At 41.2% G+C, this 244,532-nt stretch overlaps 1 long non-coding RNA gene and 2 pseudogenes across 1 annotated transcript; 1 reads left to right on the plus strand and 2 right to left on the minus strand.

Annotated features, from left to right (window-relative positions):
- On the minus strand, positions 18,017-20,581 carry LOC100419783 (zinc finger protein 831 pseudogene; annotated as a pseudogene).
- Positions 54,334-55,134, plus strand: MDM4P1 (MDM4 pseudogene 1; annotated as a pseudogene).
- On the minus strand, positions 90,485-224,956 carry LINC01456 (long intergenic non-protein coding RNA 1456). Its single transcript, NR_133641.1, has 5 exons — positions 224,863-224,956; positions 116,101-116,200; positions 102,803-102,913; positions 92,299-92,467; positions 90,485-90,742 (listed from the first exon to the last, which is right to left on the minus strand). It is a non-coding gene; the product is annotated as a long intergenic non-protein coding RNA 1456 (long non-coding RNA).
- Positions 224,957-244,532: the final 19,576 nt, after the last annotated feature.

A 244,532-nucleotide genomic window follows, 5' to 3' on the forward strand; every position in this document is an offset into this window, starting at 1 on the left:
AGCAAATGTTAGAATGATTAGATAGATAGATAGATAGATTCAGTTTGACTACCATTTAATATATAGATTGCTACCAGTGAGCTTCCTCTGTCTATATGAGCAGGTCATATGTCCCATGTGCTTTTAGAGGTATTCTGGGGAAGGATGGAATGTTCCACACTGAGAAGGGTTGACAGCGGAGCCCTCATGTGATCACTTCTTTCAGTGTATTGCAAAGTATTGCAGTTTACATGTTCCTGGTGAGGTAGCATTACAAAGTATATTAGCCAGTTGTAACTAAAAACCCTCTCACAATAGGTATGTAACTTTAAAAAGTCCTTGGCCGGGCGCGGTGGCTACGTCTTTGGGAGGCCGAGACAGGCGGATCACGAGGTCAGGAGGTCAAGACCATCCTGGTTAACACGGTGAAACCCCGTCTCTACTAAAAATACAAAAAAAATTAGCCGGGCGTAGTGGCGGGCGCCTGTAGTCCCACCTACTTGGGAGGCTGAGGCAGGAGAATGGCGTGAACCCGGGAGGCGGAGCTTGCAGTGAGCCGAGATCGTGCCACTGCACTCCAGCCTGGGCGACTGAGCGAGACTCCGTCTCAAAAAAAAAAAAAAAAAAAAATTCTTGCAAAGAAACCATAGATCAACATACTACTATTCATTCAAGCTTACAAAATCAGAAGAAAATGGCAGCACTGCCAATTCTCTTACCCTAGTTGTAGCTCAGCACCAACCACATTACATAAAATAATGACATTATAATCAGATTACTTAAAAATAGAGAGCATCAAGGAGACCATTTAAAATGTTATTAACTATTATCTTAGTTTGCCCCACTCCAACAAAACAGACCCCAAGACAAAGATTTAGATAGAAGTATCCTATTTGGGAGGTGATTCCAGGAAGCACAGTAAGGGAGTAGGAAAGTGACATACAAAGGCAAGAAAGCCAATAAAGGATATGTTGATGATTGGGTTACTACATGGGGCACCAGGGACTCTATCCTGCTGAGGACCCTCTGAGAGACTGTTTGGGACTGAATTATCCCTCTGTATTAGTCTGTTCTCATGCTGCTAATACAGACATATCCAAGACTGGGTAATTTATAAAGAAAAAGAGATTTAATGGACTCACAGTTCCACATGGCTGGGGAGTCCTCACAATCATGGTGGAAGGTGAAGGAGGAACAAAGTCACGTCTTACATGGTGGCAGGCAAGAGAGCTTTTGCAGGGGAACTCCCATTTATAAAACCATCAGACCTCTTGAGACTTATTCACTACTATGAGAACAGTATGGGGAAACCACCCTCATGATTCAATTATCTCCACCTGGCCCTTCCCTTGACACATGGGGATTATTACAATTCAAGATGCAATTTGTGTGGGGACACTGCCAAACCATATCACCCTCTGAGGTGCAAGGAAGTTGGGGCATTTATCTACTGACTCCCATCCCTCATTGGTTGAGAGTCATTCCTGGGGTGTTGGGGCCCTAGTACTGCAGGCCTCGTACATGCTAGTCACACTAGTATGCAGGACTCGTTCATACTAGTCACACTTTTTTTGTTTGTTTGTTTTAAGGAGCAGAGAGTTTAATAGGCAAGAAAGAAGGGAGAAGACAGAAGGAAGAAGCTCCCCCATACAGAGACAGAGGGAGGGGGGCTCCAAAGCCAAAAAAAGAGGTCCGCACTAGTCACACTTTAATAGTTAGAGAATGCTTTCATGCAGAGAAACACGTGAGCTGTTGCTTGTACAGGAACCCTACAGATGCCTGCTAGGGTGGACCAAGACAATACAGGTTGACTCCTGACAGTGTCTGCCAGTGCAATGAAGTTCTCTGTGACGCATATTTTTTGTTGAGCTATTAGCAAATGATAACAGGAAGACATCACGATTGGAAAGTACTTTAAAAATGTTCATTTTATATTTCCCCCATCCTTTCAAAATGTATTTTAGTGTATGTGTTTCATTATGCATATAATACATCAGAATAGTAGTGCACAAATACAATTAAGAAACAAATATATCTGTGTTGGTGGTACATGCTCAAAGTATTTTTTTATTGATATAGGTGCCTGGATCAAAAACATTTTGGAGTTCACTCCTCTAAAGGGGGCTGGAATCTCAAAATGGTTTGTGAGCACTAACTCCAAATCCTGTTGAAACATTGTAGGCCAGAGAACCATGGAATAGAAACCATAAACCCCTTTTTCCCCAGAGGAGTCTTACAATGGATTCTCTCCCTCTGCTCTCACAAGATATCTAGCAACCTGGTTGCTTTTTTTTTTTTTTTTGAGATGGGATCTTGCTCTGTCACCCACGCTGGAATGCAGTGGCGTGATCACAGCTCACTGCAGCCTCCAACTCCTGGGCTCAAGCAATTCTCCAGTCTCAGCTTCCTGAGTAGCTGGGAGTATGGCACATGCCACTACACTTGGCTAATTGTCAATTTTTTTGTAGAGAAGGGATCTCACTCTGTTGCCCAGGCTGGTCTTGAACGTCGGGCCTTAAGCAACCCTCCCGGGCCAGCTTCCTAAAGCATTGAGATTACAGGTATGAGCCACTGCACCTGGCCCCTGGTTGCTTCTTTAACTTCTCTTTGGACATCATGGCATTGAAGAGCAAATTGCCTTATAGATGAAAATGTCAAAATGTGGGGTTCATGATGGGTAAAGAGGAGAGGAAATAATACAAATAGATGGTATTGAAAGGAAGAGGCTCTGATGATCCAGTGTGCAGCCTTTATTTCACTGGTGGACTCTGAGAGAGGATGAGGTATATCTCATGATTTTTGGCTGTGATGTTCTCCATGTTGAAAAGGGTTGTTTTCCCAGGGAGTGGGGTGGGGGTAGGTGGGCAGCCATAAGGAATTACTATTTGGTCACATTGATTTTTTTGGCTTGCCATTTAGTGCCCTTTGTCTTAAGTAGCCTGACTGAGCCAACAAAGTTTGCTAAATCATGATTTTTCTGGGACCTGCTTTAGTCATTAATAATTAGCACATCAGTAGCCTGTATCAATCATTTATAGTGTCTCCAGAATATTAAAACTCAAGAAGTGCTAGAGATAGGATCATGAGCCATCAATGCTGGTATTCTGTTTGAGACATGAGAGCTAGAGGACAAATTTTGGAACGACGTATCCTTCTTGCAGACTTCAAGGCTGGAAAGGTACTACCAACACATATGAGTTATGTTTAGTCACCTAACCACAGCCAATCAACAATTGCTGAGTAGCTGTGCTAGGGCTTTGGTGGATTGGGCAAGATGGAAGGGAGGGAAGCAGAGAAGAAAAGAGAGGGGAGGGAGGGAGAAAGGAAAAGAGAAGGGAGAGAAGGATGGAGGGAGGGAGAGAGAGGAAAAGAGTAGGGAAAGAGGGAGGGAGAGTGGGAAGGAGGAAGAGAGGAAAGGAGAAGGGAGGGAGGGAGACAGAGAGAAGGGAGAAGGAAGGGTGAGGGAAGGAGGAAAGGAGAGGGGAGAGAAGGGAGAGGGAAGAGGAAGGGTAGAAGAAGGGAGTAAGGGAAAGAGAGAATGAAGGAAGAGAGAAGGGGTGGAAATCATCCTTGGCTTTCTTACAAGGTAGCTAACTGTAAGCAAAGCTGCACGTGGTGATTGCCAAATAAGATAAGCAAACATGGAAGCATCTTAAGAGCCTGGACAAAAGCTGTGGGGATCAGGGAAGCATCCAGAAAGAGGTGAGATCTGAGCTAAAATGGATCATCAAACCTGCAGGGACTGTTAAATTGGATTGCGGGTTCTCATCACCAGAGTTTCTGAGCCAGCGGGTCTGGAGTGGGGCCTGAGCATTTGCATTTCTAACAAGTTCCCAGGTGATGCTCATGCTGGTGATCTGGAGACCACACTTTGAGAACCAACCACTTCTCTGAAGGATTTTAGATATGTAGAAGGGAGACCTACGTGAAGGGTTAAGATGAGGAAGACGTTAAGAGGAATAAGGTGGCGAAAAGAGGAAGACCTGTTTAGGAGGATTCTGAAATGAAGGGATTGTATAACAGAAGAGCGAGAGAAAAGAATGGAAAGGACTTGGGAATCTATCCTATAGGCAAATGGGAGTCATCAAATGTGTCTGAGTTGTGACATGGCATGATGGAAACTTTAATTTGGAACTGCTTAATCTGTCATCAGTATACTCTATGGTGTGGTGCGAGGCAGGGGGAGAGATGGATGCGGAAAGCACATGTAAGAGCTCATGAATGTATTTAAGTGGTTTAAAGTCTATTTATATGCTGCTCTTTCCAAACAGAAGTAATGAAAGAAGTGCTTCTTGGGGGATTAAATTTTGGTGAGGAGCATGGGCCAGCATTCCTCTTGGAAAAGAAGACAGAGGCAAACAAATGGAATCTGAGCTTTGGTCTTCCATTATTCAAGTTTTCCTAAAAAGTGATAGCATGGAAACCCTCAAGTCTGCTCAGAGCCTGTGCCAATTTGATGGGAGAATCTGCAGATTTTCAGGCAGCAAGTTGGTCCGTGATGGCCTTCAACCCAGGAGTGAGAAATTTTCTGCTTACAGATTTGACTCAAAAAGGCTCCAAATTAACCCGCCCTGGAAGTGCATCACTAAGGGGGAAATTTCAATGTTTAAAAATGGTTTATAATAGGATCACATTGAATTTTCTTCTTTTTTTCTTTCTCTGAATATAAATGCAATTAGTGTGTCACTGATTCTACATCAGGCAAGAGAATTATGTGGTGAGGGCACACACACACATACACACACACACACGCGTGCACACACACACACACACACCATTGAGCACCGGCCAGCTCAGCTCTGCTCTGAGAGAGTTTCCTGGGCATATTTCTGCATGAAGCAAAATCAATGTGGGTGAAACTGAAGACCATCTATGGGAACCTTTGGAGAGGTAGATGAAAGAGGAGATGAAAGGCAAAGGTGAAGACTTGGGAAACAGTCCAAAGAAGCTCTTTCAATGATTCAAATCATTATTTGAAATTGATGTAGCCATCAGTGAGGCACCAAGGTAAGCCTGTAGCCCTGTGCAAAGGAGCCTAGAGATGACATGGGGTGGATACAGTTGAGAACAAACCTTTGGCATCTCCCGGTGTCCTTTGGGTCTTTGTTGTCTTCAGCTCCAGCTCACTAGGCAACCCTTCTTCTGTGTGGTTTTTCTTCCATTTCCCACTTTTCTCCTTCATTAGCTACCACCCAGCTCCCTATGGGTTGAATAATAATTTAGCACAAGTTCAATATTTTCAAAATGTTTTGCAATAAAATCTTATTGCCTCTGTTCCCAGTGGCTAGTGGGCTAGAGGCCTGGTATGACTGTCCCAAATTTAAAAGCAGGAAAAATAGGGATGATGGATCAAGTGATTTGCCAGAGAAGAAACAAATGAGATTAGTGCCTGTTACTTTTTATCCCAGCAGATGAAATAAACACAAGAGCTTGATTGTAGTAATTATTTGAGGAAGAATGGAAAAACATCATTCTTTGTGATTCTCATGTAATGAATGTGGTAACAGAGAAGATGGCTATGCCAGTTTTTAATTTGATGGAGATTTTGGACATATTTCTAGTTTCTTTAGTACATCCCAAGTTTTCTCATGCATAATATGCAGCTAATACAATAGTTAATATCTACTATAGGGTCATTGTAAGGATTAAATGATCTAAAACATGTTGAGCACTTAGAGTAGTATGTGGCATCTAATAAGTGGTCAATAAATTAATTATTGTTATTACAACAACAACAATTTGTTTTAAATTGAAAACTTCAATATTCAAATATTCCAAAAATGTATACCCTACAATGCCTAGATGAAAAGGAATCAAGCCTAGCATGGTGGTTGATGCCTGTAATCCCAGCACTTTGGGAGGCCGAGGCAGGCAGATTACTTGAGGTCAGGAGTTTGAGACCAGTCTGGCCAACATGACGAAACCCCATCTCTACTAAAAATACAAAAATTAGCCAGACGTGGTGGTGCACAACTGTAGTACCAGCTACCAGGGAGGCTGAGGCGGGAGAATCGCTTCAACTTGGGAGGCAGAGGTTGCAGTGAGCTGAGATCATGCCACTGCACTCCAGCCTGGGTGACAGAGCAAAACTCTGTCTCAAAAAAAAAAAAAAAGAAAGAAAGAAAGAAAAAAAGAAAAGAAAAAGAAAAAATCATACCGGTTTTCCTGAAAACTTTTTTGGAATGACAAATTAAGGGGTGGGGAATTGAGTAAATGAGTGGTCCACCACTCTTCCAGGACATTTTGGAAATTAAACCCTTCATTTCAGGTTATTTGTGTCAGGGCTGGCTGTGCCTGTGGGCAAATGAAATACAAAAGTTGCAGGTGCCATTCCTGCTCCTACCTACCTGAACCCCATTATAGCAGAAGTTATTTCCCTGTTACTAGGAAGCCAAGAGTATACTGTCATCAGGCCCTGATGTGACACTAAATTTATCTGTGACTTCTAAGGCAGTCAATCCTGCCTGTCACACCTGTGTCATTTCTCAAATATAAGCCTCACATGTCATCTCTCCTCTTGCATACTCTTAGCCAATAATTTTTTTGTTCTGCTTTCCACCTCTCTTGTTCTTCCTGTCATTCCTAATCCTTTTTACAGTGTTCCCTGGAATTTCCATTCCCCTTTCCATAGCAAGCAACCCTGTCCACTCCCACTCTTCCACCATCTAGTGTTAGTTCAAATCTGGATCTCCCATGAAGCTCTACTTCCTGAAGCTCTCTTAGGCAGATGGTGTTTATTCTACTGAGTTTTGTGGTGATGGTCATCATCATCTACCTGTTCTCTACCTAAACTTTTTTTCCTCCACATTTACATGAAGACCTCTTGGAGAACTTCTACTTTCAGGAAAATGATGTAGCTGTACTTTTACCCATTCCTCCTGCTAAGTACAAATAAAAACTATAGAGATTATATATGAAACAAACATGAGAAGATTCTGAAAGGTAGAAAGAAGAAAGCAAGCCAGCTGGGGACCTCAGGTCCTGATGAACAACAAGGCAATGAATTCCCTGGGTTTTCTTTTTGCCTCATACATCCCGGACTTGGACTGGCAATCTGGGAACAGCAAGAGGAGCAGACAGAAAGAAGCCCCAACAAAAGCCTGTTCTCTCTAGCCAAAGTACCAGGAAAGTGCCTAAGACAGAACATTTAGAAAATATATACCACTCCACTCCAACCAAGCACCACAGAAAGAACCGTGGCCTCACCCCAAGGGACATCAGCAAACCCTGAGTGAATATTCTTGACTTCCACCATTGCATGGCTGTAATGAGGCCCTCCTCTCATCAGAGTGATGTCAGAAGAAGCTGAGTATGGAGTCATGGCTTTCATCCCTACTGGATGATAACAAACACACTCCCCTTGTGGGAAGCCCGTTCTCCTATCTTTATCTGGCAGTAACAAGGCACCCTTCCCTACTGGGATGATGTCAGGGGAGGCTCAGTGGAGAGTCAGGACTTTTGCCACCAGTCAGCAATAATGAGGCAACCACCCCAGAGCTGTCATTGTCCAGAGCGTCAATGGAGGCTACATAGGGAGTTTAATGACATCTCAGATGACAACAGAGCTTGCCTGAGGGACTTGAACTTCTGTGCTCACTTGGCAGGGACAAGGTGGCACTTCTACTTCCCTTGCCAGAGCAGCGTCAGCAGAAACCAGCTAAAGCAAAAGGTTTAAATAAGATCCAGAGTATCATAATATAAGTGTCCAGGTTTCAATAAAACAATCATGTGTCATGCAAAGAACCAGAAAATTCTCAATTTGAATGAAAAAGACAATCAATGGATGCCAACACTGAGATGGCAGAGATGTTAGGATTCTATTATACACATTTAAAAGCAGTCATAATAAAGATCCTTTAATGAGCAATTGCAAGCATGATTGAAACCAATAAAAAAGTTGAAAATCTCAGCAAAGAAAGAGAAGAAATAAAGAAGAACCAAAGGGAAATTATAGAGCTGAAAATACAAGAATCAAAATAATAAACTCAATGGATGGGCTCAATAGCAGAATGGAGAGGCTAGTGAACAGAATCAGTGAATTTGAAGAAAGAACTATAAAAATTACCTAATCTGAACAAAAGAGAAAAAGAGACTGAAAAAAATAAACAGAGTTGTAATGAAAGATCTAACATCTGGGCACGGAAGTCCTGGAAGGAGAGGAGAAAGAGGATGGCACTAAAAAAGTGCTCAAAGAAATAATGGTTGAAAACTTCCCAAATTTGGTAAAATAAGTTAATATACAGTTTCCAGAAAGTAAGCAAACCCCCAAACAAGATAAACCCAAAGAAATCCACACCAAGTCACATAATAGTCACACTTCTGAAAATTAAAGCCAAAGATGAATCTTGCAGTAAAAGAGAAACAACACATTACCTATTAAGGAAAAACAATTCACATGACAGCAGATTTCTCATCAGAAACCACTGAGGCCAGAAGAAAATGGCACAACATTTTTCAGGTGCTCAAAGAAAAGAACTGTCAGTTTAGAATTCTACATCCAGTGAACATATCCATGACGAATGAAGAAGAAATCAAGACAATCTCAGGTGAAGAAAAGTAAGAGAATCTATTGCCAGCAGGCCCTACCCTAAAAGAATGGGTAAAGGAAGCTCTCTAAACAGAAAGGAAACGATAAAAGAAGGAATCTTAGAACACTAGGAAGAAAGAACAACAGGATGAATAAAAATATGGGTAAATACATTTTCCTTCTCTTCAGTCTTCTAAAGTATGTTTGATGTTTGAAGCAAAAGTTGTAACACTGTCTGATGTGTTTCTAAATGTATGCAGAAAAAAATATTTAAGATAATTATATTACAAAACAACAAAGGGCGAAGACACATAAAGAGAGGTAAGGTTTCTATACTTCTAACCCAAACTGGTAAAATGTATAGTAAACTGTGATAAATTATGTGTATGTACTGCAATACCTAGAGCAACCACTAAAAAAGCTATGCAAGGAGATACCTTCAAAAATACTATAGGTAAATCAAAATTGAATTTTTTAAAATGTTCAAGTAAAAGAATGTTCATCTACAGGAAGACAGGAAAAATGAGAACAGAGAAATGATAAACAGGAACAGTGTAAAACAAAATTATAAATGGAAGACATAGCTTTAACACATCAATAACTACATTAAATGTAACTGGTCTAAATGTATGAATTAACACAAAGAAATTGGCTTAGTGCATTAAAAACTCAACACAACTATATGGTGTCTACAAAAAACTAACTTCAAATATAATGATATAGGTAGGTTGAAAGTAAAAGGATGGAAAAAGATGTATCATGTGAACATTAGTCAAAAAAAAAGCAGGAGTGGCTATATTAATACTAGATAAAGTAGATTTCAGTGCAAAGAAAATTGCCAAAGACAGAGGGGGACATTACGTAATGATAAAAAGGTCAACCCTCCATAGCAATCTTAAATGTCTGTACATCAAATGACAAAGCTGCAAACTATGTGAAGCAAAACAACAACACCAAAAAAAAATCCAATATAACTAAAAGGAGAAATAGACAAATCCATAATCATATCTAGAAACTATGGTACCCCTCTCTCAATAGTTGATATAATGTATAGACAGGAAATTGAGCAAAGATATACAAGAACCCAACACAACCAACAATCAATAGGGTTTAATAGACTTTTATAGAATACGTCACCCAACAACAGACAAATACATATTATTTTCAAGTGTCCAGGGATCATATACCAAGACAGACGATGCCCTGACCATAAAACAAAACTTAACTCATTTTAAAGAATTGAAATAATACACTGTATGTTCTCTAAGCCCAAAGGCCTCAAACTAGAAATCAATAACTGAAAAAAAACAGGCAAGTATCCAAACAATTGCAATTGAAAGTAACACACTTCTAAATCATTCATGTGTCAAAGAGAAAATCTCAAGAAAAATTTTAAAAATCAAATTGATCAAGATTGAAAATGTACAAATCAAAACATATGAGACTCAGCTAAAGCAGAGAGGGAAATTTATGACATTAATTGTTTACATTAGAAGAGAAAAAGTTCCATATCAATAATATAAGCAGATCAAGAGCCTAGGAAAAGGAGAGGAAAATAAGCCTAAAGCAAGCAGAAAGAAGGAAATAATCAGAGCAAAAAAAAAAAAAAAAATCAATGAAATTGACAACAACAAAAAACAATAGAGAAAATCAATGAAACAAAAAAGCTGTTTTTGTTTTACAGAAAATCAGTAAAATTGACAAATTTCTGGCAAGACTGAAAAATAAAAAAGAGTGACAAATAAAATTACCAATATTAGGCTGGGCACAGTGGCTCATGCCTGTGATCCCAGGTGTGGCCGAGTCGGGCGGATTGCCTGAGCTCAGGAGTTCAAGACCAGCCTGAGCAACATGGTGAAACCCCGTCTCTACTAAAATACAACAAATTAGCCCAGCGTGGCAGCGTGCGCCTGCAGTCCCAGCTACTCGGAAGGCTGAGGCAGGAAAATCACTTGAACCCAGGAGGCGGAGGTTGCAGTGAGCTGAGATCGCACCACTGCACTCCAGCCTGGGCGACAGAATGAGACTCCGTCTCAAAAAAAAAACCACAAAAAAACAAAAAAGAATTAACACTAATTCTAACAATCTCTTACAGAAAATAGAAGGAGAGAGCTTTTTTTCAATTGTTTTTATTAAACTAGTATTACCCTGATACCAAACCAAAGACAGTACCAAAAAAGTAATACTATCTCTTGCAAATATAGATATAAAAATCCTTCAAAAATATTTCAGCAAATAAATTCACCACCATATTAAAAAAAGAATTATACACCATGACAAAGTGGGACTTATTCCAAGGATGCAAGTCTGGCTCAAATTCAAAATCAATCAATGTAATCCACCATAATAACAGGCTAAAGAAGAAAACTCACAGGATCATATCAATTGATGTAGGAAAAGCATTAGAAAATTCAACACCCATTCCTGATAAAAAGAAAAATCTCTGAACTAGCAATAGAGGGAGAATTTCTTCAACTTGATAAAGAACATCTACCAAAAAACTACAACTACCACTATATTTAATGGTGAAGGACTGATTTCCCTCTAAGATCAGAAAAAAGTTTGCTCTCACCATTCTTATTCAACAAAGTGCCAAAAGTTCTAGCCAGGGTAGTAAGAAACAAAAAAGAAATATAAGGCACAGACATTGGGAAAAAAGAAGTGAAAGTGTCCCTATTTGCAGATCATATGATTGTCTATGTGAAAAATCCTAAGAAATCTACAAAATATTCCTAGAATAAATGAGTTTAGCAAGGTGGCAGAATACAAGACAAAACATATAAAAGTCAATCACATTTCTATATACTAGCAATGGACATATGAAAACCAAAATTTAAAATATAATACCATTTACAATTGCTATAAAAGTTAAATACTATGTGTAAATCTAACAAAACATGTATGAGGGCTGGGCACCGTGGCTCACACCTGTAATCCCAGCATTTTGGGAGGCTGAGGCAAGCAGATCACTTGAGGCTAGGAATTCGAGACCAGCCTGGGCAACATGGTAAAACCCCGTCTCTACTAAAAATACGAAAATTAGCTGGGTGTGGTGGCACACGCCTGTAGTCCCAGCTACTTGGCAGGCTGAGGCAGGAGACTCTCTTGAACCCGGGAGGCAGAGGTTGCAGTGAGCTGAGATTGTGCCATTGCACTCCAGCCTGGGTGACAGAGAAGACTTCGTCTTGAAAAAAAAAAGTATGAAACATGTATGCCTCAAACTATAAAACACAAATGAAAGAAATAAAACAAGATGTACATAAATGGAGAGACATATCATGTCCATGGGTTGAAAGATTCAACATAGAAAAGATTGCAATTCTCACCAAATTTATATACTTGCTTAACACAATTTCTATCAAAATCCCAGCAAGATTTATTTTTTAGTTATAGGCAAGATTATCTCACAGTTTATATGGAAAGGCAAAGGAACTACAGTAGCTAAAGCAGTTTGGGGCAAGGAGAATAAAGTGGGAGGATAACTTTACCTAATATTAATGTTACCGTAATCAGAACAGTGTGGTTTGTTGGAGATACATAGATCAATGAAACAGAATAGAGATCCTAGAAATATACCCATATAAATATGCCAAACTGATTTCTGATAAAGGTGCAAAAACAACTCAAAAGAAGAAGGATAACCTTTTCAACAAATGGTGCTGTAGCAACTGGACCATCCATAAGCAAACAAACAAAACAAACAAAAAGGATCTCGACCTAAACCTCGCACATTACCACATTATACAAAAAACTCAAAATGGATCATAAACTTATATACAAAATGTCAAACTACAATACATTTGTTTTAAAAATAGCAGAATGTCTGAGCTCTAGAGCTAGACAAGAAGTCTTAGACTTGATACCAAAAGTGTGATATGATCCATAAAAGGAAAAATGGATAAATTGGACTTAATCTGCATAAAAGGTTTTGTTCTGTGTAAACCCTATAGAAGAAGGTAAAGACAAGCTATAGACTGAGATAAAATATTTGCAAACCACATATCCAACAAAGAACTAGTACCTAGAATATAGAAAGAACTCAAAAGTTAACATTAAAAACCTCAAACAACCCAATTATAAAATAGACAAAAGACACGAACAGACATTTCAACAAAGAGGATATACAGATGGCAAATACTCACAAGAAAAGATGTTCACCATCATGAACCATTTGGGAAATGCAAATTAAACCCACAAAGAGATATGCCTACACCTATCAGAATGGTAATAAAAAACAGTGACATCACCAAACACTGGCAAATGCTGACAAGGATGTAGAGAAACTGGATGGTTCATATACTACTGGTGGGGATGAAAAATGGCATAGCTAGTCTGGAAAATTGTTGAGTAATTATTTTTAAAAATGAGGCATGCCACTATCATATGATTCAGCAATTGTACTCCTGGGCACCCATCCCAGAAAAATGAAAACTTATGTTCATGCAAAAACCTGTTCATGAATGTCCATAGTCTCTTTATTCTTAATAGCCCCACACTGAAAACAACCCAGATGTCCTACCACAGGGGAATGGTTAAGCAGGCTATGGTGCTACTCAGCAATAAAAAGGAATGAACTATTGAGACACGAAAAAACTTGGATGACTTTCCAGGGAATTATGCTAAGTGAAAAAAAAAAGCACCAATCCCAAAAGATTAAAAGCTGTATGATACCATTTATATAACATTTCTGAAATGACAAAATTTTAGAACTTAGAACAGAGTAGTTGTTGCCAGTGGTTAGGGATGAGGTGGAGAGGTGGAAGAGAGGTGGATGTGGTTTAAGAGGGCAATATGAGAGATCCTTGCGGTGATGGAAATGTTCTGTATCTTGACTATATCAATGTCAATATCTTTGTTGTAATATTGCACTACAGTTTTGCAAGACATTAATTACCATTGGGGGGAAACTATTATTCTTTGTAATATTTATTAGCTGCATGTGAATCTACAATTATCTTGAATAAAAAGTTTGATTTAATACAAATCTTTTTAAATCTCCTGCTTTGAGAATCATTATCTTCTAGCTGCACCACTCACTATCTCTTTTTATCACTGTCATCCACCAGATGGAAGTCGATGATGACTTGGACTAGGGAGGAAGTGATGGAAATTGTGAGAAGTGGGTGGTTTCTGGGTGTATTTTAAAGGTCAAACCAAAAGGGGTTGCTGATGAATCAAATGTGAAATAAATGGAGGGATCCAAAAATGGCTCCAAAGTTTTTCCTGAGCCATCTGGATAATGGATTTCCTTCCTGAAATGGGGAAGACTGCAGGAGAAGCATGTTTTGGGGAAATGTTGGGAGTGTGGCTTTGGACATCCTGAGTTTGAGATTCCTAGACCTCCAAGTGGAGATGTACAATAGGCAGTGGAAAACATGAGTCTGGAGTGAAGAGGAAAGGTTACATCTGGAGAATCAAAGTGAGGAGTCATCAGCATATGGATAGTAATTGGTTATGAGTTTAGGCAAGATTGCCTAGGTAATAAGTATAGGAGAGAAGTAGCTTATGTCTGAGCTTAGGGACTCCAAAGTTTAGAGGACTGGGAATTAAGAGAAAACAGCAAAGACACTAAGAAGCAATGACCAATGATACAGAGGAAAGCAATGAGAAAGGAGGGCTTTGGAAATCAAGACCTAACTCTCTGACCATCCTTCTTGACCTTTTAAATGAATGAATGAATGAATAAATGGGCATCTGGTTTCATCTTCAGCCCTTCTAACCACCACGTATATGCAGATTCTCCCTAAATTATTGTCTTCAGCATTGACCTCTCCCTTAAAGTTCTAACTTATAAAATCCATTGACCATTGGACACTCTGTTGAGAGAACATAGGTACCTGTTCTAGTTATTCATTAATGCATAGCAAATCACCCATAAACTTAATGGCTTCAAACTATAACAATCATTTATTATCTCTCACAGTTTTTGTGGGTCAGGGACTCAGGAGTGACTTGGTTGGGCAGGTTTTGGCTCAGGATCTCTCAGATGGATGCAGACGGCTGGGATTGAAGTCATGTGAAAGCACACTCACTCACATAGTCTGGCACCTAGGCAGGGAAGACTCAAACCATTGGTCCAGGTACACCTCATCAATCTTGGAGTTATACAATGCACAATGCAATGGCAGAGTATGGCATTTCAGGCATAAACAAAGTGGTATCCAATCACCCTCCAACTCTCGTGGCTGGCAAAGTCCAAGTACATACCAGAACTCAGTCGTTTAGAACCAGAACCAGATGTTGGTTTTCCAGATATGGGACAGAATCTTACTAGATAGGACTGTATTATCCTTGTGTGTCTGTCACAGGCAGTCTGTTCTTCTGGGATGCCAAAATTGTTTATCTTAATCCCCCAAATCACTGCATTCTCTCATATGCATGTAATAAGCAACATTTACCTTGTTGACAATCCCTACAAGCCTCTCTGTGAGCTTTGTAGAAGATTGCCATTGTGGGAGCATTCTATGTGTCAGGGTTAGCAGATGTCTCGGTTTGTCAAGGCAGACATCCCAAGTTTTACACCTGTTATCCTACTTTTTAGTAGTACCCCTTTTACTCACCTCAAATATGTCCTGGTTAGATAATAAGTTTTATATACATATATAATTTCTCTACTCCAAATGTGTTTCCTCCTTGCAATTGTATTGTTTCAGAATTAGTCTTGAAGTGCAAATTATTCTTCCAGGAAGCAATAGGCTGATGTGTCAGCAAAGGGTTCTGAAAGAGAAAAGAAGCAGTCTTTCCCTAAGTGTGGGGTAGGGGAAACGTAAGAACCCAATGTGTCCAACGTCAAAACGGAATCCACATAGACACTATATATAAAGTCATTTTCCTCATAATAGTAATAAGTAAAGCACGCAGAAGCTCTCTTAACCCTTCTCCACTTAATTGATTCACCTAATCAATCAATATTATCCACTGGAAGCAATACTGATGCCTGGGGCCTGCAGCTGCTCAGAGGTAGAGGGCTACTCTCTAAGATGCCAGGATACTTCTGTTCCTGCTGGTTGAGTTGTATATTTAGCCAAGAGTGAATTGAGTTTGTTTCCAATTCTGCTTATGCTTGTAGTTGTCACTAGAATTCTGTAATTTGAAGTGACCCAAATTAATGAAAATGACCATAAAAGCCTGAGAGTTACTGGATAGACGTCATTAAGGCAAGTTGCTGGAGGGAAAAAAAAAAGGTGGAGGAACGGCTATTGGTTTGGGTGTAGTAGATTCAAAAAGATTAGGTGGACATTAGAAAACTCTAGAAAGAGTCTGTACTCAGATTTCCTCACAAATATGAGAAAATTTGTGATTGTGATTGTAGGAAAGTTGTGACTACTCAACAACTTTTGAAGATCCTTTCTAGGTTTTAAGAATTTTCCTCCCCAATGTAAAAGTCAGAACTTATTCTCCCAGCATCCCTTGCACCTGGAGAGCAGGCACATGACCTAGGCTCTGCCCAATCAAGATTTAAGTTAGAAGTGAACAAATATGTATTGAACACTTACTTGGTGCCAAGCATCGATATAGACACTATGATGATAAAGAAGCTTACATTCCAGTTGGAGTAGACAATAACCAAATATAAATTATTATATATTAGGTGATGATAAGAACTATAAAGAAAAATGAAGTAGGTTAAAGTGATAGAGAATGATGAGGGATGGTCAGTAAACGCCTCTCTGATAAAGTAACATTTGAGCAGAGACCTGGATAAGGTGATGGAGTAAGTCATATTGGATATCTAGGCAAGCATGTTCTAAACAGAGGAAAAGGCAAGAGCAAAGGCCCCAGGGCAGGAGCATACCTGAAGTGTTCGAAGAACAGCAAAAAGGATAGTGGGTCAAGTGGAATAAGCAATAAGGACAGTGGTAGGAGATGAGTGAAGGGAGGAAGGAGATGGGTAGGTCATTCATTCACATAGGGCCTGATAGAAGAATAGGAATTACTTCAAATTACTGTATCAAGTTATCTGGGAAGCCACTCTCTAGTTTTGAACAGGATAACATGTTCTGTTCTACATTTAAAAAGTTCACCCTGGCTGTTGTGTAAGAATAATCTATGGGGGACAAGAGTAGCAAAGTTGAGGGCTCATTTAGGTGAATGCTACAATCCCAGCCAGAGATTATGGTGGCTTGGACTACTGTGGCAGCAACAGATATGACAGAGGTTGGACTGGGGATGTATTTTGAAAGTAGAGCCAATAGCATCTGTTACTGGATAGGATGCAGAGTATGCAAGAAAAAAAAAGAGTCAACCAATGCCACCATGATTTTTTGTCTGAACAACTGGAAGGGTGCAGTTGCCATTTAACGGAGAGGGAGAAGTCTGCAGGGGAGAAGGTTTGTGGGAGATATCAGTAGCTCTAGTTTATACATTAAGTTTGAGATGCATATCAGACCTCCAAGAGAAGATGTTTGGTGGGCAGGTGGATATACAAGAATGGAGTTTAGAAGAGCTTTGAACTAGAAATACGTATTTGGGAAGCATTGCTGTATAGGTGGTGTTTTTAGCCATGAGCCTGGAAAAAATTACTTAGGGAGTGACAGGGAGTGAGATATGTGAAGACTAAGTCTGGGGGCACTCCAAAGCTTACAGACTGGGAAGATAAGAAAGTGCAGTAAAGGATAGTAAGGAGGCGAAGCCAGTAAATAAAAAGACAAACTAAGGGGATAATGCCTCAGAGACCGAATAGTTTTAAATAAGAAACACTATTGCTGGTGAACCAAGTAAGATGAGGACTAAGAATGACCATAGGCTTTGGCAACATGGACGCCATTAACATTGTTGATAAGAGCAGTTTCAGTGGTTTACTTTTGACGGAAGCGTGTTCCCATTTGGGGACTTGTGAGGGCTATCAGGCCAGTTCAACCGTCCCACATCCCAGTTAGGTGGGTCTATTTGTTGAAGCTTTTACCCCAAGCTGAACAACAGTTGTCAAGTTTGGCTCCAGCAGCCTGGTTGTCAACTGGCCAGGAAGGACTTCCAACCCAGTTGACCCTCTGAGACTGAGTAAGCTGAGTAAACTCAGTGCTCCCTGAGGAGCCCATGAATTATCCCAGATATTGGGAAACACCCCATTAGCTCACCCTCATCAACCATTTCACACTTTCCCCCGTTTCTTCAAACCACAAACACTTCTCCCCCTTCCTCACTCTCACAGGAAGACCTTGTTTCTTATTCCACTAGAAAACTAGAAGCAGTCAGAGAGAAATCCCTCAGCTTCCCACCACCACATCCACCAACCTACCTGCAACTGTGCCTTCCCCTCTTCTACTATGGATGGACCGTCCATTCCTAGCTTAGGCCAACCCCTCACTTGTGCCCTGGATCCCATCCTTCCTTGCAAACCTGGCTACCCAGTACAAAAGAAAAATCTAGACACCTTACTCAAAATGTATCAAGAATTTTGAGACATCAACATCAGAGCACTAAAGCAAGCACGGGACCCTTCTGAACACGAGTCACATATCCATAAAACTAGTCCTGTCTATGGCTGGGTTTCTTGCTCTCCTGTTTCTTGAAGACAGGTCCCAGCCTGGACCCAACAAAGGATGCCTGGTTTTTGGGGTAGCCTCTCCCTCAGAGGGCAACCTAGCCTTACTCAGGCCTCTGTGGCTACTAGCAGTGTAAGTGGGTTTCTCCCTAAGGTAACTTAAGGAAGAATCTTAAGGAAGTCATTGTCCTCTAGCGAGAAAAGAACCCCAGGAAGTCAAGGCTAAGTGGCCGCCTGGGAGCTGCTTCCACCTGGAGACTTGAGACACTGCCTAGTAACCACAGACACAGAATGAAATGGAGGTTCGTTTTCCCCCCTTGAAGGCCTCAGAACAATCCAAGAAGTAGCTAAGGAGACACCAAAGGACCCCAAGAACGTGTCTGTTGGTCCACCTCTCTTACCCTCCATGCAGACAGTACTTTAGTGCATCTCCCTGTCTTCTCCCTGGGGTCACTGTCCCGGTTCTGAGACAGTGGGGTGGTGTCCTCTGCTGAGCTATCTGGGTTCTTCTCTCTTGCCTCCCGCTCCCAGAGGTTCTAGTTTCTATTGGCTGCTCAGCTGCCCTATCTTCAATTTCTTCCTCTCCGAGGGGAGCTTGTACTCGTGGGCTAGAATTTGCTGCAGTTACAGCTGGGCAGTCTCAGAATAGCCTGGGCCCCCTGATCAACTCCCTGCTTCCCATCACCATGGAAGCCTCCTTCCTGCTTGGGGTCTGGCAAAACCAGCCTGGGGGTCTCTGGGTCACCTCTTTGAGGACCAGGTGCTGGTGGCAGGTGACACCCTGGCTCCAACCTCCCATTTAAAGGAAGCAGAGGACTCTTACTGCCCAAATTGGGGATGGGGGGAATCTTTGCAGCTTAGGGTGAGGGGTATATGTGGCTGTGTTCACCCTGGACTGGTAGATACTTAATATTCTGGCCATCCCCTCCCTCTGCTTGGGAGACACCATGACCAAGGAGACTTCCTGAGCCAACCAACTATCCTCAAACCCCATCTTCACTCCAACAGAAGTGGCCCCAGGAGGGAAGATGGCGTGCCCACAAACAGAGGTATCTCTCATCCCCTGACTGGCCTGCACCCTGCCCTTCCTGCCTCTGCGTGTGATGGTGAGTCTGCTTCTCTCCTGTTGCCCAGTCTCACCTCCCTCGCCTTCTTGACTCTGTGGTGATTGATTTTCATTTTCCGGTGGTTTATTTTGAATGTCTTATCCCTACACATTTGCTGCTTCTCCTGGGAAAACATCTTTAGCTCCCTCTGGCTGTGGCATTTCTCTTCCCACTGGGGTCCTCCGTGGTGGTCAGGATATTTTCAGTGGGGTAAAAGGCAGGCCCTTCATGGCAGCTTGACTGACCAGGGCCCGAGGGTGACTACTGGGGACACCCATCAAGGTCAGCCCCAAGCTGTAGCCCAACTGAGCCAGGTAGAGTCTGGGGCTCAGAGGCTTCCTCCTAAGGCAGGCTTCCACAGGGTCTGGCCCTCTATCCTGCCGTGTCCTGGCACTTTTGATGAAGGATAGTGAGTTGCTCCTGGTGACAGGCATGCATTCCATGGTGGTGGAGAGCTATGTGGGGACAGAGTGAAAGAAGAGGGGCCAAGATGTATTCACTGAAGTGAAGACAGAGTGGACCAAGTGGAAGGTGCTGTGTTTCCTCTCACTGGGCCCCAGCACTCAGACATCAAAATGGAAGGAGTCCTTATAGGTGTAGGGAACGGGGAGGTCAATACTACTCTGCTCGGACAAGATGGTTTTGCAGGGCCATATGCTGTCTAGATGTGGGTTGCCAACTGAGCCTGGAGGTGCAATCCTCCGGCTATTTCTTCTCTAGCTCCAGGCTAGCCACATGCTCACCCTCCTCAACTCTGGCACCTTCAGGTCTCAGCCCTGAGCTCACTCTCCCTCAGACTCAGTGCTGTGCTCAGGCAACTGTGCAGGGCCTGGAGGGGACCAGAAGCTGGTCCCAGAGTGGGACAAGTAGCCTGAGTCCATGGTCTCACACTTCCTTAGCCTGCCCTCAGAGGCCTTGGTGTCCCAGGACTCCTTCAAGGAAGCCGCCTACTGCCACTGCAGCAGCCAAGGCTTGCTGGCAGCTGGACTTCTACTCTGACACCTTACACCAGGAGGAACTGAGGGGAAGCCATATTTAGAGTTCAAAGGGGCTTCCCCTTTGGCAGTTTCTAAATGTGGACTTAGGGAACAACTTCTGACTTCATGTCTAGGCTCTTGGCAGCAAGGGACAAATGTGGAAAGACTTTGGACACTGCCCTGCACCCTCGGTGCCTGGAGAAGGAGGTCTCTCTGATGTCCCATCACCTTCCCTCTGGCTCTGGCTTTCCCCTGCCCTCTGTTCTGAGGGTCTCTCCAACCTTGTCTCCTCCCCAAAAGGCTGCCTCTCTTCCACCAGATTTGGAGGATAGCCATCTGTTGTTGAGGTGTGTCTGGGTCTGTCTATGCTTCTGTAAGTGACTCTGGGGCCTGAAGACGATGCCATGGGTGGCAGACAGGCAGGGCATCTTCTTGTGAGGGACTGCATGTGCTTCTCCAAAATGCTGAGCTTCAGAAAGTCCTGACCACAGTGTGGGTTCAGTTAGTTCCTGGAAATGCTCATCTTCCTGGGATTTCCCAGGCATTACACCAAGTACAAGGAGCCTGGGGCCCTGGAAGCCTGCACAGGATGCAGGCCCGTGAAGCTGGTCCCACTCACTCATCTGCTCAAGGAATTACCCCAGCAATTCTCTCCTATGTCAGTAATTTCCCCCTCTGTGCCGGAGAAAGCTGGGCCAGCTTACAAACGTGCTATACTATCTTCATGACTTAAACACACACACATGCCTCCTTCAACTCTGCATCCAATGCCAGTCATTGCTATAATTTTCCACTTCCTTTCACACCCGAAGTGCTGGAATGAGTTGTCTCTACTTGCCATCTTCACTTGCTCTCCTGTTTCTTGAACCCACTCCAATAGGGTTGTGTTCATCATGCCATTGAAGCTGCAGTCAGCATCACCTCTGGATTCTCTGCTCACCTTTTTCTTCTCTTCCTTGCAGACAGGGCTAGCTTGAGCAGCCTGCTGAGTGTCTCTGTGGGGTCATTTCATGTGGCTGCCTCCACTGGTGTTGCCATCTCTTTCCAAGGTTGAGAATGGAACTTGACACAATCTCTACAGGAGATTGTTATTGCAGGTCACCTCAGCCCCAGCAAAGATTCAAGGGAAGAATCAAGCTGCCTTTGCTTAGAGTGGCTGATTTGTTTTCCTGTTGCCCTTTTACTCCCCGTCAAAGAGAATACCAGTGCAGATTCTGCATAATAACATTACTGAGGATGCTCTATCTAACTCTAAGTTCAGAACATTCCCAAGTTATCATTGCTGCAAGATGTTTATTTAGACACAGTAGTTCGAGCTCCATATCTTTCTATTGCTTTTTTTCTACTTTAAACATGCCTCCAAAATTCAAATGAGGGCCAAGAGAATGTTATTGTTCATTGTGAAACACCTGGCTTTTGGGATACTTAATAGCTGTCCTCTAATCATGCCTCTAGTTAATGCATTTAAGAACTAGATATATGTTTTCTTCTTTAGGATTTTTCATTTTGAGATCACATTATCATCTTTTTCTTAAGAAAGAAGCTGGTTGGCAAACTTGCTACATCTCAGCAGCAGATCTCACTTTCAGGAAGCCCAGAGTGAAAGCCCATTGGATTTGAAATTTTCTGGCGCCTCAGCCATATGTAGTGAGTCACAGCTCTGCTCACACTATACTTTCATGTGAAAAAAAGAAGAAAACAAGAAACTATTCAATTTATATGCCTGTATTTGACCTAATCGTCATATTCCCTCCTGCTAAGTAACAGAAAAGTTCAGCTTTTTAGTTGATTATGTGTTTAACTCTCCCAGTTTTAAAACTTCCCTTTCAGTTTACAAAAGAAGCTCCTTTTTGCACTAATTTCTCTCACATATATAAAGAACTTTTAAAGATCAAGAAGAAAAAGACCAAGCCTGAGCAACATGGTGAAATCCCATTTCTACAAAAAGTATAACTATTAGCTGGGTGTGGTGGCACACACCTGTAGTCCCAGTTACTCTCAAGAGGCTGAAGTGGGAATATCGCTTGGACCCAGGAGGTCGAGGCTGCAGTGAGCTGTGATTGCACCACTGCACTCCAGCCTGGGTGACAGAGTGGGAGGCTGTCTCAAAAAGAAGAAGAAGAAAAGAAGAGGGAGAAGAAGAAGAGGAAGAGGAAGAGGAAGAAGAAGAAGAAGAGGAAGAGGAAGAAGAAGAAGAAGAGGAAGAGGAAGAGGAAGAAGAAGAAGAAGAAGAAGAGGAGGAAGCAAAAACACAATAGAAAAGTGGACAAAAGATATAAACAGACAGCCCACAGAAAAAGACATATAAGAAAAAGACATCTTACGTATAAGATGACTCTTATACGTAAGAAAATATGCTCAACGTCATTGTAATAAATTAAAACTACACTGAGACTACATACTTCTATCCATACTTAAGGCAAAATCCAAAAGTTTAACAAAATACCTTCCTGGCAATGCTGTGGGCAAACAGGCATGCTTCTGCATTGCAATGAAAGTGAAAAATAGTGGAGCCACCATTGATGAGAATTTGGCGATAGGTAACAGAATTACATTTGCACTTATCTTTTGACCCATCAGTCTTACTTCCACAAATGCACTCTGAAGAAGCCCCTCCATGAATATAAAATAATGCATCTCTAATTTTATTCACTGTGGCATTATTTGTATTAACAAAAGGCTGGAAAAGCCCTAATGTACATTGGTTCACAGTTGAATAAACTATGGTACATCTGCATCGTGGAGTACTATGTGGCTGTAAGAAAGCATGAGGAAAAGCATGCATTTTAAAAGATAAGGCATAAAACAGGGTAAATTGTTTGTTACAAGGGAAAATTATAATGCACACGTGTTTGTTTTTTATTTTTGAAAAAAATGAAGCAGAGAAAGGATAAACCAGAAATGATTCGGTAAGTACTTATAATCTGCCTGTGTCATATTACCTAGAGTAGCTAGGAGAGAACAGGTCTCCCTGGGGGCTCAGGCAAGCCTTGTTGCATCGGAAAAGGGCCAAAGGCAGGCAGTTTGACAGATGTGGGGAAGGGATGGGGTGCAAGCCCTAGGTCTTCCAAAAACTCAGGGCATGACACTGCTTACGGCTCCCAGCAGGTCAGTCTGGTTGAAAGCCGTGGGGCTTGACGGACACAAAATCTCCTAATTCCCTTAAAATATAATTTGATTTAGTAAAATGAGATTGACATAGAGTATTTCAGGGACATCTAATGTCTAGATCAGATTTTCTCAACGTTGGCACTATTGATATCTTGGGATGGATTAGTGTTTGTTGTGGGGACTGTCTTATGCACTGCAGGATGTTTTACAGCATCCTTGGCCTCTACCTGCTGAATGCCAGTAACACCCCATCCTGCCCCAGTTGTGACAACCAAAACTGCCTCCAGACATTGCCAAATGTTCTGTGGGGGCCACAATCACCCTGAATTTGAGAATAGGTGCTCTCAAATTACGGTGGACATCAGAGTCCCATGGGGAGCCTTTTCAAGATGTGTTTCCCAGGCTTCACTTGCAGGAGAAAGGGGCTGACTTGGAAGGGCCAGGGTGAGTCTGCCCTATAAGTGAGACACAAAGTGAGGGGCCTTGCCTTTGAGTCCAATTCCAATTTGATCTCAATCTGATATAATGGGATTTACAAAGAATATCTCAGGGCCACCTGCTGTTAGCAGTGGTTCCCAATGGAGGCAGTATTTCTCCCCCTCAACAAGCCCAGGTTAAATTTGAAAATGTTTGAGAGTGATTCTGATTGCCACAGACTGGAGCCTGTTACTGGCATCTAGTGCACAGAGGCCAAGGATACCAGATGTTCTTAAGTTCAAGGAACATACTGGAACAACGAAGTTTTGTCCCACCCAAGATGTCATTAGAACTGCTGTTGAGAAACCACTACAAGAAGTACAAGCAATTTTTGAGCTAGTTTATGTTATCTCGTGAAAATCCTGTTTGTGCAGGATAGCTGTAAATCCAGAGATTACTTGGTTCACTTATGATATAAGCTTCCAGAGGGCTTAACTTGCCTGTAGATTTCTGAAAAGCATACTGTGAGACCTGAAGCTTATAGAATTTGGTGGTGGCGAAGGAACTCTTTCAAAAAGCATACAAAATAACAAATAAAAAATTAGGTAACACATGTGAATATTTATTTAGGATGAGACTAAAACTTGCAACAAATTGTAAATTTCAAAAAAAGATGGCAGATATCCCAAACAAAAATCAAGAAAAATAACATAATATTTTGTATTAATTATCTTCCTGAAATATCTTTATACTACCTTTCCCCCTCCTTTTTTGATGGCTAGATACTCTTTGATCACATCTTAATGTGACAACAATTCTGTAATGTCATTTTCTGTAGAAATAATTCAGTCTTACCTCCGTCATGGTTGATTGAAATTCTTTGTTTAATTATTGAAAGCTGGGATGCATATAATATGCAACTTCACACACACATTCCTACTGCTTATAGTATTGCTACAAGTTTGTGCTTATAAATAAAGGAATCCAAATCAATTTTATTTCTTCCAGTTAATAAAAGAAAGGAGACGTATTATGCACTTGTAATTGTAAATGCTGTATTTATGTGCATTAGTTTCCCAGTGTTGCCATATAAATTAGCATGAACTGGTGGCTTAAAACAAAAGAAATGAATTCTCTCACAGTTTTGGAGGCCAGAAGTCCAAAATCACGCTGCTAGCAGGGCCATTCTTTCTCCAAACTCTCTGTGGGAGAATCCTTCCTTACCTCTTCCTGGTGGTTCCTGGCATTGCTTGGCTTGTGGCAACATCACTCAATCACTGCCTCTGACTTCACATGACCTTCTTCTCTTGGTGTGATTATGCCCTTTATTAGTCTGTTCTCATGCTGCTAATAAAGACATACCCAAGACTGAGCAATTTATAAAGGAAAGAGGCTTTATGGACTCACAGTTCCACATGGCTGGGGAGGCCTCACAACCATGGCAGAAGCGAAGGAGGAGCAAAGTCACATCTTACATGGCTGTAGGCAAGAAAGCTTGTGCAGGGGAACTCCCATTTATAAAACCATCAGATATTGTGAGATTTATTCACTACCAACAGAACAGCACAAGAAAGAACCACCCCCATGATTCAATTATTTCCACCTCACCCAGCCCTTGACACGTGGGGATTATTACAATTCAAGGTGAGATTTGGGTGGGGACACAGCCAAACCATATCATGCCCTTTCCTCTTCTTATAAGGATACCAGTCATTGGATTTAGGGCCCACTTTAAACCAGCATGACCTAATCTTAATTACATCTGCAAACATCCTATTTCCAAATAAGGCTGACATTCTGAGGTTCCAGGTGGACATGAATTTTAGGGAGACAATATTCAACCAAGTACATCCCTTGTACTTTTGTTTGGAAGAATTGTTCACAGCATCTACCTATGTACTTTTCATACTTCATTCCTTCTCCACTACTCACGTACATCTTGTACTAGGTGCCAGAGGTCCAGCTGATACCTCAAAGTGGATATGCTATGGTTTGAATGTTTGTCCCCTCCAAAACTCATGTTGAAATTTAACCCCCAATGTGGCAGTATTGAGATATGGGGCCTTTCACAGGTTGTTAGATCATGAGGGCTCTGCCTTCATGAGTGGATTAATCTATTCACAGATTAATGGGTTAATGGATTCTCATGGAAGTGGGTATGGTAGCTTTATAAGAGGAAAAAAACCTTAAAGAGCACATGGCTCTTGCCATGTGATGCCGTGTGCCAACTTGGGACTCTGCAGACAGTCCCCACCAGCAAGAAGGCCTTCACCAGATGTGGCCCCTTGACCTTGGATTTCTTAGCCCCCATAACTGCAAGCAATAAATTCCTTTTGTTTATAAGTTGCCCAATTTCAGGTATTTTGTTATAAGCAACAGAAAATGGACTAAGAGAGGCTAGGAGTCATATTGTGTGCTGAGTCTTTGTGTCACAATGCTGGATATGTTGGCACAGCAGGCAGGATTCTAGAGCCAATTCTATACCAAGATGGCTAGCAGTAAGTTAACTATATGCATAAGTCACTGTGAACCACATAAACATCTCCCACTAAGAGTAAACTAAATGTATTCCCCAACTCAAATTCCCCTCAGCCTGAGCTAAAAAATGTCCTTGGCCACTTCAACACCGGCAGACTTGAAGGGAAGTGTGATGGAGAGGGAGTAAAACTAAAAAGAAACAGAGAACTTAACAGATTATAATGAGAACATCCTATTTTTGAAAAATTTATGAAAACATATGACATGTGAACACAGTGCTAGGGCTCTTTCCAGGGCTTTGGAAGGGAGCTGTATAGGTGAGGAGCCTAGACATTTAAGCTCTGTTGGTCTCACTGTACATGCATCGCTATCCATGCCAGTTAACTTTTTTGATAGGGCTAGCAAACTGTTAAACCAGGGAAAGGCCATAGGCTATCTATCTACATTTCATCAAAGGAGTTAGCTGAGATTGTCGTCATTTCTTTATGACCAAATTATGGCCAGTTTGATGGAAATGAACAACCACATCTCAGGGGGGCTGTTAGTAGATCAGTGGGAACCTGAAAAGATGCTCTGGAATGTTCTACCTCACCTGCTCCATTCCAGCTGTCCTTGTCCCCTGTTTTTTCTACCTCAAAGCCAGGAACACCCCTGTCTCAGGGCCTTTCCACTTACTATTCCCTCTGGCTGCAGTTGCTCTTCTTTCCTCTCCCCATATCTGCATGCTGGGTTTCTCATTTCTCTGAGGAAAATGTTACTATGGCAGACAGCTAGCTGTCTGCATTAGTAACAATGCAGACAGTAACAATGCAAAGATGCATTCTCCCTTTCCATAGATAGACTAGAATTATTGCTAGAAAGTGGCATCCAGTTGAAGACATGTGCTGAGGTGACCAACTCATCCTCCTGTGCCTGGAACGTTCTTGATTTGGGCACTAAAAGTCCTATATCTCAGGAAATCCCTCAGTCTTGGCAAACTGGTAAAGTTGATTGTTCTCCATGTGACTGAGCTCTGGCCAAGTGAATGCTAGTGTAAGTGATTATACCACCTCCGGGCCTGACCCATAGACCATAGAAGCCTCTTGAACCATCCTCCATTCCTTACTTTCTCTCATTTCCTGGCTTGATGTTAACATCCAGGACAACTTTCGAAGCTCTGTGTTAAGGATGGGAGAGCCTCCATTAACTTGTGCCCCTGAATGACCAAATGGAACAGATTCCACCTCATAATTCCACAGTACCTCCCCACAACTCAGTGAGTGGAGGAAGAAATAAACTATTATTCTATTCAGCCACTGAGATTTGAGGCCTTATCTGTTACATCAGTTAGCATTACATTAACTAATACAGTCATCTTCTCAGTACTTCCCAAACTATCTTATTTTAAATTGTAGCTATTTCCCTCACCCCTCCACTCCCACTTCCTATTTTCCATTCCTGCTTTTTCTCCATAGACTTGCCACCATGTGACATGTCATATACTTTACTAACTCATTTGTTCATTGTCTGCATCGTCCTGTGAAATGTAGGCTTTATGAAGACAGGAAATTTGTCTGTTGTGTTCACAGCTGCATCTTCAGCATCTAGAACAGCACTATCCAATAGAACTTACTGTGATTATGAAAATATTCTATATCTGTGCTGTGTAATATGGTCGCCACTAGCCACATGTGTCTATTGAGCACTTGAAGTGTGGCTATGGTGACTGAGAAACTGAATTTCTAATTTTATTTAATTTTAGTTAGTTTAAATTTAAATAGCCACATGTGAGTAATGGCTACCATATTGAACAGTGCAGACCTAGACCAAGAGCTCAGTGTGCCCATCCAATAAATGCTTGTTGAATTAATCAATGAATGCATTCAATGGGTTTTTGCTGAGTGTTTACTATGTGATGTACACAGATGACACACTCTTTATTTTTGTTGCACTGACCAAGGCTAACCTAGGTAACTGACTGAGATCTCCTTACGGTGTTATAAGTTTATTATTCTGTGAGTGGTCAGCTCTATGTCTGAAAAACCCAAATTTTCAACTTGCTCCATTTAAAAAATTTTTAGTTTATTTTACTTTTTCTTCGACTTTTATTTAAGTTCAGGGGTATATGTGCAGGATGTGCAGGTTTGTTACATAGGTAAATGTGTGCCACAGTGGTTTACTTCACAGATCAACCCATCACCCAGAAGTTAAGCCCAGCATCCATTATTCTTCCTGATGCTCTCCCTCCCTACTCTGCAACCTTCCACAACAGGCCCCAGTGTGTGTTTTTCTCACCCATGTGTCCATGTGTTCTCATCATTCAGCTCCCACTTGTGAGAACATGTGATGTTTGGTTTTCAATTCCTATGTTAGTCTGCTAAGGATAATGGGTTCCAATTTCATCCACGTCCCTGCAAAGGACATGATCACGTTCCTTTTTATGGCTGCATAGTATTCCATGGTGTATATGTACCACATTTTCTTTATCCAGCCTATGACTGATAAGCATTTAGATTGATTCCGTGTCTTTGTTATTGGGTAGTGCTGCAATGAGCATACACGTGCATGTATCCTTATGATAGAATGATTTGTATTCCTTTGGGCATATATCCAGTAATGGGATTGCTGGGGCAAATGGCATTTCTGCCTCTGGGTCTTTGAGGAATTGCTACACTGTCTTCCACAATGGTTGAACTAATTTACACTCCCTTCAACAGTGTAAAAGCATTCCTTTTTCTCCATAACTTCACCAGCATCTGTTGTTTTTTGACTTTTTAGTAACAGCCATTCTGACTGATGTGAGATGGTATCTCATTGTGGTTTTGATTTGCATTTCTCTAATGATCAGTGATATTGAGCTTTTCTTCATATGTTTGTTGGCCTCATGTATGTCTTCCTTTGAGAAGTATCTGGTTCATGTGCTTTGCACACTTTTTAATGGGGTTGTTTATTTGTTTCTTGTAAATTTGTTTAAGTTCCTTATAGGCTCTGGATATTAGACCTTTGTCAGATGCATAGTTTGCAAAAATCTTCTCCCATTCTGTAGATTTTCTGTTCACTGTGATGATAGTTTCTTTTGCTGTGCAGAAGCTCTTTAGTTTAATTAGATCCCATTTGTCAATTTTTGCTTTTGTTGCAATTGCTTTTGGCATTTTTGTCATGAAATCTTTGCCTGTGCCTGTGTCCTCAATGGTATATTGCCTAGATTTTTTTTGTAGGGTTTTGATAGTTTTGGGATTTACATTTAAGTCTGTAATCCATCTTGAGTTAGTTTTTGTACATGGTGTAAGGAAAGGATCTAGTTTCAGTTTTCTACATATGGCTAGCCAGTTCTCCAAGCACCATTTATTAAATAGGGAATCTTTTCTCCATTGCTTCTTTTTGTCAGATTTGTCAAAGATCAGATGGTTGTAGGTGTGCAGTCTTATTCTGAGTTCTCTGTTCTGTTCCATTGGTCTATGTGTCAGGTAGCGTGATGCCTCCAGCTTTGTTCTTTTTGCTTAGGATTGTCTTGGCTATTTGGGCTCTGTTTTGGTTCCATATGAATTTTAAAATAGTTGTTTCTAATTCTGTGAGGAATGTCAATGGTAGTTTAATGGGAATAGCATTGAATCTATAAATTGCTTTTGGGCAGTATGGCTATTTTCACCATACTGATTCTTCTTATTCATGAGCATGGAATGTTTTGTCATTTGTTTGTGTCCTCTCTGATTTCTTTGAGCAATGGTTTGTAGTTCTCCTTGAAGAGGTCCTTCACTTCCCTTGTTAACTAGGTATTTTATTCTTTTTGTAGCAATTGCAAATGGGAGTTCATTCATTATTTAGCTCTCTGCTTGCCTGTTGTTGGTGTATAGGAATGCTAGTTATTTTTGCACATTGATTTTGTATCCCAAGACTTTGCTGAAGTTACTTATCAGTTTAAGAAGCTTTTGGGCTGAGACAATGGGGTTTTCTAGATATAGGATCATGTCATCTGCAAACAAAGATAGTTTGACTTCCTCTCTTCCTATTTGAACACCTTTCTTTTTTTCTCTTGCATAATTGCCCTGGCCAGAACTTACAATACCAGGTTGAATAGGAGTGGTGAGAGAGGGCATCCTTGTTTTATGCCAGTTTTCAAGGGGAATGCTTCCAGCTTTTGCCCATTCAGTATGATATTGGCTGTGGGTTTGTCATATATGGCTCTTATTATTTTGAGGTATGTTTCTCAATATCTAGTTTATTGAGAGTTTTAAACATGAAGGGATGTTGAATTTTATTGAAGGCCTCTTCTGCATCTATTGAGATAATCATGTGGTTTTTGTCTTTAGTTCTGTTTATGTGATGAATCACATTTATTGATTTGCATATGTTGAACCAACCTCGCATCCCAGAAATGAAGCCAACTTTATCATGGTGGACAAGCTTTTTGGTGTACTGCTGGATTTGGTTTGCCAGTATTTTATTGAAGATGTTTGCATCGATGTTCATCAAGGATATTGGCCTGAAGTTTTCTATTCTTGTTGTATCTTTGCCAAGTTTTGGTATCAGGTTGATGCTGGCCTCATAGAATGAGTTAAGGAGAATTCTCTCCTTTTCAAATTTTTGGAATAGTTTCAGTAGAAATGGTACCAGCTCTTCTTTGTACCTCTGGTAGAATTCAGCTGTGAATCTGTCTGGTCCTAGGTTTTTTTTGGTTGGTAGGCTATTTATTACTGCCTCAATTTCAGAACTAGTTATTGATCTGTTCAGGGATTCAATTACTTCCTGGTTCAGTCTTGGGAGGGTGTATGTGTCCAGGAATGTATTCATTTCTTCTAGATTTTCTAGTTTATGTGCATAGAGGTGTTAATAGTATTCTCTGATGGTTGTTTGTATTTCTGTGGGGTCAGTGGTGATATCCCCCTTATCATTTCTGATTGTGCTTATTTGATTCTTTTCTCTTTTACATTAGCCTAGCTAGCAGTCTATTTTATTAATGTTTTTCAAAACACCCTGATTTATTGGTTTTTGGAAGGGTTTTTCCTGTCTCTATCTCCTTCAGTTCAGCTCTGATCTTGGTTATTTCTTGTCTTCTGCTAGCTTTGAGGTTTGTTTGCTCTTGGTTCTCTAGTTCTTTTAGTTGTCATGTTAGGTTGGTTGTTAACTTGAGATCTTTCTAGCTTTTTGATGTGGGCATTTAGTGCTATAAATTTCCCTCTTAACATTGCTTTAGCTGTGTCCCAGGGATTCTGGTATGCTGTTTCTTTGTTCTTATTAGTTTTAAAGAACTTCTTGATTTCTGCCTTAATTTCATTATTTACCCAAGAGTCATTCAGAAACAGGTTGTTCAATTTCCACATCTCCATTAATTTAAGTTAGACAAGGTCCATTTCCAAACCATGTTATATTTAATCTGGGTGGGAGAATTCCCTTATCACCATTTATAACAGCAAAGCCAAAATAATTTCAAAGAAGGAAATTTTAGTGCTTTAAGTGGTATGGTTTGAGGATTGTTAGAAAGATTTTGTCTCCCAAGAGCATCTTTCTTCTTCTCTTCTTCCATAGCTCTGAGCTCAGTACTCAAAAGGTGATAACTACACTATGGTCAAAGATGGTATCTGGTCTTCAAAAGACACATTCTTGTCTTCTCAGCCACACAACTGGACCATATTTCCCAGCTTCTTTTGCAGTTAGCTGTGTTCATGTGACTGCATTATAACCTGTATACTTCCTTTGTAGGTTATTTGATTTTTTTTCTTTCTGGTTTCTTTTGAGATTTTCTCCTCTTCTTAGATATTCTGTAGTTTCACATTTACCTCTTCTTAGATATTCTGCAGTTTTACATTTATCTAGGTGTGGATTTGTTTTAATTTATCTTGCTTAGGACATGACATGTTTTATTTAATCTAGAAACTCATGTCTCTTTTCAGTCCTGGAAAATTTTCAGCCATTATCTTTTGGAATATTGCTTCTGGCCATTTCCCTTTAATTTTTTATTCTGCAACTTTGATTAGACATATGTTGGAACTTCCTCCAAATCACTTTCATGGTTCATTTCTCTCTCTCTCTCTCTCTCTCTCTCTCTCTCTCTCTCTCTCTCTCTCTCCCCCCCCCCCCCCGCCCTCACCCTTTCTCTGTGCCACATTTTGGGTAATATCCTCACATATACCATCTAGTTCACCAATTTTCTTTTCACCTTTGTCTAGACTACTGTTTAACCTGTTCACCAATTTCCATGACTCTATTTTTCACTACTAGTAACTGATTCTCTTTCAAATCTTTCTGATTCTTTTTTCATATTGTTTTGTGCTTTTATTTTGGCTTCTCTTCTCTCATTTATGTCTTTAATCATTTAAAATATACTTATTTTATAGTCTAAGAGCAATCTATTATATTCAAATTGGGGTGCTAATTCTCTTGTTTGATGAGTTTTCTAACTCTCCCTCACAATAGGTGCATTTTTCTATACATTTATAAATTTTTATTGTGAATTTATCTTTAGGGGATTTCTTTTTCGTAAAGGAGTCCTGAGAGTCGCTGAAGCTTTACTGAGAGTTGTGAAAATGGACCTACAGAGTGGTTTGGCATTTGTTTCAATTTGGGAATTCTGAAGGTTTCAAAGGTTCCAGATCTGTTTTTATGTTAGTTATTTGGCTTGGATTTCCTGTGCCATCCAGGCAGTGTCAATTCAAATTCTACATTCAGTAGAGTGTAATCTTAGGTTTTAATTCCTGCAGATGACTTGTTTCCGCCCAAGAGCCTAGATACAAGCTTCCTCATAAGTTCCCTGGGTCAGGGTTGCTTCCCTGGCAACCTTTCTAATTCCCTGTTCAAAACCTAGATAGGACAGCTGTCTAAGATGCCAGCTCCCCTGCCCCATCAAAGTCTGAAGCCTCATTTCCCATACCACATTGGCATTAGAACCAGTCTGAGGTGCCTATATCTCAGTGTGAAATCTTCATGGTGTGCAATGGTACCTGTTTGGCCTTACTGCTCTGACTTTGGTTCCTTTCTTCCTGTCTGGCACTTGGGGATTTCCCCTGCATCCTTTTCTGAGCTCATATATTTATTTAAATTCTGGAGGATATGTTTTGTCTGCATTTCTATGTGTTAGTGGGAGGAGGGGCCTTACTCTTGAGCTCAGTCTGTCTTATTGTTAAAAGTCTGCTGTTGATTCTCTTAGAATCTCTCAGGACTCTCCAGTCTCTCTTTTCTCTGATTTACTTCCAGCATTCTTGTGATAGGCAGGGAGTGAGGAGGGGTTGTCTATGTGACATTCCTAATACAGACTCAATGCCCCATCATCCAAACAAACCATAGAGACACATAATTTATGTAAAATTAGTCCCCAAAAGACATGATATGCTTGTGTGTGCTCTTAATGATATACAATGTAAATGTCAGACAGTAGCTTGAAAATTAGGGTCAGAAAACCGTGACCTTTGCATTCTGCCAAATATGTCCTTGGGATAAATGCATTTTTATTGCATTATATTATATTACATCACTGCAATTATATGAGACTCTCTTTGGAATCTTGAATGCTTCTTTTTATCATTTTAAATATGCATGCATATTATATATGGCAAGCTGAGTGTTCTATAGACAAAATTCATTGTATAAAAATGAAATGTAAAAATCTGATAACTCAGTAATGCATAGAAATGTGTTGCAAATAATAGAATATAAAAGAAACTGTATGACTTCTATGAATAATTATCTAAAGCGAATCAGACCAGTATATTGGGCCTAGAATAAAGGACCACTTTTATTTACTGTATTAGTATTCCAAGAGAAAAACAAAAAGAAGAAATTTGCAAAAGCAAAAATGATTTTTGGTAGCTTTCAAATTTCTACCAAGCAATTTCAGTAGTATATAGAAATTATGGTGTAAAACTACTTACAGCTTTTGCAAACAATAATTAAGATGTAACGGAAGCCTGCATTTTTCATGTTGGATGATTCTGAAAAAGTGGTGAAAAGGATCTTTTTGGTTTTTCTCAACTCCTTTGAAAAAAACTGCTGATAAGAAAGAAAAACAGGGAGAAAAAAATGCTAGAATTCTGTAACACAAACAAGACACACAAGCCATTTTCCTAACTTCACACTGTTCAGGAGAGTGACAAAACACCAATTTCCACAAGATGGTCTGTCTTACAAATATGGAACACTTCCCATTCAAATAGGTATCTGGGGCATTCTGGGTAAGCCAGCCAAAATGGGTAGCAATAGCGTGTAAATTAAAATAGCAACCTCCTCCATCCTGAGTATTCATCCGTGCCACTAACACATTGCAGAAAGGATGCCAGACCTTTTTACTGGCATAAATCTCACGTCTGTAGCCTGCTGCGAGATCTCCGAAAAGCCCCACTTCCAGCATGTAGGGTTCCTTTGTTGGTGACATGCAGTTGAGAGGAGGAAATAACATACCATTTGGTATCCTCCGGGCAGGTCTGTGAACAGACTTGTTCTGGGTCCCTGTACTGCTTTTTCAAGATGTTCAAGATCTGCATGTGCTATGTGCTGCAACATACAAGTGGCATATAAACAAACCTGCGTTGATTTCCAGGAAAACACAATTACCACTTTAAGGGAACCATCACATTTATCTCAACCCAAGTGATTTGGAAAATGAAGAATGGCTGCTTGTCAGTATGGCTTGTAAGACAACACCTGATCCCTAGAAATCCAAACCTAGCCACAACTTCAAAGGAGGCCTGGGCTATCCTATCAGACACTGTCAGTGTTCTGCCTGTATCCCCCAACCCCTACCACTGTGATGCATTCCAGCCTGACTTCCACTTGTCAGAACCTGCATTTCCTTGCCTTTTCTGGTCCCAGAGGTCTGTGTTACCCTCCCATGTGGCAGGCCAGAAGTACTGGGAAATTAACGCCAGTTGGCCACAGCAATCATTGGCTTGATACCACGCCATTTATTTGCTGCCTTCCCTTCCTTGTTTCATGTTCCTACTCCTCTACAGTGTTTCGTTGGACCAGCTCTCAAATCAGCTACGTGCGCTTGAGCCCTTGTGTCCAGGTCGGCTTCTGTAGGAATCCTGTCTAAGACAATTATCTTTTTCTGGAGGTCCTGGCAGCTTAGCATTTTGACAGGCTTCACGATGTCAGGGTTTCAGTTGAGGAAGATACATATTAGAATACTGTGTCAATGCAGCACACATTTGCCAGTCTATTGTTCACTTTAGAAGTCATTTTTTCATACTAAGTGCACATCCGTATACCTAGTGTGTCTCCCTTCTCCTCATCCCTATGATTCCAGCTCGCCACAAGTGCTCTAACACCTAAAACATCCATATGATGGTGAAGCCACCAAGATCCAAGAAACTAAACAATCGACCATTTTAGGGGATTGCCCCAAGTGAGGAAGCTGGGCTGTGTTTGGAAGCTATGAGTGGAGGTAAAGCAAGAATAGCTTTGAGCCACGTATCTTAGAGTTTAAAATACCAGTTAAAATTTTATTTTCTTTTGTTTCAAAGTAACAGAGACTCTGGTTGCCTTGGTTCTTGTGGGTTTAAGAACATGTGTGAAAATCATCATCTTCTTCACCCTCAATACAGCAATTGTTTTTGAGCACTTAATATATGGAAGGCGCTAAGTGCCTTACATGTATTGGCTTATTTAATCTCCACAAAACATTAAGTGGGCATTATTATTAACCCTTTTTGATGGATAGGGGAAAGGAGAAGTTAAATAAAAGTGTTAGGAATCTTGATCTTGTGCTTATGCCTAAAAGGAAAAGGAGGAATGGCAGTACAGGTGGCCTCATGGGAACTGGACTGGAGTTGCGGAGCCTCTTCATTGGCAGCATGTGGCTTCATGGCTGCTGCCTGTGGGCTCTCCATTGCTGTGACTCAGTGCCCTCATCCTAGAGACTTCTGTGCCTGCTCCTGCCAAGTAGCTGCTTCACCTTCTAGCCTGCTAATCTTTCTGTTTCTGTGGATTCAAAGCTCATTCATGGTCACAGCCACTCATGCCTCTTCCTCCTCAAAGGCTTTGCTGCCTGCCTGCTCTCAGACATCTTTCCTCTTCTGTCCTCACCCACCTGCCTGACTGTATCTTTACCACATCCCCAGGATGATTGGGTTGTTCCAATCAACCTTGGTCATCTCTATTTCTGTGAAACTTTCACTGCAGTCCACCTCTTGGCTTCTGATCACCTGTAGATCTGCTTCCCTTGGGTCATGTGTTCATCTCTGCCCAATCTAGTTGGCCTGCAGATGAGGTCACATGGTAGCAGCAGCATGAACTCTCAGTAAGGAGCTACCTGAAGGCAGGGACCATTCAGAGGGGCCTACAGGTGTGGCTGGTGGTAAGAGGTGTGAGATGCCCAGCACCAAAAGAGATCTGCTGAGGATTCTGCCAAGAGTTACAGAAAACATCAGTGGCCTTAAAGATTATGGTCATATTTGGCCCTGCTTCCTTCTTCTGTTGGCTTGCTATGGGAATCAGAGATTCTAGAAAAATCTGAGCTTATCTGAAGCAGGCAGTTGCCTTCACCCTATTTCAGGGGCAACAAGTAGAGGGGATGGAAGTCTTGGGGACATGCCTAGCAAAGGATGACTAAATACCACGCATGTTTTGTGGCCTGAATTGGATCTTGAAAACTATATTGGGCTCCATGTTTGAAAAGGGGTGGAAATAGTGACAGGCTTCCTTTTTCCTTCATATACTTTTGAAATTGAAGAATAACATACATAAAGACAAGTGCACAAATCATAAGCATATGGTTCATTGAATTTTTACAAAGTAAACACATCTGTGTAACTACCAGCCAGGTCAAGATATATAACAGGAGGCTTTTTTCATGGCTCTGAAAGTGCTCATTACCATTAGATAGTTCATAAGTCCTAGGATCACCAAATACACTTTTGAAACAATTGAGTCAACATACAATTTTTGCATAAACTAAGCCCCAGAGTGGTCAAGTGTCCTGCTTAAAGCAATGTGGCTAGACAGCGTCTAGTTTGGGGGTTTGTTGTGTTTTTTCCAAAATATCAGACAGTTTTTCTGTTGCTTAATCAAAACAGTGCCTGTGAATAAACCAACCCACCTCCCCACTTCTCCCATTTATCTGCTCTACATGCTATATTAATTTTTCTTTTCTTATTTTGTGCTCACTTCATGGTCAAGTCATCCAGGATCCTGATTTTCCCCAGGATCTCCATGCCTGGTGCACGGAAAGATAACTCTTCTCTCATGTCACTAGCAAGTGACAGTCTGTGGACATGTGATGCACATCAGCAGAGAGCATGGGGTCAGTGCCCACCCTTCCACAGAGTGCCCTCCACCCCTTTGCTGTCTCATTAGCCTCTTGAGAAATTGAAACTTGTTCCAGCTCAGGTCCTCATGGCAGAGATGACTAGCTAGCCACCAGGATTGGCCTTCACCTCCATGATGTAGAGCTGTGGCTGAAAAGCAGCTGCCCAGCCAGGGAGTCCATTTCTCACACTTCAGGGGTCCCCATTAGAAGACTGCCTGTTACCAGTGGAATGTGAGTAGAAATACACTTTGCTTTTCCAGGCTAAGGTGTTTAAGCAGCAAGTGTGCCTTCTGTAGAGTCTCTTTCCCCATCCACTGACTCTGAGGCCATTAAGCAAGCTGAAAGAAGTTTGGGGCTCTGAGGGAGGCAGTGGAAGTCGACCTTCTGAGCAAGAGCCCTGACATTGGACTTGACATTAGTGAGAAATCAACAACTAGTGGATTAATCCACTGAGATTCTAGTGTTACTATAACTAATGCAGTTATAACAGGGATGGAGGAGGGGACTGTAACATTTTTAAAGGCTATATATTTTTTAGAGACAAGATCTCACTTTGTCTCCCAGGCTGGAGGGCAGTGTTACAATCCCAGCTCACTGCAGCCTCAAACTCTTGGGCCCAGGCAATCCTCCTGCCTCAGCCTTCCTAGTAGCTGGGACTACAAGTGTGCACCACCATACCCGGCTAATTTTTAAAAATATTTTGTAGAGATATGGTCTCGCTGTGTTGTTCAGGCTGGTCTGGAACCCCTCTGCTCAAGCAATCCTCCTGCCTTGGCCTCCCAAAATGCCAGGATTACAGGCATGAGCTGCTGTGCAGGGCAAGCTATTTTTTTTTTTAACCATCTCTTTTGCTTTTTCCAGCTATTGAAGACAACCAGAGCCCCCTTACTTGTACAGGAAGGACAATTCCTAGACATTATATACAGAAAGATAAGGAATTGGCCTTTTTTTATAAAAAAGAAAATACTTCCTGAGGTCATGTGCCCTTTTCAAGATTGTTTTCAGGAATCCCTGGGGTGGTGAGGAAAGACTGGTCCTCATGGAGCAAGGGAAGCCCTAGTTTCAGTTCCGCTGAGCTCAGCTTGGCACCCTTCGCTTCCTTATTTGCTAAAACATTGGACCATCACCTGTATCTGTGATACGGTTTTTATCAACAGAAATGCAAATTTCTCTTTGGGAAAGCTTGTCAATAAAGAAAGTGACCTTTATTCATAGTGTCCTCTGACCCATTTAAACAAGACAAGCTTTTCGATAATGGAAACTTGAAAAAAAAAAGATGAGAATATGACAAAGGAGCAACCTTTAAAATGCTGGTATTGGGAAAGAGTAATAGTAAACAAGAATGAGGGCACTGGTTCATAAGAGTTTTCATATTATGTAGTCACAGTGGGGGTGCCAAGAGAGTAGCTTCCTGCATTAGACTTCCTGAGTTCAGATTCTGTCCCTACCATGTACAAGCCAAGTGACCTTAGTCAATTTAGTTAACTTTTCTGTGCCTCAGGATCTCCATCCATAAAATGGAGACCACCAGATATCCCTCTTAGCATTGTGAGAATTAACTTATTTAATACAGATAAAGCTGTTGGAAAAGTGCCTGGCACATAGGAGGCCCTCAATAAATGTCAACTAGTATGATTACAAGTCTTTGGGGCCCAGATTTGTCTGTGGTATATCTGGATTCATGTCGGAATATAATCAGAAAACCAAACAATTGCTTCACTGGGTCAGATTTGGGTCCTTTCTGTTTCTCCAAAGAATACTAAAAGGGAGCCTCATGGGATTGGGGAATGGGGAGAGCTTGGGGGCTTCTCTTTCGACACCAGGCCTACATTGAATTAGCAGCACACCTGTTTAAGAAATGTATTAATGTACATCAAAAATTTTCAACACTCTTTGACTTAATAATTCAACTTTGGAGAGTGACTCTAAATACATTCTGTTTAATTTGTTTTGAATTTACAAAAGTCTGTAAGGCACAAAGGTGCCCTTGAAAAGCAAAATATATAAGGTAGTATTAGATTATAACCCAAAGTATAAAATAAATATCCTTAGTCCATACTGACATAAATAAATGATTGAGTATATCAACAAATGGGGAATGAGAGGCCAGTCTTCTATGCAGAAGAATTTCAGGTAAATCATGCAGTTTCTGCCCTAAAAGAGGTGAAGCGTAACTCCCCACTCCTTAAGTGTGGGCTTCACATAGTGACTTCTTTCCAAAGAGCACAGTATGGAAAGGAGGGGACGGAAGAGTCACTTTACAGTGGAGAAACCTGACAAACACTACCTCAGCCAAGTGACCAAGGCCAATATCAACAGTCATAAATCATCTTGATGGTATGCATCCTTGATATAATATGATCAAAAATGGCACGTTACCTCTGTGATCTTTCTCCTGGAAACCCATAACCCCCATCTAGCCATGAAAAAAACAGACAAATTCCAGTGGGGGGACATCCTACAATAGACTTGACCAGGACTCCTTAAAGCTATCAAGATCATCAGAAACAAGGAAAGCCTGAGAAACTGTCATGGCAAAGAAGAGGCTAAGAAGACATTATAACTAAATATGATGTGGCATCCTCATATTCAGAAAAAAAGGGCATTAAGTACAAACTAAGGAAATCTGAATAAGCTATGGACTTTAGTTAATAATAACAATGGATGGATATTTGTTCATTAACTGTAACAACTGGTCCATACTAATGTAAGGTGTTAATAAGAGGAGAAACCACTCAATTTTTCTGTGAATCTAAAACTATTATTTAAAAAAGTATATACTATTCTCATTATTTGCTTTAGTTATGTTCTATAAAGTCACCAAGAACACTGACTTGGTGAATACTGAATTATTACCCCTAGTTGTGAGCCTCTGGTCACAACATTTTTGGATCAGTAAATAACCTTGTTTTATGTGTGTTTCTGTTTAAAGACACCTTCTTTAACATATATTGTTGACTCATTAGCATTAAATTCATAGCTAACAGCTATCACTCCTGTCCGGACAAAGCTTATCTAACGCACGTGTTTCCACCATAAGGCATATCACAGCCTTCTTGGCTTAGGGATACTAGACAGCACTTCAGACACTAGATAACACTTTAGCACTAGGCGTGGGGGGCCATTTTAAACAGTGAATCATCAACAAAAGAGCCCATAAAAATGCAAAAAATGTGGCACTAAATAGACTGTGAGAAGGACACTTGTTTACAGTTTGAGAGCTGAAACAAGAAGACAGAGTGTCATCTCGTTTGACCTCAGCTGAGAATGTGCACATTGGGCAATTCAACTTTTTAACTGCTCTGTGCATGTGCATGCTCACTAACGGTATTGATTTTGGGGTTCCAGATAAATTTTAGCAAGTAGGCAAATTCACAACTAAAGAATCTGTGAATAGTAAGGATCAACTGTATATTACTTGTTAAAAGCCTATGAATATGTTCCATGATAGCCTATGAATATGTTCCATGATAGCCTAAGTTCTCTCCATAACCCTTTATAGATCTCTCATTCTTAAATTTGCCTAATTCTTTAAAGTTTCTTTATCTATTTATCTGCTTATTTATTTTATTCTTTTTTTTTTTTGAGACAGAGTCTCGCTCTGTCCCCCAGGCTGGAGTGAAGTGGTACAATCTTGGCTCACTGCAAGCTCTGCCTCCCAGGTTCATGCCATTCTCCTGCCTCAGCCTCCCAAGTAGCTGGGACTACAGGCACCTGCCACCACACCTGGCTATTTTTTTTTTTTGTATTTTTAGTGGAGAAAGGTTTCACCATGTTAGCCAGGATGGTCTCAATCTCCTGACCTCATGATCCGCCCGTCTCGGCCTCCCAAAGTGCTGGGATTACAGGCGTGAGCCACCGCGCCCGGCCAAGGACTTTTTAAGTTACATACCTATTCTGAGAGGGTTTCTATTTATTTATTTATTTATTTATTTATTTATTTATTTATTTATTTATTTTATTTTTGAGACGGAGTCTTGCTCTGTCACCCAGGCTGGAGTGCAGTGGCGTGATCTCAGCTCACTACAACCTCCGCCTCCCAGGTTCAAGTGATTCTCTTGCCTCAGCCTCCCGAGTAGCTGGAACTACTGGCACGCACCACCATGCCCAGCTAATTTTTGTATTTTTTGTATTTTTGTATTTTTTTTAGTAGAGACAGGGTTTCACCATGTTGGTCAGGCTGGTCTCGAACTCCTGATCTCATGATCTGCCCACCTCGGCCTCCAAAAGTGTTGGGATTACAGGTGTGAGCCACCCCGCCTAGCCTGTTTATCTATTTATTTAGCCTATACCTGTGCTGTCCAATATGGTAGACACTGAGCCATATGTGGCAATTGATACTTTAAATGTGTCTAGTCAAATTGAGATATACTATAAGGATAAACACCAGGCTTTGAAGACTTAGTACAAAAGAGGAATGTAAACTATCTCATTAATAATTTTTATATTGATTGTATATTGAAATGATACTATTTTAGTATAATTGGTTGAATAAAATGTATTATTAAAATTAATTTCACCTATTTCTTTTTACTTTTATAAAGTGGCTACTGGAAAATCTAAAATTACAATATGTGGCTTGCATTTTATTTCTATCAGATAGCACCGACTTATATCAACTCAAGGGAAAATGAATTCCATCAAGATATCAGTAGCATAGGAAGGACATAGGACTATAGAGTCCTTCGAGAGACCATTTAATCCCTTCCTTTTAGAAAGATAAGGCTTAGACAGGTGAAGGGCCTTGTCCAGGTTTATGCAGCCAGTTACTGGCAGAGCAGTTCTAGACTTCAGTCTCCTGTCTTCTGGTCCAATCTCTTTCCTTAATCCTCTCCCTCGTGTACTCCCACAAACCAATAAATAAAATCCAACAGCTTACAGAATCCTTTAAGAGAAAAAGAAGATTGGCTGTTCCTGAATTGAAAGAAACCATTTTTTAAAGACCTTGCTAGATTTCTGTAAGTAAGGCTGCCAGATTTAGCAAATAAAAATACAGGATTCCCTGTTAAAATTTGCATTTCAGATAAACAGTAAATAATGTTTAAGTATGACCCAAATATTTCATGGGACATACTTATACCAAAAAAATTATTCCTTGTTTATGTGAAATGCAAATATAACTGAGCATCTGTGTTTTCAGTATGAGTATATCCCATACACTATTTGGGGACATGCTTATCCTAAAAAACGTATTTGTCATTTACCTGAAATGCAAATTTAACTTATGTCCTGTATTTAACCTGGCAACCCTACTATAAAGCCTTTGAGGAAAGAACCTTTTGGCTGATTTCTCCCAGGCACTTATCTTTCTGTGTTCCTCCAAGGAAGAGCCCAAACTAGTGAGTCATTCATCGGCTCCATAATGAAAAACGGAATCTCCAGATTTGCCTTCCCATCTGCAGGCTATCTCGGCTGTCAATGCTATCTTTCTAAACAACTAACTTATCCAGGAATCAAGCCGCAGGTCTCAACTGTCCTTCCCAACCTTTATAATCAATTTGAGTTGGGCAAGGTGCCAGCTACAAAAAATTACACAGAACCAACTCTTGTAACTATGGAGATAAGAGGGCAGGACAAACCCAAGGAAACAAACAAGCTTTCCTCTTCTTTACAGAAGCTCTTCTAAATGGAACAGGCAGCGATTGGCACAAACATGCCAGCCATTTCCTGGATGTGTATACATATCAGAGAGCAAGGCAGAAGTTAACTGGGTTTTACACTTTATTATTTTCTTTTCTTCATAACTATTATTTTGTGGTATTCTAAAGGGGGCGGTAATGGAAGTGGGCCATCCAGTGTGCAGGCAAAAGGGGGGTGCAGGCAATAAGGGGTTTATTGCCTGTAGAGAATTTAAAAACAATAATAAAACTGACTGAAAGTTGCTCTGCTTTTTATTACCCCAATGTTCTGGCAATTCTAAACAATGTCATTGATAAAATACTCCTCCCCCTGCACTCCTCCAACCACCGCTGACCCCAGACTGTTCTCATTTTAAGCAATGCCATCAACGATTTTTTAAAAACCTTCCTTATGGAGCTTTTCTTTACTGTTGTTTTGGGGATGGTCTGGAGGAGGTGGAAGGGAGGGGAGAGCAGCTAGATGAGGCTGGGACACTTAAGTGATCAAAACAGCAAGAGCTAAGCATTTCAGTGAATGGAGAGTGCCCTCTCATGCACGACTATCGCTGGAGGTTTCCAAGGAAGGACGGGCAATATGATAGTAAAAGGAACGCTAGATTCAGAGTCACAAGATCCAGTTGCAAGATGTGGCTCCGTATATGTGTAGGTGTGACTGAGGACAAAACCCACGTCCTCTCTGAGCCTCCATTTCCTCCTGTCAAATAGAATCTCTAACGGCTTCTCTCCCTGTCTACTTCACCTGGTTGTTTTGAGGAGCTAAGACATAAAACATATAAAAGAACATGTTTTTCAAATTGGAAAGTGCTTTACTGATGTAAATCACTGTATTCATTTTAACAGAGACCAAAATAACAGTGGCTTCAACAGGATAGAAGATCTGGTCAAGTGAAAGCCCAAGCTTGCAGGCAGTTGATGAACGTAGAATGACCTTACTCCTCAAGGTCAACTAAGGACCCAGGTTTCTTTTCTCTTATTACCCCATCCTCCCATAGGGTGTCTTCCTTATCTTCAAGAATGAAACTGAATCACCACTTACCACAACCTCATTCTTACCCACAAGATGAGAAAAGAATAAATGGAGGATGAGCAGTTTCCTTTCAGAGCATGATCCAGACATTATATATGTCACTCTGCTCCTTTCTTATTGGTTAAAACCTAGTCACATGGCCCCACATTGCTGCTGTGGAGGCTGGGAAATGTAGTCTCTAGCTAGATAGCCATGTGTCTGGCTAAAATCTGAAAGTTCTATTGCCAAAAGTTGAGAATGGATATGGTGTGATGATATGCAGCTCTGCAACAGTTATTGTCATTATTTTTCAAGCTAGTGGATAAAAGGTCGTTTGTTTGTTTGTTTGTTGTTTCATTGCTCTGGGGAGTGAGACAAAATGGAAAGTCCTATATTTTCAAAGCAGCTAATGAATTTTGGACATATATCAATGTAAGTCATTCTGGTTTAAATGGGGAATTGATTTCCAGAGCAGTGGATTTTAAAGCACTTTCACCTGGGGCCTGTGTGTCACTGTTGCCAGGAGAAACATAAACTTTAGAGCACCTTGCTGTTGTACCGACTCTCTATCCAGTCACTCAGCAAACTCAGAACTGAGAAAGTGGTACATCATCTGGTTAGGGCCTTATCCTTGAGGCCTTGTGTCACTGCCTCCATAATTAAACACAGACCATTAGCTATAACCCACTGCACCCACATCAATTATGCCAGTTTGAATAACAGCCGCAGAAACCCTTCTTTCCCATCTTCTGCCTCTCTGGAAACAATTCTGGTCACACCACACAGGTGTAGTTAGAATTGCCTTGGCTTTTATAAGATGTCAAATTAGCAAGGCTGTTATGCCACGATGGAACAGAAGCTTTATTCTTCCATACGCTGATTAAAAGGTAATTTAACCTCTTCCAAAGGTGGTCTAGCCAATCCCCAGCAGTATTGACATTGTGTTAATGAGAAATTGCTCTCCAGAGTGATAAATTAGCCCTCCGAGACTAGTATGCAAACCCATTTTCGCTAGATGGCCCAGCCTTAAAGAGCAAATTTGGTGGTTTCATCACCCTCTGACCCCGCCCTCATTAAATCTGTACGGACTGATGCACTGTATCTGAAATCCTGGATCTGTGCAGATTAAAATGCATACATGTAGCCTCCCCAGTGATGCTAACTGTCCCGGCTTGCTGTTTTCTGGCATGTGCTAGGCTGGGTTGACTGTAGCTCAGCCGCAATGGGGCTGCTTAATACACCTCATTTCTTAGAGATAAGAAACTCAATTTACCATGAGAAAGACGAGAACAAAGCCAAAGGGTCTCATGATGTGGGAGGAGCCTTAGCACTCACTTAATCCAACACTTTCCCTTTACATATGAGGAAGCTGAGGCCTAGGGAGATGAAATACCTTGGCCAAAGATGTGGGAAGCTTAAGCAGCAGAGATGAGCTAGAATCCATTTTCTCAGAAAATGAGGTCACTGTTTTTTACCATCCTCTACCCGTCCTACCAAACTGACTACTAGCTACATGCCAGTTGTCACATCATCTAGAGACACCCATTCTACCCCATTGGTTTTCCTCCCAGATGAAGAAAGCACTCATCTTGCTTGAGAATATAAACTTGACTTCCTCTATTGCAGCAGACATAAATCTCAATCCACAAACTCAGGTGAGCAAAAAACACTGCATGTCGTTATTTTTAATAAAGCAACCAGCCCCATCCTGCTAAGCTGGTGGGAAATTCAACCTCAGACATTCTTGGGCCCTTTCCTTCACTCTTCAGAATGTGCTAAGGTTCTGTGTCTCAAGGCATGCTAAGACATCAGAGTGACCCTCATGATCTCAGGCAAATCCAAAGCTATCACTGAGATGGAACAGAGCCAGGCCACAGGGTTCCTTTAGCTCCTCAGATTCTGCAGGTTCTTGGCCATGCTGGGAGCTGGAGAAGCCTTGGCCAGCCAGGAGCCTAAGCCTTGGTCCAGCCTCCCTCTCTCGGCTCAGTTGTCGGAAATCTTCCTCCTCTCCTGTAACTGTCAGGATGAAGAATGTAGATACCTGTGGCTCTCCAAGCTCTCAAATTTGTCTCTCTTGTCCCCAGCCAAGTAAATTTCTCTTTAGTCCTAGGGAAATCCTTCTTGATTGCCTAAAAAGTATTCTCTCTCTTGCCTTACACTCTCTAGGACACCGTAACAGTTCTCTGGAGAGGCTGAGGATTTGGGAAACAAAGCCCAGAAGGGAAATGCTTTGTAGGAAACTTCTGCTCTTTGTTCAACCTCAAACCTTTGCCATGGCAAGAACGCAGAGTGGGGAAAGAACAAAAATGCAGGGAGGGGAAACAGAAATTATCTCTCAAAAAATTATACTGCATAGGGTGATTCAAAGTTCCATGAAAGGGGGAACAACTGAAATTCCAATTTAGTTTCTCTGGGGAAAGAATGCTGGGAGAAAATTGTCCCAGCTCCATCTTGAAAGGAGCATGAAAACCATGGAGTAACTTCTTTGCAGTGAGAGAGGTCACTAAGCAACCTCAAAATGCAGCAATGGCTGCACTGGCTCTTTGGTCTTCCTTATTATTTGATTGTTCCTTAACTCCTTGCTACCTGGCTACAGATGCCACCATTTTTCAAAATCAACTCTGTTCAAGGTCCCTACTGTCCTATTTGTCCAATCTAGCAGCTAACTCTTGGTCTTCATCCTCTTTGACCTTCTTCTCCTCCTGAAAATTATTTAAGGGGAATGGTTGGTGGCACTGGATCTTACTGGTTCTTCCCTCTATATTTCTGACTGTACTCTCCTTTTTTCCTTTTCTGGCTTTTCTCTGATTCATTTCCACTAATCAAAGAGAGCTGATCTTGGCCACCTTCTCTTTCATCTCCTTTCTGTCTTTCTCCTGGATTTAACCTACTCCTCAACTTCTATTGTCTTTAAATCTCATCTCTAGCCCCACTCAATTTCTTGAATTCTAGACCCAGAATCCAAACTGCCTTTTGGTTGTTTCATGCTGGATGTACTACCAGTACCTCAAACTTGCCATGTTCAAAGCCAACTCATCTTTCTTCCCTAAACCAGATTCTCTTTCTCACTTCCTTGCTCAATGAATGCATCACCATTTTTCCAAATTTTGAATCCTTCTTTGACTCCTCCTCTCCATTGTCCTTATATCCAATACTGTTTGAATCTAAATAGATTTTGCCTCCTCAGTAGAATAATAAAAGTATGATATGAGAAATATAGAATAAAGTGGGAACATCCCTTTTCTCCTGGATGCCATCCTTTCGTTAATGTCATATAGCATTATATTAACCATGGTTTTCATTCTGGCCTTTTTCCTTCCATAACTTCTTCTACACAAATATGTATTTTTACATAAAAAGGATCATCCTGTCTTGGAACTTGCTCGTCACTTATTATGTCATGACCATTTTCCTATGCCATTAAATGTTCTTTATTACAGTAATTCTCAAATTTTCCATGTGTATCAGAATTATCTGTGAATGCTTGTTAAAAATGTATTTCCCTTGGCCCTCTCCCACAGACTCTGACTCAGTATTTTGGAGAGGGCCTAAGAACCTGTATATTTAACTAGCACCCTAGAAGATTCTAATCCATGATGTTTTCAGATCCCAGTTTGAAAAACACTGTAGGAACAGCACAACTTTTAAGGATTGTCTGGTTTTCTTTTGTTTATGTTTACCATAATTTAGTTACCAATGCCCATTGACATATATTTAGACTGCTTTTCAATTTTTAATATTATTATTAGTTCTGGGCTGACTTTACTTCTATGCTCTCTCTTTACCCCTCCTCCCCGCTCACCTATACATACAATTTTTCTTTAGCGTAAATTCCTAGAAGTGGAATTTCTGGGTCTAAAGGAAATGCAAAATTATAAGATATAGATAGTATTATATCATATACTCTTATATTATTCATTATAAAATTACATAGAATAGGCTGGGCATGGTGGCTCATGCCTGTAATCCCAGCACCTTGGGAGGCCGAGGCAGACAGATTGCTTGATGCCAGGAGTTCGAGATCAGCCTAGGCAACATGGCCAAACCCTGTTTCCACAAAAAAAAAAAATACACAAATTAGCCAAATGTGGTGGTCCACACCTGTAGTCCCAGCTACTGGGGAGGCTGAGGCAGGAGGATCGCTTGAGCTCAGGAGGTTGAGACTGTAGTGAGCCATGATTATGCTACTGTGCTCCAGCCTGGGCAACAAGCAAGACCATGTCTCAAAAAATTAATTAATTAATTAATTTAATTAAATAAATAAAATAAAATAGAATATACTATTATATATTACATGTTATAATACTATCATATATTACATGTTATAATACTATATTACATGTTATAATATTATATATTAGTTAATGTATCGCTATTTTAATTATATCATTATATAATAAATAACTTAATATATAATATATTAATTTATATATGTTTAGGTAGGGTTTTATTTGGACCCTTGCACAAGATTAACATTTATCTATGTTAATTTCATCTGGTTATATTTCACCTATTGCTTCAAGGGTAGTGATATTTTTATATCCCTCCTTTACATGAAAAGCATTTGCTATTTTTCCAGTCTCCTGCATATCTGATATGTGGTTTCTATACTTTCATCCAAATCATGGATGAGAAATAGTGAATAGAATAAGACTGAAAAAACACCTTGCTGCTCCCCCAGAAACCTATATTACTTAGCACTCTTGCTTATTCTCCAAACATTAATACCTTAATTTTAATAGTGACTGGCTTTTGATTTTCATCTTGTTTCATCTTTAAGGTTGTAGGAATGTATCTTACCACATATGTGCTGAAGTTCACATCCAGTGCCACCTATCTCATGACTCTGGTCTACCAATCAAAGAAGAAATATAGGTGTATGGATTTTCTATATTAACATGAGTGCTGCTTAGCACAGATTCTTAACACCGCAGTGGCACATGACATAAAGCACGGATTCAATTTGTGTCTCTGAGGGTGGACGAGGGTCTCTGCCCATCTCCTCTGGGCTTGCTTTGCATCTGTGGGTCGGCTCAACTAGGTTGGGCCTAGCTAGGTGGCTCCACTTCAGGGTACAGTGGCTGTGGAGGCTCTGCTCTATGTGCCCCTGGTTTTCCTCTTAGGATCAGCCGACTAGCCGGCACGGGTTCTTCTCATCACAGTGGCAGAGGCACAGAACATGAAGGAGAAGTACCGAAGGCCTCTTAAGGCCTAGGCTCAGAATGGACACATTGGCAATTCTGCCCTCATTCTATTGGACAACACAGATCACATAGCCAAACCCAAAGTCAAAAGTAGAGGAATACATTTCACTCCTTTGGTAAGAGACACACACATGCCAAAAGATACGGAGGGGTGAATTGCATGTTTCCCACACTAGCAAAGTCTTGCCCTCCTTATGTTTAGCAAAACCAGGGCTGAATAGCATTCAGCACTCTCTTTTCTAGTTTCTGACAAGCAACTGGCTTGTCCCAGAATCTGGCAAGGTTTGATTAATCTCTCAATCCTGCGTTTGCCAAATCTACTTTCTTCACCCTTTCAAAATTCAGAATAATGATTCTCCATTTTAAAACTTCAGAAGATAGTCAATAGGTCTGTGATTTAGTTTGCAAATTCTCTTGTTTCTCTAAGATCCCATTTTATTAGCCCCAAAGGGTCTATCTTTCAAATTTTTATTTATTTAATCAAAGTTTCCTTTACCCTATTCATTACAAGGACGACTGTACTCGACACAAAGGCAGTGGAATATGCAACAGATATTTACTTCTCATAACAGTCTTCATAGTAGGAATTGCTCACCTGGCCTACATTGAACTTGCAGGCATCTCAGAGAAAGGCAGAGGAGCATGTTCTGGTAGGAACAAAACCTTAGTTATCTACCCAGTCAGCAAAGAAACATCATTATTTTCCAGTATCAAATATTTTATCTATAAGTAAAAAATAGTGCAAATTTTTCAAATTTGGAATTCAAAGTTAAGATAAAGTCAATTTCATGTTTGATGGTGATCTATAACAGGCATTCTATAGCTGTTGGCTATGTACATATTATGCAATATTTTGAAATAGTCTTCCATCATCCTTTAAAACGAAGTCATTATAGGCACTGTTCATATTATTATTATCATGGGTGTTGAAAAAATGTTTAATTCTTAAAAGCTGTGCATGCTGTTCCTAGGTCAGGTAGTTTCAATTTCATATTGAAAATGGCATTAATAAACAAGAACAAATCTTATTCACTGATCTCCTTGGAATGATGCCTCCATCTTTTATCTGTACAGAGGTCTTCAGGGAAATGAATAATGTTTGAGGTTAGCATGACCTGGGCAGCTAGGAGATCCAAAAGACTCAAGATATGAAATACAGTTACTAACTCTTGTTCTTCTGTAGACCATTCACGAGTTTCCATCACAGCTTGCCCAGTCTTTGTGTGAATGAGGAAAAGGCACCTTTTGGGGGTATCTGCTCTGACTTAGGAAGAAGCGCTTGGATTTCAGCGTCCCCTAACCTCCTCACTGGGTGACCCTGTGAGGGGCTCAGCCTGAACAACCCTGAAAAGAAGGGTGAAACTGTTGGTGGCCCCTCTGGCAGGAGAGGGAGAAAGCAGGGAGAAGAAACAGTAGGCAGGGCGCAGAAGGCTCGTGGCAAAGGAAAGAGGCTGGGAGGGGAGAAAGGGAGAGAAGCAGAGGAGATATGTAGGTCACTGGTAGTGTTAATGATGATAGCAATAATAATCATCTCGAACATCAGTCAGATCTTTATTAAGCATCCAGCATTCTGATGCTTCACATGTATGAACCCATCAATCCTCTTAAAAACTCAGAAAGATGAGTACTGTTATTATCTCATTTTACAGATGGAGAAACTGGAGCACAGAGAGGTGGAGAAACATGCCCAATGTCACAAAGCTATTAAGTGGCATAACCAGGATGTGAGTCAGGCCATCTGATGCTCCCTCTTAAGCATGTGAAGTGATCACTGCAGAACACATAATGTGCCACCCACACTGTCACGACATTCCAGCTATTATTATTGGTGTACGTGCAGCACACACACACATAAATACACAAACACACAAACACACACACACCATGGACAGGAAGCAAATTACCATTGCCATTGCCATTACTATGTGCACATAAATGAATTGGCCTCGGGTGCCTCTCTTTATGCTTATTTGAAAACAGTATTTTGATGAAATGGACATGTCACCAATGCCCATACTTAGGGTGACCAACTCGTCCTAGTTTGCCTAGTATTTCAGCAGTTTTGGCACCAAAAGTCACCCGTGTCCAGGGAAACCCCTCATTCCTGGGCAATCAGAACAGTTGGTCACACTACCCATACTAATATCAAGAACCAAATGTATGTTTTGTTATTTCTTCCCACTGAATACACAAGGGGGCATTGTAACCATTCAGTCATGCATTCCTCAAACATTTATTGAGCGCCTAATCAGAGGTGTGATTGCTGCCCAAGAACCTAGCTCTGAGGATGGTGCAGGGTGACAGGAGAGTGAGAAACCTTCTGTGATTCTCGCATCAGGAAGAATAAGCCATGTATTCAAGGGAACAAACACACTCAGAGCCCTTACTATGTGCCAAGCACTGTCATGAGCACCCTTACACTTTACCTTATTTGTTCCTCAGAAACACCCTATGCAATAGTTAGTTACAATTAGCATCCTTGTTTGAAAAAAACAGAGGCAAAGAGCGGTTAAGTACCTCACCTGACATCATGCAGCTGGCAAGTGGCACAAAGCAGTGTTTGAACCCAGGCAAGCCCTCATTGCTCCACCACTCATGCCTCTAACTGCTATGCCATGCTACACTGGGACAAAAAAGGACCCAAACCCCATCAAGGACCTAAGCCGCATCTGGATGGCCTCAGTTTCTTTAGCCCTGCTCAGGGGTTCTTCCCCAGCCCAGTGGTTCTCAACCCTGGATGCACATTAAAATCCCCTGGAGAGGTTAAAAAATAATACTGATTTCTCAAGGCCCCAGTTGCAGACATTTTGATTTGATTCAGCTGCTTTGGCTGGGCATCAGGATTTTTAAAAGCTCCTTGTGAGAATCTAATGTGCAGGTGGGCCTAAGAACCTAGATGGCTAGACCCTACTGTTAGCGAACTGGGCTACCCAGAAACCTCTAATCCATTGCTTCCCAAATGTTAATGTGCAGCTCCATCAGCTGAGGACTGAATTAAAATGCAGATTCTGATTCGGTAGGTTCGGGACAGGGAGGACCTAGAAGGCAGTGCTTCTAACAAGCTCCCGGGGGATGTTGATGCTGCTGGTCAGCACGCTTCAAGTGGCAAAGATTTTAAACCAAAGTGTGGTCCTTACACCAGAAGCCTCAGTATTTCCTGCTTGTTAGAAATGCAGGCTCTCAGGCGCCACCCCAGAATCTGCATTTTAATGCGTATTTGACTTGGGGAAGCACTGCTCAAATCCTGAGCTCCCCTGCAGGTGCTGGGGTTGAATTACAAATATGCCAAAGTATTGCCTCCCCTCTTAGGAACTTGCACAGTGAACCCCGGGGCCCAGCTGTAAGCAGCCTCATTGACTCCATGTGTGTACAAATATAAGTTTCAGTGTCGGTAGCCATGGAGAAAAGGTTGGGAAGTCCTGCTCTAATAGTCTTACTGCCACCTTCTCTCATGGCCCCAGCAAGCCTTTGCTCACCCTGTTTCTCCCACCCGGGCAGCCTTTGACGGGCCTCACCCGATTCCTGAAGGTCCAGCTCATGTCCTAATTCCTCCTCCATGGAACCATTCCCATTTTCACATGGCCATTTCAACCCCATGGACTTTTCCTTCACATAAACACATAATGGCACCTCCTATGTGCTAGGCACTGTTTTAAGCCCATAAAATTATTAATTCATTTAATGCCCACTTTACAGCTCAGGAAAACTGAGGCACTGAGCAGTGGGGTAAGTTGCTCAAGGTCACACAGCTAATAAGTGGCAGTGTCAAGATTCAAACAAATCCAGGTAATCTGGCTTCAGAATCACTACACAGACCCCTTCTCACTTAGAGAAGAATTTGCAAATAATACAGAGTGTGGACAGTGAAAGAAGATATATCAGTTTCCCATGGCTGCCATAAGGAAGGACTACAGACTGGGTGGCTTAAAACACAGAAATTTATTGTCTCACAGTTCCAGAGGCCAGAAGTCTGAAATCAAAGTGACAGCAGGGCCATGTGCCTTCTGAAGGCTCTAGGGAAGAATCCTTCTTTGCCTCTTCCTGGTGTCTGATGCTTGCCAGCGATTGTTGGAGTTCCTTAGCTTGTAGATGCATCACCCCAATCTCTGCCTCCATCATCACATGACCTTCTTCTCTGTGTGTCTCTGCATCTTCTCCTCTCCTTATAGGGGCAGCAATCATTGGATTATGGCCTGTTCTAATCCAGTATGGCCTTATCTTAACTAATTATATCTGCAAAGACTCAATTTCCAAATAAGGTCACATTTCGAGGCTCGAGGTGGACATGAATTTCTTTTGAAAGGGACACTGTTTAACTCAGTACCGAAGAGCCCAAAGATTGTTTCAGGGCAGAAAATGTCTCTTTTAAATGCTGAGCTCCTCTCTGTCTCAAAATAATGCTAAGGCCTTAGGACCTGTGACTGATACCCTCCAGTTTCGGCTGAAGAGCAACCCATAGAGCAGCCGTAAGCTTTGAACAACAGACCCAAATGTCTTCAGTGCCCAAATGACCATTTTCTACTTCTTCCCAGTGTTCAACATCTGATAGTGCTTGCGGGTTCTCCCCAGAATAAGTCAATCACATTGATTTTACGTGTACAACACATACGATCAAAACAGCCACTTTTTTTTTTTTTTTTTAAGACACAGGGTCTCTCTCTGTTGTTCAGGCTGGAGTGCAATGGTACGATCATAGCTCGCTGTAGCCTCAAACTCCTGGGCTCAAAGTGATTGTCCCACCTCAGCCTCCCAAATCACTGGGATTACAGGCATATGCCACCACACCTGGCCAAAATGGCCACTTTTGAAGGTTTTGCAGGCGGCAGGTGCAAGATGAAATGATGGTTGTTGGAGTGGTCAAGCAGTATCCAGGCCACTGTCTAGTGGGGAAGCAACTTATGATCCATAGGAGCAGCCTGTGGCAATACTGTGGTGTGATGGAGGTCTTTTGGGAGGACTACTTGGATGTCAGCAATTCTCAATGAAAGATCCAAGTCCTGCCTTTGATAAGCTAAGAAAGAATCTTGTCACCAGCAGTCTAGAGTCGTGACATGGATATTCCCAGCCAAGACCAATGGAAGCAATGTGCAGAGGAAAGTTCCAACTCCAGGAAAATAACGAAAGAAGGCAGTTTTCCCACGCTGTCTACCTCACCACAGAAATGCAGAAATCAGAGAGAGGCAAATAGGTCCTGCCATTGTTTTAGTCACTCCCAGGTGACTTGTGGGTTTGGAATGAGTCAATACTGGAGCAGATAGGTGTTGGAATAAAAGTAGGAGCTACTGCTACTGATAAAACCAGCAAAAAAGTAGGGAATGTGAGGTGATTGATGTGGGAAAAAATGACCTTGAGGACTCTCCACCCTTAAAAGATTACACAGATATTGAAGTTACTTCTGAGGATGTGTGGTAGTGTTACTGAGTATAAGAAATTTAACCTTCCAAACAGGAGGTGTTTCTGTTGCAGGGCCTTGAGGAAAGATTGGTATTCAGACTCTTCTAAGTTAACCCATTCTCTGTTATCTTCTAAGTTAACCCATGCCTGTTATCACTGCTGTACCTCACAAAACAAGGAAAATGAAGGAAAAAGAAAATAATGTCTCAGATCACCAAAGAACCATTACAGTTCCAGTTGTTAGAGCCAAAGATCTATATGCTAAGGAAGAAAAACGCCAACTTCTTCCCTGCAGCTCAGCAGATTTCTTGGATTTGGCTCACAGTTCTGAAAGCCTAGAAGCCATCTCAAGCTCAGGACAACAATCAGATAGCCTTTCAGAACAGAGAGCAGATACAGAATGCATGCAGGACTGGCAAAACCTCTGGAAGTCATTTGGCATATGTGAGAAAAGACCAGAAGACAGAAATATTATTCATGGAAGGATAGGCCATCTTGTCATTTGTTTTCACTGTGCCAGAAGATTAAAGAAGTCTGGTTTTCATGCCTCCTTTGCAAGAAGATTCAGCTGGCTATTAAGGTTTTTATGGCATAGCTGAATTGGCAAGTTGCAGAGAAATGATAACCAGGACCAGGTCAGGGATCAAACCACCAGTATTGAGCATCTCTACTCAGTGTAGTCCACTGTGTCTGCTCCTTTGTTCATGGAAACATTTGTGTGCCAGGATATTTTCCCCATCTAAATTCATATAAATTTGAGAGCAATTCTTCAGAATTAGATTAATTTTGAAACTCCATTTACATAAAAATTACTTTAATCACTATATTCTTCCTCCAAGAAAGAGTTTCTAGGAGGAAGCAATTAACAAACAGAAAAATACATTCATTCACCACATTATCTGAAGAATAACCTTTTCTCTAGTTAATTTTATTATTCACCCTTCTTTTTATTTTTTTTAGAGAATGTTCTGAAGCATAAAACCCAAAGTGGAGATTTTTGTTTGGGCTATGAGAAAAACACTCAACATAACAACAATAAAACATAAATAATTTGATGTGTTGTGGATCACTTTACCTTGCAGTCAAGTTGCATGATACAAAGAAATCAAAAGAATAAGTAAGAACCTTCAAAAACAAGAAATTTGTTCCAGCCAGGCACAGTGGTTCATGCCTGTAATTCTAACACTTTGGGAGGCTAAGGTGGAGGATTGCTTGAGTCTAGGAATTTGAGACCAGCCTGGACAACACAGTGAGACCCTGTCTCTACAAAAACTAAAAAAAAAAAAAAAAAAAAAAATAGCCTGGCATGATGGCGCACGCCTGTAGTCCCAGCTACTTAGGAGGCTAAGGTGGGAGGGCTGCTTGAGTCTGAGAGGTTGAGGCTACAGTGAGCCATAATCATGCCACTGCACTCCAGTCTGGGTGACAGAGCGAGACCCTGTCTCCAAAAAAATAAAATAAAATAAACAAGAAATTTGTTCCGTATATACTTAGAACAAGGGTTATCAAACATTTTTGCTAACATTCCCTTAAAAGAATTTTGAAAAACTGTAAGCTCCTTTGCACACTTTAGAAATGAAGGTGTAATTAACATAAAATAAACAATTTTTTAACTTTTATTTCAGATGCAATGGTATGTGTGCAGGTTTGTAATATAGGTAAACTCATGTCATGGGGATTTGATGTACAGATTATTTCATCACCCAGGTACTAAGCACTGTACCTGATAGATATTGTTTTCTGATCTTCTCCTTTCTCCCACCCTCCACTCTCAAGGGGGCCCCAATATCTGTTGTTTCCCTCTTCGTGTCCATGTGTTCTTATTGTTTAGCTCCCACTTATAAGTGAGAACATGTGGTATTTGGTTTTCTGTTTCTGCATTACTTTGCTTAGGATAATAGCCTCCAGCTCCATCCTTGTTGCAGCAAATGACATAATCTCATTATTTTTATGGCTGCATAGTATTCCACGGTGTATATGCACCACATTTTCTTTATCCAGTCTACTGTTGAGGGGCATTTAAGCTGACTCCATGTCTTTGCTATTGTAAATTGTGCTGTAATGAACTTACGCATGTATGTGTCCTTATGGTAGAACAATTTCTTTTCCTTCAGGTATATACCCAACAATGGGATTGCTGGGTTGGATGGTAATTCTGTTTTTAGTTCTTTGAGGAATTGCCACATTGCTTTCCACAATGGCTGAACTAGTTTACTCTCACCAGCAGTGTATAAGTGATCCCTTTTCTCTACAGCCTCGCCAGCATCTGTTATTTTTTTTATTTTTTAATAACAGCCATTCTGACTGGGGTGAGATGGTATCTCATTATAGTTTTGATTTGCATTTCTCTAATGATTAGTGATATTGAACATTTTTTCATATACTTTTTGGCTGCATGTATGTCTTCTTTTGAAAACTATCTGTTCATGTCCTTTGCCCACTTTTTAATAGGGTTGTTTTTTGCTTGTAGATTTAAGTTCATTATAGAGTCTGGATATTAGACCTTTGTTGGATGCATAGCTTGAAAATATTTTCTTCCATTCTGTAGGTTGTCTACTTACTCTGTTGATAGTTTCTTTTGCTGTGCAGAAGCTCTTTAGTTTAATTGATCCCATTTGTTGATTTTTGCTTTTGTTGCAATTGCTTTTGATGTCTTGATCATGAAATATTTGCTAGGTCTTATGTCCAGAATGATATTTCCTAGGTTGTCTTCCAGAGTTTTTATAGTTTTAGGTTTTACATTTAAGTCTTTAATCCATCTTGAGTTCATTTTTGTATATGGTGTAAGGAAGGGACCCAGTTTCATTCTTCTGCATATGGTTAGCCAGTTCTCCCAGCACCATTTATTGAATAGAGAGTCCTTTCCCCATTGCCATTGCTTGTTTTTGTCAGGTTTGTCAAATATCAGATGGTTATAGGTGTGCGGTCTTATTTGTGTGCTCTCTATTCTGTTCCATTGATCTATGTGTCTGTTTTTGTATCAGTGCCATGCTGTTTTGGTTACTGTGATCCTGTAGTATAGTTTGAAGTTGTAACGTGATTCCTCCAGCTTTGTTGTTTTTGCTTGGGATTGTCTTGGCTCCTTAGGCTCTTTCTTAGTTCCATATGAATTTTGAAATAGTTTTTTTTCTGGTTCTGTGAAGCATATCATTGGTAGTTTGATAGGAATAGCATTGAATCTGTAAATTGCTTTGGGCATTATGACCATGTTAGTGATATTAATTCTTCCTATCCATGAGCATGGAATATTTTTCCATTTGTTTCTGTCATCTCTGATATCTCTGAGTAGAGTTTTTAATTCTTGTTGTAGAGATTTTTCACTTCCCCGTTAGCTGTATTTCTAGGTATTTTATTCTTTCTATGGCAATTAAATACACAAATCTTAAGAGCGCCTTTCCTATGTGTTGTAGACATCTGAATAACCACCATCCAAAACAAGGTGTGGAACATTTCCATCACCCCAAAATATTCCCTCATACCTCTTTCCAGGAAGTCCCCCAAACATTTCCTGATTGTCACTCTAGATTAGTTTTTCTTTTGCACATCTTTGACATCTAAGTTTTAAAAATACATTTAACTACTTGCAAATGAAATAAATGATTAGCTAAAAGTTTCCCACAGTTGCTCAATTAGGAATGAAAGTGAATATTGGAGCCACATTGTGTATTATTTGTAATTTTCTATGTACTGAATTTTGCTTAAAGGTGTCTAGTTCTCACAGTTTGGTCCCAAGTATTAGCTCAATTGTTTTTGTGCTCTTTATTTATTATGTCCTGAATAAAATAACCTCATCAGAGTGGTAGGAACATTTGCAACCACAAGCTTGGTGTTCAGAGTGAGCCAACCATGTCACCAGTGCCCTTTCTAGAATGCTGTTGAGGGGAGAGGGGAGTGTGTAGGGTTAGGGAAGTGGGTTCCCTGTACATTTGACCCTACAGTTGGCATTTGAACTTCAACCTGCCTTGAACTATTGGAGAACTGTCTATGGATGAGCTATTTTATTCCCCAGGTAGACTGAAGTATAATGATAAGGGAACGGAAACTGGAACCAGAAGACCTGGGTAGGGGACTCAATTCTGTCATTACTGTGTGATCAGAGACAGATTTCCGAAACTTTCTGAGCCTCTGTCAAATGAGACTAAAACCTACATTCCTGGAATGTTCCAAGGAAAGTATTAGGTAAGAATAGTGAAAGTGCTTTGTAGAATGTCAAGTTCTCATCAGTGGGACTTTACTATTATTTTAAACAGGTGCTATTTTTCCTACTTCTTTTAATTCTCACTGAACATTGCATGTAGAAGATCTTAACAAGTATATGTCAACTGAAGGATATACTTATGTATAATAAATAACAATAATGAGTTAAATATTACTGTTTAGGGAGTCAAGAATTTACCAATTAAATTCTCAACACATACATGAGTATAGATTTCTTACATATGCTTAATACACATATATAAGGTACAAGAAACAAGCCACATTCCATTTACAAGGGAGTGAGACACTAACTTCTATACTTTATTAATTTGAAGATCTGCATGGAAAATTGTCACCACTCATTCCTTTCCAACCAGTAAAATTAAGTAATGCCACATAATACAGCCTCTCTTTGGAGCATCTACTTTCTATCCTTAATCATACCTTCAGTTCTCTTGAGAACTGTTCCAAATATTTCTACGCTTATATAAATTGTAAAGCCAAGAACAAGAAATGCTGTTCTAGTAAGACTATACCATAGTTGATCTTACAAATCTGGAAAATTAATTACTTCACCTGGAAAACCATTATTAAGGTTCCACTGTGAGCCAGGTATTCAGGCGGGAAATTGGATACAAAAACAAGATGGTGGAGGAGGTGCTGGCCAAGATGGGGTAAGCCATTTACATTCTACCTGTCTCACTCACTGCAACTACAAATTCTGGGCAGGAAACAAAACCATAACAACAAACAATTGTCTGAGGACCAAAAAATAAGTAATAGCAGGCAGATTGGGTAGGAAAAGCAAAACGATGAAGTCAGTATGATGGTGAAGTTCCTGTTTTTGTTTTTCCCTCTTCTGTCTCCCAGTTTTTACCACAGGGTGGCCCTAGTTGCAGAATTGTACAAGTGATTTTATCTACCTTGGGACTCCTCTCTTCCCTAGGTCCTCAGTCCTCTACTAAGCTGAGAGGAAAGAGAACAGGAACCGTAAATGAGAGGTTGTTATGGGCCAGGCCTAAAAGTGGCACACATCACTTCTGCCCACATTCCATTGGCCAGGACTCGCATATAGCCATCCTTAGCTGCCAGGGAGCATGGGAAATGTGTCTAGCTGTATGCCCAAGAGGAAAGTAAAATATAGCTACTAGTCAGGACTAAAAAAGTCTGTGACACATAAGTGCTTTGGTAGGAAAAGTGTGTACAGACAGCTTTGTGAACATAGAGGAGGAAATTCTAAATCAGAATGGAGAGACAGAGGCCAGAGAAGGCTTTCTGGACAGGACCTGAGTTTTGCAGGAGAATTAGAAGAGTGAAAGAAAGGGGGAGCATGGGAGGAGACCATAGCATGTGAAAGACGCAGAGGCAGGAAATACACTGAAGAATTTGGGAGACCCCACATGGTTCTCTCTTCCTTGGGCAATGATTGTGCTGTGGTTTGGTTATGGTTTGTTTGTCCCCAACAAGTCTCATGCTGAAATGTGATCCCTGATATTGGAGGTGAGCCTGGTGGGAGGTGTTTGTATCATGGGGGCGGATCCCTCATGAATGGCTTGGTGCCATTCTCAAGGGAGTGAGTAAGTTCTCACTGTTAATTCCTGCAAGAACTGGTTGTTGGAAAGAGCCTGACACCTCCTCCTCTCCCTCCTGCTTCTGCTCTCACTGCAAGATCTCTGTACACATCAGCTCTCCTTTATCTTCTGTTGTGAGTGGAAGCTTCCTGACGTGCTCACCAGAAGCAGATGCTGGCACCATGCTTCTTATACAGTCTGCAGAACCATAAGCCAAATAAACCTCTTCTCTGTAGAAATTACCCAGCCTCGGGTATTCCTTTATAGCAACACTAATGTACTAAGACAGGCCGCACGGAGAGAGAGCCAGGAGATGAGCCTGGAGAGGGAGGCAGGGGCCAAGATTTAATCTAGAAAATTCAGTAGTGTCATTGATAGATGTGGAGCAGGGGCACAATAGAATCTGGTTTCCCTTTTAGAAAGACCCTGGTACTTGTGTGGAGGGTAGCTGTAGGCAGAAATAAGAGTTAGGAGACTTTTGCAATGGTCCAAGCAAGATGCTAGTTGGGCTTGAGGTAAGCAGTGGAGTGCAGTGATGGGATCAGGTAGGAGATTTGAGATATTCATGAGTCAAAATCAATAGTACTAATTGCTTATGGTAAATGAGATTATAAAAAGAGTCAAGGGAAATTCCTTTTTTTCATTCATTTTTTGGTTTATTCCTTCAACAAATATTTTTTGAACATCTATGTGTGTTCCTCCAGGTGCTAGAGATACAGCAATGAATAAACAAGGAATGTTCCTGTCCTTAAAGAGTTTGCATTCTGGTGGAAAATTTTAAAACGTTACAAGTAAATACAAACTTACAGTGTGATTAAGGTTGCCATTCTTTAGCAGATAATACGTTGTGTTTGAGATCCTTGTGGGACACCTGTGTGGAAATTGTTTAGTTGGATGTTATTTCTATGAGCCTGTTGCTCAGGAGAGAAGCCTTGGCTACAGATGTAGATTTGGGAGTCATCAGCATATGGATAGTTGCAAGTGACAAAAAGAAAAACAATACAGACTAGTGCATGCAGAAAAGGGAACTCATTGGCCTAGGACACCAAAAAGCCCAGGAGTTGTTTCTTTGGCTTCAGGCATAGCTGGATCCAAAAGTTTATATGATAATTTAGGGGATTTTGTCTCTCTTTTAATGTCTTGGACTATTTTGAGCGTAATAGTCTCTGGCAACCTCAAAGTCCCGAATTCACATCTATTGGTTCAACAACCTCATCAGAGGCTAGGTGCAGTGGCTCACACCTGTAATCCCAACCCTTTGGGAGGCTGAGGCAGGAGGATCACTTAAGGCCAGGAGTTCAAGACCAGCCTGGGCAACACAGCAAGACCCCATCTCTACAAAAAATTAAAAACTAGCCTGGTATGGTGGTGCACATCTGTAGTCCCAGCTACTTGGGAGGCTGAGGTGAGAGGATCACATGAGACAGGTAATTCAATGTTGCAGTGAGGTATGATCATACCACTCTACTCCAGCCTGGGCAACAGAGTGAGACCCTGTCTCAGGAAAAAAAAAATCAAAGTTGCATTTGTGTTTGTTTGTTTGTTTGTTTCCTGCAGTTCCAGCAGAAACGTCTCAGTGAATACTTACCGGCCCATTGTGGGTTATATGCCTATTCCTGAACCAAGCACTGTAATCTGGAGTTGGAATATTCTGATTGGCCATGCCCGGGTCACAGGCCTAAACTTGTGGCCATGTGTGGGGCAGGATCAGCTTCCACAAGTGTATTCTTCCAGAAAAGAGAAATTCTGGTACTAGCTGGGGAGAAGAGACAAAGACTAGAATGTTCTTTACAGGTGGAAACTGAGGTTTTGGATATTCGTGAGGTCACCCTTGGAGGAAATATAATGAGAAGAACCCTGAGATGATGTCAAAGTCCTGAGAAGCATGACACTTAGGAGCTGAATAGAAAAAGATGATCCTGCAAAAGAGACAGAGGAGTGGCCAGAGGGGTAGAAGGAGATCCTGAAGCTACTGTTGTCCCAGAAACCAACTCACTCAGTTTTGAAAAGGGCTGAGTGGTCAATTATGTCAACAGTTGCAGAGGAGTCAATGAAAACGAAGGGAGGAGAGGATGTATTATAATACCCTGGGCTAAAAGACTGTGAGGGAAAGCTACACAATGCCCATCACAGGATGGAAGGTAGTATTAAGGAGGAGCTGGTAAAAAGTACACCAGATAATTTGGGAGGAGGATCCAGGGAGTTTACAAAATCAAATGGTTCTAAATATCTCAGTTTCTCAAACTGAGAGGCAGGCACATCCAGAGGATCAGGAAAGCCATGGGATGAATGCAGGGCATCTCTCCTGACTTTCAATTTTATGCAAAAAATTATTAGGGCTCACATTACTTCTATAAGAAAACATACTATAGGCCGGGTGCAGTGGCTCACGCCTGTAATCCCAGCACTTTGGGAGGCCAAGGTGGGTGGATCACTTGAGCTCAGGAGTTCGAGACAAGCTTGGCCAACATGGCATAACCTCATCTGTACAAAAAATACCAAAACAAAACAAAAAAATTAGCTGGGCATGGTGGTGCACACCTGTATTCCCAGCTACTTGGAAGGCTGAGGTGGAAGAATCCCTTGAGCCCAGGAGACAGAGGTTGCAGTGAGCCCAGATTGCACCACTGCACTCCACACTCCAGCCTGGATGACAGAGACAGACCCAGTCTCGAAGGAGAAGGAGAAGGAGAAGGAGGAGGAGGTGGAGGAGGAGGAAGAGGGAAAAACATACTATATTCTGATGGAGGTTTCAAAATGTGTGGGGTTTTTAACTAAAACATTGAACTTAAAAGAGACTTGTACTTGTAAGTGGCTTCCTTCAGACTCTACTCCCAGAGTTCCTTGCAGTGAGCATGCAGGGCTAACCTCTGGTTAGGAGGTCCTTGGGTGGAAAAGAATAGGAAACATGGTTGTTTGTTATTTGAGCTTTTGCCTGTTGCTCTGTGAGTGAAAAGATCTTATTTCAAGCACGTTTTAAGAAAGACCCACTTGTACATAACGATAACAATGGCTAGCATTTGTAAAGCACTTACCATGTAACAGGCACTGTTTTAAGTGCTTGACCTCACTTCTCCTCACGATAATCCCCTGAGATGGGTACCACTATCATTACTTCTATTTTAAAGATGAGGAAGTTGATGCACAAAGAGGTTAAATAGCTTACCCAAGGTCACACAGCTTCACCTGCAACCAGGGAACCTGGCTTTTAAGCCAGTGTTCTTAACCACTGAGCTACTGCCCTCCTCGTTCAGTCCCATGGTTTCCATATGGCCCAGTGCACTTGTTAATAGGTTCTGATATTGGTTCAGAAAAGAAGGTCAGTCCTCATTCAATGGTCTGTGAATTTCTAAAAGAGGCAGGGAGTAAGTTGGGGAGGCAAGATCTGGTAGCTGGATCCCACCTCTGCCCTATCCAACTCACCCCATGGTGAGACAACGGGCATGCCACAGACACACAGAAGCAATTTTGCACCTTGGAACCATGGAATTCATTAGTCCACTGGGTGATTGTAGGTTTATCAGAACCCTACAATTACCTTTGTTGTTTGGACTTGTATTTTTAATTTGTGTTATTTGTAATGTGTTCCCCAAATGAGAATAATTTCAGAGATGTTTTTTACAATAGCTGCTTTCATAAAAACATTTCACCTTAACCTTTTCATAACCTAAGGACGAAGAGAAAAATCTGCAATTTCACAGTATAAATCTGTTTTCTTTGAATGTATATGTATAAATTACTTTTTACTTCATTTCAAAACTCACGCAAGGGTAAGTACAGCAGTATATGAACCCACATGGCCCATGATTCAGCAACAACGATTGACCTACGGACAATCTCGCCCATTCCCTCCCCCATCCCTATATTATCTTCAAGCAAAAAGCAGACATCCTATCATTTCATCCATAAATATTTCAGGACATATCTCTAAAAGATAAGGATTATTTTTTAAAACATGACCACAATACCATGATGCATAATTTCTTAACATCAGCAAATAGCCCATGTTCATATTTCCATAAGTTATTTTTAAAATTCTGCTTGTTTTACTTTTCTATACCCCTTAATTATTAGTAACTTCATTATATTTGTTATTGTTGAAGTAATTTTCAATTTTTTATTTTGAAAAATTTCAAATGCACCAATGTAGAGAGAATACATTGAACCCCCTGAACTCATCATCCAGCTTCAACAATTACCTATATTTGACCAATCTTCCTTCATCTACTTCCCCTTTACATAACCCCTATTTGCTGCATGTTTATAAAGCAAGCCCCAGACAACATTTTGTGTTATTGGACTTGCATTCTTAGCTTGGTTAGAGGCAAGAAAATGTGGAGATGTTCTCTGGTAGGCATTTATATATTTATTTCACTTCTAAATCCCTAGAAAAGGATTAGATTAAATGCAACACTTTTAGCAGATCAGATAAAGTGCCACTTGGCTTTTTGCTATTTCTTTTTTTTCTAAAAATGTTTAAAATAAAACCAAATTCTAAACAAATTGCACTAATAGTCTATGACATGAGTACCAAACAGAATATTTGTATCACATGAGCTCTGTCAGCTGTACCCAGATCTTTCAAAGTACACATTTTTCTAAGACTAATTGAATAAAAGCTGAAACAACAAATTTTAAGCCTAATTATAATTCTGTTTAAAAAGGAAGAAAAAATATAAAGATTTACCATCAGATGGTTTAGATTCAAAATGGGGCCTGAATGATGACACTCCATTGGCAAAGCCCCTGGGTTCCTTTCACACTCCTTCTAGATTTTAAAATCCACTATTTTTCAAACAGCTCTTGAGGGATCTGTAAGAATTGTGTGTCTTGTTACCTGGGAGGCAAAAGAAAGAGTTCAAGCTTTAGGGGCTGATGAAATAATGACACAGGTCATAATTTGTTGAGATTTACCAAGATGCTTTGTTTTGTCTCAGCGGGACTTACCATGAAATTCACAGTAACACTCACACTAACTGTAAAATCACAGTGTGTCGCCATATCACTCGTTCTGTCATTGCCACCACGAGCTAATGACAAATGACAGCCATATTGGCTTATACACCATTACAAACCCAGGGGGGTAATGAAAACTTGTCATGGGTTAGGTCAAGCGAATGGCAAGAGAAGAGCTATTGAGCATTTTCAGTAACAACAGCAGAAAATCTGGGCAAACAAAAAGTCATCGGTTAGGATTGCAAATTGGTTCGACACTTTTGCAAAAGGTTTGGCAGTACCAATGAAAGCTAAACATGCATGTACCCTATAATCCAGCAATTCCACTTTCTGGCACTAGAGGTCAGAGTAGTGCTTACCCTGGGGTACTGGCTGAGGGGGCGTGAGTAAGCCTTTTGGGGGTCCGGAAATGTTTTATATGTTGATGTGGTGGTGGTCACAGGTACACCCTGTGTATAGAAACAGGTATACCCTATTGGTATACACACTGGTGTAGACACAGATATAGCCCGTCTTTGTGCACTCCTATAAGCTGTATCACAAATAAAGAAAAGTAGTTAGTAAACATTCCTAATAAAGAGGCTTTTGCAATGTGCTAGCAATTTAAGAGAACTTCTGTCTCTAGGTGAAGACAATGCTGTGTTCACTCTCCCAGGTTGAAGACTCCCAACCGAAATGTGGGGGCGGGGTGCAGCCCTTTCCCCTAAGACATTAGATCTCACCTCTCCCTTTCTTTTTCTTTCTTTTCTTTTTCTTTTTCTTTTTTTTTCTTTTTTTGAGACGGAGTCTCGCTCTGTCGCCCAGGCTGGAGTGCAGTGGCGCATCTCAGCTCACTGCAAGCTCCGCTTCCCGGGTTCACTCCATTCTCCTGCCTCAGCCTCCCGAGTAGCTGGGACTACAGGCGCCCGCCACCACACCTGGCTAATTTTTTGTATTTTTTTAGTAGAGACGGGGTTTCACCATGTTAGCCAGGATGGTCTCAATCTCCTGACCTCGTAATCCACCTGCCTCGGCCTCCCAAAGTGTCACCTATCCCTTTCAACAAGAACCTGGATCCCACCGAGATAAAAGCTCATCTTTCCCAGAAGGGCATTGCTATATTTATGGGCACTGATAAAACTTTACCCACAGATACTGATTTCTGGCTCTTTTTGACTGTTCAAATGGCCTTTCTTTGATGAATTTATACCAATGGTTGACAGTCAGGTTGCTTTGGAATTGCCCTTTCTTGGCAAAGCCAAAATTGGCAATGTCAAGTCATATATGCCAAATTACTTTTTAAATTAAGTTAAATGGCAGGCTCTGCTGATGTTGCTTCACATTTCTTCATGCTGATATTGCAGCCTCTGCCACTTGACATTATGTTTGAGCATCCTTTAATCATTCATTGGTGTCCAGTTATTCAGGTGTACCCATTTGGTTGTAAATCATTGAAGACCCACCCTAGCTGCATTTCTATGTCGATATGCTGTCAGCAGAACAGCAGAACTCTCCCAGTGCTCACGCCTGGTAAACTCTGCTTGCACCAAGTTACTCTCTATTCACAGAGTTGAAATCAATTTTATTCTGTAAAGGGAGGCAGGCCTGTACTTTACTTGGGAAACTGCAATAGGTTCCCGGGAACACAGCACTGTCTTTATCAAGAGGCTGGGGTCCTCTGAAATTGCCAGCACCTTGCAAGGGGAGGAAGACCTGTTGTAAGAGGCACCAAGTTGTCAGAGGATTTGGCTTTCAGTTTATGATGAGTAAATGTGAGGGGGGGAAACTCCTGAAGCTTAAAGAGCACAAAAAGCTTGGAATCAGAATATGGATAAATCCACACATTTTCTAGGTTAAAGCGGTTTTATGTTTGTTTACACACAGGCTTAGGAAATGTGATCGTATTAATGCCAGAATATGGCTATGATTTAGAAGGGATCGATGCTAAATTGGGAAACAAAATGATGTTACATGTACCAAGACTAAACACTATTTTCTTATTCATGACTTGGTATCACACCTTTATGGCATCTTTTAAATATGAAAAAAATCTGTGAGAATGTAATGAATTAAAGCTGTGGAAATTTTCTAAAGACAACAGTGCTCTACATTTTGAGGCATTACATCCCCTGGATATTTCTATTTGATTTTAATTTAAGGGTCAAATTTTTACGGTTGGGTAAACAGCGGAGAAAGATTCCATCAGCTGCTTTTGAATTATAATAATACGGGAGAACCTAGTATACCTTTGCTATTTAAAAGCTTTTTTAAAAGATCACAACATGTGTTCCACTTCATGGTATCAAACATAGAGCAAAATGGTTCTAATTGAGAACATACTTGGCATACGATTGGATTAAAATGACTGAGAATTATAAATGTTGGAAATGTCTATTTCAGGCATGAGTAGGGGAAATGGCACTAATTTCTAGAGTATGCACATAATGATTAAATTAGCCTACAGAGATGAAGAGTATATCAGCCTTCACCCTGGAGAAGAAATACCATATGAATAAGAAAAGAGCCAATCAATTCTTTAGTGGGCAGCAATCACCATGAGAAAGTCCTTTCCCACTATCACATGTTTCCATATCTAGCCCATTTTTCTACAATTCCATTAGCCTCCCCTGTCGTATCCACCAAACTAAATAAAATGCTGTCTACAAGCCTGTTCCTTAGTCAATTGCTCTGTTTGGTCATATTTAGACCCTTTTAAAGGAGTCCCAGTAGATGCATTGGGCTTATATTGGTATAGTGGAAAATGCCAACTTTTGACTTTGACTTTGACCTTTGACTTTGGCCTTAACCTCTGGCTCCATGGATACCAACATTTATATCTTCTCCTCAGCCTCAATTGTTTCTGGAAGAAGTTGGTGAACCATAAAAATCTGGATGTATAAAAAGACTCAGATGCACACACACAATCTACATGCACACACATGTACATGCTTTTTGCTGCTCTTTCTCCCTTCGATCCTGACTCCTGGGCTCTTGTGTCTGCCTACTTCAATGTATATGTGGTTGGAGAATATTCTAAGATGAAAGGAAACATTCTGAATGGCAGCAGGATTGGGGTGTGGGTGTTAGAATAAAGGGACAGTCACTGTTAGTGGGGACTCTGCCCCTATCTGCTGTGCATTAACCTTTCCAAAATATACTAACAGTGTCCTACTGCAAGCAGTGTCTGCAACTCTCTGCCTGAGCGTTTCCTGTTTGCCCAAGAACTGAGTTATCTAGAGGGGCCATGGAATAAACACCCATGAGAGCAGCCCTCATTCAATATGGGACGGGCATGAGAGGTAAATACACGAGCTTCTTCGCCTCCTGATTAAGTAGGACAGGACTCCAAGGCATACTCTATTGCATCTCCCAGAGTCCCCTCGTGGGACTGAGCCCCAGTTGCTCACAGAGACAATCTGCTCCATAATGTACTCTTCCCTGCCATGCTTCCCTGCTCCCCCGATAGAGTTTCGGATCGCCTCTCAAATAAGCTTCTTGCACTTAAATCCTTGTTTCAGGGTCTGTGTCTGTGGGAACCAACCTAGGCCAGGTGGGTTTAAATGTAAGTAATCATGGCATCTGGAACTCAAACATGTGCATTTGAATCTCCCTTGGCAATTTACTGTCTGTGATCATAGGTGAGTTACTTTATCTCTCTGAATCTCAGTTTTCTCATCTATAAAATGGGAATAATAGAGTACCTTTGCTAGTTAATGTTGTTGGGAGGAACAAATGAGATAACATATTTGGAAGTGTTTTAGAAACTGTACAGAACCACATAAATATTTGTTATTGTTCATAAGCATGATTATTTTTTTCTTGGGGTAAAGGGCTCTTTTTTGCCTGGGGGCAGGACTTTGAAGAAACATTTTATTTTGAAATAATTATAGACTCACAGGAAGTTGCCAGGATAGTAGTACACAGTGCCATGTACCCATCCCCCAGCTTCCCCCGTATTATATGACTGTAGTAGGATATCAAAAGCAGGCAACTGATATTGGTACAGTACTGTTAACTAGACTACTGACTTTACTCAGTTTTATGCTTTTTAAGTTCTTACCAATTTGACATTCTATTTCTCCTCAGTCCTTTGGTCTCCACTCTTCCCCATCTCTGGTGGTCTTTGAGGAGTCTAAACTAGCTACTTGAATCACCAATTCTTAGTGTCCACCATGTTCAAGCAGGTTCTGATTTAACACCTTCAGCCATTGTCCTAACCACACTTCAAAACTGTGGAACAAAATTCTGTTCCTTCTAATCTAAAACCTGTCACTACCTCCTGACCAATCGGTAGGCTTTGCAGGAGAAATCCCAAAAGCTTGGATCCTGCTAAGCAACTTACTGTAACAAAATGGTGAATGCAGCCAGTACTGAAAGAACTGTTCCCAATGATGAGCTAGATAACTATATTTTCATTAGGAGGTTAGTGAATTTTGTTTTGTGGCTTTAGAAGTCTGGGATAAACGTCTTCTTGTTTAATTGATTCCTACGCTTCTTAATTTTTCAAGTTGCCATGTCACCTGCTCCTTAGTACTCCTGGGACTTCAACTTCAGTGCCTGGAGAAAAAGTGAGGGGAACCTTTCTGTATCAATCCTCCAGTAAAGAGAGGGGTCATGGGGTCACTCGGAGTAGTGCCTCAGTAATCTCCTGTTTTTTCTTTGAATGCAACCATTATTCCTCCTTGGGCAGATAATTTATCTCTTCTCCACCTGCCTTCTTGGTTAAAGGTTAACAAAAATGACATCCTCCTTCAAGTTCAAACCCTTGGAATGCTATTTTAATAACCCTGCTGCCAACAAAGTCATTCAAAACAAGAGAACAGAAAATGTGCCAGGGCCAAGTCTCAGAAAACTGCTGCCATTTATTTGTCTTTCTTCTCAATGCCTATGGGTTATGCTCACAATCCGTATCTTCTTAAAAGGCTTTAGGACATACATTTTGAAGGACCCATGCCCGTTTGTTTTGTAGTAATTCGGGATGCATTTTCGAAATGCTGGCGATATGCCTCTCACAGCGTTGCAAGCCTCCATTCTTTTCTCCTACGTTCTCTCTTCGGCGTCTCACCCCCCTTCCTGGTTTCCAGACATTAGACGTTAGCTCTACAGGTATGATTCCAAAACTACATCTCATTCCCAGCATCTCTTAAGGGATCTGATCCCATATTTCACTTGCCTGCAAGGCCCACCTCTACTAGTGCTACCGCCATTCTCACAGTTCTCTGGACTCACTCTCAGGCTCCTTTAGTTCCTTACTAAGAAGTGTTCCTGGAACTGTGTGGTCCCGTTCTGTCACTCCTGCCTAACACAGCCACCAGCCACCAAAGTACTGCAACATCTCATATGTCCAATGTCCAAGTAATGGATCTTAGAGATCTCCTAACTTGGAGCAAACCAGATAATGCTTTAGAAAAACATCAAAAGTCAATGATGCAAAGGAACAACAGCCTGCTTCACTGATTCCCAACTCATAAGACAGTCTTCTTCAAACACTCTATGCTCATCCCCAGGCTACTATTTTTTGCTCCAATTACTCTTCTTGACCCAAACTGACTATTTTCCACCTATGAATTTCTGCCTAGGCTGAAAGGGTCTGGACACTCCCAGGTTTAATGCTATACCACCTGGTACTCTTTACTAATTTTTTGTCCCTTGTCTTCCTCAGCTACATTGCAAACCCCTTGGGGTCAAAGATAATGTCTATTTTTTGTAACCTCTGTAACACCTAGGAGTCTGCCTCATCTAGAAGTGGTACCATACATTTCTCATGATGGGTTGATATCCATATGTCCACTGGTCTCAAGAAAAGAAAAAAAAAAGAAAAGAAAAGAAAAGAAAAGCAAGGCAATAAAACCAATTCTTATTGAGCAGCTGGATGTGCTACAACTTTCTTTAACCACCCAATCTAAGGTGGTGTATTAGTCCATTCTCGTGCTTCAAATAAAGACATACCCACGACTGGGTAATTTATAAAGTAAAGAGGTTTAATGGACTCACAGTTCCACATGGCTAGGGAGGCCTCAAAATCATGGTGAAAGAGGAAGGAAGAGCAAAGGGACGTCTTACATGGTGGCAGGTAAGAGAGCCTGTGCAGGGGAAGTCCCCTTTTATAAAACCATCAGATCTCATGAGTCTTATTAACTATCATGAGAACAGCATGGGAAAAACCCACCCCTATGATTCAATTACTTCCCACAAGGTCCCTCCCATGACACGTCGGTATTATGGGAGCTACAATTCAGGGTGAGATTTGGGTGGGGACACAGCCAAACCATATCAGGTGGGTGCCTTACTCCCCTGTCTATCATGTCCTCAAGTTTCATTGTTTTCATAGCATCTATTTCTATCTGAACTTACCAGGTCCAGTGATGTATTTGTGGAATAGATGCTCTGTTGTGCTCTCAGATCCTCCTTTTAGGACTGTGGTTCTCATTCCTACAGGTGTTGGGAGCTATGGCTGTTGAGTGTTCTCAGCTGAGTGCCCCTCCAAGCATTGTCCTTGGAAGGGACTACCTGGCCTTTGATCACACCTCTTTCCTGAAGGCAGCCTGGATTCAATGACTGGTCAAGATGGAGGTACAAAGGCCCACTTATTTGCCTTCCCTTGGGGCAACTCTGAAGGGCTGTCTGTGGGATTGGCTGAAGCCTCTGTTACACTTGCATTGCAGTTCAACTTCTCTCTCTGCTTAATTCCTCTTCCCTCATTCTTCTATAAGTGTTGTTCCTACGAGCATCCATGATAAACTTCCTGCAGGCAGATCATTGAAGTCCATCTTCAGTGAACCTGACTTAAGGTGGTTACTTTTTCATCATATGTTCTCCTCACTAGAATCTTCCATGAGAGCAGGAACCTTACCTGCCTCATTTACTGCTGGACCTAGAATAGTGTCTGGCATGTGACTGATGCCCAGAAATGATTGGTGAACCATGAATGAATGAACACATGACTTTTATTTATCTAAATCTCACAAGTCTGATGCATTTTCCATATGAAAAAACAAGCACAGAGAGACCAATGAAATCACTCAAGGACACACAGCCAGTCAGTTGTGGAACTAGGACCATGCTTGTATGAATGCAATATCCACACTCTTCAAAACCAAGCATGGCCTCTTGATGTCTTCATCATTGTGGGTAGTACCTCCTGCTTGGCTGGAGGCCATGTGTCTTTGGCTCTTGTGGTCTGGTTGACTTCTTGGTGTATTTGGCATAGAAACCCCCATTTAGCCTTTAATTCTTCACTCTCTCTTTCTCTCTCTGTTCTCTATCTTACCCATACCACTGGCATCTTCCATGCCTCTCTATGTAAGTTTATTCCAAAGTGTCTTTTTTCCTTTGGTTACACTGACAACTTGGTTTGGACCCTGATTAATCCCCAGTTCAGTTGCTGCAGTCCTTGCATTGGCTCCATCACCTCACGCTCTCACCTCCTTCAGTTCAACCTATATGTCACTCCCAACATTCTTTTCCTCACCATCTTCACCATCTCAATCTGGGTCCAGGTAGAACATAGAATTCATACCAGATGCTTTTAATGAAGAAAGTTCAATGGAGGAACAACTCACTGAGGTATAGGCAGGGCTGGGAGAATAAGCCAAGATAGTGAGCCACTCAGGAACCAGCAAAAGCTGGGAGCAATTACCACCCTTAAAGCTCAAGAAAACAGTGTTGCTTTAGCCTGGTGAGAGAGCCATGGAGGAGGGTGCTTCTTGGGGGTTGGGGGAGAACCCTGGAGGGGTACAGATACTATCAGAGACAGAATGTCAAAGCAGGGAAAGAACAGAAGTCCACTGGCTTCTGTCTCCTGCCACACCCAGATCTCCCACTGGTGTCTCCCATTGGTCAAACCCAACTGGTTGTCAGGTGACAAGGGAGACTGGGTGATGCAGGGTGCTGGGGTAAGTTCCTGAGACACAGAGCAAGACAGAGACTGGATCTGGGGTTTGGGAGGGGCAAAAGAGGAACCAGCACACCTCAATTCTACAAGGGCAACAGAAAAACTAATTTTCATGTACCACCAACATCATCCCACAACACCTTTCTATTTGTAGATTATGGTACAGACTATAAAGCCCTTTGAAACACATATAACCTTTGATCTTCACCACATCCCCATGAGATAAGTGTTTTAATCTACCGTATTTTGCAGATTAGGACACAAGCATAGAGAAGCAAATTTATGGCTCACCCAAGATCATCACACAGCTAAGAAATGGCACAGTCGAAACAAGAGCCCAGATTTGTAAGTTCCAATTTTTTTGCCCAAATCCAGCACACAGTTAAGGTGTATAATCTTTTGACACCTCTTCATTCCCAACCTCTCCCCTTTCTATACACACACAGCCATGTTGTGCTAAAGCTTCTTATTAACTTACATTTTGGCCTTGGCCTTCTCCTGTTCTTCAGCAATTCTGCCTGAGATCTCTTCATCCCTCTTCATAGCTCCTTCTTTCAGTTAACTCAGGCTCATCCCCTCCCTATTTGGGACCTCAACTCCTTACCCACTGCCTCTTGCCTCTAATATTGAAATGTGATATTATGCAGGGTTGCCCTATGCAATATGGTAGCCCCTAGCCACTTCAAATATGGCTAGTGTGACTGAAGAACTAGTTTTTTATTTAATTTTAATAAATTTAAATGTAAAAGTAATACTCAGATCCCAAACCCCTGCCCACCATCCTTAAACATAGGCTCTGCTTAGTGACTTGCTTCCAAAGAATAGAGTATGGAAAGGGAGAAAAAGGTAACTTAGAGTGCAGAAACCTGGCAAATACTACCTTGGCAGATGACCAAGATTAAAATCCCCAGTGATAAGTCATGTTGATAGCATATACCCTTGATATGTTGTGATGAAAATGGCACTTTATCTCTGTGGTCAAATTCCCCAAAACCCATAACCTCAGTCTAATCAGGAGGAAAATATCAACAAACCCCAACTGTGAGGCATTCTTCAAAATACCTGACCAGCACGCGTCAAAACTGTCAAAGTCATGAAAAACAAGAGAAGTCTGAGAAGCTGACTAATGACACATTATTAAATGCAATGTGGCATCTTGGATTGGATCCCAGAACAGAAAAAGGATATTAGTGGAAAAATTGGTAAAATCTAAGTAAAGACTGGAGTTTAATTTATAATAATGTATCAATGTTGTTTTCTGAGTTGTAATAAGTGGCCGTGGTAATGTAAGATGTTAATAATAGGGAAACATGTGAGTTGAGTGCAGAAACTGCTGTACCATCTTTGCAAAGACAAAAAATAGCAGATGCTGGTAGGGAGGCAGAGAAAAGGGAACTCATACACTCTTGGTGGGAATGTAAAGTAGCACAGCTATTACAGAAAATAGTATGGAGAGTTCTCAAAAAAGCAAAAATAGAACTACCATATGATCCAGCAATCCCACTACTGGGTATTTATCCAAAGGAAAGGAAATCAGTATATCAAAAGGATACCTGCACCCCCACCACACCATGTTTATTGTAGCACAATTTACAGTCTCAAAGACATGGAATCAACATAAATGTCCATCAACCAATGAATGCATAAAGGAAATGTGGTATATACACACAATAGAATACTATTCAGCCATAAAAGGAATGAAATCTTGTCATTTGCAGCAACCTGGATGGAACTGAACATAATTTTATTAAGTGAAATAAGTCAGGCACAGAAAGACAAATATCACATGTTCTCACTCCTATGTGGGAGCTAACAGAATTGGTCTCACGGAGGTAGAAAGTAGAATGATAGTTACCAGAGACTTGGAAGGGTGTGGGAGTTGGGGATGAAGAGAGATTGCTTAATGTGTGCAAACATACAGTTAGATCAAATGAATAAGTTCTAATGTTCAATAGCAGAGTAGAGTGACCATAGTTAACAACAATGTGTTGTATATTTCAAAATAGCTAGAAGAGAGGATTAGAAATGTTCCCAACACATAGAAATGATATAAATGCTCACAGTGATGGATATTCTAAAAGCCCTGACGTGATCATTACATTCTATGCATATAACAACATATTACCTGCACTCCATAGATACATACAAATATTATGCATCAATAAAAATAAAAGCAAACAAAATAAATACAGATCAAGTATTTCCAAAAATTTAGAGTCCCAAACAAGATGTGTTGTAAGTACCATTCACGGGGCTCAGCCTCCAGGGGCAAAGAGCGAGACTAAGAAAGGAAGAGAATAATCTGGGGGAACTGGGGGCAGACAGGGGGACAAAGGAAGATAATCGGCACACCTCACAACTCCTGTAGCAACTGAAAGCCTAAACTTTAGGCTAAAGCAACCTGCTTTCCATGCCCGCTCAGCCCAATCTCTCTGCTCCATCCTTGAACACTGGAACTGCCCCGTTTAGTGAGTTTCCCTTAGCCACTCCCACCACTTAGTTCATAGCGAACTCAGCCCTTGCCATACTTAGAGCCTCTGAGCCATTGCCAGTCCTAGACTTCACTTCTTTAGATAGAATTCATGTACATGAAAAGATCAGCATTTCTCTGTCTTTTCACTGAATGCTTGCCTCTATTCTGTAAGAGGAATGGCTGATCTTTGAAGGCAAAAAGCAGGTATTCCCAACATTATGTACACCCCACTGCAGCCGGAACTGACTGATTGATAAAGATAATGACAATGATGATTAATGGCCTCAGAATTGTGATTTTAGCGTTTTACCCCCGACAGAATCCTTCCTAGTGTTTCTAATGTCTACCTTAGCTGGCCAAGCCACCATTCTCTGAAATAAATGAAGCTAGAGCAGATCTCTTTTGTGCAGGGCAAGTGTCACCTTTTTGAACCGAATGTACTCGCTTTCCTGTCATGCTGGCCATATGGTCTCATCTCTGCTCAGTTTTTCCAGGGCACACGTGCAAGAAATCTAATAATGGATTCCAGCCAGCCTCCGGGCTATTATGTAAATAGGAATCCTCTAGCGCCCCCCCACACTCCCTTAGGAATCTCTCTAATTCATTAAGTTAAAGCACACACACACACACACACACACACACACACACACACACACACACACCCCTCCTTTTTATGGTGTTAGGTGATCTAACACTATTCTATTCGGAGGTATGGCTCTACCTTTAAAAATAGCGAGCACTCGATTTTATGACACTGGTTTCTTAAGTGCTCAATCTCATTAAGCTCCTAGTCATCACTTGCTCAAGGGTCATCCAATGGGCTGTTTCCCGTGCCAATATTTATGTGCTTTTGGCTGTTTTATTAGGTATACACAAGCTTGGAATTATTTTATCTTTTTGAAGAATCGAAGCCTTTATCATGATCTAGTGATCCCTCTAACCCTGATAATGCTTTTTATCTATATTTTCCATTAGAGCTTTCTTTTGGTTAGTAGTTGCCTGTTATGTCTTTTTATTTTTTAATCCTGTTACATTCTACCTTTCTACATTCTTTATGCCTTAAGTGTGGCTCTTGTAATCGACATACAGCTAAATTTTTAAAAAATCCTATCTGACAATTTCTGTTTTTTAATTGGCTGGTTTAATTCACTTGCCTATATGGTGATTAATAATAATTATATTTTGCCACCTTTTGTATACATATTTTGATCGTATTCACAGGTCTTTATTTCATTTTTCAAAGACTTTATTTTTTAGGGAAGTTTTAGGTTCACAGCAAAATTGAGAGGAAGGTACAGTGGTTTCCCAATATGCTGCTTACCCCCACACATTGCACAACCACCCTTATTATCAATATCCAATACTAGAGTGGTACATTTTGTTACAATTGATGAATCTACATTATTGCCTAAAAGTCCATTGTTTACATTAGGGTTCACTCTTGGTGTTGCATATTCTATGGGTTTGGACAAATGTATAATCACAGTTATCGACAGTTATAGTATTGTACAGAGTAATTTCACTGCCCTAAAAATCCTCTCTGCTCTGCCTATTCATCCCTCCCACCCCCAACCCCTGGCAATCACTGACCTTTTACTGTCTCCATGGTTTTGCCTTTTCCAGCATGCCATATAGTTGAAATCATACAGTACCTAGGCTTTTCAGATTGACGTATTTCATTTAGTAACATTTAAGTTTCCTCCATGTGTTTTCATAGCTTGGTAGCTCATTTCTTTTTAGTTGAGGTTATCCAACCATCTTATTTTTCTATTTTTTATTTATTCTGATTTTCTGTGATTTTTTTTCTTTCTAATTTCTTCCCATTTTTTGGACTGTTTGTGGTTTATTTGTGTGTGTGTGTGTGTGTGTGTGTGTGTGTGTGTGTGTGTGTGTGACCTTATTTCATTGCTTATTACTTGCTTGGAAGTTATAGATTCTACTTCTATTCTTTTGGTGCTGATTTTTGAAATTTCATCATGCGTATTTAACTTACAAAGTCAAAAATTAAACACTATTTCAACTTCCCTATAGAACAGGAGTTGACAAACAATGACCACCCAATGACTAATCTGCCCAATACCTGTCTTTGTAAATAAAGTTTTATTGGAACACAGCCATGTTCTTTTGTTTGTGTGCTGTCAATGGCTGCTTTTACGCTACAATGACAGAGCTGAGCAGTTGTGACAGAGACTGTGTGGCCAGCAAAACTTAGAATATTTGCTATCTAACCTTTTACAGAAAAACTGTGCCAACCTATGCTGTATAATAATACTCTTAAGGATCTTAGGAGATTTAGACTCTGATCTCTCCCCTCCTCACTCACATGTGATTGCTCTCCAGTATTTTATTTTTGTCATTTTTTCTGAGCTCCATAAATTTGACATTAGTATTCCTTTTCCCCCAAATAATGTTTGCTCATATGTACATGCATTTTTACCATTTTATTGTTCACTATTCCTTTCAGCATCTCAGATCATCTTTCTGACATCCTTTTCCTCCTTCCTGTAGCATAGCTTTTAGAAGAGGTTCCTCTAGTGAAATTCTTTTGGTGGTAAATCCCTCTGGGTTTTTTTTTAAATTGTATCTATAAATATCTTCATTTTACCCTCCTTCTTGAAATGTGATTTTCTGAATACATAATTCTAAGCCCATGGTTATTTTCTCTCAACAGTTGGAAAATATTATTCCACTGTCTTCTGAGTTCCATTGTTGTTGAAGGCAACTGCTGGTCTAATCTTTTGAGGATAATCTATCTTTTCTCTCTGGCCCCTTTTAAGATCTCTTGGCAGTTGGTGTTCTGCAGTTGAATTATGATGTGTTTAGGCATGAATTTCCTCTTTTTTATATGCTGCTTGGTATGTGTTATTATGTTTTTCATCAGTCTTGGAAGATTCAGGCCATTATCTCTTCAAATACTGCATTCTTTCTCTCTCTCCTCTTATTCTGGAACTCCAGTTAGATTTATGTTTGACCCTCTGTGCTGCATTCTGGGTAATTTCTAATCCTTTCGTCAACTGGATTTAAGCTACTATTTAACCAGTCCATTTAGCATTTTTGCTTCAATAATTGTATTTGAATTTATAGAAGTTCCATGAAAAAATCTTCCTGGTTATTTCTGCTAGCCTATTGTTGCTTGCTCATTTATGTGACTGCATCTTTTATTTATTTAAGCATTTCATATACAGCTGTTCTATATTCTCTATCTTGACAATTCCTGTATCCAGTTAGAGTGGGAATCTGAATCTATTATGTATTTGTAATGCTGCCTCTGGTATATGGCGGCTTGCCTTAGCATACTGTGAACTTCTCCCTTGATTTTAATCTTTGGGTCTAATCCTGTAGGTCTAAATTAGAAATTAGAGACGCTTTCTTCAAACAGAATTTGCTTCAGCAGGGAATCAGGGACACATCTGACCAAAGACTACATCAGCCGCTGTGAAGATCCACTGTATATAAATCTCAGAGTCAGCATCCCACCACAATGCTGGCCCAAGTATCAGTATTCCCATAACAGTATTGTTATTGGTATTTGCTCTCAAGGCACCCCCCCCCCACACACACCCCCACACATACACCTATTCCTTGCAGTTTAAAGCTTCCTCCTCTGGTACGGGCTTGGATTGGTTTTTATTTTGTGGATTGCAGTTGTGGAAGCCTTTGAAAATCTCTCCAACCACTTGCAAGTCCAGAAATGCCTTGAAGAGTGTCTTGTATCCAGGATATAGCTATATATCTGCTATGCAGTGGAAGAGTCCCTCAGAGCACTCCCCCGACCCCCAACACACACACACACACACACACACACACACACACACACACACACACACACACCCCACTATATTGCTAGAAGGAGAAGGCTTATTGTTAAATTTTGAAACACACTGTTTTAGAGGAAATCGGGTTTTTTAAAATGCCATTATTCATTGTTGCACTGAATATGCCAAATATACAAGTTGCTTTCTTCTTTAGTCACTATTTATCATTCTTATTGTTGAGAATGGCTATGGACCTCAAGATGCTTGCTTCTGGCATACAAACTTGATATTTTGGCACATGGTACCCAAAGATAGATAGGTCCTGTCCCATAAGTGAGTTCATCTCTGGAGGTGGCACTGGCGATCCTGGTCAGGAAAATGGCATTCTGCTTAATCTTACATACACAATCTTAGAAACTGTTGATGCTTCAACACCACATGAAGATATTATTTAACATTCATAGCTTACTGTATACTTGCCAAATGCTTTACAGCCCTTTTTTGGTAAGTAATTTTTTGCTACCACTCAGAGAGAAAATCAAGGTGTCCCTTCTAGATCCAATTCCGTATCTGGCACAATCCATCTTTGTGGCATGATTCAAACCCTACAAACTTCCATCCCTTTCTGCTCTACATTTATTGAATAACTAAATCAGCTGAAATGAAACACTGGCTGCCACTTCCCCCTGTTTCCTGATATCATTTCTTTCTGATTAGGCATCAGGAAAAGGAAGTTGATTTGACAAGTTTGAAAACAAACACTGATACACAGGTTTTTCTTTGGACCCCTGCTATGAAATGATGCAAAGGGGAAACCTTAGCACCCAGCGTCGGTGCTGTGGACAGGTGCCTCTCTGCATGGCTCTTTTCATTACTAGGCAAACTGCTTGTCTTCAAAATTCCCCAAAGATATATAGAGTGTGCTGTCAGAGAAAGGGCAGGAAGCTTTTAAGTAGGTGGCCATGGGAAACGTTCCGAAGGTTGGGTGGAAAATATATGGAAAGCATTACAATAGTTATGAGAAGACTATAAGGCCCCTAGGACTATGAAGGCAAGAAGGGAGATTCACATTTGTTGAACTCCTATGATGGACCTAGTACTTTTGTTTCTTGAATAAACTATGAAAAAAAGATAAAAAATAACAGAGCTTAAGGAGAATAACATTCATTTATCTATTATCTAGATTTAACAATCATTAACATTTTGCCATATTTGTTTCATCTATTTTTTGCTGAAGTATTTAGAATCATAGACATAATAATATTTTTCCCTTAAAGCTTTATCACATTCTATATAATCACAATGCCATTATCACATCTAACAAAATTAACAGTAATTTCTTGATATTATCTAATACTCATTTCATATTAAAATTTTCCCCAATATCTTTTGTAGCCACTTGTTCAAAGCAGGATCTAATCAAAGACTATGCATTGCATTTCATGATTATATCTAAGACTCTATTAACGCAGATGGTCCTGGTAATTTTCATGTCTTATCTTTTTATCTTCATAAAAACCCTAAGAGGCAGTTATCATTATTTCCATTGTACAAATGCAAAAAAATGAGGCTAGAAAAGTACTTAGCCTAAGAGCACACTGTCAGTAAGTATGTAGAGGAAATTTCCTGCTTTTTTAGCTGCCCAGCATCCAAATCCCCTTCCTATTTTGAGCAAAGTTCTAGTGCATCTTGGTGGGGGCACCCTTGGCAGCCAGGAAGGAAGTGCATAAACTAGCTTGGCAAATTGGATACCTTGGTCCAGGACTTTGAGTCTACACCAATAAAATTTTCTGCAGTGATGCAAATAGTCTATATATGCACTGTCCAATACGGTACTATCAGCCACATGTAGAAGCTACTGTATTGGACAGCATGGGTCTAGACAGAGTGGTGGTAAGCTGCAGGGTATGAGAAATCATGTACACTATCAGTGACAGCATTTAGAGCCCAGTGGTGTTGGCAGCTCCGAGGGTTGGGTTGATGGTTGTGTTCTAAATAAATTGCTTGCTCACTTTCAGAGCCTGACCCTCTAATCAGCCTATCAATTATCTGAACCACACAACAGCCAACCAGTTCCCCTTTTGCTTAAAATCTTCAGTCAGTTTCTGTTGTTTGAAATCAAACGTCCCTTGGCAGATACTGTTAGTTGTCAGTAGTTTGTCGGTAGTTTGTGAACTAGTTGTTGGTTTTTCTCCTTAGGAAGAGAATCTACATGCTTAGCTGGCACAAGTTCTAACTAGTTGTGGCTACATAACTAAGTCCTGATCCATGAGATGAAGGTAGAAGTGTAGTGTGCAAATTCTGGAGAGTATTTTTAACAGGATTCATGCTCTTTTTTCCCCTCTTTCTACTTCCAACTGGTGGAATGTGGAGGTGATGGGTGAAGCTTAAGAAGCCATCTTGGATCATGAAGTAGAAACCCAGTCTTGAGGATGGCAGCGTTTCAAAGTAGAAAGAGCTTATGACCCTGGGGATTATGGAGTCACTACAGTAACCTTGATTGCTAATATTCATGTGAAAATAAAAAACTTCTATCTTGTTTATACCACTGTGCTTTGTTTTGGTTTTGTTTCATTTTAGCTGACTACTGCTACTTTTCAGTTGAACCTAACATTAACTAATTAAAAACCCTGAGACAGGTGTGGCTGGTAAATCTAAATTTGAATCCATATCTGGGACTAAAAGATTGGGAAATAAGATAAACATATTTTTCTCTGGGACTATTCTCCAGACACTGATTTCCATGTTTCTACGGGCTAAGCTTATATAGCTTGTAGAACTCATCCATCATCTTGCTTATACATAGGGCTATTCTTTGGCCCCATCAAGAAGGGTCTACTCTGGGCCTTGCCTACTAGAGGGCTCCACTTTGGCAGGCCCCTTCCTACAGGAGGAGTCAGTAAGGCCAAGACCTTCTAGACCATGGTTTAGGTGACAGAAATCTTGGGATTCCCTGCCCAAACAGACCAAGCCAGCTTCCAAAGCCTACAAGGGCTTCTTCCCAGGGTTCTTCTTCACAAGGGCAGACTACGTAGCAAGTATAACCACCATACGCCAGAGGTAAGGCCAAAGGGTAGCTATTTGCAAGGAGGTGAGGATAGAATTTACATGGATACTCCAACCTGTTGGTCACTATGCCCATTCGACCCTTTACAGTGGGGGATGGAGTCTATAAGCAAAGAGATGGGGATTGGGCTATAGATTGGCAACCTGGGCTTACTCTCCCCATGCCATTGTGGTCCAGTCTGGAACTCCAAGGAGTCCCATAATTTTACATTGAAACCTGGTATTCCACGTCTAACAGAGGTATAAAGGTAGGAAGATTGGCATGTTTTGATTACAAATTTGTAGCTTGTGTATAATTGTTAAGTATTTCGATGCATATGTGGGCTTCCATTTGTACTCTGGTGCCAGGTGTTACAAATATTCGTGGCGAACCTACTTGTGCATAAGCTTAAATACTACTTTCTACCTCTGAAACAGCAAATGTTGCATACAGTCCCCATGGCCTTACTTCTGAGTTGTTTTCCTCTCACTTTATTATTTTCTTGTTCTCTTCCTAATGTTCTCCTCTGGTTGTAATAAATCACTTGTAGGCAAGAACTTGGCTTTCTGCTTCTTTCCAGCATTCTGGCTCCTTCATACAAGTGTTCTAGGTGAACTGGTTGTGCGTCCAGAATGTCTTAACTCTGGCTGCACAGCAGAATGATGAGAATGCTTTAAAAACACAGAAACCCTAGCTCCAACCCAGCAATTCTGATTCTGAAGTCTGGGCTGAGGTTAGGGAATCTGTATTTTTTTTTTTTTAAGTTCTACAGATTATCCTGAAAGACAGCTGTGGCTGAGACACTGAACACAATGACCAACTCACTCACTCACTCCTGACTTGAGACCAATGCTGTCAAAGATACAAGAACAAGGGTAACGATATGAGAATGGGGTGACTTAAAACGTTGTCACCCCTGGATGTTCTAACTCCTCCTCCTTCCAAGCTCTAGGACACTACATCTGTGTCTCATTTCTACTGGCCTCTTGGCATTGGAAGGATGTCATTAGCACTTCCATGGCTCGAAGCTTGATCATGGATTTCAAAATCACAGTGGTAGCTGGTGGTTCTTAAATTTGTACCCATACCTCTTTACATTTTTTGAGTATACACTCAATCTTCTAGCACAGTGTCTTACTCAGTTTTGTGCCACTATAACAGAACACCAGAGACTAGGAAATTCACAAAGAAGAGAAATTTATTTGGTTCATGGCTCTGGAGGCTGGGAAATCTGAATCAAGAGGCTGCATGTGGTGAGGGCCTCCTTACTGTGCCATAATATGGCAGAAGGCATCATATGGTGAAAAAGTACATGAGAGAGAGTGAGGGGGACTAAACTCCCCTTTTATAACTCACTCCCATGTTAATGGCATTAATTCATCCATGACAGTGGTGCCCCATAACCCAAACACCTCCCATTAAGCTCCACCTCCCACCACTGCCACATTGCAGATTAAGCTTCCAACACATGAACTTTGGGGGACACATTCAAACCATAGCACACAGTAATTGGCACATGGTGGATACTCACTGAATATTTATCTAAGAAAAAATATGTTTTTTTCTTTTCAACTTTTATTTTAGGTTCAGGGGGTACATGTTCAGGTTTGTTTCATGGGTATGTAATTGCATGTTGTTGGGGTTTGGTGTACAGATTATTTCATCACCTTGGTAATGAGCATAGTAGCCAATAGGTAGTTTTTTGATCCTCACCTTTATCCCACCCTCAGCCGTCAAGTAGGCCCAGTGACTATTGTTTTCTTCTTTGTCTCTGTGTATACTCAATGTTTAGCTCCCACTTATAAGTGAGAACATACAGTATTTAGTTTTCTGTTCCGGAGTTAATTCACTTAGGATAATGGCTTCCATCTGCATCCATGTTGCTGCAAAGGACATAATTTAATTCTTTGTTTATGGCTGTGTATATGCCATGGTGTATATGTACCACATTTTCTTTATCCAGTCCACCATTATGGGCAGTTAGGCTGATTCCACATCTTTGTTATTGTGAATAGTGCTGCAATGAACATATACATGCATATGTCTTTATGGTAGAGCAATTTATATTCCTTTGGGTATATTCCCAGTAATGGGATTTCTGGGTCAAATGGTAGTTCTGTATTAAGTTCTTTGAGAAATCTCCAAACTGCTTTCCACAGTGACTGAACTAATTTACACTCCCACCAGCAGTGTATAAGCATTCCCTTTTCTCCACAACCTCACCAGCATCTGTTATTTTTTGACTTTTTAGTAATAGCCATTCTGACTGGGGTGAGATGGTATCTCACTGTGGTTTTGATTCGTATTTCTCTAATGATTAGTGGTATTGAGCATTTTTTCATATGCTTGTTGGCTGTGTGTATTTCTTAAGAAAAACATCTTGATCTGTGTTCAAGGATCATTGCATTTGGTTCTGGGAAAACATTAGAATCATTGGGATTTTATATTCAGCTTCCTTCAAAGAATGGACTAAGTGTTCTTTTTAGTTTTACGTAACTGCAGACCGACTTGTTTAGTAGCCAATTACTACCCACAGTTAGAATATAATGGGGACTTTAAAACTCCCAGTCACCTCACAGAAATACCTGTCCAATCTCTTCCTCCTTATCTCTCATGGGCATTATAACCAAGGCTTCTGATATTTACATTTTTAATATTCTCATTATTTAAAACACTGTCAGATACAATATGACCACAATCTGCTTGAAACCTTTAGTGGATCATTCATTTTATGCTATATTTTCAGATAAACGTAAGTTCTTTTAAAAAACCAAGAACACATAGCAAAGCAGAAACCCAACAAACATTTAGACACAAAACAAGAAAACTTCAGAGCTGGGGGCCACATGTCCTGAAGAATTTTTGTAAGAAAAAAATATTTGAGATAAACTATCTCTGTTGGTTTGCTGCCCAGCATTTTTCCCATTGGAGTTGCTATTGCACAAGATTGCAACAGTAGTTTGATCTTTGTCTTGATCTCAGTTATTTTTGGCCCCAGTGGGTTGGGATTATTTTCAATAACTGTGCTGGAAACAGCTCCATCAAGTCCCTCCTTTGTTTCATGCCACAGATCTTGACTGAAAATAGTACAATGGCTTCATTAGGGTCTATAAAAGGCTCATACCAGGAATCCTTGGGAAGCCACAATAGAACGATATTAAGGCTGTTTAGGAGGATGAAATGGGAACAACTATCCACCAAAGGGTCAATTAAACATGCTTTTCCTCCTTTGCTAGAGCAAGTGAGTAACTGAGTCTCACCATTTGGGTCTGCTTCTTGCAAGAGCTTACATTGACTCAACCTACAGAGCACTATGCTGTAGCGTCATCGGACTTGATGCTTCATATAAGTACCACTGCTAAGTTCCCTTGAAGGAAAATGTTAAATTAAAACCAACCCCATTGCCATTGTTTCTCAAAATAAAAAGAACCTGCTAAGTGAGACAACCACAACGTATCATCTCCTCCACTCTGCTTTTTGCCAGAATATTCTATTAACTAAGCAATATTCACAACCTTGTCAGGAGTCCATATTACAGTCCATAGACTTAATTGGGATCATACAGAGAGAATGGCAAATGTGGGTTTCGTTTCTCAGGGGCTTGGGATTATTGCAAAGAGGGTCATACAGTGTGGACTAGGATTGAGGGAGCTGTGCATGGGGAGGCAGGCAGCTCCAAAGCAAGATCCACTGCAGCCTAGAGTATCTTGATCTGTTTGGCTTTTGCTTATATGTTAGAATTTTAGAAATTTTTAAATCATAAGCCAGAAAAAAATCTTTAAAATAATGCCCTTGATATTTCAATAAAATGCCTGAGACTCAAAGAGGTACAGCAACTAGATGTGAGACTCAAGGTCATACAGCTGAGTTGTGATTGACCCGTGCCTATTTGTTCATGCTCAAGAAATATTTTTGGTAGCTAATGGTAGCTGCTGAAAAGATTTGTGTGAATGAGGGTTAGCTGCTGGCAGCAGCTTCAGAACGAGATTTTGAGGGAAGTAATTCTCAAACTATATTCTATCACCTTGTGTGAAAATTTCACTCGAAAGTAGACACAACAACATAGAGATAAAATTATGTTATCATTACAGTCAGCATCAGACAATGAGAAATCCTCCTAAATCAATTGTGGGGCAAGGACCCATGCAGGGTTCAATTCTTGGGTGCCATTCTTAACGGTACAAGCTATGGATGTCACTAGGTTTTTACCCCTGCTTGATGCAAGAGTAGGAAGTATTGCTAAAATATTTGAGCTGATCCACATATCTTGAACTCATGCAATTTAATCAATGAGAGCTCATTTCAACATTCATCATGTCAATTAACAAGTCATTAATTTCACCAATAAAGCCCCTTTCTGATATTTGCTATCCTCATTAGCAAAACCTAGGTGATCTAGATAGCAGAAATGGGTATAAGAAGAGCCTCTAAAAGGTGGCTTTCCTGCTGAGAATACCCACAGACCAGCCCTGGGACGTGCACGCTTGACTAGCATCTGGGCTAGTGCTTAACCTAAATTTGACACATGAGATGTCCCTCTGTAATTGGTGAAGTTTTCAAGTAAATTTCAGACATTATAACAAACTTCTTAGGGGTGAAATATGAACTGGAAACCAGGTTATCTGACTTCCATTCCAAAATCTTTTCCAAAAACCACCTGCCTCTCTTATAACAATTAAAAAAAAAAAAAAACAGAAAGCTGCTAAACATATGCCAGAAAGGATGCCAAAATACTAAATCATGCATGTCCATGAAATTGGGATTCTCTGAAACTGATTCTTAGGAATCCAGACTGGGGTGTCCTACAACTTCTAAAAAGGAGTGTGTTTCAGAGCTGAGAACCCACCTCCACAGAGTCCCATAGAGTCATCAGCAGACACACACAGGGTGACCTTTCAGCATCACAGTGCTGAGACTCTACAGAAAACTTGATCTTGCCCACAAGGTGATTTTACCTTCTGGCTTGAGTGGACCTCTGGGGTGTGGTGAGATGGACCCATAATAGGCACTGAATACTTATCAAGTTGAATTGTGCTGAAACTCCAGTTCTTCCCCTAGGAGACTGGGGGGCGGGGCAGGGAGAGATTCTGGAAATATCCATGGGGCACTGATTTAAGTTTAGAATTGTTTGGGGTTCTATCCTCTAAGATTTTGTGTAATCCAGTGATTCTTGCCCTTGGCTTCCTGTTAGATCTCTTGAGGAGCTTATTGAACTAAGCTAGAATGATTAAATCAATCCCTGGAGGTGGGGTCCAGGCATCAGTATTTTCTTTCAAGGGTCTCAGATGGTTTGAATCTGCAGCCAGGGTTGAGACCCAATCGTCTAATCCAATGTCTCTCAAACCATAATGTGCAGGCCACCTGAGGATCTTCTTAGAATATAGATTCTGATTCAGCAGCTCTGGAGTGGAGCCTGAGAGTCTGCATTTCTAACAAACTCACAGGTGATGCTTATGCTGCTGGTCCACAGACCACATTGTGAGCAGCAAGGGTTTAATTTCTACCCAAAGGGTTTTTAGAGCCAAACCATTAAAGCAAAATCTGGGATGGGCCAAGATGATCTAACTCATAATGCATCCTTCTGGAGAATGCGAGGAATACAGCTTCAGTGTGACTGTGAAGCAAATAAAATGGTTAAACACCTAAACGTTTTGTAAAAACTAGACTTCGACTTCCCATAGACTTGCCTTAAATGTTTAGAAGATTTTTCAAATCACAAAAATAGCATGGCTCTCATTCCAAAGAGCTCACCGTCTAATGTACTCAAAAATTTTAAAAAGAATTGTCTCTCCATTCCCTGTTTCTTGTCCCCTTTATATTTATTGATTGCCTTGAATCTCACTGCCTCTGTAGTTAGCCTGCCAGAGTACAATACCTGTGTTTGGTGTTGTTTTTGCAGCTCTAGCTTAAGCCAATTAATTGCACAATCCAGGGAGGGTGCAGAAGAAGCTGCGTCACCAACAACCAGCAGGTCTGCAAATAGCATAGGCAGCTGGAAAGGAAAGGGCAATCTTTAAATGTAAACAAAGGAATAGGCTGGGGCTCATTGAGTGGCCTTTTCACTACACCTGCATAAGCGGATAGTGACTGACATCAGTTACAGCAGCTTGATTCTGAAGGATGAGCGAGAGAATTTTGCAAACTCAGAAAGAAAAGAAAGCCCAAGCCACTACCCACAGAGCCCAAGGTGCGAGCGCCTGTGAATTATGTTATCAGCTGCACAGCAGGACTGCAGAAAGCACAAACTATGAACAATATATAAATTACAGGGGTCATTCTATGAGCGGATCAAGTGCAATTAAAATGCAAAAGACTTTTCTTTTTACCTGACTCAAAAAATGTTGCAACCTCTCTGGATCACACAAGAGGGCCTTCAGTTGTCCGGAAGAGCGTAAAGTAGAGCAGGGGGAGAAAAACCTGATTACTGCACTCAAAAAGGCTAACGTGCAATTTGTGCTCTTTTTATGTAGATTAAATGCATTGACTGCAGCTTGTACCGCGTAGATACGCAGCAGGGAGTCAAAAGCTTGGGTATCAGTCAACCACAGCCAGCAGCTGAACCACGGAGCCAAATCTGTTATTGTGCCTTGGATGAGACACTTAATCTAATCTAATGGGAGCAAACCCCCCTGGACAAATAAAAGGGCATTACCAGCAGCAATGGTAGCTGTAATGTTAAGGAAAAGCACCAAATATTTTTTATGATAACATAATTAATGACTTCTTCAGTCTCCTGCTTGGTCCTTAAAAATCCTGCCTTTCAGCTCACAGTGGCTTGTCTCACACCCTGATGGAGAATCTCACAATGTATTAGAAGGCAGCAGTCTGCTTTCTTCCTGTCTCAGGAAGCCATGTGTCCTAGGCATATCACAATCACAAAAATGTGGGTTTTCTGCACCCTGAAGTAGAGAGAAAACACTATTGGGTTTTAATGAATTTGCCTATTAAAGAAAACAATAGTGTGACAAGGGGTAGGAAGAAAGAAGACGATGAAACTCAGGATTTAGGGCTCCCGGGACAGGTACTATAGACATTTAAGACAGGAGAGGCTGGGGGCGGTGGCTCACACCTGTAATCCCAGCACTTTGGAAGGCCAAGGCAGATGGATGGCTTGAGCCCAAGAGTTCAAGACCAGCCTGGGCAACACGGCAAAACCCCGGCTCTACAGAAATGACAAAAAAAATTAGCCGGGCATGGTGGCATGTGCCTGTAGTCCCAGCTACTTAGGAGGCTGAGGTGAGAGAATCAACTGAGCCCAGGAGGTCGAGGCTGCAATGAGCCTTGATCGCACCACTGCACTCCATCCTGGGTGACAGAGTGAGACCCTGTCTCAAAAGAAAAAGAGAAAAAAAAAAAAGACCAGAGAAAATTGGAGACGAGGATCACAAAATACACCAACAGAGTATTGAAACTGGAATTAATCTTGGAAAACATGAAATCCAATCTGCCCTCATTCAGGAATTGATTCTACAGAGTTCCAATCAGGTTTGGAGACTACTCCCAGTTAAAAGGAACCCCTTTCCAGAAGCTACCCTTCTAGAATGTATTCCCTTCAATTCCCAAGTCACCACACAGGATCCTTTAGTTAAGTGCATCTCTTACTTTGAAGTGCGTACAAATATCCTAGAATCTTGTTAAAATAAAGATTCTTATTCAGTAGGTCTGGGGTGGGGTGTGCCAATGCTGCTGGTCCATGAACCAAGCTTCGAAAAAAGCTATGGTTATCTGCCCATATCCCAAATCAAGCCTAAATTTGTTAGCTTGGGTGAGTCTGGTGCTAAGAAGGCCAAGAATTCTGAATTTATCCTCATGTGGTGCTTTTTCCTTCATGATCACAGCTCTAACCCTGATCAACAACCTCACACTTGGTCTATGGCCACCACCCCTAGAAAAGCAAAGCCAGGTAGGTCAGTTTCCTGCACAATGGAAGGCCTCTTATTGCAGAAGCTTCTCTGAATGACAGACATGTAGCCATTTTGCCAAACATATTAGTTATCTATTACTGGTAACAAATCACCCTGAAACTTGGTGCCTTAAAACAATAAACATTTATTACCTTCCAAAACTTCTGTGGATCAGGAATTTAAGAGCAGCTTGGCCAGATGGTTCTGGCTTGAGATTTCCCAAAGCAATATAGCCAAATGTTGGCCAAAGCTGCAGTTATCTGCAGCCTTCACTTGGGCTGGACAGTCTCCTTCCAAGGTGGCCCATTCCCATAGCTGGCAAATTGGTGCTGGTGAGAGACCTCAGATCCTTTCCATGTGGTTCTCTCCACAGGGCTGCCTGAACGTCCTCATGGCATGAAGACTGGCTTCTCCCAAAGTGAATGACCTAAGAGACCAAGACATAAGTTGCACTCTTTATGACTGATCCTCTGCAGTCACACAATGGACACTTCTGCCATATTCTATTGGTCACACAGACCAGCCATGAATTCAGTGTGGGAGGAGACTACACAGGGTCTGAATACCAAAAGGCAAGGATCACTGTGGGCCACCTTGGAGGCTGGCAACCCACACCAAATTAACCATGGCTCCCTACTCTCTCTGCAAACCATGCTGACTGAGGTCAATAGCCCACTGAACACTCCAAGCCATACTCTACTAGCCTATGTGTCTGTTCTCACTGCGTAAGCTCTACTTACTTACTGCAAGTCGATTGTGTTTGCTCCCAAACCTCTTTATGACAATTATTCCGGTTGCACTTGTTATTAAAACTTAGTAATTTATACAAAGTGTGAATTGATGAAATACGAATGCAAAAAGTTTTTTCTATGGAAATTAAGTTGAAAATTTTGGAAAGATTTGATAGTAGCAGATAGCTAGAAATGCTGTTAAATTATGTGTGTGCCAAACAATTGTAAAAGATTGAAAAAAATCATCTAAAAATTGGGGGGATTATGCACTGAGCTTGCTTCACAAGTGTCTTGCTCCACTTTCAAGAAACTACAACTGGAAATTATAGACAGTGCATTTTAAGTATGGCTCATGCAAAAAGGAAAACCCACAACTCCTATCAGCAGATTTGTATTCAAAGAAAATGACTTGGACGCACATCAAAAGCTTAGTGAATGAATGTATATTTACATGTTTTAAGTTAACTAGAATGTTTAATGATTGTGTGTACCACTTTTCAAAAATAATTCTCTGCTTTACTTATTTTTTAACTAACCAACCAAATCCAGGCTCCCCACAATTTTTAAATGTTTTTTTCCATCTTTTACAATTGTTTGGCACACACGTAATTCAACAGCATTTCCAGCTACCTGCTACTATTGAATCTCTCAAAAATTTCAACTTAATTTCCATAGAAACAACTTTTGCATTCATATTTTGTCGATTCACATGTTGTATAAATTACTTAGGTTTAAGAAATCAGGCTCAGATGGATGGGTATGAAAGCACGCATTGCAATTGGGAAATTGTTCCAGGGCCTGGCACTTTTGTAAGAAGTAGGAAGAAAGGATAGAGCTAGAGATAAGGAGGGGTTTAATCGCCTGGTTTTAGAAAGTTCTGAGGCTGAAAGACAATTTGTCTGCAACCTCATCTACTTGCTACCAACAGGGTGGGGCCACAGCTGCCCTATTCTACCCATGCCTTGGGCTTCATAATGTCTTTTCCCTTTCAAGGCAGCTTGCCATCTATTTTAACCTGATTTCACTTGCATGCAATGGTTAGGAAGCAATATGGCTTGCTGGCCACCAAAACTTTATGCTCTGCTTTCCGTGGTGTGGAGTTGTTGCTAGGAAATGGTTTCACAGACAGGAACTACATTCTCCAGCCCAGCTTCCATCCAGATGTGGTCGTGCAATCAGTTCTCATTGATGAAATATGACTGGAAGTGATGGCCAGCACTTCCAGGCTAAGATTTCAAAGAAGCTGTTGTACCTTAGTAGTGGTCTTTCTCCTGCTGGCTGAATGCACAGGGCTCTGAGGTTCTGAAGGACAGTAGAGCTACCAGGTAGAAGAAACCTGGGTCCCTGAATTACCGCCTGTGAGCAAGTCACTCACTTGCTGTCCAGGAACACCTACAAGAGAAAATTTCAGTGTCAAGACACTGAAATTCAGAGCATTGTTATAGTAGCTAGTGTTATGTCCCTTTGACCAATACAGGGGCTGCTTACCCTGAGGCTTGCCCTTCTTTCTTCCTCCTTCTTCTGTCCCCCTTCCTCCTCCTACACCAGCATCTTCTGTTTCAATGGGATATGAGCTATAGTATGTACTTCAATGAGGTATGAGCTATATAGTATGTATAGTATATGCTTCTGTAGTATGATCTATGGATTCTTAACCTGAGGCATCTGTACAATTAATTACCTGCAAAAGGTTGTCTATAGGTGCATTTTTCTGGGAAGAAGGTCCACTGATTTTGTGAGCTTCTCATAGAAGCCTGGGAGCCCCCCAAAGTGTTATGAAGTGTTCCTCTAAGAGATTCTCCTTTGGCTGGGCACAGTGGCTCATGCCTGTAATCCCAGCACTTTGGGAGGCCAAGGTGGGCAGATCACAAGGTCAGGAGATCGAGACCATCCTGGCTAACACAGTGAAACCCCATCTGTACTAATAATACAAAAAAAATTATCCAGACATGGTGGCATGTGCCTGTAGTCCCAGCTACTTGGGAGGCTGAGGGAGAATCGCTTGAACCAGAGAGGTGGAAGTTGCAGTGAGCTGAGATCGCACCACTGCACTCCAGCCTGGGCGACAGAGCGAGACTCCACCTCAAAAAAAAAAAAAAAAAAAAAAAAGGAAAAAAAGAAAAGAAAAGAAAAAGAGATTCTCCTTCAATGTCTTATTCCTAATTTAATCTATGACCTTAATTCATGCTATGATTTAGAGATCTGAATATCTGTGGGTAATCAATAGATGCAGATGAAAGTGAAAGCCAAAGTAAAGGGCTCTAGTTGGGTTGTGCATGCAAATGGAGAGGTACATTGTGGTTGGGATAGAATGGTGGCCTGAGGAAGATGAATGAAAGCCCCCTCTGGGATTTTTAAAGTAGCTGCCCTTCTCCTTTTGCAGTAAGTATAGCCCCAAAGTGTCTCCTAGTGACCTCAGAGAGCTACCATATTCATTTCCATTAGCCTAATTTACAGCCTCAACTAAGGAGATCCTGTTTTTGTATATTGTGAGAAGTCATAGCTCAAGTCACATGTCCCGAGGAGTTTATGTCCAGCAAAACTGCCTTACTTCTAGGGAAGTAAAAAAATAAATAAATAAAATGGCCTGGAGGATTCTGAAAGAAACTGGAAGTATGAGACCATGTATCATGCTTGTTCCAAGTGTTGAAAATTAATGGGTGGAAATTAAGGGTCTCCAGGGAGTCCATTATTCATAGGAAGGTGTCTAGTCTTTCCCAAGGCTGGGAATGACCTGAATTCTAAGCCAAGGGTTGACATAGAGCTTCCCATTTTACTTGGTGTCTTTTAATAGAGCAGATATAAATACATCACTTTCATCTTGAAGGAGTGTGGAGAATTATGGCGCCACCACACCAAGGTCCTTTCCCCAAGAAGCAGGCATGCAGGTAGGAGGTAGAAATGTTTATCCAAGCAGGATACGGGAGTATTCATCTTTCAGGATTCCCCTTGCTCATGCTTTTGACTAGGGTCTGTGGATATTTTCTCTTGTTGCCCCATTTTTAGACAAGTTTTCATATACTTTGTTCCTTGGACATTCTAGACCTTGGTCTAAACCTTGGACTTTGGTCCAACCCAGTGGTTCTCAATGTATAATCCCCAGACCAGCAGCACCAACAAATTCTTGGGCCCCATCTGCTGAATCAGACCCTCTGAGGATGGGGCCAAACAATACATTTTAACAAGCCCTCCTGGTCATTCTGACACATGCTCAAGTGTGAGAACCGTTGGACAAACCTCTACCAAGAGTTTGTCCTTTGCTGCCTGAACTTGACCCATGCAGTCTCTTAGTAGATCCACATTAAGTTCCCTTCGAGACTGAAATGGTGTAAGCAGCTTCAGAGACATTTTGGGTTTTTGAGTGTTTGGGTTTTGTTTTTGTTTTGGCTATTACTGAGATAATGATGCTGTGTTTAGCTCACGTAAGAACAACACAGCAGAAAAAAATAGCTTCTGGAAAATTAATGTTTTTGTATACTATGAGATGCAGGCATTCTTGGGTCTCCTTTTTCCCCAGGTATTCCTGAGGTGTTGGTTCCCTCTAAGTTGTAATGTGTGGGAAGACCTGCCGGGTACACACAACCTGTCTCATCTTGATCTGGCACTGCAGAAAAGATATTTATCTCCAGCTGAAAGACAGCCTGATAATCTCTCTTACTTTAATCTACTCCTTTACATTATGTAGCTTCAAATACTCATGTTTGCCTTCAGAGTTTATTAGCGGGAAGGCTGCTTCTTAATGCTCAGAGCTGTAAAGCAATTATTTGATACAGAAGTCATTGCCTGGCAACCTATGCCACTCACAGCCGCCTGCCCTATTTGAGGTGTTCTCCTCGTTCTTCCTCTTCTTTTCCTCATCTCATGACCATTTCACTTTCTTCCTCTTTTTTTCCTCCATTTTCTTCCTTTTACTCTATGCTCAAAACATTCTAAGACTGTACTTTTCAACCTTTATTTTGAATCATCTGGAGTTCTTGTTTAAAATGCAAATTGCTACGTCCCACTCTCTCTAGACACTGAATCAGCATCAGGGAGTGCAGCCCAGGAATCTGCCTTTTCAACACGTGCCCCCCACCCCCACCACCATGATTCTAAGACTTACTGGATCACTGTTCCAAGGTCTCTGAAGATTGCCAGCTCTGGAATGTCTTAGGACTTGGGATAGCATTCTGTTCTACAGAGTCTGAAGTGGGCTGAGCGACTTGTCTAGCTGCATTGGCTTGCAGTCACCTGGCTTCACTGTGGTCTCTATGTTTATTCAAAGTGGCTTTGGAGGAAGGCTGATGGAAATTACGGAGGTACTAAAGTCTCCCTCCACAACCCCCAATCCCACAGCCATGCCATATGATAGTATTACTCTCCTACCCACCACTCTCAAAAAGATGCTGAAACCCAAAGTGATCATCTTATTTGAACTTTGAATGAGACAGGCACAAAGATATTTTTTAAAATCCAGCCTCTTGGCCGGGTGCGGTGGCTCACGCCTGTAATCCCAGCACTTTGGGAGGCCGAGGCAGGTGGATCACCTGAGGTCAGGAGTTCAAGACCAGCCTGGTCAACATAGCAAAACCCTGTCTCTAGTAAAAATACAAGAATTAGCTGGGCATGGTGGCAGCCGCCTGTAATCCCAGCTATTTGGGAGGCTGAGGCAGGAGAATCACTTGAACCCAGGAGGCAGAGGTTGCCGTGAGCTGAGATCGCACCACTGCACTCCAGCCTGGACCACAGAGAGAAACTCTGTCTCAAAAATAAATAAATAAATAAATAAATAAATAAATAAATAAATAAATAAATAAATCCGGGCCCTTGACACTTGCACCTCAATACCCTGCATGAGAGCAGCAATGCATTTTGATCGAACCTCAGTGTTTTTCACTCTCCCCACACTGTTCTACTCTCCCCACACTGAACTTAGGGACTGAAGAATCTTCCTAGGGTGGAGCAGAATGCCCTCCCTGTGCTTGTGAGCTCCTGTAGCAAATCCTATTGGCACCCTTGCATATCCTCCTCCCTCTACATTCAGGCTGCCAACTGAAAAACATCCATAACTCTCTTCGAGGATGCACTTGGCTGGTGCTCAGGGCAAGATGGAAATGCTGTAGAGTTAATGTCCCTGGAAGCAGCCCTCAAACAATGACAGATGTGAGATTTGATGGAGAAATAGCCCAGCTTCCTCATCCCTCTAGGAGGATAACTCTGGAGTGAATTCAGCCATCCTCCAGAGTCCCCAAAGGAATTGCTCCGCAGGAGTCCATAGTGGGAACTTGCCTATTACACATGAAGTAGCAGCTTCCTTCTCTCTCCTTCTCCACTTTCCAACCAGCATCTCCCAAGACCACCTTCCAAATAAACAACAGCAGCTCCCCCTTATCCACAGTTTTGCTTTCAGAGCTTGGTTTCAGTTACCTGAGGTCAACCACAGTCCAAAAACTTTAAATGAAAAGTTCCAGAAATAAACAATTCATGAGTTTTACATTGCGTGCTGTTCTGAGTGTGATAAAATCTTGTGCTGTCTTCTCTGTCCTGTTGAGGACATGAATCTTCTCTTTGTCCAGAGTCTCCACGCTGTAGATGCTCCCCACCTGTGAGTCTCTTAGCTGGCTCAGGGATCCAATCCAAAAATAACATAAATTATATAGGGTTTGGCACTATCTGCAGTTTCAGGCATCCAGTGGGGGAATCTTGGAACGTATCCCCCTCAGATAAGGAGGTACTACTATACTTGCATTTGAATCTTTGTCTCTGGATCTGCTTCTGAGGGCACCCAAACCCTGGCACCCCTCCCATCTCCAGGACTTAAAAAACACAAAGATGAGCTAACAGTTCCAAATGGACACAGGAACTGTAAGAGACGGGAGTGCTCCCTTGTCTCTGGACTCCAGACAAAATTAGTGGATGCCAGGGAAACTTCATGGCCTGTTTCATAGCTCCTCCTAAATAATGAGCCTTATACTACCTAGAATGACTGGGGCAGAGCAATAGCAGTCCTCTTTTGCCCTGTCGCAAACTGAAGGCTCTGTGTTCCTCGTCAGAAGGTCAAGATCTAAGCACAATCTGGGGTCTTGCAAAGTCACCAATTCACGTTCATCAGAAGTCCTTAGAAGACAGGGCATTCCACATTTGTTCATCCCTTTAACAAATATTTATGCAGCAATTGCTGCTAGTCAGGGTCTGGGAGATACAGAAGGAGTGTGTGTGAGTTCAGCCTGGTCAGGCTGTTGCTAGACGGAACCCTACCAACTTCTTCCATTTTACATGGAAGCTTGCATCTCCTCCTGCCTGGATGAAGCCAAAGTCTGCTAAACGGGCTCCCCACCTTCAGTTCAGCCTCATCTGCTTCACCCTCCATCCCGGGAGCAGTGTTATCCTTCTGAAATATAAAACTATGTGGCCCTCCCCTGCTCAATAACCTTCTGTAGCTTCACTTTGCCTATGGAGTAGAGTACACATTTCAGATTTTATATGCTCCCAAGGGCTCTCAAGTTTGGCTCTTTTCCCATCCTTCTCTTCCCCTTCCCATTAGGTGGTTTGTACTCCCTCAAACACTCCATATTCTTTCAGTCCCCCTGCCCTTTTTTTTTTTTTTTGCACTTCCTGTTCCCTAGGCCTAAATCTCACTTATGACTTTAGCCAAACTCTATTCATTGTTGAGCACACTTAGGCAGAATGTCACCCTCTTCCATGAAGTTTTCCTCACCCCACTTCTGTACCTCCAACAGTACCAACAACCATGTCCTCTAAATCCCTTACTAACGTCACACATATGACAAATTCAATATTGATCACACTATGTTGTCATTGCTTCTCTCAAAAGACTATGAGCCTGTAGAAAGCAGGGACATTGCCATTTTGTTCATCTTCGTACCCTGCTGTGGGCCTAAGATAATGCCCGGGACACTACATTTGTAAGAAATGTTTGAGAATGACTGCATGGTCCCATGAAAGCCAGAAGGAAATTCAGCCCTTTCTCTCTGGTAATTGGCACCACTGCTGACATAAGATTGGCTCCACACTCCTGCATGGAAATGTCAGCTTGGGCTGTCCTCTGCAGCTTCCTTCCGTTTCAGGGCTCCCAGCAGTTGTCTCCCCAACTTTAGAGCCGAGATCTGGAGGTTGCCCTGGCATAGGAGGCCAGTAGGGTGCTGCGATCTGTCAGGAGCCAGAGCTGAGCAGATGGATGTTCATTTCCCTGGGGTGCATTCATGCTGCTCCCATGGGACTCCACTGACACAAGGTGGCAGGAAGCTGATCACATTGCAAGCCCTCATAGGTATTCACAGGGAGTCTTCAATGCTGATGGTCACAAGGAGATTCAAGACAGGGAAAGAATCAGATCAAGGTGCCTTATACCCAGAGAAGCTGAGATGGCATTCACAGGGAGAGATGTCTCAGAAGGGACAACTCAAGGAGTTCTCTACTGGCAGGCATCCAGGGAAGAGAGGGGAGGATGAGTCAATATTATAGCTGCTCAGCTAAAGCCAGCAGCCACTTAATTCTACCAGAGAGCTGGTGGCAGTGCTGGCCTGAACCATCTTTGATCGCTCTCAAACTAAAACAAACAAACAAACAATGCAACACTTTGGGAGGCCAAGGCAGGAGGATTGCTTGAGGCCAGGAGTTGGAGACCTGCCTGGGCAACATAGCAAGACCCATCTCTATAAAAATAAATAAGTAAATAAATAAAACAAAAAACCCTCACTCAACCCCAAATCCATCACACATCTTTCTGTACTTCTGCAAGGTATAGGCCAGAATGTTTCATTCTAGAGAGACCTGGGCTTTATAAATATTTACTATGGACCAGGCACAATGCTATGTGTTTTCTGTGCATCATCTCAATTAATCTTCATAACAAACCCTGGTTGATAAGTATTATAATTATCCCCCATTTTACAGATGAGAAATTGGACGCTCAATGAGGTGAACTTGGCCATCTTCGTACAGTTGGCAAGGAGCAGAACTGGGATTCTTACCAGGTTTATAGGACTCCATGATCTGTGTTTGGAACTTCCACATGATGCCACTGAGAGTACAATGGCTTCCCTGATGTTCACGTGAAGAGGCAGCAGAGTATAGAAATGAGGCAGGGGCCCTGATTCCTGGTACTTGGCCACCAACTAGTTGTGTGGCTGTGGATAAAGCATCCAATCTTTCTGGACCTCAGTAATTTCCTTGATAGGCAAGTGCGAGGGTTGGACTGAATGATCTCTAAACCTCCTTTAGATCTAGCATTCTAGTACTCCATAGTGGAATCACATTTTCTTAGATGCATGGCCATCATGGGTGGGTATCCTTGCTCTTAGAAAAGACTGACTGGTGGGAAATGAAACTGAGCTTAAGCAGGTGGCATATCCCTGAGTCATGATATGAAGGGGGGCTTTAGTTGTCATTTGGAGGCTGTTGAATAAAGCTGCCTAGAGGACCAGATTTTTAGTCCCCTTCACACATTCTGGTTGTCAAGTATTAAGCCCCTCGGGTTGGGTCTGCCCGTTTCAGGCTGTGAACTTCTGAGGATGGTAATTTTCTTTAAATTGCTGTCTATAAATCCCAGCAAGTTTCACAAATGGACAGTGTTTCAATTATGACTACTGTATTTAAAAATGTCCCCAAACTTGGTGACATAAATCAACACTTTTATTATGCCTATGGATGGATTCTGTGAGTCAGTAATTCAAACAGGACACAGTAGGGATGGTTTGCATCTGCTCCTTGTTGTTTGGGATCTAAGTTAGGAAGACTCAATGATTAGAGGTAACTGAATGGCTGGGGGCTGGAATCTCCCGGAGGAGTCTTCACTCACAGGTCCAGCAGTTGATCTGGCTGTTGGCTGGGACATCCACTGGGTCTGTTTATCAGAACACATTACTTCTTCATGTAACTTCTTGGGCTTCCTCACACTATGGTGGCCTGAGGGTAGTCGGAATACTTCTTTTTTTTAATAGTGTGTAAAGACTAATGGCATTTAATTCATATGTATCATGCTTTGGGATAATTTTTCTTTTTTATTATACTTTAAGTTCTGGGATACATGTGCAGAACGTGCAGGTTTGTTACATAGGTGCCATATGCCATGGTGGTTTGCTGCATCCATCAACCCGTCATCTACATTAGTTATTTCTCCTAATACTAACCCTGCCCTACCCTCCCAACCCACAGACAGGCCTCAGCGTGTGATGTTCCCTTCCCTGCATCCATGTGTTTTCATTGTTCAAGTCCCACTTATGAGTGAGAACATGCAGTGTTTGGTTTTCTGTTCCTGTGTTAGTTTGCTGAGGATGATGGTTTCCAGCTTCATCCATGTCCCTACAAAGGACATGAACTCATCCTTTTTTATTGCTGCATAGTATTCCATGGTGTACCCAAAGGATTATAAATCATTCTGCTATAAAGACACATGCACACGTATGTTTATTGCAGCACTGTTCACAATAGCAAAGACTTGGAACCAACCCAAATGCCCATCAGTGATAGAATGGAATTCTTTCATAGTAGTTCAAGATCTAAGTGTGAGTGTCCCAGAAACTGAAGAATAAGCTGTATTGCCTTTTGTGACTTAATTTCATAAGTTATTTCCACTTCATTCTATTGACTACAAGTGAGTCATTACGGCCAGATAAGATTCAAGGGAAGAGGACATGAACTCTTACCTCTAAAAGGGAGGAGCATCAAAACTGGCATAGCATTTTCATTGTTGTATAGGGCAGGGACTGTGTCTTAGTTATCTCTGAATCCCTACAATCTAGCATAGGGAATGATAAAGAATAGATGCTCAAAGAGCGACTGGTGATAAAGCAGTGCATAAGTGAGTGATTGAAGGAAAATGTATCCCATTGAAGAGTGTCTTGTTGAGAAGTATAGGCATTTATTCTACCTATTTTTTTGTTTGCATTGTCTTCGCTTTGGTATTTCAAGGGTAAAATAAACCATGATTTGTGAATGACATGCAGAGTGGAAAAAAAAGTTCAATTGCATTATGGTAGCTTCACCTTTAAAGAGGATTCTATGCTCATTAATTCTTCCTCAGTCCCATATGGTCTTCTGTGTTGGGGTGTCTTCCATGTTTTTCAACAAAATGGTTCAGAAATCAGGTTCTACCAGAACCAACTGAACATTTTGTAGTGAGGTCTGAGCTGACCTCCCCAACCTGCCCACCCAGCTCTATGTCTGTGTTCTCCTAGTTAGTTGAGTTCTAGCCTTCCCCTCTCCTCCCCTGCCCCTTCTCCTGCCTCTCCCCTCCTCTTGTGGGAGGAGTGACCCCTTGCCCCTACCCCACCCCTTACTCCTTCTGCCCTTCTCCCTAACACCCTCTTCTTTTTTTACTCTCATGTTCCCTCCCCTGCTCCTTCCCCTCCCTCTCCTCCTCCTGCTGTCTCTCCTTTCCCCTCCCCTACTCTCCCTCACTCCCTGTTCCTCCCACAATGTCATCACCTCTAGCTTGGGGTTGAGAATATCTTCAGGATTGTCAGAAGAGTCAAGGGGAAGCCAAGCCACCTCTGCCCCCAGCACCAAACCAGGAGAATGTCCAGGACCATCAGCCCCTGGACTTCTCCTCATTGGTTTGGTATATGGCTTTTCATCAATTTATGGGCACCAAGTTATGATGTCACACAAAAGGCTTAAAGCTCCTTTGGCTGTTTCAAACTAGCATGCAAAGCCCAAAATTACAGAAACACGACAGAAAATAAGTCTTTAAGAAGAAAAACCATGACAATGGGAATTTGCCATTCCCAAATTAACATTTGGAAAATACTAGTCACACTTATGCCAGCAGAGACCTCAGAGAGCATCTTGCTCAGCTCCTCATTTAACAAACAGGGAGTTAAGAGCCAAAGAGGAAGAGCTATAACAACAACCAGCATTTACTAGGTACTGATTCTGCCCCAGGAACTTTCTTATTTTATGACAGTTGTGCAACAATCAGATGAGTTGAAATCATTAACCCCGTTTCTAAGATAAAGAGACAAAAGCTCAGAGAGGGTCAGTAAGTTCCGCAAGGATACACAGCCAGAAAATAGGAGAGTAGGGATTTAAACCCAGTATCTAGGATGAGTCCCCAAACTGTGTTCTTAACCATTAGGCTGAACTGTATCTCTAAGTGATTTTTTATTACCCTCCCTTTCCCCAGATCACACATATTGCTAATGGTTAGATTAATTTCAGAACAGTAAGTTGAGCAGTGCCTGAAATTGAACAAGTGATGCTACAGTTCAAGTCAAAGTCAAAGTCAGACTTCATTAAACTGAATTCAAGTAGAAAGGACTCAGGGCAGAGATCTTAAGAGGCTTAGAGGATGGTTGTTTGCAGGGACAACTACGAGCTTAGGGTCAGCAAAGACCACATGGTTCAATGACTTTAAGACTTAAACTGGAAATCAGTCTTTCATTCAACACTAGCTCTGATTCTTCTTAGCTTAACCTCTGCACCTAGTTTCCTTCATCTGTAAAACGAGAGATGGTAATAGTATCTGCCTGATAGAATAGATGTGAAAGACCAGTAAGATTCACAAACGTAAGGTTCTCAGAATTGTCTGACACGTAACAAATTCTTCATAAGAATTTGTTCTGTTATTACTCAATAATATCTCCATGGCCTAATAATTTCCAGGGACTAACATAGTTCCTAACACATGGAAGGTGTTCAATAAATTGTTGCTAAATAAATGAAGAGAAATGTATTAGTAGCTCTAATAATATTCATCTGTTCTTCATCCTCTCAAAACAGAAAACATGAAAAAATGAGTTTCTCCTTTACTTTACCTTACAGTCTTTCCATATGTTGAAGCCTCATTCTTCAGTGATTAAAACCACTTTTCCTTGGCAAAGGCTGGAGGATCCTGAGGACCAGCTGTTTTCCACTTTTTCTGAGGCCCATTTTACCAAAAAAAAAAAAAAAAAAAGACATCTTAAAGATGTAGAAGACACAGCCTCAGGACCCTTTCAGTTACAACTGTCAAAAACCCAACTCAAATGGGAAGAAGCAAAGAGGTGAAAGTATAGAATCAATTAAAAACTACAAGGATGACTTCAGGCATGGCTAAATCCAGGAGTTCAAATGATGTCAGCAGGACTTGGTTTTGTTCCATCTCCTCGCTCTGCCTTCTTCAATGATGGTGCTATTCTTAAGCACATTCTCTCCTATAATAGCAAGATGGCTGCCAGCAGCTTCAGATTTATATCCTCACAACTCCAAAACCAGGGGAACTAAAACACTTATTTTTATGACAACTCCAGCCAAAGTCCCAGTTTGACTGGACCAACTTGGGTCAGGTGTTCATTCCTAAACCAATCACTGAATCACTATGGCTCTAGGAATGGAACACTTTGATTTTCTAGGCTTCATATGTGTGTCCTCCTCCTTGATTCCAACGGACAGAGTTAGCTCCAGACAAACTATATAGACTAAGACTGGGATGGTGTTACCAAAGGAAGGGAAGGTGGATTGAACAGCCACAATCGACAAACTTCCATGACAAACATCTACAAGGTAGGGATGGCTAGCAAGTGCATAGCTTGCTTCTTAAAGGGTTGTAGATATGCATCCCCATTTTACCTAAAGCTTTCTCATGATTCACACCCCCAACCCTCCCTCCAGCTATAAGGCAGTGATTTTCAAAACTTTCCACCTCCACCTCCAGCAAAAAAAATAAAATTCATATTAAAAACGAGTATCCATATGAACTGAACTGAAACAAATGCTTCATCAAACAATATTTATTTTTCACTACCTGCAATGCACTTTGATAGTTTTTGTTCTGTTCTATTCTACTCTAGTTTAATTGAATATATTCCATTATGTTCCCTCCCTTCCACCCCATTCCATTTTATTGTTGTAGTTATTAGTCAGGGCAATGCTTGCTAGCTGCTGAAACAAACAGCCCCTAAATCTCAGTGATTTAACAAAAGTGTATTTCTTGTTCATGTTGTAGCCTGATCCTTATTAGGAAGCTCTGCTCAATGGCCTTCTTCCTCCTCTAGGGCTCCAGGCTCTTTCTATATCATGGTGCCACCATCTTCAACACAGGATCATGGCATAAATGGGGACAGGGAGGATAGAGGGAAAGGGAGGAGATGGGAGGGGATGAAAGGAGAGGGAAACGGAGGGGAAGGGAGAGGATAGGAGAGAATCACTCGGGAGGATTTATAGTTAGGCTTGTAAGTGGCTTCTACCACTTTTGCCTGTACTCTGCTGGCCAGAAACTAGTCACGTGTCTCCAGCTGCAAGGGCCACAGGGAAACATGGTCTGAGCACCCAAAAAGAGGAAATGGGATTGATGGACATCAATCTATATTCACAGTCTATGTCACAGGATTTTATTCAAGTTTGTTGAGAAAAAGAACATGATGGTCCCACTACGTGGAATTCAGGACTCTCTAGTGGATGCAATTCCTTAGTTTGAAAAACCTTGCCCTACCAACCTGCCTTGGTTTTTCTACCTTGCAGACCAAGGCTTTTTTTGCTCCTGTCTTTCTATTCTCATCTGTCTGTCATGGCACGTGAATTCATCATCCCTGGTGAGGAGATCCTGACCACCTTCCCACACGCCTTCCTCAAACCTGTCTCTGACTCTGCCTGAGAACCCTGAATTCCTTGAGCCACTCTGTGGCTACTATGGCAGCCATGAGCCATGACTCCTATCTCCTGCCTCAAATTGTCCTTCTCCATCTCTCTTATCCTATCTGGCTACTCTCTTACCCTTGCCCAGCCCAGGGGACTATAGTGACAGAGATGGTAAATGAGACCAGGGTCCGTGGGGCAGCTAGCCACCCCTCCAACTCCAGGGCTCTGCCCTGGGCTGGCTCCAGCGTCTGTCTATGTCAGGACTGAAGTAATTGAGCCAGCCAGGCATGTAATAAGATAGCTCTTTTACCCCCTGCTACTATGGTGAGTGGCTGTGGAATCTGATTCTAGCAGCATCTTTATCTCCGCAATTAGGCTTCGGGGTTCATTATTTAAAAAGCACTGGCCAGTAGCACAGAGCAAGTCAGTTAGCTTAGAGGGGAACTGGCCCTTTAATCCAAGCCGTGAGGAGGCCAGGATCTTGGATTTCTCAGTTAAAAGACCTTCTGGTTCTGGAAGAACTGCAAGCTGACTGCTCTTCAGGTTGATAAACAATTTTAGTCCATACTTAAATGGTGATCACCATGTGCCACACACTGGTAGGAGTGCTTTATAATATTAATTCACTTAAGCCTCACAGAAACTCCATAGGTGAGGAAATTAAGGCCCCAAAACAGTAAAGATCTGCCCATGTCACACAACTAAACAAAAGCAGAGCCAGGATTGGCAGATCCAGGCTCCAGACACTACCCTTTTGACCACTAAGTTACTGTACCCATGAGAATAAATTGTATTTGTATATAATATTTATATGCTGCTTACAGTTTTTGAAATGCTTTTACATACTTTTCTGACCGTCACAAGAACCCTGTGATCCAGTTATGATTATTTTGATGAGAAAAAGATCCCATTTTAACATTGAGAAAATTGAGGCTCCAAGGAATTCAGTAAGATTCCCAAGTAGTAGCACTTTGGAGCCAGCTTACTCCAACTTCCTCAGGCTGATGGTTCAATCATCAGGAACTTTGTAAGCCAATTACAAACCATGGTTATTATTTAAAATTAAATTATATAAATTTATAACTTAAAAACTCTATTCAAAACAAAGGTAATAAATACCCAGAACTCATCACTTTCTAATTCTTTTCCTACATTTTACTATTATCAAGGCACTTGAGGCCATCTGTAACTCTATCGTATCTGTACGGTGGAAATAATGTTTCACGGGCACTTTAGTGACATCACATTGATAGATTGAAGTTAGCTACAGTGGTGGTATCTACACTTGGGAAATCAGCAAATTCTGTGGCTCTTCCTGCCCCATGAGAGCTTGTTGTTGATTATTTCCCAGCGCACCCCTGTTTCCGTGACTCTGGCCATCTCAGGTGTGTGCTCATGTGACTTGTTTTCCTGTCCTACTCAATGTTGTATTTCCAGGGCCTCATGTGATCTCCTTCCTCTCGCATTGCTCATAAACACCCCTGCCCAGCCTCCTGAGTCTCTCTACCCCATCTCTTTGACTTGCATTTCCCAGAAGGGCTTTCCCAAACAGCCCACAGTTGCCCTCACCTGGCCTGAGTCAGCTAACACCCAGCCAGCCCAACAGCCTTCATTCCTGCCAGGTCCAAGTTCTGCCCAAGTTTTGCCTTCCCCAAGCTAAAAGACCCACCCACCTGCTTATTTGCCCTCTTAGAGGCAGGAATCAACGAGGCCCGAAAATGTTCCTGCCCCAGACTTTGCTTCCACCGTCTGACCTAGCTAGGCTGGCAAGGGGATGGTTAGTTTATCCGTGTGTGTTCTTTGGGAGCTGTTGCAGATCAAACAGTGGTCCTTCCCTAGTCCTAATGCAGAACACCCCTAAGCATGCCATGTACTCCTAACCATGCCAAATGCTCCTGCTTGCAGCCTGGACACTGACTTATGGGCATCCAAGGGGGGGTGGCAGGTGGGGATTTTAGTGAACCATCTGACACCTAATAAGCACAAAATATATGCTTGTCTTTATTCTCTCTAAAACACAGCTAGATTTGTTTTTTTCAATTAAGGATTCCCTTCCATTCACTAGCTCCTTTTCAGCCTCATGGACTTCTGGGAATTCTGTAACATTAGCATAATATATGTAGGACTCATTACATGCCAGGCACTGTCCTAATCACTTGAACAATCCAAGGGGGTAGGCACTACTATCACCTCCATTTGAAAAATGAGGAACTGAGGCATAGAGAGCTTAAGTAATTTGTCCCAAGTCACACAGCTAGTAAGGGGGAAGCCAGATCTTGCCCAAGTGCTCTGGCTTCAAAGCCTGTGCTCTTTGTGGCTTTGCCGAAGTGATCTGAAATCTAACTGGTTCTCCCTCTGGGTTTCGACAGCTTTCTGTTTATACCTGGGTTAAGAACTTACCAAGTTGCAATATCATTATCTGGTTACAAGTTTGTCTACATTCCTCCCAGCTCCTCCCCTGAGTCCTTGGAGGACGAGAACGATGTCTTATTTTTATTTGTGCCCAGGGTCCAAGGTTGAGTCTGGCATGTGCTAAGTGGTAAACGTTAGTTAAAATGCATAGTCCTCCTCACTTTCCAGATGAGGAAACTGAGGCCCAGAGAGCTGACAGAGGACTGTCGAGAACCGAGGTGGCATGGCTTGAAGTCTGGTACTTGTTCTGCTCTGCCTCACTGCTCTTCTTGCTAACTTGGGAGTTGTGGGCCAGGTCATGGGGATCTAGAGCAGGCTGGCATTGCCTATCCACCATACTGCAACACTGGTCCATGGTTTCTCCCAGAAAGAACATGCATGTCCAAACCCACCCCCAGGAGAGACTGAGAAAAGCACCACTGTGCTGGTCACGCACTCACTTCTGGCACAGATGGGTACAGCTTGGGAAGCAGGTCAGGTTCTAGCCTCACCTGATGAGGCTGAAGATGAACAGATGCCCAGAGCATTGAGGGCTTAAAAATGAAATTCAAAGACTCCTCATCCACTTTTTATTTGCATCAAGATTATTCTAACCCAAATCCTATCAAAGAAAGCAGAAAGATCCTAAACCATGAATTCGCCCCTCCCACGCTTGCTACCCCCATTTTGTTAGTTTCTTAACGTGAACAGATTACCTTACTCTTGGGTTTCAACTAGCTGTTTTCATCCTTATCCTTAGTTGTAAAGAAAAAACTCCCATTTAACCTAAATGCAAATAGCCAGGAAAAGAAAAGGAGGGTCAGGTTCCATGTTATTTTATAAAGCATTACAAAATGACAAACAAGATAATACTGGGAATTTAAAAAAAATTCAATTAACTTCAAGAGCTATCACAAGGTTTGTGTAATTCATAGGAACAATGTAATGAAATGTTTATAGTGTCACTAGAGTCCTGGCAAAGATTGAAGTACCTGTGACAGATCAAAGAAAAAATAAAACATTATTCCATTTAGGTGCAGTGTTATGGATATCCTGGTACTATAGCTCTTTGGAAATGATTAACTCCATGTGGTATTGATGGTAATGATCCATTTTCTGGCATAATGAATTAGGCATTCCTCCATTGTTCCATAGCTTGGCTTCATTGTGTGTGTATATATCAATGGCAACTTTTTTTATATACCTTTCAGTTTCACACTCACAAAATAAAAACACACCCCCTAGGCTGCCAGAGAAGAAAACATGAGCCTCAGAGCTGATTTATTTTTATCACCCACATAACCCTATTTCCTACGTGAGACATGAAACCACATCAAAGAAGGAATAGTTTTTACTTCTCTGAGCTGGGAGGGAAATTGCTATTCTTCAAGCTGGGAGCTCAGAAACCTTTGTTGAAAAGTGTCCATTTTTATCTAACACGTTCTTCTTCTGAAAGGCCCTTGTTTTTAAGGAATAATTCTTCCAACAAAGACTCACCCATCAGGCATCCCACTCATGATTAGTTAATCTGTGAAAATGAGAAACAACCTCTAAGTGGTTGACATACTTTAGCAGCAAGAGATAATCACAGCCTCTAATTTCTGAAAAGCATAATTGTCTTGCGACCGTGGGCTTTTTAAATGGCAGGAACACCAAAAGAAATGAGGTAAAAAGATAGAAAAGTCAGCTATGTGATATTTTTATCAAATGCCATCGTACTGCCTCTCTCTTCGGTTTGTTTGTTTGTTCGTTTGTTTGTTTTTAATGAAGAGTGGCCTCTAAGACTAATCTGTTTAACATCATGGCGTTTCCTTGTACTACACTGAACCATCTCCATGGCATTTAAAAGTGAAATATTTGCTTCAGAAATAAAAAAAAAAAGATAGGCAATAAAATGTAGCTGTAAACAAGGCTTCATGGCTTTATTTTTCATAGATAAATACACAATAAGTTCAAAGTAGAAATGAATTCCTAAAGCAATACTCCACTAATCTGTATTCGGGGGTCTCGAGCGTATTATCTGTAATTTACAACCAATTTAAATGGCATTAACAGCCTTTCCCTTATGGGAATTTAAATTTGCATCCTACCATTGAATTAAACAGTGATTGCGTATTTTCTATAGGGGACGAAATGCTCTTTGATGCTTGTTTTGAATAATGAAGCATCTATTCATGCACAGGGTGTGATGTGCTCCTTTGTCCTCAATGTAATTGAAGCAAAATGTGAGTTAAAGGGATTTTTTCCTCCTAGCCAAAGGTTTGTTGATTGGTGCTTATTTTCATCTATTCAAAATTAAGAAAACAGTCATCTCTCACTACACGGGGAAATCATTTACCTAAAAAGGCCCTGAATGAAGGGAGGTCAAGTTTTGCCTTATTTGATCTTTTCAAAGATGAAGGAGGATGTCAGAAAATATTGCAAACTAACCTTTGGGGGAATGGTATTATGGAATTAATTTGCAGTTCTTCTCTAGGACCAGAACAAGAAAATTAGAAGTGGAGGATAGGGCAAAGGGAGAATATGGCCTGTTTCCAAAGTAAGAAACTTAAATAACCTTGCTCACCTACACCAAACTATACTGAAATAGAAAGGGCAGAGTCTTTGCAAATCACAGAATCTGAAGCCTTAGAAGTCCAGGGATGGCAAATTCATGCGGATTGCCCTCAGTTTCCACAGTGTGCCTATGCCAGACATCAGTAATCAGTGATAGCCCTCGTGGCCATTAAATGAAGATAGAACCTCATAATCAAGTGCTCTGGGCAGCCAATAGCAATTGATGTGTTGGCACTAGAGGTGAAACCTATTTGCCATTTTAGTTAATCCACCTATCTCACTTAATACATGGTTCCAGAAAGATGAAGTGGCCCTCCAAAAGTCTGAGAGGTGGCCACTGGCAAAGCTAGAACTAAGAATATACCACCACTGGTGCTCCATAGTGTGCTTTCCACCCACTACCACCAGCATGCACTCTGTGCCTGTCTTGTGCACACTTATATCCCCATAACAGAGCAACTAGTAGATGCTCAATAATTACCTTTTTCTGAGACAGAGTCTCACTCTGTTGCCCAGGCTGGAGTGCAGTGGTGCAATCACAGCTCACTGTAGTCTTGACCTCCAAGGCTCAAGCCAACCTCCCACCTCAGCCTCCAGAGCAGCTAGGACTATAGGCATGTGCCACCATGCCTGGCTTATGGTGGCACAGGCCTGTAGTAAAGGCGGGGTTTTGCCTTGTTGCTCAGGCTGAATAATTACCTTTTTTTAAGTGAATGAATGAATGAATGAGAGATATATACATTGTTAAACCTTTATCGTTATGGAAAAGAAGATCCTTCTTTGAAAAACAATAACTCCCCTGGCCTTGCTGGACCATAATTAGGCAAGATCCAAACAAAAATTTAACATCTGTTTACCTAAACCTTTATTTAGAGATAGGGAAAATCACAAGTGTCAATAACATCAACAAAAACAAAGCATTTAGAGAAGAAGTAGTTTTTCTTCTTAAAGCACTCTCATAATATCTATTAATACGCAACTGATACAAAATTGCAAATCATTATTCAGCAAAGAAGTTTCTGAAAAGCTCACCCTGCTGCATTCGAAGTAAAATCATATTGAAAAATGACATAACTCAGATTTTCCAATAGTTGAAATGGGGTTTTCTGTTTATTATTCTGTATTAATATTCTAGTTATTTCCCTTAAGGAAGTAAAACACTAAGTGTTCTTGACACTTGTCTATGGAGTATCAGAGTTCCTTGATATTAAATGTCGGCCCTTCTCCCTTACAATAGGACCCACCTGCAAGATTTAGAATGTTAGGAAATAGGAAAGCTCAACTGTCCCACATTCTTAACATAAGTGTATCCCAGTGATTCAACCAGGGTCAGTTTTGCTCCCCCATACACATTTGGCAATGTCTCAAGACATTTTGGTTGTCTCAATTGGGTGCTGCTGGCATCTATGGGTGGGAGCCAGGGATGCTGCTGAGCATTCTACAGTGTTCGGAACAATTCCACAACAAAGAGTCATCCAGCTCCAAAGGTCAATAGTGCCAAGGTTGAGTAACCCTGGTATCTCCCTTCCACCCAAAAGTGTTCATATCAGTTCAGCCCTATGTTGAATTAGAATGTGTCTCTCTGTGCCAAATAAAACATTTAACTGTGGTTGCCCAAATGTGTCTTTTTTTTTTTTTTTCACTAAGATGTCCAGTTTCCTTATGCAGAGGGAAAGGTAGCTACTGATATTCCTCTTGTTTGCTTTCGCACAGAGCCAAACTAAAGACTAGCTCAGGTAGCTCAATGCTGGATTTTTCCAGAGCATAGAGAAAGGTTTCAGGAGCTCCCCAGTGTCTCAGCTATGCTCACCTAGTGTACTGCACGTTGGCCTAATAAAAGCAGGCAGGGGCATGAACTGCCCACTACTGCATATATCTGAGGATGGCCTCCCTTTGAAGCTTTATGACCTAGTTGCTCAGAAAAAAGAGTGGAATGTGTGCGTGTTTGTTTCTTTGTGTTGTTGTTGTTGTTCTGCTAGTTCTAGCTTCACTGCTAATTTGCCTTATGATTCTAGAGATCATGAGCCTGTCACTTACATTTTTTTGCATTTCAACCTTTTTGTCTGTACGTAGCACTCCTGTCCTTCTGTTGAAAGATAAAAAGGGAACAGTAAGAGCCAAGATATTTAAAGTGCTACTTAGGGGGGTAGCATTTCTAACTCCACAGGGGAAGGGACTATGTCTTGTTTATCGTATAGCTTCAGAACCCAGCTGGTGGTTCCGTGCTTAGCACAAAGTAGATCATTAACAGATAAGTATTGTCAATACATTGGAAACTGTTTGACAGCCTCTAGAAAGCTGAACAGTGATCTATCAATTCCACTTCCAGGTATGTACGCAAGAGAAATGGAAGAGAAATGGGTGCACATATCCTGCAAAGGATGACTACAAAAAGGTTCATAGCAGCTTAATTAACAATAGCCAAAAACTACGAAGAAACTCACCTGTCTATTGACAGGAGAATGGATAAAGAGTGTTCATACAATGGAATGATGTAGTGCAATAAAAAAGATCCAACTATTTCACATAAAATGCTCAGTAAGTGTCTGGTAGTGAGGGATGCTCAGTAATGATAAAAAAAATGGTAATAATTATTGAGCATCCACCTTGTGCCAGGCACTTTTAGATGCTTTACACATACTGATTCATCTAATCCTAAGAACAACACCAGGGATAGTTTCTATTCCTGTTCTCATTTTACAGAAGAAAATAGTGAGGTACAGAGAGGATCAGTAAATTTTTGTTGAACTAAACTGAAGTAAAAATACATTCTGACATTTTTTAAGTACCATGTCTTGGTTCAGGCTGCTATAACAAAGTGCCATACAATGGGGGGCTTACAAACAACAGAAATTTATGTCTCCCAGTTCTGGAGGCTAGAAATCTGAGATCAGGGTGCCAGCATGATCAGGTTCTGGTGAGGGCTTTCTTCAGGGTTGCAGACCAGAAACTCCACCCTCATGACCAAATCACCTCCCAAAGGCCCCACCTCTTAATACCATCACGTTGGAGGTTAGAGTTTCACATGTGAATTTCGTGGAGGAGCACATTTAGTCTATTGCATACCGTATCAAAAGCAATATTGAGAAAATGAAAAGCAATGCCTTGTATTTAGTCTAGACAAATCATTTCTGTCCTATGTTTTGGTGCTTTATTCCAGGCCATTCCATCTTATTCTTTTAACCAATATTGTTTTTCACCAAAGCCTGTGTAGATGTTGTTCTTGTGGTTAAGGGTTGCTATTCAAAAAGCTCCAGCTAATGGAAACTTGGGGAGGCATTTTGTCTTTGATTTGCTTTGCCTGTCCGGCTACAGGAGGGCAGTCAGTGAATGAAAACTTGAGAGTGAAGTTTTAGGGCAAGCCAGAGGAGCTTGGAGACCTTAGCTTCACTGCTTGTTAAATAATATAGGCCACACCCCTCCAGAGCTGCCAGGGCTGGGGATACGGGGCGATGGAAAGGGCTACTCCTCCCATCCTGCAGTTTCAAGAACTCCACAGTTAATATGGTGTTCATGTTTTACAGTGGGTCCATGGAAATATTGTTAAGGTGGTCTTATGCTTTGTAGTGACCCAAGTGTTTATCTTGTTTGCTGTGATCGTGTTGAGGAAATTGATAGTTGGAGGGGAAGGTGTCACTAGAGTGACGAGCAACTGTGGTCGTGTCTCAATTGTTCGCATCCAATGCTTCTGCACATTATTTTGGACTCACAAAAATTTCTCCATTAGGAAAGGAAATAAGTACAGGTGATGTAGGAATACTCACCTCCATGTCATATTGAAAAAAGGGTTCATTGGTAATGACAAATTTGTGTATGTCTGTGTGTGTGAGAGAGAGAGAATTGGAAAGAGAGAGAGAGAAAGATAGAAAGCGAGAGAGCATGGAGAGTTGCAATCACATCCTAGCAGCAAGTTTATTTATGGTTTGCTCAAGGTTTATTCCCCCACCCCCATCCCTGCATCCCCAGTGGAAGGATTCTGAGAGGACAGAGATGGGACTATTAAATCCCCTCATCTGCACCTCATCTCAGCTCTCAGCAGCAGCTGGTGCCTCCCCTCTGTGGATGTCGTTACCTGGGTAGCCGAGAGTTCTGGCAGAGGTGATGGATAGAGTGAGCCCTGCTTTCTTGGAGGCTATTCTGGACACCAGTTTAGAGTAGCTCAAAAATTCAGTAAGTTCAATGCTTTTAGCTGGACTTAACTGACTGTGTTTTGTGGGGCCTAAAAAAGTGTCCCCAAAATTCTGAAAAGGATCCATTTGAGAGCAGAAGGTAATGACTTGGTCTTGAAATTCTGAGGACATTGAGTAGAAATTCCCTTTCTCTAAGAAACACTTCTAAGACTTTTTAAGTTAAAGAATGTTTTTCATATGCATACGAATTAATTTTTTTTAGTAATTGACCCTTTTAAATTATACAAGTAATAGAGGGTCACTGTAAAACTTATAAAATTGAGAAGTAAAAAGAATAAGTTAAAATAACACTCAAAGAACCAAAATTTGGTATATAACCTTTCAGTTTTCCATGTGTATATGTGTGTATTTCAATAATTATTTTTCTTAAATGGAATACTAATGCACTTAGTGATTTGTAAACTTTTTTAAATTAAATAGTATCACTTGAATACATTTCCAAGTTAATAAATAACCTTCTACACTGTTATTTAATACAGTTGCCTAGTATTCCATTGTGTAGTGTACTAGAATTTATTTAACCAATCCGCTTTTGTGAGCATGTTTCTGAAACTGGATGTTTCCAGTTTTCCACTCTCGTAAATAAAACTGTGGTAAAATATTTATTTACAATCACTTATGTGCTCTTATAATTAATCGCTAGAATTGTAATTGATGGGCCAAGAGGCATTTTTAAGGCTTTTGATATGTATTGCTGAATTGCCTTCAGAAAGCCAACATGGGCCCACTCATTCACCAGGAGTGTATGAGAAGAGCCTGTATCCCAAGCACAGAGGGGTTTGTTTAAACAACATTTTAAAAGCCTGCAATTAACTTCCTTTCTATCACTTTTGCCTCATCTTATAATGTCCATGGTTTCTCTCTGTTCTCTACCCACTGCTCTGGTACTCTTAGAAAGCCAAGATAGAGGGTAGAACCCATTAGGGGAACTGGTTTTGGCAAACTCTCAAGGAATTTCAGTTTCATGCTGGAATGAGATGACACAAAGAGCTGCCCATTCATTCTGTGCAAGAGGATATTTACGTTATGTTTTATAACAGTCATAAATGAAAATGGCATTAATCTGCCAAGTTGATGTTTTTAAAAGAGAAAAAGGGAGGAGGTGGTTGACCTACCAGAGAAAGCCCTGTGTCTGCCAGAGCTTTGCTGTGCATATGATTCTAAATAGCAGGGCAAAGGTGATAGAGCCAGCTCAACATTTCTGTCTCTATGGCAACAGCATCCCTTCTTTGAGCCTCTGACACAGCAGCAGGGACCAAAATACACTCCTTGCGCACAGTTACACTGCAACTTAGGAGTTTCTTTTTATTCCTTGTAAATGCACAATTTAAAAATATGAGCAAGGACAGAGAAAGAGCAAATCATGCACAGCTAGAGAAGAGTCTTTTAAATGACTAAGCAAAGAAAATGAACATCCAAAGGGTTTCATGAAGTCTGCAGCCTACATTCACCATGTACAGAGAGGCTGAAAACCTTTCTCCTATGTAAGTAGAAAAAAAAGCTATGCATACATATAAGTGTGTGCATTAACATTTTCAAGTGTCCTTTCCCTAAATTTTTAATACAGGTCAGTCTTGCTATCAGCATATCCACTTAGCTCAGGTTATGATTTAATCAATTTAAGCAGCTATCCAGTTTACATAGCTGGAAGCTCCTCATATGCTAAACCCAACAAAACTTCAAAAAAACTCCATTAGCCTTGAGTGTGGAGGGCGTAATTGGCCCCCTTTAAGGTCAGCTCAAACCTACAAGTGGACACTAATGCATACTTGAATCCTGTTGAGGTCTATCTAGTCTTCTATTTATTTTGAAAAGATCTTGACAATAAAGAAATGCAGACTTGTGATTATAAACTGTTGGATTATTTCCGAGCTGATGCCGGGTGATTAGTATTCAAGAAACCTGAAGTGATCATTTAACTGTTAAAGTTAACACTTAGTTCTTAAGAATGTGTCTCAATAAATGTCAAGGGAATAGATGAATGACAGAAATACCAAGGAAATATAAGATAGACATTTGATAGTTTCCCTATGTGTGTACTTCCACTGAGTGTGCCAAGACCATCTGGTTCAGTGGGTCTCAAACAGGGGCAATCTTGCCTCCCCAGGGAACACTTGACAGTGTACGAAGTATTTTTGGTTGTCACAACTTTGGGGAGGAGAGCTACGCATCTCCTCCTGCGATGCACAGGACAGCTGCATAGCAAATAATGATCTGGCCCCAAATGTCAATAGTACTGAGGTTAAGAAATCCTGCTACAGTCTGATTGTCCATTTGGCTACTTTTGGCCCAGAGGGTTCTGTGGGTAGATTAAATGGTTATAATTTCTGGCTTGTGTATAAAGGTAAAATTCTACTTACCTTACCTGAGCATTAGAATTTTCTTCACTGGTTTTATTGTTACATGATTCCCCCCTTGCTTTAAGCACAGTATGTTCTATTTTATTTTAGGTTAGGACTCCTGAAAGTAAAAACCAATAAACAGAAAATGAGAGGTGGAGCATTAAAAAAAAAAAAGCTCAGGATGCATTCCTTCAAAGAGAGCACCTGCAAGGTGGCTAGCACAGAGGGATGCTCAAAAAACAGTAGCTATTGTTATTTTTCCCTATACTTTTTAACACAAAAACACCATATATAAGATAATGTATTGTGTGCTCACTGCTGAAATAATAATAATAATAATAAACATTTAAGTACTCATTGCCCAACAGCTTTGAAACTTCATTATCCTGCTTTTGTTAATAACTTTCTTGATATTGATATAGATATAGATATATAAATACGCAAATTATTTGGCTTTCCTTGTTCTTGAACTTCATATAAATAACATCATACTGTATGCTAATCTCTATGAATTGTTTATATCACTCAGTAGTATGGTGGGTTTTGGGGGTTTTTTGTTTTTTGGTTTTTGTTTTCTTTTTTTTTTTTTGAGATGATATCTCACTCTCTCACCCAGGCTGGAGAATAGTGGCATGATCTCAGCTCACTGCAACCTCCGCCTCCTGGGTTCAAGCCATTCTCATGCCTCAGCCTCCCAAGTAGCTGAGACCACAGGTGCACCACCACCACACCCAGCTAATTTTTGTATTTTTTTAGTAGAGACAGGGTTTTGTCATGTTGGCCAAGCTGGTCTCCAACTCCTGACCTCAAGCCATCCGCCCACTTCAGCCTCCCAAAGTGCTGGGATTACAAATGTGAGTTACCGCACGCACCCAGCCAATAATATGGTTTTTTTTTTAATGTTCCTCATGTTCATGTGTATAGCTGTAGTTTATTCACTTTAGCTACTAGATGGTATTCTATTGTATGACTATGTCACAATTTATCCATTTTACTGGTGCTGCACATTTGGCTTTGTGGTATTGGTCTATTACAAATTAGGTTGCTATGTATGTTGTTGTACATTTCTCCCAGGGCACATGCACAACGGTTTCTTTAGAGTGTATGCTTGAAGTTAAATTATCAGGCTAAAGGTTTCTGCATTTTAACTTTATTAGGTAATGCCAAATTCTTTTCCAAAGTTTTGTTGTACCAATTTGCACACTTATGAAAAATATGTACTAGTTAGCATTGCTCCAACATATGGAAATAATCAACAACTAATACAGTCATTTTTGAATTTTTCTGTTTTGGTGGGCATGAAATGATATCCACTGTGGTATTAGAAATTAATTAATTAATGGAGTTGAGCAGCATTTCAACTGTTTATAAGTCTTTTGTGTTTCCCTTGTGAAATATTTGTTAATGCCTTTTGTATAATTTCCTATTGGGCTGACATATATTGTAGCAGGCTGACTTCTAAGATGACCTCCAGTGATTCCCACTTCCTAATATTCACGCTCTTGTGTTATCCCCTTCCCTTTAATGTGGACTGGACCTAGTGATGTGCTTCTAACCAATAGAGTATGGCAAAAGTGATGGGATTACTTCCGAGATTAGCATAGGGACTAAACAAGGGAACAGGAAGGAGACCACAGACACAGATACATGCATATTGCAAATTAAGAAGATAAAATGAACTATTCAATATATGATACTGAGGTAATAGTCTGTCTCTAGGGGAAAGAATGGAAACGAATCCCCACCTCACCATACACTATCCAAAATGAACCTCTACATTATTATACACAGTTATATAATAAGTCATGGTATTTGGGCGAGCCAATTCCTCCACTTGGTTTCTCTTCTTTAGGAGCATCTTAGATAGGCTGCAGCATTATTCTTCATGTATATTTTGGAAGCAGTATGCCAAGATCCATCTTGTTGAAATTGTATTCAATTGTATTCAGTTTATAGTTCAATCTGGGGAAGAGTAGACTATTTATCCTATTAAATCCTCCTACCTGTGAACATAGTATGTTCATAGACTTGACTGATTTAGTTTTTCTTTACCATCTTTCAATAGTTTTACAATTTTTTTCATAGAATTATTGTACATGTTAGATTTATTCCTAGGTACCTTATATAGTTTTGTTACCATTATAATTGGTATCTTTTAAAAATTTCTTGCAATTGACTTTCATGTATTCATGGAAGCTCCAAAATTATAATTATAACCAAGAAAAAAACTGATAGATTTTTGCCTAAGTTTCCAGGAATGCATTTGAGGAACTAAATGAAACAAAACTGTAATTAAGTTATAGTCATATTTTAATAATAATTTATATATTCCTATCCCCAGAGTTAATTTAGATATTTTTATATCAAAATGTACAATTAAGAAAAGACATTCTTTTCATTAGTTCTTTATATTTGTCTAATTATTTGAACTTTCTTGTTGTTGCGCTTACATTTACTTCGGTCTGACCAAATTTCCCACCAATGTGAGGAGTTATGATTATTTAATGGCTACTCCAGATGGCATTTTCAGAAGAAAATTTTGTTCTTATTACTTCATTTTTTTCAATTTTCATCAGCTGTTAACATCTCCAAAATTTCATCACAGACATTCTTCAGCGACTCTGCTTTATTACGGGATTACCGGGTTTTATTGATAAATATAAGGAACTGTACAAGGAAAATCATTATATATACATTAAAACAATGTAAAGGTAGGGTTTAAACTACCCACCTAACTTCTCTCCTCCTTAACACCTCTTAACATGTGCAGAAAGATTTAAGAAATATGAGTACTCTGTGCACATGTACACTCATACTTTTTCATCACTTAGTGATTGACTTCAACTGCTGATGTCTATATATAATAAATGAAGATAAATTTATCTTCAAGTAATACTCTTGAGAAGTGTTCATTTCTTTATTTCAAGGCAGAACCATGATGAAAAGATGTCTTTTGGAAGCCTTATCCATTCCAGATGAGGCTGAGGCATGCTCAGCTTGGGGGTGGGTTTCTAAAGAAACAGGAGGTGAGAGGCTAGGTTGAAGTTGGAAATTTTCACCTTAGGGGAACTAAAGACAGCAAGGTGAGGAAAGTTGAATTTTGAGGTCCAAGAAGCAGGGAAGGGAGACCAGAAGATTGTTCAAACTAGAGGAGCCCATTTGGGTCTCAGAGTTGGAGAACAAGGCTAGAGATTCATGGCTGGGGGAACAAGAGCCCAAGTGTCTGCAAGGTACCATCAAGACATGCACTAAACCCCAAACCAAGCTCTTTTGCATGGCTGCTAGAGAAGTCCAGGTCCTATTGGCTGAATACTCCAGGGCATTCAGTGAGCTGAGAATGACCCTCAGACATGAAATCTGAAACACAAAGAGGGCCTCAGTCATTCATGCTGCTGGGGCCCTGGCTGCCCCACCTTCCATGACTCCACCCCTTTCTCACCCTGCCCTGTGATGTGCAGCCCCAGCTTCCTGACCTTGCTGGGTCTGTTTCCAGCCCTTACCACTCATCAGTACTGTTTGCTCCTTAGTCAGATGGGCTGAGGTGCTTTGTATTCTTCTTCCTGTCCATATACGATTCCCTTATATCTATTCCCTGTACCCTCTTGAAGCATCACCTACTAACCATAATAGTTAAGGGAAGCTATGGTGCTATTACAAAGAGCCTCCAAAAATTCAGTGGCTTAAAGAATCAAAGACGTTTTTTTTTCTCTTAGTATTGGTCTAAAGTAAGGGTTCTATATTCATAGGCAGCACTGCCTCATGGAGTCATTCAAGGACCCAGGTTCCTTCCACTTTGTAGCTCCCCAAAACCTTAGGGTAAGAATTCTTAACCTAGGGTTCATGGATAGAACTCAAGAGGTTCATGAACACTGATGGAAAAAAAAATCACCATTATTTTAACTAACCTTATATGCATTTCCCATTGCTGCTGTGACGAATGGCCACAAACTTAATGGCTTTAAATAACACAGATCTATTCCCTTATAGTTTTGGAGGTCGGAAGTCTTAAATCAGTTTCACTGGGATAAAGTCAAGGTATTGGCAAGGCTGTGTTCCTTCTGGAAGCTCTGGCAGTTAATCAATTTCCCTGCCTTTTCCTCCTTCTGGAGTCTTCCTTGCATTCCTTGGCTTGTGACCCTTCTTCCATCTTCAAAACTGGCAACATAGCATCCATCATTACATTGCCTTATCCTCATCTATTATCCAATCTCCCTCTGTCTTCCTCTTATAAGGACACTTGTGATAACATTTAGGCCCCACCTGAATAATCCAGGATAATTTTCCCATCTCAAAATCCTTAACTTAATCACCTCTGCTGTAAAGTCCCTTTTGCCATGTAAGGTAACAGTCACAGGTTCTGGGATTCACACATGGATGTCTTTGGGGGCTATTATTCAGCCTACCACAAATCTCTAATTGAAATTTAGCATTTCCTTACATTAGAAATGTAGACAACAACCTATAGTAGGAGTACCTGGAACTTTGTCACCAATAGAAATCACAGACAATAAATGTTCATTTGAATTGAAAAAAAAAGAGAAATCACAGATATTTTCCATATTATATTACAGTTTTTGCAGATATCTCAAATTTATGTAAGTCATTATACCTACCACCAGATCTTGTTAATGCATTACTAAAACTGTACATATAGTGCTGTTTCAAAGATTTGTGGTTTATTTGTTTTTGTTTTCATTTTTGAGACAGGGTCTCACTCTGTTGCCCAGGCTGGAGTGCAGTAGCACAATCTCAGCTCACTGGAACCTCCACCTCCTGAGTTTAAGTGATTCTCCCACCTCAGCCTCCCAAGTAGCTGGGATTACTGGTGCATGCCACCACACCCAGCTAATTTTTTGTATTTTTAGTACAGACGGGATTTCACCATGTTGGCCAGGCTAGTCTCAAACTCCTGACCTCAAGTGATCTGCCTGTCTTGGCCTCCCAAACTGCTGGGATTACAGGTGTCAGCCACTGCACCAGGCCAATACAAATGGTTTTTAAAAATAATCTTATATATTTTACTGTATGCATTCGAAACTTAAATCTGAGACTCTTTAGCTTCATCAAACTGGCATAAAACCTCTGCCCTAAAGCACTGTCTCCATCAGCATGGTTGATCCGAGGTTGAAGCCTTATCTGGCTCTGGCCTGAAGGAAGCAGGACAAGAGCATGGAAGAGGCCTACTCAATGTCTTTAGGCCTAGGCATGGAAGGACCACACATTATTTCTATTCACGTTTTATTTTCAGGAACCTCAACATGCATCAGAATACCCTGCAGGTCTTGTTAAAATGCATACTGTGAGCTCTGCCCCCAGAGTTTCTGATTCACTGAATATGGGAATTTGTATATCTAACAAGCTCTCAGGTGATGCTGATGTTTTTAGAACCACTGGTCTAGAGCATAGTCACATGGTCACAAATAACTGCAAACAATACTAGCAAACGTGTCGCCAGGCAATTATGTTTAAATACACTGTAGCTGTACAGAGGGGCTCAAATGTAAGAACATGACAGAGGCCTTCGATGTGTCTGGCAACAACTTTATTACTGTGGAAGAAGGGGACAATGGATTTTGGTGGCCAGCTGTTAGCCTCCGCCACAATGCCCTTCTGCCCTGACCTGACTTCCCATGACTTATGTAGAAATCCGGGGCTCCTACTCAGATGCAGATGTGCAGAGTGCATTTGTACAAGGAAAGGAAAAGGGATCTTTGATCCCATTCTGCTAACTCTGAGTGGTTGGAAGTATCAAGGAACATCTCTTTTGAGGCTTTCTGGGTGTATATTCATTCTCCATGCTGGGTCCCAGGAATGGTGTAGAAATATACAGTTCTTGAAGAAAGTTCAGTTATCTTCATTGGGTGGTATGCCTGTGTAGCGTAAGTGGGAAATCAGAATTCCACGTTGCTGTCATGAATATAGGAAAACTCAGTAATCACTTGGTGCAACAAAATAGTAAAAATAGTAAAGATGAATGGGTGCAGGCTGCCAGTAAGACAGTATAACATAACCAAGTGGGTTAATATTATTGTGGGCAGGCTTCTACCATTCCCAAGGAAAGCTATTCTTTACATTAAGTATAAGGTAACTTGTAAGATCTTCTCTTACAGAGTCCCGTGTGCTGCCCAGGCACCACTCTGATTCAGCCAGATGATCTGTCTTGAGTGACTGTGCTGAGTGCTATGGTATTGTAAACAGACTTCCAGGAATACCAACCTGGCAAGGATCACTGTGGGAGTCTGAGAAAGTCTGAAATCTTAGCCTTTACATTGCCATCTACGAAATGTAGATTGTATCTTCAATCCTGAACAAGAGGCAATTTTGTCTATCAGAAAAGAGCACGGGTTCTAAAGTCAGGCTACCTGAGTTCAAACTGTAGAAACTTGGGGGCTTGGGTGAATCTCCTAGAGCCTCAGTTTCTTCATCTAAAAAATGGAGAGAATTATACTAATCTTATAGCACATGCGTAGAGACTTTAATTGCACTGGCGAAAATGGCTAGCCCAATGGCAATCCATTGCAGAAACTCAATTATCATCAATGCTTTTCGTTTGCTCCTATGCATTTCTTGTTTGGGGAGAGTTTGGGTATGCCATCACTGTAAGTGGAAGCAGAGTAATGTTATTGAAATCAGTGGTATAATAAAAAATGTATTTAGAGCAGCAAGGGATTAACTATGAAAATAATAGCCTGAATATAGGTATTAAGCCCAAAATAATGGGGGCGGGGGGAAGAACTTGTGCTAGGTTCTAAAGGCCTACTTACTAAGAAGGAAATATATCTTTTTACTCCCTGGTGTAAGTTATTTTCCTTAAAGACTTAGACAAGGACTGTAAAGCTGGGGTTCTATTAGATAAAGCCCAGAGCTCTCCCTGTTCTTTCCTTAAACCAAATCTAATAGCTGGGCTTTGTCTGAGAAACTTCGTGAACTATAATTGTAATTTCAAGAATCACTATACCAAGAGCCCTTGAAACCACTAATGGAGAGAAATCTGGGTCTTTTTCTACATCCTGTGATTTCCTTTCAGATCATTAAAGTTCTCTATAGAAATGGCAAACAGTTGTTTTGATTTGGATAGCAATGGCCCCAGACCAAAGGCTAGAAAGCACTCATCTGTATACAGCCTGGCTAGAAATAGACATATGAGCGAGAAATTTTTCCCCAACAAGCTCTTTAAGCTGCCTATGCTGGAGCTGATTAATTCAGGAGAGCAGAGTCCAGGAAAATGCTTTTCATTCCAGTTAAGCTCTTTCTGGCTCTCTCTTCCTTCCTCAATTCAAGGAGTCTGAAGATGCATTTTCTAAAGCATCCTAGTCTCTCTTATACAGAGAGGGGTGTTAAATCCCACAAAAGGAATGCAGACATGGTTCCTTCTAGATGGCTTTTGACGCAAAGGGGTTTCTATCTTTCAGTGTCCTCGAAAGGTGAGGAAAATTCTGATTTCTGTAACATTGGAGATAAATCAGAGCAGACAGCTATCAGTGGTGGGAAACTGGAACAACAACAACAAAAAACAAGAAATGTTTCTGGGGCAACACCATTTTCCGTCTGTGTATTCTTCCTAGACTAATCTCTCCCTTAGTTGCCCAGTTTGAGTAATAATATGTCCTTGGTGCTGAGCAAAGCAGGTTGATTTCATCTATTCTGCTTTCTGTGTTCCTCTTGTGGGGAGGGCAAGACTGTAAAATGATGGTGGGGATAGTAAATTTTTGTTATTTATTGGCAGGACTTTCTATGCCCTTTACTAAAAGCTCTCATTGGGAGAAGCCAGCAGCAAGGAGGAAAGTATTTCTTTAGCATAGTTGTCATTTTTCAGTGAATGGAATGTAGTTAAAAAGGTCATAAATGCTGCCTCTACCTATTCACAGAGTAGTATCATCACAAGTGCCAATATTTCATATTGAAGTTAAAATCAATTAATTCTTTAAAATTTCCTGTTTTTGAGTAAGTGGTTACAATGGGGCTACCTTTCAGGATTATATTAATTGGAGTATCTGCAATCTTTAGAGGCTCATTTAAAAATTACCACCCTGAGGATCAAAGTGGTGGCATGTGCTTCCCAAATTATTGAAAGCTGGTTTCATGTCTGGCTGTAAAAATACAAATCGGCCTTTTTTACTCAGTGTCGGCTCAGAGAGCAGCTGCTTATGATATAAAAAATATCACGGCTGGCTGGTTTACAGCATCTACTATAAATACAGGAATATTTTATTCATCTGAAGAAAACCATGAATTGGATCAAGACAAGTTAGAAAAAAAGGCAGAAGTTTAGATTTTAGTGAGTGTCACAAAACATGGACCAGGTGGAGGATTTGAGCCCTGAGCTGCTTTTCTGGCAGAAAACCCTCTCCCTCTCCACCCGTCTCCCCTCCCCTGCCTCTTGGGATTCTCCAGAGTTACCATCTTCCCAAAGAATTCATCTTCTCCAATAGATATTGTGTCTGGGGACTTGTGGGGAGAATAGGAGCCGTTGTGATGTGTGGAATAATTGAAATCATGGAATTTCCATACTATCAAGACTACTAAAAGCCACCTGAGATATTATCCAGTAGAAACCACTTCATGGCAGAAGCACCATGTCAGAATTCCACAGACAAGGTGAACAGCCAATTCTAAGGTCAGAAAAGTCACTAGATTATAAGATGAGCCATTTCATGTCAGGATATTAGACTATTTGTGTATTAGAATAAAATGCAATTCTCTATAACTTTCTTGCATTGCATTGGCTTTGCTGCACATAATTAGTGGTTTATTTATATTCTGCCTCATTCTATGAAGGGTTTGAGGCATTTTGCAAAAATAAAATGTACACAGTAGCCAAAAAGAGAAAAAGAAAAAGTAGAGAGAATCAGGTAAAGAGATGATGAGGGTTAGAGAACCATACAGCCAGGAGCCATATTCAAACCAGAAATGTATTTTATATGGTCATTTACAGTTGTTGAAGGTGGCCTGAAATATGGCTCTGTATTTCCTAACAATCAGAGTGTGTTTTCTACACTGAAATGTAGGCTCCATGAGAGCAAGTATATGTGTCTGTTTTGTTCCCTGCTGTGTTCCCCGGGACCTAGACTAGTGACTGGCACTTAGCAGGTGCCAGTATTAGTATGCATTGAATGAATGTTGAATGAAAAAAGAAAACGCAATCAACTATAAGATTTCAAATATTTGGTAAGATTAAAAAGAGTAAATTGTTCTGAAGAAGCAATTTCTGGAAAGCAAACTTGAGAATCAATTCCTCTGAATCCTCAAGTAGAGAACAGAAAGTCATGTAGTGAATGACATCCTTGACAATTTCCCCATAATCGGTAAAAGAATGAATTTTCTCCACTATTTTTTGTAATGGTACTCGGCATCGGCAGAAGGTATAAGGCTGAAGTGCTGTTCAGTGGAAAGGAATTCTGCAAGATGACAAATAATGAAATACAAGTCATTAAGGTTGTAACTCCAAGCTTTTCGAGGTACATGTATACATCCCCAGAGGGTTGTGTCTCTGTAGGAGATGAGCAAAGAGAAGAGCTTATGGGGTATGCAGCCACAGATTAAGCATGGCACATCATCCCAGGGTGTAAAATTTACTGGAAGATGGGAGGAGAGAGGGAAAGCAAGTAAATAGGTTAGTTCACAATTTCAGCCCTGGCTATTCAAACTGTGCATAGACCTTTATCCAGGTGCCTGGAGGCTTCCTAGAAATTCAGAATCTCAATCTCTCCCCAAGACCTCCTGAACTGAAACCTGCATTTTAACTAGATACCCAGGGGATTCATATGCATCGAAGTTTAAGAAGCACCTATTTAATCCATTGTTTGTAAATTCACAGAGACATGAATCCATTGTGGAATAAAATGTAAAGTTTACATAACTTTTAAAGATAATATGAGAAACTTGAGAGAAATTTCTCACTATTAATTGGTGGTTTGGGGCCACACCTCTGGATGGCGGGAAAGATGTGAGAGCTCAGGCTCTGCTGTCCTTAGTGTAAAGATGGGAGTGTTTGAGAAGCATTACTCTCATTTGCTGACAGCAAAAATGTAAACTTTTCAAGTATTTAAAGTTAATGCTGAAGTCCTCATCATCCTCCCTCCCACCCACCACCTCAAGTTTTTGTTTTATTTTTGTTTTTGTTGTTTTTATTGAATGCAATTCAATAATACACTCTCTGACCTGAATAATGTTCCATATTAGGTGACTGATGGAGGTTTCCTGACAAACTCACTCTCTAGAAACAAAAAGTCTTGATTTGCAGCATTTGCCAATTACAATGGTATAAATACTTTCACCATGGCCCATTTCAAGCTACCAAAGGTTTAACAACGAGCTCACAAAATTCCTCAATATTTAGCAATCTCTAGCAAGCAGGTACCAGCCAGCTCCAACACATCATTGGTTCCAGATTCTTTTTCCACTCTAGCTGCCTGTCTCAGATCCATTGCAGCTTGTCAGCCTGCCATGGTCTAAGTACAATAACCCAGACAGAGTCTGGTAGGTACCAAGTACAATGGAATTAGCCTTCTCATTATACTGTAATTAATGTAGTCCAAGATCACATTCAACACTTGGCAGCCATACACACTTTTGGCTCATGACGAGTTTACAATAAATTAAAGGTCCTAAGACTCCCCCCAACCACCACTACACTAATGTTAATCTATGTCTCTTTCATACTGCTCTCGCAGAATTTAATTTTTAAACAAAAGTACATGCATTTACATGCATCCTTATTGCATTTAAGCTTGTTCATTTTAACTGTTCATTATAGCTTGCTGGGAACCCTCTGAATTCTGAGTCTGCCATTGGCCACTGAATCTACTCATCTCTATCCTGCATCTCCTACAAACTTGCTGAGATTTCATCATAAGTGCTTATTATAGCCTTTGAGAAAAAGTAGAATAGGAAAGGGTTAAGGAGAAGGTCCTCACAACAGTATTGAAGCTCTCCCTCAAAGATGACATTCAAGATCAAGCAGAATTCATACACCTATTCTATCACTCAGACCACATTCTTGGCTTCTCATCCACAAAATGTCATAATAGCCCTATCAAATACCTTGTTGAGATCCAGATACACAATATCTAAGCATTCTTCTTACTGACAATTTTATTAACAGTATCCAATGAAAGGGAAAGGGGGATTGAGTTTGGTTTTAGAAGGATTTCTTAATAATCATCACTTTCCATTTCAAGTGCTTCCAAATCAACTAGTTAGTAATACACTTATAATTTTTCCAAGGACCAATGCCCAGCTCAATGGCCTGAACTATGGTGTTTTTACTCATTACTGGAAGGTTTCACTATTGTGAAAATGAACATAAGATTATTCCCAGTCGTAGGAAGAGAGGATGGAAGGGCAGCAAACTAGGCAGATACTGAAATCTTTAACCTGTGAGCAACTGAATGCCATGCCAATTCAGAAAGTCAGATTCCAGAGTCAGACTACCTAGCTCAAATCCTGGCTTCACCACCTACTAACTATATATCTTTAGGCAAGTTCTTAACTTCTCTGTGCCTCTGTTCCCTCATCTGAAAAGTGAGGAGAGTTTTAGTTCATATCTTATAAAGTTGTTATGAAGAATCAACCAGTCAACATATGTAAAACACGCAGGACCAGAATCTAGCACCTAGTAAGTTCTATGTTTGCTGCTAGTACCATGGCCTTTTCAAGTCGGAAAATCCAGACATGCCAATTCTCCAGCATCTCTTCCCTTCTCCATTATTTTCCTGGTAACCAATTGTGGTCCTATTATCTCATCTGCATGTTCTTTCAGTGACCCCAGATATAACTTGCCCAGGCTTTGACATTTTAAATTATTCAAAACAATTAGGGGCTTTAAAAATATTGCTTAATATTTCTACACTTTATTCTTAAGTAGTTGAAGGCCTTGTACCAGAATACTGCTGAAGCCCCACATAAGACTTTGTCTTTGCTCTTCTTGCTCCTGTTTTAAGATGGCTTTTCTTAATGAAAACTGCAGAAGCAAAATAAAATTGAGATTTGGGGTAAGCTGTCAATAAGATTTCAGGGAAAAAAAAGAAATAGAAAAATTCTCAAAGTAGTGAAAAGTAGCCTTAAGAAGTAATTTAAAGATCTGGCTTCTAGTCTTGCTTTCTGACACAGCAGTTTGATTGCAGCAAATGGCTTAACTCTTCTGAATGTTGGGTCCTTATTTGTCAGAGAGAGGTATTGAGTAGGATATTCTCCATGCTTGCTCTGTCCAATATGCTAGTAACTAGCCACGTGTGCTATTGAATGCTTGAAATGTGGCTAGTATGAATTGAGATGGCCGTAAGTGCACAATACATATCATATCTTGAAGAATTAATACCAAAAAGAATATAAACTATCTCATTAATGTTGTTTATGTTGATTACATGTGAAATGAGAATGTCTTGGACATATTGCATTAAATAATATATGCTTTTAAAATTTGCTTCCCCTGTTTTTTTCCACTTTTTAGAATGTGGCTACTGGAAAATTGTAAATTGCATTATATGTGCAATTATTGTAAATTGTAAATTGCATTATAATGTGGCTTGCATTATATTTCCATTGGCCAGCACTGTTCAATGGTATCTCTCTGTCCCAACCATATTATTCTGTAATATTCTGATTGTCTTGCATTGGTGATATTTTCCAAAGTCTGAGATGTCTATCAGTGAGAAGAGACACAGACAGCAAAATTTCTAGTGACATTCTTGAATGATTTCCCTCCTTTACTGCAGCCTGGGCAGGTAAGACTGACCTAGTTCCTGAAGGTGAATTACTAAAAACAACGCAGTAAAATCGCTGTTATGTTGCCCATTGCACAGAAATGTCAGCTGTTCCTTACTGTAACTCATTCCTACCCCAACTTTCAAGAGAATGTAGTAAAGACATTTACAATTTAAATTCCCAGTGAGGAATTGTTCAAACTACTTGAAAAATATCTTACAGTTTATATCCTGACTCTCATTCTGGACCACTTACAAGAGGATGAAAAATTTGCGCTTTCATGTTGGTAGCTTGAATGCATTACAATGGTCCTAAAAACAGATAGAGACCATTTATTTTTAGTGACACCTATAGAACACGTTCATTTCCCTTCCAGGTAATCTTACACGGCCAAAGTTAACTTATAGTGAAGAGGAGTGTTTAGCTTTCTTTGCAAAGAAATTCCTGCCAAAACCAGTGAGGAAATTAGTGGAGAAGATCAGTAACATCAAACAAGTTAAACAACAGTGAGAATGAGAATGAAAGTGAGGATGAGGACAAGAATGTGTGTGTGTGTTTGTTTGTATCTGTGTGTGTGTGAGAGAGAGAGGGAGAGAGAGAGAATCTACACTTTAAAGAGCACTAAAATTTCAAAACATACTAGAAACATACTCAAAATAATACAGATAGGTATAAACCTGAATTCTCAGGGGGTTAATCCAGTGTCTTTGATTTATAATCCCAAAGAAATAATTTGTTAAAATGTGAACTCCCATCTTCAACTTACATGCCTGAGGTCACAGGACCTGAGACTTTGGGTTTATTGTTGACATTATGAATATGCAATCAAGATACTTTACATCCTGACTCTTAATAAATGCTTTTTCCTTAATTTACTTTAAGCCTGTTACCAAAATTTGTTGGACCCAGAGCATAGTAAAGTAGGACTATATTACAAAAAAGTAATATTTCCAAGAAGAGAGAAATGAAAAACACAAACACAAAAGCTGTCCTTTAAAACACTAGACATTAAGAATATTCTACAATGAACCTATAAGTTTCTATTAAATCACCATCTTGACAACCAAAATTTATGCATCCAAATGCATAACAGACATTACATACTATTTTGGAATATTTTCACCCCTGTAGCTATGAATGATGAGCGTGCAGGGAGAAATAATGTCACAGCAGCCAGTAATATATAGGTTTGGGTCATAAAACAAAAAATCAAAACAATTTCTTGGTTTCCCCAAATAGAAGGCATTCTGTTTTTGCTTCTGGGTAGGGGATAAAAGTTAAAATGGAGGCTGGGCGCGGTGGCTCACGCTTGTAATCCCAGCACTTTGGGAGGCCGAGGCGGGCGGATCACGAGGTCAGGAGATCGAGACCATCCTGGCTAACACGGTGAAACCCCGTCTCTACTAAAAATACAAAAAAATTAGCCGGGCGTGGTGGCGGGCGCCTGTAGTCCCAGCTACTCGGGAGGCTGAGGCAGGAGAATGGCGTGAACCTGGGAGGCGGAGCTTGCAGTGAGCCGAGATTGCGCCACTGCACTCCCACCTGGGCCACAGAGCGAGACTCCGTCTCAAAAAAAAAAAAAAAGTTAAAATGGAGAAGGGAATAGAAATAGAAAGCAAGGGTCCTGAAGACCGACTTTTTTGACTTCAAAATGTTGCCTTAAGCTACTCGAGGTCTTGCACATAAAATAAAATGGTTACACTGTTTTAATTGACATAGACTTGGCTAAGCTTGTCCTGTTTTCTGGGATTCAGATTCAATAAAGCCTTCCTGAGGAGCTGCAATGCTCTGAACATTAGCCACATAAATTGTCAACCAGGCCCTCCAACTCGCTGGGCTCACGCGCAGAGGGCCATTTGCTAGAGGTCGGAGCACACATATTGGCTCAGCAAATGCCCAGGGTAAAAGACATTCTAGGTCCTGTTTATCCTTTGAGAACTGTTTGCCTTACATTATTTGCATGGGTGGCTATCTTTGCCATAAAACCCTTTTTGTTTGCTTTCTGGAATCACTTCATCACCAGTGACAAACATTACAAAGCATTTTATGTGGATAGGATATCATCCTAGGAGCTGGGGCTATAAAGAGGAAGGAGACATAGGCTCAGCATTCAAGCAGCATATACTGTAACTGGGGAGAGGATCAGTCAAGGCCCAAAAAATATAAATAGTAATATAAGTATGGAGTGGGAGCAGACTTGCATCTTAGTGGGACTCAAATGTGTATGGGCATGACCAGCAACGGGTTTGGTGGGCCTACAGGAAGCCTGTTTACATGAGTATTGAACAGCTGCTTAGAAAAAAAAAAAAATCCCCCCTAACAGAACTAAAAAAGGCCAGGAATAACATGCTCTTACCAGTAATAAAGCATAAGGGAATAATTTTCTGAGTGAAACCCAACAGCTATACTGTCTCTAACCCAGCCCTAAAGAAACATTGCTTGGATTCTAGAAAGCAAGCAAGCTGTAAGTAAACTTTTGCTTTCACTAAAATTCTGTAGAACATTAGAGAAAGAGCATGCTCTGAGACTTTTCTAACAGAATATAACAGACAAGAACTATGGTAGCCATTATTGCTATTCTCCAAATATTTCCTGCTCTCATCTTATGGGCATAAAAATTGGATTGCTTTTCTTGGCCCCATTGTGTTTGGGTGAGCCTGGTGACTACTTCTGGCAGGTAGCTGGACATATGGAATAGTAAGAAGTTTAAAGATCTAGGATTCTCATGTTAATCCCCACCAGAAAGCATCCATCCTCCATGAATGAGGCACTGAACAATCAAGTAGACAAAATAAACCAGCCAGATGGCATCAATCGGCCTTTGTCGCGGGCCACCAGATTTGGTACAATGGAAACAATGGAGTAGCCATGGTGGTAGAGATGGAGGTCACACTTGGGCCCAGGAAGAACCTATTGCTGCCACCTGTTAGCAATATAGATCAATGCTGAGCCTTCAATATGGTACTTTTCCTTTAGGAGACTGGCCACTTGGTAGCAGTTGACTTTGTTGGATCTCTCCCATCTTGGAAAATACTGCAATTCATTCCCTCAGGAATAGATACTCATTCCAAATGTGGGTTCGCCTTTTCTGCCTGCAGAGCCTGAGCCAGGTTTACTACCCAGGGACTTACAAAGTGCCTGATTTACAAGGATATAATCCCACATAACATAGCATCTGACCAGGATGCTTCATTTTGTAGCACAGGAAGTGGTGGAGTGGTCCGGGATCATGGGATCCACTGGTTGTGGAATTGCCTGTTGAGGGTACAACAGAAGTGCCACCTTAGAGGAAAGGCTCTGCGAAGATAGAGTGCCATCATCCAGAATTCAATACATATGCTGTATCAGAGACCTCTATATGGCATTGTATCCTCCACAGGAAGAACACATGGATCTGTGAACCAGGTTGGGGAAGCAGGGGTGGTCCCACTTGCCATTATTCTCAGTGATCCACTGGGGGAAATTTGTGCTTTTAGTCCTTTCAACTTTGGGCTCTGTAGAATTAGGATGCCCCAAAGTGGATGTACTTCTGCCACCTGTCTCCTTTCAGAGGACACAGCAGCTACAGCGGCTCCCTGGACATTTTGTGCTCTTTGTGTTTTGGGTCCAGCAGACCAATAGAGGGGTCACCATCTTGCAGGAATGGTTGACCCTGATCAGCAGGAGGAGGTAGGGCCACTTTTACACAATGGAGCAGGGAGGGACTCATTGGAACTCGGTTGTTTCACTTGGGTTCCCTGTGGTACTCCCTTGCCCAACCGTGACTGTGAATAGACATGTACATCAACCTCAGCCTGGGAAAGGAACAGTTACCTGGGCTCAGACTCCTCGGAAATGAGGGTTTGGGCCTTATCACCAGCAAGCCACCAAGATCAGTAGAGGTGGTAGCTGAGGGGGAAGGGAATTTAGAAATGATGCTGAAAAGGAAGATAACAAGTACCATTTGTTGCCCCAAGTCCAAGTCTCACTAATCTCTCTCTTCTAAGTTTCGCCTCAGAAAGAAAGACCCTAGCTCCCTGGACTATTTCCTAAACCTGTGTGGAGAAGTGGATTTGTGTGTCTACCATGGAGAGAAAGAATTTGACTACCCAGAACCATTTCTCCATCACAGTCCCCTCAAGCCTCTCAATCAAGGTCACAGAGATTCGGTTCTTACTTGAGATCTCCATGCTGGAGCACATCAAGAACCTGTCTTCCATACATCCCCTCTCCTGCCCCTGTGGAAATAAAGTTCTGAGCCCCTGATCTGCTTTGCCTCCATCTCCTTAATATCCCCCCTAGGCAGAGCATTGCCCTTTTGACATCTGCTTCGACTCCTTCATCTTTCTCTTCTAATTATTCTCCTCAGCACTGACTCGCAACGTGTGACTATTTTATCCTAAGTTATTGTGATTGTGGAAATCGTGTATGGGGGTAATGCTTCCTATATAGCACTCTGATTCAAGAGAGCTATTTGGCAAGCATTTCTATTGAGACAGTTTCATACAGAATGGCAAAGGATGGCGGAGTGTTATGCACTCTGTTGATTGCATATTTTAAAATCCTAAACATACATGACCCTTCTCACACTACTCACAGGTCCACAATACCACAGCTGGGATCCCACTTTACTCTAGCTTGTCTTTAGAGTTCAGTGTAACAGTCACCCAGAGGCACTTGCAATAACCATGTGGCTGCTGCCAGGTGGAGTTTGTCTTGCGTCTGTGGCAGTGATGTATGGGCCTGGAGCCCAGCTTTCCCAAGTTCACCCTCTCCGTGACCATTTGTGACACTTGCCACCTGCCCCCAGTCAGAAACTGTGTGTATGTGTGCAAGTCTGTTTTTACTGGGGAGGGGGATATTTATTTGGATTACTCTCTGTGGAAGTGAAGCAGTTTCTCATGGTATTGCTCCATTTCTAGATCTCAATGCTAAGGTAATTCTCCCTGGTCCAGGCAACTGCCTCTAGTTGCCTCCTAGGAACTAGAGAAAGAGCGGAGGAAAAAATCCACTGCCTTACATTCAGCATGTGCACATCCCAGCCACTGGCTGTCCAGACATTTAATGAGAAACAATCATGAGATGTGCAGGCTTGGACTACTTAATCACAGTGTGGTTGTGTTCTGCAGTTTCAAGTGAATATAATAAGAAACAAAATACTTTTGGAGGTCATGGTCTAAATCAAAGAGGAGGGCAGACTCCAGGCACATGATGTTGCACCTCCTGCTCCAGTTGGCTCTGACCCCTCTGTGAGATGGCCGGAGCAGCTCCAGATGTGACATGCAGACATGGCAAAGTCCAGACCAAGAGGGGGCTTCTCTCTCCATGTCTCCTTTCCCGTTCCCCTGGCAAAAGTTCCTCTATGTTTCATTGGCCTGGCTTGGGACATATACTCTTACTTAAATTAATTTCTGATACAGGATTACCATGACTGGTTCAGGTCAATTAAAAAACACATTTTATTGAAGTATAATATACCTCAAAATATGTGTATAGCTTGATGCTTTTATACAAACTGAGCCCACCCATATAACCAGCACTAAATAACCAGCACTAAATAACTTTCTTCTATTCATCTAAATAAGGGTTTTTAACCTTGTTTGTACCAGGGATTCCTTTGGCAGTGTGGTAAAGCCTAGAAGCCCCTTCTAAGAATGTTTTTTAAATACGTAAGATTACAAAGGAATCCAGTTACTTGGAAAGGACGTTATTCGAATTTTAATATGTTCATTCAGGTTAATTAAGATTAATTTGGTCATTCAACAAATTTTTGATATAGTAGTGTGTGTTCTGCTTTATTGACACGTTAAATAACAAAATCTAGTGGCAGATATAACTACTACCATAATTCTGAATTGCTCATGGACATAAAAGATTCTGCTGGTGACAAAGTCACAGGTCCTGCTAACGGTATTGTGGTTTACTGCCTACATTTATGACTAAAAGAAAAGCTACGTTTCAGTTAAAGGTTAGTGAAGACAAAGAGGTATTTTGTTTTTCCATTCACAGTCATATATCCCTTGAATCCTATCCATAGACTTGAGGTCAAGAACACCTGGAACTTGGACTCATCAGTTGGAATGGTCTGGATGTTAAATATCATGACCTTCCACAGTAGATCAAGGAAACTGGAGATTTGGGTCCTGCAGATTCATTCATTCATTCAATAGTTATTTATCACACATCAACTATGTGTTAGGTACCATCGTATGTGTGGATACACAGTGGTGAATTAGGTAGACATGGTCTCTCCCCTCACATAGTTTATAGACCAGTGGAGAGGAGAGAAAATAAAGAAGTAAACAAAGGTGAACTGAAGACTCAGAGAGAGGCTAAATTCGGCACTGAAGCTGGAGTCCAGAAGGCGGTTCAAACCAAAGGATGGATTGCAAGCTAAGTTTGCTAGAGGTAATTGCCAAGAATTTCTCCTGAGCAAAGATTTTCCAGTGAGGCCACTCTGGACCCCTGGTGATCCCCTCCCTGGAGTAGCCCTGTCTGAAACCCTGATCTTCAGTGTGGTGACTGGTTCCATTTACTTTGATACTGCCTGCTGTAGTCTGAATGTCTGTGTTCTTCCAAAATTGACATGTTGAAACCTAATCCACAATGTGATGGTATTAAAAGGTGGGGCTTTGGGAAGGTAATACGTTCCGGAGCGGGGAGCCCTTATAAAAGGGACCTCAAAGACCCAGAAAGCTCTGTCACCTCTTCCCTCATTTAAGAACACAGCAAGAGGTGCCATCTGTGAACCAGGAAGCAGGCCCTCACTAGACACTGTATCTCCTAGTGTCTTGATCTTGGACTTCCCAGCCTCCAGAACTACGAGCAATAAATTTCTGCTGTTTATAATCCACCCAGTCTATAGCAGCATGAATGGACTAAGACATGGTACAATGAAGACCCCTGTGACTCTCCTTGCTATGTCAGTGTTTTCCACCAAAGCTTTCGGCCAAAGCCAGGAATTTGGTCTTTCAGTGATTTACGTTAAGATGCTGTCTCCAAAATACATTATGTCTCTGACCTGCAACTTCCAATAATAATAAAAGCATTTTAGTAAGCACCTTGATGTCCCCAGAAAATAAGGCTTCGTTTCCTCCTTCCCTCTTTCATTATAAAACATGTACTAAGCATCTGCTGAATAATGAGCATGATGCTGGGAGCAAGGGAAACAGACATTAATAACACATGGCCCTACGGCCCTACCCTCAAGCAAATAGTACTCTAGTGGAGATAGAAAGGCATGTAAGCCAGTAAATGCCATTAAGTGCCCCAGCTGCCAGGGGAAAGTCTGTGTGGGTTCCAATGGGAGTACAAAGGCTGAAGGGGACAATTCTAACAGGTCAGAAGGTGGAGCAGGCAGAAAAGATTTCATAAGAAGTCAATTATTGGGTGTCATGATGGAAGAGCGGTGAGTAGAATGTTTCTGGATGGTCAAAGGAGAAAGGGATTTTCTCAGCTACGCTTTCACCAGCTACCACAGCCTTCCTCTGCCCAGAAGAGCTGTGAATCCTTCATCGAAGCCCCAAAGAGGTGGTCCTAAAATTAGGAGTGACCATCATTCAATCTTACTTTTCTTCAGTGGTGCTTAAAAACATGTAAGCCAAAAAAAAAAAAAAAAAAAACTCAGATAGGGAAGAGAAATGAAATGAGGACTAAGCCAGTGGGCAAGAACCAGAAACAGCTTGATAAGAGCAAGGAAATAAAATGAAATTAGTATTTTCATGTTCCGTAAGGGAGCAAATATTTTTAGGTCCTCAAAAGCACCATGTGTGAATATAGTTTTACGTCTTCTTATTTGGGTTATGTGGTTCTCAACATTGGCTGCAAAAGAGAATCACCTGAAGAGCTTTAAAAATGACCAATGCCTAGGATGTACCCCAAACAATTAAATCAGTATCTTTAGGGGAATAACTCATGCATCTATATTTTTTAAAGGTCCCCAAGGTGCAGCCAGAGTTGGGAACTAGTGCCCTATAGACCAGGCGTCAGCAAGCTTTGGCTGTAAAAAGGCAGAGAATAAACACTGTGGGCTTTGCAAGCCATACAGTCTGTTGTAACCTCTCAACTCTGCAATTGTGGCACAAGAGCAGCCACAGGCAATACATAAACAAATGGTATGGCTGTGTTCCAATCAAACTTTATTTATGAACACTGAAATGTCAATTTCATGTAGTTTTTAGGTGTCACAAAATATGTGCCTTTCATTTTCTCTCAACCATTTAAAAACGTAAAGGCCATTCTTGACTTTCTGGCCACACAAAAGTAGGAGGCAGGCGGATTTGGCCCACTGGCCATAGTTGATTGATTCCTCCTGCTTTAGGCACCATGAGATACCAGACCAAGTAGAGCAAAATGGAAAGTTTCCATTACTTCTCGGTGAAATGTCAACTTGCAGATAAAGCACATTTTTGAGGGCTGAGCATGTCTTCCTTCATCCTGAATATTATCTCTAAAACTGCAAGCTTAATAGTATACACACACATTGCTAAAATTATATCTCATTGCTCTTTAAAAACAAACAGGTAAGGTGAGCAAGATATTCAAAAACCAGCTTCGAAATATGGTTCTAACATCCTATTCAATATCCACTTTCAAACTGCCAGTATTGCAACCTGCTTCACAATTTCATCAAACTGGCAGAAACAATTGGACAGCGTTGGAAAGCGATGACTTGCCAAATATCACTTGAACCAGCAAGGGCTGGAAGCAGCCTCGCTGATGAGACTCCAGCTTGGTGAGTGCACACACAGCTATAACCAACCTGTTCTCAACCAAGTAATTACCTTCTCCTGGGGAGACAGAGTGGTATTTAAAAAAATGCAGAAAGACAACACACTGTAGGGGGAGAGAAAGAATGAGGCAGAGAAAAAGAAAGGAAGAGAAAGAGAGGGGTGCAAGAGGAAATCGATTCTTGCAAGATATATATAAAAAAAAAGATGGCTACAGAGAGACTCACCAAAATTCCATCTGGTAAAATCATCCAGGAGATAGAAAAGGAAACGAAAGAGCTGGCAGGTGAACAAGCCTGGCTTTCAATGGCTTAATAATGGGGATGTTTGGTAACCAATGAGGTTAATGCACGAGTAACATAAACCAGCAGGTGGTCTTACAGGGGACTTGCTGCATATACTAATTGAAGGACATTTAATACAGGATAATGGCAGAAAGATAGGGCTGCGGCTGAATTCACTTCCTTTCATTCACAAAGGATGAGCTCGCAGAATTTAATAGCTTGGCACTGTCATTCAAGAGGAACAGCAGTATTGATTGAAATAAAGTCTTCTTTTTAATGTGGGAACAAATGGAGGGAAGGAAGCAAGAAAGGAAGGAAGGAAATGAGGGAGGGAGAGAGAGAGGAAAGGAGAGAAGGAAGGAAGTTAACAAATGAACTTAATGAGAGACCCTGTGGCTGTGATTTCAGGGTTAGAGAGCTATTATCTGCCATTCATTAGAAAATGCCCGGCTAATGCAGTTGATCAATAGACCAGTTTCTCAAACTTTGATGTGTAAACAAATCTCCCAGGGAGCTCATTAAAAGACAGGTTTTGATTCAGTAAGCCTGGAGCAGGGCCTGAGATTCTGCATTTCTAGCAAACTTCCGGTTGATGTGCTGCTGCTGGTCCACAGACCACAGTTTGAGGAGCAAGGCTTTAAGACCTACGCTGCTCCAGTACAGTAGCCACTCGCATGTGGCTACTGAGCACTTGGAATGTGGCCAGTCTAAGATAAGATGTGTTGTAGGTTTCTAAGATGTAGTAAAAAGGAATCTGAAACACTCCATTAATAATGCCTATATTGATCACATGTTGAAATAAGATTTTGGATATACTGGGTTAAATATAATATATTATTACAATTGATTTTACCTGTTTTTCTTTTTTACTTTTTAAAATGTGGCTTCTAGAAAATGTAAATGTAGCACATGTGGCTGGTGTTGTATTTCTTTTTTTTTTCTAGGTACACGGGCAATTTTATTTAAGATTGCAACAAGAATTGGTGTGTTTCTGCCAGTTAGAATGGCCATCATTAAAAAGTCAGGAAACAACAGATGCTGAAGATAATGTGGAGAAATAGGAATGCTTTTACACTGTTGGTGGGAGTATAAATTAGTTCAGCCATTGTGGAAGACAGTGTGGTGATTCCTCAAGGACCTAGAACTAGAAATACCATTTGACCCTGCAATCTCATTACTGGGCATATACCCAAAGGATTATAAATCATTCTACAATAAAGACACATGCACATGTATGTTTATTGAGGCACTATTCACAATAGCAAAGACTTGGAACCAACCCAAATGTCCATCAATGATAGACTAGATTAAGAAAATATGGCATGTATACACCATGGAATACTATGCAGCCATAAAAAAGGATGAGTTCATGTCCTTTGCAGGGACATGGATGAAGCTGGAAACCATCATTCTCAGCAAACTATCACAAGGACAGAAAACCAAACACCACATGTTCTCACTCATAAGTGGGAGTTGAACAATGAGAACACATGGACATGGGGCGGGGACATCACACACTGGGGCCAGTCAGGGGGTAGAGGGCTGGGGGAGGGATAGCATTAGGAGAAATACCTAATGTAAATGAGGAGTTGATGGGTGCAGCAAACCAACATGGCACATGTATACCTGTGTAACAAACCTGCACGTTCTGCACATGTACCCCAGAACTTAAAGTATAATTTTTTAAAAAAGGAAGAATTAGTGTGTTTCTCGCTTCCCTTGGATTCACCTGCATTTTTAAAATGTTTTTAAATTTTTAATTTTCAGTTTTTGTAGATACATAGTAGGCATGCAATATGAAATAAGCACATCATGGAGAATGAGGTATCCATCCCCTCAAGCATTTATCCTTTCAGTTACAAACAACCTGATTACAATCTCAGTTATTTTTAAATGTACAATTAAGTTATTATTGATTGTAGTCACCCTGTTGTGCTATCAAATAGTAGGTCTTATTCTTTCTATTTTTTGTACCCACTAACCATCCTCACCACCCCCACCACCCCCCACTACCCTTCCTCATCTCTGGTAACCATCCTTTTACTCTCTATCTCCCTTCATGTTGTATTTCTATTGGCTACCACAGCTCTAGGCTCTTCCTCCTTGCTGTCTCCTCTGGTTTAAGTTATAAAAACTGTTCCAAGCAGTTTGTACTATTAACCCATGAGCTATGGGCAATGCAGTTTCTCTTCCTCCTTCCTATTATTAAAAAGAAAAAAAAAAACAGAAAAACCTGATGCTGGTGAGGTTGCAGAGAAAAGGGAACACTTATACACGGCTGGAAGGAATGCAAATTAGCTCAGCCGCTGTGAAAAGCAGTGTGACAATTCCTCAAAGAACTTAAAACAGAACTACCATTTGATTCAGCAATCCCATTACCCAAAGGAATATAAATAGTTCCACCATAAAGACACATATACACATATGTTCACTGCAGCACTATTCACAGTAGCAAAGACATGGAATCAGCCTAAATGCCCATCAACGGTAGACAGGATAAAGCAAATGTGGTACATATACACCATAGAATACTATGCTGCAATAAAAAAGAATGAGATTATGTCCTTTGCAGCAACATGGATGGAGCTGGAGGCCATTATCCTAAGCAAAGTAATGTAGGGACAGAAAAGCAAATACTGCATGTTCTCATTTATAAGTGAGAGCTAAACAACAACAAGAACACATGGACACAAAGAGGGGAACAGCAGACACTGGGGTCTATCGGAGGGTGGAGGGTGGAAGGAGGGAGAGGATCAAAAAACTACCTATCAGATCCTATGATTATTACCTGGGTGGTGAAATTATCTGTACACCAAAGCCCTGTGACATGCAGTTTACTTATATAACAAACTTGCACATGTACCCCTGAACCTAAAATAAAAATTTTAAATAAAGAAAAAAAAAGAAAAGGTACCCATGAGTTTATTGCCCACACTAACTCATTTCTCACACAAGCAGTTACTTCAGCACAACCCCTGGTTTGCTCATTAAACCAATGCTGGCAATAGAAGTGTATACGAGGGACACAGTAGAGAACATGATCTAAGCCAGTTTCATTGGCCAGAACTTCCCCTTCTGCAAATTAGCTATGTGACCTTAGGCAAGTGACTTTACCAATCCATGCTTAAGTTTCTGCATCTAAATGGGAATAATAACAGTACCCTTCCTAACAGTGTTGTATGAAAGTTAAATGAGTTCACACTTATGAAGTACTTAAGTCAACACTTAACACGTAGTAAGCTCCATATACATGCTGGCTAGGCTTGGCCATTGGCAATCTGTTGATGAATGTTTTAGGTATAAATGTCTAAATAGTATTATGATCCCATTCCATCCCAATGGCCTTCTGAAATTCAGTACGCAGAAGGCACAGCAAATAAATCAGAGGATAGATAAATTGTAGTTGATTCATACAACTGAATGCTATACGATGATGAAAAAAGAAATAAATGGCTGCTAATCACAACACCATGAATGCACCTCACATACCTAATGTTGAGCAAAAGAAACCAACCACAAAAATGTGCATGCTCTGTGATTGCATCTATAGAAAGTTGAAAAATATGCAAAACTAATTTATGGCAAAAGATTCTCTTTACTTTTGGGGTGGTGGTAATGACAGGATGGATATAAAGTAGGCATCTTGGTGCTAGTAATGCATGCCCTAACCTAGATGGTAGTTCAATGGGTGTGTTCATTTTGTTAAAATTCATTGAGCTGTTCACTTGACATTTGTACGCTTTACAGTATGTATATTATTTCACAATTTAGACAAAAGAAGGAACGGGAAGCGCAGAAGAGAGTTCTTTCTAGTGAGTTTCAGTTGGAAAATCCAGCCATGAACCCCTGGGTATAAACATGTCAGAACCTACTTAAGGCCAGGCGTGGTGGTGCATGTCTGTATTCTTAGCTCCTCAAGAAGCTGAGGCAAGAGACTCACTTGAGCCCAACAGTGAGAGGTCAAACGGAACACTTTCATAAAATTATGAGATTCACTTTGCTTCTGCTCCCCTTCTTGTCATCTCTGACCCAGAATTAAATCTTTCTTAGAATAGGAGGAATGGGTGAGAGAAATGAGAAGAAGATTAGAGTAAATGAGGGTCTTTCTGAAGCTGAGCTTTCTTCTTCCCTAAGATTTTCCTAAACACCCTCCACCTGCAGGATTTCTTCAGTTACCTGTGGGACTAGAGAGTTTTGCAAATTCTTTCCTCACTGAATTTTTTTTTTTTTTTTTTTTTGAGATGGAGTCTCGCTCTGTCACCAGGCTGGAGTGCAGTGGCGCGATCTTGGCTCACTGCAACCTCCGCCTCCCGGGTTCAAGCAATTCCCCTGCCTCAGCCTCCCAATTAGCTGGGACTACAGGCATGCACCACCGCGCCCAGCTAATTTTTGTATTTTTAGTAGAGACGGGGTTTTACCATGTCCAGGATGGTCTCAATCTCTTGATCTCGTGATCTGCCCTCCTCGGCCTCCCAAAACCCTGGGATTACAGATGTGAGCCACCGCGCCCGGCCCGTCACTGCATTTTTAAGCATTGGGAGTGTTGTGAGAGGATGGGGCTGGCTACATCACATGGTGTCTTGTATTTAATAGCTAAATGGGTAGACTTTAAGCAGAAAACCTCTGAGAATAACCAACGGGCATAGTAGAAGGAACCAGAACTGTTACCAGTCTTATCCATAGCTGCAGAAAGATCATCTAACATTCAAGAGGCATATGTGCCAAGCAAAGGGTGATCTTGATTATTTGTACTTTGTTCCATAACAAGTTTATTAATTTTAACAATTATATTTTATTAATATTCACTACTAGTAACATAAAGAAAAATTATTTTCTAAATGTCATGACAATTCAACTAAGTAATAATCCTTTAATATTTTAAATATCCTCCTGGTTTGTGAATAACATTGGCAAGGTTGAAAGAATCTAAGATGAAAAGGTGGGAAAACTGGGTTGTTGTTGCAGCCCAGCCACTGCCTAGGTGTGAGATTCTACCTGTCTTAGTTTACTAAGTAACTAAGTAAACTAACTAAGTAACAACAGTTACTTTGATTATACAATGGGAAGGAGGAATAACAGAGGGCTCTGGACTTTAGAATGTTTAAGGTCCCCCTGAGGTCTAACCTTTAATTCTACGAAACCTAAATCCTCTGACTCTCACCACTTCCAAACACCAGTACGTGCATTTCTTTGTTTGAGGGCTGTCTCTGGCCAGTGAAGCCAGATTTGTCTGCCCACGTGGCAGGCCAGAAATGCTAGGAAATTAACACCATTTGGAAGAAGCCCTCCTCTGATAATACTGGGGAGTTTGTGTATAAATACCCCAGCTCTCTCGCTCATGGGTAGAAGAACCCTGAAGCATGTGTTTAACACTGTCTCCCAGAATTTCCCAGTGAAATCAAGTTCCAGTCAACCACAGTGATAATTGGATAATGCACATTTTATTTGCTGCCTTCCCTATCCTATCTCCCATCCCTACTTCCCTACCAGTATTTCCTTCATCATCTAAAGAAACTATTTGTACTCAAATCCTTGTCTAAGCATCTCTTTCCAGGTGAGCTTAAACTAAGACAAAACCGCACAAACCAGACACTGTGATGATAGGCGAAAGCAGCTGAGAAATAGTTCCCTCCCTAGACATTAATTTTAAGGAGTTGAGTAGATAGTGTGAACAGAGGAAGAATCATTGCCATCCAGACACAAAGCTGATGGCAAGACCACTTAACCAACTGCTCTTCTCCTCCCACCAGAATGATATCCCCTTTAAGCATTTTAACTGCTAAAAATGCACAAGTATTATTAGAAGGTTGGAAAACTTGCACCATCTGGCTAAATCCAGTCTGGTGTCTTGGAGACACACTAAATTTGATGTACACTCCATTAAGGAAGATAATGAAACAGTCGTCTTTCAAAGATTCAAATTAAGTCATTAGTTAAGAGCTCATCCTTCCAATTTGATGGGAGAGACTTTCAAATCTCCTGTTCCAAATAGTTTTCACTATCGGCTATATTCAACACCTTATTCTGAAGGGATCAGTGTGAGGCCTTTTTTTCAATCTACAGAAAGATGGTGATTGAATACCTTTGATCCCTTCACTTGTGTTCCTCTCTTGCCTTTCTCAGTGTGGAAGCCTTTTTTTAATACAGGGAATGTGTAGCACACACTGTTGGGAGATATTCAATGTTCATTCCACACCCCTTCTCCCTTCTCCGTCACAGCCCATAGAGGTTGGAAAAAATCGGAGACTCACATTCCAGTTTCTCTTTTACAAAGGTCGCCATTTTACCTAATTCTGATGAATGAGAGTATTGGGAAAATTTGCTGGAAGTCTTTGCAAACTGAGAGGAGAGAAGTATCTGAGGAGATCTCCTTCACTGCCCACCTATTTCTGTATAGATATAATGGTTGGAGGCTTAGTTGCCATCTTGTGACCATGAGGGGAGACTCTACCAGGAAACTGAGAATGGGCAAGAGAGAAAGTGGAAAGATCTTCGGTCATTGGGATGCCATCAAGCTGACAAATCAACTCTGAGACCACCCACCTCCTTGTTAAATAAATAACGAATACCCTTCTGGTTTAAGCTGCCAAAAGCATTCCCAACAGATATAGTAGATTTTTAAGGTAAAATTTTTATTGAAATATAACATACATACAGAAATATGCACAAATTGTAAGTAGGCAACTTGAAGAATTTTCATGGAATGTTTTTTTGTTTGTAAATCGCCATTACCCAAGTATTTTGGAAACGAAAATAGTGGTTAAGAGCGCAAACTCTAGAGCCAGATTGCTGGGTTCCAAACTCATCTCCACTACCCACTAATTTGATGACCTTGGGCAAATAATTGAATCTCTCTATGTCTCAGCGTTATCACTTGTAATGCGGGAATGACAATACTACCTATTTCACAGAATTTTTGTAAGGATTAAATATGTTAATTTTTAAAATTTATACACCTGGCACATAGTAAGTGCTGATAAATATTTGTTAGATATCAGTAATGTTAACCAGGGCACAACTCAGGGTGGGGAGGTAGAGCAGGAAGGATCTGGGAGAGTTAATAGGTATTTGAGGGCCTGAGACCATCTTGGAAGCTAAAAGTGCCTAATGAGCTAGGAAATGCTAAAACTATTTTACAGCCTAGAGTTGCATAATGGAGCTACAGACCTCTAGAACTTGGGTGCGGCTTTGAAATCTCCTGTATGGCAGTTCTTAACTGGGATCTGACCATGTGCCCCTGGAAACCCGCCACCCTTCCTGTAGCATACAAGGGTGATGCTGTACATCAACAGGCATATATGTGTGTTTTGCTATCCAGACTTTTCATCAGACTCGTGGGGCACTCATGATCCCCAAAAGGCTAAAACTCCCTACTAGTTCATCTCCCTGACATCATAGCTATGGCCCAGAGAAAGGCCATCTAATACTTCAACTGAATTGTCACATTTGGCTTTAGGTACATGTCCCCAGAAGAAAATGAGGTCAAAGAAAACGTATTCTATTCCCAAATTCTAGCATTTTCCAATTGAAAGGACTTAGTAGCTTTTCAAATAGAATCCTGCTACATTTATAGATGAGGAAGCCAAGTTTTAGTGCGGTTAATATGACCTACTCGGCATCCTAGAGAGAAACAGAACCATGAAGGACCAGGTGTCCTGGCTCAGCATCTAATTTTCCCCACAGTAATACTTTGGTGGCAAAAACATCCCACCAGCTAATTTCATGGACTGGCCCCGCTCATAATTGTTAAGTGCTCTAAACTGGAGCCCTTTTAGTGTGGTTGCTAAGGGTAGCCAGGACCAAGGGGCTTCAAACATTCCTTTCATTGCTATGAGCTTCAGAGTGATTAGAATTAGCCACACATAGGGAAAGAAATGGGAAAATAAAGCGACGACTTTTCTACCAACCCGATTTATCATTGGGAAGCTATTTCACCATCTTCTTTTTACTTCTTCCTCTCCTTTGAGAAATCTTTAAGAACGCCTCTCTCAGTGCTGTGTGTGTCCACAATTATGAGCCTAAGAGGCACAGAAAGAGCAGTTATATATTAAATCAGCATGAACAAACCAATTTCTAGATACAGATTGCTCTTTCCAGGTTTGGGGTGGGGGTGAGTGACACTGATATTAAACACAATTTAATAGATTCACCCATGAGGATTATATTGGGTCTGGTATCAGGTTCTGATTAAACAAGGTTTGTGTGCACATGAGAGAGAGAGAGAGAGAGAGAGAGAGTGTGTGTGTGTGTTCACATAAGTTTAGATACAAACTTGAATATCCTGGCTAACAGCTCTAGGACTTTTCTGCTGCCAGGATGGCTTTACCGTTTCTACTGGACTTTTGACTAAAGTCACACCTGAATTGTCAGGAGATACAGGCCACTTTATTTCTGTGGAAAGGAAGGGAGACAAGAAAAAAGAAAAGGCATGTACAGTTGTTAGCCTGGTTGCCATTTAAGATTCAAAGATTATTCAGACTTCTTGTTAAATGTAACGCTGCAAAAAAAAAAAAAAAAATATATATATATATATTTCCCTTAGCACTGATTGACAATTTCACTTTTACTACTGGAGGGGGAAGGTTTTACCTGTGGTTCCAAATTGTATGACATAAATTTCAAAATAACAGGTCTAATTGTGGTTTGTGTTCCATATTTATTTTTATTTTTTTATTACCTAATTTTCCTCCCTAAAGCCTCCTCCCACCCCTACCCCTTCTCTTTCTGAAAGGATGCAACACACAGCCTTTTCCCCAGCCCTCAGCTAATAGCAACACCTTCATTTTATCAAATGCTGGGCTCAGGGAGGAGCCATGGAGCCTGCCCCAAATGATGAATAGCCAAGAGCCGCACCCTCTCGGGGAGGTCCTGACTAATTTCTCTTCATGGCACAGAAAGCTAAGTGGGTGACCTTTCTGCCTGAGCCACGGACAACACACAACATGACTAAATCGAAAGTGGATCACTCTCAGGCAGGCAGGCCAGAGGAAAGGACACTTAGCACTGAGGAATTAATTGTGCCTTCTCAGACCTTCCTGGCCCCGTGACGAAGATAGCTTCTTCCCCTCACCACCTAGCTCGCCCACCGATCCATCCACCTGTTTTTTTGTTTTGTTTTTTTTTCAGGTACAGATTGGGCTAGTCCACTTTCAAAGGATTGAGATAAATCGGAAGGGGCTGGGGGAGAGAAGAAGGAAGACAACAGTGGGGGAACCAGAGGAAGAAAAATGGACTTAAATCTTGCTCTAGGAAAAAGAATCATATATTGTAGAAATCTCCTGAAGAGCAGTATAGGTAGTTAGAGCCAGACTATCATTGCCCCTCCTCCAAGTTGGGTAGGGAGGCAATTTTAGGCTATTTCCACATCAATATTTGCCTTCATCCATGTGAGTTTTTATAAAGGGAGATTATCTTAAAGGCAGTTGAAACTGCAGATATGTTAATTAAATTAATTTATCACTGAAGCTATTTCAAATGCAGCCAAGCCTAATTTCCCAGGGGGTCTGCGGGCTTCCGCGAAATGAGGGACAGTGAGGGGTTGGCACTACCAGGTCCAGCCCCCTGAGACCGAACAGCAGAAATTAGGGGAGACCCAGCAAGCTGATTTTCCCATTTGGGTCTGCTCATTTCTCAGGGTTATAACACCCAGAAGCAGCTTTTCAAAATATCCAAGTGCAGGAGGAAATCAACTTTCTGAAGCTCGAAGAAGCCTCCTCGCATCTCCCTTAAATATTGTTCCCATCTGGCCACTCTGAGTCCGCAAGTCTTCAATCCAAAGACTGTTTATTAGGCACCTCTCCGAAGGGCTATTTTTCTTTCCCAGTCTCTATTTCCAGATCCCTGAAGTGGGGTCTCAAGGATCCTGAGCCTGTTTCCTCTCTGCCTGTCGCCAGCAGACCCAATACACTCCAGAAGGTTTCTGGGGCCCATTAGTGCTGCTTCAGGTGGACAGGAAGAAAATGCAAATGCAAGTTCAGGAGGTCTGATGCTGGGAAATAAATGACCCCAATAATAGTGTGGCAAGAGCATCCTGGCCTCTGCAGGGGACAGCTCCTGCCAGGAGCTCCCTTCCCCACAGGCAAACAAAGGATGTCTTTCCCCTACCTCTCAGCCAACGAGGTCTTGAAGTTGTGACCAAAATGTGACCTCTAATTATGGCCACTAGTTCTCCCCTTCCCTTTTTGAACACCAAAAGGCAAAGTGGGACCAAAAGACATTTTTCTTTCTATTTTTAACACAGTGTATATTAGCAATAAATTAACACTCCCCTTCTAGCACCTTTTAAGCACCAGCAGGGGCCAATTCTTTTTACTATATTGTCTTCGTAAGAGCAGCCGATGGATCACGCTGTCACAGAACGCAACGCAGCAAAATAGCCCCTGAAACTGGCATTCTCACAGTCCCATGCTGCACATCTTCTGGAAGCTACTTTGTGGTGTGATATTGCTGTTCCCCTGTTTGGGGCAGTGGGAGGAGGGGAGATTAACACAAATGATGGTGACTTGCAAGGGAAAACTGCTACATTTTTCTTGACTTTTCAGTATTTAGAAGGAGTGTGAAAGAAGTGATATGACCGAAAAAATCTGAATTAACTCTTCATTTGCCACATCTTTTGTCAGAAATGTCACTCCATGCCCTACTAAATTGCAATCACTGGGTCTCATATCCTTCATTGTGGGTACTGATGATCAAAACTAAAACTTCCTTATCTTTCTCTCACAGGTCCAAGCACCCACACCACTTCTTACAAGACCATTTATTTACATGTCAGCGCCTACTCAGGCTGTTGGGAGAGTTGGAAGTTTTCTCCCTAAATATTTTAATTTCAAAGCCACTAGAGTAAAGAGGAGTTGATGAGATTTCAAAATCAGATGTCTTGAGCATTTCCTGAACAGGCAGAATAATTCCATGTTACCAATCAAGAATACTACAGGGGTTCCAGGTCTGTCCAGACCATTTTAATGCCATTGTGGTTAATGGTCTGGACAGATCTTGAAACCGTAGAATAAATAGTCTTGATCTGCCTGTTCTGGGAATGCTCAAGACATACGATCTCGAAATCTTACCATTTTCCCTTGACTTTAGTGTTGAAATGCAAGCATTATGGAGCCAGACATCTGGATTCAAGTTCCAACTCTGCCAACTATGAAGCTGTGTGACTTTGAGCAAGTGGCCTAACCTCTCTGCTCCTTGGTACTCTCATTTGTAAATGGTGCTATTCATAGTAACTGCCTGTAGGATTGTTATTAAGAGTAACTGAATTAATATGTATAAAGTGCATAAGACAGTGGTGCCACATGTGTCATATAAGAGCCTATGAAACAAATCAATAAATATCAGAGTCTGCACAGCGTCTCTCATTCTCCTTTTCAGGAACTGCTTGAATTTCTAAATCTTGAAGTGCTCACAACGGAAATAATCTTCTGCCCCGATATGGTTTGACTGTGTCCTCACCCAAATCTCATCTTAAATTGTAGCTCCCATAATCCCCATATGTCCTGGGAGGGACCCAGTGGGAGGTAATTGAATCAATGGGGCAGGTTTTTCCATGCTATTCTCATGATAGTGAATAAGTCTCATTAGATCTAATGGTTTTATAAAGGGCAGTTCCCCTGCAGACACTGTCTTGCCTGACACCATGTAAGATGTACCTTTGCTCCTCCTTCACCATCTGCCATGATTGTGAGGCCTCCCCAGTCACGTGGAACTGTAAGTCCATTAAATCTCTTTTTCTTTATAAATTACCCAGTCTTGGGTATTTCTTCGTAGCAGTATAGAAATGGACTAATACATGCCCCTTCCCCAAAGACTTGATGTACCGTCTCAGACCACAGCTGCAAGATAAACCCCATGTGAACAAGAACAGTGTACTTGTTACAGTGGCCCCTGTGCCCAAGGTCTGTGCAAAACTTTCAGATGCTTCTTGTGAAAATGGCCAAATGAGACAGAGCCTATGCAGAAGCCACCTCTATCTCACAATAAAATTCCAGACTGTTGGACTTTAAGCTCCTGTCTCTTTCTCAGCTAGACTGTGGGACTAATAAAGACCTTGACCTTCTTAGATAAGGAGCAGCCATCCAGATGTATTTTTGGTTCTGGGTTAGCTGTTCTAAGAAAAAAACCCTGGTAGACGGTGAACTAAAGTATATAGAATTTCTGAAAGGCAGACAACAAAACACTGACAGGAAAAATATTGCTGCCTCCCACAGGCACTGCAATGGAACAAGGGTTTGTTTAGCCTGGGGGTATTTTCCTCTCTTTTCTTTGTTGTGAAACAATAGGAAAGAAACCACTGGAGGAAGGAAATCTTCCAGAGGTGGAACAACAACCCATTTTTATCTCCAAATCCTGGGCCACAATTCCCACTCCCTCCCTCTCTCGCCTGCCCCAAGGTAAAAATTGGGTGCAACATCAAAAAAAGTAGCAGAGAAAGATTGCCAGGGCTGCGGAAATAAAGAGAAGATTTTAACCAAGAATTCTTCTTTATGGACTTTTATGACATTGGGGAACTCCCCACCCTCTGGTGGCCACATGCCCCTTTGCTCATAGTGGGGTGAGCTCTGCAGACAAGAGAGCAGCTCAGAATATTTATGTGGTTGCTCCAGCCAGCCAGGAGAGGAAGGACAAGAGAGGATGACCACTGGGAAAATGGCAGAAAGGCAACTAGAATTCTTCTGCCTTTTGAGCCAGATATAAATTAGGGAAGCCCCAAAGCCCTCTTAATCCTGCTTCTGATCGGACATCAAGGCCATACATAAACTGCATTCAATCACAAGTGACACAGTTAAAATAACACTACAGGTCTGGTTAAACCTCCAGGAGCTGGAGGATTTAAGAGTTAAGATTCCAAAAGCAAGAGGCTATTGTTCCAAGCACCCTTGAATTTGTGACTGCAGCAAGAATTTCAGCAAAGGTTGATCTTGGAAATTGCAATCTGGGCCTGTGCTAGTCAGCTGTTTCCTCACATCTCACAGGAAAGACTTGGTATGGTCCTCTCTTGTATTGGGAAATAAGTCCCTGACCCAGGCGCCATATGCACCAAGGCCCTGAGCATGTGTTAAGAGTGGAGCATGTGTTAAGAGTGGAGCATCTTCACTGGAAAAAAATCTTCCTTCCTTTAGTGGTGTTGTGGGTTGAATTGTGTTCCTCCAAAAGTAGGATGAACTCTCATCCAAGATGACTGGTGATATGCTTTGGCTCTGTGTCCCCACCCAAATCTCATGTCAAATTGTAATTCCCAATGTTGGGGGAGGGACCTGGTGGGAGGTGATTGGATCATGGGGACAGATTTCCCCTTGCTGTTCTCAAGATAGTGAGTGAGTTCTCAAGAGACCCTGGCAATTTGAAAGTGTTTGGCACTTCCTCTTTCACTCTCTCTCTCTCTCCTGCTCCACCATGTGAAGACTGTACCTGCTTCCCCTTTGCCTTCCACCACGATTGTAAGTTTTCTGAGGCCTCCTAGCCATGCTTCCTGTACAGCCTGCAGAGCTGTGAGACAAATAAACCTCTTTTCTTCATATATTATCCAGTCTCAGGTAGTTCTTTATAGCAATATGAGAATGGACTAATACAATGGGTGTCCTTATATGAAGAGGAAAATTTGGTCACAGACAGAGGAAAGACAGACAACTGAAGACAGAAGCAGAAGTTAGAGTTATGTTGCCACAAAGCCAAGAAATGCCTGGGGCTACCAGAAGCTGAAAGAGACAAGACAGTATCATCCCTAGGGCTTTCGAGGGAGCACAGCCCTCGAACGGGAGGTCCTATTCCTGGGATGATCAGGAGTGGATTCCCACAGGAGGTAACATTTTGTGAAATAATGAGTCAAAATTTGTCAAATAGAAATAACAGTCAGATAGAATGGCATGTACAAAGTCATAGGGGTATGAAACAGCCTGGTGTTTTAGGGAACTCCAGGTCACATAGTATGGCTGTAACAGGATGGACACACACCTTGATGGGAAACCTTGGTTTCGGACTTCTGGCCTCCAGAACTGGGAGAGAATACATTTCTGTTGTTTGAAGCTGCCCAGTTTGTGGTGCTTTATTACAGCAGGCCTAGGAGACTAATAGAATTGGCTTTAACCCTTTCCTCAGCTTACTTGCCTCCTGTCTCCATCTCTAATGACCACAAACCATCAGAGGTGCAGAACTCAAGCAGAAAACCCCCAAAGAGCAAGCTTGGCCTATTAGCATTGAGCAGCAAGAGAGGGGAGAATATAACGTCCTCCTTCCTGATGCCAAATGCTGCCAAACCAAGGCCAGTCTGTCTTCCTGGTCAAATTCCACAGTGGCTGAAACAACTTCCCTGCAGGTCACAGTGACCACAAATTCTGAACCAAGGGTTCCACCCAGGCGATTTCTCCCTCTGTCCCCCACTAGGCCTTAGCCTAAGCCAGCACAGCATTTTAAAGTGAGGGCTTAATCCTCCAGGGCTTAGCAGCCCAGCCTAGCATCTGAGGCCCAGAAGCCACAGTGAAGGAAGGGGAAGCAGGAGGCAGGAAGAGGGGGCCCAGGGCTCCTGTTTTCTCTCATGCTGGCTACACGGCTGCTACGGTGTAGAAGAGAGATTAAAACAAAGCTTGCTGCAGTTGGGGAGTTAAATATTACAAACATTTTAAACAACCCAACTGGACCTCCTAATTGTGTGGCAAAGGCTGCAAGATGTAAAGTTGGGAGTCTTGGCTCAAATGAAAGCCTCTCTCTGAATAACAATTTATTTTAATTTGCGATTTCTCATACTGTCCATATGGTGGGTCTTCATGGGAAAGCAAATGTCTCGCAGTTGACGGGGACATCTGAAGTGTGGTTTTTTGGCGTACAGGGGGATTTTTTTTTTTTCCATTTAAGTCAGTGGCTTGATTGAGAAGCAGAGTTTGAAAACATTTCTCTAATGTTTCCAGCATTTTTACAACTGGAAATTTATCATCTACTCATGGAAGTTACAAACTGAAAACCGTTTCTCAACCAAATTGCCACACTTTTAGGCCAACACCAGTTTGTAATAGTGGAGTTCAGTGGGCATTGATTTGAAAACAGAAAATCCTATTTGGATGCCTTTTTTTAAACAACAACCCAGAAAGCATGTGAAGAATGTTATGACCTAAAGTAGGAGCTGCTTTGCTTAAGTGTCCCAGGCAAATGTTGTGTAGCAACTTCTAGAATAATCTACAATACATCTCTGGGAGAGCGTCAGGATTTCCAGCCAACTCTGGGTAGGATGCTGGTTCCACCACAGATATGGTGACAGTCTTTACTCTTAGAGAGTCTTCAAACCACATGCTAGGCCCCAGGGGTGTGATGGGGAAAAGAAACTTGTTTGTTCTCTTTTCACCTTTCTCCTCTCAGGCTTCTCACCAGCTGCTCCTCTGAGGGAGAGAAAGGAGATTCTAACAGAATCTCAATTTTTCCCAAACTTATGGCTCTGCAGGGAGAAGGGGAATAGGTGAGGTATCATGAAGTCACTAAGCACGCTGATAAAGTCACATTCTTCTACAGAAACCTCAATACTCAAATGCCACATCCTCTGAGAGGTTCTCCCTGACTGTGGCATCAAAGAAAGCATCCCTGAATAAATGAATGAAATCTTCAGAGGCTCCCTTTTACCCACATTTCTAGAATTTACTCCTCTGTGGGTTTCAAAGTTCCCTTCCATTTTGCCCCTACCTCTTCCCCATATCTTTTTGCCTTTTACTACCGTCTTTGTCATCACCCTCACACCAGCTAAAAAAATTTACTGACTTTCTTTATTAGTGATCCCTGATTGTTATTTGTTGGTTGGTTGGGTTTTTGGGTTTTATTTTGTTTGTTTTTTGCTTAAGCTGCTCCCCTGGTCACCTGGGCATTCTGAACTTTTCCTTTTCACATCTTCCCCAGAAAAGCATTTCCTATATGTTTAGCCAAGATTAGGTGCTTATAAGGCACCCAGAACAAGTATATTCATAAAACATCCACTCTTCTTACAATACACTAATAATCCAGTTGAGCAGCTAAGACTAATTGTGGCTTGAAAAAATTATGAACAAGTAAGACAATTATTCAATTAACTGCAAAATTGGGAAGTTAGAAACCATAAAATCTCCAAGCACCAAGGGCTGGTGGAGTCCAGGAAAACACCAAAGAGAAGCAGCAGGCTTTGGGCTATCCCTGACTGATACATAGGGTTCAACTAGAGCAGGCTCTCTCACCTTAGACACTAGTGACATTCGGGGCAGATACTTCTTTGTTGTGAGGGCTGTTCCTGTGCATTGTAGGATACTTAGCAGCACCCCGGTCTCTACCCACTAGATATCAGTAACAACCCCTCCCGAGTTGTCATGACCAAGAATGTCCCCAGACATTGCCAAATGTCCCCTGGGCCAGGGGGGAAGTTGCCCCCAGCTGGAAACCATTCAACTAGATGGAGGAAGAAAAAGGACATCAGAACTTAGAGAGTGCTGAGAAGGACTTGCTCACTTCACTCAGAATCCTAACTAGGTCCACAATGCATCCAGTTACAAATCTGATTTATTTAGAGTGTGCTAGGGAGCTTTCTATGTATGCTTTGTACATGTTCTATTAAGCCTATACCCTGCATTAAATTGGGATTGAAATTGATGTGGTTTCCAAATGCTTTAGTCATAGAACCCTTTGTTCCAAAGAAATCTTATCCAGAAGCACAAATACTAAGGACATAAGCAGAGTGGTTTTGGTTGAAGCTTGAATAGAGAACCTTCACCTCCCAATATGCATCCCAGCCCTGCCCAATGGTCTAATAGCACAGCAATTCCTGGTGTGTTTCATTGTATCGTAACCACGAGAGAGGCAAAGGTGACATCTCACTCTACCATACTAACTGTAATATTGTGGTACCAGAAAAGGAGCAATGGATTAGGAGTTGCAAAACCTGGAACATTTTACTAACTGCCCGTGTGACTCTGGGCATCTTCCTTAACTTCTCTGAACTTGTGTTTCTTCATTATAATCTTTAAGACCCCTTTCAGCTTCAAAATGTTATGAATAAATAAGTACAACTGTATCACATTATCTGTGGGCCCAGGATGATGATGCTGATGATTATAGACAAGCGGATTATTTGTAATGTCCCCTAAAATTCCCTTTTAGGGGCAAAGGGGAATGGGAAAGTGACTGTGATCTCTCAAATTCTCTTTGACTAGCACTTTGGCTCTTGCTTGATTTATTCATGCTTGAAATTCACTCATGCACAGTCTGGCTGGCCTTTCTTCAAACGATCATGCTAAATGGGGTCACAAGTGGAGGTGAAAATGAATATTTTAAAAATTCAGAATGAAAGTGAAAAATCTGGGACACTTGCCAAATCCATGAAGTTAGAATAAGACTCTTAAAAATGAAATGCAATAGATTATGTTATGAACCAGCAAAATCCCAGAATGAAAGTCTAAACATAGCAATAACAAGAAGCACATAAGTTGCGGAGCCTGGAATCATCTCTCTCCAACCTCAGGGGCCCCACTAGCCAGCTCTCAGAATGAGAGGGTCTCACACAACAAGCAGAGGCAGAAGAGACAGAACCTTCTCATCCCCTGCCTTGGAATGACTTTCTGTCTTCTCTTACTGCTGCGCAAGAGATGAATGGGAATGTGTGTCTTTACTTTCTGTTTTTGCTCCTTCTTTGTAAAAGAAGAAATTTAAGCCTCCCTGCAACTATCTAATACCACAGGGAAATAGCACAAAACCACAGTGACCAAACAATGATGCTAAAATCCACAGCTATGTTTCTATTCAGATATGATACCGTATTAACAAATTCCCTATTCAGGGAGTGCTTCTGCTCTCTTTTATTTTAAACATAAATGAGATGTTATGCTAGTCACAGATAAATGATGATTTTAAAATTGGAATGTAAAAATGTTTTCCAATTATCCAGCAACCTGATTCTTAGGAGAACATGACAGACACAAGAACTACTTTAGAAGTTTAAAAAAAAAATGCCAGTAGTGTATGTGTGTCAGGGGTGGGGGGACAGTGGGACCTCTGTGGTCAGTGAGGACAACTCAAAGTTCTCCAAAGCTATTTAATATTGATAACTGTCAGGAGAATGGAAAAGTTTCTTTCACGGAGTTGCTTTTTCCAGAAATGATTTCTCCTCATACTAGAAGTGCTGAAACTTTACTATTATTGCTAATTCCTTGCATTTTTATTTATTCATTTGAATAAACAAAATGTGGACATAGTGAAAAATATTCAAACAATGCAAGGTGGCATACAGTGAAAATTGAGTCAATCTTCTATGTCAGTCTCCCAGTCCCTCTCCCTGTTACCAGATCCTCATGTTTTTGAAGATATTGATTCTATGCAGTGCACATACATATACTTGTTTATTTACATACATATTTTTGTTATATGTGTTGTTTTATATATGTTATTATAGATATATGCATGTATGTATATACATATAAGAACTCCCTTGTTACCTAAATGATAATGTATCCACCCCTTCTGCACTTTTTTCCCTCTGTTTAATAATATGTAATAAAGATGGCTGCAAATTATTTGCCATTACTGCCATTAACAGTTGAAGTCTATTTCCTCTCCTCTTGAATCTAGGCCTGCATGTGACTTGCTTTGACGAATAATATGTGACAGAAGTGACTCAGTGTAACTTCCAAGGAGGAACTTTCTGAGATTTGCAACTTTCATCTACACAGGCTTGGGATATTCCCTCTTGGAACCCAGATGCTATGCTGTGAGAATCCCAAGGTGTAGGGAGAAGGGATCCAAGGTGCTCTAAACAGTAACCCCAGCCAGCACCAACAGCCAGTTATGTGAGGGAGTCATTTTGTATGTTCCAGCCCAGTTGAGCCTTCAGATGACTTCAGCTCCAGCTGACAGTATCTGGGGCAGAAGAATAGCCCAGCTGAGCCTGGTCAACCCTCAGAATCATCAGAAATAATAAAGGATGGTTGTTGTTGTAAGCCACTAAGTTTGGGGGTAATTATTCCATTTCAATAGAGTATATAAGTCTGCTTCATCCTTTTAAATAATATTTAAAACAATAGCTACCATATATCTATATGCTTACTATGTGCCAGGCATTGTTCTAAGTGTCTTATACATGTTGACTCATTTAGTTCCTACTAACTCTAAACATTTTTATAGAGATATATCATCCTCATTTTACACACGAGGAACTGAACTATAGGGAAGTTACATAACTTGCCCAGTATCCAAGTGAGTAATCAACATGACTGGGATTCGAGCTCAGGCCCTTGACTCCACATACTTTCATATAAAGTACTACCCTATACCACCTCAGAAGCTACTTTATTTAACTGGTCCTCAGTTGGTGGACATACCAGTCATTTCTAATCATTTACCTGTAAAAATAAGGTTACAGTATATCCTTGTACATACTTTTCTGAGCATATGCAAGAAGAAGCCATTCTTTTCCAGAAAGTGGAGGGATGAATAGATTCAATTTATTTTGCTGCACAAGTAAGTGTCAGAAGATATATGTCGGGTACAGAATGCCGGGTGCATCCAACTCCAGTCAAGATAGAGTTCCAGCCCATTTGGCCCTTGGCACTCAGTGCCAAAAACTTCATCAGGGCACATGAGGATCTGGCGACCCCAGAGAGAATATGTATCTTACTTTCGTTTGGGTTCCAAGTGGGGCAAGTAATAAACTAACTTTCCTCAAAGTACCCTGTGCCTTAATGTATATTTTTATAGGAATTCTCAGACACCTGAAAAGGATATTTGGAAAGTAACCTATGAACCTTGACCTGTGGCACATACAATAAATCTGCCACCACAATCACTGCCAGTTCTGAGGAATCAATGGCCATATTTATAAGGCACATATGTAAAACTCCATGGCTGTATATCTCCTCGGAACCCACTCTAACATAAGCACCATTGGAAAGAAGACAGATGGACATAACCTTTTTTGACGACTGACTGGCTTTCTCTAACACCTCTGAAGTTAGACTTCTATCTTCTCCAGGCTGGAGACTGAATGGTGCACACCTGCTGCCATCTCAGCAGCCTCTGGGCCCTACCTTCTGAACTGCCAGAAGGGCCAGAGAACCAGCCCCTTCTGGTTATAGGGAAGGGACTAGAACAGCAGGTTTTTGACATCTGAAAGCTAACGAAATCTGTTTCTATACATTAAAATAGAAAATGAATTAATACGGTGTAGCTCTAAATGCTAATAAGATAATTGTTTAACTATCATATTTAAAGGATATTCACTTAAGAGCCTCACTTCTGTTCCTGCATATGGATTCCTTCCCTAATATACAAAGCCTTGGGGAAAAAAAACATGGCAAGGTATGTTGCCCTTGTCTTTAGGACAGAAGGAAGGGGCTTTACAGTATGTTGTTCAATGCCTTCCTTGAATAGAGAAGTAAACTGAGTTCCAGAGAGGAGAGATGATTTGCTGAAGGTACTCATAGTTGGTACATCAGTTAGCTATAACCGAAATGATGTGTGTAACAAACTACCCCAAACCTCAGTGTCTTAAAACATTCACTCTTCTCTGGGTAGGAATTGATTGATTTAGACCAGACTCAGGTGGGCTCAGTACCAAGCTGCTGGTTGATTTCTGGTCTTTTCCATGAGTTTCTCACCCCTTAGACCAGCGGGCTAAGCTAGTCAGAGTGTTGTTGCTTTTTTTCCTCATGGAGAATGTAAGATGTGCAGAACAAACCTAATCACATAAGCATATTTCACACCTCCATTTGCAGTATGTCTGGTAACAGTTTATTGGCCAAAGCAAGTGACATGGCCAACTCCAACATCCACAGGGATGTATTCTCTGCTTCTAGTGGTAGGAACTACAAAGACACACAGAAAAGGGCATGAATGCACGGAGGGGTGAAGAATTGGAGCTATGAAGAAATCTACTACGGGTGGTGAGTGACTGAGTGAGAATCAGAACCCACAGCTCTTGACTCCCAGCTGAGTTCCACAGTTCTGTTTGTAAATAGTTTTTGTTTCTCTGTCTTAGGAGCTGTTTCTTTAAGCTAATGAAGGGTTTGTAAAGTTCCAAATAGAAGTGGGGGGCCAGCAGTGAGAAAAAGTAAAGATGGTTCCACTCTCTAGGATAAAGCCAACGGAGACACTGGGCAATTCCTTTTCCATCTTCTTGGATGCAGAGTCCAAGGCAAGCAGCCAACTTTGTATCCATTTCTGGTAGTACTTAGCTCTGTGCGCAGTGAGTTGGGCTCCCTAATAGCTGGGAGTGATGGGCTGTGAGTTCTGATTCTCACTTGGTCACTCACCAACTGTAGTAGATTTCTTCATAGCTCCAATTCTTCACCCCTACGTGCATTCATGCCCTTTTCCGTGTGTCTTTGTAGTTCCTACCACTAGAAGCAGAGAATACATCCCTGTTGATGTTGGAGTTGGCCATGTGACTTGCTTTGGCCAATAAACTGTTAGCAGGCATATTGCAAATGGAGGTGTGAAATATGCTTGTGTGATTAGGCTTGTTTTCCTGCACATCTTATGAACTGTGTAGACAGTATGGGCTCCAGAATCAGACAGAAATGAGTGTGCACCTGAGCCACCACTGCCTAGTTGTATGACTTAGGACAAGTCACTCTGTCTCTCTGAGCCTCAGGTTCCTTCCATACATCATCATCTATGTTCTTTCCTCTTCCAGCCTAATGCAGACAAGCTCAGTGACTTTGAAAGTCATTCTAAGGAAACATAAAGAAGCTTGCATTCCTGAAGCCCTGCTTGGAATACCCAGTTTTAACTTTATACGGGCAAGTGTTCCATTGTGTGTGAGTCATCATGCCCATCTGGTTTTTTCTTGTTGCAGCATCTACCATCGCCCTAACTGATGCAGTCTTATTATTTTCCCTGCTTTGTACTGATGAGGAACCTGTGGCTTAGGTTAAATAACTTGCCCAATGTCATACAGCTATTAAGTGGTGGCTCTCAGTTATGCATCCAAATAGTCTGGCTCCAGAGCACCTGATCTTAATCACCACACTCTTCTGATTCTCATTAATAATAGTGTCAGTCTCACGGGTTGGATGTATGGAATAAATGAGCTAACATTTATCAAGTCCTCAGCACAATATCTGCCATATAGAATCACACAGTAAGTACAGGCTGTGGATGGAATATGATGTTCCCAGGTAATATGTAATGTAAGATATGTTCCCTTGAGGTCGGGAATAGAATGACAGGAAGCCTCAGAAACACTTCCAATAAATATTTTCTGTTGAGAGTATTTTAGATGATACCAACATAATTTCATTTGATCTTCACAGTCAACCTGTAAGGTGTGTCAAGGGTGTCTCATTGCCCCTAAACCACGGACACAGGTTCTGAGGCTCAGGGGAGATTCACATGGTCAGTGGCAGAGCCTAGATTAGAACCAGTATCTCCCAGTTCCCACTCTCAGGTTCTTAGTCCTAAAAGGACTTGAATCAAGGAACCAGGCCAGGGTGAACCAACATTGTTATGCTCTATCTGTCCAATAGAAATACACAAGCCACAACTGTGAGCCTCATATGCAATTGCACATTTTCTAGTAGCCTCATTTTTAAAAAGCAGGTATCAGGTGAAATTAACTTTAACAATATACTTCATTTAACCCCAAATATTTTAATTTCAACGTGTAATTAATATAAAAAATTTTAGTGAGATACTTTTTTTACTAAGCTTTCAAAGCTGGTATGTATTTTATACTTAGAGCACATCTCAATTTGGACTGGCCGCATTTCAAGTAATAAGCCACAGTGGCCAGTGGCACAGGTCTAGAACAAATTCCTTTCCTGAAATTTTCTTAGGAGGAAGCCCTAGGAAGGCTCCTAAGGAAAATTGTAAAACATACTCTTCGCCCTTTGCTCTTTGAAAGTCTAGTCATATGCCTTTAAATTGGAAATACTGTCTAGGACAGAGCAGTTTGTTTTAGAGCAAGAAAACTTGCCTAAGTTTCAAAGATTGGAAATGTGTTTAGCATTAGGGACCCCTAGATATGGAGTGGTCTCCTTATCTAACCAGAAAATTTGCAGAATTCACATTGGAGAATGATGGCAGGGCAGGATGACTTACATAAATATCAGTTTAGGTGATTTTAATGAATAACGCAGATGAGAGAGAAGCAGAGAAATATACTAAAAACAGAGTCATACAAGGCTTTTACTATGTATTTAGTGTATTCCCACATTCTGTCTACCACCTTTTCTCAGCCACTTTTGGAAATGCACAATTACGCATGAGTTTCTTATATGCCAATAACAGCAGGTGGGAATCACTGTTTTTTGGAGTCAATAAGGAAGCCTTAAGGGGGGTACCCATTATGGAGTTCTGCTTCTCACATTTTCATTTTAAGTATCTGCTAGAATTTATAGTTAAAATAGTCTTGGTTTACTGTGTTTATATGGATATCAAGAAAATAAAAGGCTCAGCTTCAAAGCCCCTTTTGGGGCCACATGACTCACAAGGTCTCTATCTGAGTCATAGCACTGAATTCTCCCAATGTCTGATTTGAAGTTCTTAGACTATGCCTTTACCACCATGCCCCATTTATCCAGCATGGTTGAGGATGAGGCTGTCCATGTATGTGAATTATCCAAAATAACTGAAATATACCGATCAGTTCCAAAATATATATAAGCATTTTAATGGAAATCTTTCTAAAATACAGCCTGCATCTCCCTTTTTTAAAAAAAAATACTTAGAACATATTTAATTCTTACTTCATGATTTAAAGTCATTGTGAACATCCATTTAGACAGGTATGTTCAGAGATTATTGAGTCATATAGCATCCTGAGCACATTTAGTTATTGCAATGTGATAGGTTTGATTGTACATAAGCATTTTGAAAGCATTTCAATTGTTCCGGTCACCTAATGAAGTAGGCATACCCCATTTTGCAGATAAGAAAATTGAGGAATTGAGAAGTGAAAAGACTTATCCATCAAGACTCCAGCTATCACATTTCTACATAGTTCTGGACAAGGATGTATTAATTCTTGTAGCTCTTTTTTTTTTCTTTTCATAACTTAGGCTCCTGCTTTTTGCTAATTTGTGTACATTATTTCTCCTAAGCTCCTGATTTATTTTGCACCTAATTATTTCAGAACAAGCTTGAGGATTTCTCCTCCTCTTCCAGAACCCTGTGACAGCTTTTTGACACTTGAAGGATATTTTCACACACTTGTAGGTCGGCAGTTCTGCTCTGAACATTGAGGCTGTGAAAAATCCTATCACTCACGGGTGGCCCTAAACTCTCTCTCTTCACAGAAGACTCATTTGAACTGAAATATTTCAAGAAATGAAATTTGACCAGAAAGGGTAAAATACCTGACAAAGTGGCAAATAAATGTGTCAGACTAATGGGTTCAGCACCCACATCCAATGACTCAGGCAGCCACACATGCAATGACAAAGCCATAGAAGGAGAATCCTACTGCCTGTCAGCCACTGAGCCACAGGGTGGAACTATGCCAGTAGTACCCATAGGCTGGAGCCCATTCTCCAAGTTTTGATGCTTGTGTTTTCTCTTTATTGAATGAGTTCATTTTGACTTTAGTGATATGGGTTTTTTTCCATATACTACTCTAGAACATACATTAAAAGGTCTGAGCCTGAGGCTTCTGAATTAATCTAACTGAAAATCAGAGATACCCATGCCTTTCCACAATGTATCATCCTCTATGTCAGAAAAAAAAAAAAGCTGATGATACAGCCTTTCATAGAGATGTGCTCCACTGTCATCTCTGAGATTTTCTTCCAAGCCACTGATGCCCATTCTCCAAGTTTTGATGCTTGTGTTTTCTAGATTTTTACCTGAAGGAGACACTGAAAGTTTTCAGCTCAAGTTTGCACATGCACAGACAATGCCCACTGCCTGGCTGATGACAATACTAAGGTACCATCCACCAGATCAGGATGTATCCTGATTTCAGAGGTGTTAAAATGTAGGGGGGAAAAAACTATCTCCTGGATAGTTGATTGATGGATTCAGTAAGTCTGGAATATTTATATCCCTATAGGCTTGTTGTCAATATCTCATTAGAGGAATAAGAGGTATATTTTGCCTTAAAAGTAATAACTAGGTATGATTGGACATGTTTCATGAGGTCTACGTTTGTTTCTTTTATCTCTTTGAAAGCATGTTGAAGCAAGCCTGAGAATTATGTCTTCTCTTGGGAGTAATGAGAAACACGATTCAAACTTGAGGAACTTTACCCCTAAATCACTAAGTAATGCCACCACCATCACACTGTGACATAGCATTTTTCATCTAATTTTACTGTCAGTAGGTATTGCTCTCTCTCATTTTGCCAGGATTCAGCAACACTCTGAATATTTCTGAGATGTGGTGAAAGAAGAAACTGATATTTTAAAACAGCCTATTTTTAAAAGATAGCCTGTGCATCCTCACAAAGTGTTTTCTGAGAACCCAAACTTTGTGATCCCAATATAAAGGCACAGTAACAATTAAAGGTTCAGGGAGGAGGGCTCTGGGCACACAGAAAACATTTTTTCAGTCGAAGTTCCATAAAAATTTATGTCACGTGACCTTGAGACTGTGCATCTGACACCAAACCTTAGCTAAGAGCAAACTGTTTTTCAAGTATCTGGAGCCAGGCTCCCAATAAATATCGAATTGAGTTTTGACTTGTCATTAAACTTTAAAATGATCAGGCTTCTCTCATGGGTATACATGCTTCGTCTTCTGCAAAGAACAAACTGGAAGCACGGGGTGCATAGTAGAGGATGCAGGAAATGAAAGGATCCAATGGTAAACCAAGAACACGCCCTCTCCCTACTGCAAAGGGAGACTATGTTAGTGGGCTGTCGAACTGAACAGCTGATTTAAAGGGATACGAAAGGCTTTAAAGCAAACTCAGACCAGATTTTCCCAGAGCACACATGGTTAATCTTCACTCAGGGATAGAAACTGGGGCAAGGTAGACAGGAGGATCTGCCTCGCCTTTGAAGTGCTGCAGAGCCCAGTATATTACAGTCAGAAGCAAGCACCCCTTCCTTCAGGTGCTGATTGGAGTTTATTAGCTGTGATTTTTATGAGATACTGAAAGAAGCTGAAATACTGCTGCGCAGCCACAGAAATGTGTAGTGTGGGAGCCAAGAGTCATTACCAGTTGCTGAGAAGTTGACAATGGAGTCTTCCTGAAAGATTCTTGCAGTCTGTGTCAAACATTAACATAGAAGCCTTTGTTTTTCTTTTCTAACTAAAAAGCTCTGCCCATATAAGTCAGGAATTATTGCCTGAGATATTGTACATTATCCTTCCCGAGCAGGTTCACAGCTTCCAAAATACCATCAGGAAAAGATGCCATCTAAGGAGGCAGGTTTTAGGGGCATATTTTCTGTCCACTGTGGAAAGAAGGGAGTAGGAGTTTCATGACAAAGAAGATTCATTTTGTCCCATATGCCGTGGACTGAATATCTAATAAGGGAAATCAACCACTTACAGTCTTGGAAGTTTGGAGCCCATGAATCGATTTTGCATCTATTCCCCTTTCTCAACAAGGGCATTTGTATCACAGGTCACATGACAAAGTAGGTCTTTGGATTTCATTCCTAAACACTATTAGGAATGACCTGCAGAGAGTGAACAATGATCATATCATACCCTTTGACACAAACCTAAAATTCACTTCCTCAGGAAAGGAAGGTGTGGGCTTTGGAGTATAACAGACCCAGATTTGAATGCTGTCTCTGCCTCACACTGACTATACTATAGCAATAGTTCTCAAGTGTGGTGGGGCCATGTCAATCAGTTAGTTATAGCTGCATTACAAACCACTCCAAAGCTCAGTGGCTTACAACAATCATTTACTAGCACTCAGACATCTGCAGAGGGACTGGGATGCAACTCTTCTAGGTGGGTCTGCCTCAGGCTGCAATGACTGGGGAGGTGGGCTTGCCACTGCAGATCTATGAGTCATCTGAGGTGGCTCTGTTCCACATCTGTCACTTCCTTTAACCAACAGGCTAGCCAGGATGGATTCTCCACAGATCATTGGCAGAGGAGCGAGAGAACGCGTGGAAACCTGTGGGGCCTCATAAGGCTTAGACTCAGAGCTGACTCACATCACTCCTGTTGGCATTCCATTGGCCATGAGAAGCCACACGTGGCTAAGCCCAAGGTTAAGAGGCCTTCAGAAGAACTACAAAGTCACATGATAAAAGATGCAGATACAGGGGAAGATGAAGACTTGGGGCCAAGAAAGGAAGATAGGAATCTTCCCTGAAGGCCAATCTTCCACTTATTACTCTCCTTTTTTTCAGAATTATCTTATTTTTACTCATTTACTTTTCCACATAAAATTTTAAATTATTGTATTAAATTATCAATAATGTCTCATGGGAATTTTGATTGGGATTGTGTTGAAGATATCAATTAATCTGGGTAGAATCATTATTACTGTTTGTAATATTAAGTCTTTCCATCCAAGAATATCCTATGTCTTCATGATTCATTCAAGTGTGATTTTATATCCACAGTAAAATTGTGTGGTTTAATTCAAATAGGTCTTATATTTTATGAATAAGAATATTTCCAGGTATGGACCAAGTGACTTTACGCTCCTTTCTGGCCATAGAAATTAGTTTCTCGCCATTGAGTTTTTAATATGACCACTACTCAGTGTTTAAAACTCATTGTCTCTCATAACCATTCTAGATGATGAAACTTAGGTTTGTTCTCTTTGAGATGTACACAAACAAATAAGCTTTCTTTATTCAATTGACTACTATCTACTTAACACGAACCAACAATCACCCCATATTAAAAATAGGGATGATGTGAAATTTTAGTTTAATAATACCTTATTTATAGAACTTAGAGTTTACAAAGCACTTTCCATATAGTATCTAATATGTTTCTCATTACAACCCTACAAATGAGACCAAGTGGCTAAATATCTCAGTTTTTCAGGTAGAGGCAGTGAGGTGCAGAGGAATTAAATGATCCCCCCGGGGTCTCCAAGACAGTGATAAAGAGCTTGCTGTTTTGGCTTATAGTCCTATTCTTATCCCTTTACTCCTAGCCTTCATTGAATTCCTCCTTGCCCTTTAATCCTTGGCAGCTGACTCTCCCACTTTGAGGACCTCTCAGAATCTAGGATAAAACCCAACCCTTAGAGCAGGCCTGCACTTTCGGTGTACATGTAGAATTGTGTGGCTCTGAAGCAATTCTTGCTGCGTGTCTGAAAAGGAGACAATGAGTTCCAAGGGAAAGAACTTAGACTTTGGAGCCAGACAGACCTGTTTTGAAATCCTCCTAGTCTACTTGCTACTTAGAAGCTTTGAGACCTTGGGCAAATTGCATTAGCATTTGAACCACAGTTTCTTTATTTTTAAAATGGAATGAAAATACCTACCTTGCAAGAATATAATAAGAAAAGAGTTTATATAAATAAAGCACCCACCAGGCAAGGGGCATTTAGCAATTGTTGTAATGTGGCACAGTAACCGAGTCCATATACACATGGGTATTACCCAGGAATCTCAGTGGCGGGTTTTTTTCAGGGTTTTTTTTTTTTTTTAAGATGAATTTTCCCTCTGTCATTCAGGCTGGAGTGCAGTTGCACAATCACAGCTCACTGCAGCCTTGACTTCCCAGGCTCAAGTGATGCTCCCACCTCAGCCTCCTGAGTAGCTGGGACTATACACATGAACCACCACACCTGGCTAATTTTTTAAAATTTTTTGTAGAGGCAGGATCTTGCCATGTTGCCTAGGCTGGTCTCAAAACCCTGGGCTCAAGTGATCCTCTCACTTCAGCCTCCCAAAGTGCTGGGATTACAGGTGTAAGCCACTGTGCTTGGCCTGTTTTTTTCTTCTTTAAAAGATTTGCACCTTATAGGCCCTAAAGAAAGAAATCTGGACTGTCTCAGATGGTATGGGGAAAAAATGGATTTGCAATGAAATATACTAATCAGGACTCTGAAAAGTTTGCCAGCTTTTCCAAATTCATTTGACTTCAGTTCATTCTTTTCCTGTCCAAAAATTTCATATAAAACAAAATATATATATGCATTTTGCAGACATTACCATGTAATGACAGAATCTTACAATTCTCTCCAATGCTTGACTGTCTTAGATAATGTGATATGCTCCACAGAGAATAGGAGAGCCCATAGGGACAATCGCACCACCATGAGTGGAAGTCTGGACAGAAACAGTTGGGGGTTTCATTGATGTTTGCCTCAAGTCACCTAGTGAGTATGCCGCTACAAAACCTGTTCTTGTAAAGCATGTACCCCCGACCCACCTCATCTCCACAATGCCTTTCTCTTTGCCTGTGTCTACCCAGAAAAAAACCAGGCCAGCAATCTAACTGGCTGCCAAACAGATAAAACATGCACAAGAATGGATGAGTTTTTGGTTGTTACAGTTGGCCAGACACTTCGATATCATGCTGGTGCTGCTTATATCTATATCAGCACTGTCCAAAAAGAAATATATGATGTGAGCCACAAGGAGAATTCAAAATTTTCAAATAACCATGTTATAAAAGGTAAAAAGGAACAAATAAAATTAATCTTAGTGACATATTTTCTTTAACCCAATAGATCTAAAATAGTATCATTTCAACATGTAATCAATATTGATAAATTATTGATGAACTATTATTTTACATTCTTTTCTTCGTACTAAGCCTTTGAAATCCAGCATTTGTTTTACTCTCACAACACATCTCAGTTAGGATTAGCTGTCACATTTCATGTGCTCAATAGCCATATGTGGCTAGTGGCTGCCACATTGGACAGCACACCACCAAATTGTTCATCCCTGCAGAGAGCAAGGTGACACGTAGCATTCATCCAGCCTCCTGTCATAAAGATTCTATACCAAGGTAAACAAGAGTCCAGAACTTCAGCTAGTTTTTTGGACACATAGAACTATCACTTTTTGGTTTTTGTTTGCTTGTTTGAAGAGGGGTGGGGAGAAACCCTAGCTTTCTCAAACTGAAAGTGTGCTATTCCAACATGTTTTTGGATTTTTTATTCTTGCGATGGATTTTTCCCCCATTTGGAAAAAAAAAATTTAATTTAGGGGACAGAATGAGTGTGACACATCTACACATTTTCAACCTACTTAGGTTTGTTCGTATGTCTGAAAAATCCCAACTATTTCCATGACAACAGACATTATAATGACATATACTTCTTGACAGGAAGTGGATTCATAAGCCTTGGATTTATTGCCTATGTATCATTTTTTAGAAATGCATCAGAACGAGACAGGCATACCACACTTTTATGAAATAATTCAAATAGTTGGCTGTCAGTAGAATCAGGCTCTTTGTAAAATACCATGCTTTATATTCATAACACTACTGTCCCACTAACTGTTTCTCACACACAGTGGATTTTGACAAATGAGTAGCAGATATCTGTCACAAATCACATGCCATTTCTCACCTTTACATTGTAGTGGTTTTACCGAATCACTTGTGTCTGGGGCCAGGCAACATAAGTTGCATAGAACTAAAGCAGTCAGTAAAACACCTTGATCAGATAGCCCCCTGCAGGTCACCCATGTACCGTTGTAGAGGTTGTTTACCACGCGAGGGTGGGTGCCTGGTCGATGGGGAAGGAGGGTCTGAAATCCAGCTCTGTAGTCTGCATACCAAGCCATGCACCCTGATACAGGGCTGCTCTGTCTGGAGCAAGCCATGCCTTTTTCTAATTCACACAGAGACAGCATATGGACTAGGGGCAGCCCTAGCCACTTACCTTGGCCACCTTAGTGGCCTGTTTGGTAAATATAAGAAGTAAGGCATGGAGAAGTCAGAAACATGCAGGTTACTTCCTGCAAAGAAAAATAGGAGGAAATGCTTTTCATATAAATATTTTGAGATGTAAATGAGGAATTGGTTCATAGGAAAGTAAAAATATCATTAAAGTAAGAATCCGTAAGTAGGGCCAGTCCCCCAGCAAAGCAGAAATCCTTTCTGCAGAATCCTTTCCGCAGACTGCCTTGGACACAGTGTTGGGGGAGCACTGTGGGGAAGGAAGCCTTATCTCCTATTTCTGATTGTTGCCCCTTCCCCAGAACATCACTAGAGGGACTTTACCTGTATTTATCACTGTGAAAATGGTGTCTGGCATATAGTAAAGGTTCAGTAAACATTCGTCAGTCAAATAGGCTCTCGTTTCTTAGTGAGGCAGCTTGTGCCATCTGTGTACAGCTGTAAGTGTTCATATCATTAATATTTTAAGGTGCAATCATTGTATTACCATTATTTTTTACAAGAACCCTTATCTTTTAGAGATACATATTTGTAGATGAAGTGATATAATGTCTTGGATTGCTTCAAAATAGTTCAGGAGGCTAGAAGAGGGTGGGAACTGAGATGAAATGAGATTGGCCATGAGTTGCAAATTGCTGAGACTCAGCAATGGGAACATCAGGGTTAGTTATACTATTCTCTCTACTCTTGCTTGAAATTGTCTGTAATAAAAAATAACCATAAAAGAACATATTATTCATTCAGCAGACATATATTGAGCACCTAATATGTACAAGGTGCTAGAGATTTAGGGTGAACATGATAGACAAGTTTTCTGCCCACATGGGACTTATATTTGGATTAAAAAGTCAGATAATTAATAAAAAAATAAATAAATAAATGAAGTAATTATAACTGGTGATTCACGATACAACTAAAATAGGTGGGCACCATGAGAGAAAATAAGTGATGAGTTGTGGATGTTAATTTAGAGTGAGCAGTCAAAGAAGGCCTCCATGTGGAGGTGATGTTGAAGCTGAGCCCAGAACAAGATGGAGCTAGCAATGCAAAAGCTAAATAAGAAACTTCCAGGCAGAGGAAACATAAAGTGCAAAGGCCATGTGGCTGAAAAGAGCCTGGTGTGTTTTAAGCACTCTTAGAATGGTGAGCATGCCTAGAACTCAGAGAGGTAGGAAAGAATGGCATGAAATTTGATTGAAGCAGCAAATTGGGGCCAAACCCTGTAGGGCCTTGTGAGCCATAGTCAGAAGAGGGGCTTTATTCAACTTTTCAGAAAATCTTTCATCATATTTAGTTCAAAACTGCATTCCTGCCATGTGTAGCCACATGATTTGCTTTGGTTGACAGAACGTGAGCAGAATGGGTACATATCATTTTTGGGTAGAAGCTTTAAGAGCAAGTGCATGCTTTACCACATTCTCTTTTCCCTCTGTTACAGCAACTTGCAGTGTTCTACACGGTGACTGCCCCTTCAGCATTGAGTCCAGTGATGACAAGGAATAGAACCTCAGCTGATCCTTGGTGGGCATGGAACATAAATAAGAAATAAAGCCTTGTTATTTGAAGGCAGTGACATTTGAGGGATGTTTGTTATTACAGCATAACCTGTCCTCTCCTGATTAATACACTGGAGTAACTAAAGCTAATCACTCTTTTGAGCCTTTAACTAAAAACTCACTGTAAATATGTATCACTGTAAAAACTCCAAGAGATGGTAGGGTATGCAGTATTTTCCAAACTAATTTGACCACAAAAACCATTTGGAAGAGAATTTTGTGGGACATTGATATGGTTTAGCTGTGTCCCCACCCAAATCTCATCTTGAATTGTAGCTCCCAAAATTCCCACATGTTGTGGAAGGGACCCAGTGGGAGGTATTGTAATCATGGGGGTGGGTTTTTCCCAAACTGTTCTTGTGATAGTGAATACGTCTTACGTGATCTGATGGTTTGATAAAGGGGAGTTCCCCTGTACATGCCCTCTCTTGCCTGCCACCATGTAAGATGTGACTTTGCTCTCCCTTTGCCTTCTGCCATGATTGATTGTGAGGCCTCCTCAGCCATATGAAACTGTGAGTCAATTAAACCTCTTTCCTTCATAAATTACCCAGTCTCGGGAATGTCTATTAGCAGCGTGAGAAGGGACTAATACAGACACTCAAGGAAAAGCTAATATTGAGTCTGAGTGCAGCTTTGTATCCAATCTGAAGAGGGCTGGCTGCCTCCAAAGGGACTTCCAGAGGGGACTTCCTATAATCAGACCCCTTGACCCTTTGTTCTATGCAGCAGTGATGCTCTGATCTTGCCTTGGGATTTCTTAACTTGATCGAGCATTCTCTTCATGCTCTCATTCAGCTAATCCCCAAATGCCTTCTCCAGTCAAGTCCTCTCTCTCCCTGCCAGTTCCTGACTGGTGCCTCCACGTCCCAGCTTCACCACACTCCCTGCCTTAATTGAAATTTTCTCCTGGAAACTGCATATCTCTCTCTTTCTCTCTCTCTCTCCCTGCACCACTCCCTTTGCCCCGATGAAGGACACTTTTAACAAAGCCCTTGTCACGGGGGCTTTCTGTAGGCAATTCATTAGTGACAGTCTTTGGCTACCTCCAACCATCATCTTGCAGCTTATAGTCACAGCCTCCTAGCTGATACCCGTTGTTTCAACCTGCATGCCTGGGATTCCTGAGATCCCTCCCTGTCTCAAGTCAGGTGCAGAAGAGATATACATGCCGTCTACATCTTCAGCCAAAATATTAAAGCAGAAGAGACCCCAGTGGTGAGCACTTTAGCTTCACACTAGTGACTTCCCTGGGGGGTTGATATTTCTTGATTAGGCAACATTCTTAAGCTGTCTTATAGGATAGCAAGGGTTTGTCCTAGTATGGAATTTTTCATCAGAAATATTTATATTGTGCTTCTTTAAATAGGTTAAATTGAAGATATGTTCATTTAACTGTACATAATAAGAAGAATTTTAGATTTATTTTTATAGATTTTGATTGAAACCATCACTTAGAGATTTTTAAAAAAATACACAGAGCATGGAATCCTAATGTTTCAGCCTTTCAAAAACTTGCTTTAAAATTTATTGTCTATCCCAATTGAATAAATAAATACCAACTGGTTAAAATATTGGAATCATTTAATTTTCCTTTATGATTTATAACATTCCCCCTCAAGGGAAAAATAACCAAAGAAATTGAGACATTAATGGTGAGCTGACAAGCCATTCAAAACATGCTGATTGAACACATGAGTAAAGAAATGAGATCTTCAAGAAAATATGTAAAGTGAGATTTGAATGAATTCTCAGCTTAAAGTGCTAACAGCTTAAAGGAAGTGGGACAAAATATCATTTTGAGATCTGATAATGAGGGATTACAGTTAGGACCAAACACAATGGCAGGTACATTGTTGTGGAATTCAGTAGGGAAGAAGTAAAATGGCTATCATATGGGATTGCTGAAAAGCAAGAAGGAAAGGAGGAGAGGTAAATAGTGGTTCCTAAATATTTGTTTCCTAAGGAAATGCACAAGGAAGATAAAGACAGACTGACAGACTATTAATACATTCAGTAAATACTGGAAAGGTAGTTCCTGATTGCTTGCTATTGCCAATCGTATTTAACAGGGCTTTATAATGTGATCTCAGTAAGGTCATTTCTGGCTGAGTTGGAAAATGCTAATGCCTGTCAGAATGCTGAAAGATGAGTAAGGATTTGCTGGCCTGTTGGGAGAGATTGTGACTGAATCTGATGCTGCAAAGAATATTTAACTCCATAGGGAAAGTCAGATGAGACAGAGAGAATTCTGCAAGCAAAAGGCATCAAAAGATTGTTCTGTATTTTAATTCCTCCACAGCACTCAAGTGTCAATAATGTGGCCCTGTCACTTGTCTCATTTGCTGAGATGATTTTAGATGGATTGGGAGAAAAGCTAGGGATTATGGAAATACCAAATTCTTAAATAAGAAGCTGTATTCCTGTTAGATTACATTAAATTCCAACCAGAAATTTCTCAATCTTTAGTTTGTAGGGTTTTTTTTCCTTTTCAACCTTTTTTTTTCGGGGGTGGGGGTGCGTTCAAGGGATACATGTGCAGGTTTGTTACATGGGTAAATTGTATGTTGCTGGGGTTTGGTGTACAAATGATTTCATCACCCAGGTAGTGAGAACAGTACCTAATAGAGCACTATCAACCTTCGTCCTCCTCCCATCCTCCACCCTCAAGGAGGCCTCAGTATTCGTTGTTCCCTTCTTTCTGTACTCAATGTTTAGCTACCACTTACAAGTGAGAACATGCAGTATTTGGTTTTCTGTTTGTGCATTAATTTGCTTAGGATAACAGCCTCCAGGTGCATCCATGTTTCTGCAAAAGACATGATTCATTCTTTTTTATGGCTATGTAGTATTCTATGGTGCATATGTACCACATTTTCTTTATCGAGTACACTCTTGATGGGCATCTAGGTTGATTCCATGTCTTTGCCATTGTAAATAGTGCTGCAATTAACATAGAAGTGTATGTGTCTTTTGGTAGAATGATTTCTATTTCTTTGTATAAGTAATGGAATTGCTGGATCAAATGGCAGTTCTGTTTTAAGTTATTTGAGAAATCTCCAGACTGCTTTCCACAGTGGCTGAACTAATTTACATTCCCACCAGCAGTGTATAAGCATTCCCTTTTCTCCGCAACCTCACCAACATCTGCTATTTTCTGATTTTTTAATAATAGCCATTCCGACTAGTGTGAGATGGTATCTCATTATGGTTTTGATTTGCACTTCTCTAATAATAGTGATGTTGAGCATTTTCTCATAAGCTTGTTGGCCACAGGTTTATCCTCTTTTGTGAAGTGTTTGTTTGTGTCCTTTGCCCATTTTAATGGGGTTGTTTGTTTTTTGCTTGTTGATTTGTTTAAATTCCTTATAGACTCTAGATATTAGACCTTTGTCAGAAGCATACTTTGCAAATATTCTCTCCCATTCTGTAGGTTGTCTGTTTACTGTGTTGATAGTTTATTTTGCTGTGCAGAATGCTTGGTTTAATTAGGTCCCACTTGTCTATTTTTGTTTTTGTTGCAATTGCTTTTGGAGACTTCATCATGAAATCTTTGCCAAGGCTTATGTCCAGAATGGCATTTCCTAGGTTTTCTTCTAGGGTTTTTATAGTTTTAAGACTTATATTTAAGTCTTTAATCCATCTAGGATTGATTTTTATATATTCAGTCTTTTGGTTTTGATCAGGAATTAACAAACTTTTTCTGTAAAAGGCTAGTGTGCTAGGCAGGATAATGCTCCCCAAAGACGTTGATATCCTGATCCCCAGAACCTGTGAATAGGATACCTTCCATGGAAAAAAGGATGTCAAGGATGTGATTAAGTTAAGGATCCTGAGGTGGGATTGTATCCTGGATTATCTAGGTGGGTCCACTGAATGAAACAGTGCATTCATAACAGCACTGTTTGTAGTTGCCCCAAATTGTAAACAACTCACTGATCCATCAAGAATAGAAGGGATAGATTGTAGCATATTCATACAATAGACAAAATAAAAATGAGTGAACTACAGCTACATGCATCAACATGGATACATCTCATCAACAAAATTTGAATAAAACAAGTCAAACACAAAGAGTACAGACAATAATATAATTATGTTTATAAGGAGTTCAAAACCAGGCAAAGCTAAACTAAAGTGTTTAAGGTTACATACACAGAAAATCAAAGTACGAAGAACACAAGGAACAGTATACTATTCAAATTAGGAGAGTTACTTCTCTGGGGGAATGAAGGGGGCACACCAAGGGCTCTCTGGAGTACTGGAAATGCTCTGTTTCTTCACCTGAGCTATGGTTCTTGTGTGTTCATTTCACGGTAATTTATTAAGCTGTGCATTCTTGTGTTGTGTTTCACAATTTAAAAGATTTAAAATAGGCTGGGCATGGTGGCTTACACCTGTAATCCCAGCACTTTGGGAGGCCGAGGCAGGTGGATTGCCTGAACTCAGGAGTTCGAGACCCGCCTGGGCAACACGGTGAAACCCCGTCTCTACCAAAATACAAAAAATTAGCCATGCCTGGCAGCATGCGCCTGTAATCCCAGCTACTCAGGAGGCTGAGACAGGAGAATCGCTTGAACCCTGGAGGCGGAGGCTGCAGTGAGCCGAGATGGCGCCATTGCAGTCCAGCCTGGGTGACAGCCCGAGACTCTGTCTCAAAAAAAAATTTAAAAAAGGTTTAAAATAAAAAGATTAAGGTGTATTCAGTAGAAAGTTCAGCTAGTGCTACCTGGAATTGTCCCATTAGAGAAGATGGTTAAAGCAAGCAGATATGTTACACAGTTTTGAGTGTTGAGCACTTTAAGTACTAATGTTAGGTTTCAAAGTATATTCACTTCCCACTGTACTGTGGGGACACAGGCACTGTCATACATTGCTGGGGGGTGGGGATGGTAAGGGGAGTACACAATGGTACAACTCTGATGGAAAGTAAGTTTATAATGTCTGACAAAATTTCAATACAGGCCAGGTGTGGTGGCTCACACCTGTAATCCCAGCACTTTGAGAGGCCAAGGTGGGAGGATCACTTTAGCTCATGAGTTTGAGACCAGCCTGGGCAACATAGTGAGACTCCGTCTCTACAAAAAAAAAATATATAGATATAGATATAGATATAGATATAGATATAGATATTGATATAGATATAGATATATTAGCCAGGCATGGAGGCACGCGACTGTGGTCTCAGCGATTCGGGAGGCTGAGGTGAGAGGATTGCTTGAGCCCAGGAGTTCGAGGCTGCAGTGAGCTGTGATTATGCCACTGCACTCCAGCCTGGGCAACAGAGCAAGATCCTGTCTCAAAAAAAAAAAAAAAGGTTTTCATATATTTCCCCATTGGCCAAATAGTCTCACTTCTGCAAATTATTTTATGGATACACTTGCACAAACATAAAATGACATATCACAAGTCACTGCAGTATTCTTTATAATAGCAAAAAGATTAGGAACAACCCCATGTCAATCAATAGGGAACTGGTTAAATAAACTATGAGACAGCCATCCAGGAATACTATGGAGATGTAAAAAATAATGAGTAGCACCTTCCAGTGCAGACCAGGTTCTATCTCCAGACTATATGTCTCATTGAAAAAATTAAGATACAGAAGCACACGGTTACTATCCTTTGTGTAAGAAAGAGGAATATAGGAACATATTTTCATACTTGCTTCCATTGTATAAAAGGATATACAAGAAATTATAAAAATTGTTACCCCTACAGGACAGAGGAGTAGGTAACAGAAGGATAGAGGAAGGAATGGGAGTGAGATTTCTCATCATATAACATTTTCAGCTGTTCTGATTTTTGACACATGAATGTATTATCTATTCAAAAAATAAAATTAAATGCTAAAGGACAAAACAAAAGAAAAACATATTTTCCACCAACAAGAGCCCAAGATTAGTTTCAATTAATGTCATTTGAAAGAAAACCCAGAAAAGATTTTTTAGGTTGTTCTAATGGATTGCTAAATAAATGTTTTTGTGTTGATTTAAGTTTTCTTATTTTTTCCATGTTTGTGGACAACTTAGAATCAGAGAGCTTAGGACAGAAGAAGGGGGACAAATGGTACCTAAAATAGAGGTGAGAATAGAAGACTAACTGAAAAAAGTTTGTTTTGTGTCTATATTTGGTGCCAGTTTGTTGAGAAAACCCTATCTAACTTGATGTTATTCAAGCATGCCCAACAGCTTTTAGAAAATTTTTTTCTTCCTAAGAGATGTGCTTAAAGTATTTGTATAAGTGGCTCCCAAAGAACTCAGAGTCCATATGAGATGAGTCATCAAAACAAGGAAATAAAAATAAAACATGTGAACATAAAGAATAAATAAATGTATAACAAACAAAAGACATCCTTGTCTGCCATGCACAGTAATTGCAAATTCGCAGCATCTTCTAGGCTGTAATCATTATTGCAGTCTATTTTCTAATACAGTCTGGATCCATTTCATTGAAAAGTTTGTAAAAATTCGCTTAAAATCAGAAGAGTGTTCCCGTACCTTGACCCCCTTTCTTTATTGCCTCCTAAAGAATATAAAGGAAATAAAAGTTTCTCAGTGCCCACTTGAATCCTGTTGCTTGAAATTCTTGAATTACATACTTTTTAAAAAGACATATTTACTTTGCAAGCTGGGATTTTGCCATTCTCTCCACACTCCCCACTTCATTAACCCACAAGTTTCAAGAGTTAAAAAGCAGAGTGTGTTTAAGAACAAGAGAGAAAACACAGGCATAAAAAGGTTTAGAGGCCTATGATTATAGAGTTCCCCTTCCTTTACTTTTAAATGGTTTCTATTGCCTTTCAATATCAGACCTATTAACACTGATTTTATTACTAGAAAATCCATTATTAACCTTTAATCCACTGAAAGGAGAATTTCTCTTTAAAATTAAGAAAAGAACTATCATCTTTAAACCACACAGATTAAATTTCCTCTAAATGAATGATAAAGGCTATTCCTAGTTATGTTAATGTGCCCATCCATTTCCCTTTTTTGATTTTTGGTAAGGTTTAAGTTATTGATCCTACTAGTTTAAATTATAAAGAGTTTTTTGTAGTTGATGTTTTTGGATTTTGTTGTTTTATAAAGGATGAGGCCACCAGGGCTTCTTGACTTGTAGGCAGAGCAGTCTACTCAGGTTGGGGGCTTCCTATACTTTTCTTCATATACCTTTCCTATTGGTATGCGGTACAATGGATTTTCCTCTCTCAAAATGACAAACCTTCCTCTTGGCAGGCAATTTTTGTTCCCATGAGTTTAATTATAGACCAAGACAAAATGACCACCACACTTGGCCTGAACTGGACTGATTTCAATGTCAGTGGGATTAAAATTTGCAGAAGACCCCTGTTGTCAAAAGCAGTTTGATTTTATTGTTATATTTCATTTGACCTATTTCAGTGATAAGCATCTTAGGTGGGCTCAGGTCGTGGGAAATCCTAAACATCCGTCACAAGAAAGCTGTATTCTAGTCTTTGTAAAGGAATTTACTAAGCTGCTCTCTCAAGTTGGTCTAATTTACCTAACACCATGTCTGGATCCCTCCTATTTCCCTTGCCCTTAAGCTCCTCATCTTGTAATGACCAACTCAAAAAATTCCTTTATAACGTGCTTTGGCCTACTTAGAAGGTAATTCCTGTTATGGACTAAATTGTGTCCTCACCTCCCAAATTCGTACATTGAAGTCCCTACGCTTTGTACCTCAAAATGTGACTGCATTTGGAGATAGGGCCTTTAAAAAGGTGATTAAGTTGAAATGAGATCAATAGATGGGCCCCAAACTAATATGACCAGTGTCATAAGAAGACGCCATTAGGACACAGACCCACACAGACCAGGGACAACCATGTAAGGACACAGCAAGATGGCAGCCATCTGCAAGCCAAGGAGAGAGGCCTCAGGGGAAACCAAACCTACCAACCCATTGATCTTGGACTTCAAGCCTTCAGAACAGTGAGGAAACGAATGTCTGTTGTTTAAGCCACCCAGTCTGTGGCACTTTGTTATAGCAGCCCAAGCCGACTAATGCAATTCCTTTGAGTCATTCTCTCCATGACAGTACTCCATCCCCTTTCTGCTTCCAGCAGATGGCTTTCATGCTTTCAATTCTTCACTCCTCCGTGTACCCATGCCCTTTGCCATCCATATGACTTTGTGGCTCCACTAGAGGTAAAGTACTTGTTCCCACTCCATTGATGTTGGGCTTGGGCATGTGATCTTTTTTGCCAATAAAATGTGGGCAGAAGGGCCAGTGTGCCAGTTCTGAGCCTAAGTCTTAAGGAACATCACATGTTTCTGCTTACTCCCTTACTCTTTCATCAAAAATGGAAAAGCATGCCCCAAGTACCCCACTGATCCAAAGATGGTGAGAGACATGTGGACCAATATTAGAACCAAACTATATCAACGACCCAAGCCCAGCTGGATGTGCAGTCTAAAGCAGTAATTGTCCAGCTGAGCTTGAGCTAGACCAGCTGAACCTCACTCAACTTACACCTTTGTGAGTATGACAAAAAACGCTTATTGCCATCAACTGAGTGCTGGGGTGGTATGTTATACCGCGTAAGAGAATACATAAGAGGGTATTATTGTAGTGATAGCTCATTGATACAAACTCCAAAGTCTTAACACAGGAAAATCCTGCTTTAAGAAAATCTGATAGCACAAAAGTCCAGATCTAAAAACAATACACACATACACACCAAGGAAGATTATTCATATGGCATGAGAACCCTTCAACTACCAAATGCTATTTGCCCATTTACAATAATATTTGATTTTCATATGACGTGGTATTGTTTTGGGTGGGGTTTTTTTGAGGTTTTTATTGAGATAGACGCACATGTGGTAACAGACATTTTTTTGTTTTGCTTTAGACTCACAAGGGTAAGGGTCATTCTGGAGTCAAGCGATCTAACAAAAACAAATGTAGGGAAGAAGTAGGTCAGGAATTGTCATGGTAAACTGACTTCCAAGATAAGTGATGGCGGTAATCTAAACTAGAATGTGGGTGAAGTGGACGGCCCATCCCCTGCTCTGTCACTGTTCTGTCTAAGTGGCTTTGAGAAAGCTCTCCTCTCTCTCTGGGACATAGATGCCTCACACCAGTGGTTGACATCCTTCCCCTTGCATCTCATCTCTCTGAGTTGATGGTGCACGTTGAGGGAGGCCTCGTGGCTTGCACCTCCTGCAGACGCCGCTTTAGTTCTCCCGGTGTGGGCGGCCTGCAGTAAGTAGTTGTTAAACTCACTGCTATCTCCCCTCCCACTTGGGCTTGGTCTCTTACTTCGAAGGAGCTGGAACAGCCACATCTCCTACAAGTATCATGACTGTCAAACACACCTTCCTTTTCGGTGTGGAGGGAGGATGTGGGCAGAGTGGGGTTGGGGTTGGAGTCATGTGACTGTCACTTGAGGCCACCAGGGTTTGCCCAAATCCATGGAGAGCCCTGTACAAGCCACGTGAGAAGCCAGGCTGCATGAGACAGAGTAGGGTCCATGAAGGTCACCAAGGAAGGACCAAAACATGATTATAGCCCCAGTAGAGAGTTGGAGTCAGGGGCATGAAATAATAAAGCAGGGGATGTCAGAGAAGTGAAAAAATACAACCAGATTTGTTTTGGGCAGTGAATTATCTTGTTGGATGGGACACCTGTGCCAACTGTGGCATGAGTGTGGGTGAAACACTGGCACATCACAGACCAGGGGTAGGAGAGTTCAGAGATGACCCCACACAATCCAGCCTTTGCATGCAGAACATGGGGCTCAGAGACATTTGCATAGAAGAATTGGACGCACACGCACATGCACACGCACATCCCCCTTTGTACATGCCAAATCCTCTTCCCTTTCCAGGTGTGAGACTGAAGGCTCACCTTTTCCTCTCTTAGAAGTTCATTCACAAATGAGCCAGATTCATCCCTGAGTAAGAAAGGAAAAATGGGCAAAATTGCCCTGGACTAATAGGGATTAACAATTAGAACACTGCCCAAAACAGATCCTAAAAAGTAACTGCACAGACACTCCAAGGCCAGAGTGTCATTGTTAAAGAGGACAATGGAGTGGCCCATAAATATCCTTGATCGCCCAAATCCATGGGCCCCTTGTGCCTGGCACTGTGGTGAGTGCGAGATCTAGCTCTGCAGTGGTTGCTTGGGAGAAGAGCTAGTGAGGGCTTTCTCAGCCATCCAACCCATAGGCTTTTGATGGGGATTAGTTTCCCCAGAGACAGAATCTGTCTGACCCAGCTCACATGCATTTCATGAACAAATGAGAGTGTGGTAGTCAGTTTCACAAATGGTCTGTGCCACAACCCACATCACATGCTTCTACCACCCTCAGCATGTCCATGGCCTGTTAGGTCTGCTCCGATTCATGCACTGCAAATCTCAGCAATGTAACTGGCGAGGGTTCTGTTACTATAATTTCAAGGGATTAAAAGAGTTGCTAGGTCATTCATTTATTTTAATAAACATTTCTTTGAGACAGGGTCTCACTCTGCTACCCAGGCTACAGTGCAGTGGCACGATCATGGCTCACTGCAGCCTCGACTTCCTGGGCTCCAGTGATCCTCTCACCTCAGCCCACAAAGTGTCTGGGACTACAGGTATGTGCCACTGTGCTCAGCTAATTTTTGTATTTTTTGTGGAGACAGAGTCTCACTGTGTTGCCCAGGCTGGTCTCAAACTACTGGGCTCAAGTGATCCTCCCACCTCAGTCTCCCAAAATGCTAGGATTACAGGCATGAGCCACCATGCCCAGCAATAAATATTTTTTAAAAAATAATTTATAGTGAAATGTGAGAAGAAAGAAACAATTTAAAGACAAAATGTATAATCAAAAGGGAAGCAGAATGTAAACCTTTGGAAAATTATCCTGGCCATGTAAAGAATAAAAAACGTGTTTGGGCCAAGGATGTGGCCCAAGTGAAAAAAAAATAATTTTAGATTTGCAAAAAATTTGCCAAGATAGTACAGAGAATTCTCTGAGAACCCACATCCAGTTTCCCCTACTACTACTACTAACTTCTTACACTACTGTATTTGTCACAACTAATGAAGCAATATCGACACATTATTATTAAAGTCCACACTTTATTTAGATTTCTTTAGTTTTCATCTACATCCCTCTTGGTGTTCCAGGATTCCATCCAGGATGCAACATTACATGGACATCATGTCTCCTTAGGCTCCTTAGCCTGGCAAGTTCTCAGGCTTTCCACTTTCTAAAATAACCTTGACAGTTTGTAGGATTACTGGTCAGGTATCTTACAGAACATTCCTTAGTTTGGGTTTCTGTGATGTTGTTCTTGTAGTTAGACAAGAATTCATGGGTTAGAGAGTAAGAATATAGAGGAAAAGTTTTCTTCTATTCTTCTTACCACCTTTCAGGATTCTTTGGTTGCTTCCCATTACACGGTTTATAGTTGTACCTATCAGGGAAGAGCAGGGAGAAATGGGCCTATATCATCTTGTCTGGACCAGAAGTACACCTTGTTCTGTAGGACTATATATGTTACATAAATTGATAATCCCCATTGTTAAGAAATCTGGTTTTGCTTGAACCGTGGGGATTCGTACCATGCAGGAGGAACGGTGGGTACTCCAATAGCTAGAGGTGTCATGTTGAAATCAGCAATTTTGCCAATTTTTTTCAAGCCCCTCAGTAGGCTAGTTACTGCCTCTTAGTTCTAGGCATAGATGATTGGATGGATGGAAAAATCAACTTAAATGTCATAGGGAAAATGTCACTAATTCAATAAGTCATTCTATTATGAAAACATATGCACGTGTATGTTCATTGCAGCAATATTCACAATAGCAAAGACATGGAATCAACCTAAATGTCCATAAATGGTAGACTGGATAAAGAAAATGTGGTACATATACACTACAGATTAGTATGCACAGCCATAAAAAGGAGCAAGATCATGTTCTTTGCAGGGACATGCATAGAGCTGGAGGCCAATTAACCTTAGCAAACTAACGAGGGAACAGAAAACCAAGTACCGCATGTTTTCACTTATAAGTGGGAGCTGAATGATGAGAACACATGCACACATGGAGAGGAACAACACACATTGGGTCCTGCTGGACAGTGAGGGAGTAGGGGGAAGGAGAACATCAGGAAGAATAGCTAATGGATGCTGGGCTTAATACCTAGGTGATGGGTTGATCTGTGCAGCAAACCACCATAGCATGTTTACCTATGTAACAAACCTGCACATCCTGCACATGTACCCCTGAACTTAAAATAAAAGTTGGAAATTTTAAAAAGTGTCACTAATTCAAATAATCATTTCTGAGAATGAAAGAAGAGTCAAAACTCCACGATCACAACATTCACTTTATTTTGTGCTATGACCCTAGTAGAATGTATCAAGAGTCATTTTTATTTAAGTAGCTCAAGTAATATTCTCTCGAAAGTGGGTTTTAATGCAACATAAACATCCTCTGCTTTTAAGAGGTTCTCTTAAATTCCCAGCAAGCTTTGGAAAATACTCCGTCTAGAAACAACCACGCTTATGTGATATTTGCTGCATTTTGTTTCTCCCTCTTTCCTCACTGTTAAATGGCAAGGAAACAAGCTGGAATGCTTTAATCTCAATATCTTTAACATGCTAGGTAACATTTCTATATGGAGCAATCTGTAGCCACCTCCCATCTCATGAGCATCACTGCATACCTAGGTGTGGTGGGCATAGATGTCCACTGCCCAGATCTCTCTTCAAGAAGACCTCATCCTAGAAATGTGTTTCACTGACAGCCTTGAACTGCTGCACCTTTGAATTCGCCACAGTATTCAAACAAAGGCCATGCTTCCCCTGGGCTGCTAGCAGCTTAGACAGAGCATGGCAGGGATACTGTAATAGCGCTATTTTAGCCCAGTGGAGGATTCCTCTACTGGGCAATACTTGCCCAAGGACCTCCCATCAACCTGCCTGAGATTTTCTCAGGATTGTGCTGCGGTCTGAAGGTCTTCCTACCCAATCCTCCATCTTTCCCTCTCTCCTTTGAAGGGTGTCAGACCGGCATTTTGGCCTAAAGTATATTCCCACTGTCCCATCTCCCTTTATCCTTCAAAGGAATTTCTCCTGATGAATCCCTTGTACATCTAATCCTATCCTAGTACACACTTCTCAGAAGATCCAGCCTGACATATTGAAGTTGAAGAATTTGCAGCTCAAGAAAAGATAAAATTCTCATGGGTGGGTGAAGCAATTAGAAGGAAACTCTATGGTTGGATATTTGGAGTTGGTTTCTCTTGAAATAAATTGCTCTCTGCTCACAGATTAAAACTTTTGTTTTTCTAACTCTTTATTGAGTTAAAACAAATGTGCAGAAAAATGCATGTCATGAGTGTACAATTCAATGGACATTTACAAACTGAACACACGCACATAACTAGCACTCAGATGAAAAAGCAGAACATGACAAGCACCCCTAAAATCTTCCTTGTGTTTCCTCTCAACTACTACACCCCAAAGATAATTATAATGCCTGACTTGTAACACGTAGATTAATTTTACCGCCTTTGGATCTCTCTATTAATGCAATCACATAATATGCATCTTTGTGTCCAGCTTTTTCACTTAACATTATGCTCATGAGATTTATCCATGTTTTCCATGCAGTAATAGTTTATTCATTCTTATGGCCATAGCTCAAAATCTGTCTTAACTCTAAGTCTTGTGAATGTGTCTTCAAGAACTAGATTGGAAATGCCCAGCTGGAGTGTTTTATCATGCTAAATTTTCACTTGACTTTCCATGATTCAGTGAAGACAGTTTCTGTCTCTTCTCTTGAAACACTATTTCACAAGTCCTGACATGTAGAAAATGTTCCTGAGAGTCTGAGTTTTCTTTCCCAAGAATCCTTTTTAGGTTATCTAATTACTCTCCCTGGGACCATTATATTCTTCCAATGATGGAGGACTATTGTTCCCTTTTAGTCATCCTTTGGCTGTAGTGCTTTTCTTTTTACGTTTGTAGAACAACTTCTAAATGTCTTCCCATCTTCTGCCATCATTTGGAAATTCAGGTCCAAACCCATCAGCAAAACTCCAGGGACCATGTATTCTCTTCCCTGGTATTCCCAGGTTAGATCCAGCATTGTCTTATTGAGAACACAAGGCCACCTTTGAGAACAGGATGCTAAGAGAGGAGAAAATCAACTGATCCTTAATGACTGTCTTGGAACTTGAAAACATCTATAGCCACTCTTCAGATCTTTATCAACCACCCCCCCACCACACACCACCCCAGCCAGTTTTCCTACAATTCTTCATATGGGCCAGAGAACAACTGTGCTTTGAATCACTTTTCTTCCATATCTAAAGATGCAATGGCTCCCAGGCAGTTTTTTAAAGGGAATTTTGTTCTGAGCTTTTTCTGGCCACTTTGAATTATTTCTTCAGTTCCATTATTTTTTATCACAACCTTCAATTTGGGCTCAGAACATCAGCCTTTGAGAATTGTTGCCATAACTGAGGATCTACTCCATACAGCATGGTTTATAAACCTTCTCTATAATCTACAAACCTTCAATATATGTATCATGGTTTTGTTTATGGAGACAGGGAAACCAAGGCACAGAGATGTTAAATGCCCTGCCTAAAGTCACACAGCTACCAAATGGCAGACCTGGGGTTCACACTTAAGTCTTTGGCTGCTAAATTCATTCTTGTTTCACTATCCCATTGTACTGTTCTTCCCTCAGGCTCAGTCATCTACCAGTTTCTTCATTTCTCCATCTGCTCCCCACATTGCTAACACTTATGTGTGCAAGCATGCACAGGCACACCCCGACACACTGTGCCTCATTCTTTTTTGATACAGTTACTTCCCTCCTCCACTCTTCATGCCCTGAGGTCAAAATTATCTAAGAGGATACCCAGCGTCCCAAAGCATTATGGCCCAGTAAATAAGAACCTAGACTCAGAAATCAGACCATTTGTGGATGAATCCTGATTCCCCCCTTACTAGATGTAAATATCTTAGGCAAGTTACATTATCTCTCTAAGCTTCCATTTTCTCATCTTTAAAGTGGGGATAATAACAGTACCTTTCCCATAGGGCTATTGTGAGGGTTAAATAAGATTATGTAAGTAAACCTCTTAGCACTGTGCACATAGTCAATGATAAACATTTTTCTTCTTATTACTCTGTATCCCATAAAATCAGGAAATAATGATTGGTTAATAGCGGTCAATGTGTGGTTCCCAAACCTGGATTTTGGTCTGAGCCATCTGCTAGGTTTTTTGGGAAAGACTTTTTCCTTGGCCCTTCCCTTAGAAGTTCTGATTCCATAAGATTAGGTTAGAGCCCTAAAATCTGCATTTTAAAAGCTTTTCCATCTGACTCAGATGTTCAGGCAGACTTGGAAACCTCTGTCATAGAGCAGAAGTCCTCAAAGGCAATTATTTCAGAAAGTAAAATTGAGTCATCGCAGAGCAATACCTGGTATCCCAAAATCTCTCCTCTTAGGCTGTATGTCCTCCCTGATGCAGAATAATATCCTGCCCATAAACACAGGACACACACACCACACTCACACACCACAACCTGGATTGAGCCATGGCTAGGGCTGGATTCCAGGAAAAGAAGACCACTATCTCATTGGCGGGCATTCGAGAGGCCCCAGGAAAGTCCTGTATGGTGGTTTTGGGGATGGGAGATCACACCAGAAGGCTGATCACAACCAGCAGCTATCAAGTTATTTCTGAACCTCCATATGACCAAAGACATGCCTAACATACCTGTTTCTCCATCTGTAAGACAGCTCTCAAAACTGGCCCCACCTCTGTAATCAATAGACCGTTAGCAAGGTGAAAATTGGAGGAGAAAGCGTTGAAATTATGGGATTCCAAGGAATTGTCATTTCCACAAATGAACAATAAAATGTCATGTCTTTTCCCCACAAGAAGACTCTGCTCTCCTCGCTTCTCGGTGATGACTCTTCACCTTCCAATGTGTACACAGTCAATTTCCATCTTCATACTTGGTGGGGGCAGGGGGATCCAAGCCCATGAATTGCAGTTTTATTAGGTTGTTGCAAAAGTAATTGCAGTTTTTTCCATTAAAAGTAATGGCAAAACAAACAAACAAACAAAAAACACCGCAATTACTTTTGCACCCATCCAGAAACCTAGGGGAAGTCTGTGAGTTCTGAGGTGATATAAGGAGGAAAGGGCTGTGGGGCCTCCACATTTTCTCAGGAGTAACCCCAAACACTCACTCATTTGAGAGCAAAGGTACTTAGGAAATGTGGGAGTTAACTTTCATTCAAAAACGGCTCCGTTCATTTCAATCAACCTGAAGGGTGAACCAAAGCTTGGAAAAAATAGCTGTTCCATCCCAGCTGATCCGCCAGCCCCAGGTGTTTTGACTCGGATTGCAGCTGGGATTTGTTTTCCTGTGAAGAGGCTGTAGCAACTGCTTTTATCATCTACTCTAAGTACAAATAACAGCAGGAAATCAGGCAGCGCAAGCAAAATTAAGCTCTGTGACAAATGATTTGGTTTCTTTTCGTTAACAATCATGATTTGACCTGAACTGCCTCAATTAAGGGACTGGGGGGAGGTGCCCTTGGTTTATTCTATTATATGCAAGAGAGAGAAAGAGAGACGAAGTGAGACAAAGAAGTAGAGTTGAGAGAGAGAGAGAGAGATGAAACAGAAAATATGACAGGATGTTAATTCAGTGTGGCATATGTAAGTATGATTTAAACTAAGTAGATGGGGTACTGCGTGATTTTAGTCTTTCCACCCCCCATTCCTCACTCTAATATTCCAAGAAAGATCACAAACAGTGTATTTATGAGAGCTCATTATGCCAATGTGTCCATTTGATGAATGGTGTCACTGATTAATGAGGACTTGAAACAACTGGATTCTGACTCAAAAGAAGTACGCAGCTTTTAAGAACAAAAAAGATCAAATAATGGGCAATCCTCCTGCCTTAAATTCTCTATTCCATGTTTCAGCCTTTAAAAAATGTGTCTTTTTACATCATTGGTATGTCCCTGCTCACAGACACATTGCTTACAAGTAATAAAGCTTGTGAAACCAAGGTGGAGGGGCTCTTCTCAATTTTACCCTTTTAGTCTTGAAACATGAAATATCATTTTCTTAGGCTGCCCACGGGACTGAGATGAGCTGCACAAGTTACAACTTGTAGGAATTAAACACAGAATGTGGAAGAAGATAATTATGTACCCTCATCTCGTTCACCGAGCCACTGAGGCACTTGGTAGGGCAATATTATGCTAGCTAGTGGTTATTTTTTGTTTTGTTTTGTTTTCAGGAAGCTTTTTTTTAACTTTGTATTTTGGAATAAGTTTAGACTTACAGAAAAGTTGTAAAAATTGTAGAGAATTTGTGAATACCTTTCACCCAGCTTTGCCTAACATTAACATCTTGTATAAGCATTAAATCATTATCAAAACCAGAAAATTAAAATTAGTTCAGTACTACCAACTGAACTACGGAACTTATTTGGATTTTAACAGTTTTTCTGCTAATTTCCAAGATCTACTCCTCCTTAGGCACCTTCAATCTGTGACAGCTCCTCTATCTTCCCTTGGCTTTTCTGACCTTGAGACTTTCGAAAAGCACTGGTTAGTTATCTTGCAGAATGTTCCTCAATTTGGGTTTGTCTGGTATTTTCTCATATTAGATCGAGGTTATGGATGTTTGGCGAGAATACCATAGAGGCAATACTATGCCCTTCTCAGGGCATCATATCAGAATATCCATGAGGATGACATGCCTGATTATTTTTTTTCTTTTTTTTTTTAACTATGGGCTAAGTTCTAGGGTACATGTGCACAATGTGCAGGTTTGTTACATATGTATACATGTGCCATGTTTGTGTGCTGCACCCATTAACTCGTCATTTACATTGGGTATATCTGCTAATGCTTTCCCTCCCCCCTCCCCCCACCCCACAACAGGCCCCCCTGTGTGGCATTCCCCTTCCTGTGTCCAAGTGTTCTCATCGTTCAATTCCCACCTATGAGTGAGAATATGCAGTGTTTGGTTTTTTGTTCTTGTGATAGTTTGCTGAGAATGATGGTTTCCAGCTTCATCCATGTCCCTACAAAGGACATGAACTCATCATTTTTTATGGCTGCATAGTATTCCATGGTGTATATGTGCCACATTTTCTTAATCCAGTCTATCATTGTTGGACATTTGGGTTGGTTCCAAGTCTTTGCTATTGTGAATAATGCCACAGCAAACATATGTGTGCATGTGTCTTTATAGCAGCATGATTTATAGTCCTTTGGGTATATACCCAGTAATGGGATGGCTGAGTCAAATGGTATTTCTAGTTCTAGATCCTTGAGGAATCGCCACACTGTCTTCCACAATGGTTGAACTAGTTTACAGTCCCACCAACAGGGTAAAAGTGTTCCTATTTTTCCACATCCTCACCAGCACCTGTTGTTTCCTGACTTTTTAATGATCGCCATTCTAAAACTGGTGTGAGATGGTATCTCATTGTGGTTTTGATTTGCATTTCTCTGATGGCCAGTGATGATGAGCATTTTTTCATGTGTCTGTTGGCTGCATAAATGTCTTCTTTTGAGAAGTGTCTGTTCATATCCTTCGCCCACTTGTTGATGGGGTTGTTTGTTTTTTTCTTGTAAATTTGTTGGAGTTCTTTGTAGATTCTGGATATTAGCCCTTTGTCAGATGAGTAGCTTGCAAAAATTTTCTCCCATTCTGTAGGTTGCCTGTTCACTCTGATGGTAGTTTCTTTTGCTGTGCAGAAGCTCTTTAGTTTAATTAGATCCCATTTGTCAATTTTGGCTTTTGTTGCCATAGCTTTTGGTGTTTTAGACATGAAGCCCTTGCCCATGCCTATGTCCTGAATGGTATTGCCTAGGTTTTCTTCTAGGGTTTTTATGGTTTTAGGTCTAACATTTAAGTCTTTAATCCATCTTGAATTAATTTGTGTATAAGGTGTAAGGAAGGGATCCAGTTTCAGCTTTCTACATATGGCTAGCCAGTTTTCCCAGCACCATTTATTAAATAGGGAATCCTTTCCCCATTGCTTGTTTTTCTCAGGTTTGTCAAAGATCAGATAGTTGTAGATATGTGGCATTATTTCTGAGGGCTCTGTTCTGTTCCATTGGTCTATATCTCTGTTTTGGTACCAGTACCATGCTGTTTTGGTTACTGTAGCCTTGTAGTATAGTTTGAAGTCAGGTAGCGTGATGCCTCCAGCTTTGTTCTTTTGGCATAGGATTGTCTTGGCGATGCGGGCTCTTTTTTGGTTCCATATGAACTTTAAAGTAGTTTTTTCCAATTCTGTGAAGAAAGTCATTGGTAGCTTGATGGGGATGGCATTGAATCTGTAAATTACCTTGGGCAGTATGGCCATTTTCATGATATTGATTCTTCCTGCCTATGAGCATGGAATGTTCTTCCATTTGTTTGTATCCTCTTTTATTTCATTGAGCAGTGGTTTGTAGTTCTCCTTGAAGAGGTCTTTCACATCCCTTGTAGGTTGGATTCCTAGGTATTTTATTCTCTTTGAAGCAATTGTGAATGGGATTTCACTCATGATTTGGCTCTCTGTTTGTCTGTTATTGTTGTATAAGAATGCTTCTGATTTTTGCACATTGATTTTGTATCCTGAGACTTTGCTGAAGTTGCTTATCAGCTTAAGGAGATTTTGGGCTGAGACGATGGGGTTTTCTAAGTATATGATCATGTCATCTGCAAACAGGGACAATTTGACTTCCTCTTTTCCTAATTCAATGCCCTTTATTTCTTTCTCCTGCCTGATTGCCCTGGCCAGAACTTCCAACACTATCTTGACTAGGAGTGGTGAGAGAGGGCATCCCTGTCTTGTGCCAGTTTTCAAAGGGAATGCTTCCAGTTTTTGCCCATTCAGTATGATATTGGCTGTGGGTTTGTCATAGATAGCTCTTATTATTTTGAGATACGCCCCATCAATACCTAATTTATTGAGAGTTTTTAGCATGAAGGGCTGTTGAATTTTGTCAAAGGTCTTTTCTGCATCTATTGAGATAATCATGTGGTTTTTGTCTTTGGTTCTGTTTATATGCTGGATTACATTTATTGATTTGCATATGTTGAACCAGCCTTGCATCCCAGGGATGAAGCCCACTTGATCATGGTGGATAAACTTTTTGATGTGCTGCTGGATTCGGTTTGCCAGTATTTTATTGAGGATTTTTGCATCGATGTTCATCAGGGATATTGGTCTAAAATTCTCTTTTTTTGTTGTGTCTCTGCCCGGCTTTGGCATCAGGATGATGCTGGCCTCATAAAATGAGTTAGGGAGGATTCCCTCTTTTTCTATTGATTGGAATAGTTTCAAAAGGAATGGTACCAGCTCCTCCTTGTATCTCTGGTTGAATTCAGCTGTGAATCCATCTGGTCCTGGACTTTTTTTGGTTGGTAGGCTATTAATTATTGCCTCAATTTCAGAGCCTGTTATTGGTCTATTGAGGGATTCAACTTCTTCCTGGTTTAGTCTTTGGAGAGTGTATGTGTCGAGGAATTTATCCATTTCTTCTAGATTTTCTAGTTTATTTGTGTAGAGGTGTTTATAGTATTCTCTGATGGTAGTTTGTATTTCCATGGGATCAGTGGTGATATTCCCTTTATCATTTTTTATTGCGTCTATTCGATTCTTCTCTCTTTTCTTCTTTATTAGTCTTGCTAGCGGTCTATCAATTTTGTTGATCTTTTCAAAAAACCAGCTCCTGGATTCATTGATTTTTTGAAGGGTTTTTTGTGTCTCTATCTCCTTCAGTTCTTCTCCGATCTTAGTTATTTCTTGCCTTCTGCTAGCTTTTGAATGTGTTTGCTCTTGCTTCTCTAGTTCTTTTAATTGTGATGTTAGGGTGTCAATTTTAGATCTCTCCTCCTTTCTCTTGTGGTCATTTAGTGCTGTAAATTTCCCTGTACACACTGCTTTGAATGTGTCCCAGAGATTCTGGTATGTTGTGTCTTTGTTCTCGTTGGTTTCAAAGAACATCTTTATTTCTGCCTTCATTTCATTATTTACCCAGTAGTCATTCAGGAGCAGGTTGTTCAGTTTCCATGTAGTTGAGCGGTTTTGAGTGAGTTTCTTAATCCTGAGTTCTAGTTTGATTGCACTGTGGTCTGAGAGACAGTTTGTTATAATTTCTGTTCTTTTACATTTGCTGAGGAGTGCTTTACTTCCAACTATGTGGTCAATTTTGGAATAAGTGCGATGTGGTGCTGAGAGGAATGTATATTCTGTTGATTTGGGGTGGAGAGGTCTGTAGATGTCTATTAGGTCCACTTGGTGCAGAGCTGAGTTCAATTCCTGGATATCCTTGTTAACTTTCTGTCTCGTTGATCTGTCTAATGTTGACAGTGGGGTGTTAAAGTCTCCCATTATTATTGTGTGGGAGTCTAAGTCTCTTCGTAGATCTCTAAGGACTTGCTTTATGAATCTGGGTGCTCCTGTATTGGGTGCATATATACTTAGGATAGTTAGCTCTTCTTGTTGAATTGATCCCTTTAGCGTTATGTAATGGAAATGCCTGATTATTAATGATGTTAACTTGGTTCAGGTGTATCTGCAGAGCTGTTCCACAGTAAAGTTACTGTTCTTTCCTTTGTAATTAAAAAATACCTTGAGGGTGATAACCTGCTTCTCCTCAAATATTCACCCACTAACTTTCGCCCCCATCAGTAGACTGTGCCTTGCAGGCAGCTTTTAAAGAACCCCACCAGTAGTTGTCCAAAGAGCCTTTAGAAAGAAGACTCTGGAAGGTCGAACACACTCTGGGAATATCAATTAAACAGTTGTATACAGGAGGCAATTCTCTCACTGAACAAATGCAAGCACCAGGCCTTAAGACAGCAGGAATTTGTGTTGTTCTATTTCCTGGCTTGGGATTGGTTGAAGAAGAAGCCTCTAAACCTTTAGAAAACATGGAGAGGCTTAGCTTTTACTGGAGAAAATATACTCGTTCATTTCTCTCCAAACAAGAAATAAAATAACCCATTAAATTTTCCCATATGACTTTGACCTTATCCACACCCCAAATAACTTCCCAATTGGCTTATGTCCTTTGGTTTGCAGGTGACAACCATCCTCACCTCCATTATCACCGCCACCCCCATGTGAGAAAACCTGAATAGTCTTTTCTGTTATCCTTCTAGGACTTAGAGCAGTTCCAAGTACCTTTTTTTCATTTTTTTAAAGAATTCACCAATGTCATTGATGAACTCACTATCACCTATCCCATGAAGAAGAAATAACTAGCTGCCTTGAATGGCTCTTGGCTTTTTCCAGGCATACTAAAGGAACCTCAGCCCCAGAGATGTCCCTGCAAACTATTTCTTAATTGGGAAACAAATTCCTTTGTTAAAATAAACTTATAGAATTAAATCACTGCCAGAATGAAAACGAAGTTCTGACAAGCCCCTGCCTTTGATTGAAAAATTCTCTTCAAATGGAGAGAACACAATTTTGTTGTGTTCCTAGAGGCAGAAATATAGAAGAATTAGACTGGAGTCTACTTAGACCAAGGTCTTCCTCTTTTCACCTGTCATTGAATATGTTTCTGATTTTGGGGACTATTCTGGGTGGTGGCTGTATCCTATACTGTGCAACCTCACATGCAGAGCTGCCCCTTCCAAAACTCCTTCCTAGATGATCCAAGTCACAAATTTCACTCCTCCAACCCCAGAGGCAAAGGTAGTTCAGCGACAGGAGACTGTTCTAGAATAGCTGAGATACTCTCATTCACCTTCAGACGTAGGACTTCCAGTGAACAGCAGTAAACATTTCAGAGCGGATGCTCACCCAAGGGCACCTCCTACAATATGTACTCTTCTTGCAAAGTAAAGATAATGCTGCTGGCCTTTAAGATGTGCCCCAAGTTGCCTTAGGAATAGTGATAGGGAAAGGCCCTCACCCAGCCTCTCAGCTAGCCCCACTTGTAACTATCAGTGCTCACTTGAGATGTGACTGGCTGGACTGGCCTGAGTAGGACTAACTAACAGCAAAGAACATTGTTTCTGCAGGCCGATTCGGAAAGCAAGGCTTTGACTGCCTACCACCAACCAAGTGAGTTTATTGTCCCAAACCGTTTGTCAAACTCCAACATCAGTACTTTATATGCCCGAAGGGAAGCATTGTGAATTACTATTTCCCTTGTGAGTTGTTTTTGAAAGAACTTGAATCCCCAGAAGGTGTTGACCACCTCAGTTCATTTGTTTTGAAAGTCAGCAGTTGAAGACCGTAGGCACACTGGGGAATGGAGAGTGCAGACTTTGTAGAGGAAAAAGGGAAAGGGGTAGGGGAGGGTAAATCACAATCACTGGCACCTGATCTGTGCCAGTTAATTTCACACATGGAAATGTTGAATCTTCACAGCAACTCTACAAGTTAAATCCAGTACTACCAGTTCATTTCAGAAATGAAAACTGAGATCAAGATAGGTAGAGAAACCTGGAATAAACCAGTTTCCAGCACAGGTTGGTTTAACTCCAAAGCTTATTCCTTTTCGATTGCCACATTCTGCCTTTCTGGAGCCCCTTCCACTTTGCCCACGACTTCAACAGCAGTAGACTGGGAGCAAGTTTGACAAACGTCCTTTCTGTACATGCTGACCCTGTTGGGGGTGTCTTTCTAGACATGGCTTCTAGAACCATGGCTCCAGTTGGAGGACGCACTGTTAGAAGTTACCTCTATCTGCTGTGGGCTCCTCTCTCCCTCTCCTTCATGTGGAAGTACAAATGCATCTCCTGGCTGTATTCACGCATTCTCTGAATAGTAAAATGGATTGTCCAGCAGCCTTTCTGGGCCTTCTGTATGCCTCCTGACAGCTCTAGGTGGAGACGAACTCTCTATGAATTGTTCTGAGAGCTGATATTAAAATCAACACCCAGAGAATTGCCCAGCATTGGCTGGGAACTCCGCAGATCTAAACCACTTAAAACCCCATTGAAAAACTGAGAATTTGTGTTTTTCCTTCTCTCCTTTTTACTCCTAACTTTCCTCCTCTCGAGTGAATAAACAAAATCTTTTATGTTCTCATCAAAACACACATCATTAACTGCTAATCAACTCAAGGCTCAGAAATCCCCAAGCAACCTCTCAGTTTTCAGAAATGCCTACAAGAAATAAAGTACTGTTGATAGAGCCTTGGCTAATGGGACCAGGTTAGTCTCAGGGGGCTCCAGGTGCCAGGGACAGTGCCATAAAGTTAGGTCAACAAGTAAGCCTTCTGTTTGTGGGCCGTGAAAGACAGACAGAGCCCTCTGGTTCTTAGGTGTTAATACCTTTCACTCACCAGGGTCACGAGGGCTGGGAATGCCAAGAAAACAGGGTAAGGAGACCAGAGCCCCCCAGTCAAGGGCAAATGGGGGCCAGCGAGTCTGGGAAATGAGACACAGGTGGTCTGAAAAGGGCAAATGAAGTCCCTGGATTGAGCCAGAGGAAGCTGATTGACTGCCTGACTGCAGATATAGAACAGTTTCAGGTCCAGTTCTGGCCTAGTCAGGACTGGCTTCCCAAAACGGAGCACTGTGCTTTCCTTGCCATTAAAGAAGTCAGCAGACTTGGGGGCTATTATGTAGACAGTAGGAGGCCCTCACTATGGCTCTTTGGGCTGGGGCAGGTGGTGGGCTTATGAAAGAAGGTTCCATGAGATGGGCAAGGAGAATGGAGGGGAGAAACTGGGGCCATGCCAAGGCCATCCAACAGGTCTGAAATTATGTGGAGGGCAAGACAGGAGGGCCTGCCCAAACTGCCCATAGAATGCCAAAGGGTCCTGGCAATTCCATTTAATTTAATTCAACAGGTGTGATGGGATTATGCTATGAAAAAGTGCAGGGGATATTAAAGTGGGAGACATGGTGTACCCTTAGCAGCCCTAGATTTATTATTCATATTTTTATCCTAATCATGGCCTCACAATCCACAAAATGTGGAAAGGAGCCATGATGTGAGGGCTGAAATTGAATCATGGCAATTTGAGGCTGGTGTGGAGAGTGACGCATTTGTCTAGTAACTGAGTCTAGCTGGCCTTCAGGTACAGCAGCATCTCTGCTGTCTCTTACTGATGCCAAGAGGCAGTGTGGCGGAGTGGCTAAGAGCATGAACACTGGAATTACACTTCCTGGCTTTATAATCCCAGCTGTGTCTCTTGCTGCTACATAACAATGAGTGGGTTACTTACCCTCACAGCGCCTTTGTTTTCCCATCCTTTAAATGGGATAAATAATGGTACCTACACTTGAGAGTTGTCATGAAGGTTAAATGAGTAAATACAGGATGACCCAAAAGTGTTAGTGCTTTTTTTAAGCTTTAATAACTTCAGAAGTATAAATGCTACAAACTTACAAAAACCATCATTCAGAAGTTAAATTATTCGAATTTATTTTGCACTTCTTTAGTCTTGTGAGTTCATTTTGTGTATTATGGAAAGCACATGGAATTGTGCTGGAAATATAGTAAATGTCTGTTGTTATCCTCACATGCATGCACCCTGGAAAGCTATACTTTACCCTCTTTTATGGGGAAAATGAAAGGTCTGGGGCTCCCTCCTTGGCCAATGTTAAGGATTTGCTCTATTTCTACCAAAGTTAGGATTCCATTTATTGGGAATGAATTTGCACAAGGGATATTTCTGCAGCTCTACAAGGCAGCATCTGTGGTTGAGAGTCACACTATTCAGAGAAGGGGCAGATGGGTTGATCCTGAACAAAACTTTCTCAGGACTAAGAGAGTTCTAAGACCTATCATTTAAAGCCCTAGAAGAAAGGTCTTAGGCAAAATGTAATTTTACAAAATCTTTTTCTACCAGCTTCTAACATCTACAAGTGGTATGATTTGAGTGGCATCAAAACATATGCCCCCCAACAGACACCAAAAAGTATAGCCCCACTAGCCTGTCGCAATGCCTGAAATTTCACCATTAAAGGCTCAGTCTCAGATGCAGACACCCCAGGGAGCGTTAAGTGCTTTTAGTCATCAACACGAGTGTGACTTTGTTTAATCAGCTGCTTTACCCTAACAGCTAGCTGAGTAGCTTGGAGGGAAAGAAATGTGATTCTAATTGTAGCAAAGGAAGAGTGAATTTGCAAACCTGGGGCACTGCACAGTGTTGCTCCAAGGAGCACTCTTGGAAGATTGGGCACCTGTTAGACAAGAGGAGACAGACATTCTGCAGAAGAAGGAAGACCTAGACAGGGAAGAGCTAAAGCCTTGAAACCATACAAGCTGTCTTCCTTTATACCCCGCATAAATTGCAGCAAAAATGCTGAGCATTATAGTCAATGCTTCATGAATGATGAAATTATTAATGACAATATTCTTCTATAAGGGATTTTTTCAAAAGAGTTACAACCGGACAGAAATGTTAAATTTTACCATTGAGTGTTCCTAAATTCTCGTTTGCTTTTCTGTTTGCATCCCAAAAGGATTACTAGTCCCCCACCATAAACTTGCAAAGTAATTTATATTCTTCACAATTAGGTTCCCTTAAGAAGAATCACTCAGTAAAGTAATTAAAAATGAAAACCTTAACTCCTCATCTTGAAAATGCAGTAGTAACATTTCCTGGATAGGATATAACATTTCAAGCTTCTTTTTAATTTTGTCTTATGCGTAAGATGGTGCTTTAGTGGTAGACGTTAATTGCACTAAAATGGTAATACAAAACCACCAGCAACTTGTGGCCATATATCTTATACTTGCTCAGATCAATGCTGTGATTATAATTAAGAATGTATGCTTGTGTCTGGGATAAATCTTCATATTGTGACATGTAAAATAAGATTTAAGGTAATTATTTTCTTTCTAGTCTACCCCTAAATCAAAGAAGAATGTGTGGAGAGACTTTTTATTTATTTATTTATTTATTTATTTATTTATTTATTTATTTATTTATTTTTGGAAACTAAGGATATAGTGACCTGCCCTTAGCCAGAAGTCACTTATCTGGGGCATGTAAACTTGTGGAGGACTGCCAAAAATGTAGAACTGGTGTGGCCAAAATGTACCTATTAAATTGCATGTTTAAGAAAGAGGTTTAAAAAGTGCTTAGGTGCCTGACACTAGGAATTGTGTTCATGAGCACCCCCAAATGTGAGTGTGCAATTAGGTGGAGAGTCCTGGAAGCATTGTGAGACTGGCAGAAATGACCGTCGTGGCCGGTAGGGAGTTGATGTTAGAATCGAAGGTTCTGGCATTGCTTACATTTGTTGCCCCTGGGGCTGAGATTAGAATGGGGGTTGACAAGGCCGGGCGCAGTGGGTCACGCCTGTAATCCCAGCACTTTGGGAGGCTGAGGCGGGCGGATCACGAGGTTAGGAGATCGAGACCATCCTGGCTAACATGGTGAAATCCCGTCTCTACTAAAAATACAAAAAATTAGCTGGGCGTGGTGGTGGGCAACTGTAGTCCCAGCTGCTTGGGAGGCTGAGGCAGGAGAACGGCGTGAACCTGAGAGACAGAGCTTGCAGTGAGCCGAGATTGCGCCACTGCGCTCCAGCCTGGGCGACAGAGCGAGACTCCATTTCAAAAAAAAAAAAAAAAAAAAAAAAAAAGAATGGGGGTTGACAGAAGAAACCTAGAAGGTAGAATTTCTGCTCCTTACCTGAAGAGTCCCTGAAGGAGCAGGACTATGTCTTTTCTCACTGCATCTCCAGGGTCTAGCTAGCACCTGGTGGGTACTCCACAGATATTTGTTGACCAACTGAATGTTTCACTCCCTGCACTTGGGTTCCAAGGCTGAAAGATTTGGGAGATGGGACAGGTACTCCTCTACCAAAGAAGCCTCTAATATCTGGAAACATGACTAGGAAATGGGGTGGGAGGGGTGCATGTCTCTCTCCCATATCTTGAATATCTTCTGAGATATTCAAGTCACAAAAATGAAAAAGGAAAATGGAGTGTTTTCTACCCTCCAAAAATGAGAGAAGGAGGAAGAAACTGGAGGTGTCCAGTTAAACTGGGGTGAGAGGGGGTGGCTCTAGGAGGGATGGGGTAGGGGGAGATTTTAAAGAATGATAATTAAGAATGTATGCTTGTGTCTGGGATAAATCTTCATATTGTGACATGTAAAGTAAGATTTAAGGTAATTATTTCATTTCTAGTCTACCCGTAAATCAAAGGAGAATGTGTGGAGAGACTTTTTTTGGAAACTAAGGATATAGTGACCTACCCTTAGCTGGAAGTCACTTATCTGGCCCATGTAAACTTTAGGGTCAGTTCCCTGGCCTTTAAAGCATAAAGGGGATAATGTCAGAGGCTGAGGTTGTGCAATGCAATTGTGTGGTCTGCAAAAAAGCCAAAAGAGATACGTTTTTGTGCAGGTCCAAGATGGTGAGAGAGAACTGGAGGAATTAGGCAAAGCTCATTTGGAATTTGGAGTCTGTACAGTGAGGTCTGACCACCACACTGAACGTCTGAATTCTTGGTGAAGGCTCTGCTTTGCCTCTTCCCCGTGTGGTTTGGATTATGAAGGGTTGGATCTTTATTTCCTGCTTTCTTTTTAGGGGAAATTAATGAGCAAAGGAAGATGTGCACATGGGCAAGCCTCCCCAGGCTGCTCAGTGAACACAGAATGGTGACATCTTATTTTAGGATTTTTATTGTATATACGTTAATTAGCTTGATTATGGTGATTATTTCACAATGTACACATCTATCAAATCATCAAGATGTACACCTTAAATAAATGCGTCTTACTCTGGCTTTTCCAAAGGGTTGAGAGCAAGCTTTTTCACTTGCTTTGTTCCATGCTTTTGGAAAGTGAGGAACCCAAACAGGAAGCCATACCCCACTGGGAATGGCATTCTTGCCAGTCCTCTGCTCTCTCTCCAGAACTATGACTGGGTTGTATGCCATTTGAAACCCAGCAGGTGCAGTTTTTAAAATCCTCTACCCACTCATCATCAGACTTGGAGTTTAAAAACCAACCTAATTCCTCTGCTTTTAACCCTCCTTTCCACAGAAGTTTCCAGAAAAGCTTAGCCAGGGAACTAAAAGTGGTGAATGTCCACAAGGTTTCCAAACAACAGCAACAATAAATTTAATTTAAAAAAAAAAAAAGCTCACCCAAAGATTTTAAAGTTTAATTCTGCCAGTGTTTTCCCTAGCTTGAGGCAAAAATGACTTTTTTATTACTTGGGGGGAAAGGAGCATGAAATCTCTCAAGCCTTTGCCAAAGCTGAAACTCTCTGAGCATGCTTTGAGAAGGAGCAAGGCGTTGAGCGAGCCATGGAAAGCATGCTGTCTAATTGGAAGTGCATGGGTCTCCTTGGCTCCATCTTTCCAATATTCACCAAGATCTCCCCTGCTTGGTCCCCTTTCACTCCTAGGGGAGAGACCTCTGGCGTCAGCAGAGGTTCTTTTGTGGAGAATGCACAATGAAGAGAGCAGGCTCACCATAGCTGACCAGAAGAGCTCTGACAAAGCAAGCCTTCTGTTTCTTTCCTTGAAATTCCTTCACAACAACTTCTTGTGGATTTTTAGATTATAAGAACTTCTATTTAGGAAACAGACATGTTCCAAACAGAAAAATATTTGGGTTTGGGCTATGGGACCAAGACCATTTGACTTCAAACCCTGGGTCTGACACTTTAACGTAATTAGGTCTGCTTACTGTAACTTCTTGATCTATAGGATGGAGCTAAGAAGGCCTAGGCTGCAGAGGGGTTGGAAGATTAGAGGGGACGTACATGAAGTATTGGCTGATCAAATACTGCCTTCCTGTTAACTTCAATGATAAATTCAGATATTGTGCCATAAGAAGGGTCCCCTCCTTCATGAATTGAATCATTTGATGATAACAAAGTCATTCAGATAAGACTCAGCCCCTCCAAATTTCAGGGAGACTTGAACTTTTTGAAATTTCAAGAGTTCAACTAACCAAGACCTACTTAACTCCTGACTTTATACATTCCGTAAGTACAAATTGTCACATATTGCCTGTCCTTAATAACACATAACATACTTGTTTGGTAGCCAAATTCCTCAACTTCCACAGGAGATAGGTCAAAAGCTGGGAGTCAGTATAGAAAGATCCATGGGATATTGGTTCAACACATATTGGCCATACAATCTGGGATGTTAAGTCCCTGTCAGGTAGCGAGCAAAATAACCCAATTTTTCCATTTATTTTTCATGTAATTACAACTGGTAGAGCAGGAAACTTCCCAGGCATCTCCTTCGTGCACTATGTTGACAAGCACTTTGGGGTGGATTAAGGTCTGTGACCCAACAAAGAGACAGGCACCTATTGAAGTAGAAACACCACTCGCCCCTGTACTTGCTCTCAGACACTGAATATTGATGTTACACTGTTGATGTTCACTTTCCCTCAGAGGGTCCTTATCATTTTAAACAATCACATTAATATGACTTGCAGGCAAATTAAGGTGCATTGAATTAGATAAATAAATAATAAATTTGGAGAAAAATGAGCAGGAATGATGTCCATTATTAATGTCCATTTGAAGCATGCAAAGAGATGTTTGCTGCTGGGTCCTTTAAAAAGTAACATCCTTTTCTCCTATAATGAGATTTGGCTTTCTCAGCAGTGAGACTCTTAGAAGGGAATGGGCAATGCTGGGCTGTGAGGCAGAGTTAACAATTGGACACACAGAGGTTAAGAGCATAGATCTTTTAGAAACATAAATATTAATCCATCTACTCTAATTGACTTTGAGCAAATTTCATACACCTCAGTTTTATCATCTGCAAAATGGGACTAATAGGCACTTCCTTCCTGCAGTGGTTGTGAAGATGACCTGGGATAATGCATGCAATTTGGCACATAGTGGGCACTCAATATTACATTTGTTATTATCATGTGACTTTTGGGAAAACAGGAAAGGCTTGGAAAACTCATCGTTTTGACACCTATGGTGGGGCCCTAGATGACCATAGGAATTAGTTGGTCAGTATATCAAGTTCTGAGACATCTGGGACATCACCTGAGACTGTAAGGAGCAGTCAGTGGCCTGGACTAGGTGGGCATAGTCCTGAAACTGACATGTCAGAGGGATTTGGCAAAGTCTGAGTATTCCTCGCCCCAATTTATATGGCCTGAGAAATTCAGGTGATCCAGGACCAGCTCCAGCTACACATTTAGCAGAAAATATTGCTGGTTTGAAAAGGAATTGAGATTCCTCAATGGAAAATGTTCTATTAGCTACTGTGAGGGACAAGATCCAATAATAATACCACCACCTTCTATTTGTGTAATCGTTTACAAAGTATTTTTGCAAATGTTACCGCATTTAATCCTTTCATCTGTAAAATGGGGCCAAGAATGCTTATCTTATTACCCCCATTGACAGAGAAGGTTATAGAGAAGATGAGAGGTTAAGTGACTTGCCCAAGGGTAAATAGCAGGTAAGACAAAAGTCAAAGTTATTGATGGGACAGAGTATTTATGACTACTGTAACAGACATCAAAATCTCAGTGACTTAACACATAGGAGACATTTATTTCTTGGTTCTGGAATAATCCAATACGTGGGTCCCTATTCATTGGGGGGAAATTGGGGGTCCACATGGTGACTCACAAAGACAGGTACATGGCATCTTGTGGCTCCATCATTAACACGTGGTTTGTCTGCATGAAGCAAAAGTGGCAGGACACATGTGGCAGGTTTCTGTGAGGCAGGCCTAGAAGCGATAGATATTTGTGCTTAGATTCTGTTGGCCAGAACTCAGTGACATGGCCACACCTAGCCACAAGAGAGCCTGGAAAATGGTGTCTAGCTGTGTGCCCAAGAATAGAACACAGGAGTGGGGAATATTAGCCAATCTCACCCACATCACCCGAATCCAAGTCCACCGTGATTTCTATTATACTATGTTCACACTGCAACGGATTTTTAATGAATTAACAGATGTACATGGCACAATCAAAGCCCATGACCCCTTACAGACCTTAATATGGAAAGGGATTGAAAACCATTGAAAGTTGTAAGAATGCAGGCTTAAAAGGTTGATAGCAGGTTGAAGACACCATAATGGCATGTACTATTGTGGAAAAAGTACTTCTTAGCTCTTGGGGAGGCTCAGGGACACACCTATATATGATGACAGCCACTTTGAGCCAACGGTCTGAAGCAGGAGTCACAACATTACCAAGTGGATTCTGCCTTATCACCACCTAAACTAGGACAAAATGTGAAGTGATGCCATTAAGCAAGAAGAAAATGTTGGCTCTGGCTTTTGGGTCCAAATCTCAGGTTCTAATAAATGCTCCTTGAGGTCAAGGACTAGGCCTTTAATCCCCGAAACCCCCGTACTTAGCACAGCGCCTGATATAAAGTAGTTTCTCAATAGCATTTTGCTGGATGAAAGAAGAAAGGAAGAGATACATATTTAAGCTTATTTTGTCTCCACATCTCATTTTCTGAGGCTTAGCACTTCACATTTGAATCACTGAAAGTGCTTGAATTCTCACTAATGTTAGGGAGAGGGTAGCATCCATGTCCATTTAATGAATAATTGAGAATTAGCAACAATCCAAGTCAACGATGCTATATCACAAAGTGAACTTGACATGTTTTGATAGGTGCAGCTTAATGTGAACTATTTATTATATTTTGTGATGTGTTTTGCAAAAGTAATAAAGATTTAGTAACGTGAGCCACCTCCAGCTTTCTGCTGGTAAATGTCATTCCAAGTCTTCACACTCCTTCCATTGCTGACTTTCAGATGCTTTACTGAGGGACAGCAGTGTGGTGAGGCAAAAGGAAAATACTGGAGCACAAAGGCTCTCCATGGACAGACTGGCAACATGGGAAGGAACCAACCCACCAGGAGGACTGTTTGTTTTGTTGACTTCTCCAAATTAGCTCCCTTTGAAGTGATTTTCATAATCTGTGTTCCCAAGGGGGTGGGGGAAAAATTCCACTAACATGGGTCTCCTTGGAACCCATGCTTGATATTTAGCTGCAGGAGAATTTTTTAATAATGACTATACTATTTGAAAGCCACATTCTTAATTAACAAGAATAAAAATTAAAATCCAAGTAAAGTTCCGGCCCACAATGCATAACCTGAATCCAATCTTAAGGAAGTATTAGACAAACCCAAAACAAGGAACATTCTATGAAATAATGAGACTATACTCTTCAAGATAAATCAATGTCATGAAAAACAAAGACAGACCGAGGAGCTGTTCCAGAGTAAAGAGGACTAAAAACATTACAACTGAATGCAATGCTTTATCCTAGGTTGGGACATGGATAGTTTTTTCATTGCTCTAAAGGATAGTATTGAAACAATCAGCAAAATTTCAATATGGATGTGCTACTAGTTAATGGTAGTGTATCAATGCTCAATTTCCAGAATTGGATAATTGCACTGTGGGTTTGTAAAAGTATGCCATTACATACTGAAATATTTAGAGGTAAAAAGTCATGATGTCTGCAAGTTAACCTCAAATGGTTCTGTAAATAATAATAATAATAATACACAACAATGTGCATACACATAGAGTGAGATTCAGGAGTCTGTTAGACTAACCAATACCCTGTCTCACTTATTACTTTGACTCATAATTGTCTTATCTTCTGAAAAATGTTAATAGGTACATCTAGGTGAAAGCTTATGGAAGTTCATGATACTGTTCCTGCCATTTTTCTATGAGTTTGAAATTTTATTTTCAAAAATAAGGATTAAAAAAACACACACTGACCCCACCCAAATCTCATCTTACATTTTAGCTCCCATAACCCCCACGTGTTGTGGGAGGGACCTGGTGGGAGGTAATTGAATCATGGGGGTGAGTTTTTCCCGTGCTGTTCTTGTGTTAGTGAATACGTCTCATGAGATCTTATGGTTTTGTAAAGGGCAGTTCCCCTGCACACGAACTTTCCTGCTGAGAGGTGACAGTGTGATGGCAGTCCTCAGAGCCCTCGCTTGCTCTGGGCAACTCCCCTGCCTGGGCTCCCACTTTGGTGGCATTTGAGGAGCCCTTCAGCCCCCCACTGCACTGTGGGAGCCCCTTTCTGGGCTGGCCAAGGCCGGAACCCACTCCCTCAGCTTGCAGGGAGGTGTGGAGGGAGAGGCACGAGCGGGAACCGGGGCTGCGTGCGGCGCTTGCGGGCCAGCTGGAGTTCCGGGTGGGCGTGGGCTTGGCGGGCACCGCACTCGGAGCAGCCAGCCAGCCCTGCTGGCCCCGGGCAATGGGGGACTTAGCACCCGGGCCAGTGGCTGCGGAGGGTGTACTGAGTCCCCCAGCAGTGCTGGCCCACCGGCGCTGTGCTCGATTTCTCGCCGGGCCTTAGCTGCCTTCCCACGGGGCAGGGCTCGGGACCTGCAGCCCGCCATGCCTGAGCCTCCCACCGCCTCCATGGGCTCCTGTGCGGCCCGAGCCTCCCTGACGAGCACCACCCCCTGCTCCACGGCGCTCAGTCCCATCGACCACCCAAGGGCTGAGGAATGCGAGCACACAGCGCAGGACTGGCAGGCAGCTCCACCTGCAGCCCCAGTGTGGGATCCACTAGGTGAAGCCAGCTGGGCTCCTGAGTCTGGTGGGGACGTGGAGAGTCTTTATATCTAGCTCAGGGATTGTAAATACACCAATCAGCACCCTGTGTTTAGCTCAAGGTTTGTGAGTGCACCAATCGACACTCTGTATCTAGCTGCTCTGGTGAGGACGTGGAGAGTCTTTACCTCTAGCTCAAGGATTGTAAATACACCAATCAGCACTCTGTATCTAGCTCAAGGTTTGTAAACACACCAATCAGCACCCTGGTTTAGCTCAAGGTTTGTGAGTGCACCGGTCGACACTCTGTATCTAGCTGCTCTGGTGGGCCTTGGAGAACCTGTGTGTCGAAACTCTGTATCTAACTAATCTGTTGGGGACATGGAGAACCTTTGTATCTAGCTCTGGGATTGTAAATGCACCAATCAGCGCCATGACAAAACAGGCCACTCGGCTCTACCAATCAGCAGGATGTGGGTGGGGCCAGATAAGAGAATAAAAGCAGGCTGCCCGAGCCAGCATTGGCAACCCACTTGGGTCCCCTTCCACACTGTGGAAGCTTTGTTGTTTCGCTCTTTGCAATAAATCTTGCTACTGCTCACTCTTTGGGTCCACGCTGCTTTTATGAGTTGTAACACTCACGGCGAAGATCTGCAGCTTCACTCCTGAGCCCAACGAGACCACGAGCCCACCGGGAGGAACGAACAACTCCAGACGCACTGCCTTAAGAGCTGTAACACTCACCGCGAAGGTCTGCAGCTTCACTCCTGAGCCAGCGAGACCACGAACCCACCAGAAGGAAGAAACTCCAAACACATCTGAACATCAGAAGGGGCAGACTCCAGACGCGCCACCTTAAGAGCTGTAACACTCACCACGAGGGTCCGCGGCTTCATTCTTGAAGTCAGTGAGACCAAGAACCCACCAATTCCGGACACACTGCCGCCATGTAAGACGTGCCTTTGCTCTTCCTTCACCTTCTGCCATGATTGTGAGGCTTCCCCAGCTATGTGGAACTGTGAATCTATTAAACCTCTTTTTCTTTATAAATTACCCAGTCTTGGGTATTTCTTCATAGCAGTATGAAAATGGACTAATACACACACTGATAAGGACCATATGCCTACTCACTATTGGCAAGTGTTAAGAAGCAGAATAGGTCTTTAACATTCCTAAGGTATTTAACCATCAGACCTTCTTGAATTTCCAAATTGGTTAATTTCCCTGGAACATAGCATCCTTCATCAAATGCAGCAAAATATAACTTCCTGAGCAAGAACATGTATGTGACAAGCAAAGAAAACAAAGCCACCTTGAGAAAAAAATGCTAGCAGTCGGCTGGACTTCCCTTAGTAAGAGGCTTGCTGTGGTGCCTGAAATTCATGCCCCACCAAAAATAGAAATGACTGTCAGGGTCACTCACAAAGAGTTGGAATGGTAGTTGTTGAATCTTCAGATGCCCAGAATCCACCATATTTGTCGAGCAATAGGGTTTCCTTTTTTGAGCTCCAGATATTCGGGGTTAAAGTGTTTTGTTTGAGAAGTTAGGTGGGTGGATTGGGAGTCTCAATGAGCTTTTCTGGATGAAGGGATTGGAATTTTTGTGGAGGAGATGGTAAAGGGAGTCAAGGAATAGTTGGGGATTGATAGCTACAGAGAAAAATTAAATGGAGTTCAGCTACAGTTCAACTCAGCCTCCTCTTCCTGCCTGTGGTATAACAGCAGTTACCTTCCCTATAGAAAGAGATCGTTATAAGCACAGGGAACAAAGAATTTATTGCACTGGGTTATCCATCGTACATAAGTTATTTTGACTAGATAAAAAGAGTATGGTGTTTCTGAGCCATCTGCCTAGAAATAGCTTTGTAGTAAGCAGTCTTTATAATGGTGTTTATTGTAATGGGATTTTGTTTTTATCATTGGCCAGAGGTCAGGTGATCTACCATGTTTCCTATTAAATTTTGGATTTCTCCTTCTATAAGTCATTTTTTCCTAAAGAGATTGGACAACTGGGATATGTTTAGTAGCTGACTTGTGCCCAGCAAGTTGAAAAAAAAATTATGAATTTGGGAAAATAGTTATGCCACTCCTAAGCCATTCTGTTTTCTTTTTACCTGCAGTGTTTAGCTTAAAGTCCTTAAAATGCCATTTAGGGCCTTGTGAAATCTCACCCCGAAATATATTTCCAGTTCATACCCTCCCAACCCTGCTACCACCCAAACCTATGCCCACTCTATAATAGTTGGATATTTAAAGTTCTCCAAATACATACTCTTGTGACTAGGTCCATGCTATTTCCTATTTCATCTACTAAAAATATTCTCCCTGCCATCGCTACCTAGTGAACTCCTATCTATCCTTCAAAGCCCAGCTCAAATATCACATTTTTTGGACTATCTTCCATGACTCTTGCTCCCTCCTTGTCCCCAGGTACAATGAATCACTTCCTTTTCTGTCCCCCAATGGTACTTTTTTCAACCGTCTGTCAGAGTCATTGACACAGTCTTCTAGAATTAACTTCCCAACTAATTTTTAACAACTTGAGGATAGAGACACTGTTTCGTGCATCTTTGCATTCTCTGCACCCAGAAATATTGTTGCTACAAAGTAGACATTTTTAAATGTGGGTTGAGGAAATGCCTCAATCAACGAATTAATCAATAGGATGGAAAATCTGCAACTATGTGCTCTTTGTGGCTTACAAGTTAAACACTCAACACATGTCAGCACAGCATAATAACAGCCTGTTTACTGAGTGCCTACTTTCTTCTGGCACAATGCATACATTTTATCTCACATCAATTCTACTACATAATTATTATTACCATGTTTATTTTTTAAATAAATAAACCAAGTTATGTGTATAGCCCTTGTGGCTGGGGTCCAGTCCTTTGTGTTCCATTGAAGGATATCCATTGCCACCTTTAGGGCAAGATGGATGGAATAAAGAGGAAATCTGGCCTATAGCACCCCTCAGTCTATTTCTATGTCATCCTTCCTGTGTCTTTCTGCTGACCAGTGGCCATCATTGGTTAAACTGAAGATAGTTTTAACACAAAAAAACAATGGTGGCTGGGCCCAGTGGCACATGCCTATAATCCCAGCACTTTGGGAGGCTGAGGCTGGCAGATCACTTGAGCCCAGGAATTCGAGACTAGCCTAGGCAACATGGTGAAACCTTGTTGAAACCTCATGGTCTCAGGTACTTGGGAGGCTGAGGGGGGAGGATCACCTGAGCCCAGGGAGGTCAAGGCTGCAGTGAGCTGTGATCGCACTACTGCATTCCAGCCTGGGTGACCGAGTGAGACTATGTCTCAAAAAAGAAGAAGAAGAAAACAAAACAACAGCAACAACATAAAAAATAACAACAATGGTAGCAGTAGCATCCTCCTGGTAGCAGTAGCTCTTGGAATCATGATCCCTCCCCCTACCACAAGAATGGTCCCTCCCCTACGCCTGAGTTGGCCAGATTTCACAGAAATATTGCTAGAATATGCCACTGGCCATTCTGGAAGGGCTAGCCATCAGACCTCAGGGTCCAGCTCAGAGGTAAACTCTGTGGTGATTCTCCACAAGCACTAGGGAGTGGTTTGGGCTTTTCAGTAATACAGGCTTTCCGGCCGAGCCTATCAGGGCCATACTTTGAAGCTCTAGGAAACATGTTGGCTCCCATTCCTCACCCCCTTCTCCATTATCTCTAATGCCATTAGCTCGATGTGCCATCCCACTAATGATCTACTGCTACTTGGTAGTCAGAAATTTATTTTTACTCACTACATGCCATCTATATTCCTCATCCAAGATAGTGGTAGGGTCCTTCTTAGTGGCATCATTTGTTAATCAGACTCACACAAATGAAAATAAAGGAAAACAATGGCATAAATTTAAAAACAACAGAAATCTCCATTTTCTAAAATACACACGTATCTTAATAACAGCTAAATAAATCCAACCTTAGCTTCGTGATTGTTTTTTACAGAAGATTAACTTTCTTTAAAATAGGAAAAGGAAAAATATAATTCACAGAAAAAAAACAAATCAAGCATGTATTTTAAAGAATGCACCTTTTCTCTAGTTCAGGAGTTTATAGAATTGCTCCTTAATCCTCAGGTGAAAAGGTTGAAAGTGGCCGATGCAGGAGTGTGTTAGCCTCCTGGAAACCCTGGTCTACCGCCAGTCTCAGGGACTCCAGCTCACCTTGGAGATAGTCCTCCTGCCTGAGTACCCAAGGGCAGAATAAGGTGGTAGCCACATGATATCTACTATTAAACCCAAAATTTTATATATTTGGGTAGACATTTCAGCAAAGAAGATACATGAATGGCAAATAAGCACATTTCAAAAGATGCTCAACATCATTAGTCATCAGGAAAATGCATATTGACACCACAATGAGATAGTATTTCACATCCCACTAAAATGGCTATAATTTAAAAAAAAAAAGACAATGACAAATGTTGGTGAGAATATGGAGAAACTGGAACCCTCATATGTTACTGGTGAGAATGTGAAATGGAAAACAGTTCATTAGTTTATTTAAACTTGAAACCTAAATTTACCTTATGACCCAGCAATTCCTCTCCTAGGAATCTACCCAAGAGAAATGAAAACATATGTCCACACAAAGATTTGCATGTAAATGTTCATAGCACCATTATTCACGATAGCCAAAAATGTGGAAACAACCCAAATATCCAACTGGTGAATGGATAGACAAAATGTGGTACAGCTGTAACAACAGAAAGCTATTCAATAATAGGAGGGAATAAAATGATACATGCTAGAGAACATGAATGAATTTCAGAAATAACATTATGCTGAGTGAAAGAAGCCAGATCCAAAAGACCACATATTGTATGACTCCATTTCTATTAAACGTCCAGAATAGGCAAATCTACAGAGACAGAAGGTAGATTGGTGATTGCCTCAGGCTGGGAGTGGGAAAATAGGTTAAATTGTAAACAGGCATGAGAGATCTTCTGTGGGTGCTGGAAATGGTCTAAAACTGGATTATAATGATGGTTGCACAACTTGGTAAATGTTTTTTAAATCACTAAGTTGTGCTCTTAAAATGGGTGATTTTTGTGTGTAAAATATGCCTCAATACAATTGTTTTTAAAAAAATAGAAATTTTAACAGAGCTGCATTTTATACAGCACCAGCCCCTCATTCCTCCAGCTCCTCTGATGGGAGTCCCTTGTGATCTTAACCCCCATGAGGTCCCCAGAATCCACTAAGTCCCCTGGAGAAATGGCAGAGCTACCTTCAGCTGCACTGGCCAGGTTTCTACATTCTTAAGTCTGAATGGACCTTTTGCAGAGATGCCAGTTCCTCCAGGAGACAATTTCCACCAAATGCTGAATCACACCATGGCAGACAGAAAATTCTTACACACCTCCAGGTTGCACTGGGAGAGGCCCCTTGGGAGTGGGGATAGGGGTTCCTGTGGGAAGGGGGGTGTTCTCTAGACCTCTGGCAGTTAACAACCTCTTCTTATTCATCCCTGTTTGCTCCATTTTCTTTCTCAAATAAAAGATACTTTCTGAATAGTCACTGCATGTACCAAGCATGATAGATAGACAGATAGATTAGATAGATAGATGGATAGATAGATAGATAGATGATAGATAAATAAATAGATAGAGGCACATAGATATATAATTTAACAAACACTTATATGGCACTTGTTGCCTGACACTCTTCTAAGTGCTTTACAAACGTTGTTAACTCATTTCACCCTTGCAACCATACGAGATACGTATGCTGTTATTACCCCTCACTTTAACAGATAACAAAGGAGTGATTTGTCCATCTAATAACTGAGAGCCAGTATTTGAAGCCAGACTGTTCTCTAGAATCTGTGCTCTTAACCACTGTTATGTTGCCTCTCAAAAACAGCATTGTGTTTAATTCTGCAAATTACTTAGTGAAGTCAGTGCTCTCATCTCCATTTTATGAACAAGGAGACAGCTAGGACTGGACTGTAGATTTTCCAATTTCCAGCTGAAGGCTTTTATTCCATTATGTTGTTAATTGCCTCTTCCCAAGCTTTTTCTTCCACACCAGTGTTTCTTAAATTTCAGCACACATCAGAATCCCCTGGAGAAATCCCAAGACCCCTCCACCTCAACCCTAGAGTTTCTGATTCAGTGGGTCTGGGGTGGAGCCTGATAATCAGCAATTTCAGTAAGTTCCCAGTGATGCTGTTGCTGCTGGTTCAGGGACCACAATTTGAGAGCCCCTGCTTGACACGTATCCACTCAGACTAACTTCATCCCAGGAGATTCTGTAAAGTTATACTAATATTAGAACACAAGGGTTTATTATTAGCTATTGGCTGCTCAGGCCAATTCCAGGAGCTAAAGAGATTGGGCTTTCACATTCTTTGCTTTTCCTCGTGTGTTTTTGGGTAGGAACGGATCATCCCTAGAAGATTCATTTGCACATTCAAGCTTGACATACATTGCTCTAGTTGCCTTCTTAGAGCCCAGATTTCCTTTTGCAAATCCAAATTTCCATTTGGCTTCTACTCACTGTTATATATTTAATAAAATTAAAAACACCTGAATTTGTATCACCTGCTATGAGGCTTAGTGCAGAAAGGTCACGGATTTGGGGTCACACAGACTTTGGTGAAATCTCAGATCCTTTCATTGACACTTGAGACTAAGTCATCATCGATAAATATGGGGTGATTAGTCTACCTCAGGACTTTAGTGCATTGTGATCTCAAACTTGTAGAAGTGTCTAACACATATAGGCATTCAGAAAAGATTATAACATGACTACAACCCTATTGGGGAAGAAATGACTTCAGTTGCATCCAAAACAGGGTCCAAAGGACAGTGGCCTAAACAAGACAGATGTTTATTTCTGATTCACATAAAAGTCCAAATTGGTGTGATGGCTCCACTTAATGAAGTCATCAAGGGCCTAGGCTTCATCTCTTTGGTGACTCCTCCCTAGGCCCACATCCCTGCAAGTGGGAAGAAGGATACATCTTTTTTACTCATATCCCATAGGCCGGAACTTAGTTATATGGCCACACCTAGTGTCATGGAATGCTATTAGAATATGTCTTCCAAAGTTCATTTGTTGGAAACTTAATCTCCAATGCAACAATGTGGAGAGGTGGGAACTATAAGAGGTGATCAATAATGGATTAATGTCATTATCTTGGGAATGAGTTAGTCATCACAAAAGTGGGTTTGTTAGAGAAGTGAATGTGGCCCCCTCCCATTCTTTCACTCTCACACTCTGCCCTTCCAGTTTCCACCATGGGATGACAGCACAAAGGCCCTCACCAGTTGCTGACACCATGACTCTTGGACTTCCCAGCCTCCAAAACCATGAGCCAAATAAACTTCTATTTATTATAAATTATCCAGTCTTGAGTATTCTGCTATAGCAGAACAAAATGGACTAAGACACAGAATACCTAACTAAAAATCAGGAGCTTTATGGTTTCAGAAGAAAGGGAGAGTGGCTATTGGGGGACAATTTGCAGTTTCTGTACATATATTTCTTTATTTGATCTAAATAGGGTGCCATGCCAGGGAAGGGAGTGAAGAAACTGGGAAGACAAATACAAACAAAGTAGAGCTCCAGTCCTAAGAGGCAGCAGAAATCCTGAGCAGGATTCAGCATACTGGGAGAGGAAACTAGGCCAAAAACCAGACAAAGGACACCAGGTCAAGTCTAGATGGCAAGCTGTAAGGCTAACCTGCCACTCAGCCATAGAGCATGGATAGACAGGCCCTTAAGAAGCTTCTGGCCTTGATGGGCTGAGCCATCCCCTGGGGTTCACCTAATCTGCAGGGAAGAGGGAGGTAAGGTAGAGCCTGGATTTGGACAAGTCCCTGACCTTTCCATGATCCAGATCTCCTTGGCCACTATCCTAACCCAGTCACATCATCGCATCCCCACCGATAGTATATGAGTTCTCTTTTCTCTACATCTTTGCTGGTATTTGTTATTTTTTGTCTTTGATAGTAGCCATTCTAACTGGGGTGACATAGTATCTCATTGTGATTTTGATTTACATTTCCATAAAAATTAGTGATACTGAGCATTTTTTCATATACTTCTTGGCCATTTGTATGTCTTCTTTTGAGAAATATCTATTCAGATCATTTGCCCATTTTTTAATTGCATTATTTGTTTTTCCACTGTTGAATTGTTTTAGCTCCTTGCATATTCTGGATATTAATTCCTTGTCAGATGAATATCTTGCAAATATTTTCTCCCATTCAAGGAGTTGTCTCTTCACTCTGTTGTTTTCTTTGCTGTACAGAAACTTTTTAGTTTGATATAATCCTATTTGCCTATTTTTGCTTTTGCTGCCTGTGCTTTTAAAGTCTTAGCCATAAAAATCTTTGCCCAGACCAATGTCCTGAAGCATTTCCCCTATGTTTTCTTCTAGTAGTTTTATAGTTTTGGGACTTACATTTAAGTCTTTAGTCTATTTTGAATTGATTTTTGTATATGGTTAGAGATAGGGTCCTAGTTTCATTCTTCTGTATATGAATATCCAGTTTTCCCAGCACTACTTATTGAAGAGACTGTCCTTTCCCCAACATATGTTCTTGGTGCCTTTATTGAAAATCAGTTGGCTGTATATGGGGGATTTATTTCTGGACTCTCTATACTGTTCCATGGGTCTATATCTGTTTTTATACCATGATGTTTTGGTTACTATAGCTTTGTAGTATATTTTGAAGTCAGGCAGTGTGATGCCTCCAGCTTTCTTCTTTTTGCTCAGGGTTGCTTTGGGTAATCAGGGTCTTTTGTGGTTCTATACAAATTTTAAGATGTTTTTTCTATTTCTGTGAAAAACGACCTCAGTATTTTGATAGAGATTACATTGAATCTGTAGATCATTTTGGGCAGTATGATTGTTTTGACGATATTCATTCTTCCAATCCATGAACATGGAGTGTATTTCCATTTTTTGTGTCCTTTTCAATTTCTTTGTGTGAGTGTGTTAGGATGACATTGTGGCTCCAGGGATGTGAAGATGCAGGAGCTATTGGGACCCCAAGCACTCCAGCAGTGACTCCATCCTCAAAATGGCATTGTGCTTACAGCAGCCTGGGTCCTGGGGAGTGGGGTGGGGAGGGGCCCCAGTGTGAATTCCCTTTCTGGAGTAATGCAGCCGCATGGACTCCAGGCAGCCCCTACACTGGGCTCAGGGCCTGTGAGGATTGTGGGGCTCTCCTAAAGCTGGGATTGCAGGTGTATGTGGAGGGAATGTGGACTACTGGAGATCTCCCACTTACTTTTTCCCTGCAATGGGGAGTCCCTCTTGGCTCAGAGCAGATGCTAGCCAGGTGCTTCACTTTCCTCTCTATGCTGCCATCCCAAGTTTCCATGCCTCAGAGGGTCTTTGTCATTTCCTTGTTGAATTCCATTGTTCTCCCCTAGATGCTGTATTCCATATGTGATTATCTACTTGTTCTTTTCGTCCTTCTTTGTGGAAAGGGTGAATGTTGGGCACCCCTACTCAGCCATCTTGATGATGTCTCTCCCAAATCTTTTATGACAGTAGTGGTGGTGGGCTTCCAACTGATTCTAATCAGGTTCCCCTTGCTTTGGAGTAAAGGCTTCCCCTTCACGCCTCATTGTCACCAACAACCACAACCTGCCATTTTGAGGACAAGAGCCCAGGACACTTGGTCAGTGGGTTGCTGGGGGGCATTCACATTTGAGGAATGCTTAGCAATGAGCCCTCTCCACTGAACTCCTGATCCTCAAGATGCAGGATCCTTTTCCTGCTGGCCACTTTGAGGTCTCTGGAACTCTCACTTCCCCCTTTCAACAGAGATACCCCTCTGCTGCCTTCTCTTCCCTCTTACTCTAGATCCCAGGTTTTCAACAGGCTGTACATTGGAATCACTTGAGGAGCATTTAAAAATGCTGATGCCTGGGCCCCACTCCAGATCAACTGAACTGATTGAATTGATCCAAGGTGGGGTTTGGTCATCTGTATTTTAAGAAGCTCTTCAAGTTACTTTCATGAGCAGCCAAAGTAAAGAACCACTGCCCTATAAGAAAATAAGTCACTCTCTAGAGCCAGGTAATAGACTTAGAGTTCCATAAACAGGAAATTGTTGGCAGAGCAGATTTCAAATTCAGATGTCCAGGATCTCTGTGTGCTAAGCAATAAGCTGGTACTTCTCTAAATTTAAAGTGCAAAGGAATAACCATAACCCAAGGTTCCAGTTAAAAATGCAGATTATGATGCACTAGGTCTGGGGTGGGACCTGAGATTTTGCACTACTGACAACCAGATGATGCTGGTGTTGCTGGTCCTCAACCATTCTTTCAGTAGCAAGGTGATATGCTATGTAGCTTTCAGAAATGGAGAAGAAAAACAGTGTGACCAGGAGTGACATTGATGTCATCCCTAGTGCATAATTATCTTTCTAATTTCAGTACCCATGAAGTTTTATTCCCTCCCAGGAATTTGGTACCTTCCGGCACTTTAAGGGTGTAGGACCTTTGATGCAGGTAGGCCAATAACTCGGGCTTTTGTCCATTTGCTTCTGGGCTCCCCTGTAACTTCTGTAGCTTCCTCTAATTGTCTCCGACACTGGGTTTCCTGAACCCAGTGATGGCAAGCAGATTTCTTCCAGATGCAGGCAGTATTTCTTCCTGCCTTTGGCCCTGCTCACGCTAGACTGGGGTTCAGTGAGCCCCACATGCAAGGCTTTTGGCCTATCTTCCTTTACCTTGTTTTCAACGCTGTGTGACCTCCTGTTTTCATGCCTCTGTTTCTACCCAACTCCACCAAGCTCACCCTTCTCCTGGTTTTTCGACCTGGCATCAACCTTGGCACATCAAACCCAGATTCTCTGGTCCTACACCCACCTTGTTTAATAGAATGACTCAATCAGGTTCAGACTTCTGTGCCTTTAAGGCCATCAGAGACCTTTCAGAACCCTGAGCCTTCAAAAGGGAATCCATGTAAACAAAAACTGTCCACCAATATTTACCAACATAACCTTATCAATTCCCTTTCTACTCTCTCTGCTTATGGCAAACGTTGATTCTGGATTTGTCCCAAAAACCTTGTTTCTCACATTCAAAGCTCCTCATTTGTGCTTACCTAGAGTCCGATGACTTAGCTTTGCCTTACTGTCTTTCTAGCATCTCGTGCCTGACCTTAGCCATTTCCTGTTTCCAGGCCCATGACTCCTTTCTCAGTATTGACCATTTGAAGCCCCACTATAAACAAGGCCCACGAAGGGACAACTGCACAGTACCAGCAACTGTCACTCAGCTCTACTGCCTCTCCCTTGCATCTGGCAACGCCACTTCATTTACTTACAGAATCCTGCCAGGTAAAACAAAACTAGTGACCTGTAACCGAGATCAGCACCACCTGATGTTCAGACTTTAATGTGCATAGAAACCACCTGGGGAATTTATTAAAAATGCAGATTCTGAGTCAGTAGGGCAGGTACAGGGTCTGGGACCCTGCATTTTCTAACAAGCTTCCAGAGGACGCCAATGCTGCTCACGGATCTTCCCTTGAGTAGCAAGGTCCAAGAACATACTTTTGTAATGAAATATTCCAGCCAGCCAAAAGTTAATGTTACCAGGAAGGGGTCCCGATCCGGACCCCAAGAGAGGGTTCTTGGATCTCATGCAAGAAAGAATTCAGGATGAGTTCATAGAGTAAAGTGAAAGCAAGTTTATTAGGAAAGTAAAGGAATAAAGAATGGCTACTCCATAGACAGAGCAGCCCTGAGGTCTGCTGGTTGCCCATTTTTATGGTTATTTCTTGATGATATGCTAAACAAGGAGTGGATTATTCATGTCTCCTCTTTTTAGACCATATAGAGTAACTTCCTGTAGCAGTGAGGACGACCAGAGGACACTCTCGTTGTCATCTTGATTTTGGTGGGTTTGAGCCAGCTTCTTTACTGCAACCTGTTTTATCAGCAAGGTCTTTATGACTTGTGTTTTGTGCCAAACTCCTATCTCATCCTGTGACTTAGAATGGCTTAACTGTCTGGGAATGCAGCCCAGTAGGTATCAGCCTCATTTTACCCAGCCCCTATTCAAGAAGGAGTTGCTCTGGTTCAAACCCCTCTGACATTAACATCCTTAAAAATACATTAGACACTCTTTTCAAACATCCCTAGCTGGAAGCAGTTACTATATAAATATATCCTATTTTCCACGGTTTTTCTCTATCATCAAATATAATAGTTCTTTACACTTGCCCTGAAATCTTACAGTAAGGTCATATATCTCCTTAGGATGGCCCTGAGTCCATCTCTCTGAACCACAGGTGGCCTAGACCTCTCCCTGGCTGTTCAGGCCCAACAAATGGGTTTTCTTGACACTCCCTTGGGCTGTGGCCATAGCAATAAGGGTCTGCATTCCAATAGCCTAGGCCCTTGTGACTGCTATTTCCTAACCAGAAATTCCCCGGCAGCCTATTCTTTTGGGAAAAGGGTCTATGCACCTGTATTAGTCAGCACAGGCTGCCATAACAAAATACTATAGACCATATGGCTTAAACAACAGACATTAATTTTCTCACAGTTCTGGAGAGTAGAAATCCATGATTAAAGTGCCAGCAAATTCAGTTTCTGATGAGAGCTCTCTTCCTGTCTTATAGACGACCGCCTTCTTGTGCGCTCACATGGCCTTTCCTCTGTGCATAGAGGAAAGTGGAGAGAGAGCTCTGGTGTCTCTTCCTTTTCTTATAAGGACACCAGTCGTAATGGCCCCACCCTTATGACCTTGTTTAACTTCCATCACCTCCTCAAAAGCACTATCTCCAAATGCAGTCACATTCGGGGTTAGGGCATCAGCCTATGGATTTAGAGAGGGAGGGAACACAACTTGGTCCATAACAGCCTTCTTCTGCACGAATTGAGGCACTACCCAAGTGACTAACCCCTAATTGAGGGGCCAGACTCAGGCTCAGCTTCCTTCTACAGCCGGCTGGGCATGGGTAGTCAGAATCAGGGGTGAAGCTCCAGGAAGGGCCAGGACCAGCTTTAAGCTTCAGATCTGGCAACTCAGAAACAAGTGAAAAAGGCCCCGAAAAAGGACTGCAAACAGCTTTTGATTTGTCTTTATCTACAAGTGAGTGATGGGTATACTGGGTGGGAGAAAAGAGCCAGAGGCAGAACAGACACTCACTGACCCTCGACTTCCCTATCTTTTTTTTTTTTAAATAGGCATTGTCTCACTCTGTCACCCAGGCTGGAGTGCAGTGATGCGATCTTAGACCGCAGCCACAAACTCCCCCTCTCAAGCAATTCTCCCACCTCAGCCTCCTAAGGGGCTTGGATTACAGGCATGAGCCACTGCACCCAGCCAACTTTTCTAACTTATTCATAGATTTTGTGTGAACTCAAATGTGCATTCAGCGCCCCCATAAGAATCTATTCCTGTGGCAAATTGCTACTGGCATAAACTTTAGAATTAAAAATAATCTGTTTCTACTGGAATATTTTTAAGGAGCCAAATCCACAGCAACTATTTATAAACTACTTTTGACTAGAGACTGAAAGAGAACATTTAAAGGTAATCCCGCAGCAATCATAAACACAGAATCCACTTACATATATATGTTAAAAGTAATGTTTACTTAGTAACCTCTCATTTTTACTACCATGTCTGAAAGAAAGAACTTGGAATTAAAGCACAGCCAACTCATTTTAAGCTTTTGAGACACAAATCCCCCGCAATTACAAGACATCAGTGAACACTAGATGGTGACATAAAGAACTGAACTTACAAATGAACTAAACCATTGGCAGATCTAGCACTGAAAAGGTGGGAAAACCAATTCTGAAAGTTCTGAAATGAAAATTAGAAAATAAAAACAAAACACAAAAGGATGAAGACAATCCCGGATCAGGCTCCTCTTAGCAGTTTACTTGAGGTTAATAAATATCATACTGGATCCCAAGTTAGCAACAATTTGAAGTGGAGAAAATGGAGCTTTCAGAAAATTAACACTTAAAACACCAAATCACCCCAAATGCCCAAAGTAAAATAAAAAGCTAGAATTACAAAATAGCTTGATCTGGAAACATCAGCTTAACAAAGAGATTTAGGTAGCAACTGACTGGAGTTTGAGACTTAGCCTGGCCACACAGACGACTTTTATAAACATGTTTACATTTTCCCACATTGCACCATTCTGTGAATTTCTGTCAAACTTTAAGGCCCTGGGGAAAAGAGGGGCAAAACTTCCCCCTTCCCCTGATTCAATGCTAGTGAAAGACCCCAGCACAGAGCCAAGCACCAGCTCTTGCTGAATTGCCCCCCTCACCTCCTCCCCAATATAGCACCTTTCAGATCTCCAGAGGCCAAAAATTTGGGGTCTCTGCTATTGGAAAACTCACTTCAGAAACCCATCAGAAGAAAAACAACTATAATGAAAATACAGCTTCTTTATCCTTGCTGGTTTTCAACTTTTACAAGAGTTTGTTTATAGTGGGGTATAAATTAGCCCAAGAAATTGAAATCAGATATAGCTCGGGCCTCTAAATGCAACCCAAGTGGGTGGTGATCTAGGAAGGCCCCCTCTGCCTTGTCAGAGTTCGTGGTTGCAGGGGGTAGGGGGCGGGCCGCTGTTCATTGCCGGGACAGCAGCAGCCTCCCGCCCTCCTCCCTGGTGCCTCCCCATTGCTGCTGGCATTCCCACACTGTTCCCGCGGCCACCAGCCTGGATGAAAGCATGCAGGCTGCCCGGGAACTCTGACAGCAACTCCCGCGGCGTCCACTGCCAACCCTCCTGCCCCCAGTCCACTTTCAGCTGCTGAAATCGGAACGACTCTTTGGAATTGCTAATGCCAAACTTTTCACTTCACAGAGAGACGGAGTTCAGAGTCTGCCACAGGCAAAATTGCCAAGTACACACAATTTGTCTCTTTGGAACCCCTCTCCCTCTTTTCTAGATAACATTTGCTTTTTAATAGCTACTTCCGAGGCTGCGGCCCCTCCCTGACCTCCTCTCACCCCAGAAGAAGGCTACCTCCTCAGCCTCCATGTGGGGCCAGCCCTGGAGAACTGAGGGTTGATTGCTGCGAACGCCTTGCTTTATATTCTGCAGGGAAGCCCCGCTGAGAGAAAATCTATTTCATGTACTTTCTCAAATGGGCAGCAGCTCTCTGAAATGAAATCCTCCTGCATGATCAACTGAAGCCCCAGAATGCGAAAGCAAAATAAATTTGGCTAGATAGAATGGATGCAAGCTATTTGATCAATCCCAGAAGCTCTTCCAAGAGATACCAGCGAAAGTTAACAGGTAACAAATTACCGCTGCAACTTCTCATCTTAACAGGGTGGTGGAGAAGCAAAGAAGCCCAAGCAAGCCTATTTAGGAATGAGGAAATCTTTAAACCCTTTAACTGAAGCTTACTGTATCTATTTCAACCCTTGAAGCTGAGGATGTTAAACTTGTTCCTTTTTCTTTCCTCCAGTATTGTTGAGGGTCTTCTATTTGCCAGGTACTATGCTGGTTCTGGGAATGAAGTTACCAACAAGTTAGACTAGGTCTAACACTAGTGCCTGCCTACATGTAGGTCACAGTCATGCAGAAAAGACAAGCAAGAGAGCTAAGCCTAAAGCGAAATAATACAGGGTGCCAGTGTCAGAGGCGTTTGAACCAGAGCAACTCCGTCTTGATTAGGGTCTGGGTAAAATGAGGCTGAGACCTGCTGGGCTGCATTCCCAAGAGGTTAGGCATTCTTAGTCACAAGATGACATAGGAAGTCAGCACAAGATACAGGTCACAAAGATCCTGCTGATAAAACAGGATGCCATAAAGAAGAGGAATATAAATCATTCTACCATAAAGACAGGAACGTGGATGGAGCTGGAGGCTATTATCCTTAGCAAACTAACGCAGAAACAGAAAAGCAAATACTGCATGTTCTCACGTACAAGTGAGAGCTAAATGATGAGAACACATGGACACAAAGAAGGGAACAACACACACTGGGGTCTACTTGAGGGTGGAAGGTGGGAGGAGGGAGAGGAGCAGAAACAATAACTACTGGGTTAATACCTGGGTGATGAAATAATCTGTACAACAAACCCCCGTGATATGAGTTTACCTATCTAACAAACCTACATGTGTACCCCCAAACCTAAAATAAAAGTTAAAAATTTAAATTTTAATTTTAAAAATAGTTATTTTTGTTTTGAGATGGAGTCTTGCTTTATTGCCCAGGCTAGAGTGCAGTGGTGCGATCCCTGCTCACTGCAACCTCCACCTCCCTGGTTCAAGTGATTCTCCTGCCTCAGCTTCCTGAGTAGCTGGTACTACAGGCACGCGCCACTACACCTGGCTAATTTTTGTATTTTTAGTAGAGATGGGGTTTCACCATGTTGGCCAGGCTGGTCTCAAACTCCTGACCTCAGGTGATCCACCCGCCTCAGCCTCCCAAAGTGCTGGGATTACAGGCTTGAGCCTGTAATTTTTAAATGAAATAAAATAAAATTATCTCAGTTAAATAAAACAGGAAGAAGAAAGAAGAAGAAGAAGAGGAAGAGGAAGAGGAAGAAGAGGAAGAGGAAGAAGAAGATGAAGAAGAAGAAGAAAGAAGAAGAAGAAGAAGAAGAAGAAGAAGAAGAAGAAGAAGAAGAAGAAGAAGAAGAAGAAGAAGACGACGACAGCTAAAACCCACCAAAACCAAGATGGTGACAAAAGTGAGGTCTGGTGGTCCTCACTGCTCATTATACTCTAATTAAAAGGCATTAGCGTGCTAAAACACCCTCCCACCAGTGCCATGACAGTTTTGAAATGCTATGGCAACATCCAGAAATTACCGTAAATGGTTTAAAAGGTGGAGAAACCCTCAGTTCCAGGAATTCCCTGTTCCTTTCCCAGAAAACTCATGAATAATCTACCCCTTGTTTAGCATATAATCAAGAAATAACCGTAAGTATACTAAGTCAAGCAGCCCATACCACTGCTCTGCCTATGAAGTAGCCATTCTTTTGTCTCTTTACTTCTCTAATAACCTTGCTTACACCTTACTCTATGGACTCGCCCCGAATTCTTTCTTGCGCAAGATCCAGGAACCCTCTCTTAGGGTCTGAATCAGGACCCCTTTCCAGTAACACCAGGAGTCCCAACCCAGAATCATAAACTCTTGAGGTGGGCCCAGCATCTGTTTTAACAAGCCCTTTGGGGATGCTGATGCATGTTCAAGTTTGAGAACCACTGCTCTAGGCAGAAGAGTTGACGGCTTTCCAATCTCTGAGTCCCTTAGTTTCTTATCATGGTGACATGGGTTTTACACACGTGATTTCATTGTATAGCCCCAGGGGATAATAATACCCTGCAAGACAGATGTATTGCTAGCTGCTGAAATGAATAAGCCTAAGTTTTCAGTAGCTTAACACAATAGAAATGTATTTCTAGCTCATAGAGCCTAACGCAGGAGTCTGCGTTAAATGGACTCTGCTTCACACAGTTATTCAGAGACACAAGCTGATGAAAGCTTTTTCATCTTCCTCATTAGGCTTCCAAAGTCACCCGGGAGTTAGTATGGAGCCAAAAGATGGGAGAAGAGAGCATAAAGAATACACACCTACTTCATAGGTACTTTAGCCCAGCAGTGATCACTTCCAGCCACATATGATGAGTGAGAACCAGTCTCATTTGGGCCCTACCTAGAGGCAAATGATACTAAGAAATGTACTGCCTGCCTGGAAAAGTTGCTCCCTAGCCACAACTGTATACTACAGAAGGGGGTGTAAATTTTTGACAAACAGCTGTCATTTCCACCACAGTTTTGCAGACAAGCAAAGGGATTACAGTTTTGCAGATGAATAAAGTTTTAGCCAGATTAAATAATTCTCTGCAAGTCACACAGCTTGTTAAAGCTGGAGTGGGAAGTCAAACCACGGTCTGTCTAACTCCAAAGCCTTGCTCTTTAAAATACCTCATCATGCCCATAGTCACCCCGTGTGGTAGAATAAATAATCCCCCCATCCACCACCCCCACCAAAGATGCCCATGTCCTACTCCGGAGAACCTATAAATATGTTACCATATATGGCAAAGAGACTTTGCAGACGTGATTAAGTTAAGGATGTTGAGATAATCCTGGATTCTTTGGGTGGGCCCAACGTAGTCACAAGGGTAGACATAAGAGGGAGCAACAGAATTAAGGTCAGAGAGAAAAAGGATACGTGACAATGGAACCAGAGGGTGGAGTTGTGTTTTAAAGATGGAGGAACGACCACAAGCCAAGAGATGTGAGTGTCTTCTAGAAGCTGAAAAAGGCAAGGCAATAGATTCTCCCCCCGAAGACTCCAGAAGGAACACATTCCTGCCAACACCATGATTTTAGACTTTTGACCACCAGAACTGTAATAGAATGAATTTATGTTGTTTTAAGCCACTAAGTTTGTGGTAATTTGTTACAGCAACAACAGGAAACTAATAACCCTTACAGTACCATGTTTTTCGTTGAGTAACTTGGTAACAGAGTCCATTTGGCAGGACCCTAAGATCTCTCCTCTCCATTTTTCCTTAGTCCCATCCAACAAGAAGTCCTACTCTCATCTGTGTCTTCCCAGCACACCCCAGGGATAGAGCTGACCAGGGAAATGATGTGCCCTCATACTCTCAGAACTTCACACAGAGCCAAGATGTCAACCAAGCATCACTTTCAAAGTACCGAAAAAAAAATAATTAACATTTGAAAGTTCTACATATTGATAATTTTTATTTTATTTTATTTTTTTGAGACAGGGCCTCCCTCTGTCATTCTGGCTGGGGTACAATGGCACGATCAGGGCTCACTGCAACCTCGACCTCCTGGACTCAGGTATTCCTCCCGCCTCAGCCTCCAGAGTAGCTGAGACCACAGGTGTGTGCCACCACACCTAGCTAATATTTTTTTTTTTTGTAGAGACAGGGTTTCACCATGTTGCCCAGGGTGCATTCATGATTTTTTAGAGTGCTCAGAAAACTAGGAACAGAGGAAAATGTCCTCAATTTGATAAAGAGTTACAGCTAAAATCATACTTGACGGTGAAGGACTGAATGCTTTTCCTCTAAGATTAGGAACAAAGAAGGGATGTTCACTCTTACCACATAATGCTGTGCTGAAAAGCACAATAAAGCAAGAAAAGGAAATAGGATATAGACAGATTGACAAGAAAAAGAAAAACAATCCCTATTTGCAGATGGCATAATTGTCTAAATAGAAAATCCTAAAGAATCTACTCCTAAAAATTCCAGAACTAATAAGTTAATTCAACAAGGTCACAGATGCAACATAAACATATAAAGATAATCACATTCATATATACTAACAATAAGCATATAAAAACTAAAATTTTGAAGCACAATAACTTTACACTTACTCTAAAGAAAATGAAACACTTCAGTATAATCTTTTTCTAAATATGTATAGCATTTGTATCCTGTAAATTACAAAATGCTACTAAGAGAAATCAAAGACCTAAATAAATGGAGAGACAAACCATGATCATGCACTAAAAGATTCAACATAGTAAAGATGTCAATTCTCCCCAAATTGAAAAGTATAGGTTCAATGCAATGACTATCAAAATTCCAGTAAGGATTTTTATAGTACAGACAAAGTTATTCTAAAATTTATATGAAAAACCAAAGGACCTAGAATAGCTAAAAGAAACAATTTTAAAAAAGAGTAAAATGGGAGGAATCACTCTACAGATATTATGACATTCTATACAGCTACAGTAACCAAGACAGTGTAATAGTAACAGAGGGATAAACACATAGATCTATGAAACAGAATAGAGAATATAGAAATACACACACACAAATATGCCCAATTGATTTTTTAACAAATATGCAAAAGTAATTCAATAGGAAAAACAGCCTTTCCAACACATGGTATTGGAACAATTAAACATCCATATGCAGAAAAAAATAAATCTCAACCTAGTTCTACACTTGATCTTAGCCAAAAGGCCAAGAAAAAAAAAATCCCCTCAACCGAATTCTCACATCTTAGAGAAAATTAATTAGAAATGTATCATGCACCTAAATGTGAAACATTTTTTTAAAAAATCTTTGGGATCGAGAGGAGCCAAGATGGCCGAATAGGAACAGCTCCCGTCTACAGCTCCCAGCGTGAGCGACGCAGAAGACAGGTGATTTCTGCATTTCCACCTGAGGTACCGGGTACATCTCACTTGGGAGTGCCAGACAGTGGGTGCAGGTCAGTGGGTGCACGCACCGTGCGCGAGCCGAAGCAGGGCGAGGCATTGCCTCACTTGGGAAGCGCAAGGGGTCAGGGAGTTCCCTTTCCTAGTCAAAGAAAGGGGTGACAGACGCACCTGGAAAATCGGGTCACTCCCACCCGAATACTGCGCTTTTCTGACGGGCTTGAAAAATGGCGCACCACGAGATTATATCCCACACCTGGCTCGGAGGGTCCTACTCCCACGGAGTCTCGCTGATTGCTAGCACAGCAGTCTGAGATCAAACTGCAAGGCGGCAGCGAGGCTGGGGGAGGGGCGCCCGCCATTGCCCAGGCTTGCTTAGGTAAACAAAGCAGCCGGGAAGCTCCAACTGGGTGGAGCCCACCACAGCTCAAGGAGGCCTGCCTGCCTCTGTAGGCTCCACCTCTGGGGGCAGGGCACAGACAAACAAAAAGACAGCAGTAACCTCTGCAGACTTAAATGTCCCTGTCTGACAGCTTTAAAGAGAGCAGTGTGGAAGTCAGTGTGGCGATTCCTCAGGGATCTAGAACTAGAAATACCATTTGACCCAGCCATCCCATTACTGGGTATATACCCAAAGGACTATAAATCATGCTGCTATAAAGACACATGCACACGTATGTTTATTGCGGCATTATTCACAATAGCAAAGACTTGGAACCAACCCAAATGTCCAACAATGATAGACTGGATTAAGAAAATGTGGCACATATACACCATGGAATACTATGCAGCCATAAAAAATGATGAGTTCATGTCTTTTGTAGGGACATGGATGAAATTGGAAATCATCATTCTCAGTAAACTATCACAAGAACAAAAAACCAAACACCGCATATTCTCACTCATAGGTGGGAATTGAACAATGAGATCACATGGACACAGGAAGGGGAATATCAAACTCTGGGGACTGTGGTGGGGTGGGGGGAGTGGGGAGGGATAGCATTGGGAGATATACCTAATGCTAGATGACGAGTTGGTGGGTGCAGCGCACCAGCATGGCACATCTATACATATGTAACTAACCTGCACAATGGGCACATGTACCCTAAAACTTAAAGTATAATAATTAAAAAAAAAAAAAAGAGAGCAGTGGTTCTCCCAGCACACAGCTGGAGATCTGAGAACGGGCAGACTGCCTCCTCAAGTGGGTCCCTGACCCCCGAGCAGCCTAACTGGGAGGCACCCCCCAGCAAGGGCACACTGACACCTCACACGGCCGGGTACTCCAACAGACCTGCAGTTGAGGGTCCTGTCTGTTAGAAGGAAAACTAACAAACAGAAAGGACATCCACACCAAAAACCCATCTGTACATCACCATCATCAAAGACCAAAAGTAGATAAAACCACAAAGATGGGGAAAAAACAGAACAGAAAAACTGGAAACTCTAAAAAGCAGAGCGCCTCTCCTCCTCCAAAGGAACGCAGTTCCTCATCAGCAACGGAACAAAGCTGGATGGAGAATGACTTCGACGAGCTGAGAGAAGAAGGCTTCAGACGATCAAATTACTCCGAGCTACAGGAGGAAATTCAAACCAAAGGCAAAGAAGTTGAAAATTTTGAAAAAAATTTAGAAGAATGTATAACTAGAATAACCAATACAGAGAAGTGCTTAAAGGAGCTGATGGAGCAGAAAACCAAGGCTCAAGAACTACGTGAAGAATGCAGAAGCCTCAGGAGCCGATGCGATCAACTGGAAGAAAGGGTATCAGCAATGGAAGATGAAATGAATGAAATGAAGTGAGAAGGGAACTTTAGAGAAAAAAGAATAAAAAGAAATGAGCAAAGCCTCCAAGAAATATGGGACTATGTGAAAAGACCAAATCTACGTCTGATTGGTGTACCTGAAAGTGATGGGGAGAATGGAACCAAGTTGGAAAACACTCTGTAGGATATTATCCAGGAGAACTTCCCCAATCTAGCAAGGCAGGCCAACGTTCAGATTCAGGAAATACAGAGAACGCCACAAAGATACTCGTCTAGGAGAGCAACTCCGAGACACATAATTGTCAGATTCACCAAAGTTGAAATGAAGGAAAAAATGTTAAGGGCAGCCAGAGAGAAAGGTCGGGTTACCCTCAAAGGGAAGCCCATCAGACTAACAGTGGATCTCTCGGCAGAAACCCTACAAGCCAGAAGAGAGTGGGGGCCAATATTCAACATTCTTAAAGAAAAGAATTTTCAACCCAGAATTTCATATCCAGCCAAACTAAGCTTCATAAGCGAAGGAGAAATAAAATACTTTACAGACAAGCAAATGCTGAGAGATTTTGTCACCACCAGGCCTGCCTTACAAGAGCTCCTGAAGGAAGCACTAAACATGGAAAGGAACAACCAGTACCAGCCGCTGCAAAATCATGCCAAAATGTAAAGACCATCGAGACTAGGAAGAAACTGCATCAACTAACGAGCAAAAGAACCAGTTAACATCATAATGACAGGATCAAATTCACACATAACAATATTAACTTTAAATGTAAATGGACTAAATGCTCCAATTAAAAGACACAGACTGGCAAATTGGATAAAGAGTCAAGACCCATCAGTGTGCTGTATTCAGGAAACCCATCTCACATGCAGAGACACACATAGGCTCAAAATAAAAGGATGGAGGAAGATCTACCAAGCAAATGGAAAACAAAAAAAGGCAGGGGTTGCAATCCTAGTCTCTGATAAAACAGACTTTAAACCAACAAAGATCAAAAGAGACAAAGAAGGCCATTACATAATGGTAAAGGGATCAATTCAACAAGAAGAGCTAACTACCCTAAATATACATGCACCCAATACGGGAGCACCCAGATTCATAAAGCAAGTCCTGAGTGACCTACAAAGAGACTTAGACTCCCATACATTAATAATGGGAGACTTTAGCACCCCACTGTCAACATTAGACAGATCAACGAGACAGAAAGTCAACAAGGATACCCAGGAATTGAACTCAGCTCTGCACCAAGCGGACCTAATAGACATCTACAGAACTCTCCACCCCAAATCAACAGAATATACATTTTTTTCAGCACTGCACCACACCTATTCCAAAATTGACCACATACTTGGAAGTAAAGCTCTCCTCAGCAAATGTAAAAGAACAGAAATTATAACAAACTATCTCTCAGACCACAGTGCGATCAAACTAGAACTCAGGATTAAGAATCTCACTCAAAACCGCTCAACTACATGGAAACTGAACAACCTGCTCCTGAATGACTACTGGGTACGTAACGAAATGAAGGCAGAAATAAAGATGTTCTTTGAAACCAACGAGAACAAAGACACAACATACCAGAATCTCTGGGACGCATGCAAAGCAGTGTGTAGAGGGAAATTTATAGCACTAAATGCCCACAAGAGAAAGCAGGAAACATCCAAAATTGACACCCTAACATCACAATTAAAAGAACTAGAAAAGCAAGAGCAAACACATTCAAAAGCTAGCAGAAGGCAAGAAATAACTAAAATCAGAGCAGAACTGAAGGAAATAGAGACACAAAAAACCCTTCAAAAAATTAATGAATCCAGGAGCTGGTGTTTTGAAAGGATCAACAAAATTGATAGACTGCTAGCAAGACTAATAAAGAAAAAAAGAGAGAAGAATCAAATAGACACAATAAAAAGTTATGAAGGGGATATCACCACTGATCACACAGAAATACAAACTACCATCAGAGAATACTACAAACACCTCTACACAAATAAACTAGAAAATCTAGAAGAAATGGATAAATTCCTCGACATATACACTCTCCCAAGACTAAACCAGGAAGAAGTTGAATCTCTGAATAGACCAATAACAGGAGCTGAAATTGTGGCAATAATCAATAGCTTACCAACCAAAAAGAGTCCAGGACCAGATGGATTCACAGCCGAATTCTACCAGAGGTACGAGGAGGAGCTGGTACCATTCCTTCTGAAACTATTCGAATCAATAGAAAAAGAGGGAATCCTCCCTAACTCATTTTATGAGGCCAGCATCATTCTGATACCAAAGCCGGGCAGAGACACAACCAAAAAAGAGAATTTTAGACCAATATCCTTGATGAACATTGATGCAAAAATCCTCAATAAAATACTGGCAAAACGAATCCAGCAGCACATCAAAAAGCTTATCCACCATGATCAAGTGGGCTTCATCCCTGGGATGCAAGGCTGGTTCAACATATGCAAATCAATAAATGTAATCCAGCATATAAACAGAGCCAAAGACAAAAACCACATGATTCTCTCAATAGATGGAGAAAAAGCCTTTGACAAAATTCAACAACCCTTCATGCTAAAAACTCTCAATAAATTAGGTATTGATGGGACGTATTTCAAAATAATAAGAGCTATCTATGACAAACCCACAGCCAATATCATACTGGATGGGCAAAAACTGGAAGCATTCCCTTTGAAAACTGGCACAAGACAGGGATGTGCTCTCTCACCACTCCTATTCAACATAGTGTTGGAAGTTCTGGCCAGGGCAATTAGGCAGGAGAAGGAAATAAAGGGTATTCAATTAGGAAAAGAGGAAGTCAAATTGTCCCTGTTTGCAGACGACATGATTTTATATCTAGAAAACCCCATTGTCTCAGCCCAAAATCTCCTTAAGCTGATAAGCAACTTCAGCAAAGTCTCAGGATACAAAATCAATGTACAAAAATCACAAGCATTCTTATACACCAACAACAGACAAACAGAGTGCCAAATCATGAGTGAAATCCCATTCACAATTGCTTCAAAGAGAATAAAATACCTAGGAATCCAACTTACAAGGGATGTGAAGGACCTCTTCAAGGAGAACTACAAACCACTGCTCAAGGAAATAAAAGAGAATACAAACAAATGGAAGAACATTCCATGCTCATGGGTAGGAAGAATCAATATCGTGAAAATGGCCATACTGCCCAAGGTAATTTACAGATTCAATGCCATCCCCATCAAGCTGCCAATGACTTTCTTCACAGAATTGGAAAAAACTACTTTAAAGTTCATATGGAACCAAAAAAGAGCCCGCATCGCCAAGTCAATCCTAAGCCAAAAGAACAAAGCTGGAGGCATCACACTACCTGACTTCAAACTATACTACAAGGCTACAGTAACCAAAAGAGCATGGTACTGGTACCAAAACAGAGATATAGATCAATGGAACAGAACAGAGCCCTCAGAAATAACGCCGCATATCTACAACTATCTGATCTTTGACAAACCTGACAAAAACAAGCAATGGGGAAAGGATTTCCTATTTAATAAATGGTGCTGGGAAAACTGGTTAGCCATGTGTAGAAAGCTGAAACTGGATCCCTTCCTTACACCTTATACAAAAATCAATTCAAGATGGATTAAAGACTTAAACGTTAGACCTAAAACCATAAAAACCCTAGAAGAAAACCTAGGCATTACCATTCAGGACATAGGCATGGGCAAGGACTTCATGTCTAAAACACCAAAAGCAATGGCAACAAAAGACAAAATTGACAAATGGGATCTAATTAAACTAAAGAGCTTCTGCACAGCAAAAGAAACTACCATCAGAGTGAACAGGCAACCTACAGAATGGGAGAAAATTTTTGCAAGCTACTCATCTGACAAAGGGCTAATATCCAGAATCTACAATGAACTCAAACAAATTTACAAGAAAAAAACAAACAACCCCATCAAAAAGTGGGCAAAGGACATGAACAGACACTTCTCAAAAGAAGACATTTATGCAGCCAAAAAACACATGAAAAAATGCTCATCATCACTGGCCATCAGAGAAATGCAAATCAAAACCACAATGAGATACCATCTCACACCAGTTAGAATGGCAATCATTAAAAAGTCAGGAAACAACAGGTGCTGGAGAGGATGTGGAGAAATAGGAACACTTTTACACTGTTGGTGGGACTGTCAACTAGTTCAACCATTGTGGAAGTCAGTGTGGCGATTCCTCAGGGATCTAGAACTAGAAATACCATTTGACCCAGCCATCCCATTACTGGGTATATACCCAAAGGACTATAAATCATGCTGCTATAAAGACACATGCACACGTATGTTTATTGCGGCATTATTCACAATAGCAAAGACTTGGAACCAACCCAAATGTCCAACAATGATAGACTGGATTAAGAAAGTGTGGCACATATACACCATGGAATACTATGCAGCCATAAAAAATGATGAGTTCATGTCCTTTGTAGGGACATGGATGAAATTGGAAATCATCATTCTCAGTAAACTATCACAAGAACAAAAAACAAAACACCGCATATTCTCACTCATAGGTGGGAATTGAACAATGAGATCACATGGACACAGGAAGGGGAATATCACACCCTGGGGACTGTTGTGGGGTGGGAGGAGGGGGGAGGGATAGCATTGGGAGATATACCTAATGCTAGATGACGAGTTAGTGGGTGCAGCGCACCAGCATGGCACATGTATACATATGTAACTAACCTACACAATGTGCACATGTACCCTAAAACTTAAAGTATAATAAAAAAATTAAATTAAATTAAATTAAATTAAAAACAAACAAACAAACAAACAAAAAATCTTTGGGATCTAGTCCTAGGCAAAGAGTTTATAGACTTGATAACAAAGCACAATCCCTAAAAGAAGAAACTGATGAATTCCACCTCATAAAATTTTAAAACCTTTGCTCTGGGAAAGATTCTGTTAGGAGGATGAAAAGACAAACTACATACTGGGAGAAAATATTTGCAAACCACACATCAAACAAAAGGCTTGTATCTAAAATATATTTTGGACACAGGAAGAGGAACATCACACTCTGGGGACTGTTGTGGGGTGGGGGGTGGGGGGAGGGATAGCATTAGGAGATATACGTAATGCTAAATGACGAGTTAATGGGTGCAGCACACCAGCATGGCACATGTATACATATGTAACTAACCTGCACATTGTGCACATGTACCCTAAAACTTAAGGTATAATAATAATAAAATAAAATAAAATAAAAAAATTTTAAATTCAACATTGAAAAATACAAACAGCCCAATTATAAAAGGGACAAAATATATGAACAGACATTTCACTGAAGAGTACATATAGATAGCAAATAAGCACATGTAAAGATATCCTGCATCGTTAGCCATTAAGGAAATGTGGGTTAAAACCACAGTGAGAGATCACTACACACCTATCAGAACGTGTAAAACAAAAAATAATGATAACACTAAGTGTTGACGAGGTTGCAGAAAAAACTGAGCACTCATGCATTACTGCTGGAAATGTAAAATGGTACAGCCAGTATGGAGGAATTTCCTTATAAAACTGTATGCTTGCATTTACCAGACAACCCAGAATTGCTCATATCCCCCCAAAAATGGAAACAGGTTGACTCAAAAACCTATACATGAACATTCATAGCAGTTCTATTCATAATAGCCCAAAATGTGAAACAGCCCAAATGCCAATGGTTAAGCAAACTTTGGTCCATCCATACCATGGAATACTACTCAGCGATAAAAAGGGACAAACTACTGATACATGCAATAACTTGGATGGCCCCCAATGGAATGATGCTAAGTGAAAAAGCCAATCTCAAAAGGCTACATACTATTATTTCACATATGTAACATCCTTGAAATAACAAAACTATAGAGATAGAACAGATTCATGGTTGCCAGGGATTGGAGATTGTGAGGAAGGAGTATGTGAATATAAAGAAGTAGCATAAGTAATGATGGAGAAGCTCTGTGTAGTGATTGTTATGTAATTACACGAAGCTACCTACACGTCATAAAATTTCATGGACCTACACACACACACACACACACAAATGAGTACCTGTATAACTAGTGAAATCTGAATAAGCTCTGTAGGTTGTATCAACGTCAATTTCCTGGTTTTGATATAGTTAAGCAAGATGTCAACATTGATAAAGGTGGGGTGTAGGGTGCACAGGACCTTCTTGTACATATCTTTGCAACTTCATGTAAATCTAGAATTATTTTTTAAATAGTTTAAATTTTTTTAATAAAAATAAAGCGCTCTTGACAGTTTACAAAATGATGTCACGAGCATTATTTGATTCAAGATAAGCCTCCCTAGGAGGCTAACCCCTTGGCCTAGGAGGTTGCATAAAGGAGATTTGCGCCCCATTTTACAGATGGACAATGAGATGCAGATGAACAGCTGCCCAAGGTCACGCAGTTGCTAAGTGATTGTGAAGACAGGTAGTTAACCTCACCTTTGATGATCCCCCAATCCAATGCTCTCTCTTCCTTCTTCCTTCTTTCCATATAGCAGGCATGAACCTTAATGGCAGGAATTTAACTGTACCAGAAATTTCCCCATTTCATTGTATTCTTTGGACCAAAGTACATAAGGCTCTAAACACTCATTCTTTCATGCTTGTATAAAATTCAATTTTTGACACTATTGAGTTCCCTCCCCTGCCCTGGAGTCACACAAAACACTGGGAGGCTTCTATGATGCCTAGGAAATAGGCAAAATGCATCTTCAAGTCCCCCCTAAGCTGCCATCATCATTGTCTTAGTACACATGGTATATAGAAGACCAGGTGCCCAAGGTTCCAACTATACCATGGTGCATTGCCCTAGGGTGTAAAAACCTCCAAGACGCTAAATGACATTTTCAAGATACCAGTGTTGGCCAAGTCTCCATTAATGGAGAGATCACAACTACCATCCCCACTCCATTCATTTTATTAAGAGCTTCTTTTTGAATAAAATATTACTTCTTATATTTTATACTGGTTTATTATTTGTGGTTATAAGAAAAAAATTTAAGCAAATTGGTATACATGTTTTGTTGCTGAGATACATGGTAGACAAGAAAAGATTTTCAGGCATAAAAATACACTACATCAATATAAAATTCTCTGGGGAAAGTGAAATGGAAATATAATTTCAAGGAGTAAAGAGAATGATGTAAAATTTCTGACTGTCAAAGAGCTTGTCATATACTTTTAAAATAGATAATGGTGGCTGTCATATCATAATATTTTGATTCCAGTAGGTATGATATAAGAGTTTTATTTTTAAATGTCAATATTTACAATATACTGACTATCACATCCTTTGGAACCACAGTATTTAAACTTATAAAGTATTTTAGGTTTCAACTCTGTAAGTGTGAGGGAGTATGTAGTTTTGCAAAATTCTTTTAGGGGATATGCAAGCAAAAAAGACTTGGAAGATCCTTCACTGAGATGAAAGTTTCCTGCAGCGTGGTATGTGGGCAATTCTTCTCTTGGAAAACAAAATGATTTTATGTGGCACAATGATGGTCCATCAACTTCACTTGTCCAACATTTACCCCTGCCTGTTTCTCCTCCACCATCTGCCATTCACTGTGTCCTACTGTGAAGCTCTTCAACACTCACTCTGCACACCCTCCAAAACAACCTTCTATCCTCTACCCCTTCCAGGGCCCTCTCCTAGTCCCTGATGCTGCCCTCTCCCCCAACAGTGACTTCCTTCTCCGAACTCTACTTTACTACTCCACTGTAATTCCTGCTCTGCTCTCTGCCTCCTCCAGCCTTCCCTCTTCTCCCCTCTATAGTTCCTTCCAAGACTCTTCTCTGAGCATGCCACAGTCCTTTATGAGTCACAGCCTCCACCTGCCTGCAATCACTCACCCTTAGACTCTGTTCCCTACTTTCACATGGAAATGGACAAACATTATAAAAATGGTCCAGAAGTGACTGAATCTCAAATAACACTGCTTTATACATAGGGCTTGTGGATATTCAACAAGTTGCCTGACCAAGCCACTCATCATATCGACATGGACAAAATATAGACACGTGCTTACATAAAAATACAGTGAAGTGGGTCCACTTATCTGGTGATATTAGGAACTAGGTCACTACAACTGTGATGGCATATGATCAGAACTAAAGGGAAATGTAGGCAAGAAATGAGGATGGTAGAGGATGAAGAGATCTCGGTGGGCTTGGCCATTTAGGGAAGCCTGCCTGGAGCAGAGCTGTGTTCCATCTGTCTCCAAATGTCACCCAGACTCATTGCATTGACCCATCATGCCTCAGAACCTGCACATGCCAGTCTGTGATTTGTAGGTGCTCTCTTGATGTTTTTCATTGCAACATCTGGAAATAATAAACCCCTTGCTATTCAGAGACAGTCATTGTATCAGTTGGCTATTGCTGTGTAATAACAATCACTAAAATGTCAGTGTTTGCAATAAGAATTTATTTATCACAAACGAGTAGTTTGCCGGGGACTCACATGAACCAGCTTGGCTTCAGCTAGATGGCCCTCCTTCAAGCTGTAGTTCCAGCTGGGATTGGTTTCCTGGTAGGGTCTAAGATCTAGTCTCTTCCACATGGATTAATTCTGGGGCCTGGGCTGAATGAGCAGTAGCTATCCATGGGAAGATATTCTCATGAAGATAAAGACATGAGAGAGGGAAAATAAGAACACATAAGAAATCCCTGGGCCTTGGCTCAAAACTAAACTTGTGCTGCTTCTTCCCACATTCCATTGTCCAAAGTAAATCACAAGGCCAAGCTCAAAATCAAGTGATAGAGAAGCCTGTTTTGCCTTTTGTAAGATAAGATGCAAAGTTACAAGGCAAAGGGCATGGATAAAGAGAGGGGTGTCAAATTAGGACCGATAAACCCTTTTCCTACAATCCCCCTCTGCCTCCTCAGGTCCAGAGAGCCCGTCTAATCATCTGGTTTCATTCTGCCTGGGTTTTGTCAGAACTCGATGATTCTCCTTATGCCTTCCCCCATTCCACAGCTCTTTTTATGCCAGGGAAATTAGCTGCCAGAGACCTGAGCCCCTCACTAGCTCTTTCCAAGGACTATATATCTTTGTTTCTGATCCCCTCAATTATGCTGTCTGCACCTAACACTGAATGTAATGCTGTCCCGTACCCCAAAAGGCAAGTCCCTTCCCTGGCCAGACTATGGTCATCTTACCTCCCTGCAAGTTGCTAAAAATCAGACCAGGTACTATTCTGTGATGGATTCTATCTTCTCTCTTCCCTAGAAAGACTCCACCATATGTTGCATTTATTTATTTATTTATTTTTTGGCTCAGACCCTGCTGGGACTCAGCCATCCCCAGCCAGGCCCCATGAGTGCTCAAAGGCCAGTGCTATTTCCTAAGGTATGTGTGTTGGATGTGGTCTGTTGGCATTTAACATCCATTCCCACCTCGTTCCATTGTGTCTTCCCGTATACAAAAACTAGAAAGCTAAATGCCCTATTTCTCTGACTCCCTTGCAGCTAGGCTTTTGCACATGAGCAGGTTTTACCAATGGGAATTCATACATAAGGCAAAGACCATGTTCCTACTGCTTTTCTGCCTTTAAACAGAGATGTGTAGTGTTTCCGAGGCTGATTTCCAATGTTTAATTTGCACTACAGGGATGTCATATGTTCTTGCTTTGTGGCTTCTATTTCTTTATTTCCTTCTTCCCAATCAGCTTCCCCCTTCTTTGTATTCTGAATACAAACCCCAGACTGGAGTGTGCAGGTTCTGAAGAATGGTGAGGTAACTCAATGTGTCTGGGTGACCTTTGGAGACACATGGGGGATTGTAGGAGAGGGACATCAATGGGGACTTCCTGGTCCCTGGATGGTGTGTTTCAGTGGTAGCCTCCTCTGAGTCTTCACCTTCTCAATTGTATCCGGGGCAGGATTTCTTCGGGTCAATAAGTTCTGTGATGTTTGGGCAACAAACATCTTCAAACAATTGTCTAGCCCTTCAAACAATATGGGAAGCACCTGCTTCTCTGAATTCAAGACTTTTCTGTTTAGATACTCAAAGGGGTTTCTGTTTCCAGCACTGAAACCCAATAAATCCACCATGGTGCCTTGTGGGCTTGAACTACATTAGCACCTGGGTAAGTAGTGCAGGTTTTCCAAGAAGAACAATATCTGATGTTTTCCCCGTCAGCAGAGGTTTTCCAATGAATGCTGCCCAGACTGCATTCTTTACTAAACTAATCAGGCAGCAAAGAAGCAAGAAGGCATCACCAGGAGACCTAAGGGAGTCAGCCTCAGGCTGGTCCCAGCCCAATGTCTTCGTTCCCTTCTGCTTGGCTGCACCTTGCCATGGGGCCTCCTCTGATGTCCTTGAACTCTCCAGGCTGATGCTAGGAGACTATTCCCCCATCAGTCAGACCACATGGACAATGCCAAAGGTTAGTCACCACCCAGAGATACTCCTCAGAATTTGTAAGAACAGCTTGTCTGTAACAAAGACAGGGGAAAGATACGAGGGTGGAGAATGATTAATGGCCCCTTCATAGCTGATGGAAAGCAAGTGTGATCTGCATTTGGGGTGTTGATACTTTCTCACACCACAACATTCCCACATGGTAGCAACCTGGGGGACAAAAACAACAGCCTTGTCTAGGGGAAAGAAGGGGGTGTCTGTGTTCTTCAGTTGCTTTGGAAGAGAGCATGCATTTCGGAAAGTGTTGCCATAGGGGGCTGTTGGGTTCCTGTGGAGTTTGGCAAAGTTGACGTCTCTGGAAAGTCCAAAGGTGATATATTTAATAGGCGGCTTGTTTTCTTTCTTCTTCGTGGTAAGTGTCTAATCCCAAGGGCAGTTCTTAAAGCAACACACAGCAGGTAAGGACAGACGAAGTCCCCATCGGGCTTCTACTGAAACCAAGTGGGATTCTGCTTCTGTAAGAGGAATACAAAGAAACACAATGAAGGGGAAGTTGATGGGGAGGCAAGAAACAAAGAAATAGAAGCCACAAAGCAAGAATGTATGAGTGGATGTGGACAAGGGACCCATCTCCATGAGATGCCTGTGGGCAGAAGGGAGCTGAAGCTCTGGAAGGGGGAAGGGGGAAGGAGGACCCTGGGGGAAAGCATCTCAAAGTGCACCCTCTCAACAGTCGCACTGGCTGGAAGGCTTCAGGACATTGTGAGTCTATTTCTAAACAGTACGGTTGTTTTACCAAGAGTCAGACACACAAACGTCCACTGGACACTTTCCCAGCACTAATCAAAATGCCTAGAGGTAAAAATTAGGCCAAAAATTTTAGATACTTTTTTCTCTGGTTATAAAGGTAACATATGGTCCATTGTGGAAAATACAACTAGGTAAGAAAGAACAAAGGTTTCATACAGTCCCACCGCCGAAGTCCCACTGGCAACTTCAGTGGGGTTCCAAAAATCTGCCTAGAGATATAACCTAAACTCACTTTCATTCAACAACTTTACAAAGGTCAGGCGAATAAAACAATGCTTTTGGAAGATTTCCACATTACCATAATAGAAAATAGATATAATCATTGCTTTGCTGTATTTTCTTCTTTCTGTGGATCTTTCTAGAAAAAAAAAAGAGACCTTTCAATATATGAAGTTGTATATCCTCATTTCTTCACTAATTATTATATTCTATTTTTCTATATAACTAAATATTATTTGAAAACACGCTTTTTGAATGACTGAATTAGTGTTCATTGTTTATAAATCTTCATTGTTTATAAATCTTTCACAATTTTCCAATTATTTTCTCAGGATAGATCCCTAAAAGCTGAATTACTATGTCAATGGGAACGTTTACTTCTAAAGCTTTTAACACTTTTTGTCAATTGTCTTACAGAAAGTTTGCACCAATTTACACTCCCACCACAATGTTTAAGAGTGCATTCAAAATACTTTTTGTATTTTGCTTTAGAAAACAGCCAGTCTCAGTCAATGTGATGCTATTGTGGAAATATATGAAAAAACCTGATATTTTCAGTCTTGTTTCTGCTGTGTATCTTTGGGAAAATTAGTTCACCTTTTCATGACTTAGCTGTCTTAGGAACACCTCAAGCTCTAATATTTTTGAAATTGTGTTTTTTTAACTGAGAAAGATTTTTAAACGTAAAGACCATATTTTATTCAATTAGTACAATGTCAAAGACATAATAGTATTAAATGAATGTATATACTATTGAAAGTCTGTTCAGCACTTGTGATTGGTAGAACTTAATACTCCTGCAAACAGTCACTAGAATAAGTTATTAAGAGAGAGATTTGCATCTATTTTGTTCGTTACTGTATTGCCATGCCAAAATGCATGCTGGGAACATATGGGGTGTTTTATAAATATATGTTCAATGCAAGAATGAATTCATGGGGAAAATTTTATTAACTGGATGTAGCCAACACTGTTGGTGCTCCACCAATATCCCCTTGGTGCACCTGCTGGTCACCTCCAGCTTTGGTGGCCAGATCACCCACACTGGCAGATTCCTGCTTCTAACACCTGGGTCTCTCTGCCTAAGACTTTATCTGGCCACAGTAGCATTCTCGGTCCATACAGGGCAAGCCAGCAGTGGTGGGGACCTAACACTTCCAGAAGCAATTCTCAAACAAGGAGGGATGGGATTTGGTGGATAAATATCCCAGCTTCCTCACCCCTTTGTGGGACATTTTTGAGTTATGTTTTACACAATCTCTCAGAGAATCCTTAGTAGGAATAAGCTCAGATGACCACAGCAGTAATCTGCTCATTCACACACCTTCTTTCCCATACTCCCTCGCCATGCTTCTTGGGATCACTTTGCAAATAAACTACTTGCACCCAAATCTTCACCTCAGAGTCTACTTTTGCAGGAACTCAAATGCTGGAATTGATGTTCGCAAAATTATTTAGGTCCATGACTTGAAAATGTATCCCCTTTTTTTTACAAGGAACACATTCTCCATCATGGTAATTCTGAGAGAGGGAAGAAAGCTGGTAAACTCACTTGGCGACAGTGACAAAACCCCACATTTAAGTGGGGTTTTGTAACTGTGTGTGTGTATGCGTGTGTGTGTCCAGAACAACTTTGGTCTCAAGGTTGATTTGAGAATAGTTGCCAAGAAAGAGGGGAGATGGCCAGGCGTGGTGGCTCACGCCTGTAATCCCAGCAATTTGGGAGGCCAAGGTGGACAGATCACCTGAGGTCAGGAGTTTGAGATCAGCCTGGCCAACATGGCAAAACCCCGTCTCTACTAAAAATACAAAAATTAGCCGGGCATGGTGGCAGTGCCTATAATCCCAGCTGCTGGGGAGGCTGAGGCATGAGAATTGCTTGAACCCAGGAGGCGGAGGTTGCAGTGAGCGGAGATTGCGCCACTGCACTCCAGCCTGAGTGACAGAGCAAGACTCTGTCTCAAAAGAAAAAAAAAAAAGGAAAAGACGGCAGGCAGTTTATTATACTAGAGAATTCAAATTGAAGAGTTAAATGTAGCTCAAAGCTGGAGAGGAGTCAGAATCTGTTCTCTCCCCTGGAGAAGACTTTGGCACCAGGATGCCAATCACCACACATCAATGGTGTGAGTTACTGGAGCAAGGCAACCAAGGTTCATATTTTTCTGAATCCCTCCAGCTGTTATCACAGTGCAGAATACAAGGCAGGTCTTTAAGCAAGAGTTGTTCACTGCTTGAAGCATCTTTTGTGTACTTGGGGACTAATAAACAAGTATAGAAAACTGTATATATCAGTCAGGATTTTAATTGCAGACAGCAGAATCCATTCTAACTAAGAAAAAATTTGAAGGCTAGAGAAGCTCTCAAAAGCCAGAGAATGAGTTTAGAGGCTGTGTGGTAAGGAACAAGGCTCACAAATCTCACCAAAGGACTGGTCCAAGAGAGACACCTCTGCCACCTTCTGGGCACCATCACAACAGCTGGCACCACCCACCCATTGATGCTGAACCTTGCTGCCTCTGGAGGTTGGTGCTGCCACACTCACCCTGATGGATTCCATGCAGTAACACTGGCTCCTTCCAAGTCAAATGCTGACCTGCGTGTATTTGATTGGCTGAGCCCTGGTCTCTAGCCGCAAAGGAGGTCAGGAAAGTGAGACTCTTTCTTCCATTGTGGGAGATAGTACTTAAAAGATGGGGCACTCTGCAAATGAAAGAAAGATATTCAAAGGTGCTAGGTCAAAAAGGACATCCACTATACCTCACCCATCACTCTCCAGTGCCCTCCCCCACTGCCGTAATGCTTACCATCCCTGAATACCTGTTAGCCCTGAGTTATGCCAGCCTAGTTAGTGGCATCTTTGTAAGGCTACATGCTGAACACCCAGCCAGAGAGGCAGAGGTTAGAGGAAGAGCCTCAATGGGTGATTGGAGCCACTGCCCAAGTTCAAGGACATATACCCTCATACCACCTAAACCAGTATCGTCCAGTAGAAATATAGTATGAACCACAAACACAAGCCACATATGCACTTTAGAATTGTCTAGTAGCCACATTTTAAAAAGAAACAGAAACAGATGAAGTTCATTTTAGTAATATCGTTTTTGTAGCCTAATATATCCAAAATATTAACATTTCAATAGGTCATCAGTATAAAAGTGAATTTTGAATAAGCTATATGATCCTTTTTTTTTTTCATACCAAGTCTTTGAAACCCAGTGTGAACCTTACACCCGTTGGACTAACCACATTTTTAGTGCTCAAGAGCCACATGTGGCAATTGGATCCCATGCGGGACAGTAAAGACACTCCTTTCAGGATGGCAGTACCCCTGCTGTGCCCTCCTCCTATTCAGCTGTGAGCCACCTGTCACACTTGTAGTGGGGCAGCCATTTAGAGAAGCCATATTTCTATAATATAATGTAGTGAAGAATTGTTGCTTTATTGTCTTTAGGAGTTGAGCTGAGTTACAAAGTTTCTCACTGCTAGTCCTCAGTCCCCCTGGCTCCCTGGGAAGTCTATGATCATGTTCCCACTTTACTGCTGCCCTGCTGCTAATCCCTCCATGACTTCACCTTCCCCAGGGCTAAGGATCAGGCACTCACCTCAGATGCAAACTTTAAAGGGATGCCAAAAACTCAGTCATCGAGATAAATATTTTAATGCAATATTTTTAAAAATTAAAATCAATGCAAAAATCCATGATGAAGATAATATCAAATTTTTTAATGACAACAAGGCCCAACCAGGGCTGGTTTTAGGGCAAGGCAAGTGAGTTGGGTGGTGGGAGAACAGGGACTGGCCTTCCCTTCCCATTTCCTCAAGTGTCTCTAGACAATGGGACCACTTTCCTAGCACACAGTAAGTGCACAATATGTATTACTGGGGAAATGAATAAACGAATGACAAAAAAAGTCATTTCTGTCTGGTTCTTCATTATTTAGTGTCAAATTCAGTTTTAATGAAATGCAGTAATATATTGGTTTGATACAATTGCAATCAAAATCCCACTGGATTTGTTTTAACTTGACAGATTGGCTCTCAAATTTACATTGAAGAATGAGTAGGTGAGAACAGTGAACAAGAACATGCAAGAAAAAGAGTTCTTTTAGTAAGCAAGAAAAAAATCTTCAAGAATGGTAGCCCTGTTTGGTTTCTGCTCCTTGTCTACACAACCCCCTGCCCCAGCTCCTGCACAGCCATGCCCCTGCAGCAGTTCTCCCACGTGGGGCAAATCATACTGCCAGGGACCCCCTTCTCCGCCCAAGCTGATCTTGGCAGGTAAGACATGGTTAAACAGACAACAAGGGGCTTGAAGGGGGAAAGAAGGAAAAGAATTCTCCCAAAGTGCGGCTTATGATCTGAGGAGTTTCTGAAATTGGGGAAGTAAGTTCCAGAGGTCCCAGTCCTACAGACCTTTAACCCCACTCTCCCACCCCTAGACAGCCCCCAGGTCCTGGCCACCTTGGTCCAGCCCTCTGGTAGCCTTGCCTTGCCCATCTCTCCTTTCTAGCAGCATCTGTTGGGTGACTCCTTTGTCTCCCACTTCCTGACCACCTCTAGCTGCCCGCACAGAGTGGATCTCAAAACCCAAGACAAGGACAGAGCTCTGCTTGGTCCAACTCTATCACTCACGCTTCTCTCTACCCTTAGTACTCTGTCCTCTCCCTCAACACACACATACACACACACAAGTAGATGCACACGCACATGCACAAAAACACTCACACAAGTGTCCCCACTCCCCTCTTTCTTGGTCTGTCTGTCCCAGCCAGTCTAGCTAGTTGTTCCTCTTTCTCTCTATCCCATCACCCATGATACATTTGCATTCAGGAGCATGCACTTGACAAAACTCTATACTGCAGGGTTCCCTTTCTGCAGAGGGAAGCCTGGAATGGTGGGATCTGAGGTCGAGAGTCACCTAGCAAGCAGCAAGTTTAAGAGGTCCAGCCGGTGAGCTGGACTACTTAGGGAGGGACGGGGAGGGCTGTGTCAGAACAGAAGCCTGTAGCAGGGAGTTGGACCTCTCAGCCACGAGGACCATATGCACCCTTGGGTTGTGTGTGAGGGGTGTTGGTGCTGCTAAGCTGCCTCATCAAAGAATGTGAGTGGCAGAAAAGGATCAATCCAGCAGAATTTTGACATTGAAAATCCACTAACACCTCTCTCAGCACATGTCCCAGCGTCCCAATGTCATATCATACCCTCATTTACTCCAGCACCAGAGGTAGAAATGGGATAGGAGACAAAGGGCTAGACTCCTTCCTCTAGGCTGGAGTACTCATTTCCTTCCTTTCTTCCCTTGAGGTGAGGAGGCTTCTCCTTGGGATGTCCTCTGGCTTCCAGCTTCTTGGCTGTTCAAGGTGTGCCCCGCCATATACAAAAGTTCATGGTTGTGGCTTGGGCCTTCCCTGGCCGAAGTGACTGGGACCCTGGGAGTGAAGCCCTGTGTATGGAACCAGGCTCTCTGAAACCACACTCATGAGTCCTGAGAATGCCCCAAGGCCTCTGCCATGCTGCCTCCTCCCACGCCCCTTCATCTTCTTTCCCCTTCCTCCCCCACTCCCCTTCTCCTTGTACCAGACAGCACGGCACAGTCCTGAGGAACCTGGGTGCCCTCCTGCATCATCTACATCCAAGGCAATGTTGGCGAAAGAAAAACTGACCCAAGAACAATTGCCAGCTAATATATTACTGTGATTATTGAAGTCATTCTGTACTTTCTGGAAAGAAAACATCACTAACTTGTTAAATGGGTCTTCTTTCTTGGTCTGACAGGATTAGTCTTCCATCATCTTCCTTCCTACAAAGACAACTGGAACTTTCCAGAGCCAAGACCTTTCCGTCCCCTTTGCCAGTCTTTCTCTGTTCCATCGAAGCTTCCCTATCATGTGTTCACATTGTCAGGATTTTACCTGGTGTCTTATCAGCTGATTAATAAAGCAGTGATTTTCAAACTGATCTGTATAAAGATTTAATATGAATTTCTTGCCTATATATAAAATGCTTGCATTATTTTTAAAACTATAATTTTTAAAAGCCAACACATTCCAATAACTGCAAACAAAATGGCACCACCATGAATATGCAGGTGGGCATATTTTGCCAAACTTTGGAATAAAGTGTCTCCTACTATCTCTAAAAGTACCTTTGAGCTTCTTGTGAATTAGCCCTTTATCAGAAAGAAATGCTTAGTGTGAGTCTTGAAAAATATCCAGGCCTGCACACATCTGTTCACATACACTAGCCCGGGGTGCCCAGACCTGAGCCTGGGTGCTCTGCACTTAAGAGTCTGTCACAAAAGTACAGCTACACACCAGGAATCAAGACAGCATGTTATGAAAATAGTCACTGGAAATGATCACCTTGGGGCTTTTCTTTTTTGCACTGTCTTGTATGTGACTTTCGCCTGAACAGTCACGGGCATCCACATGGCCTTGAGGATCGTTGGAGGCAAAATGCGAAGAGAGGATATTCCAATTTTACTGTTCAAATTAAGATCTTGAAGCCCACAGGAAAAGAAAATCATTTTGAAAGCGAGAGCAAGATTGCTTAAGAGGAAAATCTCTTGATAGAGAGAGAAGTACAGTTTCTACTGTAATAATTAACTGGAAAGAAAATTGTACTCACAATAAAATGAATGAGAT

Source organism: Homo sapiens, chromosome X (genome assembly GCF_000001405.40).
Source record: "Homo sapiens chromosome X, GRCh38.p14 Primary Assembly".
Classification (NCBI taxonomy): domain Eukaryota; kingdom Metazoa; phylum Chordata; class Mammalia; order Primates; family Hominidae; genus Homo; species Homo sapiens.